Below are 281,203 nucleotides of genomic sequence, written 5' to 3' on the forward strand. Positions count from 1 at the left end.
TTCATGAGCCCAGAAACGAATGGGGTCCCCTGGTCGGTAAGGATTTCTTCAGGAAAACCAACCCTCGAGAAAAAGGATATCTTGGCTTGTGCAACTGTCTTGGTGGTGGTACTGGTAAGGGGAATGGCCTCTGGATATCTGCTAGCGTAATCAACTATCACGAGGATATGGGTATGGCCCTTGGAAGACGGTAAAAGAGGTCCGACTAAGTCCATACCTATACTTTTGAAGGGGGTGTCTATAATTGGCAGCGGATATAATGGAGCTCTTCTGGTGATTCCTGGATCTACCAGTTGGCATTTAGGACATTGTATATAGTATCTTCGAATTTGGGCATAGACTCCTGGCCAGTAAAAACATCTCAACAAGTACTCCTCTGTCTTTTCCCGGCCACAATGATCTCCTCCCGCCTGGTTATGCGCGAGGAATAATACCTGAGTCCGGTAGGGTTCAGGAACCACTAGTTGTCGTTTCTCCCCATTTATGGTCCTAGTTACTCTATATAGTAAGTCCTTATGTACAATAAAGTGAGGGCCTACCTCTCCGTTAGAGTCGCTTTTGGCATTTCTCCATGCGTGTGTGAGGGTGGGATCTTCGCGTTGGCTTACTCTAAACGATGTTGGGGCGTTGGTTATATTGGCCACTGTCTTCTCCCCTTCCATCTGTCCTTGATAAAAAACATGCTTCTGTTTTTCAACCCTTTTCTCCCTCCTAGTTAGTCTTTTCCGTTCGGGGATGCTATCAATAGGGGTATCCCGAAATGGGGCTACTCCCCAACAATCAGCAATAGGGTCGGGTTTTCGAGTTTGGTCTAGAATGTCATTAAATCTCTGATAGTCAGTTCCAAGAATACATTCTTCGATCAGGTTATCCATGATTCCCATGGCGAGAAAGTCATGATTATCGTTCCACTCTATTTCCACTACTTCAAGGGTATACTGAGCTCGATCCCCATGAATACAACAGATTGTCACCCAGTGTTCCGCCTTAGATTTCATTGACTTGACTATATCCCGACGTATCACCGACTGACTACATCCGGAGTCAATCAATGTCATGACCATTTGTCCATTAATTCGTAGAGGATGTTTAAAGGATATATTGCCTGCCCCTATGCACAAGACTCTCCCTCTAGTAACCCCTATCTCCATAGGTTCTACTACCTCATGCTTCTTGGGACAGACTCTGGCTATGTGGCCCCACTCCCCACAACTGAAACATTGAGGTTGTTGCATAGGGTTTCTCTCTGCTCCCCGAGAGGAGGAACCTGGCTCCTAAGGGTTCCGTCTGGGTGTATATTGGGGAGGGGTTGTAGGTGGCTTGCCTAGGGGTTGGGGAGGTTGGCCTTTTACATCTACGGACCGATGATAGGCGCACGCCAAGTCGACCGCTAGTTCGGTGTCGATCTTAGGATGTTATCTGATCCAGTTCCGGGTGCTCATGGGTAGGGAGTCTAGATACTGTTCTAAAATAATGGCCTTGATGACATCTTAACTGTCCCTGAATAAACCCTGTACCTTGTTGAGCCACGATCCTCCTGGATCGTGGCAGGATTCTTCGTCTTCTTGGGAGGTTCTTCCTCTCCCATGTAGTTACGGGGGTGCTGTTCCTTTCGTCTGAGTTCGGCTGCCGGTGATATCGCGTTTTCCTCTTCTTGACTCCTCTCGTCCTCCTTTTCCGTCTCTGCCGCGGCGTTCTCCTTTATCCCGCTTTCGGCGTTTTCTGAGCCAACAACCCGGAAGTCCGGCCTCGCCCCGAGGCGCGGTTCCGATGCGTCTCCATGACAACGCGTCATGGAGACGGAAGAAAGACTCCTCCGTCGCCAATGCTGTAGTTCTGGAGGCGCGGTGTAGGACACCTGCCTACAGTAACCCTGTCTATATTGGAACTGCCCCAGCTCCACTTCCTATGCCCATATGGGCAATGCACCTGTGAGACTAATAGACTGGACTCTGCCATGGAAATTCCTCCACCATCCCCCCTCACCATTTTACAACCCCCTCCAATATTGAGCACTTCAATAAACACCCTTGAAGCACAAAACAATCTGGAGTCAGTCTGTGATTTAGAAATTGTGTATTAGCAATGACAGTGACAAAATGCTTTTTCAAATGTAATGTCAACATACCTATGTCACACATCTCAAGTCCATGAGGAATCTAAGCAGATGAAACACATTGGAAACCACACCTGTGAAACCGTAAGGGAAAATGACAACTCAGTGAGCATACACTGGTTGAAATCGACAGACAGGATAGAGGTAGAAGTGTTAAAGTACTTGTAGTAGGCAGGAATGTTTTCTCACCTGTGTGTCACTGGAAATATTGCTGGATGACTGAGTCCTTGTTGTCAATGTCTTCTTCCTCTGCTTCCTCCTCATCACTGCCCACAGGCTCCACAGCTGCCACAACACCGCCATCTGGACCATCCTCCTGCAGAAAAGGCACCTGTCATCGCAAAGCCAAGTTGTGAAGCATACAGCAGGCCACGATGATCTGGCACACCTTCTTTGGTGAGTACAATAGGGAACCACCTGTCATATGGAGGCACCTGAACCTGGCCTTCAGGAGGCCGAAGGTGCGTTCAATCACCCTCCTAGTCCGCCCATGGGCCTCATTGTAGCGTTCCTCTGCCCTGGTCCTGGGATTCCTCACTGGGGTCAGTAGCCATGACAGGTTGGGGTAACCAGAGTCCCCTAATAGCCACACACGGTGCCTCTGGAGTTGACCCATCACATAAGGGATGCTGCTATTCCGCAGGATGTAGGCGTCATGCACAGAGCCAGGGAACATAGCATTTACCTGGGAGATGTACTGGTTTGCCAAACATACCATCTGTACATTCATGGAATGATAACTCTTCCGGTTCCTGTACGCCTGTTCACTCCTGTGGAGGGGGACCAAAGCTACATGGGTCCCATCAATGGCATCTATGATGTTGGGGATATGTCCCATGGCATAGAAGTCACCTTTCGCTGTAGGCAAGTCCTCCACCTGAGGGAAAACGATGTAGCTCCGCATGTGTTTCAGAAGGGCAGACAACACTCTGGACAACACGTTGGAAAACATAGGCTGGGACATCCCTGATGCCATGGCCACTGTTGTTTGAAATTACCCACTTGCAAGGAAATAGAGCACTGATAGCACCTGCACTTGAGGGGGGATTCCGGTGGGATGGTGGATTGCTGACATCAGGTCAGGCTCCAACTGGGTACACAGTTCCTGGATTGTGGCACGGTCAAACCTGTAGGTGATGATCAAACTTCTTTCCTCCATTGTCGACAGGTCCACCAGCGGTCGGTACACCGGAGGATGCCGCCATCTCCTCACATGTCCCAGCAGACGGTGCCTATGAAGGACAACAGCGACCACAGAGTCACACAACTCAGAGGTATGTACCTACAGTCTACACAGAACACCATTCATACACAAAATGTGGCCTGTATTTGTGTTGTGAGACAAGGCCTAGGTATGTGTGACGCAGTTGGTAATTAGGCCATGTGGGCCCCTGAAATGGTGGCTGCCTGACCTCTAAACTGGGACAATGGGATGTGAGGTAACTGCGCTTGCGTTGTACACCATCGCAGTAGGCGGTCGAAGACTGCGGCGCAATGCTGCATTGGTTAACATTGGATCCTATGGGTCCCAGGAGCCAATGACGATGTACGCCGGCGGTCATGGTACGCACCGCCGCGGACGTGACCGCCATTTTCTATCTGTTGAATCACTCGATACCTGATCTTCGACAGGAGAGGACCTACACTGCAAGTGCTGCTGTGACCTCTGTCTGGAAGAGACAATGGCTCGTGCGTCTGGGGAAAGGGCTGCTGCCTTCACTGCAGAGGAGTTGGAGAAGCTCGTCGACGGGCTCCTCCCCCAGTACACGCTACTCTACGGTCCTCCAGACCAACAGGTAAGTACACAGGGAGCATGTTGTATGGGCTATGCCTGTGTGGAGAGGGCTGGTTGTAAGAAGGAAGGGGGCAGAGTTCTGTGTGCATGAAGGACTGTGAATGCATGTGCCACATGGCAAGGGTAGGGATGTGGGCCACTCACTTTGATGGTGCAGTTGGTAATTGTAGGAAGTTGGCTCTGTATGCACTATTTCAAAGTAAGGAATAGTATGCACAGAGTCCAAGGGTTCCCCTTAGAGGTAAGATAGTGGCAAAAAGAGATAATACTAATGCTCTATTTTGCGGTAGTGTGGTCGAGCAGTAGGCTTATCAAAGGAGTAGTGTTAAGCATTTGTTGTACACACACAGGCAATAAATGAGGAACACACACTCAAAGACAATTCCAGGCCAATAGGTTTTTGTATAGAAAAATATATTTTCTTAGTTTATTTTAAGAACCACAGGTTCAAGATTTACATGAAATACTTTAAATGAAAGGTATTGCAGGTAGGTACTTTAGGAACTTTGAATTAGTAAAATAGCATATACACTTTTCACATAAATCACATATAGCTATTTTAAAACTAGACACTGCAATTTTCAACAGTTCCTAGGGGGAGTAAGAGTTTGTTAGTTTTTGCAGGTAAGTAAACCACTTACGGGGTTCAAGTTTGGGTCCAAGGTAGCCCACCGTTGGGGGTTCAGAGCAACCCCAAAGTTACTACACCAGCAGCTCAGGGCCGGTCAGGTGCAGAGGTCAAAGTGGTGCCCAAAACGCATAGGCTTCAATGGAGAAGGGGGTGCCCCGGTTCCAGTCTGCCAGCAGGTAAGTACCCGCGTCTTCAGAGGGCAGACCAGGGGGGTTTTGTAGGGCACTGTGGGGGACACAAGTCCACACAGAAAGTACACCCTCAGCAGCACGGGGGCGGCCGGGTGCAGTGTGCAAACATGCGTCGGGTTTGTAATAGGAATCAATGGGAGACCAAGGGGTCTCTTCAGCGATGCAGGCAGGCGAGGGGGGGGGCTCCTTGGGGTAGCCACCACCTGGGCAAGGGAGAGGGCCTCCTGGGGGTCACTCCTGCACTGGAGTTCGGATCCTTCAGGTCCTGGGGGCTGCGGGTGCAGGGTCCCTACCAGGCGTCGGGTTCTTAGAAGCAGGCAGTCGCGGTCAGGGTGAGCCTCAGGATTCCCTCTGCAGGCGTCGCTGTGGGGGCTCAGGGGTGGCAACTCTGGCTACTCACGGTCTCACAGTCACCGGGGAGTCCTCCCTGAAGTGATTGTTCTCCACAAGTCGAGCCGGGGGTGTCGGGTGCAGAGTAGCAAGTCTCACGCTTCTGGTGGGAAATGCAAGTTGTTTTAAAGTTGCTCCTTTGTTACAAAGTTGCAGTCTTGGGTGAACAGAGCCGCTGTCCTCGGGAGTTCTTGGTCCTTCTAGATGCAGGGCAGTCCTCTGAGGCTTCAGAGGTCGCTGGTCCCTGGGGAGAGCGTCGCTGGAGCAGTGTCTTTAGAAGTGGGGAGACAGGCCAGTAGAGCTGGGGCCAAAGCAGTTGGTGTCTCCGTCTTCTCTGCAGGGTTTTTCAGCTTAGCAGTCCTCTTCTTCTTAGGTTGCAGGAATCTGAGTTCCTAGGTTCTGGGGAGCCCTTAACTACTAAATTTAAGGGTGTGTTTAGGTCTGGGGGAATTAGTAGCCAATGACTACTAGCCCTGAGGGTAGGTACACCCTCTTTGTGCCTCCTCCCGAGGGGAGGGGGGCACATTCCTATCCCTATTGGGGAATCCTCCATCTGCAAGATGTAGGATTTCTAAAAGTCAGAGTCACCTCAGCTCAGGACACCTTAGGGGCTGTCCTGACTGGCCAGTGACTCCTCATTATCTCCTCCGGCCTTGCCGCCAAAAGTGGGACCGTGGCCAGAGGGGGCGGGCAACTCCACTAGCTGGAGTGCCCTGTGGTGCTGTAACAAAGGGGGTGAGCCTTTGAGGCTCACCGCCAGGTGTTACAGTTCCTGCAGGGGGAGGTGTGAAGCACCTCCACCCAGTACAGGCTTTGTTACTAGCCACAGAGTGACAAAGGCACTCTCCCCATGTGGCCAGCAACATGTCTGGTGTGTGGCAGGCTGCTAGAACTAGTCAGCCTACACGGATAGTTGGTTAAGGTTTCAGGGGGCACCTCTAAGGTGCCCTCTGGGGTGTATGTTACAATAAAATGTACACTGGCATCAGTGTGCATTTATTGTGCTGAGAAGTTTGATACCAAACTTCCCAGTTTTCAGTGTAGCCATTATGGTGCTGTGGAGTTCGTGTATGACAGACTCCCAGACCATATACTCTTATGGCTACCCTGCACTTACAATGTCTAAGGTTTTGCTTAGACACTGTAGGTGCACAGTGCTCATGCACTGGTGCCCTCAGCTATGGTATAGTGCACCCTGCCTTAGGGCTGTAAGGCCTGCTAGAGGGGTGACTTATCTATACTGCATAGGCAGTGTGAGGTTGGCATGGCACCCTGAGGGGAGTGCCATGTCGACTTACTCGTTTTGTCCTCACTAGCACACACAAGCTGGCAAGCAGTGTGTCTGTGCTGAGTGAGGGGTCCCCAGGGTGGCATAAGACATGCTGCATCCCTTAGAGACCTTCCCTGGCATCAGGGCCCTTGGTACCAGTGTAGGAAAGTACCAGCTTGCCTGGCATGTTACCCCCATATTTCACTGTATATATGTTGTTTTAGTTGTATGTGTCACTGGGACCCTGCCAGCCAGGGCCCCAGTGCTCATAAGTGTGCCCTGTATGTGTTACCTGTGTTATGACTAACTGTCTCACTGAGGCTCTGCTATCCAGAACCTCAGTGGTTATGCTCTCTCATTTCTTTCCAAATTGTCACTAACAGGCTAGTGACCAATTTCACCAATTTACATTGGCATACTGGAACACCCTTATAATTCCCTAGTATATGGTACTGAGGTACCCAGGGTATTGGGGTTCAAGGAGATCCCTATGGGCTGCAGCATTTCTTGTGCCACCCATAGGGAGATCTGACAATTCTTACACAGGCCTGCCAGTGCAGCCTGAGTGAAATAACGTCCACGTTATTTCACAGCCATTTACCACTGCACTTAAGTAACTTATAAGTCACCTATATGTCTAACCTTTACCTGGTAAAGGTTGGGTGCTAAGTTACTTAGTGTGTGGGCACCCTGGCACTAGCCAAGGTGCTCCCACATTGTTCAGGGCAAATTCCCCGGACTTTGTGAGTGCTCCTCCAGTGTGCTCCAGACCTCTGCCATCTTGGAAACAGAGGTGCTGCTGGCACACTGGACTACTCTGAGTGGCCAGTGCCAGCAGGTGACGTCAGAGACTCCTTCTGATAGGCTCCTTCAGGTGTTGCTAGCCTATCCTCTCTCCTAAGTAGCCAAACCCTCTTTTCTGGCTATTTAGGGTCTCTGCTTTGGGGAATTCCTTAGATAACGAATGCAAGAGCTCATCAGAGTTCCTCTGCATCTCTCTCTTCACCTTCTGCCAAGGAATCGACTGCTGACCGCGCTGGAAGCCTGCAAAACTGCAACAAAGTAGCAAAGACGACTACTGCGACCATGTAACGCTGATCCTGCCGCCTTCTCGACTGTTTTCCTGGTGGTGCATGCTGTGGGGGTAGTCTGCCTCCTCTCTGCACTAGAAGCTCCGAAGAAATCTCCCGTGGGTCGACGGAATCTTCCCCCTGCAACCGCAGGCACCAAAGAACTGCTTCACCGGTCCTCTGGGTCTCCTCTCAGCACGACGAGCGAGGTCCCTTGAACTCAGCAACTCTGTCCAAGTGACTCCCACAGTCCAGTGACTCTTCAGTCCAAGTTTGGTGGAGGTAAGTCCTTGCCTCCCCACGCTAGACTGCATTGCTGGGAACCGCGTGTTTTGCAGCTACTCCGACTCCTGTGCACTCACCGAGGATTTCCTTTGTGCACAGCCAAGCCTGGGTCCACGGCACTCTAACCTGCATTGCACAACCTCCTGAGTTGTCCTCCGGCGGCGTGGGACTCTCTTGTGTAACTTCGGGTGAGCACCGTTTCACTCCACTTTGTAGTGCCTGTTCCGGCACTTCTTCGGGTGCTGCTTGCTTCTGAGAGGGCTCCTTGTCTTGCTGGACGCCCCCTCTGTCCCCTCACGCAATTGGCGACATCCTGGTCCCTCCTGGGCCACAGCAGCATCCAAAAACCCTAACTGCGAGCTTTGCAGCTAGCAAGGCTTGTTTGCGGTCTTTCTGCAGGAAAACACTTCTGCACAACTCTTCACGACGCGGGACATCCATCTTCCAAAGGGGAAGTTTCTAGCCCTTGTCGTTCTTGCAGAATCCTCAGCTTCTACCATCCGGTGGCAGGTTCTTTGCACCCACAGCTGGCATTTCCTGGGCATCTGCCCACTCCCGACTTGATTGTGACTTTTGGACTTGGTCCCCTTGTTCCACAGGTACTCTCGTCTGGAAATCCATTGTTGTTGCATTGCTGGCGTTGGTCTTTCCTGCAGAATTCCTCTATCACGACTTCTGTGCTCTTTGGGGAACTTAGGTGCACTTTGCACCCACTTTTCAGGGTCTTGGGGTGGGCTATTTTTCTAACCCTCACTGTTTCTTTACAGTCCCAGCAACCCTCTACAAAGTCACATAGGTTTGGGGTCCATTCGTGGTTCGCATTCCACTTCTAGAGTATATGGTTTGTGTTGCCCCTATCCCTATGTGCCCCCATTGCATTCTATTGTGACTATACATTGTTTGCACTGTTTTCTGTTGCTATTACTGCATATTTTGGTATTGTGTACATATATCTTGTGTATATTTGCTATCCTCATACTGAGGGTACTCACTGAGATACTTTTGGCATATTGTCATAAAAATAAAGTACCTTTATGTTTAGTATATCTGTGTATTGTGTTTTCTTATGATATTGTGCAAGTGGCACTAGTGGTCACTCGTCTCCTAGTTCAGCCTAAGCTGCTCTGCTAAGCTACCATTTTCTATCAGCCTAAGCTGCTAGACACCCTATACACTAATAAGGGATACCTGGGCTAGGTACTAGCTCCCCCTTGGTACTCACTACAAGCCAGTCCAGCCTCCTACAACCAGGGGTACCAGTTACAAGGGACTTACATGGATGCCAGGGTGTGCCAATTGTGGAAACAAAAGTACAGGTTAGGGAAAGAACACTGGTGCTGGGGCCTGGTTAGCAGGCCTCAGCACACTTTCAAATCAAAACTTAGCATCAGTAAAGGCAAAAAGTCAGGGGGTAACCATGCCAAGGAGGCATTTCCTTACAGTAATGACATCTCTTCTTCCCCTGTACATGTCATGTAGGTCAGCGCCCACCAGAAGAAGGATATTTGATGTGCCATCGCAAAGGACGTCCGGACCCTGGGGGTCCACCACAGACAGAGCACCCACTGCCGTAAAAGATGGGAGGACATTCGCCGCTGGAGCAAGAAGACGGCGGAGGCTCAGCTGGGGATGGCCTCCCAACGTGGAAGGGGTGCCCGTCGAACCATGACCCCCCTGATGTTCAGGATCCTGGCGGTGGCCTACCCTAAGTTGGATGGGCGCTTGAGGGCATCACAGCAGACACAAGGGGGTGAGTACACTATCATTCAGCAGACTTTGCGCGCAGTGAAGGTATCTGGGTGGGGGAGGAGGGCTGTGGGTTTCCCTAGGCCAGGGCGAGTTCCGTAGGTAAGGCCCCTCCGTATGGCAGGCCATGTGGCACCCCACCCCACCTCTGTAGAGGGCCAAGTACAGGTACTCATGACCCTGTGTCATCTATGTGTGCAGATGTCGTCCATAGCCTTGTAGGCCATTTCCCAGGAATTGCATCTGTAGAGCCCAACAGCGCGACGTAGTGCAGGGGGCTGCTGTGTCTGTATTGTCCGCCAATGGTAGCGGTAAGCCATGAACTCAACCTGTCTTTCTTCTGTCGTCTCCCCCCTTTTTGTGGTTTCCCTGTTCTTGTGTGCATTAGCATCATCAGGCGGAGGTACAGTGGCACCGGAGCACGAGGGAGCTGCATCCCACATGGCCATGGAGGGCCACACTACGAACTCAGAATACACCAGTGGGACTGAGGGCGAGGGGAACTCCACGGCGGTCACAGGATCTGAGACCAGCGACCTGGACTCGTCCTCTGATGGGAGCTCCCTTGTGGTGGTGGCAACATCTGTGCCCCCCACTTCAACAGGTACAGCCGCCAACCCCCCTACCAGCACCGCCCTCCCAGCAGCCCCTCAGCCTTCGCCCCGTGCCCGCTCACCCAGGAGGGTGGGCATCGCCTTCGCCCCAGGCACCTCAGCCCCTGCCCCTGTCACCTCTGCTGCCCTCAGTGAGGAGGCCATTGACCTCCTCAGGTCCCTCACTGTTGGGCAGTCTACTATTTTGAATGCCATCCAGGGTGTAGAAAGGGAGTTGCAACACACAAATGCATTCCTGGAGGTCATTCATTCTCGTTAGGCTGCCCTTCATCGAACCGTTCAGACTCTGGCCTCAGCACTGATGGCAGCCATTGTCCCTGTGTCTAGCCTCCCCCCTCCAACTTCCTCCACCCAGACCCAATCCCCTGTACCTCTGCCTATCCCAAGCACACCATCAGACCAGCCTGCACACACTTCAACACCCAAGGGAAGCTCAGGCAAACATAAGCACCACACATCCCACAGGCACTCACGCAAGCATCACACACATACAGACACACCAACATCCACTGCCTCCACTGTGTCCCCCTCCTCCTCGTCTCCCTCCTCCCTCCCAGTGTCGTCTACACTCACACCTGCATGCACTACCACTACAGCCACTACGTCCTGCACCAGCACACCCACCACCACACCCGGCTCATGTGCACTCACCACCCCCACTACCATTTCCACGTCCCCTGTGTCCTCTCCCAGTGTGTCTGTGACACCCCCTCCGAAGATACACAAACGCAGGCACACACCCACCCAACAGCCATCCACCTCATGACAGCCTCCAGCCCATGCACCTGCACCCAAATCCACAAAAGTTACACCTCCTACAACCACCACCTGTTCCTCCACTCCCAAACCCCCTCCAGCTACCCGTCCCAGTGTCTCAAAAAAACTTTTCCTGTCCACCCTTAACCTATTTCCCACCCCCCGTCCAACTCATAGGTCCCGTACTAGCACCTCAGCCAAAAAATCTCCGGGACCAGTGGTGCCTGTTGTTACAGGTATGTGAAGTGCACCAGCCACCAGGCCAGCTAGTGTGGCACGGAGCCACAGCACAGCCAGTCCCCCCCCTGTGAAGCACCAGAGGTTGGACAGTGCCCGGCGGGAGAGGGGGAAGACTCCAGCCAGCCAAGTCACTTACGGGGGTCCCGGGGGGAGTGTTGACTCAGCTGTGACTCCTCCCAAGGTGGGGAAGGGGCAGAAGAAATCTCCAAAGTCTGGGAGGAGCAGCACGGCGGAGAATACCACCATCATCCCCGCTGCCCAGCAGGCCTCCGCTAGCCCCATCATCACTGCCCAGGAGGCCATCGTCAACCCCATCGTCACTGCCCAGGAGGCCAGCCCCATCATCACTGCCCAGGAGGCCACCGCCAGAGTCACTGCCCAGGAGGCCACCGCCAGCCCCATCGTCACTGCCCAGGAGGCCAGCCCCCATCGTCACTGCCCAGGAGGCCACCGCCAGAGTCACTGCCCAGGAGACCACCGCCAGCCCCATCGTCACTGCCCAGGAGGCCAGCCCCATCATCACTGCCCAGGAGGCCACCGCCAGAGTCACTGCCCAGGAGGCCACCGCCAGCCCCATCATCACTGCCCAGGAGGCCACCGCCAGCCCCATTGTCAATGCCCAGGAGGCCACCGCCAGCCACAGCCCAGCTGGCCAGGAGGGCCCCCAAGCCACAGCCCAGCTGACCCATGAAGGACCGCCAGCCACAGCCCTGCTGGGCAATGAAGGACCGCCTTGGCAAGGACCGCTGAACAGGGCAAAGACCGCCATGGAAAGAACCGCTGAACAGGTCTGACACTGGCAACTCAAGCACCGCTGAACAGGCCAAGGACCGCTGAACAGGGCAAAGACCGCCATGGAAAGCACCGCTGAACAGGTCTGACACTGGCAACTCAAGCACCGCTGAACAGGCCAAGGACCGCTGAACAGGGCAAAGACCGCCATGGAAAGCACCGCTGAACAGGTCTGACACTGGCAACTCAAGCACCGCTGAACAGGCCAAGGACCACTGATCAGGGCAAAGACCGCAATGGCAAGGACCGCTGAACATGTCTGACACTGGCAACTCAAGCACCGCTGAACAGGCCAAGGACCGCTGAACAGGGCAAAGACCGCCATGGCAAGGACTGCTGAACAGGGCAAAGACCGCCATGGAAAGCACCGCTGAACAGGTCTGACACTGGCAACTCAAGCACCGCTGAACAGGCCAAGGATCGCTGAACAGAGCAAAGACCGCCATGGAAAGCACCGCTAGCCGATTTGCGGCAGGGGCAGTGACGCAACTGTGACCGTGAGTGATGCCCTCTGGGCACCAGTCCCCCTCCAGAACCAGTGGAGACATGCATCCACTCCGTCTGTCCTGCACAGGATGAAGCACTCTGGGCACCAGTCCCCCTCCAGAACCAGTGGAGACATGCATCCACTCCGTCTGTCCTTGGCAGGATGAAGCACTCTGGGCACCAGTCCCCCTCCAGAACCAGTGGAGACATGCATCCACTCCGTCTGTCCTGCACAGGATGAAGCACTCTGGGCACCAGTCCCCCTCCAGAACCAGTGGAGACATGCATCCACTCCGTCTGTCCTTGGCAGGATGAAGCACTCTGGGCACCAGTCCCCCTCCAGAACCAGTGGAGAGATGCATCCACTCCATCTGTCCTGCACAGGATGAAGCACTCTGGGCACCAGTCCCCCTCCAGAACCAGTGGAGACATGCATCCACTCCGTCTGTCCTGCACAGGATGAAGCACTCTGGGCACCAGTCCCCCTCCAGAACCAGTGGAGACCTGCATCCACTCCGTCTGTCCTGCACAGGATGAAGCACTTTGGGCACCAGTCCCCCTCCAGAACCAGTGGAGACCTGCATCCACTTGAGAGACTGTGGCTTTGCACTCCCCAGGATTGAAAAGTGGGCAACCCACCCACTGTAGAGACTTGAGAGACTGTGGCTTTGCACTCCTCAGGATTGAACACTGGGCAACCCACCCACTGTAGAGACTTGAGAGACTGTGGCTTTGCACTCCCCAGGATACATCAATGGGCATGGAGCCCCCTCGTGGATCTGGCGTGGTGCACTCATCCAGCTGAGGTGCCCCCCCTTCCCTTCCCTCTGAGGTGCCTGTTGTATTTCTATCTGATGCCCCTGCAGTGTTCTCTCCATTTGGATCGGGTATCTTGTGTGTGTCTCGCCCATGCATTTTGGGCCCAGTGGTCCATGGACTATGAATGGTGCAATACCTGCACTACTAATCGTGGTGTATATTTTGTTTATTGTGTATATATATATGTATATATTTGCTTACTGTATTTTGATATATTACAATGGTTCCACTCATTTCCTTTTGTCTTTGCATTCTTCCGGGAGGGTTGGGGGTGTTACTGTAATGTATAGATAAGCATTGGTGTGTGTGTTGTACTGGGTGAGGGTCGGGTGGGGGTTGGGGTGTTGAGTGTGTGTGTCCCTGTGTTTTGCCTCCCCCCTCCCTTATGTCGTAGGTGCAGTACTCACTGTGGTCTTCGCCGCCAGCGTTGATGATCCTCGTAGACGAGCAGGCAGAATATGAAGTTCCGGCTCCATGGTGCCCTCCTTCCTCGTGGAGTGTGTAGAGGTGTGCGTTTTCCCTTTGAAATGGCTGTTTCCGCCGTGTTTTTTTCCGCGGTGAATCTGCCCCGGAAAAGGTGGTGGATTGTTAGGTTGTGATACTGTGGGCGGTACATTGTCTTCCGCCTGTCTGTTGGCGGTGACCGCCGCGCTGTTTGTTTAAACCGCCGTGGCGGTCGGAGTGTTAAAGTGGCTGTCTTTGTTGGCGGTTTCCGCCACGGTCATAATTGAAATTTTTTTACCGCCGGCCTGTTGGCGGTCTTACCGCCGCTTTAACACCGTACGCCAGGGTTGTAATGACCACCATGGTGTGTATAAATGACTCATTATTGTATATTTTGATTTGATTGTATTAGTTCTCATTGTTGATTTGATGATCATTAGTCCTGGCTGAGTCAAAAGATTTGAGTTAACCTCTGAGGGTAGTAGATGTCACAGCCCTATTACTTGTCCCCTTAGCCTAGTATCAAAAGGTCAGACGCCCACAAATGTCAGTTTGCGTCTTTTCATTATGTGCTGCTTATCTTATTCTAAAAAATGCTGTTTACTTTTTTCTCTTACTACAGTTAGAAGATTATGTAAAGTGAGCTGTCTGACAGTTATTGTGAAAAAAAAGCTGTTGGATGTTAGTTTTGTTTCTAACACACAACATTTAAATAGTATGTTAATAAATAGAACGTACATTTCAAAATATATCAGAAATTACAATTGCACTTTATTAACCAGAAGCAAAACAAATCAGAACACTTTTCTTGGTGATGTCCAAATGATAAATATTTGCATAAACACGATTTCCAAATATTACAGTTTGTATAGTATATAGTTTTAGTATTGAAAAGGTTTAAATTATGCAGCATAATTTGGCACATTTTGCAATTATATCAGTTCATTATATTTTCATTTTTAAAGTTGGTAACACTCTCTGGACATTGGGTGCACCACATTAGTACCAATTTAGCACACAAATATAGCAATAAGCAACGGAAAAGTGAGCAGTCCAGCTTTGCATAGGGCCTTTAACTGTGCAGCAACACATGTAATCGCATATTTAGTAATGTTTGAACCGTATGAATTAGAAACATTTTTTTTTTAAATCTTCAGGTTATGCAGCAGATAATGGATTATGTGGCAAATGGGGCAAATATATAATTCAGCAAAATTTACCACAGCTGCACAAGTGCATAATTCCAGTGGCCCTAACCAAGAGGCAAGTAAGAGGTCATTTGTACCCTATATAAGACTATGGACCTGATTACAACTTTGGAGGAGGAGTTAATCCGTCCCAAATGTGACCGATATACTACCAGCCGTATTACGAGCTCCATAGGATATAATGGACTCGTAATATGGCTGGTGGTAAATCCGTCACTTTACCGTCACTTTTGGGACAGATTAACACCTCCTCCAAAGTTGTAATCAGGCCCTATATTTGTATTATATACAGAGCAAACATTTAGGGGGTCATTACAACCCTAGCGGACGGTGTAAAAGGTGGGGTAATACCGTAAACAGGCCGGCGGGAAAAAAAGGGAATTACGACCCTGGCGGTAACCGCTAACAAAGACAGCCACTTTAACACTTCGCCCGCCACGGCGGTACAAACAGCGTGGCGGTCACCGCCAACAGACAGGCGGGAGACAAAGTACCGCCCACATTATTACAACACACCAAACCGCCACCTTTTCTGGGGTGGATTCACCGTGGATAAAAACAGGCCGGAAACAGCCTTTGCTATGGGAAAACGCTCACCTCAACACACTCCATGAGGAACGACGACTCCATGGAGCCGGAACTCCAAATACTACCTGCCCTTGTCTTTCTGCTCCTGTACGAACAACAGCGACGTAGGCGCAGAACATACCGGTGAGTACTGCATCTACGACACGGGGAGGCAAAAGTTAGGGGGACACCCACCAAACACCCCCACCCTCGCATATCACAACATACACACCAATGCAGTCAAAAATATCACATTAACAACCCACAATCCCCCCGGAAGAATGCAAAGACAAAGCGAGATCCGTTCAAATATTGTAATGTGCCAATATACATGTCATATAAAAATATACTGAATCATATCTCGAAATCTGTCATATTTATATATACAATACAAGAAGTAGTGCAGATATGCACACAACAATGTCCGTGCACCAACAGTCAAAAAATGCATGGGCGAGGCCCACAATAGATACCTGACCAAAATCCGAGAGAACACTGCCAGGGCATCAGATTGAAACACTACAGGCACCTCAGGGGGAAGGGAAGGGGGAGCACCTCAGCCACATGACTGCAAAGCCAGATCCACAACGGGGCTCCATGCCCATTGATGTATCCTGGGGAGTGCAAAGCCACAGTCTCTCAAGTCTCTACAGTGGGTGGCTTGCCCACTGGACCATCCTGGGGAGTGCAAAGCCACAGTCTCTCAAGTCTCTACAGTGGGTGGCTTGCCCACTGTACCATCCTGGGGAGTGCAAAGCCACAGTCTCTCAAGTCTCTACAGTGGGTGGCTTGCCCACTGGACCATCCTGGGGAGTGCAAAGCCACAGTCTCTCAAGTCTCTACAGTGGGTGGCTTGCCCACTGTACCATCCTGGGGAGTGCAAAGCCACAGTCTCTGAAGTCTCTACAGTGGGTGGCTTGCCCACTGTGCCATCCTGGGGAGGGCAAAGCCACAGTCTCTCAAGTCTCTACAGTGGGTGGTTTGCCCACTGGACCATCCTGGGGAGTGCAAAGCCACATTGACGCAAGTAGATGCAGTTCTCAACTGGTACTGGGTGGGACTGGTGGCCAGACTGGATGAGTCTCCCCGTGAAAGTTCCTGTCCTGTCACTGTCCCAGCTGCACATGGGAGAAGGATGCCTGATGTGGCGGCCTATTCATACCCACACAGTGTTTGCCCTGATCAGCGGTCTTCACCATGGCGGTCTTGGCCTTGTTCAGCGGTGCTTTGCCATGGCTGGCTATGGACTGTTCAGCGGTCTTCACCATGACGGTCTTGGCCTTGTTCAGCGGTGCTTTGCCATGGCGGTCTTGGCCTTGTTCAGCGGTGCTTTGCCATGGCTGGCTATGGACTGTTCAGCGGTCTTCACCATGGTGGTCTTGGCCTTGTTCAGCGGTGCTTTGCCATGGCTGGCTATGGACTGTTCAGCGGTAGCCTGAGATGGCGGTTCAGATACTGACATTGGTGTGTGGCATGACAAACTCCACACTGGACATTGGGGTGTGGCATGACGAACTCCACACTGGACATTGGGGTGTGGCATGACGAACTCCACACTGGACATTGGGGTGTGGCATGACGAACTCCACACTGGACATTGGTGTGTGGCATGACAAACTCCACACTGGATATTGGGGTGTGGCATGACGAACTCCACACTGGACATTGGGGTGTGGCATGACGAACTCCACACTGGACATTGGGGTGTGGCATGACGTTCCATCATCGCCCAGCGGGGCTGTGGGATCCTGGTCCCTCCTGGGCACTGACTCTGGCGGTGGTCTCCTGACCAGTAACGATACTCGGGCCCTCCTGGGCAGTGACTCTGGTGGTGGTCTCCTGACCAGTGACGATACTCGGGCCCTCCTGGGCACTGACTCTGGCGGTGGTCTCCTGACCAGTAACAATACTCGGGCCCTCCTGGGCACTGACTCTGGCGGTGGTCTCCTGACCAGTAACGATACTCGGGCCCTCCTGGGCAATGACTCTGGCGGTGGTCTCCTGACGGTGGTCTCCTGACCAGTGACGATACTCGGGCCCTCCTGGGCACTGACTCTGGCGGTGGTCTCCTGACCAGTAACGATAGTTGGGCCCTCCTGAGCAATGACTCTGGCGGTGGTCTCCTGACCAGTGACGATACTCGGGCCCTCCTGGGCACTGACTCTGGCGGTGGTCTCCTGACCAGTAACGATACTCGGGCCCTCCTGGGCAATGACTATGGCGGTGGTCTCCTGACCAGTGACGATACTTGGGCCCTCCTGGGCAATGACTCTGGCGGTGGTCTCCTGACCAGTGACGATAGTTGGGCCCTCCTGGGCAATGACTCTGGCGGTGGTCTCCTGACCAGTGACGATACTCGGGCCCTCCTGGGCAATGACTCAGGCGGTGGTCTCCTGACCAGTGACGATACTCGGGCCCTCCTGGGCACTGACTCTGGCGGTGGTCTCCTGACCAGTAACGATACTCGGGCCCTCCTGGGCACTGACTCTGGCGGTGGTCTCCTGACCAGTAACGATACTTGGGCCCTCCTGGGCAATGACTCTGGCGGTGGTCTCTTGACCAGTAACGACGCTGCTGGTGGTTGTGTCTGGACCGCCGGAAATGATGGGGCACTTCTCCGCCGTGACACTCACAACAGGCTGGGCAGACTTCCTCGGAACCTTCCCCACCTTCTTTGGAGTTACAGCTGACTCACCAATCGCCTTCGATCCCATTTCACTTGTTGTCCCACCAGGAGTCTTGACACGGTCCCGTCGTCCACTCTCCAATTTCAGTGCCTTTACAGGGGGTGGGCTGACAGTGCCTTGGTTCCGGGTCCTACTGCCTGCCCTGGTGGACGGTGCACTCCAAAAACCTGGAACACGCACCACTGGTACTGGAGGCTTTTTGGCTGAGGCGCTACGACAGGACTGATGAACTGGAAGGGGGGTGGGGGCAAACAGGTCAATTTGACAGAGGGACAGTTTCTGACGGACACTGGGATGGGTAGTTGGAGGGGGGCTGGGAGTGGAGGTAGAGGAGGTGGTTGTAGGAGGTGTCACTTAAGGTGTTTTGGGTGCAGGTGCAGGTACTGGAGGCTGTCGTGAGGTGGATGGATGTTGGGTGAGTGATTACCGGCGTTTGTGTACTTTGGGAGGGGGCGTCACAGACACACTGGGAGAGGACACAGGGGACGTGTAAATGGCAGTGGAGGTGGTGAGTGCAGGTGAGCGGCTTGTGGTGCTGGGTGTTCTGGTGCGAGTCTTAGTGCCTGTAGATGTGGTGCATGCAGGTGTGTGTGTAGACGACATTGGGAGGGAGGAGGGAGAAGAGGAGGAGGGGGACACAGTGGAGACAGTGGATGTTGCTGTGTCTGTATGGGTGTGATGCTTGTGTGAGTGCCTGTGGTGTGTGTGGTGCCTATGTTTGCTTGAGCTACTTGTGTGTGTTGACTTGTGTGCCTGCTGGTCTGTAGGTGTGCTTGGGATGGGCTGGGGTACAGGGGATTGGGTCTGGGTGGAGGAGGTTGGAGGGGGAGGCTGGACACAGGGACAATGGCTGCCATCAGTGCTGAAGCCAGAGATTGCAGGGTTCGCTGAAGGACAGCCTGACCAGAATGAATGCCTTCCAGGAATGCATTACCGTGTTTCAACTCTCATTCCACACCCTGGATGGCATTCACAATGGTAGACTGCCCAACAGTGAGTGACCTGAGGAGGTCAATGGCCTCCTCACTGAGGGCAGCAGGGGTGACTGGGGCAGGGCCTGAGGTGCCTGGGGCGAAGGTGATGCCCACCCTCCTGGGTGAGCGGGCACGGGACACACACTGAGGGGCTGCTGGGAGGGCGGTGCTGGTAGGGGAGGTGGCGGCTGTACCTGTAGAAGTGGGGCGCACAGATGGTGCCGCCACCACAGGGGAGCTCCCATGGGCGGACGAGTCCGTGTCGCTGGATGGTGATCTGGTGGCCGACGTGAAGCTCCCCTCGCCCTCCGTCCCACTGGTGAATTCAGAGTCTGTGGTGTGGCCCTCCATGGCCATGTGGGATGCAGCTCCCTCGTGCTCCGGTGCCACTGTACCTCCGCCTGTTGATGCTGATGTACAAAAGGACAGGGAGAGCAGGAAAAGGGGGGAGACAGAAGAAAGAGAGTTTTAGTGCATGGCATACCGCTACCGTTGGCGGACAAGACAGACGCAGCAGCCCCATGCATTACGCCGTGCTCCTGACCTCTGCACATGCTATTTCTGGGAAATGGCCTACATGGCAATGGTAGTAATCTGCCCACATGGATGGCAAAGGGGCAACTATACATCAACTTCCCTCTGTTTTGAGCTGGGGTAGAGTGCCACATGGCCTACATAACGGAGGGGCATTGCCTACCTAACTCGCCCTGGCCTAGGGACACCCACAACCCACCACCCCCACCCAGACACCTCCTCTGCACGCAAAGTCCATATGATGAGGTAGTACTCACCCCCTTGTGTCTGCTGTGATGTCCTCAAGCGCCCATCCAACTCCAGGTAGGCCACCGCCCGGATCCGGAACATCAGGGGGGTCATGGTGCGACGGGCACCCCTCCCACGTTGGGAGGCCATCCCCAGCTGAGCCTCCGCCGTCTTCTTGCTGCCGCGGCGAATGTCCTCCCATCTCTTACGGCAGTGGGTGCCCCGTCTCTGGTGGGCCCCCAGGGTCCGGACCTCCTTGGCGATGGCACGCCAAATGTCCCTCTTCTGGTGGGCGCTGACCTACATGACATGCACAAGGAAAGAGGACAGTCATTACCTACTGCACCGTCGTTGGGATTGGCCCCCTCCCGACTCTATCCCTGTGGCCCATTCATCCCCATGCATAACTGTTCTATGTACTCTGCCCCCTTCCCTCATCCACCCAGCCCTCTCCACCCAAGCCTACCCCATCCAACGTGCTCCCTGTGTACTAATCTGTTGGTCTGGAGGACCGTAGAGTAGCGTGTACTGGGGGAGGACCCCATCCACAAGTTTCTGCAACTCCTGTGCAGTGAAGGCAGGGGCCCTTTCCCCAGACGCAGCAGCCATCGTCGCTTCCAGACCGAGGTCACAGCAGCACTAGCAGTGTAGGTCCTCTCCTGTCGAAGGTCAGGTATCTAGTGATTGAAGAGATAGAAAATGGTGGTGACATCCGCGGCGGTGCGCATCATCACCGGCGGCGCACCTGTTCATTGGCTCCTGGGACCCATAGGGTCCAATGTTAACCAATGCAGCATTGCGCCGCGCTCTACGACCGCCTACCGCGACGGTGTCCAACGCCAGCGCAGTTACCCCACAATCCCATTGTCCCAGTTTAGAGGTCAGGCAGCCGCCATTTCAGGGGCCCACATGGCTTCAATTACTACTGTGTCACACATACCGAGGCCTACACTCAAAACCTTTCCCGGATGGGTTAATTGTCTGTTGTAGTCTTGTGTGTGACTGTGGGTACATACCTGGAGGAATGGTGACAGTTTCTTCGCTGTTGTCCTTCTTAGGCACCGTCAGTTGGGACATATTGGAAGATGGCGGAATCCGCCGGTGTACCAACCGCTGGTGGACCTGTTAACAATGGAAGAGCGACATGTCATCGTGACCTACAGGTTTGACCGTGCCACAATCCAGGAACTATGTACCCAGTTCGAGCCAGACCTGATGTCACCAATCCGCAATCCGACTGTAATCCCCCCTGACGTGCAGGTGCTGTCAGTGCTGCATTTCCTTGCAAGTGGGTCTTTTCAGACAACAGTGGCCATGGCATCAGGGATGTCCCAGCCTATGTTTTCCAACGTGTTGTCTGCCCTGCTGAAACACGTAAGGAGATACATCATTTTCCCTGAGGTGGAGGATTTGCCTACAGTGAAAGGTGATTTCTATGCCCTTGGACATATCCCCAACGTCATAGGTGCCATTGATGGGACCCATGTAGCTCAGGTCCCCCCACAGGAATGAACATGTGTACAGGAACAGGAAGAGTTATTATTCCATGAATGTCCAGATGGTCTGTTTGGCAGACCAGTTCATCTCGCAGGTAAATGCTATGTTCCCTGGCTCTGTGCATGACGCCTACATCCTGCGGAATAGCAGCATCCCTGATATGATGGGTCAACTCCAGAGGCACCGTGTATGGCTATTGGGGGACTCTGGTTACCCCAACCTGTCCTGGCTATTGACCCCAGTGAGGAATCCCAGGACCAGGGCAGAGGACCGGTACAATGAGGCCCATGGGCGGACTAGGAGGGTGATCGAGCGGACCTTCGGCCTCCTTAAGGCCAGGTTCAGGTGCCTCCATATGACTGGTGGATCCCTATTCTACTCACCGAAGAAGGTGTGCGACATCATCATCGCCTGCTCCATAATTTGGCATTGCGACGCCAGGTGCCTTTTCTGCAGGAGGATGATCCAGATGACGGTGTTGTTGCAGCGGGGAGCCTGTGGAGCCTGTGGACAGTGATGAGGAGGAAGCTGATGAAGATTGAAACGACAACAGGGAGTCAGTCATACAGCAATATTTTCATTGAGACACAGGTGAGTACATTTTCATGTTTCACATATTATTAACTTTCACACGTCTACCTCTATCCTGTACCTATATTTCACTTCCTATTTGTTAACTGAGTTGTCCCCTTCCATTTCAGTGTCACTATTGTGGTAACCTACGTGTCAACAGCTTGCACCCTTGAAAGGCTTGTGATGTGTGACATTGGTATGTTGGTCTTCCAATAGGTAACCTTTTTTAACACTGTAATTGACAATACAAAGTTCACAATCATTGACTGACTCCAGTTTTATTAGTGTTTCAAGGGTGTTTATTTAAGTGCATAACAGTGAAGGGGGGTTGTGAAATGGGGATGGGTGATGGAGGAGGAATGTCCATGGCAGAATCCAGTCTATTAGTCTCACAGGTACATTGCACATCTGGCCATTGGAAGTGGAGCTGGGGCAGTTCCGATTTGGACAGGGTAACAAAGTGGGACAGTGGGAGGACGATCAGGGTGGTCTTATTTCCTGGCTGGGGTCTTGCCATCTTGCTCTGTCCTGTTCCTGGATCTCAGGGCCCGCTTGCGTGGTGGTGGTCCGTCTGCAGGGGATGGGGTGCTGGTGTGTTGGTCCTGTGGTGGTGCCTCCTGTCCACTAGCACCGGCGGAGGTGGTGGGCATTTCATCGTGGTGGCTAGTGTCAGGGGCCCCTTGGAGTGCCACAGTGTCCCTCAAGGTCTTTTGAATGTCCGTCAGCACCCCTACAATGGTGCCTAGGGCAGAGCCGATGGTCCTGAGCTCCTCCCTGAACCCCAAATACTGTTCCTCCTGCAGACGCAGGGTCTCCTGCAACTTGGCCAGTACCGTTGCCATCGTCTCCTGGGAGTGGTGGTATGCTCCCATGATGGAGGAGAGGGCCTCGTTGAGAGTAGGTTCCCTTGGCCTGTCCTCCCTCTGTCGCACAGCAGCCCTTCCAGTTCCCCGGTGTTCCTGTGCCTCCGTTCCCTGGACTGTGTGCCCACTACCACTGCCCCCAGGTCCCTGTTGTTGTTGGGGTGGTGGGTTTGCCTGGGTGCCCTGTAGTGGTGGACACACCGCTGATTGACCTGTCCTGGGTAGGGAGGTTTGGGCCCGCTGGGTGGGTGCTGTGCTGGTGTTCCCAGAGGGTGACAGTTCGGTGTTGTGCTGTGGCTGGGCAAGGGGAACCGACTGTCCTGAGGCCCACGATGGTCCGGACTGGTCATCAAGATCCAGTGGGGCAGAGCTGCTGTCGTCACTGTGGGCCTCTTCTGGGGGTGGAGTGGTGTTGTCTGGACCCTCTGGTGTGGTGACGTTCCTTCGGGTTCCTGCGGGGGTATGAGTACATGATTATTGCATGTGTGTGTTTCATGATGTGCAATGTTTGGGTGTGCGTGTACCCCAGTGCAGGCATTCCTGTGTGGGGGCTTGTGTGGTGATAGTTGGGGGGTGTTGTGGGTCTGTGCAGTGGACATGCTTTAGTGATGGGTATCCATGCCAGTTAGGTCATGCAGGTTTTGGGGTTGGGATGGGTGGTTGGTGTCATGGGTAGATAGGTGAGGATTTGGAGTGATAGGGGAGGGTGTGAGGGTGGGGGGGTGTGATAGCATGCAGGTAGGGTGGGGGATATGATAGCTGAAATTTGACTTACCAGTGTCCGTTCCTCCAACAACTCCTGCAAGGCCCTCAGGATGCAAGATGGACAAGACTTGCTCCTCCCATGTTGATAGTTGTGGGGGAGCAGGTGGGGGTCCGCCGCCAGTCTGCTGTACCGCGATGTGGTGCCTGGATACCGTGGAACGCACCTTCCCCGTAGGTCATTCCACCTCTTCCTGATGTCCTCCCTATTTCTTGGGTGCTGTCCCACAGCGTTGACCCTGTCGACTATTCTTTGCCATAGCTCCATCTTCCTGGCTATTGATGTGTGCTGTACCTGTGAGCCAAATAGCTGTGGCTCTACCCGTAGGATTTCCTCGACCATGACCCTGAGCTCCTCCTCGGAGAAGCGGGGGTGTCTTTGGCGTGCCATGGGGTGGTGTGTGTGATGTGTGGGGTGGTGTATGTGTTGATGAGTGTGGTGAGTGTAGTGGTATGTGGTGTTTTGTGCGTGGGTGTTGTGTGGGCGATGGTGTAGTGTGCCTCTGTGTGATGGGGTTCTCTATTCTGTGCTGTCTCTCTCTGGCCTTCTCTCAGAAATTCTGGTCATAGGGGTTTGTGTGTGATGTGGGTGTGTGTTTTATATTGTGTTGGGTGTGTGGGAGCTGAAATGGAAAGGCACTAACCTAGTGCTCCTGTAAGCTCACTGTACTGTAAAACAATTGTGTAACCATGATATTAAACAATAAACACCTCTTTCAGAAGCAGTACTTTATTAACGCTTTTCACAGATATGCAAAGAGACACAACGTTAAATACAAAAAAATAATTTCTGGGTGTAAGAGAGTGTCACTTCCATTATAAAATAAGTGATGTACTACTAAAGTTAATACGTACATACAGTCAACACCTTGCCAAATGGACAAAACTTTCAATGTCAAACAGCACAATGACAGACGTCACTGACACACTATTTCAGAGTCTGCACTATCCAAGGAGGTTCCTGGTGCTACAGTCTTATTTGGCTCCCCCCAGGACCTTCTTGTTCACATATTCCATTACTACCATCCTCCATCAGTGCCCCTCACTTTTTTATAGCCCCTCTCTCAAATGCATTTCATTAGTTTTACAGCAATGCTCATACCAGTGCAGCGTTTCAGACAACAGCGTTCCATTACGTTCCGTCCCCACTTCAGAGTTGCCTCTCTCACAAAGCAACTTTTTCTCACTTTATATTGAGGCTCCTTCACATTGGGGTTGATTCACCAACTTAGTAATGAGCATGGGATAGGGTTCTAAGTTTGCACAGCTTTCAATTGGGTGATGACTGGAAAAGACAGGCAATGTATGATATGAGTGCACTTTATCTGATTGGACACACTGACTCGGTATGAATGTAAAGTCATGAAGAAATGTAGCTATGAGTAGGATTCTTCTTTTTTGTAGTGAGATGAGGCATATGTACATACTGGTTCTAATAGTTTCATTTCCATTGTAGATTTTATTCCTACCCAATACCACCTTGCACACCCTGTTTTTATTGGGTGTTTTTTATACTCCATCAGTGTGTGTCCTAAAGAAGGTGAGTTGTCTTGGGATCACTAAAACTAAAATACGCGTCGGCATCAGCACCTAAGCCTGGGAACGCCTACTATAGCCTTATAGCCCGCTGTAGCAGGCTATTCCTGCATTTAAAGTCCTGCTCCAGCATTGAAGGCCCGAGCTGAAGGCGAGGTCCTTTAACAAGGGAGCAGGATTTCAATGCTTATATAGCCCAGCTATGGAGGGCTATAAGGCTATTAGAACATTCTGCCACTAGGGGGCAGAATATTCTAATAAATAAAACAAAGGCCTCACTGAGCCTGAGGGGATTGTAATCCCCTCGGACTCTGTGAGGCCTTTGTTCACAGCAAAAGCTGTGAACAAAAGCATTGGAATGTTGGGGCTCCAAGCTTAACCAGCCATTAGAAACCTGCAGCACTCCATTGTTTTCAATGGAACTCCCAACATTCCAATGTTCTAATAAGGATTTAATTAATCCTATATCTATGTGAAAAGAAGTAAACGTGAAGTATACATAAATACTGTAAAAAGTGTTATATGAGATATACTATGGAGACATGTTGATAATGTATTCGCAAGTTAATTTCTGTGTCTTACAATTGAGATCATTGATTGTTGGATGCGACATTTGTAGGCTCTATGTATGTTTTAACTTGATGGTATGAACGGTATATTTTACAGACCTCGAAAAATCATTAAAATGTTACTAGACCAGCAGGTTTAGTGACTTAAATAATCTACTCTACCTAATTGTTATGCTCTTGACCCAAAAATTGGCTTCAAATTATGTAATCGTAGGCAAACATTTTAATTCACTAAGCCACTATTTTCGTCATTATCACATATGATAGCACCTTTAAATATGTTAGTGCAGCATGTCTGCTGTACAAAAACTCGTTTAATAGACTAAGGTGGTCATTACGACCTTGGCGGTATAAGGCGCTTACCGCCGTGTAGAATACACCGCCGCGGCCGCGGTAGACCGCGGTAGACCACCACAGCTATTATGACACACATCTCGGAATCCGCCGAAATTCAGACACCCACACAACTCCGCCACACCAAAGGTCAGCGAGAAACATGCGGAAACAAATCCTCCACCTCCACGCCAACAGAAACATGCCCATGCTATTACGACCCACGAATCCACGCGGTGGTCTTTCAACCGTGGTATTCCATTGGCGGTACACACCGCCACGCTCAAAATACACACACATTTACAAAACACAATCACATTGGACAAATCGAAATACACGCACCTGATACACATACACACACCACACACTCACACCACTATAAAACACACACCCACATCACCCACTAACCCTTACTACCAGAAATTTGAAACCACGACAGAGAAAGACACTACCAAAAACAACACCAGCATCCACAGACACACAACACCATCACTTACACAACATCCATGCACCTCAAACAACACACACCAACACATCCCCTCACACATCACAACAGACACCACCTCACACATCACCCACACCACATCATGGCACCTCAATGACACCCCAGGTTCTCTGAGGAGAAGCTCAGGGTCATGGTGGAGGAAATCATCCGGGTAGAGCCACAGCTATTTGGATCACAGGTGCAGCAGACATCCATTGCTAGGAAGATGGAGCTATGGCGCAGAATCGTCGACAGGGTAAACACAGTGGGACAGCATCCAAGAACACGGGATGACATCAGGAAGAGGTGGAACGACCTACAGGGTAAGGTGCGTTCCGTGGTCTCCAGATACCAGATTTCTGTAAAGAGGACTGGCGGTGGACCCCCACCTCCTCTCCCACAACTAACAACATGGGAGGAGCAAGTCTTGGATATACTGCATCCGGAGGGCCTCGCTGGAGTAGCAGGAGGACTGGACTCTGGTAAGGCAAATCTTTACTACTATATCCCCCCACCCCACCTGCATGCCATCACATACTCCCACCCTTACCCTCACACCTATCACCCAACAACCCACAGATACCCCACCAACACAACCCACAAATCACAAAACGAAGCCCTGCATGTAACACAAATGCATGGACACCCATCACCCAAGCATGTCCAGTAGAGAGACTCACTCATGCCCCAAAATCACCAATCACACAAGGACCAAGCCAATAATGCAAGCACTGGAGTAGAGGGTCACTCACCCATTGCACACAATGGCACACACAGATACAATAACTATGCATTTACACCCCAACAGGACCCCTACCCAACGCCATCGGACAGGAGGTGCCAGACATATCCAGTCCTCCCACAGAAGAGGCCCACAGTGATGACAGCAGCTCTGCACAACTGGATCAAGATGACCAGCCTGGCCCATCAGGGACCTCGGTACAGTCGGTTCCCATCTCACTGTCACAAGCCACCACAGAGCCTCCCCCCTCAGGAAACACCAGCACAGCACCCACCCAGCGGGCCCATCCCTCTGTCCCCAGGACACGTCAATCAGCAGTGTGTCCACCACTGCAGGGAACCCAGGCAAACCCACCATCCCAAGAAAATCAGGGACCTGGGGTAAGTGGCAGTGGGCACATGGTTCAGGGGACAGAGGCACAGGATAACAGGGAAACTGGGAGGATTGCTGTGCAGCAGGGGAAGGACAGGCCCAGGGAACCCACTCTCCTCGAGGCACTCTCCAACATCATGGGAGCTTACCATCATTCCCAGGAGACGATGGCAACATTACTGGCCAAGTTTCAGGAGACCCAGCGGCTGCAGGAGGAACACTACCTGGGGATCAGGGAGGACTTGAAGTCCATTAACAACACCCTGGTCACCATTGCAGGGGTGCTGGCAGACCTCGCCAGCACCAGGAGGGACACAGTGGCACAACAAGGGGCCCCTAACACTAGCCTGGACGATGAACAGCCCTCCACCTCCGCCGGCACTAGTGGACAGGAGGCATCGCCACAGGAACAATAGGACACCAGCACCCCACCCCCTGCAGATGGAGAACCATCCCGCAAGCAGTCCCTGAGATTCAGGAACAAGACAGAGAACAATGCCAAGATCCCCGCCAGGAAATGAGACCCCCCCTGAATGTCACCCTTCTGTCCCACTATGTCACCCTGTCCATTCTTAAACTGCCATTGCTCCACTTCCTATGCCCCTTTGGACAATGCACCTGTGAAACAAATAGACTGGACTCTGCTATGGACATTCGTCCACCATCCCCCCAGCCCATTTTACAACCCCCTCCACTTATTTGCACAAGAGTAAACACACTTCAATCACAAAACAATCTGGAGTCAGTCTGTGCTTTTACAAATGTTTAATTGCAACAACTAAGGAATATAGCAATGTCAATTTACTTGTTCACATACCAATGTAACACAGCTGTAGGCCAGCAGTAAACATAGCAGAGGGCAGAAAGTGGGACCCAAATCTGTGAAATGGAAAGTAAAAGTGACAAGTCAGGGTCCATACACTAAATGAAAATGACACACTTATGCTAGTTAGAATGAGATGTGGGAAGCAGTGGCATCTTCTTACCTGTGTCTCACTGGAAGTATTGCCTGATGATGTTGTTTCGGTTGTCGATATCCTCTTCTTCTCCCTCCTCTTCTTCACTGTCCACAGGCTCCACAGCTGCCACAAGACCACCATCTGGCCCATCCTCCTGCAGAAAAGGCACCTGGCGTCGCAAAGCCAGGTTGCGCAGCATACAGCAGGCCACGATTATCTGGCACACCTTCTTTGGTGAGTAGTATAGAGAGCCACCTGTCAGATGGAGGCACCGGAATCTGGCCTTCAGGAGGCCGAAGGTGCGCTCGATCACCCTCCTAGTTCGCCCATGTGCCTCATTGTAGCGTTCCTCTGCCCTTGTCCTGGGATTCCTCACTGGGGTCAGTAGCCATGACAGGTTGGGGTAACCAGAGTCACCTGCAAATGTCGAGGGAAAACTGTTAGACACACACTAACCCTTAGGGACAGCCCCATACCCAGACACCTATGGCAACTGTATTGGGACCTTGCGCTCACCTATTAGCCACACACGGTGCCTCTGGAGTTGCCACATCACATAAGGGATGCTGCTATTTCTCAAAATGTATGCTTCATGCACAGAGCCAGGATACTTGGCATTGACATGGGAGATGTACTGGTCTGCCAAACACACAATCTGCACATTCATCGAATGGTAGCTCTTCCGGTTTCTGTACACCTGTTTATTCCTGCGGGGGGGACAAATGCCACATGTGTCCCATCAATGGCACCAATGATGTTGGGGATATGTCCGAGGGCATAGAAGTCACCTTTCACAGTGGCCAAATCCTCCACCTGAGGGAAAACTATGTAGCTGCGCATGTGTTTCAGCAGTGCAGACAACACTGTGGACAACACGTTAGAGAACATTGGCTGGGACATCCCTGATGCCATGGCCACTGTTGTTTGAAAAGACCTACTAGCCAGGAAATGGAGAACAGACAGGACCTGCACAAGAGGGGGGATTCCTGTGGGATGGTGGATAGCTGACATCAGGTCCGGCTCCAACTGGGCACACAGTTCTTGGATTGTTGCACGACAAAGTCTGTATGTGACCAGGATGTGTCTCTCTTCCATTGTCAACAGGTCCACCAGGGGTCTGTACACCGGAGGATGCCGCCATCTCATCACCTGCCCCAGCGGACGTGCCCTATGGAGGAGAATAGCGAGCAGAGAGTCATCCAACACTGAGGTATCACAATGTTTAATTTTCAGAAATGTAATAAATCCTCAGTTTGCCGGTATCTGTCTATATTCCTGGCCTAGATAGGTGTGACACAGTTAACATCCATCCCATGTGGCCTCATGAAATGGTGGCTGCCTGACCTGTAAGGTGGGACAAGAGGATATGAGGTAACTGCACTGGCGTTCTACACCGTTGCGTTGGGCGGTCGAAGACCGCGGCGCAATTCTGCATTGGTTAACATTGGGCCCTATGGGTCCCAGGAGCCAATGACGACCATTTTCTGTCTGTTCACTCACTTGATACCTGACCTTCAACAGGAGAGGACCTACACTGCAAGTGCTGCTGTGACCTCAGTCTGGAAGCGACAATGGCTCATGTGTCTGGGGAAAGTGCCCCTGCCTTCACTTCGGAGGAGTTGGAGAAACTAGTGGAGGGGTCCTCCCCAAGTACACGCAACTGTACGGTCCTCCAGACAAACAGGCGAGTACACTGTGAGCATGCTGCATGGGCAATGCCTGTTTTGAGTGGTGTGGATGGAAGATACATGGGGGGGCTGAGGCCTGCATCTGAGGATGGGGAGTGTAGGTGCGTCAGGGTAAGGGTGGGAACTGGGGGGCAATGAGTATGACGGTCCAGACAGGTAAGTAATTTCCATTTCCCCCTGTACCATTCCTCTAGGTCAGCACCCACCAGAAGAAGGGTAGTTGGCGTTCCATCGCCAAGGACGTCCGGACTCTGGGGGTCTACCACAGATGGAGCACCCACTGCCGTAAAAGATGGGAGGACCTGCGCCGCTGGAGCAAGAAGACGGTGGAGGCTCAGCTGAGGATGGCTTCCCAACGTGGGAGGGGTGCCCATCGCACCATGACCCCCCTGATGTTCCGGATCCTGGCGGTGGCGTATCCAGAGTTGGACGGGCGCTTGAGGGCATCACAGCAGCCACAAGGGGGTGAGTACACTCTCATTCAGCTGACTATGCACGCTTTACGAGGTGTCTGGGTGGGGGAGGTGGGCAGTGGGTTCCCCTAGGCCAGGGAGTAGTTTGTAGGCAAGGTCCCTTGTGAGACAGGCTATGTGGCATCCCAACCCCAACAGTGGTAAGAGCCATCTACATCGAGTCAGGTTCCCGTGACTTCCAGGTGTGCAGCAATTGGTGTTAGGCCTTGTACCCCATGGTCAGGTGAAATTTCTAGGAACTGTTAGTTCATGGCGTAGTGCAGAGGGCTGCTCCCTGTGTGTTGTGTCCGTCAATGGTAGTGGTGTTGCATGCACTGAACATGTCTTTCTTCTGTCTCCCCCCCTTTTTGTGGTCTCCTTGTTCTTGTGTGCAATAGCATCATCAGGCGGAGGAGCATTGGCACTGGAGCAGGAGGGAGCTGCAACCCACTTGGCCCTGGAGGGCGAAACAACAGAGTCTGAAGCCACCAGTGGGACGGAGGGCGAGGGGAGCTCCACGGTGGGGACATGAGCAGACAGCAGTGACAGTGACTCCTCCTCTGATGGGAGCTCCCTTGCGGTGACGGGAACCTCTGTGCCCACTGCATCAACAGGTACAGCCACCACCCCCCCTACCAGCACCACCCTCCCAGCAGCCCATCAGCGTGTGTCCCATGCCCGCTCACCCAGGAGGGTGGGCATCTCCTTCGCCCCAGGCACCTCAGGCCCTGCCCCAGTCAGCCCTGCTGCCCTCAGTGAGGAGGCTATTGACCTCCTGAGATCCCTCACTGTTGGGCAATCTACCATTGTGAATGCCATCCAGGGTGTAGAGAGGCATTTGCAACAAACAAATGCATACCTTGAGGGCATTCATTCTGGACAGGCAGCCCAACAGAGAGCATTTCAGGCTCTGGCCTCAGCACTGATGGCAGCCATTGTCCCTGTGTCCAGCCTCCCCCCTCCAACTTCCTCCACCCAGACCCAATCCCCTGTTCCTCAGCCCATCCCAAGCACACCATCAGACCAGCATGCACACTCATCAACACACAAGTGGCTCAGCAAACATAAGCACCACACATCCCACAGGCACTCACACAAGCACCATACCCATGCAGACACAGCAACATCCACAGCCTCCACTGTGTCCCCCTCCTCCACGTCCTCCTCCTCCCTCCCTGTCTTGTCTCCACTCACACCTGCATGCACTACATCCTCAGCCACTGCCTCCATCACCAGCACGCCCATCACCACACCGCTCACGTACAATCACCACCCCCACTACCATGCACACATCCCCAGTGTCCTCTACCAGTGTGTCTGTGAGCCCTCCTCCCAAAGTACACAAACGCAGGCACACACCCACCCAACAGCCATCCACCTCACAACAGCCTCAGGCCCATGCACCTTCACCGAAATTCAGCAGATGTACACTTCCTACAACCACTACCTCTACCTCCACTCCCAAACCCCCTCCATCTTTCCGTCCCACTGTGTCTAAGGAACTCTTCCTGGCTAACATTGACCTCTTCCCTACACCTCACCCCCCGTCCTTCCCCTAGGGCCAGGCTTTCCAGGTCCCAGCCCAGCACCTCAGCCACCAAATCCCCAGCTACAGTGGTGCCAACAACTGCAGGGGCATGGAGTGCGCCAACCATCAGGGCTGCCAGTGTGCCACGTAGCGAGGGCAAGGACATTCCGCCACCTGCCAAGGTGAAAAAGGTGCCCACATCCCGGAGGGAGAAGCCTAAAGTACCAGCCACCAAGGGCTCAGCAAAAACCAAAGAGGATAGTGGCAAGACAACTGCGGCAACACAAAGCTGGGAAAGGGCCAAAAGCTGAAGAGCAGGTAAGGAGAGGGCATGGTGGCACCGACTGAGGGAGCAGTGTCACACTTTCTGTCCACAACCACGCCAACCTGTACGGCGGCGAACACTGCTAGCTGCCCCGCCACCTGCACCGCCCCCTGCATGTCTACAGCCTCAGTGACAGTCCCCAGCCTCTTCCCCAGTAGGCAGCCGTCTGAGGCTGCAGGAAAGGTCCTGCTGTGTCCCTCTGCAGGTGCTGACCCATGCACCGCCGCAAGCACCACCGCGACAGACACTGCCGCAAGCACCACCACCGCCCCCCTGGCGTCCTCCGACACAGGCACCACCGCTGATATGGCTACCATCCCCAGTGGTCAGTCGTCTGAGGCTGGACGAGAGTTCCTGGACCCTGGGCAGCTTCCATGAGGCATTTCTTCCAACACTGTTTACACCTGCAGGTGGAAGGCACAGCCGCAGCAGTGTGGGGTATGTCGCTGCCTCCATGGCGTATCATGCTACCTGAACCTTGCCTATCTTGTGGCACGCACACCCAGGTGAGGGAATTGTACCGGCCACGTGGAGCACTCTGGCCACCAAGCCCCCTCCAGAACCAGTGGAGAAAGACATCCACTACCTCTGTCCTTGGCAGGATGAAGCACCCTGGGCACCAGGCCCCCTTCAGAACCAGAGGAGAAAGACATCCACTACCTCTGTCCTTGGCAGAATGAAGCACTCTGAGCACCATGCAGCCTCCAGAACCAGTGGAGAAAGACATCCACTACCTCTGTCCTTGGCAGGATGAAGCACTCTGGCACCAGACCCCGCCCCCCCCCCCCCAGAACCAGTGGAGAAAGACATCCACTACCTCTGTCCTTGGCAGGATGAAGCACTCTGGGCACCAGACCCCCTACAGAACCAGTGGAGAAAGACATCCACTACCTCAGTCCTTGGCAGGATGAAGCACTCTGGGCACCATGCCCCCTCCAGAACCAGTGGAGATTGACATCCACTTGTGGCTTTGCACTCCCCAGGATAAAGCAGTGGGCAAACCACCCACTGGAGAGACTTGAGAGACTGTGGCTTTGCACTCCCCAGGATAAAGCAGTGGGCAAACCACCCACTGGAGAGACTTGAGAGACTGTGGCCTTGCACTCCCCAGGATAAAGCAGTGGGCAACCCACCCACTGGAGAGACTTGAGAGACTGTGGCTTTGCACTCCCCAGGATACATCAATGGGCATGGAGCCCCCTCGTGCAGCAGTGCCTTGTGCGTTCATCCGGCTGAGGTGCCCCCCTTCCCCTCCCTCTGAGGTGCCTGTATATTTTCGACCTCATGCCCCAGCAGTGTTCTCTCCGTTTCCAGTCAGGTATCATGTGTGGGCCTCGCCCATGCATTTTGGGCCCAGTGGTCCACGGACAATGATTAGTACACTATCCGGACTTGTGTAGTTGGTATACATATTTGTATATACTTATTTTTGAAATTGCACTATCTGATTTTTCTTGATAACACTGGTTACAATCATTTCACTTTGTCCTTGCGTTCTTCCAGGGGGTGAGGGGATGTATAAGTAATGTTGCTGCATGTATTTGTGTGTATGGTGTTGTGAGTGAGGGTGGGGGTGGGGGTATTGCGTGTTGCGTGTCACTTTCTTTTCCCTCCCACTCCCCTCTGTTGTAGGTGCAGTACTCACCGTGGTCGTCGACGGCGTCTTTGCTGCTCCTGATACAAGAGGAGGAAGACCAGCATTGGTAACACCTGTAACTCGGGCTCCATGGCGTCCTGGTTCCTCGTTGGTTGTCGAGAGGTGAGTGTTTTCCCTTCAGTGTACTCTTTCTGCTGTGCTTTTGATAGCGTTGGTTCTGCCTCGGAAAAGGTGGCAGATAGGCCTCTTGTATTAGGGTGAGTGGTACTTTGTCTCCCGTCTGCCTGTTGGCGGTGACCGCCGCTCTGTTTGTTTCTTCTGCCGTGGCGGTCGGAGTGTTAAAGTGGCTGTCTATATTGGCGGTTTCCGGCATGGTTGTAATCCCATTTTTTTGTCTGCAAGCCTGTTTGTGGTATTACCGCCGCTTTAACACCGACCGCCAAGGTTGTAATGAGGGCCTGAGTCTTCTGTCTGGGCCATGATCAGAATGTCGTCCAGATATATGATAAGGCGTACGCCTCTTTCTCTGAGAAATTGCACCACTGGTCTTAAAAGCTTGGTGAAACACCAGGGAGTGGAGGACAGACCGAACGGGAGAATGGCAAACTCGTACTAACGGTCTCGCCATTGGAATTGAAGAAACCTTCGATGAGGTTCGAATACAGGGACTGTAAGGTAAGCGTCTTTGTGATCCAGACGTACCATATAGTCTCCTTCCTTCAGAAGATCCCTTAACAAGTGAATACCTTCCATTTTGAAATGGCGATAAATTACCCAGGAGTTGAAATCTTTTAGATTGAGTACAAGACGTGAACCGCCCCTCTTTTTTTGAACTAGAAAAACAGAGCTTACAAATCCGGAAGGGTGATAACTCGATTTGATGATGGCATGTTTGTGAAGTAAGGCCTGAACCTATGCATCTATGAAAGTGCTCTCTATCTTGGAAAAAAGAATGGGCAGAGGAAAGAAAGTCTGCTGGGGACGAGCATAAAACTCCAGTTGAAATCCCCTCACTGTCTGCAGCACCCATGGATCTTGGGAAATGCGTTCCCAAGCCCTGACATGTTCCTTCAATCTCCCCCCCAGAAAAACTTCTGAGAATGGGATGATCCTTACCTGTAGTTGTTCCATCGGTAAAGTTGAAATCACCTCAGTTACCTCGGAAACCATGGCCTCTGCCTCTCCGGGCTCTAGAAAGGTAGAATCCCGATCTGGAGTAGGAAGATTGACCCTGTTGATTATATCCTCCTGAGGTCTGGTAAAAACCACAGCCTGGCGCTCGACCGCTATTGCGTCCGGCCCTGGCAAAAAGGCCCCTGCTGATCATCTTTTTCATCTTTATCCAACACCGAGTAAGTAGCCACATACTTCCCCAAATCTTTGACAAATTTGTCTCCTAAGAGCAATCCATTCGCCAAGTGCCCTGCTTCGTTAGTCGCTAATTCTGCTAGTTTTGGGTCGATTCTCATAAAAAATTAGCCTCTGCGCTCCGTGGACATGGCATGATTAGCATTGCCTAACAAACACATGGCTGGTTGAGCCCATTCTAACATGACCTGCGGGCCAATGGGAGTGTTAGCCTCTTTAGCTTGGACAGCTAACTCCAAGATCTTTGTTAAAGGGCCAGAAATGTCCAAAAGTTTACCTGACAACTTTTCCAGGCTCTATCCAAGCCTTTCTTAGGGTCCTTTGAGAACCTCTTAATAAAGGTGGCCATATTGGGGTCAAGTTCAGGCACCTCCGCCATCTTGCAAGGAAGGTCGTGGGCATTCTGAACGTAAGGCGTTACGAACGTCTCGATCGAAACCTTTCCGGATTCGATCTTGTACGTATAGTGCTACCTCTGCACATGGTATCCATTCTGTAGATCGCAGATGTATTATATTCTCTGGGTCAAAAGATAAGTTACGGAGAGTCTGATCACTCTCTTGTGTATTAAGCGACTTGCGTTTGCGTTTACCAGAAGGTTTGGGCTCGATATGATCAGAATCAGAAGATAATGAATGTGATGAAGGATTGCCCTCCGTAAGCATAGAGAGTTCCAGAAAGGTCTCTGGGATCTCCTGGGTCTGAAGAGAACCATATTCGTGGTCTTGTAAAACAGACGCAGCCATATGTGCTAGGATCTCTGCGGATGAGGATGGTCCTTTTGAGGCTTGTCTGGGAAAACCCATATTCGAATTCTGGCCCGGTTGGGAACCAGTGTCAGGTAGTGAACGTCCTTGCAGTTCATGTTGCCCAAATCTAGTCAGTGATTTAGTAAAGGGCTTTAAAGCCTTAATAAGAGCCTGATTCACAGAATCTTGGACATGATAATCCAAGGCTTCTACTAATCTCTCCTCCGTGTGCTGTTCTTCAGCTATTTCAGGAAGGTCATGTTCATATTCATCCTCTTCGGCGTAGTATGCCATATCTTCCTTGAGGATGAGTGAAGGAGTTCAATGCGGCACTAATGTTCAGCAGGAAAACTCCAGAGAGTCAATCAAATATATGTAAAATATATTTCAATTATTATTATTTATTTAATGCAGGCTAGAAAGTGGAGGGAGCTCCTGCTTTACCCCAAGGCAGAGCCTTATTCACAATTATTCGCCCCGTCGGGCGTTCTGGGGCTAAAATTAGACTTTGACTGGCACTGCGCCAGCAAAAACGAGTTAGCATGCAGTGTTTCCTCCGATCGACCACACCTAAGCGAGGATCGGAGGAAAGACGCATGTGCAATGCTAAAAATAAAGAAAGGACTAGTCCTCTCGACCAGCAGTCGTGGTATCGGAGTCGGAGAGACTCCGAAGCTTGAATCTTGTCCAAAAGGACCCCCCTGGGGCTAATGCTTCCTCGAGCGGCCGTAAGGCCCAAAAAGGGAAAACCCCCTACGAGCGCTACGCCGCGACCACGGTGATCACGCGCGCAGCGCTGAGAGAGTAAAAAGCACTACGCTGCGGTAGAAGCCCCGCTTCACGCTGCAAATATTAAATAGAAAATATAAATCAACGGCACAAATCACTATGTTAGAATGAAAAATTACGAAGGAGGAACCACTTATCTTACGGCTGCAAGCAGCAAAGAGAGAATAAGGACTATGTTTGCAGACTGAAAATGTTCCTAGCTATCGTGAAGGAAACTTTCAGTTCTATTAAGGACACGGAGGCGAGGATTATGCAGTCCTTTCTTCACTTTATTTACAACAGCAGGTTCAAAGTTCAAACAAGATCGGAACAAAAATAAACTTCAAGCCCCATGATGCCCAAGTAACCATGACAACCCATAGCCAATCCAATGTCCATAACGAGGAGTATATATATAACTGACGGGTACTGTCCTTCCTCTTCTTCACTGAAGAAAGTTAAGGGACTCACAACTTAATTCTCCTTTGGAATCACCTCCTACAAAATAAGGAAAAGATCAGACACCGGAATAAACATACTTCAAAAGCAATGCACCTGCTAGAATATTCAACATGATAATGAACAGAATAAAAATATTAGAAGCATAATAAGAACAAGGTCATCACCAAACTGAGACGTCAATAGTATGCATAAAACCAATAACCTTCACAGATAAGAAAAATTACCACTGACCTGTAAGAAAAAGGTCTCCCACAATGGTATATAACTTAACTCGGTGGGAAATACTGTTATAGTATGAGGGAGGGATAATCCTCGCCTCCATGTCCTTAATAGAATTGAAAGTTTCCTCCACGACAGCTAGGAAATTTTTCATTTTATATCAGGACCGGAGGCGAGGATTATGGAAGTTCAAAGCTCACTCACCATTAATGATGCAGCTTCATGGAGTGGTTTAAAATAGAATTTCTTAAAAACCGACTCTGAGGACCAATCCGCTGAATTCATGATATCCTCCAATCTCCCACCGACCATAATGGCCTTGGAAGCCATCGCACCTCTAGTGGAATGAGCTCCAAAACGCAGAAAGTCAATGCCAGACTCTGACATGACCCAACGAACCCACCTAGCAATGGTAGGGAAAGACACAGCCTTAAACAGTTTCTTGACAGCAATCAAGAGTTGCCTTTCCCCCGGAGGTCTATCCTCCTTCGTGACAGTCTCATAAGTCTGTAAACATCTAACCACACTGTGATCGGGCGCTCCCGATCTCGCCACTTGATGAAGCAGCCTGTGACGTGTCGGAGAGCCCCGACACGTCACTTCCGCGTCTAGCCGTTCCTATGGAAACGGACGCGGCATCCTGGGGGCGTTTCTCTGTTTCCAGGGAAACGCACAACACCTCCCGGGCCAAGACAAACGAAAAGGGCGAGCGGACACCGGCGAAGGGGAACGGCGGCAAGGAGCAGAGGAGCCAGACAACGGAATTGCAGAGAAGGGAAACGAGTGACGGCGGTCAGGAGCGGACCACGCAGGAGCCAGAAAGCAGATCCGGAGACAACAGAGTGGAGAGGGAGAATTTCCCACACGTAGCAGCAGAGACGAGGAGCTAACAAACCAGCCACGACCCCGGAGGGTCGTGGCTTGCCAAGGTACGGTTCCTTTTTGGAGGAACAGATAAAAAAAGGGAAAACCCACAGGGGAAGGGAGCTGGGAGGGACGAGAGGGAGGAGGAGGGAGGGGAAAAAGAAGGGAAGGTCTCTATATAAGAAGGGAGCCTGACTGTCCCCTCAAGCCTGGGAGCACTGTTTGTTTGTAAGACAACATCACGTTTGTTTTTGCATGGTGCACGGGTGTCATACACTCTCTTCCTCTACACCCCACTTACCTTCCCCTTTTTCCTACTTAACGATAAACCCCAGGAAATGACCTAAATACTTACCGTGGGGTATTTCTCCTGTTTTCTTGCCGGTATTCTTCTGGGAGCCACTCGCGTTTCCAGAGGACGCTGACCTGAGGAAGGAACGGGGAAAGAACGACAAGACTTAAGAAGAGAAGGATTCCAAACAATAGACTTTGCAGATACTTACCAGTTGTGAATACCTATAAAAAGGAAACTAAGAGTGAAGAAAAGACATAAGTACAATAAAACTCAATTTACTTACTATATTACGCCGTTTCCAGTCTGGTTTATACCGTGTAGCCTGTCACACACACATAACTTAGGGTGAGAACCAAAACTGGGATACGAAACAAACCTGGTACCTGTTTTGGCCTGCCTAGAAACAGTGAAAGTAACCCCTTCCGGGGTGAAGACCAGGGCTGACACATCCAAAGCGTGCACGTTTGAAACACGCTTACAAGAAACAAGGCACAAAAGCACCGCCAACTTAGCGGAAATCTGTTTCCAGTATAGATAACGATTCTCTGGCCAAGGGGAAAGGAAATTAAGAACCTTCTTAACATCCCATAACACAGAGTACTGAGGTTCAGGAGGTTGGGATAAACAAGCCCCTTTCAAGAGCTTACTTACCCAGGGGTGTTCGCCAACCGGGACATCATTGATCGTATTATGCCCTGCCGAAATCGCAGAATGAAAAGAGTTAATGGTACAATAACTCAAACCTGAGGTAAAATGTTCCGCTAAAAAATTGACTATGAACTCAATGGGGGCCCCCACAGGATCCATTTCCCTCTCCAGACACCAACGAGCCCATCTGTTCCAGGCCGATCTATATCGCTTGATGGTATCTGGAACCCACGACTGTCTTATAAGGGTGTAGCATCCTGTGAAAGGCAGACGTTTTCCCAACGTCCCCTGAAATCCTCCAAGCCACGAGATTGAAGTGTCCTCGAAGCACCAAAGGATGATGGCAACCCAGCGGGTCCTGGAGGACTCCCGAGGCACACTGTAGTCTGAGAGGGGCCATCCATGACAACTCCCGAAGAGTGGGGAACCACGCTTAAGCTTTCCAAATCGGGGATATCAGAATCAGTGACGCCCACTGACGTCAGACCTGAGCCACCACTCTGGGAATTAGAAGAAACGGAGGAAAAGCATAACACTGGTCGCTCGACCAATCCTGCAAGAAGACATCCTCTGCACTCGCCCCCGGATCGGGCTTCCAACTGAAATAAATCAGAAGCTGGGCATTCCAACGAGAGGCAAATAGGTCCACAGAACAAGGACCCCAACGATCCATCAGAGACTGAAAGATCTCTGGGTCCAGGCACCAATCACTGGTATCCCTGAGATAACAGGAATTCCAATCCGCCACCTGGTTCTGAATCCCTGGGAGATATTCCGCTGTAACCAAAATCTGTCTCGGGAGGCCGTAATGCCAAAAATTCTTTGCCAGATCCGCCAAGACTCTGGACCAAGTGCCCCCCAGTCTGTTTATGTACTGGACAGCCGAGATATTGTCCATCCGAAGAAGGACACAACAGGAAATCTTGTCTCATGTCAAGGATCGAATCGCAAACGAGCCCGCAAGAAGCTCTAGACAATTGATGTGAAGGTTCAGCTCCTCCGAAGTCCACTGACCACCCATGGAGATCTGACCACACCTGGCTCCCCAGCCCAGTCTGCTGGCATCGACTTCTATCACCAGGTTGGGGAGAGAAGCAAAAATGGCCTTCCCATTCCATGCATCCATGTGGCTCAACCAAAATTGCATCTCCGAATGAGCCTCCGAAGAGAGCTCCACCAGAGCTGAATAAGTATGACCTTTCCGGAGATGAGAGGCTTTAAGACATTGCAGGTCCCTGTAATGGAGGGGACCTGGAAAGATGGCCTGGATAGAAGGCACAGAAGCCCCACAATCGTGGCAATCTGTCGGAGGGAGGTCCTGTCCCTGCGGAGCACCTTGGAAATCTCCTTCTTGATCTTGGAGACCTTGTGCTCTGGAAGTTTCAGAGTTGCGGATGTCGTGTTCACCACAAAACCCAAAAACAACGTGGATTGATATGGGCAAAGTGAGGACTTCTCAGTGTTGATCACGAAACCCAGGTCCTGCAACAGCGCAATAGTCTTGTTGTGAACTGGACTGATCCATCAAAAGGATGTTGTCCAAGTAAATAATCAGTCTGACACCCTGAGTCCTCAGAAACTCGACCACCGGCTTCAGCAACTTCGTGAAGCACCAAGGTGCTGAAGAAAGGCCGAACGGGAGACACTTGAACTCGTAGATCTGACTCCTCCATTGAAACTGCAGAAAAAGGCAGTGAGGAGAGTAAATGGGGACCGTAAGATAAGCATCCTTGAGATCCAAACAGCTCATCCAGTCCCCTTGACACAAAAGATCCCTGAGAAGATGGATTCCCTCCATCTTGAAATGATGATAAACCACCCATTCGTTGAACGCCTTGAGGTTTATCACCAGACCCTTGTCTTTCTTCTCGACCAGGAAGATGTTGCTCAAGAACCCCCTCAGATGAAGAGGTGCCGGAACAACAGCCCCCTTGCTCAGGAGAAGTTGGACCTCCGAGTCTATCAATTGGGAGTCCTGAACGCTGAACCGAATGTGAGCAGGGCTAACCGTTTGAACAGGGGTCCCATAGAACTCTATGCAGAACCCCAACACTGTCTCCAAACCCCAAGGGTGGGACGTAAGCCGCGCCCAATTTTCTGCGGAGAGATCAATTCTGCCTCCTAGTTCTTGAGGGGAAAAAAGGGTAGTGCTCACCTGTGCTTCCTCCCTGAGAATTGGAGTTCCCTCTGTGGAAACGCGAGGAGCGTCATCGACCAGAGCCACTGTTGGGAAAAAAGGTCCCCTGACGGCCATCGTGCCAACCGTTATTCCGCTTTCCTTGGGCTCTGGAGGGGCCTGACTGCTGGGTTCAGCTGGAGGAGCGACGCCTTCCTCGCCCGGCCCCAGCAAAAACCTTCCCCGGGAAGATCTTGCGCATGGAAGACTGCGCTTTATCTAAGGCAGAGAATGTGGACACAGATCTCCCAAGCTCCTTCACGAAGGGGTCACCAAAGAGATTGCCCTGGGCTATCGCACCAGCCTCAGACGTCCCCAGTTCCCCCAATTTAGGGTCGATCTTAATCAGGAGAGAGAGCCGTCTCTACGTATATATGGCGCAATTGGCGTTGCCCAAAAGACAAACCGCCCTTTGTGCCCATCCTGCGACCAAGTCCGTCTGTAACGGCTCTCCTGAAGTCTTAGCTGAATCAGCTAATTCAATGATCTTTGTCAATGGGCCCAACACATCTAAAAGTTTATCTTGACAAGACCGCCAAGAACGATTGATCCCTTTCTTAGGATTGCGCATTTACTCAGAAAAGAAAGTACATAGCTTAGGATCCAATGAAGGCGTAGCCGCCACCATATCCTCAAGCGCAGGCCTGGGGCATTCCGCCCGCAAACTGGCCCGAACCTCCTGCTCCAAAGGGAGGCGGATAGCCTTAGCCACATAGGCCGCCACCTTGAGATTGGGGACCCATTCGGAGGACCGAGGATGATAGATGTCCTCTGGGTCGAACATATCTGAGTCCCAACCTTCTTCATCAACACTAGAGGTGTTCCCAGAAGGACGCCAAGGTCTACCTATAATGCAACCCTCTTCCGATGAGCCCTCGTCATCGGAGTCACCCCCCCCGAATGGGGTGATCCCACGAAGGGATCCAGTGCCAGGGCAGCAGTGCTGCCATGCTCTCCGGGCAAAACGTCCTCCCGGCAGGGTACAGGGTCCAGCGTTCGCACACTCTTGCAGAAGGCCTCCCTTAACCGGGTGAAACATTCCAGGTGCCCCGCGTCACGCTTCCTGGAGGAAGAAGGAGTCCTAGAGGTACTAGCCCGAGGGTCCATATCCCCCAAAACACCAGACGAGTTGGACACCTTATCCATAAGGTTGTCCACTCTATCCTGCGGGGTGCCAAGGCTTTCGCCACCGCCTGAGAAACCAACCTGTGCATGCCCTCAGGAAGATGGCACTGAGGAGGCCAGACTTACTCCGTCCCCAAAGATGGGGCCTAGGCATGATCCAGGAAAGAGTCCATGGAAGGGGTAGACAAGGACATCTCACCAGGAAAAATATCAACAAACACTAAAGTACCACAGGAGAAGGACCCAGGGCCAGACCAGATCAAATATGTCACCAAGGGGCGTCAATGAAAGGGGTGAGAGCACAAATGAACAAACGCCCAACCTAATTCAACTGGGCAGCCCCCTTGCTGTGCTCAAAATGCTGAAAATGTCAGAAATATATATATATATATATATATATATATATATATATATATATATATATATATATATATATATATATATGTAAACCCTAAAAGGGTTCCCCCAAGGGAAATTTGAATTGCAGGAAAAACCTGCTCTTGCCGCCATGCGGTGTAGGCAATGGTTGGGAGCCGTAAAAAGTCAGGAAACCCTGAGGGCGGGCTCCAGACAGGCTCAAAAACTATTAGAGAACGCAGCACGCGAAGCGCTGAATTCTCCGATCGTTATGCGTCACTGCACCACGCGCTCGGGCAAAACGCCTACCGCACGAATAACAAATATGGTGGTCATTACAACCCTGGCGGACGGTGTTAAAGGTGCGGTAATACCGCAAATAGGCCGGTGGACAAAAAAAGGAATTATGACCCTGGCGGAAACTGCCAACAAAGACAGCCACTTTAACACACTGCCAATCACGGCGGTACAGACAAGCATCGCAGCGGTCATCGCCAACAGACAGGTGGAAGACAATGTACCGCCCATAGTATTACAACCCGCCAATCCGGCACCTTTTCCAGGGCGGATTCACCATGGATAAAAACACGGCGGAAACAGTTGCTGCAATGGGAAAACGCTCACCTGAACACATCCCACGAGGAACGAGGACTCCATGGAGCCGGAACTCCAAATACTCCCTGCGATTGTCTTCCTGCTCCTCTACGAACACCATCTACGTAGGCGCCGAAGACAACGGTGAGTACTGCACCTACGACATGGGGGAGGGCGGAGGCAAAAGTTAGGGGGACACCCCCACCCTTGCATATTACAACATACACACCAATGCATTTCCAAACATCACAGTAACAACCCACAATCCCCCCGGAAGAATGCAGAGACAAATCGAGATCCGTTCAAACATTATAATGTTGCAATAAACAAGTTATGCAAAAATATACAGATATATGTGAAATTCTTGCAGAAATATATACAGTACGAGAAGTAGTGCAGATATGTACATATCAATGTCCGTGCACCACTAGTCCAAAAATGCATGGGCGAGGCCCACAAAAGATACCTGACCACAATCGGAGAGAACACTGCCGGGGCATCAGATAGAAATGCTACAGGCACCTCAGGGGGAAGGGAAGGGGGGGCACCTCAGCCGGATGACTGCAAAGCCAGATCCACGACGGGGCTCCATGCCCACTGTGCCATCCTGGGGAGTGCAAAGCCACAGTCTCACAAGTTCCTACAGTGGGCGGTTTGCCCACTGTTACATCCTGGGGAGTGCAAAGGCTCAATTTTGCAAGTCTCTACAGTGGGTGGGTTGCCCACTGTTCCTTCCTGGGGAGTGCAAAGCCACAGTCTCTCAAGTCTCTACAGTGGGTGGTTTGCCCACTGTGCCATCCTGGGGAGTGCAAAGGCTCAATTTCGCAAGTCTCTACAGTGGGTGGGTTGCCCACTGTTCCTTCCTGGTGAGTGCAAAGCCACAGTCTCTCAAGTCTCTACAGTGGGTGGTTTGCCCACTGTGCCATCCTGGGGAGGTTAAAGGCTCAATTTCGCAAGTAGATAACATCCTCCAGTGGCTCGTGAGGGGGACTGGTGCCCAGACTGGATTATTCTCCCCGTGAAAGTTCCTGTCCCGTCACTTTCCCAGCTGCACATGGGATAAGGATGCTTGATGTGGCGGTCTATTCATTCTTACCCGGTGCATGCCCTGTTCAGCGGTCTTCACCATGGCGGTTCGGGACTCTTCAGCGGTGCTTTGCCATGGCGGTGCATGCCCTGTTCAGCGGTCTTCACCATGGCGGTTCGGGACTGTTCAGCGGTGCTTTGCCATGGCAGTTCTGGACTGTTCAGCGGTGCTTTGCCATGGCGGGACTGGACTGTTCAGCGGTGCTTTGCCATGGCGGTTCGGGACTTTTCAGTGGTGCTTTGCCATGGCGGTTCTGGTACGGACATTGGTGTGTGGCATGATGTTCCCTAGACTGGGAATTGGTGTGTGGCATGACGTTCCCTCATAGCCCACCTGGGCTGTGGCAGCCGGGGCCCTCCTGGGTACTGACTCCGGCGGTGCTCTCCTGACCAGTTACGATACTTGGGCCCTCCTGGGCTATGACTCCGGCGGTGGCGGTGGTCTCCTGACCAGTGACAATACTTGGGCCCTCCTGGGCTATGACTCCGGCGGTGGTCTCCTGACCAGTTACGATACTTGGACCCTCCTGGGCTATGACTCCGGCGGTGGTCTCCTGACCAGTTACAATACTTGGGCCCTCCTGGGCTATGACTCCGGCGGTGGTCTCCATGACCAGTTACGATACTTGGGCCCTCCTGGGCTATGACTCCGGCGGTGGTCTCCTGACCAGTTAGGATACTTGGGCCCTCCTGGGCTATGACTCCGGCGGTGGTCTCCAGACCAGTGACGATACTTGGGCCCTCCTGGGCTATGACTCCGGCGGTGGTCTCCTGACCAGTGACGATACTTGGGCCCTCCTGGGCTATGACTCCCGCAGTGGCAGTGGTCTCCAGACCAGTGACGATACTTGGGCCCTCCTGGGCTTTGACTCCGGCGGTGGTCTCCTGACCAGTTACGATACTTGGGGCCTCCTGGGCTATGACTCCGGCGGTGGTCTCCTGACCAGTGACGACGGTGCTGGCGGTTGGGTCTCGACCGCCGGGAATGATGGCGCCCTTCTCCGCCGTGATACTCACAACATGCTGGCCAGACTTCCTCTGGGCCTTCCCCACCTTTGGTGGAGTCACAGCTGACTGTCCAATCCCCTTGGAACCCATGTGAGTTGTTTTCCCACCAGGAGGCTTCACACGGTCCCGTCGTCCACTCTCCAATTTCAGAGCCTTTACAGGGGGTGGGCTGCCAGTGCCTTGGCTCCGGGTCACACTGCCTGCCCTGGTGGCCGGTGCACTCTACATATCTTGAACAGGCACCACTGGTATTGGAGGCTTTTTGGCTGAGGCGCTACGACGGGACTGATAAATTGGAGGGGGAGGGGGTGGGGGCAAAAAGGTCAACTTTACAGAGGGATAGTTTCTGACGAACACTGGGATGGGTAGTTGGAGGGGGTCTGGGAGTGGAAGAAGAGGAGGTGGTTGTAGGAGGTGTAACTTTAGGTGATCTGGGTGCAGGTACGGGAGGCTGTCGTGAGGTGGATGGATGTTGGGTGTGTGATTGCCGGCGTTTGTGTACTTTGGGAGGGGGCGTCACAGACACACTGGGAGAGGACACAGGGGACGTGAAAATGGCAGTGGAGGTGGTGAGTGCAGGTGAGCGGCTTGTGGTGCTGGGTGTCCTTGTGCGATTCCTGGTGCCTGTAGAGGTGGTGCATACAGGTGTGTGTGTAGACGAGACTGGGAGGGAGGAGGGAGAAGAGGAGGAGGGGGACACAGTGGAGGCAGTGGATGTTGCTGTGTCTGTATGTGGGTAAGGCTTGCGTGAGTGCCTGTGGGTTGTGTGGTGCCTATGTTTGCTTGAGCTACTTGTGTGTGCTGACTTGTGTGCATGCTGGTCTGTAGGTGTGCTTGGGATGGGCTGGGGTACAGGGGATTGGGTCTGGGTGGAGGAGGTTGGAGGGGGGAGGCTGGACACAGGGACAATGGCTGCCATCAGTGCTGAGGCCAGAGATTACAGGGTTCCCTGAAGGACAGCCTGACCAGAATGAATGCTCTCCAGGAATGCATTACCGTGTTGCAACTCCCTTTCTACACCCTGGATGGCATTCACAATGGTAGACTTCCCAACAGTAAGTGACCTGAGGAGGTCAATGGCCTCCTCACTGAGGGCAGCAGGGGTGACTGGGGCAGGGCCTGAGGTGCCTGGGGCGAAGGTGATGCCCACCCTCCTGGGTGAGCGGGCACAGGGCCAACACTGAGGGGCTGCTGGGAGGGCGGTGCTGGTAGGGGAGGTGGCGGCTGTACCTGTAGAAGTGGGGCGCACAGATGGTGCCGCCACCACACAGGAGCCCCCATCGGCGGACGAGTCCGTGTCGCTGCTTGGTGATCCGGTGGCCGACGTGAAGCTCCCCTCGCTCTCCGTCCCACTGGTGCATTCTGAGTCCGTGGTGTGGCCCTCCATGGCCATGTGGGATGCAGCTCCTTCATGCTCCGGTGCCACTGTACCTCCGCCTGATGATGCTGATGCACAAAAGAACAGGGAGAGCAGAAAAAGGGGGGGGGAGACAGAAGAAAGACAGGTTGAGTGTATGGCATACAGCTACCGTTGGCGGACAAGACAGACACAGCAGCCCCCTGCATTAAGCCGTGCTCCTACCCACTGCATATGCAATTTCTGGGATATGGCCTACATGGTAATGGTGGACATCTGCACACATGGATGCCACAGGGGCAACTATACCTCGACTTGCCACTCTACTGAGGTGGGGTAGAGTGCCACATGGGCTGCATTACAGAGGGGCCTAGTCTTCTTCTTTCTGCCTGGCCTAGGTACACCCACAGGCCTCCTCCCCCACCCAGACCCCTTTACTGCACGCAAAGTCCGCAGAATGAGGTTGTACTCACCCCCTTGTGGCTGCTGTGATGCCCTCAAGCGCCCATCCAACTCCGGGTAGGCCACCGCCAGGATCCGGAACATCAGAGGGGTCATGGTGTGACGGGCACCCCTCCGACGTTGGGAGGCCATCCCCAGCTGAGCCTACGCCGTCTTCTTGCTGCAGCGGCGAATGTCCTCCCATCTTTTCCGGCAGTGGGTGCCCCGTCTCTGGTGGGCCCCCACGGTCCGGACCTCCTTGGCGATGGCACGCCAAATGTCCCTCTTCTGGTGGGCGCTGACCAACATGACATGCACAAAGGGAAGAGGAACAGTCATTACCAACTGCACCGTCGATGTGAGTGGCCCCCTCCCTACTCTGGCCATGTGGCCCATTCATTTACATGCATTAATGTTCTATGAACTCTGCCCCCTTCCCTCTTACAGCCAGCCCTCTCCACCCAGGCCTAGCCCATACAACGTGCTCCCTGTGTACTAACCTGTTGGTCTGGAGGACCGTAGAGTAGCGTGTACTGGGGGAGGACCCCGTCAACCAGTTTCTCCAACTCCTGAGCCGTGAAGGCAGGGGCCCTTTCCCCAGACGCAGCAGCCATCGTCGCTTCCAGACCGAGGTCACAGCAGCACTTGCAGTGTAGGTCCTCTCCTGTCGAAGGTCAGGTATCTATTGATTGAACAGACAGAAAATGGCGGTGACGTCCGCGGCGGTGCGCATCATCACCGCCGGCGCACCTGTTCATTGGCTCCTGGGACCCATAGGGTCCAATGTTAACCAATGCTGCATTGCGCCGCGGTCTACGACCGCCTAACGTGACGGTGTGCAACGCCAGCGCTGTTACCCCACAATCCCATTGTCCCAGTTTAGAGGTCAGGCAGCCGCCAATTCAGGGGTTCATTTACCTCTGCGTCACACATAGCTGGGCCTACACTCAACACACATACAGGAAGGGTTTTTTGATTGGTGTTGTCTCGTGTGTAACTGTGGGTACATACCTGGATGAAAAGTGACTGATTCGTCGCTGTTGTCCTTCGTAGGCACCGTCAGCTGGGACATGTGAGAAGATGGCAGAATCCTCCGGTGTACCGACCGCTGGTGGACCTGTTGACAATGGAAGAACGACATGTCATCATCACCTACAGGTTTGACTGTGCCACAATCCAGGAACTATGTACCCAGTTTGGGATCAATTTTAATCAGCAGGGAACGGCGCCTCTCCGCTGAAATAGCGCAGTTGGCATTCCCCAGAAGGCATAAAGCCCTCTGGGCCCAACCCGCCACGACTTCGGTCTGAAGCGGTGTACCTGACAATTTTGCCCGCTCAGCCAATTGGATAATTTGTGTGAGGGGTCCAACAACGTCCAGGAGTTTATCCTGGCACGCTCGCCAAGACCTATCAATCCCCTTTTTTGGGTCTTTAACATACTTTCCGAAGAAAGTAGAAAGCTTCGGGTCCAACTCCGGAGTGGCGGCCACTCTATCTGGGAGAGTGGGGCGGGGGCATTCGGCCCTGAGCCGTGCCCGCACATCCTTGTCCAGCGGTTGGCGAAGTTTGCCCGCCACATAATCCGCCACCTTAAGATCCGGGTCCCATTCAGATGAGCGGGGATGGTATATGCCCTCCGGCTCAAACATATCGGAATCCGACTCCCCCGGATCCTGGGCATCCGGAAGAGAGGCTCACGGGTGCCACGGACGACCCGTTTCCACCTCCTCCACCGAGGAAGAATCCCCCTCAGAGTCGCCAACCATGCCCAATGAAGATCCCAAAAAGAGATCTGATTTGGGGTGACCCTTGTAACCAATAAGCCCGGGCATAGAACCCTCCCGGGAGGGTAAACGCAGTTGCGTGAGCGCACCCTTATCTGAAAGGGAAGGGGCAACCTCCGTTTCCCCGAGGTGCCCCGCATCACGCTTGCGTGGTTTCCTGGGGGAAGCCCCATGAGCAACCCCGTCACGCCAGGGCCCCTAGCTACCTGCGCGGCCAATTGCGTCATGCTTTCCTTAAAAGGAGCCAAAGCCTGCGCAATGGCCTGCGACAAAACCACCTCCACCCCAGAGGGAAGGGCACGGAGGGAAGGGGCCTCAGGGGACGTGAGGGGAAAAGAATCCTGGTCCTGGGCAGGTTGCATTGCGCTCATGAGGAAAGACAGGAGACCAAACCAAATTTGCGCCCCCAAAAGAAATCTTATGGGGTAACCCCCCTCCTACTCCTGTCTTCAACCAAAAATATAACCAAGACACAATGTCTAACTCAGAAATCAACCAAAAGGTGTCACAGGAGGGGGCACGGCACCGGGCAGCAAAAACCAGCCCAAACGTGTTAAAAACGCAACAACGCACGTTGAAAATCGCGCGCGTTGCTGACGTGAAGCCAAAACTGTGACGCGCGCCCCCTAGAGGGCCCGACATGTCACCGCAAAAGAAACAACGCGCTCGGGCTCCGATGCCTACCGCGCTACAACAATAAACCTGAAAAGGCAAGGAAAAAATGTCCGCTTGACGCGCGCCAGACAAATTATCAAGTACACGCCCTAGACCAGTTAGAAAAACTAGCGAGAGGCAGAAAGGCACTTATCTGTCACCGTGAGCTGTGAAGAAAGAGGCATTTATACTGTCAATAATATCCCTGTTCATTGGTTGATGGTTGCCATGACTACGGATTCATGGGACTTGTAGTTTGATGTTTTTTATTATTGTACTTTGAACCTGCTGTATAATCAAAAGTGAAGAAAGATCTGCATAATCCTCGCCTCCGGTCCTGCGATAGAATTAGCTTTATCTCGAGGATTTCAGCGACTGACAATTTAACAATATGACTAACAATGTGCAAATACATGAAAATATAAGGACCACTATACATAACGGAGAAGTTCAAAACAATTTGTACAGAACGTATTTTACCTACGTATCGTGTTGCCTCATGATAATCTGAGGGATCCTAATGCTGCTTGGTCAAGACGTATAGCAAGCAGTGCGGGCGAATCTGAGGGGTAAATCAACGCTGTGATAATTATGAGACCTCTATAGATTATTAGCCTTCTGTTCACTGAGTGGACGCAAAAAAGTCTTTCCTTGATGCCTATGATGCTTACGCATGTCCGTCATCTATTTTGTTGTTCCTTGCACCGGACGTGACGCTCGGTAACAAACGGTTGTGTTTCTGCGGCGGGTTTGGCTTTGGAAACTCTATGGACGCGGTGTCCGGTGCGTGGTGGTCTTTAGTTGGGTGGGAGTGTTTAGTTGCATGGTTTTGTATATAGGTGGCAGGAGTAGTGGTACTCGGCAAGTGAACGGTGCTTAACGCGAAAATAAGGGTCCCGGAAGGATTTGAATTATCGAGAGGGGTTTTCAGAAGGCAGTTCCTAGAAAAGGTGAATGGATAAACTGTTCTAGTGCAGTGAAAGTAGGCTGGATACTGATACAGCTGGGATCTAAAGTAGCATCATGTGAGATGTCAGTTAACTTCCCCCGCTCCAGTTATTTTATGTTATTGGCTAGCGAATTCAAATGTGTACACACATTGGCATAAAACGGATCACTGCGCTTTTAGGTATACATGTTTCTGAATGAAAACCGTACAGAAGAGGCGGTTTAGAAGCTTATTGTATTAACACGATCTGATTCACCATCCATTTTGTGACAGTATTACTTAGTCATTTGTACACATGTTAACATCGGGTAAAAGTTACATCTCGTTACATACCGTCAGGTAACATTACAGACCAAATGGTGCCTTCTGCACAGTGGGTCTGCCGAAATGCATAAAGATGACCAGGAATAATTTGAAAATTGCACTTCTGGTGGAAAGTAAACCAAACGCACCCAGGCATTTGAAATTTTACCAGTTTAAGGAAATAACGCTGTACAGTCCAAGGCTGATTTCCTTGCCTGCTGAAGCAAGCCTGTATTTATGTGTAATAGGGTCTGGTCATGCATTTGATGCATGCCATTTGTTCTTACAGGGTCACGGAGATATTGTATTGTAATAGTATTTATATAGCGCTTACTACCCCTGACGAGGCGTCGAAGCATGGTAATGTAATTACGTAATGACCAGTATTTATGTACCATGGTTGTTGCTAATATAAATACGTCAAAATAGAAACAACTCACTTCGCAGTAGCGCTGCGTTGTAGTTGCGGGAAATCGACATTGTAGCGAAGACGCTTAAGCATGTACACTTTGTTAAAGTGCTCAGCATAGAAGTTATCGACGCTATTCAGTATGCATGCATGACAACAAACATCAAGCTATTCCCAGAACAAAGGAGTAAAAACAGAAATGTATAGATTAATCCTGAAAAAAAATACCGCATTTGTAATGGAAAATAGCGGAAATTAGGTAGATTTTTTTTCTTCCTAGGAGGCAAGAACAACCCCTTACGTTTTCATTTTTTTTTTTACACAAATTAGAGGGTTAAAGGTGAAATAAGCCCAGCAAAGATTGAGACCAGTTATACACTATCGCTTTTCTAGATTGTAATTTGCCTTTCATCCACCACAGGAATAAATATACTTCCTATTTATAATAAAGAATCTTGAGTTCAGTTCCTTGAAAGTTTTTACTAGACTTTAATGAATGTAATTAGAACACGTGTAATATCTGTTTTTTAGTAGTAAAACATGTTTATTTAGACCATGCTCTTTAAATCATTATCACTAATTCCTATATATAATCACAGATACAAGTTGAAAGAACATTTCCGTTAAAATCAGTTAAAAACGTTCACCTTAGTTAAAACCATTATAAATCTACCCTGCACACATTCCACATCTAAATATTGCATAGCACAAAAAAACCTTACTGTCTCCTGTCGACTGCTAATCAAATATTTAATTAGCACTGGTTTTAGTAGCCAACGCCTTAGTTTGAGAAAATATAAAAATCACATAAGATCTCCACAGGGGATTCGTATCCTGAGGCAACAGTTTCAACCCCCATCCTTTTAGAGAAGTTCTTTCTAACGGGTACCTTGAGCATAAAAAGAATTTAACAAAGTTAAAGATTGGATAATTTAACAAGATACGTAAACAGTATTAAATCTTGCCAAGAGGCTCTCGAATGCACAGTGTAAATCTTCGTCAACTAGAAATCCGTGGCCCTTGAATCCACTAAGGCTCTGCTACATAGCTCTTTCTTGGATGGAAGCAGCAAATCTTCTATATTAAAGTTCTTCCATTTAAAATCAGGCCTAAAAAAATCATAAAAATGTTACTATAACTATAGTTGTAGTGACTTCAGTAATGTACTCGACCTAATCCAATTGAATTAGGCAAATATTTTATTTCTCGGAGTCACCTTTTTCTTTTTTTATCACATATGAAAGCACCTTCGAGTATGTGAGCTATGCTTGTCTGCTGTGTAAAGCAAACTCATTTGTTTGAATTAATAGACTACTTTTTTTTCTCTGTTTATAATAGGAATCTAGCCCACATATATAGTTCACAACCCCTACTTTGCATCTTAGTTCACTAATAGCATTGTCATCAGGACTGGGCCAGGAATGTTTCTTAATTCATGCTTAAAACTCTCTCTTTCAGTAAATATATCACTAAAGCATGATGTGGTAGTACTGTCATTTACATACAGCATATTTTCCACTGAAATGGCCACAAACTTTCTCACTGACAGGCAGGTTTAGTGATAAAGCTGTTCAGCCTACAAACTAAAATGTGTGGAAATTTGAGTTCAGCAAATATTTATCATTTGCACAGCACAGTGTTAAGTGTTCGAATTGTTTTGATCCTATTCAAATATTTTTTTTCTCCACAGTTCAGAATTACAAAAAATGCTTTCCTCACTGCTGATATATTTTGAAATATTTGTATGGTTTATTTCCAAGCTGTTTAATTGGTGTGTGTTAGAAAAAAAAAAAAAACTAACAACCTACAGCCTTTCATTTCACACACACTGATCCTCGACATGGTTATCGGACAGTTCACTTTACAAAGTCCTCAAACTTCACAGTTCGGGAAAGAAAAGTAAATACGTCTCTCTAGATAAAATAAGCTGCAATTTGTAAGACATCAACTGATGTTTGAACTCGGTCTTTGTACACAAAGCAAAAGTGACAAGATAAAACCAAGATTGAAAGACATCTTTATTGCTCATTCACTTTTTGGATTAACAGTGCACTTGTTCTTTGCCAGCCTGAGCTCTCACCATTATGGGCCCAGTAGGATGTAAATATAACTTGCTCTGATTAGCTATAAAGAGTTGCGAGTAGATTTTACGAGGTTTGAAGATTGCTCGTAATCTGACCTAGATGGTCTCTTAGTGCACTTTTCTGCGTTAAATCACGGATTATTTCACCTAGGCAATATTGCGATGTCGTTAAAATTAGAAAATTAAGTTGTTTGTACTAGTTGCAAATACTGAGGTTCTTTGCTATTTAATCCCATGATTTTAGGTTGGCTGACAGATTTATTGCTTGGACCATTGAGCAGCTGGGGAAACAAATAAAATGTTATAGGCAGTACTCTTTTGCCTTATCCCAGATTAGTTTTGTTCCTAAGCACAGTAACTCGGCCCCATTTAGCATTTGGGGAGAGACCATCACATTCTATGGCTGTTAAAAACGGTTTTAATGAGGATCCAACAAAATCCCTTTTAAATTTCTTTAGCCCTTCTAGTGGGATTATCCCACAGGATTTTAAGATGTTTTCCAAGATAGTTTTTTTAATCAAAAGTTATCCCAGGGTATCTGTAGCTGGAGACTTCCTCTACCACCTCACTGTTGATTGACCATGTATAGGGTTTACATTTTTGTCCCAGGACCAGAACTTTGTTGTTTTTCCATGTTAATTACCAATTGATTAGTTTCGCAGTACTTACTAAATACCCGTAGTTACATTTGGAGCCCTGCTTGTGTCATATCCATTATGGCTAAATCAGGGAATATGATTACCCCCATTTGGGGAGAGGAGTGTGATCTTTGTAGGAAGACCGGTTTCTCTCATCAGTGAAATCTGTTTTATGCAGCGTGTTGAGCTTGAGGCTCTGCATTAGCCAGAGCACTGCTATATTAGAATGTATTTCTAATAAGGACATTTGAATCCATTTCTTTAAAGGTCATTATCTAACTTTAATTAGAAAATCAGTAACATTATTTTGGTTCATTCTTTATTTTCTTTTGTTCCTTCCTTTAACACAAAGATCATGATTCTTATTTCTTAATTATCTCTGAATTTTAAGCTATTTCCATTCAAAGCTTCTATGTTTTTAAGCCTCTGCTCTTCATAGATGGCCTATGTATCGTAGCAATTCTTTTTCCAGAGTGTGATGACAACTCATGCCTGGAACTAGCTTAGAAGAGACTGGACCTCTTACCTGTTAGACTCGATGTGGGTGCAGTGGGGTACGAGGCAGTTGGACTTGACTGCCTCTGGTCAAGCCTCACAAGTAGTGATGAAAAGGTGAAGTTATAGTAAAAAAAGGTTGCCAGGGAAGCTCATTCTTTTTCTCTTATTTCTCTAACATATCTTTCATTACCTATTGTGTATAATAAGCACTGTAGTGCAACAATAACCAACTCTCCACAAACTGTGATGCATAATCATGATTTCTGACTCAGTGGGTTAATGGTTGCCCAGACTTTGCATCACAGCTGCTAGTAAAATCTGAATTCTGCATCAGGACTGGAGGGGAGTGTCTTACGCTTTCTTAAAGTCTGCTTATCAACATTGAAGGTACATGCTTGAACTAGAATTTCTTAACAAGCATTGGCAAAGGCAATAGTTCTCGCCTTTGGGACCTTTTGACTTTGCCAATACCTATTAAGCCATGCTGCACAAGAAGCTCAAGTGCAAGAAAGCACAGTTGGAAGAGGAGTCCATACGGGTAAGTAGGAGAGTATGTGAAACCACACAATGTGAGAGAGAGAGAGCAGAACAGAGAGGGGAAGAGAAGCACACTGAAAAAATATGTGCTCTTGTGAAGTGCTTTCTAAAGAAAAAAGTAGCGCCTGAAAGAGTGAGCAGTGTAAGGACACAGTAATTCACCCATGGTACAGGGAAGGGACAAACAAGAGGAGGAAGGATAGCCCACAAATGCTAATGAATAAGACTTAAGCAAATGAGGAGTGCCCTGAAGCCAACCAGTGGCATGTAGTGGGTGGGCTCGAAGCCCAGTGTAAGCTAACAATACATCCCTAACAGGCAGCGCATGCGCTGTCTCGTACACAAGACCTAAAAACGGAGTCCCTAGGACAGATCGCAGAGAGGCTTCAGCCAAACTGATAGAGGCCATAGCGTCCCATTTGGAATGCAGCCCTTTGCCAAAGTTATCAGTCCTCTGCAGTTCTAAGCTAAGGGTGTCAATCCCTGGTACCTCCATGATCCTTCATATCCAATCAGCCAAAGGGTGTGTGGGAAGAGACAGCGATGGGACACCAGGGCAAAATGCTTCCTGAAAGAAAACAGCAGTTACTTCTTACTAATATGAATCCTCAAGCCATCGCCTCAAATCTCTTCAGGCAATGCTCAACTCTGAGGTTAAGCTGATCTATAAAACCAAGGTTAAAACGGATCTAGAATGGGACTATTTTGTCCTAAAAATGTCATACACTACCTCTTTTAGCGATAACATCAAAAATCAGGCTCAAAACATTGCTATTTTGTGTAAAAGTGTTTTTAATGATGTGTTTGCTCTGACTGCTATTGCTTAGTAGGGTGTAAAAACCTTGCTGACTTCAAACAAATGTATTCATGTGCATGGCTTTACTGATCTAATTCTCCTGGATAAGTCTGTAACTAGAGGGTGTTTTCTTAAAAGCATTAGCTCCACCCTACTGAAATAACCAGTCTGCAGTTATTTGCAGTTTTGTAACTACTTTCTGACCTTATTCTACAGATGTAGCAGATCAAGTGTTCCAAGCTGTTCATGAACAGTTTGTGATGCATCAAGCTCATGGCTACTTAAGTAATTCAACCGTTTCTGTTAACTCCGAGGATGGACCGTTTGACCTTAAAATTCTCTAAGTGATTGATGAAGTGGTTCCATGGAGATTAACAAATGAGGTACTTTGCACTGCACTGTGACCTCCACCAGTATTACCTCCTCAAGAATGATCTGCATCATTCTTTTGTCTTCTGATTTCCCCAGACATCAATCCGAAGGTGGGAGTATAATGTAATACCTAGATTCCTGGTTATGAATAACACATTGGTTGCCTGAGGATTAGGATGCCAACTAGAAACATCTGGGTATTTTGACCCGCAACAGAGTGCAAAAATGTCTTTGCAGCTTGGACTCCACCTATGCACAAGGGCATGAGTTTATTTTTGCACTCCAGCATTTAGAGGCCCTCCATACAGAGGAGTCTAGTTTGAGTCATGGCCTGTAAAAGGACCTTGATTTTCATGTCTTTGTGACAAAAGTATTTCACCAAATTTAATCCCTCCTCCATACGGTGACTTGTGAACCTCACCAACCAGGCAATGTCCATCTGAAGGAGGATACAGCATGGTACTCTGATCATGGTCAGGCATTAACCAAAAGGTGCCTTTTGGAATTTCTTCCAACTGCCGCTACCTCCCAGATTATTTTGTGCTTGATATAACTTCACATTTCACCAAAGGCAGGCATTCAATTGAGTTTTCTGATTTCAAGCTCTGTTGAAGCTCATTCTTCCATTTTATGCCTCCATGTGATCATGCTGCTGTTGAGTTAGTAGTCCTGACACTTGGTGGAGAGAAACACCCGCTTGTATAGAGGGTTTCAAGGGCCGATATTACCCTGGATGGTCCACTGATCCTCATAAACATCTTATGGGGTCCACTGGGCTTCAAGAAGTGCAGTAGGGAATGTTGTTGAGTTTCCAGTTAGTGGTGTGCATCTGTAGATAAATTATGTGGTGGAGAAGGCCCACATGTGAGTAAGGTAAGACGTCAGCATTGATTTCTCATTATGGAATGACTACAGAAAGTTGGGTGGGAGCTGCATTGACAGTCACTTATTGCCCATCTAGAGAGACTCCAAAAGAGGGCAACTGAAACTGAGCTCCCGTCAAAAGGGGTTATAAAACCTCAGAAGAGGTGTAATATAACAGAGTCACCAGTCCAGCCATCAGAGTTGGGTGCCTGCCCTCTATTCGAAGGTTGGATGGGGAATGTTATACCCAGAAGTGTGCAGAGCTGCAGCAGATGGTAGCTGATGGTGCTTCACATAAAGAGCATGTCTTGTTGTCAAAAGACAAAGTCCACGGCCCCCTGTGCATTTAAATCATGAAGAATGCAAATGCTTAATGGTAACAAGGTGCAGTGGGCTGCTTTATAGTGAGCTTTCAGATGCAGAGGATGGTTGCTCTCAGTTCCACCGAAACCTTCTGGGTATCAAGACGGTAAAGGAGAGGATTTGCTTTCATTGTATTTCCCATGGATGGACTTGTAAGTAGAGGTTTGTTCAAGTAATTTCTCAGGATGATGGCTGATCTTTCCAGCCTGGAGGTACAGGAGAATCATATATTAAGGTTACTGTTATGGACTATAAATCCTTATGAGTCTGACAGCACACCTTATTTTCTCAGACCAGTAGGAAGAGGATATATTTTCTCCTAGCTCTGCTGTGAAGAGCCTAGAGGAATTGCTTGGTAGAAGTTTTTATTCTGTCTCCCCAAGTTCATGCATCTCCAGCAGGAAAGGGAAAGAACAGTTTTTCCAATGTTGACACCAATGTGTTTTGAGTCCAGGGCAAGACACACATGGTCATGAATTGCTTTGATGCAGAATTGCTACTTGAAGGTTTTTCAGCTTATCCAAAGTCCATGGTCCAGCTGGCGATTTTTCAGATCAACAGATCTCAATTTTAATGTTTTTTATTGTGTCTCAAAGCTATAAAAAAGTCTGACAGTTATATTTCCAAGCTGATAACTTATGTGCTGCTATGTTGCTTTGGTTTTATCAGTGAGTACTGACAGATTACCCTTGCAATTGTGTCATGGAAAAGATGGCATTCTTCATGTCAAAAGGATATTTGGCTCAAAAATGAATTTAGCATCTTCGGAAATTTGATATACAGACAACAACTTTTATCTTGCATAGCTGGATAACCTAGCAATGTTGATTTCCATTTGGAAGAAACACTTATTACATTTCGAGGTGTTGTAGGCCTTCCAGAGTGTTAGTCTGATTGTGAAGGTTTCCAAGTGCTGGACAGTTTGTTTTTGTGGTGTACCTTTTAAAAGTAAGGAGATACAGCGCCTTAAGGTTAAGGCTGTGCAAGGTGGCCACAAACCAAGTCAATGTGCTTTTCTTAGTCTCACAGTATACTGCTGTGCTTTGTAGGTATGTACATTTTTTAAAGTTGGCTCCTTAATAACTCTGATGTCAAGAAAATAGAGTGTCTGAACGTTTTTGACGAAGAAGGCAGTGTAAAACATCTGTGCAAAAGGCTCTTGCCTTAAGTTGTTATACTGATATGTTTCTCAGACGGAGTAGATACCATCCTAACACAACTCAAGTGACTCAGAGAGCACCTGTTAGCTTTCTTTAGTTGACGACTTCTGCTTAAAGGGAAAACAATAGGCAGTGTTTGTGAAAGACAGGTACACAGTATCTCCAACATTGTAGTGATTTTATCTCTGTTTGTATTTGGACGTTTTCAAAGTTCTGATAGCTACAAATCTAATGACTGGGAATATCCAGGCCTAACATAACCCGTGGCTTGCTCTGAGAGCAAATGTTTGTATTGGATTGGTCACATATATTATTCTGTCCCACCTTTATCGATGTTCTAGTTTTGTCTACCTTTTTTGCTCTTCAGTGGCTTGAATTCTCAGACCTATTGGATGACTAAGAGGCTTGCCTCTGGTGTCGCTATAGTCAGTAGTCTGCGCATAGTCCTTTTTACTGTAATTGGCCCCACTAACCATTGCTGTGTAAATTCTTCCATTACTCAGAACTTGGCTTGCTCGCTTCTCCAGGTAACATGTGCACGTGTTTTGAAGTATGAATTGGCTCCTTTTTCAGGGATATGATTTAAGAAGCACAAATCTGTGATGTCACCCAAAGTGTTTCAATACCCCAGCTTCAGTTGCTTGACTGTCCAGCATTGCTAAGCAGAACCTTTTAAAAAGATGTCTTAAGGAGTTGGATGGTCTCTGTCCTAAAATGCATCTAAATATTTAAGGCATTGACCCCCACAAGATGCAGGCCTTTACATTTTTTTTCAGCACCAGAATTGTTTTCTTCTTGCTAGTTGACATACTGCGGTTCCAATTGCCTTTTGCAGAGTAACTTCTACTATCTTACCCAAGCAGTGTTTCTCCACCAGAGAGTAACGCAACGAATTGAGCCCTTAGTTGCACAGCAATTCTGGTGTGCTGAAAAGTGTGGCTGTTTATAAAACATGTAAAATGTTTTCCCTTTTGTGAAACAAGTCTGCTATGTAATTCTGCTATCCTACTTCTACACACAACATTTACAGCTGTATATTTTCTTCTAACCTGTGTTGAGAATGCAGGTCCTGCAGATCATTTGTCATGCTGATCTTCGTCCAAAAATTCTGGCCCTGAAGAATAAATTTGACTTTCTGCAGTCAGTTTCCCAATCTGGTGAAAGTACTAACCTAGCAAATACCCTTCTAAATTGGTTGTCGAAAAGCCTTATGTTTTTCTCTCCAAGCATGTCAACTGTAATAGTTTAGGGGCCACTTACTTTAGCAGATTGTGTACCATGTCCACATTTCCCAGCAGACATGTTGCCATGTGTGTCCTGCCTCTAGAATCTTAAGTGCTCATTGTAGCCAAAGCAGCCATCTGCAGTTTTCATAGAGGCCCTAGCAGGTCTGAAAATGTATTCTGGCCATCTCATCCTGGGCGATATAGAGGCTGTTGCATAGTGTCCCATTAATGCAAGTAAATTGATATAATCTGGGGTTACTTTCACCTTATTGTCTATGGCTGGTTGGGTATATTCCTGACTCGGACAGTTTAGATCTTTTTATTGAGAGATTTTCTTATCCAGCCTTAAAGCTCATAGGTATTTTTTTCTGAGAGGCTACACGCAGCAAGTTGATGTGGTCAAAATTCGGTCTGTTCTGTGCCAGTTTACACTTCTGTGGCGTTACAGAAGAGTCACACCTATTGGAATAGAATTCCGAACTTAAATACTACCAAAAATCCAACAAATTACTTTTCTGATCCCCACTGCCCCCTCAAAAGCACTCCACCTCTGCACCAGAGTACTTTTCTGTGCTGTGCTTGCAGAGACTCCCACGTAGAGTCCAGGTCAGCCCAAGGAGAGAAGAAATTAAATGTGTAATCTATCAGTGTTGTTGTGCCCCATGCTGCAATCTAATTTACTTCCTTGTGACTAGCTTTGTTCTTTGGAATATAATGCCATTGCTGATTCTGCTCACCACTGTGTTTCTAACCATTGCATTTCACATCTGAGTGGACCCTGGTACTTTAGCATGCTACAGGTTAAAATCAACTTAATTGAGACTTCAGCCCCTGGAGTTGCTTTCTTGCAGTACAGTTTCTCACTTCGTCACTGAGGTATCTAATGCCTACTTGGTCTCACCTCAGGAAAGAATTTCTCAAAATAATCTAGGTAGAGCTTGATAGAGTACTTGTGGCCGTCGGGGAAACCAAAAAACATTCTCTTGATCAGGAAATAGAAAACCCCCCAGGCTTTAGGTATGTGCAAAGTATGTCCACTCGTGCACAGGTGTTTTATTCCATCTCATTGTCCTACTGCACAACTGTGGCACATTGGCCTATCGAAGAAGCAGGGGAAGGATTGGCATGCATGCCTTTCTTACTTAATTGTTGCTGCCAACTCTTGGCTTCATAGCATTTTGACTAGAACTCTAGTCTTTTCTTCTTCTGATCACCGCCCTCCATGTGTTGGCGTCTCTCCCTACACCGGCATCAAAGATGCCATGCAGCCTGTCACATGCATGATCCTGTGTAGTCTTTGGTTGTGCATTGCAGGTGGCTAAACGTTGTGGTATCCTTCTTATGGACAAACAAACTTGACTGCCCAGAAGCAGGGCTGGCAAGAAAAAATAAACAGCTTGTCTGTACAACATCCAACTTCGGGTTCTTTCAACATACAAGGTCACACTCCTTCATTTGAGTGTGAGTGTCTCACGCCTTACAAATAGCAGCTCTTATTTTCCTCTGGATGCTGCAATTGTCAATTCATGAGTTTAAGCATAATTCTAGTATTCCTCTTGTAAATGTTCAATTTACCCTTCCTCAAGTGTCACCAGGCAGATGCCCAAATCACAATAAAGGATCCAAATCACACCACCAGTTTGTCGTCGATTGCTCTCACCTAGCCCCTAAATCTGTTGATCCAGATGCAGTCAGAATGTTCTGATGTTGTGTGAGGTGGCTACAATTTCAGGAGTGTTTTAAATGCTTAGAGAAGCAAATTGAAGAAAACAGGTTCTGACTAAGGCAATATGCATTGTCCTTTGTTTAAATTTGTCTTTTTCCTAAAGCTACTAATAGGCAATAGTAGAAGGTAAGTTAAGCATCATTCCTTGTAAGATGCCAGTCTTTTGGAGGTTAGGCATAACTTTAGAATGTATCCAGAGAACAAAGAGATAGTTTACTAGTTTGTGAAAATATAGGTGATGGCTCTTGCGCTAACTGCTGAAAGATGGCACCACACAATGGGCAGTTTATTCAGCATTTCCACAGGCCACATTCACTGTCTTACTCTTACTCTCTAAGAATCACCTTTAGAAGAATCACCTTTCACTAAATCCCCCAGGTATGTGTGTCTCCTCACTCCCTTTTTATGGTCACTCTCTCTTTTTAGGGCCTCTTGTCCAGAGATCAGACCTGTTTCAGATTCTTTCTCTATCCTTCCTGACTGTATCTGTTTTTTTTGCCTGGTGAGGCCACAGGTGCTGTTAATGTAAAACTTTTTTTGCTCTTTTAATGTACCCACCATTTATTGCTGAATTAGAGGTCTGACTCTTCCTAATTTCCCCCCAGGTGCTTCTTATCAGGTGCTGGTGTGTCTTGAGGATGTCTGTATCACTCATTATAAAATGGGGTGGGCAAGAGTTTTCAGTCACTGCTCTCTCTGAGGAAGACACAGTGCTAGACTTGAAGCAATCCTTGAAGAGCCTCACCGGGGTCTTGCCTGAGCGGCAGAAGCTTCTGGGACTGAAATATAAAGGTAAAGCTGTTTTTTAAACAAAAATTGCATGCCACATTCTTTGTGCTCTGGTTCAGACACTACCGTAATATGCCCCATGGCTCTAAATACCTGGCCGAGCATGTAGGGGATGGAGCAACTGCCCCTAATTTTTTCTTCCTCTTGTCTAGAATTGTAATAACCCTGCCATTTACTTACCTCTGATTGCTCAGTGCTGGCCTTGAGGTTTATTCAGCTTTGCCTGCCAGTGTTTGTCTACCTTTAGATATCAGAAGACCATTGAATTGTCTCTCCATGTTGACTTTGCACTGAGTGGTGTATTACCTCCTGTTTGCTGGATCGGACCTACTGCATGTGTTTTCATTAATAGCTGACTGATGATGGCTAAATGATATGCCAGTGACTCTTATGTTTGTAATTCCAGATTTAGCCATTTGAAATGCTGCTACATATATGAGGACTGTAAAGATGCTTTGCCCCCTTCAATCATGAGAAGATCATTGTTGGTGTGCCAACTGCCAGTAGCCAAATGGGGATACAGGTCTTGTCACAGTGAGCTGCTATTGATGTGCCTGTCTACCTGCAGTGATCAGGTCTGGTGGTGCTTGTGCTCTTACACTCAGCATTGCAAGTGGGTAGGCCTGGTCCTAGTTGATGATGCTGTTGGTGTTAGTCTTATCACCATGGTTGTTAGCGCTGGGCATATTACGCTGGGCATATTACAATCAATGGTTCATTTGGCGTCCGCTTTGTTAAAGTTTAGTGGCTGAAGTTAAGTGTTAAGTTAATAGTTATAAGTGTGAGTCTTAACCCCTCGGGTGCCCAGGACGAGGTGGTCTCGTCTCTGCCCGTGGTGCTCAGGCGCCAGGGACGTAACCACATCGTCCTGGTAAAGGCCTTAGGGGGAAGCTCTAGCGCTGCCCCAGAGGGCCTCGCACCCCCCCTTCCATGGGCAGGGATACCAGGGCTCATTAAAAAAAAAAAAATGTTTTTATTGTTTACATGTGGGGAGCAACCACTTAGGTAAGGGTCGCTTCCCTGGGTGGCAATTTTATTTGAGGCCATTTCTGCCCCGCTTGGGGACAGATCGGCCTTTTTTTCTTAGGCCAATCTGCCCTAAGGTGGGCAGTAACCACTAGACACCAGGGATTTTTTTGCACCAATTTCACGCAATGAGAGCAAATTTATTTTAGGTCATTTCTCTGCCCCCTTGGGGCGAATTGGCCTATTTATATTAGGCCGATCTACCCCCTGGGCACCAGAGATTTTTTCTTCTTTTTTCAGATGGGGACGACCCCTTAGGCAAGTGTCATTCCCCTTGGGTGCAAATAGATTTTAGGCCATTTGGGGGCAGATAGGCCTATTTCTATTAGGCCGATCTACGCCCTGGGGGGACGGGGGGGGCAGAAACCACCAAGGCACCAGGGATTGGTGTGTGTGTGTTGTTTGTGGGGGGCATCCCCTTGGGCAAGGGTTGCACCCCATGGGGACACATTACTTTTGCTTTTGGACATTTATGCCCCCCCCCGGGGGGCAGAGAGCCCACCAGAAACCAGGGAAGATTTTTTTTTTTTTACAAAAACGAGGGTGGGTGTATGGCCATACCGTCACCCTAAAAACATATGCGACAAAGTTGTTCTGCCCACCGGTGGGCAGATGGGCAATTACCCCCCCCCGATCCACTACCCGGGGGGCAGAAAGCCTACTAGATTCCAGGGAAGTAAAAAAAAAAAAATTAATTGTGGTGTGGTGGCTACCAACCAGTATGGGCATGGTTATGCCCCCACCCCAGCTGAAGGGGTAGCAGTCTTTCAGCTCTCCCCCGAACACACTAAAACATCTTATCCCACGGCAAGCAGGAGGACATTTGATTATTTTGGGTTTTGGTTTTACATTTGGGCCATGAGGGCTTGTCTAACTCACTTGGAATGGTGAGGGCTGCACTTTTTGGACACTGCCATGTAGAAAAATGTACGAGATCTAGACACATCTGAAAACTAAACATCTGGGTGAGTCCAGGGTGGTTCGCTTCACTTGCACCCCGTGAAATTTTCTTAAAAATTCCTACCACCCAGCAATGTCGCATCTATACCGATAAGAATTCTGCTCCACTTGTCAGCCTAAATTTTTTTTTTTTTCAAACTGTCCTTTTGGTCCCTCTCTGGTTCCCTCTCATTTTCAACATGTTTTGGCTCTTCCCTGTCACAGGCACTTGGCCCACCTACACAAGGGAGGTATCAATTTTACCTAGAGACTGAGGGTAACGTTGGGTGCTAGGAAATTTGTGCCGGTGCAGTAAACCCACACAGAAATGTGGGAAAATGTGATTTATTTTTTTATTTTTATAGCTAAATTTGAGGCTTGCTGAGGATTCTGGGTAAGAAAACCTTTCTCAGGCATATAGTTTTCAGAAGTGTTTGGGTTTGGTAGGTTTCCCTAGATGACTGCTGAGCCCAAGACCAAACATGCTGGTGCCACCCCCAGTCGTCGTAGGCCTGCCCACGCAAGTGAGGTACAGTTTTTATCGGGAAACTTGGGGGAACACAGAATAGAACACGTGTTATTGCCCCTTGTCTTTCTCTACATATTTTCCTTCCAAATGTAAGACAGTGTCTAAAAAAGACGTGTATTTGAGAAATGCCCTGTAATTTACATGCTACTATTGGGACCAAGGAAATTCCGAGATGTGCAAATAACCACTGCTTCTCAACAACTTATGTGCCCATTTTGGAAATGCAAAGGTTTCCTTGAAACCTATTTTTCACTCTTTGCTGAAATATAAATGAATTGCTGTATACCCGGTATACAATGAAAACAGAAGAGTCTAGCAGACGTAACGGCATATTGGTTTTGAAAATCTGACATGGCAGGAAAAAGTTAGAGTAAAGCTTGGAGAGAAAAGGCAGTTTTTTTTACCTCTGTTGATATTTTTTTATTTCAGCTGTTATTTTCTGAAGGAACACCTTGTAGGATCTGCATAAATGACCTCTTGCTGAATTCAGAATTTTGTCTACTTTTCAGAAATGTTTAGGTGTCCGGGATCCAGGATTGGTTTCACGCCCATTTCTGTCATTAACTGGAAGGAGGCTAAAAGCACAAAAACTAGTAAAAATGGGGTATGTCCCAGTAAAATGCCAAAATCGTGTTAAAAAATGTGGTTTTCTGATTCAAGTCTTGTCTGTTTTTGATAGCTGGGAAGATGGTGATTTTAGCACCGCAAACCCTTTGTTGATGCCATTTTCAGGGAGACAAACACAAGCCTTCTTCTGCAGCCCTTTTTTCCCCATTTGAAAAAAAAAAAAAATGTTTGCTGTATTTTTCCTAATTTCTTGGTCTCCTGCAGGGGAATCCAGAACCTATGGGTACCTCTAGAATCCCTAGGATGTTGGGAAAAAAAAAGGGACACAAATTTGGCGTGGATAGCTTATGTGGATAAAAGTTTGAGGGCCTCAGAGCAAACTGCCCCAAATAGCCAAAACAAAGGCTTGGCACCTGAGGGGGAAAAGGCCTGGCAGTGAAGGGGTTAACCTAATGAACCCTGATGGTGGTGCCCTCTAACCCCTAAAGTTGAAGTGTTTGAAGGCTGATGGTTATCTGTTGACGAGAGCTGTGTGGCAATGTTGAGATGATGAAAAGCTGAGATTAGTTCAGTCTGGCCACTCTTGATTGGCTAATGGTGCTTTGTTAAGGTTTGGTCAAATGATGTAGGTCTGGCTGGGTTTCTGGTCATAGTCAGTAAGGTATGGTGGACCAAGACTGGCTAACACCACCTGCCAGTCATGCTGCGTTTGACAAAATGACCTGGTCCCTGACTGAAAAAGTACTATGTTTTGGGAGTATCAACATCAGAGACTGCTTTGTACTTGTGAACTCTGGCCAACGTTCCTCTTCACCATTTTACAAAGTACTATGAGGTGGGTGAAATGCTGCATGCTGTGAATACCGTAAAAAAAAAAAAAAAAAGTGTGTGTGTATATATATATATATATATATATATATATATCTCCATCTCCATATCCTGCAATAGTGTTGGTTTAATGCTTGTCTGGTAATGTTGTGACTTATCCATGGCTATGTGGCTGATGGTGACAGTTTAAGCATTTTTCTGTTTTAATGGCCATATGATCCATTGATGACACTCTGGTCTAACTATTTTAAGCTGACGGTGCAGATTTGGACTTGTGTGGTGTTACATTTTACTATTGCTATGCTTAGTTGGCAGTTGTGACATTGGATGTATATTTAGTTGGCAATTTTAATTTTCTATGCTTGTTTAACAATCTCGCTCCATAAGTTGATAATGCAAGACAGACGATGTTTTTGATGATAATCTGGCTATGCTTGGTTGATGATACCTAGTCCTGTTTAGATATATGGTCATTTGTGTATGACCCATTTTATGTTTCTAGTACTTCTTTATTTTTATTTGTAGGTAAGCCTGCTGATAACAATGTAAAACTCGGTGTCTTGAAGCTCAAACCAAATACAAAGATTATGATGATGGGAACATGCGAAGAGCGTTTGGTAAGTATTCCTCTTCGAGACATTATCTGACTGCATTCGAGTATATAACCTTTATTGTTCTGATCTGCTATGTGCATATATGTAGGAGGCTGGACTGGCTTGTAGTGAGTACCAAGGGGTACTTGCACCTTGCACCAGGCCCAGTTATCCCTTATTAGTGTATAGGGTGTCTAGCAGCTTAGGCTGATAGATAATGGTAGCTTAGCAGAGCAGCTTAGGCTGAACTAGGAGACGTGTGAAGCTACTACAGTACCACTTAGTGTCATATGCACAATATCATAAGAAAACACAATACACAGTTATACTAAAAATAAAGGTACTTTATTTTTATGACAATATGCCAAAGTATCTTAGAGTGTACCCTCAGTGAGAGGATAGAAAATATACACAAGATATATATACACAATAGCAAAAATATGCAGTATAGTCTTAGAAAACAGTGCAAACAATGTATAGTTACAATAGGATGCAATGGGGAAACATAGGGATAGGGGCAACACAAACCATATACTCCAAAAGTGGAATGCGAACCACGAATGGACCCCAAACCTATGTGACCTTGTAGAGGGTCGCTGGGACTATTAGAAAATAGTGAGAGTTAGAAAAATAACCCTCCCCAAGACCCTGAAAAGTGAGTGCAAAGTGCACTAAAGTTCCCCTAAGGACAAAAGAGTTGTGTTAGAGGAATAATGCAGGAAAGACACAAACCAGCAATGCAACAACTGTGGATTTCCAATCTAGGGTACCTGTGGAACAAGGGGACCAAGTCCAAAAGTCACAAGCAAGTCGGAGATGGGCAGATGCCCAGGAAATGCCAGCTGCGGGTGCAAAGAAGCTTCGACTGGACAGAAGAAGCTGAGGTTTCTGCAGGAACGAAAAGGGCTAGAGACTTCCCCTTTGGTGGACGGATCCCTCTCGCCTTGGAGAGTCGTGCAGAAGTGTTTTCCCGCCGGAAGGACGCCAACAAGCCTTGCTACACGCAAATCGTGCGTTTGGCGTTTTTGGACGCTGCTGGGGCCCAAGAGGGACCAGGAGGTCGCAAATTGGACCTGAAGAGAGAGGGGACGTCGAGCAAGACAAAGAGCCCTCACTGAAGCAGGTAGCACCCGGAGAAGTGCCAGAAACAGGCACTACGAGGATGCGTGAAACGGTGCTCGCCGAAGTTGCACAAAGGAGTCCCACGTCGCCGGAGACCAACTTAGAAAGTCGTGCAATGCAGGTTAGAGTGCCGTGGACCCAGGCTTGGCTGTGCACAAAGGATTTCCGCCGGAAGTGCACAGGGGCCGGAGCAGCTGCAAAGTCGCGGTTCCCAGCAATGCAGCCCAGCGAGGTGAGGCAAGGACTTACCTCCACCAAACTTGGGCTGAAGAGTCACTGGACTGTGGGGGTCACTTGGACAGCGTCGCTGGATTCGAGGGACCTCGCTCGTCGTGCTGAGAGGAGACCCAAGGGACCGGTGATGCAGCTTTTTGGTGCCTGCGGTTGCAGGGGGAAGATTCCGTCGACCCACGGGAGATTTCTTCGGAGCTTCTGGTGCAGAGAGGAGGCAGGCTACCCCCACAGCATGCACAAGCAGGAAAACAGTCGAGAAGGCGGCAGGATCAGCGTTACAGAGTTGCAGTAGTCGTCTTTGCTACTATGTTGCAGGTTTGCAGGCTTCCAGCGCGGTCAGCAGTCGATTCCTTATCAGAAGGTGAAGAGAGAGATGCAGAGGAACTCGGCTGAGCTCATGCATTCGTTATCTAAAGTTTCCCCAGAGACAGAGACCCTAAATAGCCAGAAAAGAGGGTTTGGCTACCTAGGAGAGAGGATAGGCTACTAACACCTGAAGGAGCCTATCACAAGGAGTCTCTGACGTCACCTGGTGGCACTGGCCACTCAGAGCAGTCCAGTGTGCCAGCAGCACCTCTGTTTCCAAGATGGCAGAGGTCTGGAGCACACTGGAGGAGCTCTGGACACCTCCCAGGGGAGGTGCAGGTCAGGGGAGTGGTCACTCCCCTTTCCTTTGTCCAGTTTCGCGCCAGAGCAGGGGCTAAGGGGTCCCTGAACCGGTGTAGACTGGCTTATGCAGAATTGGGCACATCTGTGCCCAACAAAGCATTTCCAGAGGCTGGGGGAGGCTACTCCTCCCCTGCCTTCACACCATTTTCCAAAGGGAGAGGGTGTCACACCCTCTCTCAGAGGAAGTTCTTTATTCTGCCATCCTGGGCCAGGCCTGGCTGGACCCCAGGAGGGCAGATGCCTGTCTGAGGGGTTGGCAGCAGCAGCAGCTGCAGTGAAACCCCAGGAAGGGCAGTTTGGCAGTACCAGGGTCTGTGCTACAGACCACTGGGATCATGGAATTGTACCGACAATGCCAGGATGGCATAGAGGGGGCAATTCCATGATCATAGACATGTTACATGGCCATATTCGGAGTTACCATGGTGAAGCTACATATAGGTAGTGACCTATATGTAGTGCACGCGTGTAATGGTGTCCCCGCACTCACAAAGTTCAGGGAATTGGCTCTGAACAATGTGGGGGCACCTTGGCTAGTGCCAGGGTGCCCTCACACTAAGTAACTTTGCACCTAACCTTTACCAGGTAAAGGTTAGACATATAGGTGACTTATAAGTTACTTAAGTGCAGTGTAAAATGGCTGTGAAACAACGTGGTCGTTATTTCACTCAGGCTGCAGTGGCAGGCCTGTGTAAGAATTGTCAGAGCTCCCTATGGGTGGCAAAAGAAATGCTGCAGCCCATAGGGATCTCCTGGAACCCCAATACCCTGGGTACCTCAGTACCATATACTAGGGAATTATAAGGGTGTTCCAGTAAGCCAATGTAAATTGGTAAAAATGGTCACTAGCCTGTTAGAGACAATTTGGAAAGAAATGAGAGAGCATAACCACTGAGGTTCTGATTAGCAGAGCCTCAGTGAGACAGTCACTACACAGGTAACACATTCAGGCACACTTATGAGCACTGGGGCCCTGGGTTACCAGGGTGTCCCAGTGACACATACAACTAAAACAACATATATACAGTGAAAAATGGGGGTAACATGCCAGGCAAGATGGTACTTTCCTACAATATATGACTTCATAAAAGAGCTAATACAAAGCACTATAGCAGTATTTCCTGAAATTCTGCTGACATCCTGTCTCCTTATATCCTCGTCTCCGTAGGGTTAGTGCTACCTTATTGAAGCGGTCAAGGGACATCAGGTTCAGTTTCTTTTTTAAATTTGCTTCATTTGATAATGGTTACCTAGTTCGAAGCACAATTTCTCCTACACCTACCCTTAGCTAGGTAGGTTGATCACTGTAGCCCGAATCGCTTTAAAATAAATACAGCCCTGAGTGCCAAAGCCCTGTTTGCGAAGTGATGCATAATTGGGTCACATCACAGCTTCCTGAATCGAAACTGTCGGATAGGGTCAGAGTCAGATCCTTAACTAATCTGTTACAAATTAACCTGATTATTTTCAAATAATACTTCTCAACTGTTTACAATACTACTTTTCTCAGTTTGATATTACTCCCTCTCATTTTACCCTCTGTCATCTCTCCTTTTCCTTTTTTACCTGTATTCGGTTTTGATAATTTTGTTCATTTTTTTTATGGATGGGAACTCTGATACACTTCAGTCTTCCTCTTCTGTCTTGCTATTTTTTAATTTTTTTCCCACTGTCCTTCCCTTTTTTCTTCTTTCCCGAATTCCCGGTGTTGAAATTTTGAATATTTGAAATTTTTTGTAGAAGACTCACTTTTGAAGTTTTGAATTGCAGTGATTCACTTGAAGTGTTAATGCCAACTGACGAGGTCAGGTGACTCCTTGCCTCTTGTGTGTACCAGTCAACAAATTTGAGTATCTCGCCTGCTCTGTGGTCGACTAAATAGAACCTGAAAGGGTAGGGTCCTGACATTTATAGCTTCATGCCTTTGTTTCTAGGAAGATGTTCTGGGTCCTCCACCTGACAACGATGACATTGTCAACGACTTTGACATTGAAGAGGAAGTTGTAGAAGTAGAAAACAGGTAATAAAGTGGGCTGAATTTCTGTACTGATGATTCTGTGTACATGTAGCGCTATCTTGAAGTTATGACTGTATTCTGATGGCTTGCGATATTATGTAGATTGTTTGTACATCACAGTACATGCACACATTTTAATTGATTTTTGCAATGACCATACATATGGAATGCATTTTTTTATTTGTGTCTACTTGGAAAGAGTGTTCACTGAATCCATGCCTGCAGAATATACCCCTTGGCTTTGTGCATTTACAGATTGCTTGTTCACAGAATTTGTTTAAACTCATATTTGTGTATGTTTATTCTTAAGGTGTTTCTGCAATTACTTCTAGTGTGCCTTCATGTTTAAGCTTCGCTTTTTCTTGTGTGGTGCATACTACTGCAGTGAGTGACCCTAATTTGTGCAGGATAATTTTTTTTTTTTTTTTTTATGGATGGGAACTTCCAATACAGTATGTAAGCTTTACAGGAGCCTGAGTGTGTAAGCTTCACAAGAGCCTAAAAAATTGGAAGCTTTCAGTATGCATCTGTTCGTAAGCTGCATACATTTTTGTTTGCAGACTTCATTTGTGCTTGTGTGTTTAAACTTCACATTGCGTATATGCAGGTCAACATTTCTTGTGTATGTAAGCTTCAAGTGTACCCTTGTGCTGCAGGTTTTGCATATGACTTTGGGGATGTGCTTTGCTTCTGCCTGTGTGAGTATACTCTGGTTACTAGCTGATTGTGTTAGTGTAGGCTTGCAGGCGTGTGCGTGTGTAGATATCTCATGTATATGTAGGCAGGTATGAGGTCTCTGCACCTGTGTATATTTTGCACATGTTTTTGTGTAAATGAATAGTTTTCAAGCGGCTGTGTGAATTCCGCTGTTAATGCTTCACCTGCATGATTGTAAGAGGCCTCCTTTGTTTGTTTGTTGGGCATACGTATGTGTGCACTTTACATGTATCTTTGTATGTCTCTGTGTGTAAGCAATCTGCCATTGTTCGCATTTGTGTATTTGTAGTTTGCATCTGCATTTTTTGATGGCATGTTAGACTTGCAATATTTGTATAGTATTTCTGTAAGTGCCTTCTTTATATGCGCTTTGTGTCAGCAATTGGGTTTGAGTTTGATTATTGTCTTGCATGTTCTTTCTGTTTGTATGCTTTGCCTATGCCTGTTTGTCTGCTTGTCCATATGACATTAGTGCCTGTGGTCAGCAGTTTGTGTGTCTGATGAAATCGGAGTTATTTTAAGAATCTCTAACTTGTTCCAGGGAAGAGAATCTTGCTAAGATCGCACGGCGTGTGAAAGACCACAAGGTGGAGGTGTTGAACGCTCCCAGAGAGGGCAAGAAGTTGCTAGTGCTGGATGTGGATTACACTCTATTTGGTGAGAGTTGTGAGGAACATTCTCTCCTGCTTACCCAAAATGTCTACATTTGTTTTGTGTTCTGAATTTTGGGTCTGCTTTTGCCATAGTTGTAGCCGCTCTCATTTTTTATTGTCTACTTCTCTTCTCTTTCCCAACACCTTCTCTCCTAGACCTTTCTTTTGATATATTTCCTTGTCCACAGCGGTCTCATGTTTTCTTTCATAGACACTGAACAACTTTACCCATAACTGTTTTATCCTTTTTTTTTCTTGTTCTAGTCCTCTTGACATTGGAATTGTTATCCTAAATTTTAGAAATGCACTCTATAATGCTTTTAATGTCCTTGTTTGTTCTCAGATCATCGTTCTTGTGCTGAGACTGGCCTGGAGCTGATGCGTCCTTATCTGCATGAGTTCCTGACCTCAGCATATGAAGACTTTGACATTGTCATCTGGTGTAAGTTTTGTGCTGTTCTGGAGAAGGGTTGAAAGGAGGATAAGTGGGTAGAGAAGAGTCTCAATAATATGCCTTTCCAGCCACTCCTCTGCTTTAGATGATCTTGTATTCTGCTGCTCCCTTTGCTTTTGTAGGTTGGGCATTTGACATTTTGTGGCTCCCTTTCCTTCAGTGGGCTGGTCTCTTAAGTGCCAACAGCTTCTGTCCAAGGTTTTAATGTGAAAATAAATTTATTGACCTGTGTTCTTAAGAGATCGAGTCATTTGAATCATAGGAAATATCAAGAATTAACCCAACATGCCGATCATAGTGTCAAAATGTCAGCCTTTTAGATAAGTGACTTAGGGTCCTAGACTTTGTCAGGGCTATACCCAATGCTGTTTGGTCATTAGATCCATTAGTTAGTCTCCAGTCCTTTGTCTGTTGTCAGGCCATAACCTTTCTAAAAGACATCATGCATAGGGTATGCTTGTCCTCTATAATTCTTGCTTATGTATCTCAATCTTGCATCTCAATCTCTATGAATCTCCTTGGTTCATATTGATATAGTATATCAGCACAAATTAGTGGACGTATTCGTCTTATAGGTTTACTATTGTATTGAGACATAAATGCACCTGCAGGAGAAGGAGGTGGGGAGGTCTTCATGATAACTGATCACTCTTACAGTCTTAAAACAGAGGGAGTAGTAGAGTGAATTGGAAAGAAGGGAAAGGACGGATCTGCATTGCCCTGCATGGGATCCTGTAGCAGACCTAAGCACTAGAAATAGTTCTAGAATGAAGACCGACAGAAATGGACCTGTGTGAAAAGGTTCTGAAGTTACCATTGTTGGGGAATTGAATACTGGAGAAGTAAGTGTAAATGCTCCTTCTGAGGTGGAGCTAATGCTTCTACAGGGTAACTGCCTGTAAATGCTTGTATTGGCATGGGATGGATTTAGTAGTTGTAGTGGGGAAGGAGACAGAAGTGGCCAGACAGTAAAATGTGGCAGAAATGGGCCTCCAATCAAGTAAGACAGGAATAGACATGCAAGATAAAGAAAATAACAATGCAGCACAACAAGTTGATAAGTCAAACAATGGAAAAGTGTATAAATGGTCATACAGCGGAACAAGGCAGTAATGATGATCTAGAGAAAGATGACAGGAGTGTTTAAACAAGGGAAGGGGTTGAGCTTTGTCCTGTAAGCAAAATAGGTGGAAACAGAAAGCATTTGAACTGCACATGCAGGGGAGGAAGGAGGGACATGTCCTTTAATGGAATGAGGGGTGCCTGGGCCCACAATTTCTTCTGTGTATGTGAAGCTTTCTAAAAGGGAAGGATGTGTCCCACCATGACATGATATGCAGGATTGATCATACAGGTGAATGAGGATGGATCTGTTCAGGTGTTTCAAAGCAGGCTTGCTAGAGACTGAGAATATTTTTTCCTAAGACAGTGAGTGCTTCTTTCTGTTGATGAGAGGTCCTGGAGGGACTATTTTATTTTAATGTTGTGTTGAGCACCTAGAATGCACCTTGCTGATGCAAAAAAAGTACTAATTTCGCAGAAGGTATATTACAATGTCAGGGACATCTCCCCTGTCTGATAGTTTAAGGGTTGATGCCAATCCCGCTGAGCATTGGGCAGCACCTCTTTATGGTATCTGAAAATTGGGAGTTGTTTTTGCTATGTTATTACTCTTGCGGTCTCCCATGTGAGTACTTACCAGACCCGACTACTTAACTTATGAGACCAGATGAGGTCCGGTGCTTTGAGGGTGATATTGCTGTGTTGTTGCATATTATAGATAGTACCCCAGGATTGAGAGTTGTCAAATGGTGTGGTGTTCCTGATTGTGTCATCCTACACCAAGCTGTCAACTTTTGTTTAGTTCCGAAACATTTAACTCTGGTCATTCCAAAGTAGGTATGCATGGGTCTCTGGACTGTTTAAAATACAAATATAGGTAAGAGTAATGTTGGCATCTATTTGTCTTTATGTTGTCAAATCACCTTCTCTTAAAGCAGCAGTTAGCCAGTAAAAAGTAACAGTAATTAAAGAAAGATGAGTATCTGGCAGCTTTTGTCAGAGGTATGGAAGTCTCTTTCCATATTTAGGTCTAGGCTAAAGAAAACGTTAGATGCCCTTGTACGCATTTTGAATCAGTAATTCATATGTTAGTATACAGAGGGGTTTTCCCTTTCCCCTATTGCTTCCTTGAAGACTCATTCATATTCTGAATCGGCCCTCTGGCAGCATACACAATGGGACAGTGGTGTTTGGTCTTGATACTTACGCCATTCACATTTTGGATCATTACCCATGACAGCCACTCTTTTTGCCAATGTCAGGCATTGTGCATTACATTATTTTTGCCATTATATCGGAGTCCACCGAATGCAAAGGAGTCTATCAAGCAAGTACCACCAGTGCTCGACTCAGCTCGGAGGCTGCTGTTGTATCCAGTAGAAGCAAGGAGAGGGGCTCTGGATAGTTCTGCGACTCCTGGCAATGAAAACATTCATTTAAAAAATCAGCAATACGAATCCAACATAAATCAATGGGCTTAAGCCAAACTAAGATAGTTTCCCTATTCTCATAACAGTGAGGCCTACTGACCAAAGAGTGAGGCTCCTTGCCACAAAATTGGAATGTCCTTCTTAGCTTGGACTTTAACCCTTTCTTTAATATGTGGTGTACACTGGTGGTTTGTGCTCCAGCAGCTACTATGGGTGCTTTTCAGTGCACATAAGTTATACAGCACTGAGGGGCAAGGGTAAGCACAACAACGTACTGGAATGAGAAGCAGGGTGCAAACAAGGTTGATAGAACAAACAGAACTGCAATAACAGATTTTGTACAATCAGAGTCTAGACCGTGGAGTCCTCTCAGTAATGTGTTGTTTTCATTGCCTAAGTGATCTCCTTTCTATCAGTGAAATTAATACATTTTGGCTTGCAAGCAAAACGCAGAAACAGCTTTTGTAATCCCAACTTCTTGTGACACAAATTATCAAAACCAATGTACAGTCAAGATCCACATTTCTGAAGGATGCTGTTCTGTACTGCCACATCAAGGCACACACTCCCATTCTACATACCCAAGCCTATCACCTCTTGTGACCATGCACACTCAAAATCCCAGAATACTGGCTCTGATGACCAGTGCGTCCGCAACCCCCTTATGTCACCGCCAGGAAAGTGAAGGATGCCCCTGTGGCCCAACTCCTCTCAGTAATGTGTTGCTCACCTGTCCCTCTTCTGCTACTTCGCCCCGTCAATTACTTTCAATGGGCTCCGGTTGCTCTTTCTTCAATACACTGCCTGCTTGTCCATTATTTCCTTCACAGTTTTTTTTTGTTTGTTTCCCCCACCTCTAGCTCCCCTGTTGCTCCCACCCTTTCCAGTGACACCCCCTTTCCTGCTGCTCCATTGCCCCGCATACATTTTGGCAGAATGTAAAAACTGAAAAAGAACATTTTTGTGTATTGAGTTTTATAGGATGTGGAGACCGGATGACATGCTGCCAGACCATTCCGTTTTAACTAAAAAGCTTATTTGCACAAGTAAAGATTTTTTGTTTTAAATTTCTTCAAGTGACTTCCACCATCTTGGAATGGTACGTTAAAAAAGAAAAGAAGAAAATGACACCCTCGTCATTCGTATGCACGCAAATGGTGACGCATGCACACGTCATCATGCTCGTTTTTGCATTAGTGTCTTATTTTTTTGTTTTGCAGCTGTTTGACAGTATCAGCAAACAAGTGCGAAAGTATTGGTAAAGCCAGTAGGTCAGAAGTGCACCCTGTTGACTTCGGTAATGCTTTGTTTATTTTGCATGTTGTCTTAATCTTTAGTTGACAATGATCTTCAACAAACTTCAGATAAGTGTAAACCAGTCTTTTTTATGAATTTGTCATAAAACTAGACCGCTCGATCACTGCAAACATTCCTCATTTGCCCTGCTCAAAAGCTTTTTAGCTGACATATACCAAGAAGACTCCAGAATTTGTGTTTCAGCAGTATAAAAATAGAATAGGTAACACAACAAAAGTGTACATGTGCTAAATTGCTTCACAGCAATCCAGAGCTCACGTATCACTTCTTAAGAAGATGAGTAATAGGGACTTCAGAGGAGAATAAGTTAAAACAATTTGGGATGAAATCTTGAAGCTCCTTTGGGATTTTGATTGTATTGGCTGGTGTTTATTTTACCTCTGAACATTCACAGTTGGAATGGAAAATGGTTTGATGCAATTTAAATACTCCAGAAAAGAAACGTCTTCTAGCTCCTTTGAATAGATGGTATGAACAAAAATCGTAAAGGCCATGCTCAGGTGAAGTTAAAGGACATAACTGAGGCAAGGGGGAACTTCTCCACATGTCAAAGGTTGTTTTTTGCACTCCTTTGTTGTTCTATGCTAGGATTAAAAGACAAGTTGTTTTCCAGCATAGGGTTGATTTCTGATGCTACCCTGCTGATAGTGTTGATGGCTGGTATTGGATTGAGTCTGCAGAGCATTTTGTATCCCAAAAGTAAGGCCAGTCCATGCAAATGCCACCACTGATTCCAGAATGACTGACTTGAACAGAAAATAAATTGTAAGCTGAATTGAAGACAACTTCAGTTTGTTGTAGGAAATCATCTGAATACAGAAAAAGAAACCTTGAAGGATTCAGACTCATTTATAAGCAGGAAACTGCACGATGGGAGAGGAGGATAGCCTTCCAGAGCGAGCAGCATGCTGCAATAACCACATTGTGATTAATCCATCAGGCTGCACTGGCTCGTTTCATGGACTGCTGCAAAGATGACCTGGAACAGAAAACAGAAAATACAGAGGTGAATTTCCATCATATTGATTTGGGAAGATCAGGATAATACAATGTAGAAACAAATTATTTTCTCTGGAAGTATTGTGAGAAGTGGATTCGCAACAAACAAACTAATGTTCGTCAGGATTCAAACATAGCCCTTCCAAAAAGGCTCCCAGACGAGAGAAACGTATATAATGGAAGAACCACTGAAACACCAAATACATGGAAGGAAACAAGCACGTCAGAAAGAAAGAGTGCTGAATGTTTTCAGCTTACCACAATGCTTTCCACCTCACAAACTGGAATGCCTCTGCATGTATTTGGGAAGAGTATTTGACTACGTAAGAAGGAAGACTCGCACATCTCCGCCTGATCAGAATAACCTTCGGCGGTGTCAGAGAGACCACTCCTGATCTGCTAGTGGGGACATAAGTGAAGAGAAATGGCAACTGAAAGCACAAGGCGAAAGCAGCCTAGTCTTAACAACTATAACTCTGAAAATTGTGACTCTTTGCCCCACCCAGGATGACTAGGTTTATCAGTGTTTTCTAAAAGCAAAAAGACTGTACCAAATTAGGTGTCTGAATTTGAGAGACATTATCCTACAATCTTTCAGGAGGACAGTATCATTTTAGTCTATGGAAAATTGCAATTACCTCTAAATATGGGTCTCATGTTATCAGCCTCATTCTTCTTGACATTTACTTATTTATTTATTTGTGGAGAAAATCTTTTGTATATTAGACCGATAGTAGTACCACTGTTTTCAAGCAAGAGACATGAAAGGGTGACGTTTTCAAGAAGTTAGCAATTTCAGTGGCGACTGTGTTATTAATACAGGCTATTGAAAGTGTTCCATAAAATCTAGGGCATTGTGTAAAGTGTTAAATAGACGCTCGATGTTTCTTAGAGAAGAGCCAATCCTTGTCTCCAACCTTATGTATTGGTGTGGGCCTTTGGGGCTTTTTTAATCTGCCTTCTTTGTCATCCATTAACCTTTTTCTAAATTGATCATTAATTGCCTCCTCATCTTGGATATAGTTTATATTATATCTTCAAAGTCAGGAAGTAACTCAGTTACAAATGGGTGGAAAGGCTCAAGGATGGTATCCCTAAGATTTAAAAAAATGAGCGGGCTACATCCTGATTGCGAACATATTAATTTATTGAAAGTTCATTTTGCAGTTGGTAGCAAGGATTTCCAAATGGTTTGGGAACCATTGACAAAACAGCAGAAAAAAGGGTTGAATGTCTGGGTTAATATAGCTGTCTATTTGTTTACAGATTGAATCCAGATTAAAGAGCCTTTGGATTTCCAATTTCTTCCATAATTGGTTTCAAAATATAGAGACTACTTGTCTACCATAAGAAAAATATAGTTAACTGCTTATCTGAAGCAGGAGCTTTCCATTCTATTATAGCTAATATTGTGTGAAGATACATAGCTAATCTTTCAGTGGTTAGAAAAAAATCTTGAGAACAATAAAATGTCATTAAGGTAGACTTCTATTAAATGCAACAGGGAATCAGGAACATTGAGGCCTGTGAAATGCTGAAACACTGCTAGGGCATTACAGATACCAAAAGGCAGACTGTAGTCATAATCCCGAAAGATGTGCTGAATATAGTTTTCCATTTGTCTCCACCCTGAGTGTGATTAAGGTGATGTGCTTTTCGCAAATCTAAGTTGATAAAAATCTGTGCCCCATTAATAGCACTACTTATATCTAAAATAATGACCGAAGGATATCTGTCCTTTACTATTACTTGATTTAATACCCTAAAATCTTTGCAAGAAGCATAATTCAGAAGTATCTTTCTTGGGCACATAAAATAAGGAACCCAATGCAGGAGATTTTAATGGCATTAGTAAACTACTTTGTGTGCTCAAATATTGGAGCCTTTTCGTTCAGTAGGTAACAAGAAGTAAATTTGTCCAAAGGAACAACTAAACCTGGTGGCAGCCTTGCATACCTCCACCTGATTAGACCAACCACTGTGCGTATTGACGTAGCCACACTCTATCTGTGAGTGAGAATTCCATAATGTTGAGGAAAGTAATGACGGCTGAGAGTACAACGAGAAAGCATATTAGTCTTAACAGCTCACTCACTCTGTGACTTCGGACATGGAGTAGGTTTCGTTAGCCCTGAGAGATCATTTAAGACCTTTGATGTCACCACCAATTTAAGAATTGTTATTATCCACAGGAGGAGTTTTTTTTGTTTCCTTGCACGTACATCGGGGCTGTGGAGTGGCACAGAAGGTCATGTAATTAGACGAGCCTTCCACAATTTCACTTTACATTAATTCTCTCAAATTGACAGTAGAAAACAGTAATAAGAAGCTAGTGCTTTGGCTATGGGAACCTTGGGTGATCCAGCTGCAGGATTTCATGGCAAGTCTCAGTAGCTGCAAAGACCCTATTGTCAATAAATGGTTAAGGAGCAAAAAACAAACTAGTTGCCAGTATATTGACTGTATATTTACACAATTCTGAGGTTGTGTTACCTTCCCAGCAGCCACACAGCTGACTGCCAGTGAATCTGGAAGGACTGCAAGTAGATATTGAGCGAGACACCAATATTAAGTAGAAAAAAATCTTTGACAATTCAAGAGGGTGATTGGAGATACTGGTACTCAAGAAAGGGAAAAAAAACAAAATGTGTAAAACATATCCGTTAGCACAGCAGAAGGTTGAGGCAAACCATATACATCATGAAATTGGAATTGTGGTTAGAAGCACTGAAACAAGGGAATGGGTGGCAGAGTGGTGAAGAACCTGACAAAGATGGAATTTATATTATTGAGAATTAAGCTTCAAAGCATGTCAACTCTTGCATAGACTGCAGGCACTGGCCTGTGCTTACAGGCCCTGAAATAAATTTATCTTGGATTTGGTTGCCTTCCTTGTCTGTAATGACATTTCCTGTACTGCTTTGGAAAAAATCACAACTGTTTTCCTACGTGCTGTCGGAGGTCTTCTAGGACAGTGGTTCTTAATCTGTGGTTCGAGGACCCCCTGCGGGTCCGCGAGACCTACTCAGAGTCTGCAACTGTTTTGCAAAAAGTTAATCAATTCAAAATAAAATGAAAAAGTCTATACACACAGATGAAAAATTTAACATTTCTAAGCCTTTTCTTTATTTGATTGTGAATTACAAAATATTTCAGTATTTAAGGATTTGTTTGGGGATTACTATTTTTTATTTTTTGTGCATTGTTTTGAGGTCCTCATTATAAAAAATGCTTTACCCGGGGGTCCCCTTTCTTTCATAGATTTCAGTATTGATTTAGCGGGGGTCCACAGACGTCAAAAGGTTAGGAACTGCTGCTCTAGGATATTGTATCTGAACAGTTCTCACCAAGATCAGACTTTTTAAATAATAGGGTGGCAGGTCTGCACAGTACCAGAATGAAAGGCAGAAAAAACTAGTGCAGTTACTCCAGTATTGGAACTTTCATAGATTCACATGCTTGAATCATTCCCCGTCGTCGAGATGGGAGTCCCAGTACAATTTTCACAAGTAATTTCAAGACATTTTAACAGAGAAAAAAGGCCTTAGGCCTCTTCAATTTCACAGTCTATCAGTCATTTTGTGAAAAGGACCAAACCTGAGCCTCCACCAATCAGGCGACAGCACCCTTCAGAACCTCCTGAGAGAAGCTCCAGCACCTCAGATTTTCTACCGCATGTCGTGCTAGGGAGTCTCCTCAGAGCTCTGCTCTGTCTTCACACCTTTTTCAACTATTTTCTCTCAGAGAAACTGATTTAATTGGATTTGTCAGCTATTTTTCAACTATGTCTGACAAGGAGAAGAAGGGTCTCTTCAGAGACTGCAAGACTTGTGGGAAGAAAAGGCTTCATTCTGAAGACCCTCACCAAGACTGCATTTACTGCCTGTACCCAGATCATTCAGCCAAAGACTGTAAGATTTGCCATACTTTTTCTTCTAAAACCTTAAAAGACAGGGACGGCAGATTATTAATATGGCTGCAGAAACTAAAACATAGGAAGGATCCAGTTTCTGATTCTGAGAGTGAGGAATCATCAACATCTAAGAGATCATCTAAAAGGGTGAGATCACACTCTAGATCTCCCTCACAACTCTCAAGAAAGGCCCTCAAAAATACTACTTCAGGGTCTTATAAGGGTCGCAGCCCATCTTCTTCCCTAAAGAAAGTTTCCAGTAAAGAGGGGAAAAGACATTCTTCCAGTTCTGAGAGGCACAGAAAGTCTTCATCTATTCCACCATCTGTGCCTTTCAAGAAGCCATCCTCTGTGAGTTGAAAAAAGGCTTGTCCGACGGATTCACCGTGAGTGCCTTTCCGACGACAACATCTACTTCTGGATTTCCACCGTCGACTGCTCCGCCGGCGACATCGTCGACGAGAACAAGTACCCCACCGTCGACGAGAACTGCAGCGACGACATCAGCGTCGACGACCGTCTACACCTCGTCGACGGCGCTGATGTCAGTGTCAGCCCTACCGTCATCGACGGTAGACTCGTCGGCAAGACTTTCTGCTATTAAAATAAACGTGCGTCCAGCGTCGACGGCGCACCGTCCATGACGAAGTCTATTTACGCGTCGTCAATGACATCATCTACACCGTCGACGAGGGAAAAATATCTAAAAAGAGTAGAAAAGCTAACGCCAACCCACACATCACCTAGTAAGGTGTCCTCCCTTGTGCCAGTACATCTTTTGGAGGGAGACAAAGACTCAGATGACGAGGGGCCTTTTGGAACAGCCCACAGTCCATCTGAATTGAATGTAAAGTACCAGGAAGAAGAGGAATATGAAGAAGCTTATGATCCCCAGCTTTACTCAGATCAACAGCAATATCAACAGGGGACGTTTATTCCTTCCTCCCTGCTTACTGACCTTAGAGCGATGTTAGTGGATTACAACAGAAGGTTTCCTCCTCAAGGAGAACACCCTCCTCCATCGCCTATTTCTGGTCTTCCTACTCCACATCAGAGACCAACGTCCTTACATCTCACAAATGTGGCCACTCCGGACATGACAATTCCTCAAGACACCGACATCTCAGAAGGAGATCAGGAAGAAGGAAAGCTCATGGACACTCACTCAGAGTGGGACGAGTACATTATCCCTGCTCCTCCTTCTCCTTCTTCTCATTCGAAGGTGGAATTCCCACCAGAAGACATTGGAGGATTTCACAATCTTCTAGAGAGGGCAGCCAAGCGTTTTGCCTTACTGTTACCTACTAAACAGACTGTTTCCTGTACGATTTTAAAGAGCCCTTTCTGAAGTCTGTGCGCTCTATCCCGATGGTGAATTACCTGTAGGAAGAGGCCCTTAAAGTCATGAATAATCCGGCTACAGTCACGTCAGTATTGCCACGTCTGGATAAAAAATACAAAGATCCTGATGATGCACCAACATGCTTAACGGGACATCCTCCTCCGGATTCAGTAGTAGCTCAGGCAGCTCAAAGAAGATCAAGAATCCTTCTGCCCCGATTTCCGCACCCCCAGACCAGGAGGGTAGGCGGCTAGATAACATAGGAAAAAGGTTTTCTTCTATGGCTAGCCTGGTAGTTAGAGCTGCCAACTCTTTGGCTATTCTGGCTAGATTCGACAGACAGCTTTGGGCGGACATTGCACCTTCTATTAACCAACTGCCGGAGGATGCGAGATCGGAGGCAAATAAAACGGTACAAGAAGGTCAACGCACGTCTGCAGAGCTTACAGACTGTGCAGTGGATATAGCGACCACTGCTTTTAGACAACTTGCAGGTGCAGCTGTACTAAGAAGACAGGGCTGGCTTAAAGCCACCTCGTTTCGCCCAGAAGTTCAAAATAAAATCCTGGACTTACCCTTTGATGGCCAGGCGCTATTTGGAAAACATGTCGATGAAGCTCTACAATCAATCAAAACTGACACGGACACGGCAAGGTCATTAGGGACCCTGCAATATCGAAGATCGTCTTTTCGTCCTAGAGGGCGTGGCCAACCCTCATACAGAGGGGGATATCAACAACACAAATATTCCACATATCCATCATCTTCAGAACAATATCGTCCATACTACTTGCAAAGGCAGCCGCCACAACCAGCCTATAGTAGACCTGCCGGCCGTGGACGTTCAACCCGTCCGGCCAAAGATTCGGCTCGTAGAACCTGATGTTTTCAAGGCTACGTCCAGTCTGCCTCCTGTCACTCTGGGCGGGAGGATCTCTTTCTTCCTCAGTCAATGGCAAACCATTACGTCAGACAAGTGGGTCCTACAATTAGTGAAACGGGGCCATACTTTAGAATTTATACAGATATCTCCCTCCAACCCTCCCCGCAGGACTCCTTCAAGATACCCTCAACAACTCAAAAAAGAGATCGTCAAGATGCTTTTCAAGGGAGCTATAGAGAAGGTGGCTCGGGCCCAACGAGGAACAAATCAAATCATTAACATTTATAAAGCGCGCTACTCACCCCTGCGGGTCTCAAGGCGCTAGGGGGAAGGGTTACTGCTGCTCGAAGAGCCAGGTCTTGAGGAGTCTCCGGAATGCGGCGTGGTCCTGGGTGGTCCTGAGGATGGCAGGGAGGGTGTTCCAAGTCTTGGCCGCCAGGTAGGGGAAGGACCTCCCACCCGCTGTGGAGCGGCGGATGCGAGGGACGGCGGCGAGAGCGAGGCTGGTGGAGCGGAGAAGACGGGTGGGAGCGTAGAAGCTGAGGCGGCAGTTGAGGTATTCTGGTCCCTTGTTGTGGAGGGCTTTGTGTGCGTGGGTGAGGAGTCGGAAGGTGATCCTTTTGCTGACGGGAAGCCAGTGCAGGTGTCTCAGGTGGGCAGAGATGTGGCTGTTGCGGGGTATGTCGAGGATGAGGTGGGCGGAGGCGTTTTGAATTCGTTGCAGACGTTTCTGGAGTTTTGCGGTGGTCCCAGCGTAAAGGGTGTTGCCGTAGTCCAGGTGGCTCGTGACGAGGGCGTGGGTCACGGTCTTTCTGGTGTCAGCGGGGATCCAGCGGAAGACCTTCCGGAGCATGCGGAGGGTGAGGAAGCAGGAGGAGGATACGGCGTTGACTTGTTTGGTCATGGTGAGAAGTGGGTCCAAGATGAAGCCGAGGCTGCGTGCGTGGTCTGAGGGGGTCGGTGCGGTGCCAAGGGCCGTGAGCCACCAGGAGTCGTCCCAGGCGGTCGGGTGTTACAGAGGATGAGGACCTCCGTTTTGTCTGAGTTCAGTTTCAGACGGCTGAGTCTCATCAAATCTGCGACGTCCTTCATTCCATCTTGCAGGTTGGTCTTTGTGCTGGTGGGGTCCTTGGTGAGGGAGAGTATCAATTGAGTGTCGTCGGCGTAGGAGGTGATGATGATGCTGTGTTTGCGTACAATGTCGGCGAGGGGGCTCATGTAGACATTGAAGAGTGTCGGGCTAAGCGAGGAGCCTTGTGGGACGCTGCAGATGATCTCGGTGGGGTCTGAGCAAAAAGGTGGGAGGTAGACTATTTGAGAGCGGTTGGAGAGGAAGGAGGCGATCCAGTCCAGGGCCTGGCCTTGGATCCCGGTGGAGCGGAGGCGGGTTATTAGGGTGCGGTGGCAGACGGTGTCGAAGGCAGCCGAGAGGTCGAGGAGGATGAGGGCGACTGTTTCACCGTTGTCCATCAGGGTTCTGATGTAGTCTGTGACTGAGATGAGGGCGGTTTCAGTGCTGTGGTTGGCTCGGAATCTGGATTGAGAGGGGTCGAGAAGGTTGTTGTCTTCAAGGAAGTTGGTAAGCTGCTTGTTGACGGTCTTCTCTATGACTTTGGCAGGGAACGGGAGGAGCGAGATGGGGCGGAATTTCTTCAGGTCGCTTGGGTCAGCCGTAGGTTTCTTCAGTAGGGCGTTGACTTCAGCGTGTTTCCAGCTTTCAGGTAAGGTAGCAGACGAAAACGAGGAGTTGATGATGGTCTGGAGGTGCGGGGCGATGATGTTGTCGGCTTTATTGAAGATGAAGTGTGGGCAGGGATCCGAGGGGGCACCGGAGTGGATTGAGTTTATGGTGGTTTTGGTCTCTTCTGTGTTGATGTGGGTCCAGGCGTTGAGGGTGATGGCTGGGGGTGTGGGTTCAGTGGTGGTCGGCTGGGTCTGGTGTCCGAAGCTGTCGTGTAGGTCAGTAATCTTACGATGGAAGAAGGTGGCGAGGGAGTTGCACAGGTCTTGTGAGGGCGTGATGGCGTTGGAGTTGGAGAGCTCTTTTACGATGTTGAAGAGTTCTCTGCTGTTGTGGCTGTTTTTGTCCAATCTGTCTGTGAAGAAATTCCTTTTGGCTGCGCGGATCAGGTGGTGGTGTTCGCGGGTAGCGTTCTTGAGGGCAGTCATGTTGTCTGCGGTGTGGTCCTTATGCCAGGCTTTCTCGAGGGCGTGACAGGTTTTCTTTGATTCCTTAAGGGTGTCAGAGAACCAGAGAGGTTTTTTGGTGTTGGCCTGTCTTGGAAGGCGTCTGAGGAGAGCGAGGTTGTCTGCGCAGTTGGTGATCCAGTTCGTGAGGCTGACGGCTGCGTCGTTGGGGTCGGCGGAGAAGGTGGGTTCGTTGTCGATGAGCGTGGAGAAAAGCTGTTCAGGAACAGGATTTTATTCCAGGTTCTTCATCATTCGGAAAAAGTGGAAGGATTGGAGGCCGATCTTCGATTTAAGGGAACTAAATGTATACCTAAAGAAGCAATCGTACCGAATGATCAGCCTGCAAGACGTCCTTCTGCGTCTCAATCAGGGAGATTTTATGTCATCACTAGACCTGAAAGACGCATACTTCCACATACCCATCCACCCTGCCCACAGAAAATGCTTAAGATTGACTGTAGCCTGGAGCCATTATCAATACCGTGTCCTTCCTTTCGGACTGAAATCAGAATATTTACCAAATGTCTAGCACCAGTCGCAGCCTTTCTCAGAAGGAGAAAGCACCAGGTTTTTTCATACTTAGACGATTGGTTGATAAAGGCAAAGACTTACGCAGGAGCGCACAAGTCAACAAAAAAAGTGCGTTTCCTTACTAACCAATCTCGGATTCACAATCAACTGGGAGAAGTCCAACCCTCTACCAGTACGCAATATTACCTTTCCAGGAGCAAGACTGAACACAGAATCCGCCATGGCATGTCCCACGTTAGAGAGGCAACAAAGATTACTGACTCTAGTAAGTTCCATACAGAGAAGAGGAAAGGTTACTGTCCGTCTGTTCAAATTGCTGTTGGGCATGATGTCTTCATGCATACCTCTGGTTCCTCTGTGTCGGCTAAAGATGCGCCCCTTACAAGAGCAACTAAATCGTCAATGGATCCAAGTGTCAGGCACTTTTGAAGACCAGATACAAATAACTCCGATAATGATCAGAACTCTGAGATGGTGGTCTCAAAGGCATTATCTATCAATCGGCCTTTCTTTTCTACAGCAACCAGCCCTGTGGACCATAACAACGGATGCCTCACTGGAAGGCTGGGGAGCGGTGTTACAGGATCTGCAAATAAGTGGCAAATGGCCACTGCATCTGACATCAATGCATATCAGTTGGGTAGAACTCAGGGCAGTGCACCTGGCCTTACAAGCGTTTCTCCCAAGGATCTCGGGATCGCAAGTGGTGATAAGAACGGACAACACCACTACGATGCACTATCTCAACAAACAAGGAGGCACAAGATCTTTCACCCTCTCCAGGGAAGCCCAAGCGATCTGGAACTGGGCCTCGCAGCAAGGCATCACATTATCAGCGGTACACTTGCCTGGAATAAACGAGACAGCAGATGCACTTAGCAGGCAGAAATCGGACTGCCACGAGTGGGAGCTAGATCAGACAGTACTGAACCATATTTTTTCCCTATGGGGAACACCAACGGTGGACCTGTTTGCGAACAAAAACAACGCCAAATGCCGGTTCTTCGCAAGTTGGCATCACCAGGAGGGATCTTGGGGGAATGCGTTTTCAATAGTCTGGTCAGACATCTTTGATTACGCCTTTCCTCCCATTCCGTTTATCCCAAGGGTCCTCACGAAGATGAAAACAGAACCGTGCACTCTGATACTGATAGCCCCGTACTGGCCGCACCAACATTGGTTCGCGGAACTTCTCCTTCTGTCAATCAAACCTCATATTCAACTGGAGCCGTTACCTCAATTACTAACAATGAACAATGGCCAGGTTTGGCACCCCGATCCGCAGTCAATGCGATTATCAGCCTGGCTCCTCACCACAGAGAGTTCGCGCATTTGAATATCCCGCAGAACTGCAGGGATATTTTGTCAAAAGCCAGAGCGGATAGCGCTAACAAGACGTATCAGTGTAAATGGAAAAGATTCTGTGCCTGGTGTCATCAGCGTCAGATTGACCCTCTAGTCTCACCACCAGAGGAAATATTGCCGTATCTCTTACAGCTAGCTCAATCTGGCCTAGCACACTCGTCCATTAAAGTTCACTTAGCAGCTATAGCTGCATACAGATGTTCAGATGACACACCCTCACTCTTCTCTTCTCGGCTGATTAAGAGATTTCTGAAGGGGCTTTTCTGGGTTTACTCTCCTTTCAGACCACCGCTTCCTTCGTGGAATCTGAATATTGTCTTGGCACAACTGATGAAGCATTCGTTTGAGCCGATCCATCGTGCTTCCCTCAAGTTCTTGTCGTGGAAGGTTGCCTTATTGGTAGCCCTTACATCAGCTAGGCGGGTCAGCGAGGTGCAAGCGCTTTCCATCCAAGAGCCATTCTTGCTGCTTAAACACAGCAGACTGCTAATGCGCACTAACCCGCATTTTATTCCAAAGGTTCCATCAGACTTTCACAAAAACAAACCTTTAGTCTTCAAGTCTTTTTTTCCTCATCCATCTACTCCGGCGGAGAGGGCATTACACTCCTTAGATGTTAAAAGATGTGTTCAATTTTATTTGGACAGGACTAAATCTTTTCGACGCTCTAATCAGTTATTTGTAGCGTACAGTGCTCCTAGGAAGGGGTACCCACTATCCAAGCAGAGTATTTCCAGATGGATCGCCTCAGCCATTCGCTTTTGCCATCAAGCAGCGGGCAAACCTTTGCAATCATCTGTGCATGCTCATTCTATGAGAAAAGTCTCATCGTCAGCGGCACTGTTTGCCAGAGTGCCACTACAAGACATTTGTAGGGCAGCAACATGGAAGAGCTGTCATACTTTCATGAAGCACTACTGCTTGGAATCTCTATCTCAGGGAGAGGCAGCAGTAGGCCAAGCGGTTCTCAGGAATCTCTTCAGGTGAAGGTGAGCCTTTTTCTCCTACATCCCTCCATCCTAGAACAGGTATGCACATTGTTTATATTTCTAAAAAAAAACAAAAAACAGAAAAACAGAAATGTATACAAAGATAAAAGAACGTTATGACAAGCACATAAGTAAACGGGTTTGAAGACAACGGTCATGTTATAGTAGTGTGTTATAATAATTTATTTTTACTGTGTCTCTTGGTATTTCGTCATGTATCTGTACATGTATATCTATGTGTATGGATGTGTGTGTGTATATATATATATATATGTATATATATATGTGGGTGTAAACTTATATAGTTGCATATTATATGCAGGATGATAATGTTTTGTGGGTCAAAGTGTTTTTTCTATTAGAGGTGTTGTCATATTACAATGTGCATAGTTATTGCTCTCTACTCTGATTCAAGCATGTGAATCTATGAAAGTTCCAATACTGGAGTAAGAAAATAAGTTACTTACCTGTAACCGTAGTTCTCCAGTATTGGAATCTTTCATAGATTCACATGCGACCCACCCACCTCCCCGGAGAAGCTCACTTCACCTCTTTCTTTCTCTGTTAAGGTCTTGACATTACTTGTGACAATTGTACTGGGACTCCCATCTCGACGACGGGGAATGATTCAAGCATGTGAATCTATGAAAGATTCCAATACTGGAGAACTAAAGTTACAGGTAAGTAACTTATTTTCTTCTAGCATGTGCATGCCACATTGTCCTTTGTTCCTGAAATACTCTTCTCATGAAAGGTGGCAATATTTGTGGTGAATAGAAAGTCTGTGGTGCAGTCGAGTGCTCCATAAAATGAGTATTGGCTTATTTCAGTAAGTGCAGAAAGAAACTCTATTCTTCCCAATCCTTTTTTCCATGGAGTAGGGGGCCCACCTAATGAAGGTTTCTCTGTGTTCTTGTTGGTATTCTGCTGAACTGTTGGTTGGTTCCTGCACATCTTGCCAATCCTGTTCATCAGATGTCTGAGGGGGGTAGTTGGTGATGTAAACTTTCTGCCTGCATTTATGTTATATAATCTACCATACTGTCTGCAAAGTTCTGTGCTCCGTGATTAAGCCACACTTAATGCATTGTGTGAGGTTTATTTTTTGAGTGGGGGGGGGGGCCTGATCGACTATTGAATCCTGTAACCACTGTTTTCAAATCCACAGTGTACAGAAGCATCAGCGAAGTGATCAATTTGCTTTTGAACAGCTATATGGATTACAGAAGACTTTTCTGATCTAGCTACTTTTGCCTCAATCCTGTTGTTGCATTTATTCAGTGGGTGCTGATCTCAGACGAGTATAAAAATAGGGGTATGTAGTCAAGTTTAGTGTGTTGGTAATCGAGATCTGTTTTATACTCTACAAACTACATTCTCTAATGACATTCAGAAAAGGTCCTGTAAGGTTTTTCTTCCTCGCCTTAGTGCTGTTCATGCGGTTCTAGGTTTTTGAAAATCCTCAACAGTCTTCTTAATCAATGTAGTCCACATAAGACTTTAACATGCCTAAACCACAGATGTCTTCTTAATGTCTTGCCCATGTGTTACTAGAACTCTCACACAATATGCTTGCAAAGTAATCTATATTTGTACATGATAATTTCACCACAATGGTGTAATGCTTGAAAACAAAAATCACAGGCATTGGCAGTTGCTCGGGTTAGCATGCCAGTCTATCACATGTTCTCACTGTGCTACCCAAACAGGGAACAGCTGTATGCAAATCAGGCTTGGTCCTGTTCCTGCGAGAACAGTATATCCCAAACTGCCATGCAGGGTCCTCTTTAGATGGGAGTAGAAGCAACCTCTGACTAGTTTTGGCCTTGTGACGAGGGACCCTGTTTGGCTAGAAAGATGTTCAGGTGAGAAGTTGTTTTTACGATCAGGAAACTGTCCATTGAAAGGACGACTGAACTGACTGACTGGTTCAGCCTAACAGAAATCTAGTGCAAAACACATACACAAAACTACTAAGTGTGCAGTGAGGTGAACTTTCCACTGATCTGAATAGGACTATAGAAATAGACACTTTGCAGCCTCTAAACTGTTTTTTGGTATGCACTGAACTCATTTTGCAATTCAGTAAAGAATTACCAAATCGCAAAATAGGTTTAGAAATGAGTTTTGAATTTAGTCATGTTCAGAGTGTCACTTTCAAATTGCGATTAACTATCAATGGTTTGCGACTGCAAGTCATTTGCAAACAGAAGGGGGTCCTTTTGGGCACCCTCCTCTTTGTGAATGTTAAAAATATGTTTTTGGGTGTATAGGCAGTAACCTATCTAAACGTATCTTTTTAAAAGCAGCCTTATTTGCTTTAAGGAAAATATGGGCTGCATTTAAAAAAAAAAAAAAAAAAAAAAAGCTCTTTATAGAGAGGCGATTACAGACGCAGTGCTCTGCTGCCCATAGCAAGTCACCATCTTAGTGACTGCATCCAGTAAGAGAGATTCACAATTTGTGACCTTTCTCTTGAATATTAATGCTATAGGTTGAATTGTGAATCCTTTTTTGCAACCAACCTATTCGTACATACGTTAGTCTACATTACAAATATTGTGGTCGCAAATTGCAATCAGTATGTGTGATCTGTAAGTACATAACACCTGTCCCTGTCTTTGAAAGGGACAGATAATATTTTTGGTATTTCATCGAGCTCTAAGAAGCCTGGGAAGACTTTCCTCCACTGGCTTAGAGTGCTTTACTCCGATTAGCAGAACCTCTGGCTCTTTGGTTTTCATAAGTAGGTTTGTTACTCACTGCTGAATACTCATCATTACCATTGTCATGCTGCCTTCCAGGCATTTGTTCACTTCTGCTGTCAAGGGACAGCAAATGATACAAATTCTTTCCAAAACAGCTATGCGGATCTTCTTTATGGAACAGATGAAACAGTTGATGCCAGGGCTCTACATAAAACTGGAATTTGACAGTAGTTTACTCCTTGATTTTGAAAGCTTTTCCTGGTGATTAAAAATTTAGTTATCGTTTTTTATGAGTATTTTTAAGCAGCTTTGAAAGATGAAAGCTAAATATGATGAGATGAAAACGTATTAATTGGAAACTGTCTGTTTATTTTATGAAACTCCAAGGCTTAATGCGATGCGATGAAAACGAATTAATTTGAAACTCTGTGACTGTGTTTATTTTATGAAACTCATGCGTTCATTAAAGCTTTCAGCTTACATAATTGAACACATTTGCTCTTTAACACCTTAGCTACTGGGCCTTTTGCCCCCTAGTGCTGAGCCCTTTTGTTGGCTACTTGAAGTAATTTGGGCCTAGACCCCCATGACTTTGTGTCTTGACAAATTTGCATATTATTTTACCCAACATTCTGGGGATTGTAAATGTACCCCAAGTTTGTGGGTTCCCCTGGAGGAGACCAAGAAATTAGCCAAAATACAGCTAAAATGTGTTTTTGTTTTTGGGAGAAAAGGGGGGAAAAGTGCTACAGAAGAAAAGCATCTTTTTTTCCCCTGCAAATGGTATCAACAAAGGGTTTGTGGTGCTAAAATCGCCATCTTCCCAGCTTTCAGGAACAGGCAGACTTGAATCAAGAAACCAAACTTTTTAACGCAGTTTTGGCATTTTACTGGGAAATACCCCATTTTTACTTTTTTTTGTGTTTTCAGCCTCCTTCCAGTTAGTGACAGAAATGGGTGAGAACCAACGGTGGATCCCGGACAGCTATACATTTCTGAAAAGTAGACAAAATTCTGAAATCAGCAAGGGGTCATTTATGTAGATCCTTAAAGATTTTCCTTCAGAAAGTAACAGTTGAAATAAAAAAAAAATATTGAAATTGATTTGAAAAAACCCAGCCCTTTCTTTGTTTTCTTCAGTAACTTTTTCCAACTATGAAAGATTTTTTAAAACAATATACCGTTATGTTTGCTGGATCCTCCTGGTTGCGGTGATATATAGGTCTTGTAGGTTCATCAAGAACCCAAGGTACTCCGAGCCAATTAATGAGTTGCAATGGTTTTTCGTTGTATACAGGGTACACAGCAATTCATTTGATAAAATATAAGGTGTGATAAGTAGGTATAAATGAAAGTTATATATTTCCGAAATGGGCACAAGATAAGGAGTTTAGAAACAGTTATTTGTACATCTCTGAATTCGGGGGTCCCCATACTAGAATGTGAATTACAGGGCATTTCTCAAAATGACTTCTTTCTTACACACTGTCTTACATTTGGAAGGCAAAAATGTAGGAAAAGACAAAAGGCAATAACACTTGTTCTTCTAGGCTGTGTTCCCCCCCCCCCCCCCCAAGTCTCCCATTAAAAATGGTACCTCACTTGTATGAATAGGCCTAGTGCCTGCGACAGGAAATGCCCCAAAACGCAATATGGACATATTACATTTTTCCATTGAAGAATGATGTTTTTTTTGCAAAGTGCCTAGCTGTGGATTTTGGCCTCTAGCTCAGGCGGCATCTAGAGAAACCTACCAAACCTATACATTTATTGAAAGTACACACCTAGGGGAATCCAGAATGGGGTGACTTGTGGGGCTCTCACCATGTTCGGTCTCTCAGAATCCTTTGCAAACCTCAAAACTTGGCTTGTTTTCATCACATTTCGTACGTGAAAAGTTCTGGAATCTGAGAGGAGCCACAAACTTCCTTACGCCCAGCATTTCCCCAAGTCTCCCAATAAGAATGGTACCTCACTTATGTGACTAGGCCTAGTGCCCGTGACAGGAATGGATCACACAGCGGTCAATGTTAGTCCTTACATGAGGGCAACTGTTGAACCTGGGGTGATCCATTCCTTACTCCGGCACAGGCACTCAGGTGGGCTAGTGTTTTTATCAGGACAGCTGACAGGTGGGGAAACACTGGGTGGTAGGAATTTTATGGATCCCATCATATTCCTTTAGTTTGTGTGATGGAAATGCACAAAAACATATTTTTTATTCAACATTTCATCTTTGCAGGGTATTCTAGGTAAGAAAACTTTGGGGAATCCACACAGACCACACATCTGTGGACTCTCCCAAGGTGTCTAGTTTCCAGAAATGTCTGAGTTTGGTAGGTTTCCTTATATTGTCGCCGAGCCCTGGACCAAAGGCTCAGGTGTCCGCATTACAAAACCATATTTTGTGATAGATAATTATGATGTCTCCACAATATGATATGGACGATGGAATTTGCGGTTGAACTAAGTTGCGAAGGGACAGCACGACTGTCCTCATCACCTCCCTCAGAATCACAAGAAGAGTTGTTGTCAGATGGGACTCCTCCAACTGAAAAATCACTCCCAGAGTCTGCTCCATTGTCCGATCCCTCCAGTGCTGTCTCAGTATCTGCTGTCTCAGTCTCTGATCCTACGTCAGAGCTGTCCTCCATAACCCGAGTTAGTGGTTGAGCAGCAGTCATCCAACAATACGTCATTTCTGCTACTGGCTGAACTGTCTCTCTAAAACAGTAGCCTATATAGAAAGTCACAAAATTGCTGGTGTGTGTGAGATGTGTGCAACAGTAAAGGTGAGTCACTTTACCGTAGCTTTTTCCCCCTCAATCAGCAGCTTCTCTGAAGACACTGAAAAAAACAAAAAAGTCACACTATTACTTCACCTTGCCACACACCCATTGTTAGTCTTTAGCGCCTGTGGCGTCCAGTCCAACAGTCATTTTTGGGGCTTCCACTCCCATTGCCTCCTCTTCAAATTCCCTCACTACCACCCAGCAAATGTGCCCTTCATCTCTCCATAACCCCCCTTTCACATACATTTCATTTGTATTATAGCGCAGGTAATGGCTGGCTTTACTAATCCACTCAGATATTCACATAACATACAGATTTGATATTTGCAGCATATAAACTTCTGCACTACTTTAAGGCATCAAAACTACCACTAGACAAAAGTCTGATCTTTCTCTAGCATAAACATAATCACAAGAGTTAGCTTGACTTTTTTATTGCTGCCTAAAAGCAGCAGTTGAAACGTATTGGTTGGGGTATGCGCATTGCTTTGAAGAGATGCGCACTGTGAGACAACTGGTGGCGTGTGTGTGTGTGTATATATAAATATATATATGTATATGTATATATATGTATATGTGTATGTGTATTTGTATATATATGTATGTGTATATATGTATATGTGTGTATATGTGTGTATATGTATATATATATATGTGTGTGTATATGTGTGTATATGTGTATATATGTATATGTATGTGTGTGTGTGTATATGTGTGTGTGTGTATATATATATGCCGATCTAATTTGAAAAAGATCAAGATGGATCGAATGTCAGTTTTTCATGTTTTAGGAGTACAGTATATTGTATGGATGCGATTAAAAAGTGAAAATCGCAATATAGTTATTTATAGTTATTAACTTTTAACTCAGCTCTTAAACATGCTTATTTTCAATAGTTTTATATGGTTTCACGATTGGGATAAGGTTACAAATGAACATTTGATGTTACAAAATGGGCAACACGTTTTTGAAAAGTATGACAGTGTTCATGAGCACATTAAGTTTTCGCATAGGCTATTTCGGTGGGATGAAAAATGACTACCCAAACCCGTGATCAAGGAGCGAGGGCTCCGAAACGCATTGGGTTGAACATGCTGCTATAAACTTAAATAAACTACGCAGTGTGGATATGAGCCGCGGTTCGTCATCTACATCGCGTTATACTTTTGCTTTGAGGTGACGAGTGTGTGAGAGATATATATATATATATGTGTGTGTGTGTGTGTGTTTGGTGGCATGTGTAGCTGCAGATACACATGCTATGCACAGGTCCTGCCATCTAGTGTTGGGCTCGAAGTGTTACAAGTTGTTTTTCTTCGAAGAAGTCTTTTCGAGTCATGGGACCGAGTGACTCCTCCTTTTCGGCTCCATTGCGCATGGGCATCAACTCCATCTTAGATTGTTTTCTTTCTGCCATCGTGTTCGGAGGTGTTCCTCTTCACTCCGGCTGTTCGATTCAGAAAACGTATAATTCACCGAAAATTTGTCGGTATTGTTCTCGATCGCGCCCCATCTTGCATCGACATCTCGGTACCGGCGGACACACACCTTTGGTTGCCCTTCGGGGCACCCGCGCCAAACTTGTCGAAGCCTCATGGACCGGACCCCGTTCCAATTCTGCCCTCGGTGCCATGCCAAGTATCCCTACACAGATCAACATCGGGTCTGTAATCTGTGTTTGTCACCAGATCACCAAGAGGATACTTGTGAGGCCTGCAGATCCTTCCGTTCCAAAAAGACCTTGAAAGACCGAAGGACGAGAAGGCTACAAATGGCGTCCAAGAGCACCGAACGCCTCAACTTGGATGAAGAGGAGATGATCCAAACTGCCATCTCCATTCAAGGATCCGATTCGGATGAATCTGACGTCGACCGACCACCGACAGCGGGCCAGCATGTAAGTACGCTTGCCCCGACCCAGACCAAACAGAAGGCCTCGGGAACGCTACTGCCGGAAGGCCATGGCTCCACCCGGAAAAAAATCAAGGGGTGACCAAGTAACACCTTCGTCACCGAAAAAGGCCACACACGCATCAAATTCTTCCGACTCGAGTCGAGACACAGTCTCAGAAAAAGTACAGCACCGACCTATCGAGTTGAGACCCCGAAAGTCCCTTTCGGAACCGAGGCCTACTACCACCCCGAGCATTTCGGTGCCGAAGAAACCGGCTTTGGAGCCGAAAAGACAATCTTACACAGAGGAGCATGGACTTTCAAAACAGCTTAAAGAAAGCCATAGATTTGAGGAAGAGCTTCAACAAATGGAGGAATTTGATGACACAGACAAGCCAGGATACAGATCCACAAGGATACTGCCAAGATCCTCACAGCACCTCCCCTCAAATTTAAACGAAAGCTGGCATTCCATGGACGTATGGACACTGATCAGCCAAAGGCTAAAGTGCCAAGAGAGCAATCTCTGCCACGCCAGTTTTCTCCAGCCCAGTCTCCTCCTCATTCTCCTCAACGATCTGTCTCTCCACCTGCTACACCCACTGCACAGTCTCCCACACTCACTATGTAGTCGCATCAAGACACAGATCCATGGGATCTTTATGATGACCCTGTGTCAGACAACAGCCCAGAGTGCTATCCATCTAAGCCCTTTCCACCTGAAGGTAGCACCTCCTACACACAAGTTTTGGCTAGGGCTGCAGCTTTCCACAATGTAAGCATGCACACTGAACCACTCGAGGACGACTTTTTATTCAATACATTGTCCTCAACACACGCAACATACCAAAGTCTACCCATGCTCCTGGGTATGCTCAAACATGCCCAACAGATATTCCAGGATCCGGTTAAGGGAAGGGCTATAACCCCAAGGGTAGAAAAAAAGTATAAACCACCCACCTTCAGACCCAGTGTTTATTACGCAACAGCTGCCCCCAGATTCGCTAGTGGCCAGCGCCGCGAGGAAAAGAGCTAACTCGCAGTCCTCTGGAGATGCACCCCATCCAGATAAGGAAAGTAAAAAGTTTGATGAAGCAGGAAAGAGGGTAGCGTCACAAGCAGCCAATCAGTGGCGCATAGCAAACTCACAGGCCCTCCTTGCTAGATACGACCAGGCTCATTGGGATGAGATGAAGGACATTATTCAACATCTCCCCAAGGAACACCAAAAGAGAGCTCAACAGGTAGTAGAGGAGGGACAGGCGATAACAAATAACCAGATAAGATCAGCGCTAGACTCAGCTGATACAGCCGCAAGAACCATAAATACGGCAATTACCATTAGGCGCCATGCATGGCTCAGATCATCAGATTTTAAACCTGAAATCCAACAGGCTGACCTCAACATGCCCTTCAACCAACAGCAATTATTCGGCACACAGGTGGACACAGCCATAGAAAAAATTAAAAAAGACGCCGACACTGCTAAGGCGATGGGAGCGCTTTATTCATCCCAATACAGAGGGACATTTCGGAAGCCTCAGTATAGGGGAGGCTTCAGGCCACAGCCCTCCAAACCATCCACCACACAAACAAAGCCCTCATACCAAACACAATAACGAAGAGGGGGATTTCGAGGGTCCTTCAGAGGGCAATTTCCCAAATCCAGGGGAAAATTCCAATCTGCAAAGCAAGCCACTAGCAACAAACAGTGACTTGTCATCACCTTCCCCCAACACACATCCCCTGTGGGCGGAAGACTGAGAATGTTCCACGATCAATGATCAAACATCACAACAGACACATGGGTACTATCAATTATCCAACATGGTTACTGCATAGAATTCACACAGTTTCCTCCAGATATTCCCCCCAAAACGCAAAAACTTTCATCGCAACATCTTGCAGTGTTACAAACAGAGGTGCAGGCACTGTTAACCAAACAAGCCATAGAACTAGTGCCTCAGCAACAAAAAGGAACCGGCGTCTATTCCCAGTGCTTCCTCATTCCCAAGAAAGACAAAACGCTGAGGCCAATATTAGATCTCAGGACTCTCAACCTCTACATTCGATCAGAACACTTCCACATGGTGACACTACAAGATGTAGTCCCATTGCTGAAACAAGGAGAATACATGTCAACGCTGGATTTAAAAGATGCGTATTTTCACATACCCATCCATCCAGCTCACAGAAAATACCTCAGGTTTGTTATACAAGGGAAACATTACCAATTCAAAGTATTACCCTTCGTGATAACAGCAGCCCCCAGAGTCTTTACAAAATGCCTTGCCATAGTAGCAGCATACATAAGGAGACAACACATGCATGTATTCCCACATATCCACGATTGGCTAATAAAAGCCAACACTCAAAAACAGTGTCAACATCACACACGTTATGTAATATATACCCTACACACACTAGGGTGTTTGATAAATTATCAAAAATCACACCTGCAACCATCCCAAATTCAGCAGTACTTGGGAGCTACACTCAAAAGGCGCTTGCGAGTCCAAGCCCACAAAGAGTGCAATCATTCCACACCATGTTGCCAAAAATACAGCCAAATCATCACTACACAGTCTGTTTTGTGATGAGACTCCTAGGCATGATGGCATCATGCATCGCAATTGACCCAAACGCATGGTTACACATGCGGCCCTTACAACAGTGCCTTGCAAAACAATGGTCGCAGGCACAGGGTCATCTCCAAGATGTAGTGTTGATAGACCGCCAAACACACTTTTCGCTTCAGTGGTGGATTCCCACAAATTTAAACAAAGGGCGGCCTTTTGAAGACCCTGTGCCTCGCGCCATTCTCACAACAGATGCATCAGTGATTGGGTGGGGAGCACACCTAAACAATCACAGTATTCAGGGACAGTGGGACAGCAAGCAAAAGCAGCTGCACAAAAATCACTTAGAGCTGCTAGCAGTCTCTCTAGCACTAAGAGCCTTTCAACCTCTTCTGGCTCACAAACATATTCTTGTCAACAGACAATATGACAACAATGTACTACTTAAACGGGGGAACACACTCATCGCAACTTTGCCTCCTAGCACAAAAAATGTGGCATTGGCCATTTAACAACAACATTCACCTGATAGCGCAATACATTCCAGGGATTCACAATCAATTAGCAGACAACCTCAGTCGAGATCACCAGCAAACTCAAGAGTGGGAAATAAATCCCCAAGTACTACCCAAATACTTTCGTCAGTGGGGGACACCAGACATACATCTGTTCGCCACAAACCAAAACGCAAAATGCCAAAACTTTGCGTCCAGGTACCCACACACTCGGTCTAAGGGCAATGCTCTATGGATCAACTGGTCAGGGATATTTGCTTACACTTTTCCCCCTCTCCCACTCATTCCATTTCTAGTCAACAAACTACGTCAAAACAAACTCAAACTAATACTTATTGGACCAACGTGGGCACCCCAACCATGGTACACCACACTGTTGGACCTCTCAATAGTACCACACGTCAAGCTCCCAAACAGACCGGATCTATTAACACAACACAAAAAGCAGATCAGACACCCCAATCCAGGGATGCTCAATTTAGCAATCTGGCTCATGAAATCTTAGAGTTTGGATATCTAAATCTTCCAAATGAGTGCATGGAAGTCATTAAACAAGCAAGAAAACCTACCACCAGGCAGTGTTAAGCTAACAAATGGAAAAGATTTGTTTTCTATTGCCAAGCAAAACACATAACACCTTTGGATGCGTCCATACAAGACATCGTAGGTTATTTACTCCACCTACAAAAAGCAAATCTAGCTTTTTCATCCATCTAAATACATCTCACTGCAATTTCTGCTTATTTGCCAAATAAACAGACAAAATCCCTATTTAGGATACCAGTAATTAAAGCATTCATGGAAGGTCTAAAACAAATCATAACCTCCAAGAACTCCACCAGTACCCTTGTGGAATCTTAGTATAGTACTTGCACGACTCCTGGGCCCACCATTTAAACCCATGCACTCTTGTCAGATCCAATTCTTAACTTGGAAAGTAGCATTTCTAGTGGCAATCACTTCACTACGAAGAGTTAGTGAAATACAAGCTTTCACTATTCAAGAACCATTTATAAAAGTACACAAACATAAAGTTGTACTACGCACAAATCCAAAATTTCTACCAAAAGTCATCTCACCATTTCATTTAAACCAAACAGTGGAACTCCTAGTCTTCTTCCCACAGCCAGACTCAGTAGCATAAAGAGCACTGCATACACTAGATATAAAAAGAGCTCTAATGTATTACATCGACAGCATTTCGTGAAACCAAACAGATGTTCGTCGCATTCCAAAAACCCCGTACTGGTAACCCTATATCCAAACAAGGCATAGGCAGATGGATAGTGAAATGTATACAAACTTGTTACCTGAAAGCTAAAAGACAACTACTCTACACCAAAGGCACACTCCACTAGAAAGAAAGGAGCAACAGTGGCCTTTCTGGGAAACATACCAATGACAGACATCTGTAAGGCAGCCACTTGGTCCACACCTCATACTTTTACCAAGCATTACTGTGTAGATGTGTTAGCAACACAACAAGCCACAGTAGGACAGGCTGTACTAAGAACATTATTTCAGACAACTCCTACAGGCTGACCACCGCTTTGGGGAGGATTACTGCTTTGTAGTCTATGCATAGCATGTGTATCTGCAGCTACACATGCCACCGAACGGAAAATGTCACTTACCCAGTGTACATCTGTTCGTGGCATGTTCCGCTGCAGATTCACATGCACCCTCCCTCCTCCCCGGCAGCCTGTAGCCGTTTAAGTTATACTTAAAATTTTTACATATGTATATAAACATTCCTTTATTTAAACTTTGTACATACATCTCTATGCCATTGCATGAACATCTTTCTATTCTCACTCTATCACTCCTACCTTACCCTCTGCGGGAAAACAATCTAAGATGGAGTCTATGCCCATGCGCAATGGAGCCGAAAAGGAGGAGTCACTCGGTCCCGTGACTCGAAAAGACTTCTTTGAAGAAAAACAACTTGTAACACTCCAAGCCCAACACTAGACGGCAGGACCTGTGCATAGCATGTGAATCTGCAGTGGAACATGCCACGAACAGATGTACATATACACACACATACATACACCCACAGGGAGAGAGTCTCTCTCCCTATGTAAATGTAAAGAGATCACTTTTATGTGTGTGGTTTCCTGGGGGGCCAATTGCAGCCCTGAGGGAAACCACACACATAAGTGATCACAAGATATATGTATCTGCCCCCTATAGTCTCTTTCTCTCTCTCTGTCTGTGTGTGTGTGTGTGTGTGTGTGTGTGTGTATATATATATATATTTTAATCATGTCCCCCAGGGAAACCACACATCTGTTTAAAAATAAATAAATAAATTTCTGCCACAGGGAGTCAGCCCTGCTCACGAGCGACCCCCTGTCAGTTTCATTTAATTTTTTTTAAACTTATTTTTTAACACCCAGGAGTAAAACGTACTTATTTTTTTTAAATATGTCCCTGGAAAGGGGGGGGGGGTTCATTTTCAGAGGGGCTGATTTCCCCCCACCCCCCCAACCCCTTTGAGCCCCCCCCATGGTCCCCCCTGACATATTTTAAAAAAGAAAAGAAAGAATGATCGCCCATGAGCATTGTGTTTGTGAGCTTTGATAGAATCTGATGCGTTAGTATCAATATTTTTCTTTGTTTTCTTGTATGGGGTAAATACAGCAGCATTAACCTTAGTGCTGCTGGTAGAATGTAATTGATGTGAAGGAAGGAGAGAATGGATGAAGGTTGTTGATACTGAAATATCACAAAATAAAATGATGGATGGAGTATTGAAACTTCCCAAACTCGCCACCAGTCACAGATCTGGGTTTAATCCATTGTTATTGTGCTCACCACATCACCCCAGTTTGGACCCAGCCATGGTCTGGAATGGCACAAGTATAGAAAAAGAACAATGGATTTAGGCCCAGATTTCTGTACTGGGGGTGAAAGTCCGACCATCACTTGTTCTTTTTGCAGTTGTTGTCCCAAGTGGGACAGGTATTCCCAGACATGGGTCCCGTGCTCCCCATGCCACTGTAGTCAAGCTAGCCTGGCTGATGAGGGTGATAACCCGAAACTGGTCCCAGGTTGCTTGCTTTCTGTACAGGCAAGACCTGGCCTGGCAGTTCGGGCTGGACTGTTCCCATGGGGAGCAGGGTCAAGGCTGATTGCATATGGCTTGATCCAAACTGGAATGTAATGGGTAGCATAAAAAACGATGGATTTAGGCCCTGATCCCTCTAGTAGGGGTGAAAGTTTGACATTATTCAGCATTTCATCCATCACTTGTTCTTTTTGCAATTGTTGCTACTGATATGCCATTCATGGTAAGGAAGGAGAGGAGTATAAAGGACAAAGGGAAGTAAGTTAGATGGGTGGAGTAAAGTACTGTGTTTCACTGTGTTTCACTGTGTTGGGGTCATAGGAAAAATTATACTAGAAGAATCTGAATGCAGTACATGAAGAGGATCTCTGTTGTGGGAGAAGAATTTGATTTTGTGTGCTGTCCCACCAATGAAGATGTATAGCATTTCTGTTATACAGCTTCAATTGGACTTTTAAACAAGTTATCTTCTTTTGCAGCTGCTACAAGCATGAAGTGGATTGAAGCTAAAATGAAGGTAGGGATTCTTAAAAACCACAGTCATTATCCTGGCTATTATCTTATGAACACATTTGGTGTGTTAATCATTTTGTATTTCTGGTTTTATGTCACCTACTTTAAGAGCTATTTGGAAATGTGAGAAAGAGTATCTGTTTAGTGTGGTGTCTCTACAAGTAGAAAAACAAGTATTTGGGACATCCTTAGCCTGAGGTAAGTCGTGTCCACAGTTGGGGAATTAACTTGCATTATGTAGTGAAGCCTCCATGGGGAATCAATCTTGGTACTTCAGGCAGAGTTCCAGGCTGTATTTAATCTGATAACAGGGTCCTTTTTTGATTACCAAATGAGACTTTTTCATGGGTGCAGGGCAGGACACCGTTTCTTTAAACAGCAACAAAGTTAGCCTCTGGTTCATTGTGTATATCAATTTCTTTAGCTATATTAAGTACATATTCTGTCATTACTGCCCACAAAAGCATGAAAGGTGAAGTACATATGAGCTGGGTCTCCCCAGGATGCATATAGCCTCTAAAGTGTAGGGCTCTGTATAGGGTTTATTGGTAGTTAATGTTGCTGTTTCCCCTACTCCCTTCATGCCCCTATGCAACGTTCCTCTGTTTTCCTTCTTCCTTAGTGAAGTTAACTACATGTATGGGTTTGGACACATACACACTGTGTAAGGGAGCAAAAAGAATCTTTCATTGATCACTGGATCTGGAAAAAGCCAATACTAGCACCTCAAAGGCAACACCAGAATTGCACACCTACGTATAAGAAATGGCTACCAGCCGAACCCCACATCTTATGGTCTGTGTTGCTGGAGAGAGAAGACTCGAGCATTATCACCTGACTTACTAATAAGATGTGAACATCTCACAAATGGAGAGTGCCAACTTCCTGGAGGTTAATTGTTTTGCTGCTGTGGCACACTACCAAATGAAATGTAAGTTGCCAATATTGGTTCCTTCTTATTCGGATCAAGTACTCCAAGACTGTTAATAAACAAAGCCTTGCAGCATATCCTAAGGTCTCCCTTTACTGTGAGGAGGCTGTACACACCTATATAGCCGAATGGCTGTAACTGGAGGGAGAAACTTTTGCTGTGTGCCACAGGGGGTTAAGGGCAACACTCCCAGTAGTGTGGAAGAAGACCTGCTTCTGCAACTTAAATATAAAAGAGGCAGACTGCTTGTCTTCAAGACTGTTCCTCAATACAACCTTGAGTCCTTGTGTCTTCGAGTGAAGCCCTCTGAGACCAGACACTTCTCAACCCTTTTCAAAATGTTCTGCGCATGAAGAAATTAAGATCTGTGTGAATGGTGTGGTGAGATAAGTGCCATTGAAGCTGTCAGCCTCTGAACTGCTTACTACTCAGCATTGCAGATCAAGGGTCTTTCCTGAAACCTCTGCAGACAGAAAAGTTAAGTTCTCTGTACAACAAAAAGCAAGCAACTGTAAATGCGAGTGTTTGAGAGAACAAAGAGCGTTTGAGCGTCCTACTCCTAATCCTTCCCCCACTTGGCATGGCAGAACAGTTGTTCTCTTAATTACTTTTTGTTGCTGTGCTTTGGCATTGTTTCTGTGCCCTGGAATTTAATGAAATAACAGGTTAGAAGCTTTTTAGATGCTTGTGTATTTATTGAGCAAAATGTGTGAATGCACTGTGTCTCAGTGAAAATATTTTTGTGTCATTCATGTTTGGAATAGGCCACTCATATGGTGTCATGGTCATGTAGTTGCATGGAGTGGGATAAAGTAGAGTGATAGATAGCTGGGCATGTGTTTGCATCTACCTTCCTTAGGTTAATTTGTTACATGGTCTGTTGCGTATGACTGAATTATGTCTCATTCAACTCTCCAAATAAGTTTGGTAGTTCCCTCTCTTCATAACACCATCTTGGGAAGAGCTAAGTCTTCTATGCCTTTATGAGTTTCAGATCTTTTTTTTTTCTTTGCAGTCATGATTTCCATAGTTTTCTAATGAGAAGGTGGTTTTGCTAATGTGGTCCGCAGGAGACATTTCTATGGATACCTTTGAAGCTTTGCTTGGATGAAGGATGGGTCCTTGCCATAGATTGTCCCTTTGGCAATGCAGTGTTTAGAAGTTGCAGATCTGCGCTTGCAGATATTCCATCATATGTAATATAATGCATCTTACCTTAGGGCTCTAAGGTATGCTGTAGGGGTGACTAACAAATGTTACATGCCGTGTTTTGGCTACTACCCTTCACTTCCCTTAACGCCCCCTGAATTGAGTATTTAGGGGACCCCCTGATACTAACTCCTCAGATCTTCGCTGGACAAAAAGGAAGGAGTGGACAAGGAGCCTGCTGAACCTGAGTACCGAGAATCACGACTGACTTGACGCCAACCCTGCTAGCCTGCCTCCTGTACCCAACTCTAGAGAAGCAACTCCTGCTGCCTCTGCAGTCTCCAAGAAACAGGGAGATCTGCCATTGCTTCACAAATCGACAAGAAGAACTCCCTTGGAGCTCCCTTGGAGCGGAGGAGCTGCTTCCCTACATCTGCAGGCACCCAAATAAAGAACTGTGAGGACCAGGACCCCCAAAAACCTGACGCCGGACAGCACCACTGCATGCGAGCTGCCTAGACTGAGCTGAAGTGGGCCAACGGTGTCAATGTGGTCCCCGGGCCCTCCAGAGACTAAGCCTACCTTGAGTTTGCCCTCTGTGTACTGCACAGGAGCATCTGCAGCCTAATTGTGCAGACACTAACCCCTCCCTGACCAGGAGACAGACCCAACACCTCAGGCTACCTCTGCACCAGTCTACCCCAGACCGAAGAGAAGAGACCAAGGGTGTCTCCACGTCTCCGAGCCTCGTGAGACCTGAGCCCACTTGTTGGCTTGGTCGGTCTGGACCTCCCCTGTCCATATCCGTAGACTGGAGGTCTCCCCTACAACAGCGAGCAAGTCCACACCAGACCTGACGCTGGAAGACATCTTTACACCCGAGCCCCACAGCCTGTGGAGAAGTGTGTCCCCACAGGCTGAATGACTTTTAGGGTCGCGCCCCCCCTGTGGGTTCCCCTGGACCATCCAGTCCATCCCGGCAGCAACTTTGTAACTGGACTGATCACCATAGATGTACACTGGGCATCTGATGCTGAACAGCACCCCTGCACCTGGCTGCCCCAGTGCTGCCTGAGGTGACTTGCTGGTGTGTCCTTGGACATTGCTCCGTATTTACCCTAAGTCCAGGAAATTGATCCAGTAAGTCGCTGTACTATACCTGTATGCAGTGCTTCTTCTTTTCCCATAGGATAACATTACTGCAGCTGAAAAATGCAGTCAACTTTTAAAAACTGTAGATATTCCTAACTTGAAAAGTACTCACCAGATTCCAGTGATCTTGGTATCAAAGTTTATATAAATGTGTGTATTTTTATAAATGAGTGCCTGATTTCTTAATCAAGTGTGTCTCACTTAGTGTATGAGTGTGTGCCTTACATGCTTAGCACCACCCTCTGATGTGTCTAACTGCTCGGCCATACTACCTAAAAAAGAGCATTTGGGATGTCATTTGTGCCTCTGTGATACCTCTGGGGATTGCTTTGACTCTTTGCACAGTGTACCTCGTTTTGGTCCTCTATATAAAGAGCCAGCTTCCTAAAGTAGCCCATGGGGATACTACCCTTCACTCCCTGTAACACCCCTGAATCTAGTATTTAGGAGTCGCCCCAACACCAGGAAATTGGATTCTACTGACCCAAGAAGAAGGAGGACACTGAAGAACGTCAAGAAGCAAGAACAGAGGAGCAGCAACTGATTTGGCACCAACTCTGCCTGCTGTCCCGACAGTTGTGCAAAAGATGACTCGTCCTGCAGCTGACCAGCCTCCAAAATCCTTGGAGGGCTACTAGCACTTTGAGAAACGCCAGCATCCCCTGTGGAGTAGCAGACCTACTCTCCTGCACACTGCAGGCACCCCCAAAAGACATAAAGAGAGAGCCTCTGCCAGTGCGGCTCCGCCAGACAAAACTACATGCCACCCGAGACTTAAAGCTTGAGTACGAGTGATTCAACGGTGCCCCTGAAAAGCAGGGACCCTCAAGAGTTGAGCCCGCCTTTGAGTTTGACCAAACTGGAGTCCCAATCTGTGCCTGCAGTTTCTGTCTGAAGGGAAAGCAAGAACCGTGAGAGCCCTTGACTGCCGCACACCCAACACCATAAAGCACCATTGCATGCGAGTACTCCAGCCAGAGTAGAAGTGGGCCAATGGTGCAAATGGAGTCCTGAGACTCTTGAGAGCCGGGCCCACCCTCCCCTTTGGGTTTGGCCAGTCTGGACCCTTAATCCCTGCCTGCAGCCTCTGTTTGCAGGGAACACAGTAACCACAAGTGCCTCTCATAGTTCAACCCCACTAGACAATCCACCACTGCACACAAGCCTCGTGCCCAAATGCAGGCAGAGTAAATGTGGGCCAATGGAGTCCCGAGAACCTTGAGAGCTGAGCCTCCCCTCCCATCCTTTGGGTTTGGCCAGTCTGGACCCGTAATCCCTGCCTGCAGCTTCTACTTGCAGGGAACACAGTAAGTAGAAGTGCCTCTCACAGCGCGATCCAACCAGACAATCAACCACTGTCCACGAGTCTCCCAGCCAGAATTTCTGTGGACCGGTAGTGTCCCTTTGTGCCCAGGACCTTCGAGAGCAGAGCCCATCTGTGGGTTCCACCCGACTGGCCTTCCAGTCTTACTTGCAGCCTTTCTCCATCAGGACTGTTTTCTCATTGAAATCAACAGTGCGCTCAACACTAAAAAGCTCCTCTGCACCTGGACGCCCCAATGGTGACCTGTTGGTGCTGCCTTGGACCTTGCCCCATACTCACCTTAAGACCTGGGAGAACAGTGACCCTACCCAGTTTATGCTTATTCCACATAGGGTAACATTACAGTGGTAACGTCAATGCAAGTGTATTTTCTTTATACTTAAAAAGTGATTAGTACTTAACCAATTACTAAGTTCTTGGTGTAAAAAAAAATAAGGAAATACCTGTTATTTTTCTAAATTGGTGTGGATCTCCTTATTGTGTGTATCATTTAGACTGTGTATGCAACAAAAGTCTAACAATCATACAACCCCCCTCCCCCTCTCCTCCAGCCCTCCACCCCCTACCCCTTTGAGCACGTGAAGCAGGGTATGACTAAGACTGAGCTCTTGGTCAGTCATCCCCAGAGAAGAATGTTGCTTCCAACTTTCTGTTCATCATTATCATCCATTCCCATCAAAATTAAGTTTCTTTGACTTCTGTGACCTGCACAACACACTAGTGGGGTATAGTGGCTGTATTTTATACACAGCGGCAAGGAATAACTTTGAACCAGTCGGTCCTAGCTGTGTTACTAGAGTTGTTCTCTGGCATTGTTTGTTAAAGTTGCACATGCTGTCTTTCTTCTTCTTTTACACCTTCTCTTGGGGAGAATTATGAGGCTTCCTGGCCTCAGATCACCTTGGTGATGGATGCCTCTCGCCTGGATGAAAAGTGTACCAGAGTTCACTAACTTTCAGTGCACAGTGGTCATGAAAATAATGGCATCTTCATTTCATTCTTCTGGAATTTAGATTTTAAAGATTGGTGTTGAAGGGGTTTCCGGCCTGCATCCAATGTAGGCTAAACAAAAGAGGGGTAGGTTCAATTCCTCTTTGTCTGTAGCACTGGACTCCACACAAAGTGATTCATCTGCCGGCAGCTCATCTGGGCAGGAGTGAGGAGGCCCTATAAAGGCAGTGTTCCACTGCAGATTGCTGTCTGTCAACCATGGAAGTGACTTTACGGCTTGGTACATACCCTAGTTGATTCTAAAGAAAAATGTGCTGTCTACTGTTTCAAGACAATCAAAGCAGTATCCTCTGTAAGACTCGCTCAAGGAGCCATTCAGTCTTCTATGGACGTTCCGTCTAGACTGTGCTTGTTCTCATACCCTCTCGTTCAGAGAATGCTTAAATTTAAATCTGAATATTGAAGCCCAAGGTGATTTTGACTGTATACTTTAGCTGTTAGTCCATCTGTTTGGCATAGTGTCAAGACACATCTGCTGACCAATTTCAAGCTGATCTATCTCACATTCCCTTCTGGACTGTGGTGTTGCACAGTAAAGGGCCATATAACAAACTGTCAGTTCAAGTCTCCTGGGATTATTCTATTGCTCAGGGGCCTTCAAGATAGATTTGATCCTACTCTTTTCTATCATTTAGTGGGATCTGAATTTAGTGCTTACATTTCTGATAGTTAAGCCCTTTGAACATTTGTACTGCTGCAATGTCATATTTCTTGGTAAATAATACCTTCAATTTTTCTATCTCTTTAGCCAGACAAGTGAACCAGCTCCAGGCGTATCTGCATCTCTTCCCCTCCTTTTGCATTGTTTTTGAGGGATCGTAATAATAATCCAGGATTTGTTAAGCATGGCTAATCACCTGTGGGGATCTGGTGCTGAATTGTAGGCACTGGGAGATTACGTGATTTGCCCAGAATCACAGGATGTTGAGCTGACACTTGAAACTGGTTCTTCTAGCTCTGAAGTCAGCAGCTGAGGCTGTAATGACACACCCTCTATTTCGTAGACTAAAATGTACGTTTCTAGCCAAGGTAGCTGCAGAATTTCAAATGTCCCAAGAGATTTATCTTTCATTTTTCTCTCTGCCTTCTCACACGTCCCAGGAAGAATGATGCTTAACGTGCCTTAAACCACTATATTCGTAGAACGCAAATACTTCCTTCTTGTAGATATCCATAGATCTCATTAGTTGTAGGCTGCTAGAAAAGACTATCTATATCCCTATCTCTGACAGTGTGACCTTGCTGGAGTTAGCTGTCAAACCTGTATCAGAAGGCTCCCCTGTGCATTCCAGTAGTGGTAGGGTGGACTCCTCTGCTGTTTTGAGGTGGTTTTAAAGCCATACTGTCTGCAGTGTTGCAGTTTGGTCATTAATGCATTCCTCCTCCAAACAGTGTTTCCTGCGTGAGTTGGGTGGGGTCCTCAGCTAGACTTTTCTGGGTTGCTCTGAAGTGGTAGCACCTAAAAACTCAGTGGGAGAACATAAATTAGAACAACAAGTCATCTTGGGTAACATTCTCTCTAATGGATGCAGGGGCTCCCTCAGATTCCTTTCAACCCTCATGCCACCCAGCTTCAGTTTATTTTTATACATTTTTTTTTTCTTCAGCTCCATCCTTCTTGTCTTAGCTTGAAAAATCTTGAACAAACTGGTGTACGAGCACTATTGGTAATAATGTTTTGTACCTTTCATTGATGTTGTGCGATAGTCTGCTGCTCCATTGGGCATATCTTTGCTACAGCAGCTCATTAACCCTGAAAATGTTTCCAGATTCACTCTGGCACCTGGGAAGTAAGAAATCTGTGGCAGACGATGAGAATCTTAATTATATGTATTTGTATTTGAGATTAGTTTGTAATCAGAGCAGGGAGTTACAATCTCTTCTCGGACACAGTATTTTATAAGATACGACTGAAAACATAAGTAGTATATTTGGTAACATTCTGTACTATTAGCTAATTAGTATTGCACCTGGACAGACAGACTGCTCACAGTCGTTAATGATTGCTTTACCTTCCAGGAACTGGGTGTGAGCACAAATGCCAACTACAAGATCACTTTTATGCTCGACAGTGCTGCAATGATCACCGTACACACCCCCCGGAGAGGGCTCATTGAAGTAAGGCTCTTCCCATTGCTGTTCTTATTATAGTTGTGCAATGCTAGCTTCATTGACAAGAAAAGCTATGGGTCATCTAGGTTTATGGCTGCATCACTTATCCCAGTGTTTCGTAATACTTATTTGGTGTCCGAACCTCTCACAGAGGAATGTTTTTTATCACAGTGCTGATTCTGCCTTTCTCTAATAGTTTTCCATTCTCTCCTCTCTTGTCTTTTTTTTCCTCTATCCTCCCTGGCCTTGGCTTCTCTCCCTCCCTCTTTTAATACGTTTTAATTGTTTTAAAACAGTAGCATGTAATAAGTACAGGGTTGTAATAAACAAGGTACAGAAGATTCTTCATGTACGGTACAGAATATGTTGACTTTAAGGTGCAGCAAATGTGTAGTCTTTTCTGTGAAATTGTACTGTAGTATTGCCTCACAGCAAGATCAACAAAGCGAATTCCAGCAGAGAACGGAATGGGTGGGGAGGAGACTAATTGAGAAGAGGATGAAGAATTGGAAGGGAGAAATGGGGTTGATACACATAGAGCGTTCACTATAGTAATCATTAGTGGAAAATCTGATTTGACCAACTATGTCATAGCTGTGTATAATCTAGAGACTGCCCTCTTCAATATGATGATAGCCAGCAAAGCATCAATCACTCCGTGTGTCAGAGGGAAACCGTCTCACTGTGGCCAAATATCCTTAGTGATACTGACCATTACAATAAAGTGTAAAAGTTGCCCTCTCTGGATTGGAAATCCCCTGCAATACATTTTGAAGGAATAGCAAGAACATAGAGCACCTGCCTCTGTCCAAACATACCAGACAGCGGCTGAGGCCACTTTCCTGAGCTCAGGAATAATCCACAGTGGAAAGTTGAGACTGAAGGTGACCTTTGTGTTCGTTTTCCACTGAACTCTATGCCATTAGTAATCAGGTATATCTATAAGAATGCTCCCAGTTAACTTTCTGGCCTGGTCGAAGTCACTGCGGCCTGAATTGATTAGCCTCATTGTGGGCCTTTCAGAGTTGTACTACCTTCGCTGGCACAGCATCCGCAAACAAGCCCGCCGCTCACTACAACTGAGCTGTCAGGTAATCATTTTTAAAGTTCAGTATTGCCAGTCCCCTACCTTCTCAGACGGATATTGAAGACAGAGGGACTCTGTCACTGACCATTTCAGAGCAAATCTCTTAGAAGTATGCCAAGCTTTGTGAAAAAAGTACTGGGAGGCTTATCACAAATAGATTAAAAAAAAAAAACTGGTAAAAGGACCATTATGGCAATCCTTTCCATAATCGCCAATGTCAATTTCGGGCAGAAGGACACAGAAGCTCTTATTTTAGAAGTAGACTCAATAAAATTGGCCTCCATTTAATCTAGATGCCAATGATACACCTTTACCCCCAAAGTCTTAAAGGATGTACACTCTCAATTTAGCAGCACTTAGAGTAGGCTACCAGTATCTTCATTCTCTGGAAACAAATAGGATTTAGTGTAATAGTATTTAACATATTTATTTGCTTGCTTTTTGCCAAAAAAGGTAAGTGAAAAGAAAAATAAAACACAAAACTAACGGAGACACAGCTTTACATATACATCCATCAACTTATCCTGAGTAGGAAAAGATTTAGCATAGTTGATGTACAACTAGTCACTGTGCCAAAATATCAGTCTTCTCAGGGTAAGTGGGCACCACATCTCAAAAATAAACCAAGACATTGTCAGCATAAAGGTAGATTGAGTGAGAAGTATACCTTCTCTCAACACCTGCAGAGGGGATTTAAGTCTGAATAGTACCATAGATTCTCGATCACTGGGCAGAGGGGGCATCCCTGGCTTACGACTCATTATTATAGTTGGAGTAGAAATGACTGCCCCTTTTGATTCCAGCGACTGGATCAACATATAATAGTCTAATCCATTTGATAATTTCCAGCCTAAAGAGTATCTTAATCAGGACCTCAGGATGGCATCGACAATCATGGCGCAGTTCATTATGTGGAAGAACCTCTGGATGTTCTGTAAGAATGATGAGAGGGCCGTAGGAGCCCATCACATGGGGTTAAGCTTCTGCTTCGAAAGAGGGATTTAAAGCACTACTCATGCTAAGGGGGTGCCAGTTCTTCTTCCCGGCCTTGAGGTATATTTCCAAAAGTTTTGAAGGCAGTAGTCCACTCTACGTGGCATAAAATGCGTATCAAACCTAGCAGTCCCAGATTTTGCCCAGCAATAACTGTCTAATTGCTACGTTTATCTCATTAACTAAGGTTGTTCTAAGGAGCTCGCAAGCTTCTGCATTATTGTGGTCAGCTGATGCAATCTAGATCCACTGCCACATGTCACCCTCTACCTTAGTTAGATGTGTTTCCTGTAGACAATCAATATCATTACCAAACCTTCTGATGTAAGAATGCACCCTCTGTTCCCCATACCCCTCTGTTCTTGGTCAGTTACTTATATGTGTATGCAGTTATCTGGGGACGGGGTGAGGTGGCGGGGGAATGTCAGGAAACAATTATGTAATATCCTTTGTACCTCCCTGAAGCCCACCATGTTCCAGATCCAAATGCACAGTGCATCTCTGCTGAACTACACACTTGTGGTAGCGTGCCCTAAAACCATAGTCTTCAATATATAAAAAGGAAACGATCTTCCATGAACTTGGCTGTGAACTGTCTAAGTTCTACCTATGGAACGTTTTAGCATTTCGACCCTTGAGGAAATCAAGGAACTCTTAAGTAGTGACGCAGTGCGAGAGGTGGTTCGGTAATGAAGGGATAAACCACCCCATCCCTGTAGCACACTTATTCTGAATTCTGCTATGCAGGGATGTGGAATTTTATAAAATACCTGCTTGTCCATGGGACAAGATGCTTCATAAATGCACTTGTCCCTCTGGTGCCATACAGTGCGGTGAAGGATTGTGGCAGCGTTCACATTATATCACAGCTCATATAGTGGCGTCTCTGATTATGTCAGGACTTCTATTATTACTTGGTTTGTATTGTATCACTGCCCTGATTTTGCCACCTTTTTGCAAATTTACATGCTGGGGTTGAAAGTAGTGAGAAGTTCCAGGGTTAAAAATACAATTTTGGGTCAGTGCGCTCCTACAAACTTGCATGTTTATCTTCATTAATCTCTTCCCAGAATGGGACAGGTTGGAAATATACTTCTGCAAATGGTAGAAGCTACATTTTGTACATGGTGGGGGAAAAGGGGTGGTAGTGAAAGTAATTTGCAAATGCTCAGCAGATTTTGTCATGATCATATCTGCACTTGCATATTTACTTACGCCAAAGTGCATTTCAAACATTCTCTAGGAGTACAGTTTCCAGGCCTACGTCCGTAAATTCTTGTGAGCTCATGAAGCACATAAATATATATTAACACAAGGGCATATACCCTGGATGCACTTTTGTATGTTTCTTTAACTATTGGGCACCCAATTATGTTGGGCATTAGCTAACACCTTCTGTTTCTATTAAAATGATATAACTTCATATATTATTAACATCACTCCAAGTGACCTTTTTCATCACTTTTATAAAGAGCACATCAGCACAAGTAGTTGTTTCCTTCAGTTCAAGTGGCAAAATTAGACCGTTGGAGTGATTGGTGGCAACTTAGTGAATATTTCTTTATGCCAGTCAGTGTGGGAGCACCAATGGGAGACTGTGAGACCCTGCTGTCTTTGGATCAGAACCAGCTTTGCTTAGCTACTTTTAAGTGTCCCATACATTTTGAACACACCAGGGTTTCCCCCCTGGACAGTCCCTCCTTTTGCAGGGCCAGGCATTTTCCTTTCCACTTTGAGTAGGCAGGCTTCCAGGTGCTTAGGCAGATCTTCAGCTTCTCCACTAAGTTCCATACTTCAGGTGATGTCTCCTCTGAATGTGTATAATTCAGATGCCAGCCGTTGTCACACAGCAGTCCTCCAAGTTCTCTCTGGATTTCTCCATTCCTTGGTCATGAGGACTTGGAGCTGGAACAACTTAGTGTGGTTTGGATTCCACTTTTATACATATTTTTCAGGCGGGGATGTGAATTCACTGTCTAAGGGTTTAGAACTGGTTTGAGTTGGTCCTCTTTCAAATATTGTTTCCATGCTGTTCTCCATATACAGTCTTTGTGCAAAGTGATGGGTCTCACAGCAGGCACCAATGGGGCTGACTCCAACAATGAGTATTCGAAACCTGAAAACATGGGCACAATGAAGCCTGGGTTTCCTGCATCTGGCTGCATCCACCCTCCTTAAGCTGTATTCGAGACAGAGGGCAGGCCTTTCTCACCTTCAACAAATACTCCACTACCACCCCCTCCCGCCCGCTCCCAGGAGCGCTCAAGGATACATATTAAGCAATCTTTTGCTAAAAAAGTTAGCATGGAATTACTTAAGGTAGCTCTGTCTTCATCCTCCTCACTTCAATGTCTTGGTCTCCATCCTTCAGCCACAGGAATGCAGGCAGTACATTTCCACTGTATGGGGAAGATATCTTCACCCTCCATCTTGTGCCACGCCAAACCTGTTACATCCAAAATAGTTCAGACTGGTAATAGTAATCAGACTCTTGAACACTCAGAAACCTGCCATACATTTGCTACACATGCACTGGACACACACCACAAACACACACACACACACACTCACCATAAATACAAAATGTCATCACAAGGTTCTGGGTTCCTCAAAACAATGTAACCTTGCACAAGATAGGTCTCACTGACACAAAGGTCTGTTCACGCTGTTAGTTCATAAAAATCACTATGCTGCCACCACCATTTTATGTGATGTTCACAAGGCAAGGGCAGACGTTCATTGTCCAACATAAGGACTTGCTTGGTGCACCACATCAGGTCACATGATAGGTCCAGGACGTCACATTATCAGGAACAGGCCTAGATCTGTACTCGCACCTGAAGTTAGCATTACACCATGACCCAAAATATGTCTATGAAACAGTTTTACAAGCAGTCAGGCACTCTGGACTCTGGGGAGGGCTACACCAACATTCACGATGCATGGGACATTCCTATTCCAACAGAGACTAAGACAGATTCCAGACTTGAGACTATTGAGCGCCGTCCTCAGAAAGAAGTTGTAGGAGGCTGGCTCAGTTTATGGTGTACACCTTTGGTGTGGCACCCTATACTGAGTCCAGGAAACTCTTAGTGATAGTGTTTAGGTGCCCAGATAGCAAAAGCTCTCCAGGGGTAGCTGTTGGGAGCAGCTAAAGATGATCCTGGAGGAGTGTAAAGAATTTGCAATACCACAATGGTCAGTCAGTAACTGTTACACAAGAAAGAACCACGCCAGGTGTTGCAGAAATAAAGTACTCTTTAATACATCTGTAAGACTATACTAACATTAGTATACTTCGACTTGGAGATATCACACACAAAATATACACTTAGCAACAAACAGGACAAGCATAGAAATATATGGGAGCCAATGGGTGGGGTTGGGGTGCCCAAACCATATACTATGAAAGTGGTATAAGAATGGATGTGCCCAACCAAGGTGTGTTTGTTAGGATCCCAGGGGCTGGGGGAGTAGGAAACTACCAGAGGTAAGTACTAGAAATCCCACAGGCACCCGGGTTCAGAGTTGTTACTGAGCCGGGTGTCCTATAGGCTAACGCAGGACCGTTGCATTTGGATTTTTATGGATTTGGGACCCTTCCCAGTGAACCCTGAGGAAACCAGTTGACCCAAAGAAGGTTGGAGAATGCCCCCTCCCGTGGATACCCAGAAGGCTTGAGTTACCTACACCAGGGAGCCCAGGTGCATACGGGTGAAGTGGTGTTGAAAACCCTCGTTAAAGTCAATGGACGCCTTGATTGTCCAGCTGCTGTTGCGATCCATGGACCAGTTTGAAAGAACCCAAGGGTGGATTCCAGACACGAAGGACCTGAAAAAGAAGGGGACAGTTTCTACACTGCTCAGAGATGTCCAGGTTGTGCAGGTAGGCAGTGCTTACCCTCCTGAAGGTGAAGTTCCTGCAGGATGGTGAAGGAAGGAGTCCAGCTGCGGAGCCCAGGGGGATGCATGAGATCTTTGGAGTCGCCCACAAGCTGTCCCACGTCAGTCGCTGGATTTCAGGAGGGTCAGTGGCCAGCAGGACCACCAAGAAGCCTTGTGTAGGAAGGCATGGTTACACCCTATTTTTGCCTGCTATCAGTGCGCTTAAAGTGTCTGCGCTGGGATCCTGCTAACCCGGACCGCAGTTATTGTGCGCTCTCCCTCCAAATTTGGTTACCATGGACCATTGTGCACTCCACAATTGGCATACTGGTGTACCCTTAAAAGTCCCTAGTATATGGTTCTTAGGCACCCCGGGCATTGGGAAACCAGGGATCCCCATGGGCTGCAGCATGTATTATGTGACCCATGGGAGCCCATGCAAAATGTGTCTGCAAGCCTGCCATTGCAGCCTGCATGAAAAAGTGCATGCACCTTCCACTTCAGATATAAGGCTTGCCTTATATCACGGTCACTGCACTTGGACACTGTAAGTCACCCCACTGGTAGGCCCTCCAGTCCAAGGGCAGGGTGCATGTCCCTAAGTGTGAGGCTACTCCTTCATGAGCAGGATACCACTACAATCCCCAGACTCCATTCCCTGGGCTTTGTAAGTGCAGGGAAGCCATCTTAAGGTATGCAATGGACACTGGTCAACATGAGTGGTCCAACTACCTAATGGCTTCTCTGAACCTAGGTTTGATATCAAACATGTTGGGATCATGAAACTACACCGACCCCTGTGCTAGTTGCATGATCCCATGTACTCTGTGGGTTCCTAAGAGGATCTCCCATTTCTGCCTGTGCAGCCTTATGGGGTCTGGCTGCCAGCCCACGCTGCTGACGACCCCAGACACTGTTCTGCCCTCCTGGTGATAAGCCCAACTTGAGCAGGGGAAGGCAGAATAAAGGATTTCCTGCAGGGGAGAGGTGTGACCACCTCTACCGAAGAAATAGTGTCTCTGGGTTAGGGTGGTCTCTGAGTGACACTAAACTGCTTTGAAGGGCACATTTGGTGCCCTCTTTGCATAATCCGGTTTGCACCAATTCACTAACCCCCGGTGCCTGCTCTGACGCAAAACCACACAAAGGACAGGGGAGAGTCCACCCCCTGTCCAGCTCCTTCCCCTAGGGTGGTGCACAGACCTTTGCCAGGTAGCCGGTTGTTTCTGCCATCTTGGAAACAAGGCGGGCAGAGGCCCTGGGGAGCATCTGACTAGTTAGGCCAGGTAGATGATGTCCCTGACCCCATCTGATAGGCAGGTCACTACAGAGAGCGACCAACACACTTTTTGGGGTCACTTAAGGGCTCCCCCAAGGGTAGGTTCACAGATTCATCTAGGAAGACTCTTTAAGGAACTCTCTGCAAGACATCTGCTGCTCCTGGCCTCGGGAACCGCTGCTAGTCTGCTTTTGGAAATGAAACAAGACTGTATTCAGTTGTGAAGACTCCCACTGCAACATTGTTTCTCCAGCTCCTGCAAGATTTCTGCAACAGCCGTGGCTGTGCATCTTTCTGGGTCACAAGGACTCCGCCTGCATCCAAGAAGCAAAAAAGTAATCTCCCTTAGTGTGAAGGAGTCACTCTCCTGCACCCGCAGGCACCTCAAGATGATAACGACCGGCTGGTGGATCCTGCTGTCCCACAGGCAACAAAAAGGCTGTGCTCAAAGGTGGGGGTTCTGTGGATCTCTACAGGTATAACTTGTCTTCTGACCAATGCGGGAGATAGTGGACCCCCTGCTGCAGCTGCTGGATGGAAGCCCTGTGCACTATGACTGTTGCTCTTGCCAAGGTTTGGTGGCCCTTCCTTCAAGAGATCTTCGAGCTCCCAGAAGCTCCAGGACTCTGCAACTCCAAGATCAGCTTCCACTCTGCAGTTCCTGTGACCCCTGTTTTGTTGGGCTTCTGAGGCCTCTGTGTCTCCCTGTGCCTTCTACCAGTGGGTCACTCGTGGGAGACTCTGGCTGGCTTTCCTTCCTGCTAAAGCCCTGCCCTGACTCCCCTCCAAGGGTCGAATCACTAAGGCCTTGCTGGTCCCTGAAAACCTACATCTATTTGCCAAAGAAGCTGGCCTGGTGTGTTGTGGACACCTATGGTGTTAGCACCTTATACCAGGCCCAGGCAACCCCTATTAGTGAATGAAGACAGTATCTAGGAAGCCAGGGCTCTCTAGATGTAGCTGTGTATGAGCAGCCTAGCTCGCTCGCCCTCGCTCTCTCTCTCGCTCTCTCTCGCTCGCTCTCTCACTCACTGCAGGAATTGTAGAAAATAGGTAGGGCTCTAGGGGAGGGTCCAAACCATATACTAAAATAGTGGAATGCAAAGTGAAGTCCCCCAAGCAGAAGTATGGAGTAGTTAGAGGGGAGCTGTGAGAACTCGGGACCCCAAGAGGGGAGTACCTTAGTAACCCCCAGTGGCCAGGAGAGCATAGGTAAGTATCTGGTTTTCCCAAGGACTAACAAGAGGAGTTAGAAAACGGATTGTGCAAGAACAGGACCAGACCAGAGGAAGCCAAAGGTGGATTCTGGAAGAAGAGGACCTGCAAAAGAAAGGGACAGAGTCCAGTCCACGATGGAGTGTCCAGTTGGAGCAGGAGCCACTACCCTCCCTTCTGTGGATGAAGATCCAGGTTGACGGGGGAATAAAAGAACCAACTGTGGAGTCCAGTAGCTGCAGAGAAGTCCATGGAGCGGTGTAGATGGTATCCTACATTGGTCGACAGGTTGCAGATGGTCAGTGGTTTAGGAGAACCACCAACAAGCCTTAGCAAATGCAAGAGGAGGAACAAGAAGAGCTGTAAGGCTGAAGAGGACCAACAAGGTCCAGGGTACTTGACCCTTGGAGGGAATCCGTGCTGACTCTCAGCAGTCGGAAGAGCCAGCAAAAGCAGTCACAGCCCCAACAGGCGATCCACTGACAGCAGGCACAGTAAGTTGTAAAGAGCTCCAATCAGCCCCCCTAGAGAGGAGTCCCACGTCGCTGAAGCAGCAGAGAAGATACTGTCCCTGCAAGGATGAAGTGCTGGGGACTGGGGCAACTGGGTGCCTAAAGATCCCTTGTAGCAGGAGACAACATGCCTTGGTTGCTGCAAGAGTCACAGTGCACAGGGGTACTGTCCTGCAAGGAGAGGCAAGGGCTCACCATCGCCCAAGTTGGAAAGCGGGCAGAGAGGACCAATGGGACCACTCCAGACCTCCTGTGATGCAGGATCCAAGCAGTTCCAGAGGAGAGCAGATCCATGCAGCCATACGCCATTGCCGTAAGTGCCTGCAGATGCAAGGTAGTGACTCCTCTCCAAAGGAGATTCCTTCTTCCTTCCTTGTGAAGCTGAAGTCTTGCCGACCCCAGCATATGCTCAGCCTGGGGAATCATGCAGTTGCTGGAAGGAGCCAGGGAGACAATGTTACTAGGAGAGGTCGTCTTAGCAGTTGCAGCCTTGTCGGTTTCTGAAGTGTCCAGTTGCGGTTCCAGTGTTCAGGAGCAGACGTAAACAATGCCTGATGGAGTCTTGCGTGTCGAATCTGGGGACTCACCTACAGGGAGTCCTGCCAAATAAGATGCTCCCAGGGGCCTCTGCCCATCTTGTTTTCAAGATGGCAGAATCAAGTGGCTACCTGGAGGAGATCCGGGCACCACCCCTGGAGTGGTGATGGACAGGGGAGTGGTAACTCCCCTTTCCTTTGCCCAGTTTTGCGCAAGAGCAGGAACTGGGGGTCCCTGAGCTGGTGTAAACCGGTTTATGCAAGGAGGGAACAAAATGTGCCCTTTAAAGCAAACTGGTGGCTTGGTGACCTATAATGGTGACACAGATGATACCAGAAGAGGACCCAAGGGGAAGAGAAAGGAAAACCTCTTGAGAGATTTGTTGCTGAACCTTGCAGCTTTTTGTCACAACAGGATGCTCTTCTTCTGAGTTTGGTATCGTGTTTGGAATATCTGTATGTCATTCGAATGCAGACAAAATTACTGTCTGCTCATAAGTTTTGACTGCTAGAGCTCAACACAGTCAGACTCACTCTTAAAGATTTCTTGCTGAAATTGAAGGACACTCAGTTATGATTCATACACACAATACAACAATAATACATTATACACACAAAGAAGGAGGAACCACATCTCTCAGGTTTTCACATGAATCTCAGAACTCTTGTCAGTGGGCGGTCAAGCGCAATGTAGATCTTTCAGTGGAGCACATACTCTGAATGCAGAACAATACAAGATTTGCTCCTCAGCAGAAATTGCCCAACCATTAGTGGAAGATCACCTTATTAGCTATCACGTTCACTAAAAGAGTAAATGAATTACAGATGCTGTCGTAAAGAACCATACTTAAGGTCTTTTTAGGACAAGGTATTCCTTTTCATGAATCCTAGGGTCATGCCAAAGGAGCCTCCTTCTTTTCATCCAACCCAGAATAGCTTGTTGGCAACTTTTTTTCTGCAGCCTGCCACAGCACTTAAAAAGAACACTCCATTCTTTGAACATTAGAAGATGTATATAGTTCCACAGAACCAAAGACCTCTGTAGATCAGTTTTGGAACTTATGAACACTTGAACAAAATGAAACAGTTGAGTAAACAAATATTAACCTGATTCATTTTTTGATCACATTGGCTTATAGAACAACAGACTACTTTCACGAACTGCCACAAGAAATGTGGCTGTCACAATTGCACTCTTCATTGGAGTCTTTATGAAGGAGATTTCAAAGCAGAGACCTGGAGAACAATGCATGTCTTTACTAAGTATTACTAAATAGGTGTCCAGGCCCAGAATGAAATAGCTGTAGGAAGAGCATTGATCTGCACCTTTCGCTCTTAAGGTGGGCCTCAGGCCTGCATTCCATGATTGATTGATCCTGTTTTTCTAATCTTCTCTGGTATGTGAAGCTATGAAAGATCCAGTCATGGACAAGGAAAATGTTACTTTACTGTATAATGTGGTTTCATAAATTCCTGAGGCTCTAACTATTTAGTGTACACAGATGCAGGCTTGAACATCTGGCAGTTGGAAGCCTCTTGGATGGGTAGAAATGTAAGTCCTGTAGTTTGATTGGTTGGCTTTTGGGTCACATAATAAGATTGATTGGTTGCATATAGTCTGTAGGGTTTCTTAGTGTAAAGTGTGCATGTACACTGCAGTGCTTACTTTGAGTACCAGTCCTGAGGATGCAGTATAATTCTAGTGTGTGAATCTATGAAAGATGCCAATGCTGTAGAACCCTGCAGTTCAAAGTAAGTACATTTTTACCTTTACTGTTGCCCCACAGTGGGTCCTTAATTTGGTGCCAGAGTTCTTGAGTGCTCAGTTGGAGCATCTTCACAATTGGACTCTTTGACTTCTCACTCTGAAGACCATGTTCCTCATTACAATCAGTTTTCTTGGCTGTAGCAGTAACCTTGCCAGTTTAACTTCAGTATGCTTCTTTTTTTCCTGATAAACTAGTGCTTAGCATGTGTGCATCCTTTCTTTCCAAAATATCAATCTAACGTGGAGTAGTTCATTATGCTCCACTTTCCACATCTTTCTAAAGATGATCAAAGGCTACACTGGTTCGAACCAAGTCATACTCTTTGTTTCTCATTAATAGGATTAAGAGGTACCAGATGGATGGTTAGTTGTTAGGCTCACTGGTGTGACCAAAGGAAATGCGCCCATGGGACTTGGTCCCATTCGATTGCCCTGTTAATCAAAATGTGTTATGACCTGGCCTAAAAAGAACCCCCAGAGTGCCGCTGGACCCTTTCCTCTAAAGCAAAGGACACCACTACTGCTTTAGCTCGGCCTTTGCGATTTTGGACATTTGCCTGGCAGCCTTATGGGCCTCTGTCCATACTTTCACCAGGCACTATCGAATTGATCTACAAGCCGCCAGAGAGGGGATGATTTTACCAGAGTTTCAGTTGTACTTCCACTCCTCAAACTCACCTTCTTGGAATGGGGCATTACAGTGTATTGATTAACAAGGTGAGCAGGTTGTGGTTAGATTCGTCCATCAGTACAATAAGTTCCTTACCTTGTGGTTAGCACTTTATTTAATTGCAGATTCCTCACTGCCCAGCTATCTCCCCATTCTGTGGAGTGGACTTTTGAGAATTAAAAGCTTCCAGGTTAGCTTTTTGCACCCTTGCTGTACATACCAATTCTGTTTGGTACACTTTGCATTCTGAGTGGAATGCCTAGGGATGATTCTTTTATGTGTCTCTGTGTCTGTATGTCCTTACACTGGACATAGTCTCAATGCAGGCATTGACTGTCAGTATGCAGGAATGGCTGTAAGAGTTTCCGGATCCAGTCTGGCACTTGGGGAGATTCACAGGATATGTAGTCTTTCATTAGAGTGTTATCAAAGTTAGCAACTATTAACCTAAGCTTGTAAGTGACCGAAACCTTTTCCATTGCCACTCTTTTAGGACCTAAAGAGCCGCAAATAAATCTGCTTGGCGCAACTTGAGAGGTTCTACCTGTGCCCCTGGATTAACACCCCCCTGCCACCCATTCCTGCTTCCTCTGTATTGCACAGGAGATTCAGGTTTTGCCAAAGAATCATGTTCCTCCCTATGGGCCAGGACTCCACTTCAAGTGCCTGGTGGTGAAGGCCATGATGTGCTGTTTGACCAGAGTGTGGAGAGCTCCTAGTATTCTCTTTAGCCTGGGATCTTCCTGCACCGTGGCCTTTAAGACAGACCATGCTTTCTCCCTGGACTCACCAAGCTCCATAGCCTTTTAGCATGTGTAGGGCACTTGTTTGTCCAGCAGAATTCAGTGGAACCTGCTCTTTCACAGTCCCCAGCAAGTCTGCCCTGCACTTTCAGACAGAACCAGCGGAGTCAAGAATTATAAGATCAAGGCCCAAAGCAGGCAGTTATTTTGGTTTATCGGTCTGGACTTTTCTGTGGAGCCCACATTCTCTGCCCCTGGCATGGGTTCAAAAGGGGGGTAGATGGCAGTATTCATAACCAATCTAAAGGTACATTATCGACTATCACCGAGGTAACAGTGGAAATAAAATATCTGCTCAGTCCCCAATTATTGTGGTCACTGTTGAATAAGAACAAATTAAGTGGCGCTAAAATAGGCTACGCTTCTGCTACCAAGAAGTGTTTATTTACGATGGTTGCAAAAGCAATCCAAAATAGGTAAAAACTGGCTTGTCTGGAGCACACAACAGCACTGCATCACTAATATGATACTTGTTGTAAGGAAATTCCTCCTTGGCATGGTTACCCCCTGACTTTTTGCCTTTGCTGATGCTATGTTTTGAATTGAAAGTGTGCTGAGGCCTGCTAACCAGGCCCCAGCACCAGTGTTCTTTCCCTAACCTGTACTTTTGTATCCACAATTGGCACACGCTGGCATCCAGGTAAGTCCCTTGTAACTGGTACCCCTGGTTGTAGGAGGCTGGACTGGCTTGTAGTGAGTAGCCACTATCTTACCTCTAAGGGGAACCCTTGAACTCTGTGCATGCTATTCCTTACTTTGAAATAGCACATACAGAGCCAACTTCCTACATTGGTGGATCAGCGGTGGGGTACAAGACTTTGCACTTGCTAGACTACTCAGCCAATACCTGATCACACAACAAATTCCAAAAATTGTCATTAGAAATTGATTTTTGCAATTTGAAATTTTTCTAAATTCTTTAATGTCCTGCTAGGGCCTTGTGTTAGTCACTGTTAGCATTTCTTTTAGAGTTTAAAAGTTTGGTAAAAGTTTGAATTAGATTCTAGAACTAGTTTTTAGATTCTTAAAAAGTATTCCAACTTTTAGAAGCATAATGTCTAGTACAGATGTGAATGTGGTGGAACTCGACACCACACCTTACCTCCATCTTAAGATGAGGGAGCTAAGGTCACTCTGTAAAATAAAGAAAATAACAATGGGCCCCAGACCTTCCAAACTACAGCTCCAGGAGGTGTTGGCAGAGTTTGAAAAGGCCAACCCCTCTGAGGATGGCAACACAGAGGATGATGATAGTGACATGGAGGGAGATTGCTCCCTACCAGTCCTATTTAGGGAGAACAGGGCCTCTCAAGCCCTGACTCCAAACATAATAGTCAGAGATGCTGGCTCCCTCACAGGAGGGACCAACATCTCTGAAATCACTGAGGAAGAGGACATCCAGTTAGCCAGGATGGCCAAAAGATTGGCTTTGGAAAGACAGATCCTAGCCATAGAAAGGGAAAGACAAGAGATGGGCCTAGGACCCATCAATGGTGGCAGCAACTTAAATAGGGTCAGAGATTCTCCTGACATGTTGAAAATCCCTAAAGGGATTGTAACTAAATATGAAGATGGTGATGACATCACCAAATGGTTCACAGCTTTTGAGAGGGCTTGTGTAACCAGAAAAGTGAACAAATCTCACTGGGGTGCTCTCCTTTGGGAAATGTTCACAGGAAAGTGTAGGGATAGACTCCCCACACTCTCTGGAAAATATGCAGAATCTTATGACCTCATGAAGGGTACCCTGATTGAGGGCTTTGGATTCTCCACTGAGGAGTATAGGATTAGATTCAGGGGGGCTCAAAAATCCTCGAGCCAGACCTGGGTTGACTTTGTAGACTACTCAGTAAAAACACTAGATGGTTGGATTCAAGGCAGTGGTGTAAGTAATTATGATGGGCTGTACAATTTATTTGTGAAAGAACACCTATTAAGTAATTGTTTCAATGATAAACTGCATCAGCATCTGGTAGACCTAGGACCAATTTCTCCCCAAGAATTGGGAAAGAAGGCGGACCATTGGGTCAAGACTAGGGTGTCCAAGACTTCCACAGGGGGTGACCAAAAGAAAGGGGTCACAAAACCTCCCCCGGGGAAGGGTGGTGAGACAGCCAAAAACAAAAATAGTAAAGAGTCTTCTACAGGCCCCCAAAAACCTGCACAGGAGGGTGGGCCCAGAGCCTCTTCACAAAACAACTTTGGGTACGAGGGTAAAAACTTTGATCCCAAAAAGGCCTGGTGTCGTAGCTGTAATCAGCCTGGACACCAAACTGGAGACAAGGCCTGTCCCAAGAAAACAACCACTTCTAACTCCACTCCAGCTAACACTGGAATGGCTAGTCTCCAAGTGGGATCAACAGTGTGCCCAGAGCAAATCAGGTGTCACACTGAAGCTACATTAGTCTCTGAGGGTGGGGTGGATTTAGCCACACTGGCTGCCTGGCCCCCTAACATGCAAAAATACAGGCAGCAGCTCTTAATTAATGGGACAAGTGTAGAGGGCCTGAGGGATACAAGTGCCAGTGTCACTATGGTGACAGAGAAACTGGTTTCCCCTGGCCAATACCTGGCTGGACAAACTTATCCAGTCACCAGTGCTGACAATCAAACTAAAGTACATCGCATGGCAATGGTAATTTAGAGTGGGGAGGGGTCAATGGCCTGAAACAGGTGGTGGTCTCCTCAAATATCCCAGTAGACTGTTTGCTTGGAAATGACCTGGAGTCCTCAGCATGGGCTGAGGTAGAACTGAAAACCCATGCAGCCATGCTGGGTATCCCTGAACTGGTGTGTGTCAAGACAAGGGCACAGTGCAAGGCACAGGGTGAAAAAGTAGAGCTGGAGTCTGGAAAAAGGGCCCAGCCTACCAAGAGAAAAGGAAAGCCAGCTGGGAAACCAGCTGCAACACAACACCAAAAAGAGAACCTCTCTTCTCAGGAAGAAGTTCTGCCCTCTGAGGGAGCTGAGGCTATGGAGCTGGAACCTTATCAGGTTGAGCTCTTGGGCCCAGGGGGACCCTCCAGGGAAGAGTTGTGTAAGGGACAAGAAACCTGTCCCTCTCTTGAAGGCCTTAGGCAGCAAGCTGCTGAAGAGTCCAATGGCAAGAAAACTGCAACACATAGGGTCTATTGGGAAGATGGACTCCTGTACACTGAGGCAAGAGATCCCAAACCTGGTGCCACTAGGAAAGTGGTAGTGCCTCAGGAGTTCAGAGAGTTTATTCTGACCTTAGCCCATGATATTCCACTTGCTGGGCATTTGGGACAAACCAAGACGTGGGAGAGGTTAGTCAACCACTTCTACTGGCCCAACATGTCCCAGAAAGTTAAGGAGTTTTGTGTCTCCTGTACCACCTGTCAAGCCAGTGGTAAGACAGGTGGACATCCAAAGGCCCCCCTCATTCCACTTCCAGTGGTGGGGGTCCCCTTTGAAAGAGTGGGTGTGGACATAGTGGGTCCACTTGAACCTCCCACAGCCTCAGGAAATATGTACATCCTAGTAGTAGTGGATCATGCTACTAGGTATCCTGAAGCTATTCCCCTTAGGTCGACTACTGCCCCTGCAGTAGCCAAGGCCCTCATTGGTATCTTTACCAGAGTGGGCTTCCCTAAGGAGGTGGTGTCTGACAGGTACCAACTTCATGTCAGCATACCTGAAACACATGTGGAATGAGTGTGGAGTGACTTATAAGTTCACTACACCCTATCATCCACAAACTAATGGCCTTGTTGAGAGATTCAACAAGACATTAAAGGGCATGATCATGGGGCTCCCAGAAAAACTCAAAAGGAGATGGGATGTCCTCTTGCCATGTCTGCTTTTCGCTTACAGAGAGGTGCCTCAGAAGGGAGTAGGGTTCTCACCCTTTGAACTTCTGTTTGGCCACCCTGTAAGAGGACCACTTGCTCTTGTTAAAGACTGGGAGAGACCTCTTCATGAGCCTAAACAAGACATAGTGGACTATGTACTTGGCCTTCGCTCAAGAATGGCAGAGTACATGGAAAAGGCAATTAAAAACCTTGAGGCCAGCCAACAGCTCCAGAAGTTTTGGTATGACCAAAAGGCTGCAATGGTTGAATTTCAACCAGGGCAGAAAGTCTGGGTTCTGGAGCCTGTGGCTCCCAGGGCACTTCAGGACAAATGGAGTGGCCCTTACCCAGTGCTAGAGAAGAAGTCAGGTCACCTACCTGGTGGACCTAGGCACTAGCAGGAGCCCCAAGAGGGTCATCCATGTGAACCGCCTAAAGCTCTTCCATGACAGGGCTGATGTAAATCTGTTGATGGTAACAGATGAGGACCAGGAAGCTGAGAGTGAGCCTCTCCCTGATCTCCTCTCATCAGACCCTAAAGATGGCTCAGTGGATGGAGTGATCTATTCAGACACCCTCTCTAGCCAACAGCAATCTGACTGTAGGAAGGTCCTGCATCAGTTTGCTGAGCTCTTTTCCCTAACCCCTGGTCAGACACACCTGTGTACCCATGATGTGGACACAGGAGACAGCATGCCTGTCAAAAACAAAATCTTCAGACAGTCTGACCAAGTTAAGGAAAGCATCAAGGTGGAAGTCCACAAGATGCTGGAGTTGGGAGTAATTGAGCACTCTGACAGGCCCTGGGCTAGCCCAGTGGTCTTAGTCACCAAACCTCACACTAAAGATGGAAAGAGAGATGAGGTTTTGTGTGGACTACAGAGGTATTAATTCTGTCAACAAGACAGATGCCCATCCCATTCCTAGAGCTGACGAGCTGATTGACAAATTAGGTGCTGCCAAATTCTTAAGTACCTTTGACTTAACAGCAGGGTACTGGCAAATCAAAATGGCACATGGAGCAAAAGAGAAAACAGCATTCTCCACACCTGATGGGCATTATCAGTTTACTGTTATGCCCTTTGGTTTAAAGAATGCCCCTGCCACCTTCCAAAGGTTGGTGAATCAAGTCCTTGCTGGGTTGGAGTCCTTTAGTGCAGCTTATCTTGATGATATTGCTGTCTTTAGCTCCAACTGGCAGGATCACCTGGTCCACCTGAAGAAGGTTTTGAAGGCTCTGCAATCAGCAGGCCTCTCTATCAAGGCATCCAAATGCCAGATAGGGCAGGGAACTGTGGTTTACTTGGGACACCTTGTAGGTGGAGGCCAAGTTCAGCCACTCCAGCCTAAGATCCAGACTATATCAAGTCAGGGCATTCCTTGGCTTGACTGGGTACTATAGGAGGTTTGTGAAGGGATATGGATCCATTGTGACGGCCCTCACAGAACTCACCTCCAAGAAAATGCCCAAGAAGGTAAACTAGACTGTAGAATGCCAACAGGCCTTTGACACCCTGAAACAAGCTATGTGCACAGCACCAGTTCTAAAAGCTCCAGATTACTCCAAGCAATTAATTGTGCAAACAGATGCCTCTGAACATGGGATAGGGGCAGTTTTGTCCCAAACAAATGATGATGGCCTTGACCAGCCTGTTGCTTTCATTAGCAGGAGGTTACTCGCCAGGGAGCAGCGTTGGAGTGCCATTGAGAGGGAGGCCTTTGCCGTGGTTTGGTCCCTGAAAAAGCTGAGACCATACCTCTTTGGTACTCACTTTGTAGTTCAAACCGACCACAGACCTCTCAGATGGCTGATGCAAATGAAAGGTGAAAATCCAAAACTGTTGAGGTGGTCCATCTCCCTACAGGGAATGGACTTTATAGTGGAACACAGACCTGGGACTGCCCATGCCAATGCAGATGGCCTTTCCAGGTTCTTCCACTTAGAAAATGAAGACTCTCTTGGGAAAGGTTAGTCTCATCCTCTTTCGTTTGGGGGGGGGGGGCGGGTTGTGTAAGGAAATGCCTCCTTGGCATGGTTACCCCCTGACTTTTTGCCTTTGCTGATGCTATGTTTTGAATTGAAAGTGTGCTGAGGCCTGCTAACCAGGCCCCAGCACCAGTGTTCTTTCCCTAACCTGTACTTTTGTATCCACAATTGGCACACTCTGGCATCCAGGTAAGTCCCTTGTAACTGGTACCTCTGGTACCAAGGGCCCTGATGCCAGGGAAGGTCTCTAAGGGCTGCAGCATGTCTTATGCCACCCTGGAAACCCCTCACTCAGCACAGACACACTGCTTGCCAGCTTGTGTGTGCTGGTGAGAACAAAATGAGTAAGTCGACATGGCACTCTACGCAGGGTGCCATGCCAGCCTCTCACTGCCTATGCAAGTATAGATAAGTCACCCCTCTAGCAGGCCTTACAGCCCTAAGGCAGGGTGCACTACACCATAGGTGAGGGCACCAGTGCATGAGCACTGTGCCCCTACAGTGTCTAAGCCAAACCTTAGACATTGTAAGTGCAGGGTAGCCATAAGAGTATATGGTCTGGGAGTCTGTCAAACACGAACTCCACAGCACCATAATGGCTACACTGAAAACTGGGAAGTTTGGTATCAAACTTCTCAGCACAATAAATGCACACTGATGCCAGTGTACATTTTATTGTGAAACACACCCCAGAGGGCACCTTAGAGGTGCCCCCTGAAACTGTATCCAACTATCTGTGTAGGCTGACTAGTTCCAGCAGCCTGCCACACTAGAGACATGTTGCTGGCCCCATGGGGAGAGTGCCTTTGTCACTCTGAGGCCAATAACAAAGCCTGCACTGGGTGGAGATGCTAACACCTCCCCCAGGCAGGAGCTGTAACACCTGGCGGTGAGCCTCAAAGGCTCACCCCTTTGTTCCAGCACCGCAGGACACTCCAGCTAGTGGAGTTGCCCGCCCCCTCCAGCCACGGCCCCCACTTTTGGCGGCAAGGTCGAAGGAAATAATGAGAATAACAAGGAGTCGTCACTGGCCAGTCAGGACAGCCCCTAAGGTGTCCTGAGCTGAAGTGACTCTAACTTTTAGAAATCCTCCATCTTGCAGATGGAGGATTCCTCCAATAGGGATAGGAATGTGACCCCCTCCCCTTGGGAGGAGGCACAAAGAGGGTGTACCCACCCTCAGGGCTAGTAGCCAGTGGCTACTAACCCCCCAGACCTAAACACGCCCTTAAATTTAGTATTTAAGGGCTCCCCTGAACCTAAGAATTTAGATTCCTGCAACTACAAGAAGAAGAGGTCAGCTGAGCTGAAAAACCCCTGCAGAAGAAGAAAAGAAGACACCAACTGCTTTGGCCCCAGACCTACCGGCCTGTCTCCTGCCTTCTAAAGAAACCTGCTCCAGCGACGCTTTCCCCAGGACCAGCGACCTCTGAATCCTCAGAGGACTGCCCTGCTTCAAGAAAGACAAGAAACTCCTGAGGACAGCGGCACTGCTCCAAAAAGACTGCAACTTTGTTACAGAGGAGCAGATTTAAAGACCCCTGCAAATCCCCGCAAGAAGCGTGAGACTTGCAACACTGCACCCGGCGACCCCGACTCGACTGGTGGAGAACCAACACCTCAGGGAGGACCCTCCGGCGACTCCGAGACCGTGAGTAACCAAAGTTGTCCCCCCTGAGCCCCTACAGCGACGCCTGCAGAGGGAATCCCGAGGCTCCCCCTGACCGCGACTGCCTGACTCTAAAAACCTGACGGCTGGAAAAGACCCTGCACCCGCAGCCCCCTGCACCTGAAGGAACGGAACTTCAGAGCAGGAGTGACCCCCCAGGAGGCCCTCTCCCTTGCCCATGTGGTGGCTACCCCGAGGAGCCCCCCCCCCTTGCCTGCCTGCACCGCTGAAGAGACCCCTTGGTCTCCCATTGACTCCCATTGGAAACCCGACGCCAGTTTACACACTGCACCCGGCCGCCCCCGCGCTGCTGAGGGTGTACTTTTTGTGTGGACTTGTGTCCCCCCCGGTGCCCTACAAAACCCCCCTGGTCTACCCTCCAAAGACGCGGGTACTTACCTGCTGGCAGACTGGAACCGGGGCACCCCCTTCTCTCCATTGAAGCCTATGTGTTTTGGGCACCTCTTTGACCTCTGCACCTGACCGGCCCTGAGCTGCTGGTGTGGTAACTTTGGGGTTGCTCTGAACCCCCAATGGTGGGCTACCTTGGACCCAAAACTGAACCCTGTAGGTGGGTTACTTACCTGCAAAAACTAACAATACTTTACCTTCCCCAGGAACTGTGAAAATTGCACTGTGTCCACTTTTAAAACCGTTATTTGTGTTTTATGTGAAAAGTATATATGCTACTATAATTATTCAAAGTTCCTAAAGTACTTACCTGCAATACCTTTCAAATGAGATATTACATGTAGAATTTGAACCTGTGGTTCTTAAAATAAACTAAGAAAATATATTTTTCTATAACAAAACCTATTGGCTGGATTTGTCTCTGAGTGTGTGTTCCTCATTTATTGCCTGTGTGTATGTACAACAAATGCTTAACACTACTCCTTTGATAAGCCTACTGCTCGACCACACTACCACAAAATAGAGCATTAGTATTATCTCTTTTTGCCACTATCTTACCTCTAAGGGGAACCCTTGGACTCTGTGCATGCTATTCCTTACTTTGAAATAGCACATACAGAGCCAACTTCCTACACTTGTAATTAAAAAAAATAACATTTATTGTAACATAATTGAAATGAATCCACAAGAATGTGCTTTAACTGTAACAGCAGCAAATACAATATTGTCCTCCATTGATACAAAAACATACTATGCTGCTGAGACATTCAAGCAGATTGCAGCTTTTCCTCATGTTATTCCAATCTACAGAACCAAAAAAGACTGAATGAAAGGATTTTCTCATTCCCTCTTTTTGGTTCTGAAAATTGACATGTTGGCTGTATTTGTTGCATCTAATGTGATCAAGGAATGATACCAATATCTGATGTGAAGAAAAGCTGCAATCTGCTTGATTATCTCAGTAGCACGCTATGCTTTTTGCACCCTGTTTGTATGTAGGACAAACATGTTTCTGCTACTTTTACAGTTACAGTCCCTTATATTGAGCTGCATTTCAGCACATTGGGTGTGTAAGCACATTATTGTGGATGATTGTTCTTTTCAGTTTTGTGTTAACAAAGGCGTAACATCACCCCTTCTTCCTGTCTGATATTTTCTTGGCCCAACCCGCAGCATGGAAGAAAACCACTCACATCATTTTGAGAGTTATTTGTGTGCCCTCTTTGTCCCTGTGAGACAGACTTGCAGAGGCTTGTCAGGGAGTGCCAGTTAATCACCCTATGGAGATTCCTCTCTTGCGTTAATCCTCTCCTGAGAGAATACTGTCACCCACCAAATGGGCCCGTTGTTCAGAGAAGGCTTTGAGCTGCCAGCTGGCCAGCAGAGTAATTTATCTTGGTTCAGTAGTTGCTCCAGACATATCTGGTTTGGTCAAGCTCAAAGAATTATAAATGCGGAGGTACATCAAAGAACAAATGTCCTGCTAAATTAATATTTTATATTCTTTCAGGATCCATGAAAACATATCATGTCAATGGCATTTCTATGCTGAGCCAATCCAAAACTGTACGTTTGTAGCATGTGTGGCTGTAGATATACATGATCTGCATATCCCTGCCATCTAGTATAGAGCTTAGATGATTGCAACTTAATTTTGTACGAAGAAGTCTTTCAAGGCATGAGGTCTTGGTGACGCCTTCTTTGGTCGTGGATGTGCATGATCACAAACTCCATTGTTTGATTGTTTTTATCTGCCATCGAGGTTCAGACTTCAATCAGCATTGCTCCCAGTCTTGACTAGTTTTTCAGTTCCAGGATTGGGCTCGGAGTCCATTGCCTCCTACCCCGTTGCAAGAAGGCTCTTCAATACACTTCTTATGGTGCCTATTCTGCTCATTGAACAACAGGGCTAGTTGGCTTTTGAGGCCCTTTGGGCCGCTGCATGCACCAGATTAAGTTTGGAGAATGATGATACACTCGAGAAGATGGAATGGATGCCTTTCAGTAAACACCCATTCTAAATAACCCTGGGCCAGTCTCCATTTCATCTCCAATCTCCAATCTCTGCCTAATGCCGTAGCACGACAATAGCTGGTGCGACTCCTGCTCAGAGATCCACATCAAGAAAAACCTGTCAGCGACATGGCAGATGGTAGGGTCACAGCAGAATGTTGATGTCCTCCTCTGAAACACTGAACATCTTTAGCGAGACTGACCTGCTCAGCACCAAAGAAGAGGAATTGGGTGAGTCACCGGACCTTGCAGCATGCCATCCCAGTCCAGAAATAATCGACTTGTTTGTTTTGGAGCCAGAGGAGGAAGATCTGCTGGAAGAATAAAAGGCACCCAAGGGTGCTCCATCTACCTCGGTTGGCCCTGGATCTCGTTTGAAAAACCATACCTCGTGTGAGTACTTTTGACACCCAAGCCTCTCTGAGAGCCCAGATGTGGCTGCATGTCAGCGCCAAGCAACGCCTCTCCGGGGGCTGTGCATAGAGCCCTGTGCCACCTTCAGTGCGTCTTCACCCTCGAGTGCTGGTCAACACCGAAGCAAGTCCTTGGAGCTGATGAAAGATCTTTCGAGGAGCTTCGACAAGCCTCGGGACCCAGTATGGCCATTGGCACCAAAAAATGGAAGCTAGCCCACACTCGAGCCAGAGTACCATTGATGCTGAAGCAGATACCTTCTTTGCAGAAACCATTATCTGCTCCTAAGTCTGCAGTTTACGAGCTTGAGGAAAGCTCAAGAGACTACAGCGCGAGCTGGGCGAAATGCAAACGAGGGTCATTACCCTATAGAGCACATGCAAGATCTCTGCCTCCGAAAAGTCCCTGCGAAAGAAAGTGCAGGCTCGCTGTTCATGAAGTTTCACCTCTGGACATTCCTGCAATAGGAAGTCTAAGAACAGAGCTTTTGCTCCTCCTACATCTCCACTTCTACTACCATATCCATCCATCCATCCACCACCACCACCCTCATCTACTGTGATGTTCCCACGAGGGATCACCAGAGTCCTACTCTGACACAGGCCGTCATAGCCCATATTCCTCCTGCTGAGGACTTTGTCCCAGTTTACCCTGGCCCCTTGGATGATCCTTAGGAGAATTATGACATGGACTCTGTCATACCTGGATTTAGAACATGTCCCAGTCAGGGCCTCCTGGTGAATTACACCACAGTGTACCACAGCTTTATTCAACTTGTAGCCGACTAACATAAATTGGACTTCTATGTCACTGCTGATGATGACAACTTTTTGGTGGAGACACTTTCAAAGACAGCATTGTGCTTAACGCCAGTCCATGCTCAAGTGAGTACTAAAATGAGATGTAGGGTCTCCTTCAGCAGCTCCCTGATCAATACTGTAAAAGTGGGAGGAACTTTGAAGATGGAAAAGCCAGCTCCAGCGCTACTATCAGATGTGCCTTGGATTCGGCAGGGACTGTAGAAAGAGGAGTAATCATCTGTCCTAAATCATCCTCTGACACCATCCCTGGCTCTGTGTGTCTGGGTTTAAGAGAAAGCTACAACACTACCTTATTAACATGTCATTTGATGGGGAGCACCTGTTTCGACCTCAGGTTGACACTAAGCTTGAAAATGTTAAGAACATGGAGACTGCCAAGGCCACAGGTACCCTCCAGTTGTTTTTCCGCAGGGGCTTCTTTTGGGAGCAGCAGACTTTAGGTGGGGTCCAAAGCCACTTACCCAGAACCAATGTAGTCCTATCTTCTGCAGAAAAAGAGTTAACAACAGGGTGGCAGAGGCTTCTCAAGGGCCTTCTTGAGAGGGAATAGTTCCAAGACAGAGGCACTCCCACTAAGGGAGGCTCTGCTTCCTGAAACGTACTTGAACCGCATCTCCCCAATCACAGAACACCTTTCAGGAGGAGACGTTAGTGATTTTTGCCTCTTCTGGGTGGAAATCACCACAGATCGATGGGTCCTATCCATCATAGAGTATGGCTACTGGCTAGAGCTCATCTCAACCCTACCAAACATCCCACCTTGCACAGCTTTACTCTTAGCCCAGAACATCTCATTACAGTAGGAGGTTCAAGTGCTCTTAGTCAGAGGAGTCACAGAGCCAGTGCCTTGTCTACACCAAGGTGCAAAGCCATTTAATTCCTATACTTCCTCATTCCCACAAAGAATGGCTCTTTCAGACCAACCCTAGAGACAGATGCATCCTGTCCGAACATTTCTACATCGTCACTTTATAGGATGTCTTTCGCCTGCTGCAGGAATATGTAGCCCAGAACAAGGCCTCCATCCCCCTACTGCACAGACTAGGGGTCACAAGTGAACACAACAAAATCTTACTTGGAACCACTTCAAGTCCAACCCCTCCTAGGATCAATCCTAAACACAGTTATGGGCAAAGCTTTTCCCAACGCCCTAGTAATGTACTTTCTAGGAATGATGGGCTCACTCATTGCCATGGTGCCCCACTCCAGACTACATATGCACTCGCTTCAAGAGTGCCTCTAAAACCAGTTATCACAAGCAGAGAATCATTTGGAGGATCTAGTGTTAGTAAGGGCCAGAACTCATTGCTATCTGCAGTGCTGGAACAGCAACAATTTGTTCCAGGGCAGGTCCTTTGCAGTCTAAATACTGCAGATGTCCCCCAGACGTACGTCACTTGCTCACTGTGCCCCTGGATTCAAGCTAGCCTGGCTAATGAGGGGTGATAACCTCAATACCGGTCCCCAGATGCTTGTTTCCGGTCCAGGGAGGACTTGGCGTGGCAGCAAGGTTTTGTGGTGATCCAATCCCACAGGTGACCATCAATGTGGGTTCACTTCTAGTTGGCTGAGGGGGGCACACCTCGACGACATGACAGTCCAGGGCTTATGGTCACCTCATCCATGGTGTCTACACATCAACCACTTGGAACTATTACCCATTTTATTTAGCCCTCAAAGCCTTTTTTCATCAGATTCAAGGCAGCGTAGTCCTTGTGTGCACACACATGACCACCATGTTCTGTCTTCAAAAACAAGGAGGCCCACACTCCCTTCTACAGTCGGCCCTGATTGGAATGGCTGCGCTCACTAAGTTCATCTTCGATCAGAGTATCTTGTGATAGTGGGCAATGACTTTGCAGTCCACGAATGCTGTGTACTCCATCCACAAGTCCTACTTCCCTACTTTCAGAGATGGAGCACCCCTAACATCGACCTTTTCGCCACATATGTAAGCTAAAACAGTCAGTCTGCACACTGGTAGGTGGTAGGGCTTCAGGGGGCACCTCTGAGTTACCCTCTGGGTGCATGCATTAATAAATCCACCATTGGAATCAGTGAGGGTTTATTTAATACTAAGTGTTTGATACCAAACAACCCTATTTTCAGTGAAGCCATCATGTAGCAAGGGAACTCATATTGACCACTGTCCAGCACATGTACTTTAAAATGGCTTCCCTGTTCACTCACTTTGTCTAAAAAGGTACAAAGACATAGCAGGAGCATATCTTGCTTTTGCAGATTTGCCTTCCCATGTAATATAATGCACCCTGCCTAAGGGCTGTAAGACCTGCTGTAGTGGTGTCTTACGTATAGTGCACGTAGTGTAAGGGGACAGGGCATACAGGCTGTGTGCCATCTTGTGTTTTCACTTTTAGCTGCACCAAGACATGTAGCCTGCAATGGCAGTCTGTATGCGCTAGGTGAGGTGTCCCTGAGGGTGGCATAATACATGCTGCAGCCCTTGGAGACCCTCTTTGTTGCCAGGGCCTAGGTACCAGCTGTACCATTTACTAGGGACTTGCAGGGGCAAATTTATTGCCAATTGGGGAAGAATTGCACAGTTTTAGAGAAAGAGATCTGGCACTGGGGACCGGGTTAGCAGGAACCCATTGCTCTTTCAGTCAAAATTGCATCAGTTACCATGCAAAACGTTTGGATGGCCATGTCAAAAAAGGGCACATGCCTACAAGATGTATTTGACATTCCTGTTATTCTCTTTCTACTTGCAAGGCATTATTCCTATTCTACTCGCTACTCCATTCCTACTTTTACCCTTTTAATGAAAAACGATCAAACAAAGAATTCATTGCCCCTGCGCATCCACAACCAGAGGAGTCACTGAGCCTTTGTGACTCAAAAGACTTCTTTGAAGAAACACAAGGTGCAAATGTCTAAGTCCAAAACTTGATGGCAGGAGTATGCAGAGCACATTAATCTACACACCATATGGAACTAACCGATGTTTACTGGGTAAGTAACCTAATCCTTTTACATGTTTTTTTTTAATCCAAAGTGTAAATACAGTGAAGCATTACAGACTTGTAAAGAAGAGAGAAAGGAGGCATTGCTTTCTGGTTTCTTTATTAAATTGTAAGACCTACACAGGCCAAACCCGTTTATTCTGAGTCCCTTTTGAATCATAGGCACTAGTTTACTGATTTCAGATGCATTCGAACAATTGACTTCCTCACCTAGCATGCACATATATTCGCAGGGCCATTTATCCCAGGTGCACAGCTGCTGGGCTAAGACTGGCATGAGTGTATACTGCTCAGGCCCATTTTGACATGCGCTTACTACAGGCGCTACTGCATTTAGTGGGCAGGACGGGTGAGGGGTGGGTTAATTAGGCAGAGATCTAAAAAGTAGAAGTTCTAAAGTGAAAAAATAAGCCTAGAGGGTTTAGAAGTCAAAACCCACCTCTTCACTCTAGCTATTCACACTTATACTGTTTTCCTTTAGATATGCATCTCATTGTGCCGGTGATGATATATCGAGTCCATATTTTTGTTATCCATTAAAGAAAGTGCTCCACGGGGCATATGTGCTGCTTGGTATGATTCAGTAGATTTTTATTGGTATTTAAACAGCCATACTTGGTGTACTTCACCCCTTCCCGTCCCCTCTTCCCTCGCTAATGTACTGCTCTATAAATGTATTTCCCCTCGTGAGTACCACTTATGGTTTCAAGTTCAAATGTACATACTTGGGGTTAATAAAAGTCAATATGCAATCAACTGTGGGGCTCTTAAAGTCCTTGGTTATGTCCGTGCTCTTTAATCTCAAGACAAAGTTCCGTACAGGTTCCAATTTTTTTTTTTTTACCTCAAAGGTCTGTTCCTCTTTGTTGATGGCATGCGTAAACTTTCCCTCCCTAGAATGAGGCACACACTCCCATTCCAATCATGGAGAGTAGGTACCTGTGCCAACCCCCTTCTAGCCAATAATCTTTAAACATTCTTCAGTTTTGAACAGTTGCCCCATCTACCCCAGTTTGCCTCAGGCATCCATCCAAGTGTTATTCAAGCGAGGTCTCTCATAACCTGAGAGTCTGAGATGGCCTTGACTGCTTTAAGCACATGTTGCCAATGAGCTTTTAGTTTGGGCACTCCCAAAGTATGTGTGGAGTTGTTCCTTCTTGCCAGCACTACTTCCAGCAAAGCCTGATTTTGTCGTATTTATTCCTAGAGCCAGCTAGGGTCTTAGGGCCAAAGCTGAAACATTTTGCTATCTTTTTTCCCTGCCCAGTGCATATCAAATTCCATTGTAGTTGTTTCTGGGAAGAAGTCCCTGTTGCACTGTATAAGGGTTCATCCCCAATCGTTTTCTTGTCTAAGGTGTTATTCACTCTTACTTGCTTTATTCCATTTTATGAGTGTTTTTTATGAGGTGTGTGTCATCCTCTGCTGTTCATATGTAGATTCTGCTCATATCTCTTTTGCATGACCCAGTGTCTGATTTGGGCTTATCTGTACCTCTCAGACTCACACAGTCCAAAGTCTGACTTAATTTGCTCAAAACACGGAAGCGGCACGGAAAAAGGGTCCTTTGTATCAATATATCATAAGAAGTAAGGGACAAACATGAAAATTAAAGGATACTGAATTTATGTTTATAGATACGGAGATTGGCACTATTACATGCCATAGTGGGATCAATAATGACAGTCAGAATATATTAAACTGACGTTAGGAACAAAACAGGTATAACCTTCTTCTACTCCCAAAATGGATGGGGATTTTGCAAGTACACCATTTCACGGATAGGATGATGTTTTTCCGATATTTGTAAAGATACTCACTTAGGATTTTAATAAGGGACACTGTTTGTCTTTTGAAAAATCACGCGTGGTGATGAATAGTCTTGTCGGACATTATGGTTTCCACGGATGGTATTGAAATCACAGTAACACATTGCATGGATATGGGAGATGGAAAGTATTGAAAATAATTAATGTACATTTATTATGTTTACTTTTGGATATTGTTTGTTATAGAAAGTCCTGAGGAAGTCGAGGGGTAATCCCCAGACGAAACGCGTGTTGACTGGAATTGAAGCAAATTTTGACTGGAATTTGAGCTTTTTTTGATTGGAACTGATTAGGAGAAATAAAGGACAACTCAAGTTAAATATGGGATTTTGAATAATAGGAGAACTTGTGTATAATTTTACCGTACCGCTTGTTATTGACTCTAAAATTGTGACGTGTGCTTGGTATATTTATTTGCATGGGTAACTTCATTTATGGTTATCATAACTAAGTTTGTATGGGGGGGGGTTTCTTAGCTTTAGCACCGTTTGAGTAAATTAGGTTTTTAATTACATTACATAAATATAAGGAGAGCGCCTGTATTGCCCAAAAAACACCCTTTGGTAGTTAACGCATATTCATCTTTATGTGATCCTAGCAGGCATAATTGGTCACTTATGTGCACTAACTGCCTTTTTTCCGACGTAGTCTTTGTCTCGCTAGGCAACAACATTGTTTCTGTATCTTAAGTCCTGCTCTTTCTGCTCTGCACTCTTCTTTAAGGAAATAACATACTTATTGGCAGAGAGCGCTTGTTTGTTTTGTAATGAGCAGGATTATTTTATTTGAGCTTGAATGTCTTTTTAATTACCTTATCTTTCAAAAGATGCGTTTTAAATCGCCAACCCTATTGTCTCCTTCATTCAGAGACTTCCCAGTTCAAGAAGCTCCTTTTTGACATTTGGTTCAGATAGGGACATGACTACACGGTCCAATGACCTTAGGTGTTCCTTGAGCCCTTAACTATTAAACATCAAGTGTCCCCGTATGTATGAATTATGTGACACATAATGCAAGTAATTGGATTCACCTGTATCGGATAGCCTCCCAGTTCCTTCCTTTGAGTGCAGAGCTGTCGCCTTCTCTTTCCCTCCAGCTTGAACTTCCAGACTCCTCATTCAAAACCAAGTTCCTGTCTCTTCATAGTATCAGTAGTAGCTGCTCTCATTACGTTTTAACAGTGTAAGGAATGCTTTTTTCCTTTCATTTGGGGCATATACTAGGGCGCCCAACTGGCATGGAAGCAAATTCTGGACAGTGATTGTAAAAATTCATGGGAAAAGGTCAAAATTCAACATAGGTCAGTTTTACGGACACAACGGAGGAGGTCTCACAATTGAAAACTAGCTGGCTGACACAAGCACAGGTCAAAATAGGTTTATAATCCATGGTTTGTATAATGCATACAGGTATTGATCACAATTTCAAATGTAGGTGGATTTATTTAAGTACTGAAGAAGGAGCCAACATATAAACATCAGGCAGAATTTGACAGTCAACATGAGGGGCTGCTCACAATTATACTGTGTACCATATTTCCTTTTTTAAAGGAGGGATTGATGAAACCTGAGAAACAAGGTGCTGGGGACAGCTTGGCAGTTTAACATGGCAAGGTAAAGTCAATTTACAAATTCTTCAACACGATATCTGCCTTCACGTGCCATAAAACCTTTTCATAATTTGGCCGATTTAAATCTGCACCTTGAACAACATTTTCATTATCTAAGCAACTATTAGCTCAAATGTAAGATTTATTAAATGCCACTTTATGGGCTTTTAACAACTTGACTGTCAGTTTCTACTTTTCTATGAGCAGATCATTTTCTAATCTCTTTTCAATTTAAATCGGCAGACATTACCACCTTCATTGATGAATCAGTTACTTTATCTTAAGCTTGGGCAAATGTTAACCCCAAAATGTTACAGTAAGCTTCCAAGGCTTCTAACTTTGACCACCTTGATTCTAGTTATGCTATTTTAATTGGGCTAGTACACTTGCAGGTTGACTAGCTCCCTTGATCAAATGACAAAAGAATACAAATGTAAGTATGTCTTGGTTTACTCAACCCTTAACCAAACTAAAACTTAAGGTTTTCAAAGCGAAATTGGAGAGCCCATTGTTCGGCAGAGCTCAAACTGCAGTTTGCAGACAAGCTGTCACAATATTAAAAAGCTATTTGCTTGACACGCCTTAAGTTTCACAGCTCCCTTATAGGGCACATAAAGTACATACAAAAAGAGCCTTTTAAAATAACTACCCACTCTCCCCTAGTTGAGCTTTTTAAACTGAGGAATTTTGTGACTCTTTAGCTCATTTCTTTGACATTGTGACTACGGTTCAGTCCTTTGTTTTAATTGATCATTCTTCCCAAATCCCCTCTCTGAACATTGAATAATCTACTCTAAATATTTGGGACAATTTTAACACTGTTGTACTTGACAATCTATACTGCCTCATTAAGAAATGTCAGTCTGGTTCTCCTAGTGACCTTATTTCGACTCATATTATTCATCTTGAGATTTCTGACAATAATGCCATTGTACAAGTAGTCAACTTGAGCAGTTCTTAAAAAGATCAACTTAGAACCTGAATTACCTTCTTATTGTTGACCTATTCTCAACCTGCCTATGGTAGCCAAAGTCTTTGAGTCATGTAGCAAACCAACTATGCTCTTTTCTGGAATCGATCAACCCGCTGAATTATGCACAAGTGATGTTTCAAACCCATTGAAGGACAGAATGAGCCCATGTTGCAGTTCTTGAATATCTCAGGAGAGCTGTGTGCAATAGTCCTGCCTCTGTCCTAATTTTGTATTATTTATTTGGAGCATTTAATACCATTGATTCCTAATTTTTGCTTTCTATATTAAGGGACTGTGACTTCATGTTACTGTTTTTTATCCTGGTTCTCTTCTTTTTAAAGTAATAAATATCAAGGAGTTGAGCTGGGTAATTTTCTCGCAGACATGTCTAACTACTGGTATTCTATAGGGTTCAGGATCTCTTATCTCTCATTATCTATTTGACATCTACATGCTTCCTCTTATGAAACTGATTAAGTCCTCTAGCTGTAGTATCTATGCTGCTGATAGACTGCTAATTCGTCCTCTTGATGGCTGTTCAATTGGTTTAAAAAACTGTTCTGAATTGCTGTTGTAATGTCAAACAAGCACTTTCAATGCCACAGGCCTTGCATTTGCTTGAGTTAGAGCTTTTAGTGTTGTAAACTCCTAACCAGACTTTTCTTGCCACACAAATTGAAAGAAAAATCAGCAGACTTTAAGAGCCCACATGTCTGTGAATTGAATGAGGACTTCTTCAGATTTCATCATAAAGGAGCATTAGGAAATGAGGTGGAGTGATCTGCCCGGAAATACAATTTGGGCCAGTTGCTAAAGGAAGATCTTGTGACTTATTTGGCCCATGCCATATCCTGTCAATCTACTATAGCCACCAGTCTACCCTGAATGGAAGTCTTCAGTTTTATTCACAGCTCTGTCCACCTCAGTGTGTGGCATATTTTGCAGTCTTTCACCCGGTGGTGATGGTGAAGGCAGCAGATGCAGTTCTTATGTGGGTTGTCTCAGTGAAGCCTCATTTTCCCAAAGGTGCTAGAGAATAGCCTGCATATAATACATTAGTATAAACTGACATCTGTACGACCTGAATTGTCAGGGGTTGTGTGTGTCTCAATCCTCTCGCCAGAAGAAACGAAGTTTGAGGTGTAAAAAAATTCTGCAGGGAGGAGAGGTGTTTTCGGCAGAAATAGATTGCACCATCGATGTGTCTTCCACAGGCTTTAGGCAACTGGTGGGGATAGCTGAAGATCTCCAGGATGCCTACTTCCATGTTCCAATCGACCCGAAACCCTGGAAATTCTTGCGGTTCAAGGAAGTAAGCACCCATTACTAACTTACTACCATTCGGACTTGGGCATAAGGTCAGCACCTTGAATTTCACCAAGATGTTAGCTCCAGTGGCAGGCTGTCTCAGACAGGAAGGAGTACAAGTATACCCGTACTTGGGCAACTGGCTGATAAAGGCATGCACATCCCAAAAGGCATCAAGAGATACAACAACCTGTCTATCTCTGTTCCACAATTAATGAAGAAAGTCGCATCTAACACCCACAACCACATCACCGTTTTGGGAGCAGAACTGGATACCTGACAAACAAAAGCCTTCACCTCTCAGGAAAGACAAGAAAAAAATAAAGGATTTGCAGTGAGGTTAACCACAAGTAAGTCTGTTTCTGTCTGACTCTGCAAGTCATTTCTAGGGATGTTCTCCTCTGCCATTCCCCTCATCCCAAATTGCCATCTCCACCGAGGCCACTGCAGAAGAAGCTAGACGAGCAATGGCTACAGACCCACAGATCATTCAATGACTTCATTCAGATTACGTGGACATTGAGGCAAGCCATGCTATGGTGGTCGCGCAGGACCAACCTCTCTGAAGGTCTCTCACTTCTATCACAGATTCCAGAGTGTGTAATAACAGACATGTCCCTAGAGGATTGGGGAGCTCATCTCCAGGACCTCACGGTCAGAAGAAGATGGACTTCCCAACCATCAGCTCTCCATATAAACCTCCTGGAGCTAAAGGCAATTGCTTTAGCATTGAAATCTTTCCTGCCCAAGATAATAGGATCATCAATGTTCATCTGCACCGGCAACACCACAAGCATGCACTACCTAAACAAGCAAGGTGGAACATGCTCACCAGCGCTATCTCATAAAGTGCAGGAGATATGGAACTTGACCCTTCGCCATCAGATAACACACAGTAGAACATGTCAGGGATATTGAAAATCCTCACATACTCATTGAGCAGGACCAGAACCACCTGCCACAAATCGAAGCTCAATCAACAAACTCTAGACAGTCTTTTCCATCGTTGGGGCAAACTGAACTTAGACCTGTTTGCAACAAGCGAGAACTAGGAATGCCAGATCTTTTCCAGTTGGCAACCACAGAAAGAATTGTGGGGGTAATGCATTCTTGATCAGATGGTCAGGGATCTTTGCTTACCCTTTTCCCCCAATCCCATTCATCTCAAGGTTTCGCAGGAAAATGAAGAGAGCCTTGCTGAGTTCACCTCATTGCTCCGAGGTGGCCCAGGCAGTTTTGGGTCACAGCACTTTTGCTCCTTTCGGAACGACCTCACATCCAGCTGAAACCAGTGGCAACACTGGTGAACCAAGGCGAGGTCCGTCATCCCAACCCGACATCATTTCATTTGTCGGCCTGTTTCCTGAGTTCAGTGAGTTTGACATGATGGATATTCCATCCGACTGTAGAGAAATACTTGTGAATGCCAGGGAACAGCCAGGTAACAAGTCCTTCAAGCTTCAGTGCAAGCACTTTTGTCTCTGGTGATTGGAATCAAGGATTCATCCATTCACATCGTCACCAGAGCAGATAATTGTGTATCTCCTTCATCTAGAAGAATGGTGCCCTTCTCTCTCTTTCATCAGAGTTTACCTGGTGGCGATTTCTAGATTTAGAAGGTGCGTTAATATACCTTCACTATCCTCTTCGAGAATCATAAAACAGTTCCTTAAAGGACTATTCAGAACATTCCCTCCTGTGAAGCTTCCTCGTTCTTCTCCTTGGCACTTTAATATTGTGCTTTCTCAACTCATGAGACATCTGTTTGAACTCATTCACATGGCAGAGTTAAAATATGTCTGTTGGAAGACAGTACTTCTGTTGGCGCTTACTTCAGCCAAACAGGTGAGCGACATTCAAGCATTCACAATTAAACAAAATTTCCTCCAATTCAAAACACAGCGTGATCCTCAGGACCAGTCCTAAATTTATACCCAAGGTCCCTTCAGACTTTCACCTAAACAAACCATTAATACTAAGAACATTCTTCCATAATCCTCAAACAACGGCAGAGAAATCATTACATACATCCAAGGTTTCTCAGGAAAATGGAGAGAGCCTTACCGAGTTCTCATTGCTCCCAAGTGGCCCAGGCAGTTCTGGTTCATGGGCCTCCTGCTTCTCTTTGAACAACCTCATGTCAGGCGTCAGTCTGGATCCTGAGATTTTCCCAAACAGACTGCGTCGGTAGACTCCACTTTGTGCACTTGGGTGGAGCCTATATAGGACTTGCAACATCATATCTGGCACACGCGAAGCCGATCCTCAGCACTCAGGGGATACTGCTTCAAGGAAGTCTTCACATAAAACTGGGTTCAAGCCCTGCGGATCCTGTCATAGGGCAATGTCCTTGACATATCTGCACCTCATCTGCTTGTGGTGTTTGGAGCTCGACCATGACCCAGAGTTGTGCTCTGAGTGCATGGCCATGAATCTAAAAGCTTTGAGGGAGCGGTCCCTAAACTCTTGCCAGCCCGGCGCATGGTTCAGCGTCCCTTGCAATCTCGGTCAAGAAAAAGTTCCTGGGAGCAGTTACAGAGCCCCCCTTTATCTTCGTCACTCTCCAAGTCCTCGGGCGGTTGGGTAAATCAATGCACAAGAAGAAATCAAAGAGGAATAAGCGTTCTTTGATTTCACTACATCCGTGAGCCAACAAGACGAAGGACAGGTAGCTTTGTCGCTCTAGGCCTTCCCTGCGTCTGCTCCACACCTCCCTGAGTTTCCAGGATCCAGAGTTATCCATGTCGAACTCAGGGTTTTATGACGACATACACCTCATGTTTCGGCAGTCTGTCTCCTCTGGGAGCGCCTTTTGGGCCCCATGGGGGTCAGGAGGGGCCCCCTCGGGTTCCACACTAGTAGCATCAGCCTCGACTACAGCAGGTACCCATGGATCCGTTCCTGTATCCAAACCAGAATTGTTTGTACGACCTCGACCTTCCCCCAACATCAGTTCCGACATCGACGCTCTCAACGCCGCATATGCCCCCGGGTGGCGTTGACCCCATTCCTATTGCCGACTCAACACGCAGCTGGATTGGCGTGACGTGACGCCGACTCATACTTCGGCAGGGACCTTGCCCCCTATGTCAGATCCTGACCCTTCTTCTTATGGTTTGGAATACGGGGAGGAGTGTCTGGACCCTTTAGAATACCAGCTTGAAGACTCTATGCACTGGCCGGATGGACCTGGGTGAAGCCAGTGGTAGGGATACTTCCGCTGACCCTGGCCTGCTGTCTCTCCCTACCATGACTACAGAGGAGGGAGTGTCCTATTCTGTTAGTGCAGAGGGGCTGAGGTCCTGGACCTCGAGCTACCTTCAGTGACAGTCAGGACTAACCTTCTGACAGAGGTGCTTCAGCATGGAGTTTCATCCTCTGAACCTCTTTTGCCATTTAATTAAGCCCTTACTGGGTGCCTAGTCCAAACCCAGCACCAGGCTTCCTGTGAACAGGACAATCACCTGTCAACACAGACCTTCTCCATATTACTCAGCGTTCCTGACGAAACACCCCACCCTTGAGAGCTTGGTTATCCAAGCCTCTACGTCGCAGGGTGCATTCCCTTCCTCACTCCTGGATAGGGAATCCAAAAAGCTGGATTAATTTAGGAAGATTGTTTTCTTCTTCCAGTCTGGCATTGCATTCCATGAACACTGCATGCCTTTTGGGCCATTATACCCATCCTCTATGGGATACAGCTGCACAAGTGCTGCCACAGGTCCTGGAGGAGGCCTGTGCTGTACTCCCCCAAGCTGTTATGGACAGGAGAGACGCAGCGAAGATCACAATCAAATGTGGGCTGGACACAATTACTCACTGGGCAGAACAATTGCATCAACTGTGGCCCAGTTGAGGATGGTCTGGCTTTTCAGGGGATGTCCAATCTACCCTTATAGCATGCCCTTTGATGGCATCCATCTCCTCGGAGACAAAGCAGTGCTTTAGGGATTCTCGTGCTACACCCTGGTCCTTGGGACTCGCAGCTAAACCCCCCCCCCCCCCCCTTCAGTCTGTTTTTCACCCCCTTCGTGGCTACGGAGGGGGCACCCCACCACGTCTGTTCCTCTCCAGCAACTCTTCCGTGCCTGCTGCCCAGACTCTGACTGGCGAGGGACTTGGGATCCACTGTCCTCATGGATCAGGGAGCCAGCCTTCCTAGTCTGACGATTCCCCACCAGGTAACAGTTGGAGGTAGGATTCACCATCACTTGCTCCTCTGGCAGTCCATGACATCAGACAGTTGGATTTTGCAGATCGTCCAAGGGGGGCTACTCCCTCCCCTTCGAAACTACCCCTCCATCCATGCCACCGTCCTGCAATCTGATAACGTAGGATCACCTGCCCCTTCTCTGTGAGGAGACTACAGCTCTCTTGTCCAAGAGAGCCATAGAGAAGTTTTCTGCGCCAGACGTAGGTCATGGTTGTTATTCCTGCTACTTTCTGGTGCCCAAAAAGGACAAGGGCCTCTGCCCTATCCTAGACCTTCGGTCCCTCAATCTCTTCCTCAATGAAAGTGCTCACTCTAGCTCATGTCCTACCTGCACTGGACGCAGGAGACTGGATGGTAGCGTTGGACTTGCAGGACACTTATTTCCATATGCCCGTCCTGCCTGCTTACAGATGTTAAATGCGGTTCACGGTAGACCACGAGTATTTACAGCACCTACCTCCACGACTGGCTGATGAACACGGGTTCACCCTAGCCTGTTTTCTCCCACCTTCAGACTATAGTGGACCTCCTGCATTCACTGGGGTTCACTATAAATGTACCAAAGTCACACGACCTCCCTCTCGGACGCTCCCTTTCATTGGAGCTGTTCTGGACACGATGAAGCTCCGGTCTTATCCTCATGAGCAATGAGTCCAGGATGTTCAGGTTATAATGCCGATGTTTCAGTTTCTATCCTGGCTTTCAGTGAGACTGAGGCTGTTGGCACTCTTGGCCTCCTGCATTATGCTGGTGACACATGCCAGATGGCATATGCAGGCTCTCCAGTGGAACCTGAAGTTCCAGTGAGCATAGCATCGGGGAATCTCTCCGACATGGTCCAGATCTTCGAAGGAACTATTAACAAATCTTCAGTGGTGGTTAATAAACCACGATTGGGTCACAGGCAGATCCCTCTCTCTTCCCCAACCAGATCTGACAGTAATGACAGATGTGTCACTCCTCTGATGGGCACCATGTCAGATGAAGATCGGAGGCATTTGGTCTCCAGCAGAGTCCGGACTCCACATCAACCTGTTGGAGCTCTGGGCGATCAAACTGGCATTGAAAGCATTTCTTCCTTCTCTCAAAGGGAATATAATGCAGGTGTTCACGGACAACATCACTGCCATGTGGTAATGCAGCAAGCAGGACAGGGTGGATTTGTGGACCCTTTGTCAGGAGGCTCCATGTCTCTGGACATGGCTGGCACATCAGGGCATTTCCCTGGTGGTTCAACACCTGGCGGGCTCTCTGAATGCCAGAGCGAAACTAACTCAGTTGACAATGCCTGGTCGACCACGAATGGCATTGCCATCTAAGCTGCGCTTCCTTTCCATCTATCCTGACAAAGTTCTGCTTTGCACTAAGGCTGCTTTCCTACCAGTAGTGATTACACCCTTTCATGTAGGCCAGTCCATTTCCTTGCCTACTTTCAGCGCACCCTCACATCCTTCTAAGAAAGAGGAGAGACTCCACCGCCCCTGGACCCAAAAAGAGCGTTGACGTTCTACATTGATTGTACCAAAGAGTTCCGGGTGGATGAGCAACTCTTTGTTGGTTATGTGGGTGCGAAGAAATGTTGGGCAGTGCAGAAAAGTATCATCTCCAGATGGGTTGTTCTCTGCATCAAAATGTGCTACGCATTGGCTAAAAAGCAGACCCTAGAGAGTTTGCGTGCTCGTTATAACAGCGACAGCTGGAACCACTTTGTTAGCAATGTGGACATCCTTGCACACATTCACCAAACATTTCTGCGTGGACAGTCAGGTCTGAAGGGACGGGTACTGCAGGACTTTGTAGTATAATCTTGGTTAGCAGACCCACCTCCAGGGATGGTATTGCTTGGGTATCTATTCTAAGGTAAGTAATCTGTAACTAGATGTCTTTGTCAGATGAACAATTTATTTACTTTCGGTAATGCCTTATTTGGTAGAGACAATATCTAGATTTCTTACCGACCCACCCATCCTCACCTCTCTGCAAACTGATTTCTAGAGAAAGGGACTTCCTTCCAGGGCCCTAGTTTTGATGCACCAGTGGCCAGTATTCTTCATGGCAAAGCGCTTCTGGTGTGGAAAGTCGTGAAAAGAAACAGCCAGCACATTGGGGTGGTGCCTATTTAGGACCCACAATGTCCCATCTGGCTCGTGGTGCTGACTGACGGCACGCAGGGGTACTGCTCGAGAAAAATCTCCGGATATAGACTGATTCCTGTGGGAAATTTTAAGGTAAGGCATCTGAAACTAGATAGTGTCTCAACCAGGTAAGGCATTACCGAAGTTAAGTAACTTGTTCATATACATTTTTCTCGTGCTCGAAAATCTGAGAGACTGGACCCTCTGTGGTGAAGATTCTAAAGGGTGCTGTCGCCTGATTGGCTGGACTTTGGGTCCTTTCCAATAACACTAATAACCTATAAAAGGGAATGTCCTTTACATTAAATTCAATGTAGTTTTTTCTTCACTTCTTTTCTATGGTACCATGGGACTCTCACTTCGATGGCGGGGAATGATTCAACCATATGAATATATGAAAGAAACCATTAATGGAGAATTACACTTACAGGTAAGTAACTTATTTTCTTATGTAATTAAGTTCAGAATAGGGAAAATGTGTAATGCAAATCAGTCATTGAGAGCTAAATTTAGTGCAAAATGCCTTCTCATTTCAATTGATGCAAGAATGCATTCAACACGGTTTGCCACAACACTCATCAGAAAACTCCACAAGCTTGGCACTCAAGGACCTGAACTCAACAGGAACTGCAGATTCCTCACAGAAAGAACCCAAAATATTGGACTGCAACCCTTCATATCAACGTCCAAGAGTATAATCTGTGGAGTCTCCCATGATCTACTTTTGGCCCTACCCTTTTAATGTTTACATGACTCTGCTCAGCAACATCTTCTGATTCAAAGGCATCACCTTCATCTACTATGTCCAACTCATCCTCTCCCTGAAGACGATTACCACCAGAGCCAACTTCACCATTTGCATGCCTGTGAAGACAGAATGGATGAGAACCAACTGCTTGAATCTCGGCTCCAACAAGATAGAAGTACTGGTCTTCAGAAACAGGAACTCCCTGTTGGACGCCACTTGGTGGCTTGACGGAGCTAAGACCAACACCCACTGACCACGGCAGAAATTATGAGATCATCTTGGATAACAAACTCAGCATGATGGCACGAATTAACGCAATAAGCGCTGCCTGCTTCCACATCCTGTGTAAGATATGAAAGGTCTTCAAGTGGCTCTCACAGAGCACCAGATACATCTGTCACACCAGTACTCATCACACGCAGACTCGACCACGGCAATGCACTTAATGGCGAAATCTCCAAGCACCCTACACAGGCGTCAGACCATCCAGAATGCCACTGCACGACTTGTCCTCAACCTCCAACGCCACACCCACATCTCACCTCAGAGAGCCCTCCTGGTTCCCTGTTCACAAATGCCAAATTAATCTTCTTACCCGGATATACAAAGCCTTGCAAAACACTGAGCAAGCATACATGAACAGCCGCAAACACTTTTACTAGCCTGCCAGGCACCTACTCTCAGCCTCACTCGCTCAGACACCTGCATCCACAAAAGCAGAGTAGTAGGTCTCTTGTTCTCCTTTGCACAGAAAACATGGAACGGCATCCCACAACACATCAGAGACTCCTTGTCACTTCTAATGACTCTACCACATGTTCAAATGCATGCTCAAGCCCCTGTATACCTTCACAGGTGGTTAATGCCCTTTACAAATTGACTGAACATAAGTGTTCCGTTTCTCACCCAAGCCTTATGTACTCAGTACTTTTGAGCTATTATCTCATCCTTTTGCAGAAAAGCCCTGTATTCATGCTAGCAAGGCCGCTTTTTTCACCTACTCGTCATCTCTCATGAGCAAATGCTAGGGAAGACTGTGAAGGCTTCGCCTTCAGGATTAACAGTTTAACCAGCTGATTGGCCGCAGGAGAATTATGCCTAGAAGCAGATCTTTTACCTTCCACTGGCTGAGAGCTATCATAACCAGAAACCAATGGTCTTTCTTATGGAGCCTGAGACTGGGGTCAATGATCGAATGCTTGCTACAATGCTCGAAGATGCACAATTAATACCTTCATGATTAAATCAGTCAGTTCAGTCAAAGAGGCAATACAAGGCAACATGTGCTAATCCATCCTTTATTTCCCCTTTAAGACCTCTTCAGAGGAGTGTGATCTGAGTGCTTGTAATGCAAACTGTCTCTGTGGCAGTTTGATTGAACTGGGTAACGTGTGTTGGGACTTCCTCAATACCTTGCTGGAGATCACTGAAGTCCTTCTTTTGCAGAAGCCTTAGCAACAGGCTCAGCAAACATGTTTGTACATTTCCAAGACGGAAGCATAATCCTCCAGAAAGGGATCATCAGCGATCATAATCGGTTGAGCCCAGCATAAGGATAGCTGTGAAGCAGGCACATTCCAATCAAGACTGGACAAGATAAGCTGAACCAATAGAGCACAAAAGCAGTTTTCTCACCTTCAGGGGATCCCATTGAATTTGGGGCTCCCTTATCTGGCCATAGGAGAGTCCAAGGTGGATGTGTGGCTAATGTAAACCAGCAGTCTGAGTTTGTTGCTGTTGGTTGGTATATAACAAATCCTGGAGTTGAGGATCTATGGAGCTGAAGCGCCGGCCACTCTTTGGCTTTGCTATCTGTTGAGGGCTGGGTGTAGAAATTAGACTTTCAACTATTTCTTGGGGGCACTAAAGAAAGAAAGACCCACTCTGAAAGCTGAGGTGTTACAGAGTGGATTCCCTCTGCAGAATAGTTCCTCAAAGTACCAAGAAGAAAGAGCCAAAGGCAGAACGCTTCAAGGTGCTATGTCCCAATTGTAGGACAGTTATTACAAGGTTGATGTTTTGGATCTGGATAAGACCAGGATTGTAGCTTAGCTCGAGTTGTCACAGGATTATAGTTGAGCGGATGTTGGCACATCTGAAGTAGAGCTGGAATTTGTAGAACTGGATCAGTTAGAGCTTTAAGGACTGGTCCAGGAGTGAAGAAACCAGTGGAGGCGATGTGACACAATTATATACTAACTGGAAGCTCTGGATACACTAGCTATTTTCTCTCTTCCCTCGAGCTGTTGCCTCTCCTTCCTTCAACTGCCAGCCATTGTGCCTCTTTCTCCACTTCTTTCCAACCTTTTGTGTCTCACATTTTTGTAATATGCCTCTTTAGCCCCCCCCCTTTTTTTTAAAGTAGATAAATAGGGCCTGATGTACCCTTTGATCGGAAGGAGTAAAAGCAGTCAGGGTGGTAGAGGGCTTCATATCTGCCTCCCTTTCTTTACAACACCTGCCTAACTTAGAGCTCACCTACAGTCCTGCTGATCTTACAAAGCCATTTAAAAGGTTGCTGTCCGTCTGTCATTGGTGATGCTTATGTTACACATTTTAAGGCCTTTCTGTTTTTTCCCAAAACAAACTCCCAAAAAACAAAACCTAATGGCCCCAATACCAAAAGAGGTTTCTCTCATGGTGGGGGGGTAATTTTAAATGTTTGTTTTTCTGGCTGGTGATAGATAGTTTAAAAAAATAAATAAAAAAAAGACAACCATCCGTTCACTCTAAATAGGGGGGGACGACCAAACGGACTACCTCTGACCGCTTGTACTCATTTGGGACATTGAAGGAAGCGGAGTAGATTTTATTCTGTTGGCGTAAACCTGGCGGTCCCCAGACTGTAAAGAGGGCAGGCAGACAAAGAGTTTTGCGAATAGACGACTCCATAGCAACTTAGCTTGATACTATATATACTATGGAAGCAGTTGCCTTTGAAAGTTTATTTTATTTTATTAAGGCGAAACAGGAGGCTAGGCAGATAGTCAATGCAGCATTGAAGAAAAAATTGAACTGTGCTTCTGGGTCAAGAATCTTCACTTCCATTCACTAAGGGTACTGGGTTTCCTGCTAACTGACAGTTTGTTTCCACAGTTATGGTCTGTGAAAACTGGGCATGATGTAAAAAGGATGTGTTCAGACCATTACAAATCATTCAGTATCTTTAAGGCTTATTTGCACTTATTTCTGCATTTTTGTCTCTGTAGAAACTCTTAATTTGTGATGAAGAAGATTACACCTGATTAGGATGTGTGACGGTGCTACTGCTGTTCATTGCCCGGAAAATCTGTGTCAATCTGTTGTTTGTTTTTCTGAACTCCCTCTTTGGGTTTTGCAGATTGAACTGATTCAGGTTCACGTGCTGTACTTTACTCTGCCATCTAGGTGTTGGGTTCAGACAAACATGCTAACACAAAATAACCTTTTTACTTAGGGGGTAGGCCAGTGAAGGAGTCAGTATGACTCAAGATAATATTGACCCCATGCCGGGAATGCCAATGTACTGGACCACCATCTTCAGATTCTCCTTTCCACTATTGAGTTCTGAAGTATACATCTCATTGAAGGGCTAGTTCTCTTTCATGCGATTTCCATTGTTATTCATTTACACTGAAGTGCCTCCTCAATTGTGGTGCTCCAGAGTGCTGACCAAGTGCCCTCAGCAGTACATTATTATAAATATATTGCAAGTAATGTAGGAGATCCATAATCATATAGAGGAGCAAGGCTGAAGGATGAGTTCTTTTATGAGGTCATGGAACTACAAGGTGATTTGCAGTATCCTCCTAATGTGCAGCAGAGGATATTTTATTCTTTTGTAATATATGGTCACATCATCACCTTTCCCATAAACAGCTTAATCCATAGTGCCTTTCTCTTTCATGTTCATTGCAGGCAAGAAAACTAATAGCAGAATCTGTTCTGCAAAAGCATACACAGCAAAAAAGCAGTTAGTTTTACCAAAAATACATCAGAATCAGTTTAACATCAATCAGATTTAAAAATGCTGTTGCTCAGATTGCGTAGAAACGTGCAGAGATTCTACCTTTCCTGCTTATAAAAACATACTGTCATAAATATCTTCTTTCTACTGATCACATTTTCTTTATAGAAAAAACATAAGAAGATGGAAAACAAGAGTTCCTGTTTTCTTTGTTTCAAACACAACTGTGTGAACTGCCTTGCAACTTGGCTACTGGTTCTGGCAGCAGGCTTTTTGATGTCAGAACTAAGCTGTAATGATTTTCAGTTGAACCACTATGTCATTTCTTTATTTTAGGTAACTAGATGCCTCAGAAGCTATGCACCAAGGATTTAAGTGGTTTGTGGGAAAGGTATGTATTACAAGGAATAAACTATCCTCTGCTTGTACATAAGGATATTTCAAGTCGCCTGAGAGTCCCACAACCTTTTAGAGGAACTCGACCTTCAGCCTCGTTCCTGTATATGGTCATGGAACCCCTTGGTGACATGCAATGTCCTTATAAAGTACTACAGGGCGTACTTTATCCCATATATAATTTTCTTCATCAAAGCCAATTTTAAAAACTAGTCTTATTTTTGTTCGCTATATGTAGAAATTATTGACCAAATTGTGTTTATTTTTCTTAAAAAGACATCAATTATAGTTAAACATGAAGTGCGCCATGACATCTACATGTCCATGAACACACCTGCGTAATGATGTTGATCAGCTCCACAAGATGATGAATTCATGTTTATGAAATAGCAAGCTGCCACTATTCTGTTTTATTTTTTTTTATTTACCATTCCAAGAAGATGGGTGGCACTTGAACTGGTAAATAAAAAAGAAAAAAAAACATGAGCGAAAGTACATTAATAAAACAAAGTGGCCTGGCAGCAAATTACATCGCATGTGTGAGAGACGTGGGGATGGATGGAGTAAAATTAAGTTGGGGCTGAGCAGAGCACAGACAGAGTAAGAAAACCCATGCACTTCCGCAGACTTCTAAAGAAAATAGTAATCTTCTGATTATAAGCAATGGAAGGAAATGGGCCATTCAGTCTAACAGATGGTAAAGAAACTATGCTCCAGGGGAAAGGACAATCACGGGAAAGGAATGCCATTGAATAAGAAGGAAACAAATGAAAGTGACTAGAAAGACAACCAATTGTAAGCAGTTGCCTGGCCATAAGCCTACTAAAACTTTGGTATGGTTGCAAACATGCACCTAGAAACTGTTTGTAGGCTATTCCAAAAATGTTCCTAGATATAATGTTTTCACAAACATTAAAGTGAAAGAGAACAGGTGCTCTCGGTAGCTAGACTGCTGCCAGCAGAGGCTGATAACTGGCATTACACTCCACCAGTATTTCATCTTGCATTCTTGGTATCTTGGTAGCAGTTATTTTAGTTCTTTTTTTCTGGCTTCTATCTTGAAGATTCTGGACCACTAAGCTTGGCCTATTTTTTTTTTTGTAGTTTTCCTTAAAAAGCGTTCTTGTCCTGTGCAGTTCTTTCTTTATTGGTGCATTTTAAGTCTGAGTGTATTTTCAGCATTTCCTAACATTAAATATTTTCTTTTTACTGCTTAAATGGCTTCTCTCCTCAAGCAATGCCCCTGGAGTGACAGGAGAAAAAATGTATAACGACCCATAAGACTGATGTTTCTTGTGCTTGCCTATTTTGCATTGTCCAAACAAGTGATCTGATAGAGACTTCTAGCTGCAGCTTCCTTACCTTAGAATTCCCTGGCGTCAGCTTCGGATCCGGAGTTTTTTCTGAGCAGTACCCTGCGCGCGCGCCGTCGGACGGTGTCGTTCGGATCCGCGTGCGTCGACCAGCTCCGCGTGCGCCGTCAGCATCGTTGGATCCGTCTATGACATCACGGTTGTCTATATAGATGCCGTCTCGGCGCACGTATGTTAGTTCTTTTCCTTCCGTGCCGGTTAAGCGCAGTTTTGGAAGGAGCTACCCTGCTTCGACGGTTTGTCGGCGCTTTTTGGGCTGTTTGGAGTCCTGTCTTCGAGAAAGGATTCAAGCCGTGTGGTGCGTGTCATCGCACCATGTCGGTGATGGATCCGCACCGAGTTTGTCTTTGGTGCCTGGACAAGGACCACGATTCCACCTCGTGCTCCGATTGTCGAGCCATGGCGCTGAAGGCCTTGAGGGAGAGATCCCTTAAGCTTCTTGTGGCCCGACATTCGTCTTCGGTCGACGCGACTCCGCGGAGGTCACGGTCTCGCAGTAGGAGGAGGTCGTGGCACCGCTCCCGGAGCCCCAAGTCCTCTTCCTCGCATTAGAGGTCATCGGAAACTAAGAGGCACAAGAAGAAGAAGTAGTCCAAGCGGACTTCATCTTCGCCACGCCCGTCGACCGACGAGGCGTCTAGGGAACGTCGACGTTCCGAGCGCGGTTCTGCAGAGCCGTCGCCAGGGTCAAATCTGCGTCTTCCCCCCCTTTCCGGGGACCGGATTGACCCCCACTCAAATAAAAGAATTCTACGAGGCCATGCGTCTCGTCTTTGAGCGGGCTGTACCCTCGGGTGGGTCTTTGGGCCCCGCGGGGTCGGCGAGGGCCCCTTTGGATTCGACGCCGGCAGCTTTGGCCTCGGCGCCGTTGGGGACCTCAGGATCCGATAACGGATCTGGACCGGTGCCGGTCTCTCACAGTCGACCTCCTTCGGCACTGGGTCCGACATCGACGATTCCGCCACCGGTGGCAGCCCCATCCTTATTCCGGATGATCCGGAGCTGGAGCGACGTCGTACGACGTCGACTCGGACTTCGACGGAGCCGATTCGGCCCAGATCATTGTCTAAGCATTATTTGGAACAGCCAGACGCAGGAGAGGAATGGGAGGGGTCTGAGGACCCTTTAGAATCCGGATTGCAGCAGGACTGGTGTGAGGATCTAAGGGAGGCCAGTGGACTGGACACATCACCAGATACTGGTATGCTCTCTCCTCCTAATGTGGCTACGGAGGAGGGGGCTTCTTTCGCTATGGTGGTACGCAGGGCAGCTGAGGTCTTGGCCCTAGATTTGCCTACGGTGCCAGTCAGGACGAATATCCTGACAGAAGTGCTTCAGCCGGGGGTGTCAACATCGGAGCCGTTGTACCCCTTCAATGAGGCTCTTAGACGTCCTTCTGGGTACGTGGTCCAAACCCAGCACAGGGGCTCCTATGAATAGGACGGTCGGCCGCCGCCATAGACCCGCTCCCAGCGACCCCAGTTTCCTGACACAACACCCCACTCCTGAGAGCTTGGTTGTCCAAGCTTCTACTTCCCTTGGTGCCTTCCCTTCCGCTCCCCCGGATAGGGAATCCAAGAGGCTGGATCAGCTTGGGAAAAATATGTTTTCTTTATCCAGCCTGGCATTGAGGTCTGTAAACACCTCTTGCCTATTGGTCCGTTATTCCCATACTTTATGAGATACGGTGGCGCAAGTGCTGCCCCAGGTCCCGGTGGGCGTATGGGACACTGTCACCCAGGCTGTAAAGGATGGGAGAGATGCAGCCAAGTTTACAAATCCGGTGTGGCTTGGACATGACCGACTCGCTGGGCAGAGCGATTTCATCATCAGTGACCCTATGTCACCACGCCTGGCTACGTTCTACTGGTTTTTCAGGGGATGTCCAGTCCAGCTTGATGGACATGCCCTTTGATGGCTCTCGCCTTTTTGGCGAAAAGGCAGACTTCGTGCTTGAGAGGTTCAAGGATTCTCGAGCCACGGCCAGATCCTTTTCGCCCCTTCCGAGGCTTCAGGAGGGGTGTGGTACCACGCCAGCCACAGTTTAGCCACCGTCCTCAGGCTTCACAGCATCCCGGAAGAGGACATGATCGTAGTACCATCAGACCCAGAGGGTCTGGCCTGAGGTCGGCCACCACGCAGCCCCACTCCACTGCGCCCAAGCCCTCCTAGTGTGGTTCTGCGGGATCACGTCTGTCCAGTTGGAGGGAGGATTAGTTTTAATCTCCCTCACTGGCTTTCCATCACCACGGACAAGTTGATCCTGCAGATCATACGGAAGGGCTACTCCGTTCCCTTCCAGTCTTTCCCTCCTTCTATCCCTCCGACAAAGGAATGACTGATGGAGGACCATTTAGCTTTACTCCGCGAGGAAGTTACTGCTCTTTTGGCCAAGGGAGCCATAGAAAGAGTCCCGATATCAGAAGTAGGTAGTGGTTATTATTCCCGCTACTTTCTGATTCCCAAAAAGAACAAAGGCCTTCGCCCTATTTTGGATTTAAGGGACGTCAATCTCTTCCTCAAGAAGGAGAAATTCAAGATGCTCACTCTTGCTCAGGTTTTGTCTGCCCTAGACCAAGGAGACTGGATGGTAGTGTTTGATTTGCAGGATGCGTATTTCCATATTCCTATTCTGCCAAGCCCCAGGCGTTACCTGCGGTTCAAGGTGGGCCACAAGCACTTTCAGTTTACCGTGCTTCCTTTCGGTCTCACCAGTGCCCCTCGGGTGTTCACAAAGGTGATGGCAGTGGTGGCAGCTCATTTGCGCAGGTCAGGCATTTCAGTCTTCCCCTACCTGGACGATTGGCTGTTGAAGGCTCCTACGCCCCAGGCTCTCGTCACCCACCTCCAGATTACGGCGGACCTCTTGCATTCGCTGGGTTCACTATAAATGTGCCGAAGTCACACCTGACTCCCTCTCAGAAGCTCTCTTTCATCGGAGCTGTTCTGGACACAGTGCAGTATCGGGCTTATCCTCCAGATCAGCGGGTTCAGGATATTCAGGTTATGATTCCGATGTTTCGGCCTCTATCCTGGATCTCGGTGAGACAGACTGAGGCTGCTGGGACTCATGGCTTCCTGCATCCTGTTGGTCAAGCATGCCAGATGGCGCATGAGGGCTCTGCAGTGGGACCTGAAGTTCCAATGGGCACAGCATCAGGGAAATCTTACCAACGTGGTTCAAATCTCAGAGAGGACTGCGGAAGATCTGCAGTGGTGGTTAGTGAACTGCGAATGGGTCAAGGGCAGACCCCTCTCCCTTCCCCAACCAGATCTAACGGTAGTGACAGATGCATCACTTCTGGGATGGGGCGGCCATCTGGGGGAGGTGGAGATAAGAGGTCACTGGTCTCTGGCGGAATCTGGGCTAGCATTAAAAGCATTTCTTCCTGTTGTGAAAGGGAAGGTGGTGCAGGTGTTAACGGACAACACTACCGCAATGTGGTACTGCAACAAGCAGGGCGGTGTGGGGTCGTGGACCCTTTGTCAAGAGGCTTTATGCCTCTGGACATGGCTGGAACAGCAGGGCATGACCCTGATGGTTCAACACCTGGCAGGTTCTCTGAACGCCAGAGCAGACGAACTCAGTCGAAAATGCTTAGAGGATCACAAATGGTGTCTCCATCCAGAGGTGGCGCAAGGACTCTTTCACCAGTGGGGAGAGCCTTGGTTAGATCTGTTTGCCTCCACAGAGAACGCGCAATGTCAGCAGTTTTGCACGTTGGAGTTTCCAAGGGGGCTATCGCTAGGCAACGCTTTTCATCGCGAGTGGAGTTCAAGACCTCCTGTACGCTTTTCCGCCTAAACCACTTCTGTCCAGAGTTCTCAAGAAAATCAAGAACGACTGGGCCCAAGTAATCCTTGTGGCTCCGGATTGGGCACGGAGAATTTGGTATCCAGAGCTTCTCAAAATGAGCATCGGTCCTCCAATCAGACTGCCACTTCGGGAGGATCTTCTGTCACAGCAGCAGGGGAAGGTTCTCCACCCGAACCTGTCAACTCTGTGCCTTCATGCGTGGAGATTGAGCGCGACAGTTGATGGTTTATAAAGAATCAATGTTCCTGAGAACAAGGTGGTTGATGCTACTCGTCGCACCTCTGTGACCCAGAGGTTTCAGGTAATATATTTTTTAAATTTCAGTCCTATGGTGGGTGCCAGCCTGGTGCAAGAAACCCAACCACCAAGGGTTTCAAAATGCACACAAAGGCGGAGAAGACACCGCCTATGTCATGTGCTGTAAAATACAGAACGCGGGAAAAACTAGCAACCAGGGCACTCCAAATGAATAAGTCCGAGATAATTAAATTTTCATTAGAACTGTTTAATCCTTTGTGTTGAGTAGTCGAAAGACATCTCCATAATAATTAAGTCCACATAGTAGAATAGACATATATGAAATCAAGATCAGCCAACACGTGTTTCGTCCTCACGGACTTTTTCAAGGCTCAAAAATAAATAGAGTTTGGGTAACAACAGTAGCTTCTGTTACCACTCCAATGGTGGTGTTTTCTCAAGATCTAAGAGTAGTCCAATAAGGTATATGACTGTCCCTTAAAATCAGGGGACAGATATATTTGTTACAGCACAGGTCCTGTGATCATAAGTGTATCCATAGTATACGTGCACAATGTCAGAGGGGCCTGTTTGAGACCCAACCTGTACTGCCCCCAGACTCCGGGAGTCAACGAAAAAGCAGCGCGAGTAGAGCTTCGCAGCATATGATAAGGCTGCCGTGTATTGTTGGGAAGGCAGCCTTATCATATGCTGCGAAGCTCTACTCGCGCTGCTTTTTCATATGCTACACTTTGGCGAAGAAGCAGCCTCCTGAGGGCTTGAGAGCTCATTCCAGTAGGGGGAAAGGTGCAACCACTGCGTTAGCATATGTCCTACTGGTGGTGGACATATGCCAGACCGCAACGTGGGCTTCTTTATACACGTTTGCGAAACACTACTGCCTGGATAGCCAGGTGAGAAGAGAGGGGCATTTTGCCCATTCTGTCTTGCAAGACTTCCTTATATTAAAAAAAAAAAAAAAAATCTCCTTCAGACCCACCACCATGGGTTATAGCTTGGGTATCTATTCTAAGGTAAGGAAGCTGCAGCTAGAAGTCTCTATCAGATGAACAAGTTACTTACCTTCGGTAACGAGGTATCTGGTAGAGACTCTATCTAGCTGCAGATTCCTTACAACCGCCCAAGCCTCCCCGCTCTGGGGAAATTTTTTCTAATGTGGATATGTGTGTATATATATATATGTTTCTATGTGTACATATGTATATTTTTTGATTTTGCCAACTTTTGCCTTTCTTACAGGCATGAAAGTGTTTTTACTCCAAACAGTCAAAGAGGTTAAAAGTGTATTGTGCATGTGGATCCGAAAGATGTCGTCCAACGGCGCGCGGGCAGGGTACTTCTCAGAAAAAAATCCGGATTCGAAGCTGACGCCAGTGAATTCTAAGGTAAGGAATCTGCAGCTAGATAGTCTCTACCAGTTACCTCATTACCGAAGGTAAGTAACTTGTTCTTCTCACTGTCTGAAGTTTTCCAGAAGGACTGTGATAACACAGTAAAAGGTTCATATTTATGGACAGCAATAAGCCTGAATGCGTCTGGAATCTGCATAGTAGAGGTCTGCAGAGTGAAGAAAAAAGGGCTTCCTTTTCCTAAGCTATGAACTACATCTCTGAGAACTCCCGTAAGGTAGGTTGAAAGCTAGTAGTTAAGGTGAATTATATTGAGGACTGTTATAGTGTCTACCTACTTGCTTTCGAAGCACCACTGTATGTAGAGGAAGACCAGATGTGGATTTCCGAACTTCAGTTCTTCTTTAGCCTCACCCCATGTCATCTCTCTCACTATCTTGGATTAAAAAGTTGATGGCTAAACAGGTTCCTGCCATGTAGCGTTCTGATTATTCCAAAGCTTCTCTTTAGCCTACAAGGGTGGCGACTCCTCAAGTAGTGGATTATTTATTTCACCATCTCCTGTACCTCAGTTCTCATTTCCTTCCTCATGTCAGGTGTCACCACGCTATGCTGCCCCACCGTTTTCTGCTTCACAACTTTAGTCACAGCGGTGCTTTGCAGAAATGACTGGTTTATGTTGAACTCACAATAACAGTTTGCCAAAACCTTACTCAAGGTAGGTGTAGAGATTACTAAAAGATCCTGGACAAAGGTATTTTGGTAAAATTCTCTAGAACCAAATCCATATTATCAGGGCAGCAGCAGGTTGATTTAACTTTTTGTGGATTTATTCATTTACTTACTAATGAAATAGACTGGTTAACACGGAAGTATTAAAATGCGTTTGGAAGAATACCAAGATGTGCCCTCATGCTTATGTGGTTGCTACCACAAAAGCAGTCAATCAAGACAGATGTTGCACAGAAGCTACATGGACAGTCTCAAAAGAAGGGTGAATAATCTTTGAGAACTATATTTAGGTACAAGGAAGGGGAAGGCTTTCCAACGGAGTGAAATTTCTTTTTAATATCAGTGAAAAAACCTTGATCACAAGAACTCTTAAATTGGTAATGGCTACAAGCTATACCTTAAAGGAAGATAACCACAGCCCTGATTTAGAGGTAGCATTAGGCACACTTCTTGACACTTGGTGGGATCAAAGTAATTCTGGATGTGGTCTACACAGAATCTCCTGCAGGTGAATAGATATAAATGTCTAGTGGAGGGAAGTTTAGTTTCCATTGAAATGAACATACAGTTCTGAGGAGTTTCCTTAAATGTCCCGCTGAGAGTGGCTGCTTCTGCATTTTGAATAGGTGGGTAGTGAACTGTGTCGAGTTGCAGAATTCTCTCAAAAAGACATTTGTAGATTTTTTTCTGCTTCCTAGGAAACACCTATAGACCTCATACATGTCAGAGTGTTTAGGAAGTACCCTGTTGTATTACGCTTTTGAAACAGTGTGTCTTGAATGATGGAAGGGAGGAGGTAGAGGCTACAAGGAGTGCTTCCAGAGGATTTATGTGGTATGATACCGTCTTCAACCATCTCCATCTTACTTGGAGATGATCCATATGCACTGCCAATCTCAATAATAAGGTGTCAGTCATGATCATTGGCAATGGAAGTTCCACGGGAAAGGAATTGCTTGGAGCAAACATTTTGATTGGCACTACCATGGAAAGGACTGGTTCACTGCCTGAAAAATTGTCATCTGCTGGAATAGTGACCACTGCTTTGCAGACCACAACTAAACTATACTCTGTAGAGACAAACATGAGGTACTATGAAAATGTAACACTCAGTTTGTGCCAGCAGAGATGAGATATTGCACACCTCCAGATGTGCCATCCTCAGAAGAAAGTGTGATGCTTCGGACAAACCGCAAAAATAACACAGCAAGAAAGTGTGGCATGTAAACGCTTACTAGTATGTGTTGTGGCATTACTGATCCAATTGTTGCGATATAAATAAACTTTCTTTCCTTTAAGACGTGTGTGGCCAAGAATGCCATGAAAAGGTTCTTGGGCCAACTTGAGTCAGAACGGTATAACCATGAATGGTAGTGATCATTATCCACAGAAACCCTCCAACATCTGATGCTTTTGTGCTATCGGAGCTAGAAATAAGTGCCCTGAACATCTGACACACATCCACTCGCCCTGTTGAATCTGAGAGTAGATCTCATGAAGGGCCGGCATACTGAATTTCTTCTTCCTTAGCTCTTATTTTGCTTTTACAGGTACAGAATGGGTCTCAACTCTTGGTGGGTTGTTACTTCAAACCAGAAAGTGACTAAGTAAATTCCCTTACCTTTGTGGTAATGTGGAATCCTCCCCATGGGTAGTTTTCTCTAGAAAGAGGTACTATATGTGGTGGTAACTCAAACCTGAGAAAATATTTTTCTACAGTATTAATTACCCATCTGTCTTTTGCACTCTCTTGTCTTTTGGTATAAGCAATTATAATGCTATTCATAATTGAGTTGCCAATAGAGGAGGTGGAAAATTGGAGTTACTGCTTGCCCAAAACTGGACATTTCACTGCAGCTGCAAATGTTTGCTGAGTTCCTCTTCTTCTGGACAGACACCTTGGCTGGAAAAACTAAATTTTTCATTTGTTGATGCTTATGTTGGATAGTCCTCCAAGTGGCTCATTTGCAGGTCTAAGAAGTGGGGATTTTCCATAACAAAAGAGTACTTACAGCTTCACCTCTAGAGAATGAGCCTTTGGTCTACAATATAAGATGTAAATTAGCCTTCTTGTAATATAGGCTGGTGTGAAACAATATCCATGCAGCTAAACCCGTAAGAACAGGTCCATATCTTATAAAGAAATATTTGGTCTTTCTAGCTTTTTTCTTGCTATATCTAGATAACATTTCATATCCTCTTAATTAAAGAGGTCTCTGGGGAACATTTTTGTAGCTCTTAATATTTCTCTTTCTCTTCACTGCCACCTCAAAGGATGGGCTTCTATTATAGTCACTGCTTTCAACTATTAGTGGAGAGCCCATGTTGGAGAACTAATAATTTACCTGTAACTTTAGTTCTCTTTCAGGAGACTCGCCAGTGAAATCCTAAGCAACCCTCACTCCTTCCTAATGGAAAGAATGAAGAATTGTTTGAGTTCTATGCAGAACTGTGAATCCCCTTTACGAAAGAACTGACGTAACTGCCACTGCCAGGTCATAATGAAATATTGGTGGGACTTGCTTCCTCAAAGCAGCAATGACCACTTTATTTCTCTAATGGCGTAGCCCATCTAACTGCATTGCCTATGTTTTATTTCATTTTTCCTTTTAAAAACGTCAGTGAGTTTTTTTTTTTATAGTAAGTAGTTTTGTTTAGTGACATGTTAAAATTGTTGTCTTTTGTTAAGAATACAAATGCACTGGGAAAAATGTTTTGTTTTTAAAATTGGCTTTTTTGAAGGCTTGTTATATGTTACTGCACGATGTGGAGAAAATATATAGGGACTGAAAACAGTTAAGTCATCTGCGATAAAAGGATAAAGACTCAATATTGAAAGCACCAGAAAAAAAAACAAGAACATTTTTTGTTTTCAGTTCCATGAAAAACTGAACACTTCAACAGGAGGGGAAGCTCCAATAGAGTTTTTTTTTCAGAGGCATTGGTTTTATTTAAATGCGACTCCTGGGAATTTCGTTTATTTTTGTTGTTATGAACAGAAATTCTTTTAGATTCTGCCATTATTGGTCCCTAAGCAAAGTTGATGTTTTCTTTGTCAAATCAGAGCTTGGGGGCGACGGGATGAGAAGATTGTTCAGTTCTGCGATGAAATTGCATCAGCTGGTGTGGAAGATGCACTTTGGTTACAGCTCAATGCCGAGTGGGCCACCATGTTGATGCAGCCTGCTCTGCGTTCGTGTTTTGCTTTTGAGAAACAAACATCCATAACGTAGGTTTAATTTAGAAAAGCAAAAACAAGTCTAAGATTTTTTACCCTAGAAGTGGTGGTCATTGTTAATTTTTCCCTGCATTTCATGGCAGGCCTGGCAGGGAAAAAAGGAATTGGTTGTCCTATCTACGTAGGGCAGATTTCCCAGGGCATTAATGGTGATGGCTCTCTGGTGGTACTTACGTTGCTACCTGTGATTGCCCACTTTTGGACCCATCTTATGAAACCTTAGTGTTCTTACTGTGAGGAGAAAAGCGACGAATGCATCCCTTATTAGAAACATCCCTCTTGCTAATGTTTGCTGAGCAGCCACCTGGAAATCAGTTCACGCCTTTGCGAGGCACTACTGCCTAGACTCAGACACATGAGTGAGCAGAGTTTTTTTTTTTTGTTAAAGGTGTTTCTTCTTTCTCCTCACTTCTTTTTTGTTTTGTTACTCGATAGACAGACCGGGTGTTAATTGAGATTTTCCTAGCCTTGGTGTCTGAAAGGCTAGATTTTATTAAAGACACGGAGGCGAGTATTATGTGTTCTTTTTTCACTTTAATAGAATAGCAGCCAAGAAAACTACAAATCCCAGAAACCCTGGGAAAAAACTACCATATTGCATCACAAGGAGAACAACCAATCGCACGTCGAGTATGAGTACAACTATCTTGACTGAGGGCAACAAGCCCTCTTTTCTTGCGAGAGTCAGTCAGAAGAAGAATCCGAGAGCCAAATAAGAACAAAATACAAAGTCAAAAGGGCGGCTAAGAAATCCTTAAAGGTGTTCATCAGAAACAAAGAAGTGTAAACTGGCAACCAGGAACTTTGTTGCGACAGTGCTGGATACAGAGAAGCTGAGTGCAAATTAACTAGACGCAGCACTGCTGGTTGAAGGCAAAGGAACTGTGGAAAAAATAACAAGGAGTGTTCATGTAACTGCGGCGGGATAATACTTGTATCTGTGTCTTTAATAAAAACTAGCCTTTCAGACACCAAGGCTAGGAAAATCTCAATTTTATTACAAGACTGGAGGCTCATATTATGCTCGTTCAAAGAAAGGATATCACATTGTCTAACAGGTGATCAAGAGGTTTACAATAAAATGTTCTAAATGTATTAACGTTTGACCAGTCTGCAGATCTAAGAATATTGTGTAAACCAGCCCCTGCCTAAAAGGTGCGAGAGGCCTCAGCCCTTCTCACTGAATGAGTGCCAAAGGAAAGAGTAGAGACACCTGCAAGAGACATGAGCCACTTATCCCAACGGGCCAGGGTAGGGGCCGACACATGCCTATGGGGTTTCCAAAAGGAAATTAGTATTTGAGAAGAGGAGATACTTCTGAGATCTGCAGTTCGAGAATCGTAAGTCTTTAAACAATTACCAACACACAATTTGGGTTGGGGGGGAAGGGTAATGCACAGATGATAAATTGGTCTTAGTACGCCTATTGACATGGAAATAAACACCTAAAGAGGAATAACGTAAAGAGGAAACCTCCAGAGCTTTAACGTCAGATACTCACTTAATAGATACCAAACACAAAAGCATTGTTGATTTGGCAGACAAATGTTTGAGCGATAAGTCAGCATTATCCGGCCATGCAAAAAAAAAAATAGTACAGCATTGACATCCCACATAACACTGTATTTAGGAGCCGGAGGCTTAGCAATACGTACTCCCTTTAAAAGTCGAGAGACCAACGGGTGTTCACCAATAGGTTGTCCGTCCACTCTGACATGCTCTGAAGAGATCGCCAATCTGTACGTATTAATGTTACGATAAGTTCTACCCTGAGAAGCCAAGGAAGCAAGAATATTAACAACCAATGTTACAACTGCTGAAATGGGATCTGAACCCCTGTCCCCAAACACCAGCTACACCAAGCCAGCCAGGGTAACTTGTCGACCTTTGTTGTGCCTGGAGCCCAGGACTGTTGGATAAAATAGACCGCTTCCTCCGAAGTTCTCCAGGAAGCCCCGAAACTCTCCAAGCTATGAGATGCAGGGAGGTCTCCACAACCAGAGTGTGAGGAAGACCATGAGGGTTCACGAGCAGATCGGGAACGGGAAGAATCAATACAGGGAAATCCGAAGCTAGCTCCAACAGGGTTTGATACCAAGACTGGGACTGCCAAAAAAGAGTGATCAGGACCAGGAATTACTATTGTCTGCACACATGAGCTAGAACCAGGGCAATGAGAAGAAACTGAGGAAATACATAGAGAAGGGAATTGGACCATGACTGAAGGATGACGTCCGTGGCCATCGACAGAGGGCCCGGCCTCCAACTGAAAAAGGAAGGAAGCAGAGTGTTGAAGCGAGAAGCAAAGAGGTCTTTCAACATGACGCCAAAGATGGAAGAAAGATGTTTGAAAACAGAAGGATGAAGACGCCAATCGCTTGAGTCGTAGATATGCCTGGAAAACCAGTCGGCCACCACATTGAGTTTGCCCGTGAAATATTCTGCCCTGACCGAGATGTTCCTCTGAAGACAGAATTCCCACAGGCTTCTGGCCAGTAAAGTGAGGTTTAGATCTGGTACTGCCCAGCCGGTTTATGTACCTGACTGCCGACAGGTTGTCCATTTTCAGGAGAACTGTGCACTTTACCCTGCCTTTTATAAAGGACTGGATGGCAAAGGAACCTGCAAGCATCTCTAAACAGTTGATGTGCAGTGTTGACTCAAGAATGGACCATGAACCTCCAGTCAAGAGTTGACCACATCTTGTGCCCCAACCTGTCAGACTTGCATCTGACTATAAGACAAGATCTGGGGTGGCAGAGAAAATAGTTCTCCAGTTCCTAGCATCTAAATGACTGAGCCACCAAAGAAGCTCTTCTCTGGATTTGGAATCCATAACGACTGGATCTGAGTAAGCGAGACCCTTGCGAAGGTGATGGATTTTTAGTCTTTGCAGAGCTCTGTAATAAAGAGGCCCTGGACAAATGGCCTAAATGGAGGAAGAAAGAAGGCCCACCAATCGAGCTAACGAACTGAGGAATGGATAAAGCATGGCGTATTTCCCTCTTTATCAAATCCACCTTCTGTTGAGGGAGTTGAAGAATTGAATCGAGTGTGTTCACTAACAATCCAAGGAATTCGAGTTGCTGAGCAGGTACGAGGATCGACTTTTGAGGGTTGATGAGAAACCCTAGACTTAACAAAAGGTTCCGACAAAGGTCCAGATGATTCAAGAGGCAAGATCTGTCTTGGGCCATTGTAAGAAAATCGTCGAGATAAACTATGAGCCTGACCCACTGACCTCTGAGGAAGACTATTACTGGCTTGAGAATCTTGGTAAAGTACCAAGGGGCTGAGGAAAGACCGAAGGGAAGTGTTTTGAATTGAAAGAAGGAATCTTCCCAATGGAACTGAAGAAACTTCCTGAAAGAGGGATGAATGAGAACCAAGAGATAGGCGTCCTGAAGGTCTAGACGGATCAACCAATCGCCCTGAAGCAGCAGATCTGAGATGAAGGATATTCTCCATCTTGAAATGGTGGTACACTACGAAATTGTTGAAGAGTTTTAGATTTATGACTGGCTGATGTTGTTTGTTCTTTTTGCGGACAAGTAAGATGGTGCTTAGGAAACCTGAAGGCTCAAAGGAGACACTTTCTATCGCTTGTTTCACTAATAAAGCCTGTATCTCCTCCTGAACCAGAAGAAACTGATTGTGTGAAAAATGAAGAGGTTGGGGAAGATGAATCTGAAAGGGATGCTGATTAACTCTGTGCAATAACCCTGGACGGTTTGAATAATCCAAGGATCCGATGTGAGAGACAACCAAATATTTAAACAGCTTACTAGTCTGCCACCTACGGGGAGGAAGGCCAGAACTGAAAGTTCTTACCTGCGAGTTGATCTCCCTTGAGTTTAAATCACCTGCTGCTCCATGGGAACGTCGGGGATAGATCTGGGGTTTGTACTCTTGATAGAAATCCTGTTGGAAGACTTGATTGAAGGAACCTCTGTTGAGGTATTACCCTTTTGATGCATAACTTCCGGCAAAACAACCCCTTCCTTTGCCGGCCCTGCCAAAAACCTGCTGGGAAAAAATTATTTTCATGGAAGATTGGGCCTTGTCAATAGAAGCAAAGGTAGACATATATCTACTCATTTTCATAATGAAAGAGTCCCCGAAAAGAAAACCTTCAGCTTTAGGACCTTCTTCCTTTGCTGCCAAGGAACTTAGTTTCGGGTCAGTCTTTAGCAAAATACTCCTGCGTCGCTCTTGGGAAATGTAGGCATTAGCATTGCCAAGCGTGCAGATTGCTCTCTGCGCCCAATTGGAGAGAGCTTCAGGGTCTACTTGGCTCCCCTCCATCCTTGCCTCTTCAGCAAAATCCAAAATCCTTGTTAAAGGACCAACAAGATCTAGCAGTCTGTCGTGGCAATTAGACCAGGCTCTGTCAACCCCTTTCTTGGGACCCTTCTCAACCTTAGTGAAGAATAACAACATGTTGGGATCAGTAGCGGGGGGTATCAACCTCCTTGGAAGGAAGGGACGGTCTGGGACACTCTGGCTTCAATTTCTTCCTATAGGACTTATCTAAAGCATGTCTCAAGTAAAACAAAACATAGTCAGACATGGTCAGAAGGGAACCACTCTGAAGAATTAGAGTGGTGAATCGATGTAGGGTCGAACATGGGTTCCCCAAAATGGTCAGCCAGATCATCAGACAATGGTAGGGATGAAATTGCACTGGGAGAAATTTTACGCCTTTTCTCCAAAGGCCTGTGATCAGAGACATCATCATTGACGTGTGTGAGATGTCACATCATCTAGAATATCATCCCCATCACTGTCTGTATCGCTGATATTAGGGATATCAAGGGGGGATAAAGGGAGCCCCGAAGGATCCGCCTCTTGGGTGGGAGGCCCAAATTTAATAGAAACGCTTTTGGAAGGAACACAGGAGGGCCCGTCAGAGGCTTGTATCATTTTTGATAGAGGCTTCTAAATTCTTGGAAATGTCAAGCATAGAAACTGAAACTGCATGCTGAACAGAGTCTTTGATAAATGACTTTAAATTATCTTTTAAAGACTGACCCTGTTCATCCCCAGACATATTGAAATAACCAGGAAAAAATTATTTGAACCCAAATAGCAAAGAAACTTCATGAAAAAACGGGGCTACAAACATGGGAACACAGAAGTAAAGTTTTGCAAAGAAAACCAGATATGCAGGGGGTTAACAGTGAGGGGAGTCCCTAGCTGGAGAGGGCGTGTTCAGAGGCGGGACAACCGATGCAAGAAACCGGTTGAAAATCCCCCCTGCCCCCCCCGTGCCCAAGGGAACACACGGCAATGAAAGCCGTGTGAAAAAGAGCGTTTGTAGTAAAGCGGCAAGTAAACAAACAGGCCGAGGCCCAGCACACAACAATGGCAAGTGAGCGAGGCGGAATGCCTCAGGAATACAAAACAAGCGCTACAAACGTTCGAAATGAGCACGAGGCTCTTAACAGTAAGGGAACATCGTTAAAATACATAACATGTAAAAATATACATACACTTATAGGAAAACACTATGAATAAAAAATGGCGAGTAGAGTACTTATCTTGACTGCGAGCAGCAAGAAAAGAGGGCTTGTTGCTCTGTCAAGATAGTTGTGCTCATTCTCTACGTGCCATTGGTTGTTCCCCTTGTGATGCAATATGGTAGTTTTTTTCCCCGAGGGTTTCTGGGATTTGTAGTTTTATTGGCTGCTATGCTATTAAAGTGAGCAAAGAACGCATAATATGAGCCTCTGGTCTTGTAATAAAATTTGCAAATCTAACCAGTGTTCAAGAAAATAGATGACGATCTCATGATGGATTAGGGCATGTTACTTTCCTGGAACACTGTGTCCAATGTACAAAGGTATTTTTTTGTCTCAAAGCCAGTGATTCACAAAACGCAGTTTTTATGACTGTATAATACTGCAATGTACAAAAGCTATGTTACGAGTGGGAAAAATCTTTCTGGCTTGCAGAATGGCTTTTGCAATCCATTATGTGTTGCAAAAAGCAGGGTCAAGAAAGAAGTACCACCCTCTTGTTTGTGATTGGCATTGCTATGTATCAGGGCTTTATGACCATGGTCGGGAAGCATTGGTGAGTTACAGAACAATGAGTTGGTGTTTTAACTGATTCACAAAGTTGAAGCCGTTCACAGTGGAAACACTTGCCTTGGGGGCATTCTTTAAAAATGTTGTCATTGAAGAAAAATGAACACAAGGTTGAATTCTGCTCTCTTGCTGGGCACCTTTTGCAGGTGTGGGACGTCACAAAATGCTTCCTGGTTCTCTAATCTTCATGAGACAGATGGGTTTGCAGACTCCTTTGCTTACCATTTTGTGATGCACCTGATTAGTACATAAATCTTTTTGCAAAAAATAAAGCAGCTCACAAATCAATTGTTGTGCCATTTGCCCATCCTCTTTTTCAAACTGCCTATTGTACATCAAGCCAGGGTTACTGTCAAAACCAAAAGCAGTGTAATCTGGCATTGAAGGATCAAACTGTGTGATCTAAAGGCACAGTTCAGAGATCCAATTTTGAATACTGATCTGTTTGCCTTCTTGCATTTGTGTTTTATAATTTTAAGACTTATTAAAATATTTCACAGGTTACTGTCATTTAAAAGGCATATTTTCTGGTATTCAAGAAATATCACCTTCATTGTTCGACTAATCCTAGTGTGTGAAAATAGAGAGCTAGTTTTACATGTCAGTAACTTTTCTATTTATGGACATTCTTCTGTCCTGTTAAGTGCTTCCCTTGAGAGCATCAATCCGTTACTTTCCCTTAGTCTGACAATAATATGCCGATCGCCTAAGATAGTTAGCATTATTCTGTTTGTGTGTTTTTTCTCCTCTTGCAGGTGAAGCCTCTTGGAGTGATTTGGGGAAAGTATCCCGAGTTCTACACAAAGAAAAACACCATCATGTTTGATGATATTGGAAGAAATTTTCTAATGAACCCTCAGAATGGGCTAAAGGTAGCTTATGATTGTCTATATGTCATGGCAATTCCCCTTCAGAAGATGATCTTTAAAAAGATAGGTTTTCTCTTAACCCATTCCTCTGTTGTTTACACATTGCCAGAGGACTGCTAACCTTTGACCCTCTCTGTCCATCCTTAATGAGTCTGGGGGCATCTACATTCAGGCTTTCTTTCCCGTGCTTGCGGGACCTCCCTACTCCCAGGAGATTGCTCGTGAAATTGCATGAATTGAACTCCTTTGTCCTTTTCCTGTGAATATGCATAATAATGATGACAACTAGGTCTGACCACTTACTGTGGCCTTCACAGATCCACCTTCATTGGTCTAATGACAGCTTGGTTTCTGACTTTTCCTTTATCTGTAAAGGGGCATTTGTTATTTTGTTCTAAAGCTATAAAGATGTGTAACCCTCTTCTGCTGTTCACGCAGGTCCGAAAACAGCAGAGTTCTCATCTGCCCTTCTCAGATTGGCTTCTGATTATATAGACAGATATTTTCTAACCATTTCCTCTATCCTTTAATTTGTCTCTGAGGATGCCTAGTTCTAACCTCTTCTTACATTCTTTATAGATCCGACCCTTCATGAAAGCCCACCTAAATCGTGATAAGGACAAGGAGCTCTTAAGGTTGTCACAGTATTTGAAAGAAATTGCTAAATTAGAAGACCTGTCCGATCTAAACCACAAGCACTGGGAGAGGTGAGCAGTAAAACCTTTTTCAAATTCGAAGCCTTACAACCCTTTGAAAGCATCAATTTCTAGTGCTCTCAACTTGGTATTTTCTCCTTTTTTTTTTTTTTTTTTTGGTTCCCTTTGTATGCGTTACGCTGTATTCAAAGCATATTTTAATGGTTCACACTTATAGGAATATCTGATAGAAACTTCTAGCTGCAGATTCCTTACCTTAGAATTTCCTGGTGGCAGCCTGGAATCTGGAACTTTTGCAGAGCAATACCCTTGCGAGCTCTGACGGGTGGCGTCGTTTGTATCCGCGTGGCGTTGTTGAAGCCGTTTGTGACATCACGGTCACCTGTAAAGGCACCACCCAGGTGCATGTGCGTTTTTTCTTTTCCTTCCGGGCTGGTTAGCATAGATCTGGAATTGAGTTACCCTCTGTCTTTTTTGACAGGCCTTTTTCGACCTTTTTGTCAAAGATTTTCTCAAGTCTGTGCAAGAATGTCATCTAGGAAGAAGAGGTTCAAGCCATGTGGTGCCTGCCACCGCCCCATGTCGGATCCCCTTAAGGTATGTCTCTGGTGTTTGGACCAAGACCACAACTCGCAGTCGTGTTCCATCTGCTGGGCCATGGCTCTGAAAGCTTTGAGGGAGCAGTCCCTGAAGCTCATGGCGGCCCTGCAGTCGACGTCAGTTATTGCGACTCCTCAGAGGTCATAGTCGAGGAGGAAGTTGCGGGACCGCTCCTGGAGAGCCCAAGTCCTCTTCATCTCACTCAAGATCATCTGGGCACTGAAGGAGGGCTTGGGGGGGGGGGAGAGCAGGGGTAAAGGCAGAAGAAGACAAGAAGAAGACTAAGTCCAAGCAGACTACGACTTCACCTCGGCCTTCGACTGACGAGGCAAGTAGGGAACATCGACATTCCAAGCACTGTTCCACAGAGCTGATGCCAAGGACGGCTTTGAGCCTCCCTCCCCCCCACCCCTTTCCAGGAGCTGGAACAACCCCCGCTCAACTCAAGGAGTTTTCTGAGGCCATACGTCTCGTATTTGAGCGGGCTGCCCCTGCTGGCGCTCCTTTGGGCCCCACGGGGTCAGCAGAGGCTCCTTCAGGTACTCGCCGGTGGCTTTCGCTCCGATGGGGTCTCTTGCATCCGATATCTGATCCGGAACAATGCTGAGTGCACACAGTTGGCCTCCTCTGGCGTTGTTCCCAACGTCGATGCGCCCACTGGCAGTGCGGGCCCAATCCTCAAACCTGATGATTTGGAATGGCGTTGTACGACACTGATTCCGGTGCTGATGGCTCCAACAGTGGCTAGATCATTGCCTGAGTCTTATTATGATCAACCAGGCATTGATGAGGAATGGGAGGTGTCTTAGGACCCTCTTGAGTATGGATTGTTGCAAATGGAGTGGTATGAGGAGTTAAGAGAAGCCAGTGGACTGGACACCTCTACAGATACTGCCATGCTCTCACCTCCTACCATGGCTACGGAGGAGGGGGCATCGTATGCTATGGAGGTGCATAGGATAGCTGAGATCTTGGACCTAGATCTGTCCACGATGCCAGTCAAACTAACCTCCTGACGGAGGTGCTTCAGCCGGGGGTTACCACACCAAAACCAGTGTTACCCTTTAAAGAAGCCCTCACTGATGTCCTGTTGGGAACGTGGTCCAGACCCCAGGACAGGGGCTCCTGTAAATAGGACAGTTGGACGCCGCCATGGCCCAGCTCCAAATGACCCTAGGTTCCGCACCCCACATCCCACCGCAGAGATCTTGGTTGCCCAAGCCTCCACTTCCCATGGCGCCTTCCCTTCTGCTCCCAAGAATCCAACAGACCAGACCAAGTTGGGAAGAAGACGTTTTCTTCCTCCAGCCTCGCATTGAGGTAAGTAAACACCTCATGCCTATTGAACCGTATTTCCCATACTTTGTGGGATACGGTGGTGCAGGTGCTGCCTCAGATCCCAGAGGGTGCACAAGACACTCTCACAAGCAGTCAGAAATGGGAGAGTTGCCACCAAGTTTACTATTAGGTGTGGTTTGGATTCGACTAACTCGCTGGGTAGAGCGATTTCGATAACAGTGGCTCTTCTTCGCCACGCCTGGCTTAGTTCATCTGGCTTTTTGGGTGATGTCCAGGCAAACTTTATAGACATGCCCTCTGATGGGCTCTGCCTTTTTGGTGAAAAGGCAGACTCTGCACTGTAGCGTTTCAAGGATTCTCAGGCTACGGCCAGGTCCTTGGGCCTCTCAGTGACCCAACAGTCTGTTTTTGCCCCTTTCAAGGCTTTCGGAAGGGTCGGGATAGCACACCATGCACAGACCAGCCACCGTCCTCTGTCAGGGCAGCATCCTGTGTGGGGAAGAGGTTGTGTTACCTTCAGAGGGTCTGGCCAGAAGTCATCCACCACCCAGCCCCCCTCCTCCACAGCGCCCAAGTCCTCCTGATGTGATTCTGCAAGACAACACGCGTCCAGTTGGAGGGAGGATTCAATTTCATCTTCCTTACTGGCTGTGGTGGTCCGGACAAATGGGTATTGCAGATCATACAGAAGGGCTATTCCCTCCCCTTTCAGTCTTTCACTCCCTCTATGCCTCCATTAAAAGAACAGCTGATAGACAATCACTTAGTTTTGCTTCACGGGAAGTTACAACTTTTGGCCAAAGGAGCCATAGAAAGGGTCCCAAAGTCCGTAGTAGGCAATGGTTGTTATTCCTGCTACTTTCTGATTCCCAAAAAGAACAAGGGTCTTCACCCTAGTCTAGATTTGCGTGATGTCAATCTCTTCCTCAAAAAGGAGAAATTCAAGCTGCTCATTGTGGCTCATGTCTTGTCTTGCCTAGACCAAGGAGACTGGATGGTAGCATTGGACTTACAGGATTTGTACATCCCCATCATGCCTACCACTGCTCGTGGTTCAAGATAGGCTACGAGCGCTTTCAGTTTTCTATGCTCCCCTTCGGGCTCACCAGTGCCCCTCGGGTGTTCACCCAAGTGATGGCAGTGGTAGCAGCTCACCTGCGCAGGTTCGGTTTCTGTCTTTCCCTACCTTGACAACTGCCTGTAGTCACCCACCTCCAGACTACGGCGGACCTCCTGCATTCGCTGGGGTTCACTGTAAGCATGACAGTCACACCTGACTCCCTCTGAGATGCTCTCTTGCATCAGAGCTATGCTGGACACAGTTCAGTTTCAGGCTTATCCTCCCAAGCAGCGAGTCCAGGATAATCAGGTTATGGTACTGATGTTTCAGCCTCTGTCCTGGATTTCAGTGAGACCGGCTCTGAGGCTTTTGGGCCTCACGGCCTCCTGCATGCTGTTAGCCAAATATGCCAGATAGCATATGAGGGTTCTGCAGTGGAAACTGAAGTTCCAATGGGCACAGCATCAGGAGAATCTCACCAACACCGTTCAGATCTCAGAGGCAACTGCAAAAGATCTGCAGTGGTGGTTAGTGAACTGTGATTGGTTCAGAGGCAGACACCTCTCCCTTCCCCAACCCGATCACACAGTAGTGACAGATGCGTCACTTCTGGGATTGGGGGGCCATCTTGGAGAGTGAATGTCAGAGGCCTCTGGACTCCATTTCAGCTTACTAGAACTCCGGGCGATCAGACTGGCATTGAAAGCATTTCTTCCTGTTGTAAAAGGGAGTATGGTGCAGTTGTTCATAAACAACACCACCGCAGTGTTGTACTGCAACAAGCAGGGCGGTGTGGGGTTATGGACCCTTTGTCAGGAGGCCTTGCGTCTTTGGACATGGCTGGAACAGCAGGGCATAACCCTGGTGGTTCAACACCTATTAGGTTCTCTGAACGCTAGGGCAGACAAACCTCAGCCATTGCTGCCTAGTGGATCACAAGTGGAGTCTCCATGCAAAGTTAGCACAAGGACTGTTTCTGCAGTGGGGGGAGCCGTGGTTGAATCTGTTTGCGTCCTCAGAGAAGCACAATGTCAGCAGTGTTGCGCGTTGGAGTTTCCAAGGCGGCACTCGCTTGGCGACGCTTTTTGTTGTGAGTGGAGTTCAGGCCTCCTGTATGCCTTTCAGCCGATTCCACTTCTGCCCAGAGTTCTCAAGAAGATCAAGAATGACCGGGTCCAGGTAATCCTGGTGGCTCTGGCCTGGCCAAGGAGAGTCTGGTATCCCGAGCTTCTGAAAATGAACATCAATACTCCAATCAGGCTGCCTCTTCGGGAAGATCTTCTGTCTTAGCAGCAGGGGAAGGTTCTCCACTCGCACCTGCCAACTCTGCGCCTTCATGTGGGGAGATTGAGCAGCGATAGTTGAAAGCCTTCGACCTTCCTCCCGAAGTCTGTAAAGTTATTCTGGTAGCCAGATGTCCCTCCACTAAGACAGTATATGCCTGCCGTTGGAAACGCTTTGTATATTACTGTACCGAAAGATCTGTTGATCTCTCTCTGACATCCTTCTCTTTCTCTTATCCATTGTCCAACTGGGTTCTGCCTGGGGCACTCTCAAAGGCCATCTTTCCCCCCTATCAGTATTCCTTCAGCTGCCCGATCAGCCTTCATTATTCAAATCTACAACTGTAAATAGATTTCTTAAAGGGCTTGTACAATGTATCCTCCTATGCCCTTTGTCATGCCTCAGTGGGACTGCAGTCTGATCCTCACTTTTCTCATGTGTGCTCCCTTTGAGCCACTGCACAACTGTCCCCTCCGGCTGCTCACCATCAAGACAGCCTTTTAGTGACAAGAACATCCACCAGGAGAGTGAGTGGAATGCAGACTCTTTCATCCAAGCCACCTTAACTCACATGTTTCCAGACAAGGTGGTACTCGGAGCTCGTTCCTCTTTCCTCCCCCAAGGTGGTGACCCCATTTAATCTGGGTCAAAACATCACCTTTCCCACCTTTTTTGCTCCACTGCATCCCTCTAAAGAAGAGGAGCGACTCCACCGGCTGGACCCAAAAAGAGCGTTGTTGTACTACCTTGACCGCACAAAAGAGTTCCAGGTGGATGAACAATTCTTTGTCTGGTATGTGGGAGCAAAGAAGGGTTCGGCAGTGCAGACACTAACCCATTTTTCGCTCGGTTGTTCGCTGCATTAAGATCTGCGACGCACTCACCAAGAAGCAGCCTCCTGAGGGCTTGAGGGCTCATTCTGCCAGGGGCAAGGCTGCTACCACTGCGCTATCATGAAGTGTTCAAGTCCTGGATATGTCAGGCAGCAACGTGGGTATCATTGCACAAGTTTGCAAGACATTACTGCCTGGACAATCAGCTCTGTAGATTCTGACACTTTGCCTGTTCGGTCCTGCTGGACCTTTTATTGTAAAGCTCTGTCTGCAGCCCACCGCCAGGAGGTTATGACATGGGTATCTATTCTAAGGTAAGAAATCTGCAGCTAGAAGTCTCTATCAGATGAACAAGTCACTTGCCCTCGGTAACACATTATCTGGTAGAGACTCTATCCAGCTGCAGATTCCTTAAACCCACCCATGCCTCCACGCGCTGTGAACACATCTATTAGGGTCAGGAATTGTCCCTTTTAGGGCTCAAGTTTTTTCACAGACAAATTGTTGGTTTTCTCCATGGCTCTGAGCTTCTGGCGTGGAAGTTCGTGGAAAAGGAACTGACATACGTGCGCCTGGGTGGTGGCTTTATAGGCGACCATGACGTCAGAACTGTTCCGATGATGCTGACGACGCCACCCAGATCCCAATGATGCCACCAGACGGCATGCGCAAGAGTATTGCTCTGCAAAAGCTCCGGATTTCAAACTGACACCAGGAAATTCTAAGGTAAGGAATCTGCTGCTAGAATGCATCTCTGCCAGATAATGTGTTACCAAAGGTAAGTAACTTGTTCATTAATGATAAGAAATTAAATCCTTGTCTGGTGTCATTTACAACTGCACAATAAGCAGAAATGGAGCCCTTTGCTTTGATGGATGGCTTTGGGCTCTCTGTATAGGGTACTACACTTTTTATTGAACCAAGGTGCCTAATCCAAATCCTAGCATTATTTATTGTGTGTACAAAGACTGTCCTCTTGAAAATCAATATACAGTTTATATGCCTCCCTGTTATAACAACGATTTGGAAAGCACCATTTTTATTCTAAAAGGAAGAAAACTCCTTGAAAACGCAATGTATTATACAGTTTTCATAAGATAAAGAACCACCCCCGCCATTATAGCAGGCAATCTAATCCAATAATTCAGGATCTCAGGCCATTCTTTACATCAATATTTGTACTTTTATTTTGACTTTGAGTAGGCTTTTTTGCTTTTTAAGCCTTTTTGTGTTTCCAGGTGTTTTGCCCCTTTTCCACATCAGCCAGTTTTCCCATATGATTCTTAGCCTCTGAAAAATATTGGAAGGGATTTCTGCCATGTTGGCACTCAGGTCCTGGTGGTAGAAAATAATCAAAGAAGAAAAAGTCTGCCATTTGTGTGGTGTGCATTTCCAATAGCCATGCCCAAAGAATTCACTACCTCTCAAATTCCATATAAAACCATAAAACCAAGGATGGAACTTGTCTTGGAGCCCTGCCTTCACGAGGCCCCCCAACTCTCTACCTCACGCTTTGGGTCCAGTAGAGTCCTACTGCAAGCTCAAGGATGTATCTTTGTTATCATAGCCTTTGGAAGACTCTGTAATGTTCTCCCAGGCCAACACTGCCACGCCTATTTGATTGTGAGAGCCTCCTGTGCATGGAGATTGAGATCACCTCAACATTGTTCCACTGAGTCAGACAGCTTGCTTCCAGCGACTGACATCAAGGCAGTGTCAGTCTTTTTCCTCAAAACTGAGGGTTGTTCCCTCCAAACTGATTGACTTAGTGTTGTTATATGCGGTCCTTACATTCCAGAGGACAAAGACTGAGACTCTGGCACCTCAATACCATCCTATTATTCCCTAACCAGTAGTCTCTTCCTTCTCCTGCAACAAGTGCCAAAGGGCTTCCCAAAAAAACAAAGCAGAAGAGACGTTACCGGATGCCTTCCCTCACAATCTGCTGTCCAAAATAGTGATTTGACTCAGAATCTAGAGTATGTTCTCCTACTAACTTGGAGATACAGCCACTTTCCACTCAGATTTTATATGCTCCTTTACATTTACATGTGTTTTACATACTGGATATTTTTACTTCTCTAGGTTGTGCTGCTTAATGATATGTTGTAGGGCCAGTAGATGTACCTGGTGACCATCTCATAAGAGAATTCTTTCCTGTACTCTGATGTCCTGCATTCCCTCCCTCCTTCACATTGCTTTGGATTAATCTTAGCTGAATCACTGTATCTGAAAGAAGTCCTTAAAACAACGTCACATAGTATTTTGGATTCCTCCATGACATGAGCTGGACATTAGTTGTGCATTACCCACCAGTACCTCCAGCTAATGTTTTTTCTACCTTTTAGGGATTCACGACAGGATCAAAGCTATCACCTTTAGGTAAAGCGAATTCAGTGTCAGGTTGTAGGAAAGTACCCTCTTTTTTGGCATGGTTACCCCCACTTTTTGACTGCCTTCAGCGGTATTTTGACTGGGATCCTGATAACCAGAACCTCCGTGACTGTGCTCTCTCCATCTATATTTGGTTGCTCCTGACATAGTACCTCACAATTGGCATAACTGTTCTCCGATGTAAATCCTTAGTATATGGTACCTAGGTATCGAGTTCATTGGGGTACCAGGAGTTCCCCATGGGCTGCAGCATGTATTATGCCACCCTTGGAAGCCCCTGCAAAATGTGTCTTCAGGCCTGCCATTGCAGCAGGCGTGAAAAGGTGCATGCACCCTTTCACTACGGATTACTGCACCAGTTAACTGTAAGTCACCCCTATGGCAGGCCCTCCTAGAGGAGAGGACAGGGTGCAGGTACATGTGTGTACGTGTGTGAGGGCACTCCTGCATGAACAGTGGTACCCATATGAACTCCAACTCCATTTTCCTGGACTTTGTAAGTGCGGGGAAGCCATTTTACCCATGTACTGCACACAGGTGTGTCCAGCTACATAATGGTAACTCAGAACCTGGGCATGTTTTGTATCAAACATGTCCGAATCATACCCTAATACTGTTGCTAGTATTGGTTGCTTGATTCCATGCACTCCTGGGGCTCCTTAGAGGACCGCCAGCTTTGCTCCTACCAGTTTGCAGGGTTTTCCTGGGCAGCCTATGCTGCTGGCATTCTACAGACAGGTTTCTGCCCTCCTGCAAAACTGAGTTAGATCCTACATCACAGGTGGTGGTCTGGCGTGGTCCCCTTGGTCCTCTCTATCAGCTGTCCAACTTGGGAGACATTAAGCCCTTGCCTCTTCTTGCAAGACAGTACCCCTGTGCACCGCAACTATTACAGCTATCAAGGCTTGTTGGCTCCTCATCCAAGGGATCTTCAGGCTCTGTGTAGCCCCGGCCTCCAGCACTCTTCCCTGCAAAACACAGTCTCCTGTCTGCTGCTCCAGCGACGTGGGACTCCCTGTCTGGGTGTGCTGAATGGGCCTCACTGTAACTCCTGTGCCTGATGCCTGTGAGTTTCTGTGGGGGCTGCATCCTCAACTTCTGGCCCTCCTCACTTCTGAGGGTCACCTGGCTCTCCCCTCCTTGGGTTGAGTCCCCTGGACTTTCCTGGTCCCCGGAAGCTCGGCAACCCTTCATCTGCGACTCTTGCCTTTGCCAAGGCTTGTTGGTGGCTCTTCCACACCTCTGACCGACTGCAACTCTTCTTTCGACATGGGACATTGACTGCATTACCACTGGAACTCTTCTCCTGCTCTGCATGCCAACTCCTTGTCTTCACCGTTGACCTGGTCCTGGATCTCCAGAAGAATGGATAGTGGCTCCTGCCCCAACCGGGGACACAAACTGGAACTGAACTTGGTCCCGCTCATTTGCAGGCCCTCTTCTGTCAGGATCCATCTTCTGTTTCCTCCAGTCTTGCTTGGGTCTTGCACAGTCCTTTTCCAAAGTTTACTTATGGGTTTGGGGAAAAAACAGGTACTTAACTCTTCTCTCCAGGTTGCTGAGGGGCACCATGGAACTTACCTTTTGGGGTGCCTAGTTCCTCCAGCTCCCCTTTACAAATTCCACTTCCTTGAATGGAGGACTGACTTTCTCATTCCATTTACTTAATATATGGTTTGGTCTTCCCCTGGGCCTCTATTATTTACTGTTATCTCACTGATTTCTGTTGCTTTTTATGCCAATTCCTGACTTCTGATGTGTAAATAATAGTGTATTTACTCACCTGCTAGTGGAGTATTACCTATAAAGTATTTTAGTATTTGTGTTACCATAATAAAGTACCTTTATGTTCGATGGCATCTGTCGCTGTAGATACGCATGTTCTGCAATAGCTCGCCATCTGGTGTTGGGCCGGAGTGTTACAAGTTGTTTTTGTTCGAAGAAGTCTTTCGAGTCACGGGACCGAGTGACTCCTCCTTTTGTCTCCATTGCGCATGGGCGTCGACTCCATCTTCGATTGTTTTTTTTCCGCCATCGGGTTCGGACGTGTTCCTGTCGCTCCGAGTTTCGGAACGGAAAATTAGCTAATTTCGGAAGATTTTCGTCGGTATTGTTGCGTTCGGGATCGGCGTACTTAGATTCCACACCGCATCGAAGATCGAAGAGCTCCGGTGCCCTTCGGGGTAGTTTTTCGATCCTCCGTCGGGGCCTGGTCGGCCCGACCGCGTGCTGAAGAACGCCGATGGAACGGACCCCGTTTCGTTTCTGCCCCAAATGCCACAATAAATACCCCTACACAGACCAACACTTGGTCTGCAACCTGTGCCTGTCACCTGAGCACAGCGAAAACACCTGCGAGGCCTGTCGTGCGTTCCGGTCCCGAAAAACACTCCGAGACCGTCGAGCCAGAAGACTTCAAATGGCGTCCGCACCGACAGCCCAACGGGAGTTCGAGGAACAGGAAGAAGAAGGTACCTTCTCGATCCAAGACTCAGACTCCGAAGGATTCGACGATACACAAACCGTGAGTAAGACGTCGAAAAACACACAGAGAAACATTTACAAGGCCCAGGGGACGCCACTGCCACCAGGCCATGGCTCGACCCATAAATTCGGTGACCGACCGTCGGCACCGAAAAAGGCCAAAACAGTGCCGAGATCGTCCGACTCCGGTCGAGACACCGGCACGCAGCCTTCTCGGGACCGAGAAAGTGCTGGAGACAAGCCTCGACACCGAGATACCGGTGTGGACACGGCTCGACGCCGAGACAGCGGCACCGAAACAGATCGACGCCGAGAGGTTTCGGCCCCGAAAAGGAAAAAAGTCACCTCGGAGCCGAAAAAACACGCAGACAAAGTTTCAACGCCGAAACAAACTGCAAGCGACCCAGCTTCAGGCTCTTATACAGAAGAGCACTCGCTAACCTCCCAAATGCAAAAGCATAGGTTTGAGGAAGAGCTACAAGCAACCGATGTGGACCATACGCAAAAGCGTATCTTCATTCAGCAGGGGACAGGAAAAATAAGCACCCTTCCCCCCATTAGGAGAAAGAGAAGGTTGGAGTTCCAGACGGAACAAGCACCACAACCAAAAGTGGTTAAAAGAATTACACCACCACCCTCTCCTCCGCCCGTGATTAACGTTTCACCAGCACAAACTCCATCTCACTCCCCAGCTCACACCACCATGAGCCAGGGTGACCAAGATCAGGACGCATGGGACCTATACGACGCCCCAGTGTCAGATAACAGCCCGGAGGCCTACCCTACAAAGCCATCTCCACCAGAAGACAGCACCGCGTACTCTCAGGTGGTGGCTAGAGCAGCACAATTTCATAACGTAAGCCTCCACTCAGAACAGGTCGAGGATGATTTCTTGTTCAACACACTCTCCTCCACCCACAGCTCCTACCAAAGCCTGCCTATGCTCCCTGGTATGCTCCGGCACGCAAAAGACATATTTAAGGAGCCGGTCAAAAGTAGGGCAATCACACCACGGGTGGAAAAGAAGTATAAGCCGCCTCCTACGGACCCGGTTTTCATCACTACACAGCTGCCACCAGACTCTGTTGTTGTAGGAGCAGCTAGGAAAAGGGCCAACTCTCACACATCTGGAGATGCACCACCCCCAGATAAAGAAAGCCGCAAGTTCGATGCAGCTGGTAAAAGAGTCGCAGCACAAGCTGCAAACCAGTGGCGCATCGCAAACTCCCAGGCACTACTTGCGCGCTATGACAGAGCCCACTGGGACGAGATGCAACATCTCATTGAACATCTGCCCAAGGACTTCCAAAATAGGGCGAAACAAGTGGTTGAGGAGGGACAGACCATCTCCAACAACCAGATACGTTCCTCCATGGACGCTGCAGATACAGCTGCACGGACAATTAATACATCTGTAACTATCAGACGGCATGCATGGCTCCGAACGTCTGGATTTAAACCAGAGATTCAACAAGCAGTTCTCAATATGCCTTTTAATGAAAAAGAACTGTTCGGTCCAGAAGTGGACACAGCGATTGAGAAACTCAAAAAAGATACGGACACTGCCAAAGCCATGGGCGCACTCTACTCCCCGCAGAGCAGAGGGAATTACAGCACATTCCGTAAAACGCCCTTTCGAGGGGGGTTTCGGGGTCAAAGCACACAAGCCAGCACCTCACAAGCAACACCGTCCACTTACCAGGGACAGTATAGAGGAGGTTTTCGGGGACAATATAGAGGAGGGCAATTCCCTAGAAATAGAGGGAGATTTCAAAGCCCCAAAACCCCTACTACTAAACAATGACTCACATGTCACTCACCCCCTCCACACAACACCAGTGGGGGGAAGAATAGGTCATTATTACAAAGCATGGGAGGAAATCACTACAGACACTTGGGTTCTAGCAATTATCCAACATGGTTATTGCATAGAATTTCTACAATTCCCTCCAAACATACCACCAAAAGCACAAAATTTAACAACACACCATTCCAATCTCCTGGAGATAGAAGTGCAGGCACTATTGCAAAAGAATGCAATCGAATTAGTGCCAAACACACAAATAAACACAGGAGTTTACTCACTGTACTTTCTGATACCAAAGAAGGACAAAACGCTGAGACCAATCCTAGACCTCAGAGTAGTGAACACTTTCATCAAATCAGACCACTTCCACATGGTCACACTACAAGAAGTATTGCCATTGCTAAAACTACACGACTACATGGCAACTTTAGACCTCAAGGATGCTTATTTCCATATACCAATACACCCATCTCACAGGAAATACCTAAGGTTCGTATTCAAAGGAATACATTACCAATTCAAGGTACTGCCTTTCGGATTAACAACCGCACCAAGAGTCTTTACCAAATGTCTAGCGGTAGTCGCTGCACACATAAGAAGGCAGCAAATACATGTGTTCCCATATTTGGACGACTGGCTAATCAAGGCCCATTCGTTCATACAGTGCTCAAATCACACAAATCAGATCATACAAACCCTCTTCAAACTCGGGTTCACCGTCAATTTCACAAAATCCAAAATTCTGCCACGCAAGGTACAACAATACCTGGGAGCCATAATAGACACATCAAAGGGAGTAGCCACTCCAAGTCCACAAAGAATTCAAAATTTCAACACCATCATACAACGCATGTATCCAACACAAAAGATACAGGCAAAGATGGTATTACAACTCCTAGGCATGATGTCATCATGCATAGCCATTGTCCCAAACGCAAGACTGCACATGAGGCCCTTACAACAATGCCTAGCATCACAGTGGTCTCAAGCACAGGGTCACCTTCTAGATCTGGTGTTAATAGACCGCCAAACTTACCTCTCGCTTCTATGGTGGAACAACATAAATTTAAACAAGGGGCGGCCTTTCCAAGACCCAGTGCCACAATACGTAATAACAACAGATGCTTCCATGACAGGGTGGGGAGCACACCTCAATCAACACAGCATACAAGGACAATGGAACGTACATCAAACAAAACTGCATATCAATCACCTAGAACTGCTAGCAGTTTTTCAAGCACTAAAAGCTTTCCAACCAAAAATAGTTCACAAATACATTCTCGTCAAAACAGACAACATGACAACAATGTATTATCTAAACAAGCAGGGAGGGACGCACTCCACGCAGTTAAGCCTGCTAGCACAAAAAATTTGGCATTGGGCAATTCACAACCAAATTCGCCTAATTGCACAGTTTATACCAGGGATACAAAATCAACTCGCAGACAATCTCTCTCGAGATCACCAACAGGTCCACGAATGGGAAATTCACCCCCAAATTCTGAACACTTATTTCAAACTCTGGGGAACACCTCAGATAGACTTGTTTGCGACAAGGGAGAACGCAAAATGCCAAAACTTCGCATCCAGGTACCCACACAAACAATCCCAAGGCAATGCCCTATGGATGAACTGGTCAGGGATATTTGCTTACGCTTTTCCTCCTCTCCCTCTCCTTCCTTACCTGGTAAACAAACTCAGTCAAAGCAAACTCAAACTCATATTAATAGCACCAACTTGGGCAAGGCAACCCTGGTACACAACGCTGCTAGACCTATCAGTGGTACCCTGCATCAAATTGCCCAACAGGCCAGATCTGTTGACACAGCACAACCAAAAGATCAGACACCCAGATCCAGCATCGCTGAATCTAGCAATCTGGCTCCTGAAATCCTAGAATTCGGGCACTTACAACTTACCCAAGAATGTATGGAAGTCATAAAACAAGCAAGAAGGCCATCCACCAGGCACTGCTATGCAAGTAAATGGAAGAGGTTTGTTTGCTACTGCCATATTAATCAAATACAACCATTACACACAACTCCAGAACATGTAGTGGGTTACTTGCTTCACTTACAAAAATCTAACCTGGCTTTCTCTTCCATTAAAATACACCTTGCAGCAATATCTGCATACCTGCAAACTACCTATTCAACTTCCCTATATAAAATACCAGTCATTAAAGCATTCATGGAGGGCCTTAGGAGAATTATACCACCAAGAACACCACCTGTTCCTTCATGGAACCTAAATGTTGTCCTAACTAGACTTATGGGTCCACCTTTTGAACCCATGCACTCCTGCGACATACAGTTCCTAACCTGGAAGGTGGCATTTCTCATCGCCATTACTTCCCTGAGAAGAGTAAGCGAGATTCAGGCGTTTACTATACAGGAACCTTTTATACAACTACACAAAAATAAAGTCGTCCTAAGGACCAATCCTAAATTTTTGCCAAAGGTTATTTCACCGTTCCATCTAAATCAAACAGTGGAACTTCCAGTGTTCTTTCCACAGCCAGATACCGTAGCTGAAAGGGCACTACATACATTAGATGTCAAAAGAGCATTAATGTATTACATTGACAGAACAAAAAACATCAGAAAGACTAAACAACTCTTTATTGCATTTCAAAAACCTCACGCAGGAAACCCAATTTCAAAACAAGGTATAGCCAGATGGATAGTTAAATGCATCCAAATCTGCTACCTTAAAGCTAAACGACAGCTGCCCATTACACCAAGGGCACACTCAACCAGAAAGAAAGGTGCTACCATGGCCTTTCTAGGAAACATCCCAATGCAAGAAATATGTAAGGCAGCCACATGGTCTACGCCTCACACATTCACCAAGCACTACTGTGTAGACGTGTTATCCGCACAACAAGCCACAGTAGGTCAAGCCGTATTAAGGACATTATTTCAGACTACTTCCACTCCTACAGGCTGATCCACCGCTTTTGGGGAAATAACTGCTTACTAGTCTATGCAGAACATGCGTATCTACAGCGACAGATGCCATCGAACTGAAAATGTCACTTACCCAGTGTACATCTGTTCGTGGCATCAGTGGCAGTAGATTCGCATGTGCCCACCCGCCTCCCCGGGAGCCTGTAGCAGTTTGGAAGTTACCTTCAATTATTTCTATATGTATCATCTCAACCTTAAATAGGTGCATACTTAGTCACTCCATTGCATGGGCACTATTACTACAATTCAACTCCTACCTCACCCTCTGCGGGGAAAAACAATCGAAGATGGAGTCGACGCCCATGCGCAATGGAGACAAAAGGAGGAGTCACTCGGTCCCGTGACTCGAAAGACTTCTTCGAACAAAAACAACTTGTAACACTCCGGCCCAACACCAGATGGCGAGCTATTGCAGAACATGCGAATCTACTGCGACTGATGCCACGAACAGATGTACACTGGGTAAGTGACATTTTCATTTTGTAACATTGTGTGGTTCTTTCATGTATGTACATGCTGTGTGACTATAGTGGTATTGCACAAGCTTTGCATGTCTCCTGGATAAGTCTTGGCTGCTCATCCCCAAGTACCTCTAGATAGCCCTGGCTTCCTAGATACTGCCTACACCTCAGTAATAGAGGATACCTGGACCTAGTGTGAAATAACACCATAGGTGCTCACTACTCCTACACATGTGTACACCTCTTGTTTGTACCAGCGAGCCAGCCACCTTGGCCATTCTGTTTTGGATTTAAGAGGGGAACGTATTGATGCATGTGTGCTACCATTGACCTCTTAACATGCATCCTGGTCCAGATGTTATGCCTGCAAAGTAACCCCATCTTGTGCTTTCTCTATACATGCTTGTGGTTTCCTTGGGTTGCTCAGACAAAATCTCTATACTATGTAAATATGATCTTGACAAAATTCCTTTCTTTAGAGGATTGTCTTGGCACCCTTTTTGTTCTAGTGCAAGTTGTGCCCAGAGATTGCTGGGCAGGGTCAAGGGCAGTGCCCCCTGGACAGTTTTAGTAGTGGATAACCTTTTTTACAGTATTGGATCTTTCATAGATGCACATGCTTGAATTAGTCTCCGTCTTCAAAGTGGGAGTCCCATGGTACCTTAAAAAAGCAGTATGCAACAAACACCATAGGCTGTAATGGCAGTAGGCCCGGAGTTCACTAGCCTATCTATGCCCTTTTTAAAAAAGGACTAAACTTGAACTATGACCAATCAGGAGCCAGCACCTTCCAAAAGACTCCCAAGAGAGGCTGCTTCCCTCAGATTTTCACTGCATGTTTTGTGTGAAGGGAGTCTCCCTGAGCTTTGCTTAGTTTTTTTCTTCTCAAGCAGAGTATTGGATTTTCATCTATATTTGACGTCTAATTCTAAATGCTTCTTTCGTCACTGCAAGACCTGTGGGGAAAAAATAGTTAATGTGGATGATCCACATAAGAACTACATTTACTGTCTTTACCCTGACCATAAGGCAAAGGAGTGCAGAATTTGTCACACTTTTTCTACCAAGACTCTAAAGGATAGAGCAGGCAGATTAATATTTTGGCTGCAAAAGGCTACAGCCCCAAAAAAAATCTTCAGAAGATGATAGTGACACTTCCCCAAAGTCGCATAAGAGAGCCACATCTCTAGAGGGCACTTATGAGGAGAGCAGGAAATCCCTCAAAACTCCAACCGAACGAATTCAAGAAAAAGGAGAAAAAAAACATGTCTCCTCAGAGACAATTTCATCTGCTTCTGCTACTCCGTCAAAGTCACAAAAACATGCCTCAGATTACCTACTCCGACTTCTTGACGACAAAGAAAAAAAATCTCTTTTCAAGATCCCATTGACGAGAACATCATCGTTGACTGTAACATCGTCGACGACAACCGTCAACACCATCTCGTTTGCAGCACTAACGAAAACTGCCATTAATTTCATCTTGTTGTCAAAGGTTATGAAGAGGAAGGGCACAGCTACACCCCCACCACCGTCAGCCCATCGACAAAGACTTCTCTGTCGACTACCTCATTTATTGTTGTCTTGACATCTTCATTAACAAAGACCTCGTGGACAACAATTCCTGCGCCGACTCACATGCCACTGACAACATCATCGACTAAGATAAAATTATTATAACATTTGTAAAGCCTGTACTTTCATATTCCACCAGTATATCTCCTCTGATTCCAAGCTGTCTTTTAGACATGGAAGAATCGGAAGATGAGAGCCTGTTCGGACCAGCCCGCAGCCCCTCGGAGCTCCATGTAAAATATTAGTAAGATGATGAGGAATATTATGAGGGCGACCAATGTCGGGACTTCAAGGATTACCTTCACCAACCCTCTAAACAGAAATGTCCGGTGCGTTTTAAATATTATCCTGAGCCCCAACACAGAAAGGATGATGTTTTCATGCCTCGCTCCTTGTTTCAGGACCTTCAGGCAATGCTATTGGATTAGACTACTTTTTCCTAAGCAGCCAGAGGCACCTCTATCAACATCACTACATCCTGTGTCCCCCCCCCCCCCCCCCCCCTTCTCCGCTAAACGTGCCACAACTGGCTAGTCCTAGCATGACACCTCTGTCACATGTAGTTCCACCAACTGGGGATGACATTCGACTTCAGAAGATGATGACAGAGAGGAAAAAGAGATCCACGAACATCCACTACAACTGAATGATTGGGACGACTATATAATTCCCACCCCATCTCCACCGCAACCTTAGCCTGTTGATTCTTCCCAAGAGGGCATTGGAGGGTTTCATAGCATTTGGCAGAAGGGTATAAAAATAATGAAAAACCCTGTTACAGTGGCAGCAGTCTTACCACGCATTGAGAAGAAATACAGAGTGCCAGATAATTCCCTGGCATGCCTCATGGGGCATCCCAGGCCAGACTCTGTAGTCTCCCAAGCAGCGCAGAGAAGAACTAAAAATCTGTCTGCCCCCATATCAGTGCTGCCGAATAGAGACGGATGCCACCTTGACACAATAGGGAAAAGGTTTGCGCTCATGTCTGTCATCACAGTCAGAGCTGCTAATTCTTTAGCTATTCTGGGACGCGGAAGATAGGAGGCAAGAGAAATTTTCCAGGAAGGTGAACGCGTCTCTTCAGAAATTGACACCGCCATGGATATTGCCTCCAAGGGTTTCAGGCAACTGGCAGGCTCAGCCATCCTGAAACGCTATGGATGCCTCAAAGCCATGTCATTTAGAACTGAAGTTCAGTCAAAGATACTTGATAAGTCTTATGATGGGGACACACACTTTGGCAAGCACATAGACGAGGCATTCTTGCTATTAAAACAGATACCGCTAAGTCCCTCTGAACCTTGCAATATAGGAGATTGTCCTTTTAAGTCACAAGAGGTAGAGGTTTCCCCACCTATAGAGGCACTTACCAGCTCTCACAGCAATGTGAACCTTATTAGCCTCAATATAGACCAGCAGAAAGTTACCGCCAATCAACCACAGCTGGTTTCTCTAAGCAAGGAGCTCACTGGAGAGCATCACATCAGTCCAGAGACACAAGTCGCAAATAATGAGCGAACCCAGGTACCAGCTACACCACCCTATTATCACGAACATTTCCAACCATCTCCACCATTGGAAAAACATCACTTAAGACCAGTGGGTGTTGGACCTATTCACTTATGGTCCTATGTTCACGGAGAAACCACCAAAAAGTCCATCAAGGGATTTTCACCCCCTCGTCTTCACTTATTCAAAAATGAGAAGCCATATTGATGATTTCCAAGCGGGTGGTAGTAAAAGTCCCAGTGGATCAAAGAAAAAAAGATTATTCTCCTATTTTTCCACTCATACTTTAAACTAGGGGAATGAAGATCTCTATCCTAGACCTCAGGCATCTAAACAAATATCTCCACAACAATTGTTCAGAATGATTACTCTCTGACATTCTGAACTTACTGAATAGCAGAGACTGTGACATCTATCGACCTGGAGGATGCATATTTTCATATTACCATTCATCCCAAATATCACAAATATTTTCGATTCACTGTAGCTGGTACCCATTATCAATTCTGAGTTATTCCTTTTGGGCTCAAGTCAGCTCCACACATCTTCACCATTAGAGCCGCTCTCCAAAAACAAGGTCATCAGGTATACCCATACCTGGACAAACTAGCTGCTAAAAGCTTCAACTCCACAGCGAGCGCTAAAAGCCATGAAAGCCTGCCTCACCCTGGGTCTCTCAGTCAACAGATGAAAATCACCAACTAATTCTACTCAGACAATGACATTTCCAGGAGCTGTCTCCAAAACAGAGCCTACTTTTTGCAAGAGCCACAACAGACAGTCTTAGCCAGCAAAATATCAAGAAAAAAGTATGTTTCAGTGATATTGTTCAGATCGCTCCTAGGCATGAGCTCTTCGGTATTCAACCTGGTCCTGTTCACGTGTCACACGATGAGACCATTACAAGAGGAACTACAAACTCAATGGAATCAGTCTCAAGGCACCTTTGAAGACCTGCTATCCATTTCACAAAGAATGCTAGAGGTGTTAGAATGTTGGTCCCACCAAACTCATCTTTCCCAAGACCTTACGTACCTGCCATTGGTTCCCGATATCATCATTTCGATGGATGCGTCAGTTGACGGCTGGGGAGGCCACCTCCAAGACCTACAAATCCAAGGGAAATGGTGAAAACATCAACAGCTTGGAACTCAAAACCATTTTCCTCACACTGTAAGCCTTTCTTCCCTAGGGTGCACGGATCTTCAGTGCTGGTCCAGACGGACAACCCGGCCAGTGTGTATTATATCAACAAGCAAGGAGGCAGAAAATCTCTACCACACTGGCGAGAAGCCCAGGATTTGTGGCACTGGTTAACAAATTGCATCATATCCTTGAAAGCTGAACACATCTCAAGAGTACACAACACTCTAGTGGACGCACTCAGCAGGGCCAAAGACGATTGTCACGAATGGGAGCAAGACCAAACCCAACTAGACAAGATATTTGCACTGTGGGGAAAACCAACACTGGAAACCGGAATGCCAAATGGCAGTTCTACGCCAGTCGATATCCCCCCTTTCAAGGTCGTGGGGGAATGCCCTTTCGATGAGATGGTCCAGGATTTTTGCATTCGCTTTTCCCCTCTTCCTGCTAATTCCCAAAGTCCTGGCAAGATGAAGGTGGAAAAGTTACCACTTACCAGCAATTTTTAGACAAAGGTGATCGTCAGACACAGTACCTCTTGGTTCTTCATGGCTAATTAAGAAGTTCATGAAGGGTGTTTATTCAGGGAGTTTCCTCCAGTAACGGCGCCTCCACCAAAATGGCATTTTAACGTTGTTCTCTCACAATTAATGAAATCCCTTTTTTTTTTTTAACCTATTTATAGAGCTTAACTAAAATTCCTCACATGGAAGGTGGGTTTCTTACTTGCGATTACGTCCAACAGAAGGGTTAGTGAGATAAAAGCTTTCACTTCACGAGAACCTTTCCTATGCTTCACAGAGGAGTTTGCCATTCTTAGAACAAATTCAGAATTCATTCCGAAAGTTCCCTCAAGTCCATCTCAATGAACCAATCATTTTTCATACTTTATTCCCATTCATACTACATCAGCGGAAAGATCTCTCTATACTTTGGATGTTCAGGGATGTCTCATATTCTATCTCCAACTGTTATAGTCCTGCAGACCTGGACAACAAGGACCGCTGAAACAAAAGCAACAATAGCGAGATGACTCCTCATTCATCCAGTTTTGCCATTACACAGCAGGAAAACCGTTAACAAGACAAGCTAAGGCACAGTCTACAAGGGCAGTACCTACCTCTGCTGGTCTGTTTGATGTAATTCTGCTGGAATAAATATGCTGTGCTGCACCTGGAAAGAGCACCCACTAGTTCTTGCAGCATTACTGCCTCCAGCCCATGCATAGAAGTGACTCGGCAGAGGGACAATCAGTCCTGCATCATTCATTCCAATAAGGTGAACCTCTTTTTTTCCCTATGCAAACTACCTAAGTTGCTGTCTAGTCATATGTCGTTGCACTAGAAATGTTTCTGTAAGTCCGTTCTTTTAGATATGAAGTTAAATATCTGCATGCATGTATGCTTATTTACGTACTCACACAATGTAATTATTGCATATTGTTTACTTGCACATGTGAAATCTATGATGCCCACCATCCTATAATGATTTTCACTAAGTTGTTATGCTGCTTGCTATTTTGATTCATGCATGTGAATCTGTGAAAGATAGATACAATCCTGGATAAGAAATTGAGTTCCTTTCCTGTAAGTCGAGCATTGGCATCTTTTGGAGATTCAACATGCGACCCACCCTCCTCCCCTTAGAGGTTCCCCTCATATTCTAACAATATCCTTCTCTCTAGTGCTCAAAGAAATCTGAGTGAAGAAGCCTCTTTGGGAGTGTTCTAGAGGATGCCGGAGCCTAATTAGTCATGTAGTCATGTTTCAAGCTTAGTCCTTTTTTTTTAAGTAATAAAAAAAAAAGAACATAGATTGGCTAGTGAGCTCGGGGCCTACTGCCATTTTAGTCTATGGTGTTTGTTACATACTGCTTTTCTAAGGTACTGTGGAACTCCCACTTCGACTGGGAATGATTCAAGCTTGGGAATCTATAAAAGATACCAATAGTGGATAACTGCAGTTACAGGTAAATAACTCATTTTTTTCCACACACTGTTCCCAATACCTCTTCCAGTAGAAACCACAGAGCACCTGTCTGAAGCCCTGTCTAGGGGTATGGTGAGAAATCACTTATTGTCATATTTAACCATAACATTCTTGGGCATATATATTTTTCAGTGGCCTGTTTGTTTTGTAAGCCCCATACTCCTGCCTCCAGTTTTAAGTGGGCACTGTCTTCTGTGATCAGTCTTCTAGATTCCATTACCTGTTGGACACATCCTTTTGACTATGATTAGTAATTATTTAGCACAGTCCTTCGCCTCTAGGCACACTGTACATCCCATAGCTTGCGTCAGTGCCTGCTATGCCCAGCTGGGTACAAAACTACAATGTATCAAGTTGGAAATGATAGGTCTGTTCTCTGCCTTGGTCCCTTGGTAGTTCTTTATGGAGGACAGGGTAGCTTGGTAGGCTTAATCCAGTTGTCTCAGTATCCTGAAGAATAGATCAAAAATGTTGAAATCCCAGAAAGCCACCGATGTGGCGGTAAAATGTGCAGGAGAGATGACAATTTTGTGTGCATGTCTTTTTCCCTAACGCTCATTTCACTAGGGAGTGTGACGTTTGCAGAAGAATGTTTTAAAGAAGGCGGAGGAACAGAAAGTGTTCCCTTAGGGCTAAGAAATGTGACATTGGCAAAAGGGGCTACTATGCATGTGATAAGGCCTGTTCAACCCTTTCTGCCTCTGACACTACTTCAGGAGATGAACGCTCAGCAGCATCTCAGGCATCACTGGTGCTCCCACTCTTGGTTATAATATACTTTAAACCAGTGTTCGCTCTCAAAACAGTACCTGTAGATCTGTGATGGGTGAAAGTGTGAGTGTTCCTGTACTTTGATTATTGGCTGTCTCACAGCGGGCTCGCTGCAGCTGGTGTCCACCTACTGGCAACAGCGTCCTTTTTGTTAAGCTTTGGGTTTTCCATCACTGCCCAAGTCTTATTTAGAGCCTATGAGAAAGTAGCCTCTTTCAAGGCATGGTTACCCCCATTTTTGGCCTGTTAGTCAGTGTGTTTGACTGTGTCACTGGAATCCTGCTAAGCAGGACCCCATTGCGTACGATTTTTGGCCTGTTTGTCACTGTGTTTAACTATGTTACTGGGATCCTGCTAACCAGGACCCCAGTGCTTATGCTCTCTCCCCTTTTGAATTAATTGTTGGATACTGTTAAAACAGTATTCCACTCATAATTGGCATACTTTTGCCCCTTTATAAGTCCCTAGTGTATGGTACCTAGGTACCCAAGGCATTGGGGTTCCAGGGGATCCCTATGGGCTGCAGCATTACTTTTGCCACCTATAGGGAGTCCATGCAAAGGCTTCTACAGGACTGCCATTGCAGCCTGTGAGAAACGGTGCATGCACCCTTTCACAGACATTTTCACTGCACCAGGTCACTTACAAGACACCTATATGTCAGTTCTTCCAACCCCGAAGACTAGGTGCAAAAGTACCTGTGTGTGAGGGCACCCCCACACTAGCAGATGTTCCCCCCACGTCGTTCAGGACCATTTTCCCAGACTTCGTTAGTGCGGGGACACCATTTTATGTGTGCACTGGACATAGGTCAATACCTATGTCCAGCTTCACAATGGTAACTCCGAATATGGCCATGTTAGGTGTCTAACACCTGAGAATTGTACCCCAATACTGATTCTAGTATTGGTTGTATAATTACATGCACTCTGGGGGCTCCTCAGTGGTCCCTCCATACTGCCAAACCAGCCTTCTGAGGTTTTCCCGGCAGCGACAGCTGCTGCCACCTCACACACAAGTTTCTGTCCTTCTGTTGCTCAAGCCCAGTAATGCAGAACAAAGCATTTCCTTTGGGAGAGAGGTGCTACCCTCTCTCCCTTTGGAAATGGGTGTTACAGGCAGGGGAGCGATATCCTCCCAGAGCCTCTGGAAATGCTTTGAAGGGCACAGATGGTGCCTTCCTTGCATAATCCAGTCTACACCGGTCAAGGGACCACTGTCCCTGCTATGGGGTGAAACTGGTCAAAGGAAAGGGGAGTGACCACTGCCCTGTCCATCACCACCAGACCCTCCAGGAACTTGACAAACTGCAACAAAGAAGCAAAGACGACTTCTGCAACATTGTATCTTCAGCTCCTGCCAGCAACTGCAACTGTTTCCAGGTTGTGCATCCTCCGAGGACGGCCTGTCTTCAACCTGCACCAAAAGAAGCAAAGGAATCTCCCTTGAAGTGAAGTAGTCACTTCCCTGCTTCATCAGGCACCCCTCTGCAATGACGACTGATGGTGTGGGTCTCCTCTCCTGACGAAGTGTGTGGATCCAGCAACACAGGTGGTGGACTGAGGTGACCCCCACTGTCCCAAGGTCCAACTTTGGTGGAGGTCAGAGCTTGCCTCCCCACGCAAGACGGTACCCCCATGCACTCTGTGTTTTGCAGTTGCCAAGGCTTGTGTGCGACCTTCCTCAAAGTTCTTCGTGCACAGGACAGCTCCGGTCCCCAGCACTCCTTCCTGCAACGCACAGCTTCCTGAGTGGTTCTCCGGCAGCATGGGATCCCTTTGTGTTGTGCTTGCGTGGGCCTCCATTTGCACCTTCTTTGTCCCTGTGCTGTGGGACTCCTGTGTGTGCTGTGCCTGGTCTTCTGAGGGCTCTCTGAGTTGCTGAGTCCCTTCTGTCTCCCCCTCCTGGGGTGAGGCCACCAGGTCCTTCCTGGTCCCGGACAGTGCCATTTTCCACTAACCGCAAGCTTTGCGTGTGTCAAGGCTTGTTGGAATCCTGTGACGCAAACCAGACTGCAATCCTTCATCTGGAGTTGGCCATCATCTGCACCAACCAGGAACCTGCATCTGTCTTCTTGGGTGCAGTACTGACTGTTAATCTTCACTGGTGGTTCTTCTTTTGCACCTTCATCTGGGTTAGCAGGGGCTCCTGTTCTCTCTGGGCTCTTCAGTGCTTTGTGGACTTGGTCCCCTTCTTCCACAGGTCTTCAGGTCCAGGAATCCATCATTGGTATCTTGCAGTCTCTTCTGGTTCTTGCATAATCTTCTATCACGTGTTCTTGTGTGTTTCAGGAAACTTACTGTGATTTAGTGTTGATTTCCTGGGCTCTGGGGTGGGTTCTAATACTTACCTTTGGTGTTTTCTTACACTCCCAGCGTCCCTCTACACAGTACACCTGCCAAGGTGGGAAACCAACTGTCGTTTTCCACTATTTTAGTATATGGTTTGTGTTCCCCCTAGGCCCATTGCTATCTTTGTGATTTTTAGTATTTGCACTATTTTCTAACTGTTTTTACAGCTATTACTGCATCCTAGTGTATATTGTGTGTATATTACTTACCTCCTTAGGGAGTATAGTCTCAGGTATTTTTGGCATTTCTGTCACCAAAATAAAGTACCTTTATTTTTGTAACACAATGTGTTTCCTTTCATGTGTGTAAGTACTGTGTGGCTACAGTGGTATTGCATGAGCTTTGCTTGTCTCCTAGATAAGCCTTGGCTGCTCAGCTACAGCTACCCCTAGACAGCCTAGCTTTTAGACACCGACTACATTTCCTTAGTAAGGGATAACTGAACCCGGTATAAGGTGTAAGTACCTTTGGTGCCCACTACAGACCAGGCCAGTCTCCTACAAAGCCCTCTCAGCACTTCCTTTGCGTAGGGGCAGTACTAGACACAACATCTTTAAGATTCTTCCCTCCTCAGAGGATCTGTGGCATTCTGGATATTCTGAGGTTTAGGAAGTGAGCTGAGTCTATGGTCCTGATTATTCTTCACCTGCTAGATATGCAGGGTTTCTGTATCTTATTGGACGGACGCACGCACGCACGTTGTAGTGGTTCTAGCATTGGAAGGATCTGCCAGAAACCATTAAGATCTCTGGGGACGCTGTAGTGGACTTTTGCTGGTTGAGTAACACCTTTCACAAGGGATGTACTTGTTTTACCCTCTTCCTGCTGTGACCACAGTAATGACTGGCTAAAAAGCATGGAATGCTTGAATTAATCTCAGCCACTGGCAATTTCACGGGCTGCATCCCAATCTATTGTTACTTTGCACAACATGCCACTTCAGTTTAGACTTAGCTATATGTAAATCACTCTTGATCCTGCTCAGATGGGAACTGTCTGGCCCGATTTGCCAAGCCAGGTCCTTCTTGAACCGGAACTGAAACAACACAGGACTGGTTATGGACTCATCAGTTGTGTATACCTTGATTCCAGTGACAGTGTGCACGGGGCCCACATCTTGGCATACTCTTCCCACTTACTCTTCACACTTGCGGCAACACATTAAAGTATACAAACAGTGATGGATTGAATGCTTCAAATAAACTCGGCCACTGGTAATTCCTCGGGCTGCACCCTACTCCATCATTACTTTGCACACCTTAGTGCCTCAGTTTGCATCTATATGCAACTCAGTTTTGGCCCTGCTCAACTGGGAACAGACCTACTCAAACTGGGAAGCCATGTCCTCCCTGAAGTAAAACACAAGCAACCCAGGTTTAGCCCTTGTTATGGGATTATCAGCCAGGTATAGCTTGGTTCCACTGACAGTGAGCATAGGACCCACATCTGGGGCGACACTAAAGTGTACAAAAAGTGATGGATAGAAGGTTTGAATTAATCTCAGCCACAGGTAATTACTCAGGCTGCATCCCAACATATTTATTTTGCCCACCATGCCACCTCAGTTTGGACCAAGCTATGTGCAAATCAGTCTTGACCCTGCTCCAATGGGAACAGTCCAGCCTGAACTGCTACTTTTTTGTATATTTCACAGTAATGGTGAGGTGCACATTTGGAGAAGCTAGAGATCAGAAGCCTTCGGTCTCCAGTGGTCAAATAAAAACAGGAGCACTTGTCATTTCCCAAAATCAGTAGAATTTAATAATGATAAACAGCGTTACACATTTGATGCAAAAAGATAAATTCATGCACATAACCATTAAAACAGTTAAAATGCAGTTATACTATCCGTTGACATACAGAATAATTCAAAATTACAAAAGACAGCTATACAAAACAAATATAAAAGGTACATGAGAAATGGCACGAACTTCTATTCCCTGCTACAAGGATAAAATGGGGCAGAATGAGGTAGACACACTCTACTAGAAACTGAAAGACTTTTTGGATCTATACTCTATACGTGCAACAAATGGTTCTTCTTTTAGAGACTGTGAACGGACTTTCTATTTAGATCTTAACTGTAATTAGTGTTTCACAGTATTAACCTTTTTTATATATTGGATAGCTGTGCAATCCTGTTTATGGGTTTGGACAGCTGAAGTGACTTCATTGAAATTCTCTAAACCCCTTTGTTCCTGACATGCACTTCCCTGCTGTGAGTTTGAGCGGTTGAGCTTGGAACACACTTCGCTTTCCAATCCCTAGTTGCCATGCAGCTTTGACTTCTGCTTCCTGATGCACGAGCGTGCAACTCTAAAGGAATCAGTCAGCAGCTGCCCTGCATCGCATTGAGGGAAGATCTCCACCTTGGCGTTCAAGAAACCTTGCAGTCCATGCTGGTATTTTCCTTTGTACTCGAGATAGGTGGGCCAGGTATCCTGCGGGATAACATAGACACTATCTTAAGAGTTGGTGACCTATATTAATTTTATTATATTTTTTTCAGATATTTGTTTCCCCGTGTAAGTAAAGTCATTTATTCTATTTCCTTACAAGGGTGCATTATCCATGGCATTCTGTTTCCATATTATCTGGATGGAAGTTAGTTCAATACACTGAATTTTCTTTCTCCATTCTCGCACAACCATTTTTTATTAAGCACTAATATGGTTTATTGTTCATAGTTTCAGATGTTCCCGAATCATATTAGGTCCTGATGAGATCCGGACATCTTTCTTTCAGGTCGAAACGTCATCAACAAGGGGTGACAAACAAACAATATTGCACCCCTTTGAGGCCAATGGACTTATTTTGGCTCACCTTATGTGATTGTTAGTGTAACAAAGATGTAATTTTATATTGCAGAAGGTTACCTATACCTTTCCTTTTTGGTTCTGCTGTACTTGGGTGTAGGAAACTGGAATTGTCTTTGCAGATTTCCCTCGCCAGGAACTTAGATTTCTCTGACTACAAGAAGAAGAAAGACGAAGAGCTGACCAATGCAATAACTGTGGACTAGCTATGGACTTGTGCCAAGCCCTGCCTGCTCCTGTCCTGGCAATTGCAAAGACATGTTTCGCCCTGCAGCAGTGCATCCTCCGAAATCCTCAGAGGGCTTGCAGCACTTCGTCAACCAGACAGCATCTCCTTTGAAGTGGAGGAGCCATTCCCCTGCACCAGGAGTCACCAACTGCAACTGCCCGGTCCCCCGTTTTTTGCTGACCATCGAGGTAGCAACTCGTCAGGAAGAGGATTCCTAGTGTTTAGGAGATCAGAGTTGTCGACCCATCTAGTCTTCAAGACTTTAAGCCTGCCCGGAGCCTCCCTTGCCCAGTGCCTGTGTACAAGACCCCCTGCAGCAGCCAAGGCTTGTTAAGCGTTCAGCTTGGACACCAACACTTCCAAGACTTACCTACCAATGTGAGACGTGAGCATCACCAAGGCCATCATAGAGTGTCCTTATTGTCCTTTGTTGTTCCCATCTCCAGGTTGACCTAAAAAGTGAGAGCCTCCAATGCAAGCGACCCACCAGACACAACACCTCTGCACCCGTCAGCCTGCGTATGAAACTACCAACAGTGCACCCTTGCTCCAAGACTCTCAGGAGACAAGCCTCCTTTTGGGTTCTACCGGACTGGTCCCCCAGTATCCACTTGCAACATGTTTCTGTTACAGCTTTTCCCCATTGACTCCAACAGTAGTAGTCAAGATCCGTACACACCAGGGCAGGTAACCTGAAACTACTAGGGTCCTTAGCCCCTAGTCACCTTAAGTCCAGAAGATCAAACCTGTAAGCAGTCTGCAAGTGATCCTGTGTAGTGTATGTTCTCTCCCTAGGATAATGTTACTTCGTTCGGTGCTCATGCCTCAAATCTGACAGCTGTATTTACTTTACCTTTTAAATATTGCTGGCTCAAAGTACTTACCTAATCTTGGAGATCTCGGTGTCTAAATTAATATAAAAATCTGTGGGGTTTTTTCTAAGTTGGTCTTGAGTTTCTTCTGAGTGTGTCTCTAATTTATTGACTGTGTGTGTTAATACAACCCTCTGATAAGCCTGAACTGGTCGCCCACTGTCACGAAACGGAGGCTTGTGATCCTACATAAGCAGTCAATGTAGTCAGGTTAAAATGGGCATGGGGAAAAGGACAGCAATGACTAGCATGCATCCCCAGGAAGTACAAGACTTATGTCCTAAGTGTCCGGGGCTGCAATGAAAGACATGCTGCCCACACCATTTGGGGTGGATTCTCAAGACCTCTGAGTACGGCAGACCATGATGGGTGCATGATGAGCCCTGGGCTTAAGCCTGCAGAACCCACCCCCCTGCCAAAAAATAAACCATTCTAGCTAACACTAGTGTATGTCCCTTTGAAAACTGCGTGGTTGCCTGGCCCCTTGTACTGAGGGCGAGACAGAGACAGAGACAGAAACTGTATATTGCCTGTACTTTGCCGGCACTGTTTTAATGTATATGTGGATGGAGGCAGAAATTTAGAATTACAGGGCCCCTATGCCCTCAGGCAGCAATTCATCTGATCTTGAAGGCCTTCCTGCCTACTCTTGGTGGCTGGTCTATTGGGTGGTGTCCTCTTATTAAAAATGACCTCTCCCAAGAGAATCTACGCTCAGGCTACCAGAATGAATTCTTTAACCTCTGCTCTCTCCAGTGGTGGCCCTTAGGCTAGAATGAGCTAAGCAACAACATGGGCATCTCGCCATACTTTAGACAAGTATCAATGCTTCGATTCAGAAGTGAGGAAGGCAGGCGAATTTGCATGTACTGTTCTTCACAATTTCTTTCCCTGGCCACTCATTTAGACCCACAATGTAGTAGCAGGTTACTGCTTTCAAGTCTATTTTTAAAATCTGGATTATTTAGGTAGAATTATCTATGAGGCATAAGTTACATTTTCTGATGATCTTTATGGTGGATACTCTATCTTCCTGCAGATTTTTCACTGCCCCTGCTCACTGCCTAGTTCTGAAAATGGTTGTGTTTTTTTCCATCTAAAGAGGTTCTGTCAGTTGTTGTTCTGTGTTTCAAAGATCAGTATGACATTGTACTTGTCTATGCCTCTAAAGGCACAGAAAAAATGGATGAAGAATTAACGTGTTTGTTCTGGGGTAGTGCTTTTAGGCTCCATCTCAGCATGGAAAGACGCACGTGTGATATCAATGGAGCCAGCGCAACCTACCAGCGGAGGAGTGTCATGAAAATGTATAGGGATTTTTTTTCTCACAAAACAGACACTTGGTCAGCCGTTACCATCCAAGGCAGGGGGTTCAAACCTCCTGTGGCCCTTTCACCCCTAGCTTCAGGAACATCAGCATACTTAATATAGCAGGAGACCCGTCAGATGTAAAGAGTAACAGCAGCACTAGCGACCTTCCTCCTTGGGTAAGTCCCAGTCTCAATTGAGACAATATCTTTATACATCCTCTCCTTTTGGCACAATTCCAGTGGAAGGGAATGTTTCCAGTCACCTCGAGTGACAAACCATAGCAACCAGCAAATGAGTCTTTCAGATGATATACAAAGAGTTCACTCTTAAATTCAAATCTCCTCCACTGTCAATCCCACTGATGCCTGATCTAAAAACATAGCCTCATTTACTGTGAATGGAATTAATACTGCTGCTACTTGAGTGCAATAGAGCCCATTCCTTTTTTTTCAAAGAGTAAAACCAATGTAATCAAGATTTGTTTTAGGATTCCAACTCTTGCTTAGGACCTTTTCCAATTCCAAAAAGGTCCTAAGCAAGAGTTTAGACCGATTTTGGACATCGGACAAGCCAACAAATGGATCAAGAAGCAGGTATCCACAATGTTGCCCATGTGCCATGTTTATATCCTCATGAAAAAGGCTCTGTGAACTAATAATTTGCCCACTTTTACATCCCAAATTCAATGAAGCACAGAATGGTTCCAATATTCGCAAAACGTTACTCCAATTAGCAGTACCAAATTGTTACTGTTAATCTAAAAATTCAGACTCCATACTTTTGAAAGTATGTGTTGGTGGTCACAATTTAACTTCGCAAACAAAAGCTCTACATCTATCCCTGTTTCTGCAGTTGTTTAATAAAAGCCCATATTGCAGAAAGTATGTTCACCAAAAAGGGATGCTACCTCACTGGTATTCCTTTGTTTTATGCACCTTTAGCAAGAGCCTGTCTCACAGAGTTCCAATGTCTCCTTTTTTGTAGTTTAAGCATTTCGATTTTGACAAAAGCTAAAAATAGGTACGCCATTACACCACGGTTCTCCACTTCTAATTCCTTCTAAGATAGATAAGTTCTTGAATCTTCATTGTGTCAAATGTGAGACTGCATATAAGACATCTACAATATTACATAGAAGACCTGTGGTCTCAGTGGGAGAACAGTCTTCAGAGCCAGGCATTCCTGGCGCTGACAAGGACCGTCTTTATTACATCAGTGTTCTGCAGTTGAGAGCAGTCTAATCTGGCTCTGAAGGCCTTATTTCCTTCCCTAACAATGAACTGAATCTTGATGCAGACAGGCAAGATGACAACAATACACTACCTTAAACCGGGTGGCATCAGATCCAGAATTTTAACACTATGAGCCTATGCAGTTTGAAACAGTCTGTTGGCAAGGAATCTATGCTTCCAGTCTTTGTGTCTCCCAGGCCTCTGGAACTGTCAGGCACACGTTTTGAGCAAATACTTTGGGGGGGGGAAAAACACAACTGGGTTCTGGATGATGGCGTATTACAAGACACACTGCACTGGCAAGAATATTCTATATTTATGACTTCAAGAAGAACCCGCGATGCAGAATTAGGATCATAAGTAACATTTCCTTTCTCTCCGTCCTTCAAACATGCCTTCAGTTTCAAATGGCTGTCTCCATCAGTTGGACAGGTATCTTCTCACTTTGGAATTCTGGCTTCTTGTATTTCTCTTGTGGGAAAAGCCATATTGGATATGAGATGTCTTCAGGAATAGCTCTAGGATCCAGTTTAAAAAATCTACAGAGGAACGTGAGAGTGGCAGGGCACTATCTTACTGTTGGGAGGTCATTTTTATCCCCTGGCTCCTTCTCTGACATGGATGTATGTGTTCTTGGGGGGCGGAATCCCCCAGAACATAGAGATCCCTAAGTGCAGGCATATGGTCTCTAGACAAAGTCATACCAAAACATGTTGGAATTGAGAGAGAAAGAGTGCATTGGAGTCTTTCCTTCTAGCAATGAAGTTCTCCTCCCGCGGTCTAACAACACATCCACTGCGGACTAGTTGAACAAGCAGGGCGATTTCTCTCTTGTGAAGCTCTGGCCATGTATCATTACATATTTGCAAGTGCTGTTGGGATCAAGGCAATTTATCTATAAAGTATATATGTCCCAAACTAGATGAATTACATTTATTTATTAGAGCAGCACAAATGGCTCTTGAACAAATGTGCTGGGTAACATTTTCTCAGGCTAGAAAAAAACAGACAAACTCTTTGTATCAGAAGATGATGCAAAATTACCTTCAGGTTTCTAGAGTCTTGTTCTTATTTTCTAGGTAATGCTTCCTTGATAACATCTGTATGTTTTTTTTCTCTGAGCCCTGTTCCTGAAGCAATCACCAGATGTATACTCATCAGCTCCATGGTGATCCTGACTGCAATGAATTGGCCACATCACTGGCGGTAACTGTTCTTTCTGCACACGCTTCTGCCTTCATACCCCTCCCACTTTAAAACTCCATGGCAGCTTGGAACTGAGGTCTTACAAAATGGAAACCTGAATGTTCCAGAGAAGTGCACGGCCATCTTAAGGCAAAATGTCCTTCCACTAGATCATTTTATGGCCTAACGTGAAAGACTTTCTTTTTATAGTGTATCAGCAAGTTGGTGGGCCCAAAACATTCCAAAAAAGAAATTATTCTACCCTTTCTTCTTTACCTGGTGAAATCTAATTTAAGGAGTTGTCTATCGTAGCGCATATGGCTGCAATCACTGCTCATTGTAATCATCCTTTGCAGGCTTTTTTATTCACCATTCCCAATATTAAGGGTTGTCTGAAAGATTTGCTGATTGTGTTTTTTTTTCATTTATGCAGAGGCTTGATCCATGGGGGCTCCCTTTTGAATCTGTGCACCAGGCTGATTTACACACATTTCTTAAATGGTTGCTTTTTTAGTGGCTATTCTATCGTCTAGAAGAGTGAGCTAGCTACAGAATCTGTTTAACAATGGTCTGTATACCTTTTTCCTTTTGAAACAAGGCATCATTAAGATCTCCAGTTTAATTTATTCCTGTGGGTTATTGAGATTTCCGTACTAAGCAGACTTTCCTTTTCAGCCTTCTACCCAAGCCCACGTCTCTGTTAGAGAGGGTCTCCAATATTGGACTATCTTTCATAGATTTACATGCTTGAATTAGCAACGTGGTTGAGGTGGGAGTCCCACTGTATAGCCTAAAGCTGTGGAAGTAATTAGCATAGTTTACAATAACAAAAGACATTTACTTTAGTAGCTTATCCATATCATTGATAAAGAACCAAACTTTAGCCAGTCAGGCAACAACACCCTTTAGAACACTCCCAGCAGAGGCATCTTCCCTCAGATTTTCTACTGCATGTCGTGTGAAAGGGAGTCTCTCTGAGCTCTGCTCAGTTCTTCAAAATTGGTTACCAGACTCACTCAGCTGTGTTCCAGTATGGCAGAAGTACTGAAAAAAAGGAGTTCTATGGCATCTGTCGCTGTAGATACGCATGTTTTGCATAGCTCGCCATCTGGTGTTGGGTCGGAGTGTTACAAGTTGTTTTTCTTCGAAGAAGTCTTTCGAGTCACAGGACCGAGTGACTCCTCCTTTTGTCTCCATTACGCATGGGCGTCGACTCCATCTTCGATTGTTTTTTTTTCCGTTATCGGGTTCGGACGTGTTCCTGTCGCTCCGAGTTTCGGAACGGAAAAACAGCTAAATTTCGGAAGATTTTCGTCGGTATTGTTGCGTTCGGGATCGGCGTAGTTAGAATCAACACCGCATCGAAGATCGAAGAGCTCCGGAGCCCTTCGGGGTAGTTTTCGATCCCCCGTCGGGGCCTGCTCGGGCCGACCGCGTGTAGAAGAACGCCGATGGAACGGACCCCGTTCCGTTTCTGTCCCAAATGCCACAACAAATACCCCTATACAGACCAACACTTGGTCTGTAACCTGTGCCTGTCACCTGAGCACAGTGAAGACACTTGCGAGGCCTGTCGTGCGTTCCAGTCCCGAAAAACACTCCGAGACCGTCGGGCCAGAAGACTTCAAATGGCGTCCACGCCGACAGCCCACCGAGAGTTCGAGATACAAGAAGAGGAAGAAACCTTTTCGATACACGAATCGGACTCTGAGGAATTCGACGATCCACGAACCGTGAGTAACACGTCGAAAACCACTCATAAGAAGATTGTCAAGGCCCAGGGGACGCCACTGCCACCAGGCCATGGCTCCACCCATAAATTCGGTGACCGACCGTCGGCACCGAAAAAGGCCCAAACAGTGCCGAGACCGTCCGACTCCGGTCGAGACACCGGCACGCAGCCTTCTCGGGACCGAGAAAGTGCTGGAGACATACATTGACACCGATATAGCGGTGTAGACACGGCTCGACGCCGAGACAGCGGCACCGACGAAGATCGACGCCGAGATGTTTCGACTCCGAAAAAGAAAAAAGTCACCTTGGAGCCGAAAAAAGATGCAGACAGGGTTTCGGTGCCAAAACAACCTGCAACCGACCCAGTTTCAGGCTCTTATACAGAAGAGCAATCAATGACCTCCCAAATGCGAAAGCATAGGTTTGAGGAAGACCTGCAATCCACCGATGTAGACCATACGCAGAAACGTATTTTTATACAGCAGGGGACAGGAAAGATAAGCATCCTTCCCCCTATTAGGAGAAAGAGAAGACTGGAATTTCAAACTGACCAAACACCACAAACAAAAATGGTGAAAAAGGTTACTCCGCCACCCTCTCCTCCACCTATAATTCACGTCTCACCAGCACAAACTCCATCACATTCCCCGGCTCACACCACCATGAGCCAAGGTGACCAGGATCAGGACGCATGGGACTTATACGACGCCCCTGTGTCAGATAACAGTCCGGAGGCATACCCTACAAAGCCATCACCACCAGAAGACAGTACTTCATATTCTCAGGTGGTGGCTAGAGCAGCACAATTCCACAATGTAAGCCTCCACTCAGAACAAGTCGAGGATGACTTTCTATTCAACACCCTCTCCGCCACCCACAGCTCCTACCAAAGCCTGCCTATGCTCCCTGGTATGCTTCGGCACGCAAAAGACATCTTTAAGGAGCCGGTCAAAAGTAGGGCAATCACACCAAGGGTGGAAAAAAAGTATAAAGCGCCTCCTACAGACCCTATTTTCATCACTACACAGCTGCCACCAGATTCTGTCGTTGTAGGAGCAGCTAGGAAAAGGGCCAACTCCCACACATCTGGGGATGCACCACCCCCAGATAAGGAAAGCCGCAAGTTCGATGCAGCTGGAAAGAGAGTCGCAGCACAAGCTGCAAACCAGTGGCGCATCGCTAACTCTCAGGCACTACTTGCGCGCTATGACAGAGCCCATTGGGATGAGATGCAACATCTCATTGAACATCTACCCAAAGACCTACAAAAGAGGGCAAAGCAAGTGGTTGAGGAAGGACAGAACATTTCAAACAACCAGATACGCTCCTCCATGGATGCAGCAGACACAGCTGCAAGAACAATAAATACATCTGTGACCATCAGAAGGCATGCATGGCTACGAACGTCTGGGTTTAAACCAGAGATTCAGCAGGCAGTTCTCAATATGCCATTCAACGAAAAAGAACTGTTCGGTCCAGAAGTGGACACGGCGATTGAGAAACTTAAAAAAGACACGGACACTGCTAAAGCCATGGGCACACTCTACTCCCCGCAGAGCAGAGGAAATTACAGCACCTTCCGCAAAACACCCTTTAGAGGGGGGTTTCGGGGTCAGGCCACACAAGCCAGTACCTCACAGGCAACAACATCCAGTTACCAGGGACAGTACAGGGGAGGCTTTCGGGGCCAATATAGAGGAGGGCAATTCCCTAGGAATAGGGGAAAATTTCAAAGCCCCAAAACCCCTACAACTAAGCAGTGACTCACATGTCACTCACCCCCTCCACACAACACCAGTGGGGGGAAGAATAGGTCATTATTACAAAGCATGGGAGGAAATCACTACAGACACTTGGGTTCTAGCAATTATCCAAAATGGTTATTGCATAGAATTTCTACAATTCCCTCCAAACATACCACCGAGAGCACAAAATTTATCAAAACATCATTCCGAGCTCCTGGAGATAGAAGTTCAAGCACTATTGCAAAAGAATGCAATCGAGTTAGTACCAAACACACAAATAAACACAGGAGTTTATTCACTGTACTTCTTAATACCAAAGAAGGACAAAACGCTAAGACCAATCCTAGACCTAAGAATACTAAACACATACATCAAATCAGACCACTTTCACATGGTCACACTACAAGAAGTGTTACCATTGCTGAAACTACACGACTACATGACAACATTAGACCTCAGACGCGTATTTCCATATACCAATACATCTATCGCACAGGAAATACCTAAGGTTTGTATTCAAAGGAATACACTACCAATTCAAGGTACTGCCTTTCGGTTTAACAACCGCACCAAGAGTCTTTACCAAATGTCTAGCAGTAGTCGCTGCACATATCAGAAGGCAGCAAATACATGTATTCCCGTATCTAGACGACTGGCTAATCAAGACCCATTCGTTAATAACGTGCTCACACCACACAAATCAAATCATACAAACCCTCTACAAACTAGGGTTCACAGTCAACTTCGCAAAATCCAACATTCTGTAATGCAAGGTACAACAATACCTAGGAGCCATAATAAACACAACAATAGGAGTAGCCACTCCAAGCCCACAAAGAATTCAACATTTCAACAACATTATACAACGCATGTATCCAACACAAAGAATACAAGCAAAGATGATATTACAACTCCTAGGCATGATGTCTTCATGCATAGCCATTGTCCCAAACGCAAAACTGCACATGAGGCCCTTACAACAGTGCCTAGCATCACAGTGGTCACAAGCACAGGGTCACCTTATAGATCTGGTGTTAATAGACCGCCAAACTTACCTCTCGCTTCTATGGTGGAACAATATAAATTTAAACAAAGGGCGGCCTTTCCAAGACCCAGTGCCACAATACGTAATAACAGATGCTTCCATGACAGGGTGGGGAGCACACCTCGATCAACACAGCATACAAGGACAATGGAACGTACATCAAACAAAACTGCATATAAATCACCTAGAACTGCTAGCAGTTACTCAAGCACTAAAGGCTTTTCAACCAATAATAGTTCACAAATACATTCTCGTCAAAACAGACAACATGACAACAATGTATTATCTAAACAAACAAGGGGGAACGCACTCAACGCAATTGAGCCTGCTGGCACAAAAGATATGGCGTTGGGCAATTCACAACAAAATTCGCCTGATAGCACAATTTATCCCAGGGATTCAGAATCAACTCGCAGACAATCTCTCTCGAGATCACCAACAGGTCCACGAATGGGAAATTCACCCCCAAATTCTGAACACTTACTTCACGCTCTGGGGAACACCTCAAATAGACTTGTTTGCGACAAAAGAGAACGCAAAATGCCAAAACTTCGCATCCAGATACCCACACAGGCAGTCCCACGGCAATGCCCTATGGATGAACTGGTCAGGGATATTTGCCTACGCTTTTCCTCCTCTCCCTCTCCTTCCTTATCTGGTAAACAAACTCAGTCAAAACAAACTCAAACTCATATTAATAGCACCAACTTGGGCAAGGCAACCCTGGTACACAACGCTGCTAGACCTATCAGTAGTACCCCACATCAAACTGCCCAACAGGCCGGATCTGTTAACACAACACAACACAACCAAAAGATCAGACACCCAGATCCAGCATCGCTGAATCTAGCAATCTGGCTCCTGAAATCCTAGAATTCGGACACTTACAACTTACCCAAGAATGTATAGAAGTCATAAAGCAAGCCAGAAGGCCATCCACCAGGCACTGCTATGCCAGTAAATGGAAGAGGTTTGTTTGCTACTGCCATATTAATCAAATCCAACCATTACACGCAACCCCAAAACATGTAGTGGGTTACTTGCTTCACTTACAAAAATCTAACCTAGCTTTCTCTTCCATTAAAATACACCTTGCAGCAATATCTGCATACCTGCAGCCTACCTATTCAACTTCCCTATATAGGATACCAGTCATTAAAGCATTCATGGAGGGCCTTAAAAGAATTATTCCACCAAGAACACCACCTGTTCCTTCATGGAACCTTAATGTTGTCTTAACTAGACTTATGGGTCCACCTTTTGAACCCATGCACTCCTGCGAAATACAGTTCCTAACATGGAAGGTTGCATTTCTCATCGCCATTACCTCTCTAAGAAGAGTAAGCGAGATTCCGGCGTTTACAATACAAGAACCTTTTATACAACTACACAAAAATAAGGTCGTCCTAAGGACTAATCCTAAATTTCTACCAAAAGTTATTTCACCGTTCCATCTAAATCAAACAGTGGAACTTCCAGTGTTCTTCCCACAGCCAGATTCCGTAGCTGAGAGGGCACTACACACTTTAGATGTCAAAAGAGCATTAATGTATTACATTGACAGAACAAAGAGCATCAGGAAAACTAAACAGCTATTTATTGCATTCCAAAAACCTCATGCAGGAAACCCAATATCAAAACAAGGTATAGCCAGATGGATAGTTAAATGCATCCAAATCTGCTACCTTAAAGCTAAACGACAACTGCCCATTACACCAAGGGCACACTCAACCAGAAAGAAAGGTGCTACCATGGCCTTTCTAGGAAACATCCCAATGCAAGAAATATGTAAGGCAGCCACATGGTCTACGCCTCACACATTCACCAAGCACTACTGTGTAGACGTGTTATCCGCACAACAAGCCACAGTAGGTCAAGCCGTATTAAGAACATTGTTTCAGACTACTCCCACTCCTACAGGCTGAGCCACCGCTTTGGGGAGATAACTGCTTACTAGTCTATGCAAAACATGCGTATCTACAGCGACAGATGCCATTGAACTGAAAATGTCACTTACCCAGTGTACATCTGTTCGTGGCATCAGTCGCTGTAGATTCGCATGTGCCCACCCGCCTCCCCGGGAGCCTGTAGCAGTTCGGAAGGTACCTTCAACTATTTGTATATATATATTACTTTTAACCTTAAATAGGTACATACTTAGTCACTCCATTGCATGGCCACTATTACTACAATACAACTCCTACCTCACCCTCTGCGGGGAAAAACAATCGAAGATGGAGTCGACGCCCATGCGTAATGGAGACAAAAGGAGGAGTCACTCGGTCCCGTGACTCGAAAGACTTCTTCGAAGAAAAACAACTTGTAACACTCCGACCCAACACCAGATGGCGAGCTATGCAAAACATGCGAATCTACAGCGACTGATGCCACGAACAGATGTACACTGGGTAAGTGACATTTACATTATTCAACCTTGTGGGACCTGTGGTAAGAAGAGGCTGCATTCAAAAGACCCTCACAAAGAATGTATTTACTGCCTTCATCCAGCCCACAAGGTAAACTTTTGTAAAATATGCAGGACTTTCTCTTCAAAAACTCTCAAAGATAGAGAGGGATGGCTTTTACTTTGGCTTCAGAAGCTTAATACCATGAATGTGGTAATGTCTGAGGAGGAAGATGGTGACAGGCCTGTTACCTTACACCAAAGCCATAAAAAATAGAAAGAGGTCACACTATGAGTCGTCTCAGAGACAGAGAAAGGCCTTTGAAAAAGATGCATCACCAGTCGTCTGCAGGTTCCTCTCATGAAGAGTGAAAAAGAAGAAATTAGATCAGAACCTACTGCAACATCTATTTTGGTATCTTTAAAGCCTACAAAATCTTCCTCTGAATGAGTTTTGAAAAAGCACAAGCTGCCAGAAAAAATATCGTAGACGATGGCAATGCTGTTGAAATCATCAGCAATAAAAGGTAAAGTGTCTGCGGTTGCAGTGTCATCAAACGTATCGCTGAAAATAACCATCTCGACCCATCAACGACGACCACAACGTCTGCAATGACCTAGTCGTCGGCGAGAGGCACACTGCGACGAAAACTACATCGTCGACTAAGACCATATCGTCAACGAAAACCACGATGTCGATCAAGCACGTCAGCAACACCATTGATGATGAATGTGGATGAAGACATGCCTGTGTTGAAGACCAAACCTAAAAAAACAACCCATGCTAATTTTAGCCATGTCAGCACCACCACTGTCGCCAACATCGTCAAGTTGCAGTCTTATACATATGTTGTGTCCATAGCTTTCCTTGCCCAAGAAGGTGTCCACTTTCCCACCTAACCACTTGCTAGATGTTGAGGCGAATGACAAGCAGGGACCATTTGGTACAGATCACAGCCCCTCTGAATTGTTTGTGAAATATTAAGATGAGGAGGATACTATAAGCTTGTTTACCAAGGACAGCAATATATTGATCAGCCATATCACTCTGCTGATCAGTGCCAACACTTCTCTTCCTCACAGAAAATGGTCCAGGTTCTGGCTACTTTAGTTCAGGATCACCAAGATATGCACCAGGACTACTACAAGCGCTTTTCAACACCTGCAGGAGTGCAATCATCTATAGAAACACCTGCTGCTCCACCCCACTCACCGCAGCCACTACCATCACCTATTCTGAGAATGACTCCAAGACTACAGTTTGCAAATCCACTTCAAAATGACTATCATCATTGTCATCAGCTGAGGAACACAGGGGGAAGGTGAAAATCGAGACATGCAATCTCTAGCAAATGAGACACCTACCTCATTCAGACGCCTACTCTTCCACACCACAATCAGTTGATTCTCTGGCTGAAGACATTGGTAGGTTTCGCACACTCATGGAAAGAGCAGCTATGTGCTTTCATTTAACGATCACAATTAATCAATCTGATTGATTTTATACAACTTCAAAGAGCAGTCCAGAAAGACAGTAAGGGCAATCCCTATAATAGATTACATCTGGGAATAAGGCTTAAAGATAATGAAGACGCCTTCTACCGTCGCAGCAGTACTACTGCGTATTGACAAAAAATATAATGTTCCAGAAGGGTCACCTGCTTGTTTTATAGGACATCTGTAGAAAGCTAGCTCTTTAAATGGTGGTCTAAAATGAGGTACACTGCGCAGTGAGTCCAGGCAAGTCCCAAAGGTATCACAAAGCACATATGACATCCCAAATGCTCCCTTTTTTTGGTAGTGTGGACAATCAATTAGGCACATCATAGGGTAGTGCTAAGCATGGAAGGGACACACACATGCAGTAAGTGAGACACTCAGTAAAGAAATCAGTCGACAGTTTATAAAAATAACACACAATTTTGATACCAAGATCACCGGAATCAAGTGAGTACTTTACAGATTCTTGCAGCTTTCAAAAGTTGACACAGTGCAATTTTTGAGTGCGGTAATGTTATTCTATGAGGAAAATATGTACTGCATTCTAACACTTCACAGTGGCTTACGGACTGCTCACCAGGACTTAAGGTGAGTATGGGACAGCATAAAAGGCCACACCAACAGGGAGGCTCCAGGGCATCCGGGTACAGAGGTGTTACTGCGTCGGGTGACCCATTCACTTGAGTGGGAGATGGTCCGGTCAGGAAGTTGCTGAAAGCTAGGACTGGAAGGTCAGTTTGGTTGAGCGCACAGGTGGCTCTACCCTTTAGGTCCTCTGCACGTGGGGACACCATTGGTCCACTTCCCGTTGGGCTGTGGGGCACAGGTGCAGTGGTCTCTGTTTGCATTGGGTCCGGTGCTGGAGTCACTTGCGGTTGGAGGGAGTCTGCAGAAAGAAGCTCCAGGTGGCGACTGGAAGTCCAGCCAGCCCAAACCCAAGGATAAGTTCAACTCTAGAGGGTGTCAGGACTTCATGGACACAGTCAACTCCCATGTACTCGAGCTGTGAGGATCGGGAGCAGAGGTGCTTTGAAGCGTCTGGTCGCTGTGGTCAGGGACTTGCTCTGGGTCTTGGTGACCCGGTGACGAGAAGAAACAGGGCAGTTGGGGCCACTCTCCTGAATGACCTTGTGAATCATGACGTACATCAACGGTAGGTCTGCTTTGATGCTATTGTAATCCGGATTGGACCACCAACGAACCTTGGTTGCTACAAGGGGTCCAGTACACCAGGTTTAGCTGTAATGAGCCTCAAAGTGGGTTCAGTGTCTCAAGACTTAGGTGAAATGGCAAGGCTGACCACTGGGGCTCTAAACAGTCTTCTCCTGACTCATTGATCCTTCGGAGGGCCCAAAGGCCAACGGGGCAGAGTACCAGACTTTACAAGCAGAGCTTGTACCTCCTCTGCTCCAAGGGAGATATTCTTGGTGTTTGCAAAGTACTGACCGCTCCCCCAGTGTCTTGGCCACCGCGCAGCGGCAGGAGAGGTAAGTTGCTCCGCAAAGGTCACATGCAGCAGGCAGTGTTGGCGCCAAGCCAGTCGTCTCCTTGGTTCTTGGGTTGGCAGACTTCTTTGGCCACCTCTTCTTTTGTGTCCAGCGAAGATCTGAAGTCCTGCTATCAGGGAGTCCCCTAAATGCTCAGTTTAGGGGGAGGGGACTAAGGGGAGTAAAGGGGTAGTAGCCCATGTGATAATTACCCTTGGGATCACTAAACCCCATAGATGTCAACTTACTTTGGGGAGTGGGCATCACCCTGTCCCAGAATTCCTAACTCCACTACACACAAGATGGTGGAATTCCTAAGGCTGTGTTCATTTCAGGCTTGTCACCCTAGGGGTGGGCCCAGTCTGCCAATGCAACACGTCTCCTGTATAGCTAATTTTCTTGGCCGTCCATGTGCCAAATGGGCGCTGTGGCAGGACGGTTGGCATTGCCCTCTGAGGAGAGCGAGGTTTGCATACCAAAGTCAGTGGGCTTCTTTGAAACGCAGATTTTGTGATCATCCTGTTGGGAGCGGTTTGTAACTCCCCTGTCAGAGTGGGCTTTTGTTCTTGACCTCCAGAAAGCAAAGGCTCTCACCCCTGGGGGTCAGAAATTCATTTGTTGGTGGCAGTCCCTAGAAATAGTCAATTATCCCACCAGCAGTTGGGGGACATCTAAGTTGCCTGCATTAATAAATCATCACTGAAATCAGTGGGGGGTTTATTAATACAAGTTGTTTGATACCAAACATCGTTATTTTCAGTGAAGCCATCCTATAGCTGGGGGACTTGTACTGATAGGTGTCCAGCACATGTATTTAGAATGGCTTCCTTGTTCACTTACTATATGTAACAATCGATAAAGGCATAGTAGACATATTTGCTCATGCGTATAAACTCTCACCTGTAATATAAGATACCTGCCTTAGGATTGTAAGGCCTGCTGTAGGGAAGACTTACAAATATTACAGGATGTGTTAGGGGACATGGCACACATGGTTTGTTTTATGTCGTGTTTTCCCTTTTTGGAGCACCTTGTCACGCAGCCTGCAGTGGCAGTCTGCATAAGTTTGGTGCTGTGTCCCATAAAGTGGCAAAAGTTATGCTGCAGCCCTTAGGGACCCTCTTTAGTACCTAGGCAACAAAGATACCACTTACTAGAGACTTACAGAGGTGCTAAAGAGCCTGGCCAATTGGGGTTCAAATGACCAGGTGTCTTGTTTTGGGGAAGGAACACTGGCACTGGGAACCTGATTAGCAGGATCCCAGTGCACTTCAGTCAAATTTGCATAAAAAGCCAGGCAATCACTGTGGGCTTCTGCATCCAGAAGCCAACTTCCTGCAACATCCAAACCCAGATTCAGTAATCTCCTAAGCAGCCCAAAGCAGATCCAAATATCCGTCCACTCCAACCAACAAAGAAAGCAGACACCTTGATAATATTGAAAAGAGATTCTCCAACATGTTAGCCAAGTCTGTTCGAGTAGCCATTTCCCTGGGAATTCTTGGCAGATACGATTGCCAGATGTAGTTGCCACGTACCTTTTTTTTTTTTTTTTGCCAGAGGACAAGAAAGTGGAAAGCAAAAAAGATGTTGCAAGAAGATAAAGATCAGCGCCTGAAATAATAGATTGCGCAATGGATATTGCTTCTCTAGAATTCAGACAGTTGGCAGGATCATTGGTTCTCAGACATCAGGGCTGGCTCAAGACTACCACATTTTACCCAGAGGTTCAGACAAAGATCTTGGATATGCGTTTCGATGGCGAGGCTCCATTTGGTAAGCATACCAACGATGCCTTTCCTGCGGTCTTCCGGTTGGCTGTGGTGGGGCCCTAGCCAGACAGAACCACTACTTTCATCAGCAGTGAGTGATTACACTCACTGTATAACCGTGGCTCACCCTTGGCTAGCACTGAGCAGTCAGGCTTATCACAGAGGCAATTTGTAAAGCATTGGCACAGCACTCTCACAAAATAAATACACCTAGCATCACCAAAGGATCACAAAAGAGACTTCACCCATGTGGTAGGTAAACACATGTTGTATTCAATACACACATTCAGTAGCGCAACATAAAAATCATGAACTTCTGGGCATAAATCACACTTGGTAATGTTACTAGCAGTACTAGGCCCAAACACGTTATTATGACATCAGTAGCATGCACACTTGGTAGAAATACATTACACCCGCACCCTTTTGTGTTGCCTTAAGTTGTCAGAACTAGGCTCACTCTGGCAATTAATGTAATACAATATCATACAGTTATAGGATGCACTCCAGATCACAACAATAGCAGGGATTTGTACAAAGAGATAATGACGACACTTTTAGCAGCACCATGGGCCAAGGCCGAACAGGTATAACCAATGTCAAATGTAGTATCCGTTGGCAAGAAATCAATGTGTAAAGCAGCACTGTCAGTCGATGTAATCACTAGCAGGCAGTCTTCATGCACCACTCCCCCACGCACACATTCAATCAGGGCGGTGCTATGAATATCAGGCAGGTCTGTATGGAGCACACTTACACACATGCAGCACTGTATTGCAGTGCAACTGATATCCAGCAGGTCAATGGTAGCACAATGCAGTCTTCTCAGCCAAACCCTCCTCTGCCATCATGGTTGGGTGAGGGGGGGTTGCAGCCAGCCAGGCCCGGTCTGGGCAATACTACATGGCTGAAAATGTTGCCAGGAGAGGGCACGTAGTTTGCCACACAGGAGCCCAAAGCAACAATCGATGAAGAGGGGGATATAGCAGGGGAGCCTCTCCAGAAGGTAGAGGCGCCCCATCAGGTACACGTTGATCTAAGTTGTACCTAGGCAATCTGGGCACACTGTCTGGTGCACGATGATCAGAGTCTCACCAGACAATTCCAGTTTCACAAACAACGATGAGTTGCAAATCCCATGCCTCCCTGGAAATGAGGCACAACGCCTGGCCCACATTGATACAAGTCACACCAAACAGTTTCAGTCACACACAATCAAAGAGGTACAAGTTCAGTACCTTCCTGGAAATGAGGCACAATGCCCGGTGCATGTTGATATGATTTGGACCAGACAGTTCCTGTCCCATACATAGGCATAAGTTCAGTAGTGCCTGCATGAGGTAGAATGAGGCACTACTACGGCTACGCCCCCACCTCGGTGGTCACAACCTGTTAATTGGACACCCCACACAGTGAGTATGCAGTCGGTGTGACGTACTTGGGAGAAACGGCATGATCAACGAAGCGGGCCACGTGGGGTCCTGCAACTGGTGAATCCACTCACCACCAACAAGACACTTATGTGCTGAGGCCCCACAGTGCAGGGGCTCAGCTCCAGGCAATCTGGTCTCAAGGCCAGTTCTTAGTTTTACGCTTAGTTGGAATCCAGCAGACAATGTGGGCACTAATGAGGTCTCCGTTCTCCTGGTGTCACAAGCAGATGGTGTGGGTCCCTCGCTGGAGGTCTTTGATGTTCCTAAAACCTCCACAAGAGAACATGGGGAAAGCCGACAAGCCCCTGAAGAGCACACTTCCGGGTGTCACACAGCAACAGGTAGTCTTCCTAGGCCAGCCACGATTCAGGAAAGGTGCGCAGTCCCTTTCAAAGGCAGTAATCCTCCTTGTGAACAACAGATTCCTCTGGCGGTGTGCACTATGCGGTCCAGGGTCTCCAGTCCCAAGTCCCTGCAAGTGTATCTCTACACTGCTGCAGTATGGCACCATTAGTTATACTGTAGTGTGCCTTTGAAGTTTGGGGTGGTTCAAAGGTTTTCTCTTGAAACCACAAATGTCTCCCCTAAATTTCAGTCCTGTCTGCCATGGGGCCGTGGAATGCATATCTTAATCTTTTGTTGAGCCATGATCTGGCTCCCAGAGGCCCAGTTTCAAAACTTCTCCCTCCATTCTGCCAGCCAGGCCCTCAAATGGCAGAGCTCTGTTGTTCCAGTTGCTTGCCCATTGCTTATAGTTGTTGCTTCGGAATGCACAGATGTGCTCCCAACCTCCAATGTCTATTAGAACCAGGTAGAAATGGACACAAACTTTAGAGCAGAGAAATGCCCGCTTTCTAAAAGTGGCATTTCTCAGCTATTAATGACAAAACCACCCTTACCATAGGAAGGGGTTTATTACTGTTAATTTAATGATAGGAAACATCACAAGACTGCTCCACTTCAATCCACTATTGTAGTTGGAAGTGATTTCCGTCATTCCCCCATGTTTGCCAATGAGAAGAGCAACCCTTAGGGGTAGTGAGAACGCACATGGGTATTCTTCACTACGTTTAGAACAACTTAGTGCAAGTGCACATGTACTGGCCTCAGTGGCAGGCTGGACACATTTTGAAAACCATTGTGCAAGCACTCACACAAGGACCTGCGGTGGCAGGCTTGACATACGTTAAGCACCATTGTGCAAACGTGCACATATGGGCCTGCAGCGTCCCACTAGTAGCCGGGGCCATACATGCGCCAGGTATGTAGTGTAGGTCCACTGTCCATCTGTTTGCCACTGCAAAAAATATACCAATGCTTAGCCTCCAGGTACCCACATCCACAGTCCATTGGCATTGCTGGAGCATTTGCCTGTTCTTTTCCTTCACTACGTCTGATTCCGTACATAGTAAGGAAAATAAGACAAATGTCTATGAAGCTTATTCTAATCACTCCAACATGGTCAAAACAACAATAGTATGAACATGTCAATTCACTCACAAGAGAAGTTATCCCAGTGAGGAGACCTTTAATGTGACATTTTGACAAGAGGCAATTAAAACGCCAAAACCTCCAGACAATTAATCTTGTTATAAGAGCTTGTTAAGCTGCAAAATGGCAAATATTTATACACTACTGTATCTGTAGAGCTAAACAACCTCTTCAGGCTTCAGTGCAAGACATTATTTGTTAGTTACAATAATCATGTCTAGGATACACCTGTTAGATTTAATGTGGTAGCTGTGATGACTTGCATGCAGATTGGACAGCGTCAATCTCTATTTAATTCCTAGTTGTCAAAACGTTCCTTGAGGATCTAAAACGAGTTGTCAGACAAAGCACACAACCAATCCTTTCCTGGACCTTAATGTAGTTTTAACACAATTCATGGGAACCCCTTTTCGAGCTGTTACATTCCTGCTTGATACAATTTTTCTTATGGAAATTTGGCTTCCTAGTTGCAGTTACTTCTTGACGTAGAGTTAGCGAATTGCAAGGTTCACAATGATGAAATTTGCAATTTCTGCCAAACATCTTCTGCCTTTCCTTGTCAAACAATTGACCTACCGATTTTCTTTCCATATCCTCAGTTGGTTGCAGAATGAACTTTATACACAAATTCGATGTAAAAATGTATTACATTGATCATACTAAATTAGTTGGAAAGCAAGCATTTGCCAAATACCACTGTTTCCAAATCAGGGTTTGCAAGATGAATAGTACGCTCCACGCCTAAATGACATTCCACTCGCAAAGGAGTCATTATAACCTTCCTTCATAACTTACCATTTTTAGGCATCTGGAAAGCAGCTGCATGTTCGCTGCACACTTTCACAAAACATTATAATGTAGACATCCATGCTTGTCAAGAAGCACAGGTTGGGCAATCTGTCCTTAGTAAATTATTCCAAACACCTGCTCTCAAGCCACTGCTTTAGGGGAAGAGAACTGCTTTTTAATCTAAGCAAAATTTGATCTACAGCAATAGATGCTACAAACAGAAAATGATACTTACATAGAGCCATTAATTTGTAGCTTATTGTACTGTAGACTCACATGCGCTCTCTCTCCTCCCCGAATTCAAGCTTACGTTTCATGTGTTTCTCATCACTACATACATATTCATCACACTTTCTCAGTGTACATGTAAACATATACTGCCCTGCTTCACTTCTCTTTACATATTTTTCTCACCCTTTGGAGGAAAAACAACCTAATGTGTGGAGTATGTGTCCTGGTCCATTGTGGGTTCCAGAGACGGACCACGATTCACTTTGAAACAGAAGCTTCTTCTTTGAAGTAAAACAGCTTGCAGCGACCATACCGAGCACTAGTTAGCAAGAGTGTACACAAATCTTGTGAATCTGACGCAGTTCCAGCTACAGACTGATGGCTACCAGTAATACCACGTCCTTCCCCAATTTTATGGTACTCCATAGTCATAATAGATCTTTATGTGACATAGATGATTAATCTAGTCTCCCTCCCACCCCCAAGTTTTTCCTCGCTTCTGGAAAGATCCCTTAATGCTGTAGACTGGAAAAGAAGCCTTCAATATTACTTTGCTTTGGTTAATGAAAGTATGAAAACAAAGTAGCTATTCAATAATTATTGTGATTCTATGTGAGGACCGGAGGCAAGGATTAGGCTGTTCTTTCTTCACTTCTTTATTACCAGCAGGAATGAAACATAATGGAATCAGAATATAACAAAAAAACTTCATTTCCCATAAAGCGTAGGAACAAATTGAAGATACAGGTCATTCAGTCTGCAACCAGCAATGCCCTTCAAGAAGATTCTTTGTGGACTCTTTCCTTTTTTTTTTGCTGCTCCAGCAGCCTTCAGTTTAGTGCCTCTCCAGTAATCTGTATTGTGTGATTTAGGTCTTGGTTAATTGATTGTATTGCTAGATTATGCACTATTATTGTGATTATTACTGCTGCTTTGCTATTTACACCCGCTTTCATTACAGAGCGGCTGCTGACATTTTCATTGCTCCTCCGTGGCTGCTTATGAGGTCAATTTCACCTGGGGCATTGGTGGGGTCAGCTAACCGCTAGAGGGCGTGCCTACCCTTCAGTGCTCACGCTCAGCGCGCTCTACCCTACCCCTTGCAGTCAGCGCATCAATTTCACCTTTCCTTGCTATCGTAGGGGAAGCGCAACCGGCTGTGCCCTGTACGGGGGCTGCTTCTACTGCTTACATTGTCCTGAATACGGTATTTCTGAGCCCCTGCCTAGAGTCTCAATACCAGTGTGTGGGTAGGACACAATAAAAACGATTGTTTTCAAAATTAGAAACGCGACCCAGGTGGCAATTTTCCTCGTATTTTAAAGGGAGTGCTGGTGTCCCAGGGCTCTTCCTTAGGGTTTGCTCAATACATTACTCTATGGTAGTGCTTTAAAAACTAACCAGGGCTCGCCCCAGTATTTATACTGCTCTATTTTCCCTTAAGTCCTACACACAGCCTAGTATAATTTAATTGCAAGGCCCTACAGACTATATTGAGGAGAACTAAATCGCCCATCCCCCTATTGATGATAATTCTTGTCAAATTATAGATACGTCTACCCATAAGGTTTGGTAGCAAGCAGTGGCATCGTAGGAGAAGAAAATCTTCTGGATGGCAACTCACTGCCAACAACCCCTCACCGCGAGGGATGAATTTTCTGGGCCTGTGGCCCCCTTACTTCCATGGTAGCACATTGCATCGATGGACCCTAATGCACAGATGACCCTGGAGTCGATCTGGATGCTTATACCTGCCTCAAAAGACTTTCATATATTGCCAGTCCCCCCTTAAGTCTCCTATCCTCAGCATTTCAGGGGGGCCCTTATTTTCTCTTCCTTCTCACAAACCTTTGGATGGGGAAGATTGAACCAACTAGAACCTGGCATCTTTCTTGCAATTCCTCTTCGCTAATGGATGAATCCAAGCCGGTTAAAGCCCCTTGGGCCCCAGATTCAGACATGCCAGACCCTGATGACCTGTTCCATATGCGTTCTGTAGAGTGGTCTTCAGCACCAAAGGTTGCCTCTTATGTGGTGGGCCGTCTGCGGAAACCTCTGGACAAAGACATCCACAGTCGCCTTTGGGATGAGTACCCTCACCCCTCCTTAGAGGGCAAAGTCACCCTCACTCCCGCTATTGATGCTAGGATGCCCACCTTCTTGCCCAAATTTGGAAGAGACCCTAAAAAGGGGATAGATCATTCCTAGCTGTCTTGTCAGGACAAGTTATTGGATGTAGTGAGACCCCTATTCAGGTCCCTGAACATGGCGGAAGATGCCAAGGCATCCGGGACCCTGATCTCCCCTGAGGTGTGATTTCAGGGAGGGCTTGACGAGTCATAATTTTTCTGGAACATGCCAAATGCGCAATTTCCACTGAAAGGCGCAGATCCCGCTTAATAAAAATAGATTCCAAATTGGGAGAATTAAAGGCATCTGAGGCATATCCCATTGTCCAAGGGGGCCTCTTTGGAAATCCCGCATATTGGGGAAATTTGTGAGTACATTTAAATCCCTAGAGGAGGCTCATACCTCTATTAGGACAATCTTCATCCCATGTGTTTTTGCTGGAGCTGGTCTTGGAAGGGGGCGCTTGGCCGGCCGCGTCTTCCACCACGCCTTCTCCAGAGGATCTGGGATATGAAGGGGCTAATGGCAAGACTCATCCCATTTTGGCAACTTCTATCCCACTAGAAGCTACCACCCACCAGCTGGGCTTGAGAGGACTCTCCAAAACCTCTCTCAAGGTGTTTGAAGCCCTCCTCAGGGGTCAGACTTGGGGGAGGCAGATTGTCAGAATTTTTTTATAACTAGGAGACTCTTGCTTCAGATGCCTGGGTACTTCAAATAGTGAAGGGCTCCCAAGTAGAATTCTACGGTTCCCTATTCCAACCAAAGAAACCATGACCCCTAATTTTCTCTCCGCCTCAAACCAGTCTCCTGGCTTCGGAGATTGCACAACTCTTGGAGAAAGGGGTGATTGTTCAAGCACACTTACACCCTCACGGTTTTCTCAGCAGCCTCTTCCTAGTGAAGAAGGGGGATGGGGTCCAACGTCCCGTAATAGGTCTAAGGGAATTAAACAAGTGGTTGATCTTTTGCCACTTCAAGATTGAATGCATCCATCACCTCAGGTTCTTAATGTAGACAAACGACTGGATGGTGTGCCTGGACCTAAAGGACGCCTATCTCACGATTCCCTTATTCTCACCTTAGATGCATTTCCTACAGTTCTAATGGTGGTCACAGACCTTCGAGTTTACCTTCCTTTCGGTATGTCATCTGCTCCATTGTGTTTCACCAAGGTCCTGAAACCTGAGGTGGAACATTTGAGGGCCCTAGGAATCAGATTGTTTGTCTGGACAATATCCTTCTTATGGATCAATGTCTGACGAGATTGTCGAACCATCAATCTTCTGGAGTCTCTTGGTCTTGTCAACAAAAGAAGTCCTCCCTTATGCCAACCCAGACTTTACAGCTCCTGGGGTTTGTGGTGGATTCTGTTGAGACCACATTGAATCTCCTATCCCAAAAACTCACTAAAATCAAACACAAAGGAGGACTCTGGCCAGACCCACCACCTCACTGTGACACCTTGCCCACATAGTGTATTTTCTATCACCATCCATACAGGCCATCTTTCCAGGGCCCTGGACTATTGGCCTTTACGACGCCTCAAGAGTTTCCACCTTTAGCGGGGTCTTACTTTCCTTGTCTATTCCTTTCTTGTAGGTGGCTAAAAAGGAGCTGCAATGGTGGATTTACTTATGAAAGCCTGGAGCGAGTGAGCCATCGCTGGTTGTCAGACTGATCTGGTGAGAGAAGCCAGTGGCTTGGGCTGGGGAGCACAGGAGGAAAATGCTCTTCTGCAGAGCAATCACTTCACATAAATTCCCTGGAGTTGATGACAGGTTCCTTTGTGGTGAAGTGCTGGACTAAGGACAAACCCCTAATGCTGTGACCTCCTCAAGATGGACAATGTAGCTGCAGTCCGCTACATCAACTACCTTGGTAAACGAGATCGAAGCCTGAAGCTTTTGGTCCTATTACCTGGCCAAACAGATTTCGGCGGAGCATCTGCTGGACAAATCCAGTCAGGTAATGGAATGGCATTGGCAAGATGTCAGTCCCTAGAAATTGCACCCACAGGTGTTCCAGGAGATGCAGTCCAGGTGGGGTCCTTTCACAGTGTATCTGTGTGCCTCTCGGCTGAATCATCAGCTGGACAGATACTGCATTTGGAGACCATATCCCAGTGAAGAGGTGACAGATTCATTTATCCAGGTAAGGAGCAAAGAGAAAGGATATGCGTTTCTGCCATTTGCCATGATCATGAGGTTGTGAACCGAACTTCGGAGGAAACAAGTGGACCTGGTGTTAATCACCCAGATCTGGAGATCTCAAGTTTGGCTTCCATTTCTGATGGAACTTTCTTGGGACTTTCCAATCAGTCTACCCGTTTCCAGATCACCTCTGGGATCTCGGTGGAACCATCACCACCTGGTTTTGGAAGGCTTTCTCTGTCTCAAAGCATTGAGGAATACCCGGAACGCTTGAAAGTCCCCAATATTTCATGAGAATCTGCTTCTCTGCTCGCCAAACCCTGGGCAGATAGAATGTCCAAGAGATACAGCTTGGCCTGGTCTCGATGGTTAGGTTGGTATGATCAACGGCAGTTGGATCCCTTGGGGACAGACGATGTCCACATCTTGAATTTACTGGCTTTATTGGCCTTGGCGAGCTTGGCGTATAGGTCCATTAACACTTTCTGATCTGCCATTTTTGCAGGCCACTTCCCCAAGGATGGGCATCTGGTGGGAGAACATCCTTTGATGTGTAACTCCTTGCGGGTATTAGACTGTCTCTTCCTCCAGAGCCCAGATACTCTACATTTTGGGATGTCAATAAGGTCTTGTGCCTTTTCCAATCATGGCCCTTGAACACGTTTCTGTCATGCAAATTGATGTAGGCGAAATTGACTACCTTATTGTGTTTGGTATCTTGTTGGAGAGTCTCAAATGTGAGAGCCTGAACATAACAGGTTGAGTATTCACTCCGGATGGTGTTACCATTAATATTTCTAGAAAACAAATTGTAATGAAACAATTCTTATATCTTATGTTTCCAGACGTTCCAAAGTTGTGTGTTGTAAGAGCAATCAAGGCCTATGAAAGTATGACAGAGGAACTCCATCCTCAGGGGGAAAGACAACTACTCCTTACTTTCATTAAACCACACAACAATTTCCTCTCCTACTGCCATGTGGGTCAGATGGGCCATGCAAGAAGCTGATGACACCTCAGTGTTCTGAGCTTATTTTGTGAAAGTGGCTATGTCCTCTAAATCTTTTTCATTAGGAGCTCGCTCTGAAGATATTCTTAATGTGGCAAACTGGTCCTCTGATTCTACATTTAAAAGGTTTTACTTTAAACCAGTCCAAATCCTGGCATCGCTCATAGCGGGGAGCCTTAAACCAGCCTAATCCTCAACACCGGTCCTGACACAGAATGACAAATTTCCTAGCTATTGTAACAAAGTTTCAATTCTATTAAGGACATGGAGATGAGGATTAGCTCACCCTTAAGATCAGTTTTATTTTCTACCCGCCCAATATAAATGAGTTATGAAGTCATGTTATTTGAGGAATATTATATGGATTACATGTAAGTAGTTGATTGTTCTCCTAGCTGATTGCTCCTTGCTGCACTAGGACTATAACACTTGTCTTTGTTTGCTTCTGAATTGTGGCTCATGTTGTTAGAGCACTCCCCTTTTTCAGGAATGGAAATGTACGCTGTTGTTGCTTCTCCTTAGGGACAGATTCCGATAAACAAAAACAACTAACAGAGTCTTGAAGGGTATTGCTGGTTGCGGATTGGATAAACTGTATCTTCTGTTTTTTTCCCTATGCTTCATGGGTAATGACTTTTTTTGTTATAGTCTGATTGCATAATGTTCAATGGCTGCTGGTAATAAAGAATTACAAGAAAAAACAGCCTAATCCTCACCTTCGTGTCCTTAATAGAATTGAAATTTGTCATAATAGCTAGGAACATTTTCCTTATCATTCAAAATTAGCAAAATGCTGAGAAATGTATAGTCAAAAGGACATTTTCTTTATTATCAGGGACCAGCATACCACTTCCAGGTAGGCCTCCATCCACCACAACCTAGAGATAAAACATTTACTAGCACTCTTTTTGGAAATATCCGAGGTAATGAGGTTTGCTTAGCGGCTATATTTAAATTGGTTCATACATTTGCCAAAAACAGCTGTTTAGATTTTGACTCCAAGCAGACACTCCAGTTTGTTGAGCCTACCTGCAGAATTGAATTATGGTTTTCTTACCCTCTTCTATGTGATACTTATTCCTTTTTCTCTTGCTGCCACCCTGAGCACCTCCTTATGAGGGCTTGTGTTGCTATTCTCAAATTGATCAATATTAATGAATGTCCCACTATGAAGAACCAAAAGTTACTTACTTGAGATGCTGATTTTCAGCTTCAATAAATATGGTTGTCAGGAGAATTAATGTTGAGTAAATGATTGAAATCTTATGCTAATTCAGCTGTCGAAGTCAGCTGTGCACTGTATTACGAGATTTGGAAGAAAGGCTAACTGTTTCAAAGTGGAATAGTCAAATTATTTGACTACAAAGATGTTGGTTATCTGCTTAATATTCTTCCAATTTCTCCCTAAGAGAGGATTCTAAGAAAGGGCTTGTTATATTTCGAATGAGTTCTAAATAATGTGTGTATGTGCATGAGTAGGTTTGTGACCACTGAAAACGATGAGATAAGACTTTAAAGAATGGTAGGAATGGATCTAAGAATTTAAAACCGTAATTTGCCAGTTATGGTCACAACCTTTGTCATCAACAACCAAAACCTATTTTATGTGCTTTCTAGTTGAACAGTGGATTTATTATGTGTACATTGGTGATCATAACCTTAATTGAGCAAATGTAGAGATTTTTCATTGTTACATCTAACCTTAGCACTCTCCAAGGTAAAATTTGGATTATAATTTGTGGTGTTTTGCAGTGTGACTGTTGTGCCCCTCTACGAGAGGCATTGCAGTAATCTGTAATGGCCCCAAATGTTCAAACCATGATGTCAAAACTTTCAGCATTCTAACACTTTGTTTGAAGACTTCACTTGTTTTTGTGCCCGATAACTTTACTTTTTCAGTGGCATCGAGTCTCACTGAATGTTAAACTTGGTGCCATTCGGGTGGACTGGCTTTTTTCTCCGTTTCGTACTCTTTTAAAAAAAAAAAAAAAAAAAGGCACTCTTTTTATCAATTATATATCCATTGATCAGCGGAAGACTTTCCTTTTTCAAACAAAAGCGGTTCATATTTTTTTCTGAGAAATGTTTATGATCAAATGGCGTAAAAGACATTAACAGTTCAAAAATTTTTTTTTCCGTGGGCTAGGTGATCTCTAACTGCAGGGGCCGCTCACATGGTTCTCCATTCAAAAGGATAGCCAAACTAGGTTTTTTCTTTGCAGTTCCTTATGCATAGTTATTTCTTTGTGATGGGATTGAAAACATGACTACTAGAATGCAAAGAAACATCATAGGACTATCACGCATGAAATCAGGAACCTTGAAAGGTCTGTAACAAAACAGGCACTGCACATCTTTCATGTGCGTGTGCGCGCTTCAGATTAAAAAATAAAGATGTACCTTTATGAAAAGTGAACAAAATTCTAGTGTTTATGAATATATTGATGATAATTACCGAGGACTAGGATTAAAAGCAATTCATTGTATTATCTCTAAAATGGATGAGGGCACAACCTCCATAGAGTTGAAATTCTCTGGCAGTTCTAGAAATCGTACGTAGGAGGAGTTTTCTATGTCTTTTTCAGTTTCTTTGTTAATTTCATTTTTTGCAGGTACCTTTCAAAGAAACAAGGCCAGTAGTTGCTATTAACGTGAACATGGTGAGACCGGAAGCTGTTTGCAGCCCAGAACCTTCCATTACTGATGTTCCAAATGGTGGTCTTCCAGTGGAAGAAAGGATGCTGCAGACCATTTTCTTCCCTCAGTTTCCCTCTCTTGGAGAGTGACGTTACTTCACCAATTAGAAAAAAAAAGATATGCCTCTTGTTGGAATATTCCTTTGCATAGCTCTAGATTGTTAGTTGGACTCTTTAAAGCCCCTTCCGTAAAAGGGGCAAACATTGGCTACTCAGCCCTGTTGTGGCTAATGTGCACCTTCAGAGCCTACTACCTTCTTATGTTGGCCACTCTTATCCAAAGTTACGGCTAGAGGCTTGTTCTGAGACTTACCTTTCTTAATTACATTTTTATCATGTGTTTCTTTTGCAGACCCTCTAGTTAAAAGCTAAACTTTAGAGAACAGTTCTCCTTTTAAGACATATTTGTTCCAAGCCATGCTTTAACTACCTCCCTCAGTCCATGAGAGCGTCAAAATGTCTAGATGTTTGCAGTGTTTTCGTGTGTCTGTCTTTGGTGTGCAGTGGGATCCTGCCTCCAGTATATTCTGACCACATAGACTCCTTGTCCCCACAGAGGAACCCTCCCCAAGCAGGCATCGGGATATTGAGGTATTAGTAGAAATATAAAAATGTTTCTGTATGAAAGTAAAAACGTAGCAGAACGCTGTTCTTTTGATTAGCAATTGTGTGAAATTAAAACAGGCTTAACAATAAGCCTAAAGGTTGCACTTCAAATGTCCTTGATATTTTTCAGATTTGAAGCACATTTTATCAGAGCTTTTTACATCATATAAATTAGAATTTCCTCTCGAGGACCCATGCTGTGGTTTTCCGGTACCTAAAGCTTTGTAATAGTGAATAATTGTGACCACGACTGGATGGGTAGCATGCAAACAACTTGATTGTTTTGGAGCAACATTTTTGTATTGTTTTGGGAGGTTTCACAGTAACACATTTTGAAGGTTTTATCTGAAAAGTATATGAAGGCGTGCCCGTTTGAGCACATTATAGTGAGCCCCACCCCTTCTCAGCTGTAGCAAGTTATTTCATCCCCTAGCATCTGTATCTGTACTTGTGTGTCTGGCCATGTCAGGCTACATGGTATCTAATCTCTTCCTTGCACGGCAATTCTTCTGTCCACTTATAGCTGCTTTTGCAGCTGCATTGTTGCTTTGGGCCTTCCTCCCAGTGTCTTTGGTTACAGCTGCTCTGTCTGCATTTAGCAGAATTGCAGTATGTGATATTCTGCATTCCTAGCAATATATGCTATAAAATGTCCAAGTTATAAAATACAAAGTGATATGTATTGTTTTTCGGTGAATATTGAGTTGGTGTACATAATAAATATTTTTTTCTTAAAGTGATGGATAGCTTTCCCTAACCTATTTCTATACGCACATAGTTGTTTCAACTCTCACAGCATTATAGCTAACCCCATATTCCAAGGTTTCAGTTACTGCTGTGTACCTCTAGCAATGAATCTATGGATGATGTTTGGTTCCTTATATCTGCTCTTTACCATCAGTGATGCTCTAGTTGACCTCCCTTCGTTACTTTGCAGTAATTCGATAGTTCTAAATAGCTGGTTGGGAGTTGAGAGGGGGTCCTATGTTAGCAAGCAGGAGTGAAAAGATTCTCTACAACAACATAGTTGTCCAGCATTGGATTGTTTATAGGTTTGAATGCTTGAATTACCCCTAATCATTGTGCTTGGAATCTCCAGTACGTTTAAACAGTGAACAGTATTAATTTCGCTACTGACACACCAAGGGTGTTTGTTGAGTAGCACAACCACCTCATTTAAGACAAAGGGGATTTGTGGATTTATTTCCACATACTGGCCTAGGGGCACTGCTTCCTGACCTCAACTGACACTATGATTGAAAAAGAAAAACTATCCCTTTTTAAGTCCTGCTCTGACCGCAGACAGAAGAAAGTTTACATTGATGATCTGATTGATCTTTCTATTTATTGTCTTTACCCTGCATAAAGGGGCTGATTTAGAGTTTGGCAAAGAGTATTCTCTTGCTTAAGCAATGGAGTACCCTGTCCCGACCAATTTGGAGGTTGGCGGACTGAAAGTATGTCAACGGAGCCTACATCAACTTTGTTGCGAACATATGCCTTTGATGTCCGGATGAAGTACGGGCTTTCGGAGGTTAGCCCTCTGACCACCCTTCCAGTTTAGAGTGAATAGTCTAGCGATACAAGATCATTCATTCATTTTTCAGAAACAAACTCCCGCTTTTAGGTTTTGTTTTTGAAAATTGAAAAACTGTGTAAAATCTTTACCGGCAACTGTCCTTTTTGACGGTGCTGTTTGCTAAACTTTTACAACATTGACAGGAACCACCATGATAGCAGTTCTTGTCAGTGTTTAAAGTCGGCATGGCAACAGCTCTAGGTTTGGTGGGCAGAGGCCCCCCACGATCCTGAGGGAGTACCCTCGGTTTGCCAAACTTTAATCAGCACCAAAGTCTTCATCCTATATAATGTGTCTCATTGCAAGACACTTAAGGACAGAGAAAGAAGATTGGCTGTTTTGTTCCTTGAGAAAAAGATCCCCTTTTAAATCGAATGCCCCTCATCCAGAGAGGATTCTGTGAAAAATGCTCTTCCAAGGCAGTGCAATAAAGGAGGCGTGTGAAGATTTGTGGGCTGAATTAATTCCAGAAGGGCCTACTCAAAAGTAAAGAAACAGAGACAGTCTCAAATACATCAGAGATGGTTTGTGATGTAAATTCACAAGATGGCTGCACGGATAGCTCAGTAGACCAGGATGTAGCTCCATAAAAAATATCCATAAGGGTTTTTGGCCATGCAGTACCAAACGAGGCAACTAGGTCACCTATCAGGCACATGAACAAATAACAGCGATAGAAGCACAGATGTGTGCACCACAAAGCCCAGAGCCGGGAGGCTCCGCCTAGAGGTCAAACGTGAACCGGCAATCTACATATTCACAGAGACATCATGAAATTCTTAATAGGAGTAATCTGAGAGTCCTGCACTTTGTTCAAGGGCTACATAATTTGTCACTGAGCGATCTGCTAAGAATTGGATTTACACACGCCAATGAAACTGGAGAGGGGGGTTCCACAATCACATGGTGGGCGAATAAGCAGGTGGCAGACAGTATTTCTAGCAAAAGCAAACCATTGGCTTATTGGGGAATACTGGTGCAGGAAGGTAGCCCAGAGCCTTTCCCTAAAATATTTGAACTAGGGTATGCTGAGGTAACAAGGCATAAGGTCGATGAATCACACAAGACCAGGGTGCTGCTGTCAGCACTGGGTGCCCACCGGTACCATCCCCAAAGAGGAAGCATGCAGCCTAAAAATTAATATACAGCCGCTTAGTGAAAGCCTCAACCAGTACTTTGTGGAGACCAACCAAAGTCAAACCAAAATGGGCCAATCTGATAGAGACTTCTAGTTGCAGATTCCTTACCATTGAATTTCCCCAGGCATCAGTCTGGATCCAGAGGTTTTTCTTCAAGCAGTACCTCTGCGTGCCATCAGGTGGCGTCAGTCGACTCCACGGGCGTCCTTGGTGTCGTGGTCGCTCTGATGATGTCGCGGTCGTATATGTAGTCTCCACCCCGGCGTGCTGTCAGTTCTTTTCTTTCAGCGCCAGCCTTCATGCAGATCTGGAGAAAGAGCTTTTGAACTTTTTGTGTCAAGATTGTGGATGCGTAGAGGGATGTCATGTAGGACCGGCTTTAAACCCTGTGACTCCTGTCACCAAACTGTGTTGGTGACTGATCTGCACCTCGTGTGTCTCTATTGCTTGGAGCGCGACCATGACCCGAAGTTGTGCTCAGAGTGTCGGGCCATGAATCAGAATGCTTTGAGGGAGTGGTCCCTAAAGCTGCTGGTGGCCCAATACTCGACTCCGCATCACTCCCAGTCTCGCTCTAGAGGAAGGTCTCGAGACTGCCCGCGGAGTCACCACCACTCTTCGTCCTCGAAGTCTTCAGGGCATTCGGGTCACAAGAAAAAGAAGTCGAAGAAGGATAAATATTCTTCGACTTCACCCCGTCGATCGGATGATGCGATGCAGGAAGAGCGTCAACGCTCTAGGTCCCAGTCATCGGAGCCTGCATCTGGGTCCGCTCCGCGTTTCCCTAACTTCCCAGTAGCTGGCGCCACCCCTGCCCAACTGTAAGAATTCTGTGAGGCCATGTGCCTCATTTTTGGGCAGACTGACAGGCCAAGGTGAGTCAGTAGGGGCCCTCTGGGGTTCCAAGTTGTTGGCTTTGGCCCCGACTCCGGAGGTAACGATATATCTGATAGAGACATATTCTAGTTGGAGATTCCTTACCGACCCACCCATCCTCCCTGCACTGCAAACTAATTTCTAGGGACAGGAACTTCCCTTTAAGGGTCCTAGTTTTGGCGCACCACTCTGTGTTCTTCATAGCTCCGTGCTACTGGCGTGGAAAGTCGTGAAAAGAAACGGACGTTAGCATGCCGGGGTGGTGCCTATATACGACTGCGACTTCATCACAGCGACGCCCGCGGAGTCGACTGACGGCGCACAGAGGTACTGCTCGAAGAAAAATCTCTGGATCCAGACTGACGCCTGGGGAAAATCAAAGGTAAGGAATCTGCAACTAGAATATGTCTCTACCAGATATATTGTTACCGAAGGTAAGTAACTTGTACTTTCACCTCTGCGGAGTCAGAGAAAGGTTACGCATGGCCCAAATTTGCACCTCATGTCACTTACCTCCCATACAAACAGGGTACTGCAGTGGCTCCTAAAGCTAGGTTAAAGGTGCTCAGTTGGGCTATTGCTGGACTCAAATCCAGTATGGATGACACGCACTGGGTGAACTTTATTAATTCAAACCGTAATTGCTGTTTCCAACCTGGGCCCTGGACGAGCTTAATACCAGGTGGATTCACTGCGTTCTCAACAAGTGCCACAAAGGCAACAAGCGTTAGACTGAGAGGTGGCCTTACAATTTGGATATCTACACAAATAAGTACTGACAGCCAAGTTTTCACCTCACTTACAAATTGGTAATTTCTGGCTAACATTTGTTTTTGACCCTAATGAACGTCTATTTCCTAGCAGGCAGGCAAGCAGATTTTCATAAGCAGATGGGCAAACTGAAAAAACACATTACAAGCATTGAGTACAACTCGCAATCCTGTACATCACTGAACCTGGAACAAGCAAAACATGTCGTACTGTTGTGAGGGGATTTTAACACCAAACCCGACAACTTAATGGCTAATCATATCCATGTTCTTTGTTAACCTGTCGCGCAGAGAGAGGAGCTGCAGTTACATCCCTTGCGCTCAATCATGATCTTTGACCACTAAATGGAGCCATGCCCTCTGATATCCCAGCTCACCACACTTTTCAAGTGGGGGAGAATAATAGCCTGATACTACATTTTGATCAATTTGGAATCTTAGGACCTAGTCGATGACTTTACAATTGAGCAATGAATCAAGAATGATTATAAGCCGTTGATAGCCCACCTAAAAGTTCCACTGGAGAATCAATTGGTAATTAAGCGTGCACTTGAGCTCCAGAAAACACCCTGCAATTGTCCGTCAACAGAAAATCATTATCATGGTTGTTTTTAAAAAAATTCAAATTCAGATCTACATTCCAGCAGAATCCGCATTCTTGGGGAAAAGGCTTCAAGGGATTCATGGATTATGGGAAACTAAAAGACCCAGAGATTATTTGCAGATTTGACACCCTAGCTACTATGCCACTGGGGCACATCGGCCGACAACAAGCTGGTGGATGCAGGGCTGATGGTAATGCAAATGAAACGTGGAGTGGTTTGACTGTGGTAAGCTTAAACATGAATTCTCACTGGCACTGAAATCAAGGCATTATACTGCAGGGGAAGTACAACTGAAAGAGTTAAGGCAGAAATACAAGCACCTTATCAAGATCAAAAAAAGCCAAATCAAAGTCGAGGACTGGAAGGCCCTGATGGAAACCCTAGGCCAGAAAAACAGCAAGGGACTGCCAGGCAAATGGGGCAGGAAAATGTCATTACTTCCTGCACCTGGTTCAACCACTTTTTATCACTATATACAGGATCCCAAGCCAAGCTAGCCTGACTCTTCAAGGGTCAAGTACTGATAAAGGAAGTAGGTCAAACGTACATCCTTCAAACAGAAGGGAGTCAAGGTACGTCCCCTTTAATTATGTCAGAAACAACTACAGTGAATTATGGTGAAACAACAGAAAGGGAATTCTGCGAAAGGGAGGTGCGCCTGGCAATCCTCAGCCAGAAACTAAACAAGGCACCAACGGGATTTGAGCGGAGATGTACAGAGCAGAGATCAATCACTGGACATCTGACCTGATTATGCTGTATAACGCAATCTGGTACCAGGAATAAGTTCCAGCATCCTGGAAGGCTGCAATATGCTACCTCTGCACAAGAAAGTCCTACAAAATGACCCAGCCAACTTGAATGTAGCTGGAAAAACATTTGCCATACTATTACGTACTTGCCTAGATGAATGGCTTGGTGAGAAAAAGATGATCAATACTACTCATGGCTGGGTTTCAGAGAGGGCAAGGAACGATTGACTAGGCCATGCGAATATTTAATATCTGCTTGACGTATACTAATGTTAAAAAATCCAAACTCTACCTGACGTTTGTAGATTTAAAAACAGCCTTTGGCACTGTTAATCGTGATTTTCTCTGGCAAACATTAATAAGGTATGGCTGCCTGGTGAAACTATTGGCAGCTGTCAAAGAGCTCTATAGTAATAATGTTTCGTCAGTCAGGTACAGTGAAAAAAGGGAAGTCTCTGAGGGCTTTGGCACACACATCAGGATAAGGTTGTGTGCTGACTCTGACATTGTTTAACATCTTTATTAACAACATCGCTGATTTCTTGGGAGCTTTAAACCATGATGTCCCAATCAGCCAGAGCAACAAAATTGCAATCTTGCTCTTCGCGGATGATGCAGTCCTTTTGTCCCACTCCAGCTGGCCATGCATAAGCTCTAGCATGCATTAGAGAATTACTGTACAAGAAAGGACCTGAAGATTAATACATCAGAAACAAAGTACATGACCATGAAAGGAACTGTCAAGCTGAGGAGCTCTTTTAAAATCTATGGAAAACCTCATAACTACCAAGAAGAATTCCACAACGGGATGGAAGTCGTCGCCACTTGGATGAAGGACAGATGCCTCAAGCTCAACTCTGGCAAGACTGAGATCCTCATCCTAGGACCCTCCTCATCAGCCTGGGATGACTCCTGGTGACCATCCACCCTCTGCACCTCCCTATTCCCCTCCTCCCCCCCCCCCCCCCCTCAACAAACCGCACATGCAACGTCGGCTTCATCTTGGACTCATCCCTCACCATGACCTGCCAAGTCAACTCAGTTGCATCCTCCTGTTTTCACACACTTCAACTTCTCCCGAAGATCTACAAATGTATCCCAAAGGACTACTGCAGAACCGTAACCCATGTCCTGGTTACCAGCAGACTTGACTAAGGCAACGCCACACCACCCAGAAGAACCTGTAGAAACTACAGTACATCCAAAACGCCTCTGCCAGACTCATCCTGGACATTCCCTGTTGCAAACACCTCTACAATCACCTAAGAGACCTCCACTGGCTTCCTATCGAGAAAATAATTAACTTTAAACTCCTCATTCACGCATATAAGGCCCTCCACAACCTATGACCCGCCTACCTCAACCACCTCATCACCTTCTACTCCCTCACCAGACCTACTGCTCAGCTCAACAAGCAGTAGCCATCGTACCCCGCATACAGAAGACCTAAGCTGATGGAAGATCCTTCTCCTACCTTGTGGCAAAGAACTGGAACACCCTACCCCTGTAACTCAGGCAGTCACCATCGCTACCCAAATTCAGGAAGGACCTTTAAAACCTGGCTCTTCTACTGAAGCTCAGAGGACAAAGCCCCTCTGCGTCTTGAGACCCTTAAGGGTGAGTAGTTGCGCTCTATAAACCTGATTTGATTTAATTTAAACATCTTTAGACCGTGTTGACCACTATATTTAGGAGTGAGATTTGACTCCCAAGTTGTCCTGGTCTCTGCAGTTGGTTATGAGTGAGGTGTCATTGAGTCAGTATGCTGGTAGGGTGCTTGGCTTTGCAAGGGGAGTACGCTAATTGCACCTCCTCGAAGCCTACAGAGCCTAGGCTCTTACTGCCGGCTTGTATGAAGCAGAGGGCTGGAGGTATAAAAATGTAAAAGTGCTAGTTAAGGCAGAAAACAGATTTTTGCATTATCTCCTCTCACTTAGTCCTGGAATACCAATGGATTCTTTACAGCACAAGCTGGATATTAGATCAGTTTGAGCTGCAAGCTGCACTTCGTCCAGTCTTATAATGGATAAAGGTATAGACCAAACCTGAGCTGCAATGTTATCTGACCATGGTACATGAGGTCTGGTCTCTAACCAAACAAGTTAAATCACCCAGGTACAGCATGTGGCCATCATTCTGCAGACAATAGTTTTTTTCAAATGCTGAGCAGATCCAGATGCGGTGACGACGGAACTGTTCAAATTGTGAAGGAAACGTACTGGAAATATATGCTCACTAAACAGTCCGGTCAGAAACTGGAGCAGCCGCTGGCCTTTAAGCCTTTCTTCTCTGAATTATATATTATGATCAGCTCCCTTTCAAGAGGTCATTGTATGTCAACTTCAGGCTAGGAACCCTTGCCAAACAAGCAGTACACTAGATCGTGGCATAAAGATGGGCCTAGCTCATCTAACTGTGGATGTGCTCAAGGGGGGGGAGGAGACTATAATGCGCTTTGTGCGGCTGTGCACTTTTTCAGCTGGGATTAGTAAAAGAATATTTCTGCCCACTCTTTTTAGCACACTCAATACGAAGCTGCAAGGATGCTCTGTGTATGCACACAGACTTGGGCAAGTTATATATATATATTGCAGGGAGACAAACTAGGCAATAACACTAGTAGGACTTTAGTGGAGTTTCAACTATAGGTAATTGAAAGGTCATTGTTGGTTAGACAGCGGTAAACAGTTGTATTTTTTGCGACCATACATACAATATTATTTAATTGTGCACGCCAAATTAAGTTTGGGGTCCCCGTAGCCTATTCTGCCTAAATAGCCCTTATGTATATACGTGATCGTAAGTCTAGCTGCTAAGCATAATTTAGCAGGAGATTGGTGTAACATGGGGTAACATTAAGGTTTGTGATAATCGATTGTCATAGGGGTTGCTCAAAGCTGATGCATTAGCACTTTGTGTCCTTGAATGGTATGAAGTTTGTGAAAAGAGATATAAACTTTAATGAGTTTTAACCCCTATTATTATGTACAAAGGGTTGCCTTAGGTGTACGTATTGGCACTTCTGGCCATAAACGGCTGGGCCGCGCAAAGCACTTTAAAGCTACATGACTTTTTAACTGTTTTTATGCTGTATTAGAAAGGACTGATCTGGGTAGTGCAATATAGTGTTTGTATGTTCCATGAGCCCAGGTCTAGATGCTTGCTGGGATGTCGCATTAAATCGGCATTGATGTTGTTAATGCTTTGAAATTGATCAGGGCAATTATTCACTTGCACTTTCCCCTGTTAGTAGGGTTATCCTTTAAATTTTGTATGTTGTGTAAATCTTTCTTCCTAACTCAATTTTTAAATGGGAGTATTTGTATGTTTGTATGCTCTGTAATAGTACAACAATGTAATATATTGTTTTTTTTTAAATATATTGTATGGCTAAATCCTTTTTCAGAAAAGGTGCAACAAAAGAGTAAGGAGCAGTCCTCAAAAATATTTGCCTGAAAATCCACTATCTTGTCACGTGCTTTGCCATTGTTGACGTCCATCTCAACAACAGTCCACACCAACAAAGTATCCAGGCAGTCTACTTATGTTGTAACTTTGTTGACAACCAAGAATGTCTCCCATTGATGACAAGACCATCGTCAATGGTATCATCAATGACCATAATAAATACTTTTCACATCATTTTAGAAAGAACCAAACTTCAGACATTCAGAGAACAGTTTTTGAATCATCCTTCCCTCCACCCCAGATCTCTAACTGCACATCAGGTGAAGGGAGTCTCCCTCAGCTCTGCTCAGTTCTATGTAGAAACGATTGCTTTGAACTTTTTCTAAATTTAAGCTGCCAGTTTACTTTGGACCTGTGATTTTGCTAACAATATTTTCAACATGTCAAAGTACCAAAAAGGGTTTATTTAGACCTTGTAAAACCTATGGAAAACTGAGACTTTTCTCAGAGGACCCTCACCAGGTGTCTCTATATTGCCTACATCCTAGGCATACGGCTAAGGACAGCAAATATTGCAGAATTTTGTGCCAAAACCCTGAAGGAGACGAAACAAGACCTCTGTGACTACAGTAGAAAATATCAGCAGACACTCCAGTCTCTGGAGACGACAGGCATAGGAACACCAACCAAAAAACCTTCGAAAGAAAGGTATGAAAAAGAGTCCTGTGGTTGGCCTTCTAAGAAATTTATAAAGAGGACAGCAGGAGTCCTCAACACAAATCTATCACCTAGGTCATTTAAGAGGAGGGAAACCAGGTCAGAACTTTCTGTTCCTTTTGATATTGCTTTGGCCTCTTCAGATATGAAAAAATGTTCCTCAGAACCTATTCACAGATCACAACATCAAAAACAAAACTGTAGATGAAACCGTCAGCAGCATTGTTGACGACAGTAACATCTTTGTGTACGTCAATAGCATTTACTGCCACTAATTTCATAGCATTCTCGTCATTGAGCTTGGTATCGACAATGAGACAGTAGATGACTGCTTTGTCAGCAAGACCATTGATAAATGATGGGTCTTCGATTCTGTCGGCGGCTGCTTCTGGGACAGCACAGTTGACAGCTCAGTCAATGGCTACTCAGGCAAAGGCTATATCACCAGCTTCAGAAGTCACCACCGTTGACGGCAACGTCGATATGTATAACTGGCTACTCTGAACCAGTGTCAGACATCACCAACCAAGGTTTCGCCACTGCCACCTGTCTGTCTGTCTTGAGATGGGGACTGTGAATGAGGATGATGATGGACCTTTTGGGGATGCAAGTAGCCAATTGCAACTACAAATGTTCATTTCAGAATGGAGAGCAAGCATGAAGGAAAACACTTACTTTCAGGATGGAGAGCAGACTAGAACAAGATCTTTTGAGGCATTACAGGAACAATATCCTTATGATGATACCTTTGAAGAACAGTTATTTCAAGAACTAGTGATGCCGATCTCTATAGCTGTGGTGTAAAATTTTCACTGATGCATAATGATTACTACAAAAGATTTACGGAATGTGAAAGTTCACCTCCGCAGAATTCAACAAAACCCTCTGCTGTTGTTTCTCTCCATTCTCCTCTACTGAAAGCTCAAGAAGAGGAGCTGGGCCCAATTCATATATAAGACGATTATGTGGCTATGTGGGGGATGATGATGAATCTCAGGAAAGCAAAATACCATACGACCGGTCTTCCACTACAGGAACTGAATGGGATGATTACATTGCACCTGTGTCCGACCCTCCAATGCCTCCACTATATTCGTGGTTTCCATGCACTCTTGGAAAGGCCAGCAAAACAGTTTGATTTACCTATGCCTGTACCACAAACAATTTGCTTCCTACATGGTTTCAAGGAACCCGCCAGGACATCAGTAAAGTCATACACATTAAATCATATATAGACAGAAGGGCTTAAGGTAATGACACAGCCTGCAAAGGTGGTTGCAATAATACCTAGAATAGATAAAAAAAAAGTAAAGGGCCAACAATTCTCCATCTTGTCTTCTCCATTCCAGCAGCAATATTTCCAACTGGCAAACAGCCATTACAACGCAGCTGTTTCCCCAACTAGCCTTTACCATGAATGCGTTGTAATGCATGCATCATTGCAACGAATAGCCTGTACCATTACAACGATTGTCATGTTATGCATAGTAAGGGCTATGCGTTGTAATGATGGTGAAGACTGTCGGCGTCGTTGGAGGAAACTTAAAGATCATTCAGTTTCCTCAGAACGAGCTGCGATGCACATTAGGAGTGAGATAAGGGAGATTCGGTTTGGGGGGTTATGTTTTAAGGTGGGGACAGTTCTCAGGTTAAGTGCGGAGGATTGGGTGTGGGAGTGGGGTGTAATGTTGTAGGGTGGGGGCAGGGGTTTAGGTTTCTGTGCAGGAGAGGTGGTTTTCGGGCTCAGGGCATGGGGGGATTGGGCCTGGGTGTGTGGGGGGGTACTGTTTTAGGAAAGGGGTGGGGGGCTAGGTATTAGGGTAGGTGGGGGTGGCTTTTGCGGGAGGGATTGGGCTTGGGGTGGTAGAGTTAGGTTTCAGGGTGGGGGATGGTTTTCAGGCTGGGGGTATTGGGCCCGGGGGGGGGGGGGCTACTGTTTTAGATAGGTGGTGGGTTCAAGTTTTAAGGCGGGGATGGTTTTCAGGCTGGAGAGGTGTTTGGGGCGGTACTGTTTTTGGAATGGGGCGGGGGTTAGGATTTAGGGTGGGGGACATTTCTTTCAGGCTTCGGGTGGGGGCTTGGGTTTGGGGGTGGTGGGTACTGTTTTAGGGAGGGAGTGAGGGGTAGGTGTTAGGGTGGGGGGTTTTCGGGCTTAGGGCAGGGGGGTAGGGTCTAGGGGTACTGTTTTAGGGAGGTGCAGGGCTAGGTTTTAGGGCAGGGTGGTTTTCGCATTGGGGGGTAGTGGGCCTGGGGGGGGGGGGACTGTTTTAGGGAGGGGTGGGGTGTTAGGTTTTAGGGTGGTGGTCAGATTACGGGATTCGGGTCGGAAGATGATTTTAGGGCTCAGCGTGGGGGGATAGGTTAGGGCAAATTTAGGGTTCAAGGTGAGGGAGGGGCATTTTATTTTTAGAATGTCTGAGGGGGTCGCACTAGGACCTTTACCACGCATATGTCTTTAAAAAACATGCTTGTACAACATAATTCGTTAGGGATATGTGTAGTAATGGCATTCTTGTGGTAAGAATGTGCGTTGCAATGGAATGCGTGTTTCTGACATACAACCTTTCCAACTACTTGCACAAAAATACCAAACCCCACTTGTGTGCCTTACCCTAGACAGGCCCCTGGAAGAAAATCTACTGGTACAGGAAGAGGGCATTAGTCTTCTAGAAGACAGTAACAGTCTTAGGATTCTGGTTACAGCTTCATTGAATGTAAGCAAACACCTTGGAATTTATTCAAAAACCTCCACAAAATACATCTCGCAGTTGGAAATAAAATCGCTTTTACTCAAGGGAGCAATAGAAGAGGCCCCTTGAACACACTGAAACACAAGTTTTTGGTCCATCATTATTCTTCTAAAGTAAAAAACTGGAACGTGGAGATAGATGCTTGATCTGCAACAGCTCTACAAATACCTAAAAAAGCAGTGATTCAGGATGGTTACACTCCAGGATACACTCCAACTTCTGCAGCCAGCAGATTTTATGGCATCACTAGATCTACTAGAGGCCTACTTCCATATTCCCATCCACATTAAACACAGGCGGTATCTCAGAATCAAGGTGGCCGAGTGTCGCTACCAATTCGAAGTCTTTCCTTTTTTATTAAATTCTGCCCTAAGAATATTTTGCAAATTCATGTCTCTGGTAGAGGTATACCTCAGAAGAAAGGGGCACTAAATATTCCCATATTTAGTTGACTGGCTGATAAAAGCAGCATTATACCAGGAAGCAATTTCTTCAACAAAAGCCTGTCGCCAAGCATTCAAACAATTGGCCCTCAAACTAATCAGGGAGAAATGCAGACTTGTTCTAAACATACAACTTACATTCCGGAAATATGCAAAGCCTGTCCTACAAAGGAAAGAATTACAAAGATGCTATTGATGGCTTCTGTGTTCTCAAGAAGAAAGCCCACTTCGGTATGAAAATGCAAATTGTTTGTGGGAATGATGCCGTCTTGCATTCCATTAGTTCCTAATTGTCGCTTGGTCATGAGACCACTGCTGGAACAAACTGACAAACACTGGAAGCAGTTAACAGGATCCTTTGAGGACGTCTCACCATAATGCAGAAAATGAAAAGAATTTTGAAATGGTAGATGGAAAAAATGAACATTTCCAAGGGCTTAACATTCCTTTCCACACCACCACATTGTGTAATGACAACAGGTGCTTACATGGAGGGATGGGGAGTTCATCTCCAAGTTTTCAAAGTGAGTGGAAATGGTTGACCGAGAAGAAAATACATGAATTTCCTAGAATTAAGGGTGTAGATTTCAGACTGCACTCCTTTCTTTCAAGAATAAAATGATGTACTGTCCTAGAATGCACAGACAGTACCACCACAATGTTTTATGTAAACAAACAAGATGGGACAAAATCACACTTTCTATCCAGGGAAGTACAGAATATATGGAATTGGATCCTTTATCACATAATGTACTTAAACGTAGAGCATGTGCAAGGGATGACCAACCAGTGGGCAGATGATCTTAGCAAATCTTCTAAGGACTGCCATGAGTGGGACCTGTCTTGTAAATGAGCTGTCAAACATTTTCAGAAATTAGGGACTCCCATTGCTAGACCTGTTTGCTCCTTCTCTCAATCAAACAACAGGTTTTACAAAAGAACGTTTGCTTACAAAAAGTCATGGGGGACCGCATTTCTGATTGCATGTACAGGAATATGTGCGCCTTTACGCCTCTTCCTCTGGTGCTCGGGTCCTCAACAAGATAGAGAGCTGTTTCGAATCATTTTAATACCCCCAGCATGGCCAAGGTAATTTTGGTTCACAGAACCTCTCCTTTTGTCAAAACAGCAATGCATTCCACTCAGACTAGTCCTAGGAATGTGCTTCAGGGACAATGACCAGGTGATTCACCCAAATCCAGAATTGCTCAACTTACCTTCCTTGCTCTTGAACACAATGAATTCCACAAATTGAAAATACCAGTATAGGGACATCCTTGCTAAAGCAAGAGAAGACTTCAGAGATAAATTGCACAAAGTGAACTGCCTATGATTATGTAATTGGTGTTGCTCCAACAATTGTAATCTTTCTTTAATCTCAGCACAAGTACTTCCATATTTGCTCAGTTTAGATCTGTCTTGGCCTCTTACTCAATTAAAGCTCACCTAGCACCAATTTCTGGGTTTAGACGGTCCTAAAATCATTGTTCATTATGGCCTGACTATCTGATAATATATTTTTTGTGAAGACTGTTTAGAGTTTACCCTCCAGTGAAGAAGCCACTGATTACATACCAGCTAAATATGGTGCTAGCCCAATTTCTGTGGACCTTTCGATCCAGTTCATAAATCAGGTTTTAAGTATCTTTCATAGAAGATGGCCCTTCTCCTAGCCTTGACATCAGCGAGGAGATTAGTGAAATACAGAACTTTACAACTCAACATTCGTACATGGAATTTAAAAAGGACAAGGTTATTTTAAGGACTGATCCTTGCTTCATTCCCAAGGCTCTAACAGACTTTTACCTTAATGAACCCATTGGCCTAAAGCATATTTTCAAAATCTGTTGAATGCAGCCAAAAGAGCACTGCATTCCCTGGAGTTAAAAGGTGCCTCCAATTTTATGTCGAAAGAACTAAACCCCTTCGAAAATCTTCCCATCTTCCAGTTTCTTTTGCACCTCCAAGGAAAGGACAAGCTTTGTCAAGAACCAGTATAGCCAGATAGGTTTCAGTTGCTATAGCCCTTTGTCGTTAAAAAAAACAGGAATAACACTGGGTAGTTAAGTTAGATCTCCTTCGACTAGAAGTGTGGCCACCTCTATGACATTGTTTGCTAGAGTCATTGCCTAATAAATACAGAACAGCCACAAAGACCAACCGGCATACATTCTCTAGGAATTATTCTCTAGATGCTACTGGCAACCTAGATGTGGTTGTGGGCCAAGCAGTTCTTCCCAACTTGTTTCAATGAGTTGAGAGACATTGATTATGTTTTATTGTATAAATGAAACATTTACTTTTTATACGTAGTATTTCTCCCACCTCCGTCAAGTAAGTTGCTGCTTACTACTCAGGTCAAACTTGTGAATCTATGAAAGATTCAATGCTCGAGTTTGAAAAAACGTGGAAAAAACAACTTACTTTCCTGTACCTTGTGGTTCCACAGTATTGATATATTTCATAGATTCACAACACTCCCAACTCTGCTTGGAGGTGCTCACCACATTGAATACCTCATTTCTGCATCATAGGTTCTTCATTGATAGTCATAAACTTAGAATAATTCTGTGTTGCCTGTGCGGATCCATGAACACCTTCTTCCATATGTTTAGATGCCATGAAAATTGCTTTATAGTGTTCATCACTGCAATCATTTTCTTCATAGTCCAGAACAGCGCCAGGCTACCCTCACAAGCGACTGCGCTTTATAGCATAAGATATAACATAAGGAGATTGGAGGGAAACATTGCGGCCGACTGGGGCTCGGTCGGAGCATCGGCCTGGGGAGAGCCGCATTACGGCCGGATTAGCGCCGCCCCGCCACCGATCACCTGGCGGCGATGTAATGTTTAGGTGAATGTAGGCCCACCCCCTTTTTTTTTTTTTTTTACCGTATTTGTGGTGCTGTTTTCCATGGGGCGCCCAGGGGTCTTCCCCTTGTGGATTTCGGTGGCTGATGCTCTCCGGAGTCAGCACGCTGGAGACCTCAAAGAGGGCGGCTGGGGGCAGAGCCAGCACAAGTTGCTTGCCGGTCCTGGAGCCTTCACTGAAGAAAGAAAACATCTGAAACTGCTGAGAGGGCCAGGGGAACGAAATAAGGTGCTTCTGCAGTTAATGGAGCTTCCAGATCAAAGTTTAGATGGCGAGCTGGGTAAAGGAGCTGATAAAGTTCAACTTGTGAAACGCATGAAGCAGGGTGGCTCTGAGAGACATTTGTTGAGGCCCTGGCGTTCTTGTAGCATCCAGGAGGGGTAGGGAGGCCTGATGTCGGGATCAAAACAGATGAAACTAAGGGCCTCTGTTAAGACAATTAAACCTCACTTGTAGAACTTGTTAACAAAGGCTCAACACCCCAAGAACGCTCTGAAGTCACGTGTAACGAGAGTTGCAGCAGAGAAATCCCTAATGGAGGATAAGAGTTTGTTAATTAAAAATTCAAAGAGAATCCCGCCTTCCTTAAAGTCGTATTTTAAATCTCAGGCAGAGATGAATGATCTTCTTACAGAAGGTAAGAGGAAGCAGCTAAGTATAACCAAGTGTGGAAGTGAGGTAAGGAGGTTGGATTTGGAGAATGCAGTTTTGATGGAGTTACCCATTTGTGCCCCTTCCTGCCCCTGCCCTGCTTACGACTTTGATGTTGCATGAGGGTCCCGCAGATGTAGGGTTGGTTCCCTCTAATTTGTGTGATGGGACAGTGCTTGAAGGGGGTGTTGGAATACCTCAAAGGCCCCAGAAGCCCAGAGGGTTGGAAGATTCGGAAGCACTGGCTAGCGGCCCTGGGGGTTGGGATGTGGTTCAAACAACTCTCGCTCAATTGTCTCAGGAGATCAAGGATCGTTTTGCAATTTCTGAGGCAAATCAGAGTGGGATCCAAATCTCCTGCTCCAGTTCAGAAGTCAAAATTGAGAATTTGGCTCAGCGTACAAAGGACTTAGAGGAGGGGTTTGAGACTCTCCAAACAGTGGTCTAGGAAAATTCTCAGAAGGTATCACGTCTTAAGTTTAAACTTAAGAGAATTGAAAATAATGCCAGACGGAACAATGTTAGGATTCTAGGCGTGAAGGAGGGCTTGGAAAGTTCGGATATTAAAACGTTTGTGATTAACCTTGTGAAAAATTATTTTCCGTATGATAACTGGATGGATAATCTTGAAGTGGAAATCCAGCGAGTACACAGGGATCTGTTTAAACAACATCCTGGGCAGAAGAGCCCTTGGAAGATCATAGTGAATTTTCTTGCATACTCCGTGAAAGAGAAGTTATTAGGGTTGGCTTTTAAAGCTGGCTCGTTACAAGCTCTAGGGGCTTCTTTCGGGATTAGATCTGACATCTCTAAGGAGACCGCAGATAGGCAGTGGGAATTGGGGAAGAGGTTGGAGGAATTGAGGAAACTTGGTGCCACAGTGCAATTGAGTTTTCTGGCTATTATGAAAGTTATGTGGCAAAACAAGATGTACAATTTTTCAGAACCTGTGGAGGTGGATAGTTTTATCTCCCAGATAGCAAACGAGTGGCGCCCTTGTAGTAATAAAGTATAGAGATTTGATGTAGGCTTTCCCATGGGGGTTGGGTGGAATGGGCATTAGGATATGCCTAGTATGGGAGGGCTCCCCTGAGGTGGGCACTTGTGGTGTGGTGCAGTAGGCAAAAAGGAACAAAAAACTGAATGTTCTCAATTTAAGGACGGTGACCGGTCAGATATCTACTAGGGTGATCAGCGGCCCTACTGAAGTATTATTATGTAGTTTTTTTGTGTATAGGGTCCAGTGGACGTTAGGCTGGACTGAATGGGTTTGGGTCAGGAAAACCAGATGAAATCGTGGGCCATCCTTCGTTGGACTGTTAACGGCCTCATGGTTGTTAAGAGACATTGATTCTGCAATACTTAAAAGATAGTGAAGCTCAGATTTTGATGCTGCAAGAGACTCACCTTTTGAGGCAGGAGTATAAAGATCTCTTTTCCAATCTAGGATGGGTGGAAACTATAAAAAAAAAAACAGATCAATCGTGTTGCTCCAAAGGAGTGGCCCTGGTCCTTAAAGCAAATTCAGGGGCAAGCTTAGTTCAGTGTAAGTTAGATGAGGGAGGGTGATGGATAATTGCGGAGATAAAGGTCCACAAGGTTATATACACTCTAGTTAGTTATTATGGGCCAACTGTGGATGGCACTACTTCATTATCCCAGTTGTGTGACAACCTTCTTGTGTTTAAAGCTCCAATTATTCTTGGGAGGGATTTAAATGTCTTATTGGATAATGCATTAGATAGGTCGTTGGAAAGAATATTAATTAATTCACCAAAAATGAGAAGTTATTGGCTGGATATGATGGATAATTTTAACCTATATGATGTTTTGCGAGGATTAAGAGGGAATAGTAGGGAGTATACTTTTCACAGTAAAAAGAACAGTCATTACTCCAGGCTAGACTACTTTCTTGTAGAAAGACAAGTGATGGAGAGAGTCACCGAAGTGGACCAGATGCCCATCCATTTATCGGACCATTCGGCCTTACTGTTAAAAATTCAGCAGAAGGAGGGATGGGCAGAAAGGAGATGGACAATAGATAGAAGAATGTTGGTGCAGACACAGTTAGTTCATAGGATATCCCAGCAGTCGCATGAGTTTTTCTCCTGGATTATGGCATTAGCTCCACTTTGTGTGGTATGGTATACTTATAAGGCCTGGCTAAAGGGGACGATAAGTAATTTAGCGGTTCATTGGGTGAGGCAGGAGAAGTTGCAACAAGTTGAATTGCAGGGGGAGATTGCAAGGGTAGAAAAGGAGTTAAAGGCATATACACTTAGTGAGGCAGGGAGGGGTGTAGCACTAGAGCATATAGAAGAATTGCAGTTAAAATTCCGCACTATGCTTGAGGATAAGGTGGCTCAGCAGTGGGAAGCCAGCAGAGCGCGTAACATCATTCACGGGGAAAGTTGTGGTAAACTGCTGGCTTGGAAGAGTAGTTTGGCGATGCGCCAGAATAACATCAAGAAGGTCATGAATCACAGTGTAGGTACGGTGGTTGAGGATGACCTCAGAATAATTGCTGCATTTAAATCCTTTTTTCAGGAATTATACAAAGAAGATTTTGATCCAGGTTTAGGGGCAATAGAGGCATGGCTTGGGCAGAAGCGTCTCCCAAGATTATCGAGTAAGGATGCACAATTCTTGAGTCAAGAAATATTGGGTAGTGAGATGTTAGCTGCTATTAAGAGAACAAAGAAAGGGAAAGCGGCGGGTCCCGACCGGATCCCTAGTGAGCTATATTTAGGAATAGAAGAAGTCATCTTTCTAGTATGGGTGCAGTTGTTTAACGCTATACTGTTGGGGGTTCCCCTGTCCCAAATTCCTGGAATGATGCAATAATTTCCCTGTTTTTGAAATCCGGCCTATATCATTACCTAACTGCGACTATAAGGTCTTCACCAGTATTTTAGCAGGGCGCTTGAATAAAGTGGTTGGACATTTGATACATCAGGACCAGCGGGGATTTCTGCCGGGCAGAAGTCATTCCTTCATTGGTTTAATTTATTTGGCTATGGCTTTAAATATCCCCCTGGCTGTCGTAACAGTGGATGCCGCTAAAGCATTTGACCCGGTGAACTGGAAATATCTCAGGGTGGTCTTAGCTCCCTAATTGATGTCCTGACAAAGATATACAGTGCTCCATCTGCGAATATTTTAGTCAATGGCATTCTATCGCCGAAAGTGGACATAGGAAGAGGGACCAGACAAGGGTGTCCTCTCTCCCCGATCTTTTTTTGATCTATATGTTGAACCATTTGCAGAGAGCTTAAGGTCAAATTAATGTATAAGACCTTTTGTGGTTGGCGATTTGTATAGGAAAGTGTTGCTGCATGCCGATGACTTGATGATATACACCTCTGATGTCATGTCAGCGATCCCTAACCTTGTGAAGGAGGTGAGGATCTTCTCAAAATTAGCTGGTTACGAGGTAAATGAAGAGAAAACGGAGATAATGTCCTGGAACCAAGTCTGTGAAGATCCTAGAAAGGTCCCGGGGATAAGGTATTTGGGCATAAAGATGATAAGATCTGGGAGAGCTAGCTTTTCAGAATTTAGAAAAGGTGGTTAGGGAGGTTGGGGCTCTCCTAAGAAAATGGGGAAATTTGCCGCTTTCGATTTTTGGACGAGTTAACCTGATCAAGATGTCTATACTTCAGAAGATTACTTTCTTATTTGATAACATTCCCCTATATTTTGATAAAGAGATTATCCTAAAACTGCAGGTGAAGATCTCATCATGTATTTGGGCCAGCAAATGTATTCACCTTTCCTGGAAAAAAAATGAGGAGAAAGGTGGGTGTTGGGGGCTTGGCCCTTCCTGATCTACACTTGTATTGTTGGGCTTATCAATTAAAGAATAATAGGATGCTGTTGTTGACTCCAAATGGCACACTAATGTGGTCTATGTTCAGGGCAATGTTGAAAGGCTATCCTGTAAGTGGCTTCTATAAGTTTAGGGCTCAAATTTTTTTCAAAAAAGTTAGACTGAAATGTCTACGAGCAGCTGTTAGTTGGTACGAAATTAGATCCTTTCTTTGTATCTGTTGCTATAGCAAATTAGCCCCCACCTGGGATTCACTAGGGACCCCGAAGTGCCTATTGGATAGCTTGGTGGAGCCCCTCAAACACAGTGGAGTTACTAGATGGGGACAGTTAACTGAAAATGGACCAACTTTGAGCTGCGAGTTTTGGAACAATAAGACACAAGGGACTATATCTAGATTCAAGATCTTTCAGGTAAATGGGTGGCTTAAAAATCAGGGGGGGGTCATAGCCCAAACCCCACCCAAATGGATCAGGAGTTGCAGGTAGTTGGCGACAAAAAGTCTCTTGATGGTATTCACATCTTCTATCAAGAGTAGAGTGTGTTTCAACCATTAAATAAGAAATGGCGTGGGCTTCTGCCGGAGGAGGATTTGGAACAGTTATGGCAAGTATCCTTGGTTACACTATATTTAGTGGTCAAATCAGCAGCGTTAAGAAGGAACCACCTTTTTATCCTTCACAGAGTGTTTTGGACCCCTGGGAGGTTGGCAAAGATAAATAGCGGTGGCTCAGCATCAGAGTGTAAATGGTGTGGTAGCTTAGAGGCAGTCGATCTTCATATGTTTGCCGCTTGCCCGAAATTAAAAGAATTCTGGTCGGCGGTTGTGTAAGACGATATCTGACTCTCTGGGTTTCACAGTTGAAATGACCCCGCCTAATTATGTTTGGGATTTTGACCCTGGATACGGATCCTCTCTTCTCTTTTTCTTTTTCTCTTCCTTTCCCCAAGTTATATCAAAGAAAGCTGGTGTTTTATCTAATATTACTTACAAGAAGGGAAGTTTGTAAAAGTTGAGTCCAAGTCTCTCCTCCACCCCCCTCCCAAATTGGAGGGAATGGAGAAGGTCTGTTCTTTTCTTTAAGGAAGTAGATAGCAGAGAAGCAAGTAGGTTTGGGAATCAGATTTGGGAGCTTTTAAAGATCTGAGTTGTTAATATGTATATTGTCGGATGATTATGTACCCCTGACCTGGCTAGGTTGGGAACTGGTGTCATCCTATGACCCAGAGGGTAGTGTCTTCCTGAGCTCATGAGGCTGACGGCACCTAACCAGAATTCAATGGCGACATTTTCATGAGGAAAAAAAAATAATTTTCTTCATAGTCGCAGTGTATACTGTCAACAATATATTTTACTTGAAATACTGTAGCAGCATAGTAGAAATAGTGGGAAAAAGACTGTCCCTGACATAGACATTATGAGAGATAGGCTAACACTAAAAGCTTGAAAATAAGGCCTGTACCTTTAAGAACCCTAGAGAGACCCCTTCCCACTCTGCACTGCATTGGCAATTTGCCTGAGAGAGTCCGTTCTCTTTTCTGATCCTTCAGGTAGGATCTCAGAACACCTAAGGTAACAATTGTATCTGGTTTTCCTTTTTCGTGAAGAGAATTCTTTAGTCAAAATGCCAGCTCTCTTCACAAAGTGCCCATTCTGTGGCAGGAAGAAAGCATCTTCAGGTGCCCATATCGTGTGTGTGGTGTGTCTATCCCCTCAGCACATTACTAAAGGCTAAGACATTTGTTGAAAAAAAATGTCAAAAAGCGCCCCGAGACAGAAAAGCCATCAGGCTACGTGGCTGGATGGAGAACATTAAGGCAGACTAGGAGAGACAAAAGAAGAGAATGGAGAGACCTTCATCATATCTGTCTCCTCAGAAAAAAGGGCAGGTACAGACACTTACAAAAGATCTGATTCCAAGAGGTCTCCTTCTCAACACCATTCCCATCAACGTCATGCTTCAAAGTCAAAGTAGTCACCGTCAGTTTTGGCACCACCCCCCTCGCCTTCAAGACAAGGCTCAGTGTCAATGGGACTCCAACACGGTCACCATTCAGTGTCAAGGTCGGCGGCGTGGCCCACCTCAACAATGAAGACTTCTACGGCATGACTGGCATGGTCTTCATTGACGTTGAGATTTCAGTGATTGCTGTCAAGGACAATAAAATCGACGTTGAAATCTTACCATTCGTCATCAAAGTCTTGAGACTCGACGTCTATGCTGAAACCCACTCAACATCGAGGAGGCGTGTCACTGCCAACAGCTACATCTACACCTAAAAGAACTTGTATGCTGTAAATGACACCTATTGATGTAGAGAGATTTTCATAAGGAAATTTCATCGTCCTCATCTCACTGGTCAGGCTCTTCGCAACATTCAGAACCTCTGTCACTTGAACAAAACTAAAGGCTACCACCAATACATCTCGTAATACCACCTGAGGACCCTCTACAGGTTCCTTTACAACCACTAAATCACTCTCCGGTAAGACAATGCACCAGAATTACCTATATGACCTCAATACAAAAATGGAAGGCACCTTCACCAGTAAAAACACCATTTCCAAAATCTGTATCACCTAGGAACAAGACTTCATCCTCAAGGTCCACAAGATCACCGGATTCCACAACCACCTCTTATACCCTGACTTCTCCAGCGCAGTCTCCAACTAGGGTTTCACTGGAGGATGACATCTTAATGTTCCAAGATGCTCTAGTTAGGGAAGCCTCTAAATTAAATATACAGATGGACACCCCTCAGCCATCGGTGTTGATAATATTGGAGACTCTACAACCCAGAGCTTCTACTTGACCTCTTCTTACGGTGCTCATGGAGATAGCCCAAGGACAATTCTTAACTCCAGCCAGAGTTAATGCAGCAACTCCAAGACTACTCAAAAAAGAGAGACCTTCACAGCGGGATCCGGAGTTCCTCAAAGCCAATCCAAAACAGGATTCCATTATTGTGACAGCAGTGAGAAGCAGGCATGCATGCATCTGCCCCAGGAAACAGCCCCACTGATCCGAGAAAGCAAAAGTATGTATGCCATTTGGAAGAAAATGAGTGGCACTGCTGGCACTCACCTACGCCATACTAATTCTGCAGCCTTATTAGGAAGATAACATCAGAAAATCTGGGAAAGTATGAAATAATTCATGGATGATCTACCCACCCATCGTCAACAAGATTATTTAGAGATGGTTAAAGATGGCTCTCTTGTATATAATCAATCCATCAGCGCTGTGGTGGTTTCAGTAGAACTATCTGCCTAGGCGTTCTCTCACAGAATTTCACTTCACACGTCTTGGCTTTATACTATCCTCTTTGAAATCTGATGCACAATTAAAAATTGCCCACTTGCCATTCTCTGGATTCTCCCTCTTCGGTCAACACACTCAGGAGGAGATGCTCTGCATGAAGAATGAGGCAGAAATACTCAAGACTGTCGGTTTAGAGGAACAAAAAAGGGCCTTCAGGCAATTTTAACCCACAGACAAGTATGCCTATTATCATAGGGTTAAAACCCCCTGATGGCTGTACCAACACCAGCAACAAAGGCAAACTTAAAGGCCATTCCAAAACAGGTACCAGAGGAAACGATCTTCTCCACATAAGCCCTCACAGAGCAATGGAAAGAATTATCAGTCGAAGTGATGAGAAGTGTACACCCCCTCCACTGTTACCCACTCCTGTGTGTGGGGCGGGGGGAGCGGGTCAATCTTTCCCAGAAGAGTGGAGAAAGACAAATGGGTACTAAACATCATTCAGCGTGGCTATGCTCTTCACTTTACAGATACTCCACCATTAGTCCCTCCATAGCATGTCACGACAACCCATTTGGTCGAACTCAAAAAAGACATCTCTTTTATTGCAGACAAAGGAAATCGAGAACGTTCCTCAACATCAAAGGAATTTTGGAGTATACTCAAGATATTTCCTAGAGCAAAAGGAAAGTAAACGCAATCAATTTTGGGCTTTGCTAGGTCTCAGATTGCTCAACAAATTTATAAAGAAACAAAAATTCAGGTTATCTCTTCATCAAATATTCCCTCATATACGGATAAACGATTGGCTTTGTGAAGTAGACTTCCATGACGTGTACTTCTACATTCTAATAATCCCACGTTGCAGACAATTCCTATGGTTTGTAGTAGGCTCTCATCATTATCAGTATGCAGTACTACCTTTTGGCGGCCTAAAGTCGGGTCCTCGCTCCTTTTCCAAATGCATGCCAGTAGTAGCTGCACAATTAAGAAGAAAAGGTGGTTTTGTATATCCATACAAGAGCAACTGGCTGATGATAGCAAATTATTTAGAGAAAACAAGCCTACACCACAACATCATCTCTCCTGGCTTTACAAGGTCTAAATGTCAATGCAGAGAAGTCAGTATCCAAACCAGTACAAAGTCTCACCTTTCTGGGAGCAACATTAGACACTCTGCAAGAAAAAGTATTTCCTTTGGAAGAGAGAGTGTTACCTATACAAACGAAGTGTGCACATCTCCTAAATCAGACCAAACCAACGGTTCTACAAGTAGCATCTGCTGGGGTCAGTGGCATCTTGCATTTCCATAGTCCTAAACGTACGCCTATACATAAGACCTCTCCAAATGTGCCTGGGAGACCAGTGGTCGCAAAATACAGGTCTCTGGGAAGATCAGATTCTTCTGACAACAAATGCCCGTCAGTCCCTCGCATTGTGGACCAACTCTTGCAATCTCCTGGCGGGAGTTTCCTTCCAGATACCAATACCAAGTCAAACGATTGTCACAGACGCCTCATTGACAGATTTGGGCACCCATATGAAATATCTGACGATTCAAAAAGAAAAAGACAATCACATCAGTTTGTTGGAACTGAAAGCCTTCCTTCCAGCTTTCGAATCTGAAGAATTCTGACCTTGACAGACGACATCACTACAATGTTTATATAAACAAACAAGGTTGAACAAGGTCAAGACAGCCTTCCCTTCAAGCTCAAACAATGTGGTATTGGGCTCTGGCAATAGGGATTTTCATCACAGCCTTTCACATACCAGGAATACAAAATTTAGAAACTGATTTTTCAGTCGTCGCCACAACGACAATCACTAATGGGTCCTTAACGAGTAAGTGGTAGAAAACTTCTTCAAAGACTAGGCACACCATCCTTAGACTTGTTCACCGCCCAAAACAAAAAATGGTGAGACTACACATCCAAGGCTATGGAATCAAAGTCTCTGGGCAATGCCCTTTTGATAAACTGGTCATCTCCATTTGTGTATGCTTTTCCACCAATTCTGCTGATTCCTGATTCCGAGAGTAATCCAGAAATGAATCACATCTCGGATCACAATGATACTGATTGGCTGATATGGTGGTGTGACTGAGATCTTCAGTTGTCCATAGCCCATCGCAAGCATCTACCACTGAGACAACAACACCTTTCCAAATACCAGGGCTAGATTCTACATCCAACAATCCTATCATTGAATTTGGCAGCATGGCCCCTAAGATCACCCAGTACCCAGCATGAACATTTTGAAAGCAGCCAGACGTCCATCCACAACAGTATGCTATGCATTGAAATGGAAATCCTTCTTATGATGTTGGAATAGAAATTCTAGTCCATTACAATTCAGGGGAGTATCATCCTACCATATCTATTGCATCTAGTCAAATCAGGACTTCGATTCTCTTCAGGTAAACTTCATAATGCAACCTTCACTGCTTATATAAAAAGTCTGACACAGCAATCTTCTTTCAAGATTCCAGTAGTTCAGGATTTCTTAGAAGGACTCAAAAAGGTCTTTCCACCAATCATAAGACCTCCTTGGAAACCTAATCTAGTATTGTCAAAACTAATGGGTCCTCCTTTTGAACCTCTCCATAAGGCAGCTCTACAACACTTGTCATGGAAAACAGCCTTTCTAGTTGCAATCACCTCAGCTCGTAGAGGTAGTGAATTGCAGGCTCTGTCTTCGGTAGAACCCTTCACAGTTTTTCACAACAGGGTTGTAAAAAATATGTATACATCTTTCTTCTTCACCTAAAGTGGTATCAGATTTTCATTTCAATGAATCTATCACACTACCTCCCCTCTTTCCAATCCCATCTCTGCAACAGAGAGAGCACTACACTCCATAGATCTTAAGAGTTATACGATTTATTTTTTACACAGAACAAAATCCATTAGGAACTCTACTCATTTGTTCATAAATTATGGTTCTGTAAGACAAGGTCTAGCAGCTTCTAAACAATGCATAGCCAGATGGACTGTTTCTTGCATCTCGGTGTGTTATAAAAATAGCAAATAAACCGTTGCCAGACAAACCTAAAGCTCACTCAGAAAAAGGCAAAGCTGGCACCATAGCTTGGATGAGACGCGTCCCTATACTGGACATCTGTAAGGCAGCTACTTGGAGGTCGTTACACACATTCATAAAACACTACAGACTAGAAACTGATACTTTAGCTGAGTCTCGATTTGGACAAGAAAACCCCTATTATTCTTGCTTCAGCTCTGCTGGACAAGGATGTCAACTATCTAGATATGTTGGCAATGTCGGTTAAATGCTGGAGCCATCCTTGGTTGTTATAAATGTTGAATGTGGCATGACATTTCATCTCTCATCAACCTCATCCCTTAACACTCACAGGAAAAGGCTAAGACCATTGTTAAAGAGAAAACTTTTGCATCAGACTCTACCATTGATGCAGAAATGGATGTATATAACAAAGGTTTCTGCCATCTGGCAGTAGCAGCAGTCCTGCAAAAGCAGGGATGGCTTCTATCTACGACTTTCCGCCCCAAGAACAACTGGCTCATCAAAGCTTTATCAGAGGAAGAGCCTCATATCTGCACAACTGCTTGTGCCAAATTCTTTCAAATATTTGGACGGACACTAAACATTCAAAAGTCATCCATCTCATCTGGTCACAAGACTCCAATTTCTAGGAGCCATTGCAGACATTCAATTAGGAAAAGCATTCCCTTTAGGGAGAGGGCGACAATGCTGCAGACAATGGCGAAGGTTCTTTGCTCTGAAAAGACGGTTACTGTTAGAACTTTACAATCTCTGCTGCGCCTAATGTCATCTTGCATCAGGCTAATACCTCTCTGCAGGCTCTGGATGGGGATGATAACAGTAAGAACTAGATTCGCAGTGGAGAATGCAAAAGGCTCATGGAATAACAATGTCAGTAAGATGCGATGACTTTTCAGTGATATGGTTGAACATCTTTACTTGTGCCTTTCAGCCATTTCCCCTTCATTCCCAGTATGCTGAAGAAGTCAAAAGAAGATCACTGTTCCCTGATTCTAATTGCCTCCGCTTTGCCTTGTTGGTTCTTGTACAGTGTCCCACTGAGACTGCCTGCTCTAGAGCCACGACAGGCTCACTTCCAGACACAAGGGGCGATTTGCCTTCACCGTCTGAAGTGAATTAGCCTAATGGCGTGTTTCCTGACCACTTAGAATCCAGCCCTCTGGCGCAGGCACGTGTGCAACAAAAACCTTACAACACTATTTGGAAGTGTTTCTGCACTCGTTGCATAGAGTGAAGATTTGTTAAGCCTTATCAGGTGCTACCAATACTTGCTTGACCTGATTAAGAGTGGTCTCGAATTTTCCTCAGTCAGGGTTCACTTGGCTGCTGTCTCTAGGTTTAGGAGAATGGAAGAGACTTTGTTCTCTCAGAGGACAAAGAAGCAAATCATGAAAAGACTTTTTAGGGCTTCTCCCTCCACTAAGGCACACTTCTGTGCCACGGGAACTAAATACTGTACTAAGTCAATTTATGCCGCCCCCTTTGAAGCCCATTCGCAAAGTGCACCTGCGTGTCATCGCATTGTTGCACTCTTTAACCTCAGCAAAGAGGGTCGGAAACATGAAAATATTCACCATGAAAGAGCCAATACCTTTGATTTCCCAAAGACTGGCGCAGGGACGTCTTGTGCGCCACTTCCAATCCCATCGGATTTAAATTGACCTTTCATCACTGGACCATTTTTTTCCTAGCCCATCTTTGTCAGCCGAATGATCCTGCATTCACTGGATGTCTGCAGGTGCATCAGCTTCCACATGCACAAGATTAAAGACTTGAGTACATAGAATCAGTTATTTGCATCTCTTGGTCTCCTATGATGAGGCCGTCCATTATCCAATCAAGGGGATGACACATTGGCTATCTGGCTGCATCATCCTTTGTTACACTAAAACAAAGTTTCTGCTCTAGGGCAGAGTGAGAGCGGTTTCTACGAGAGGCAGGGCAACAGCAGCTTTACTCTGGTGGCATGTCTTTTCAAGACATTTTCCTTGTAGTCACATGGAACAACAGGCACTCTTTCACCAAGCAATACTGCCTGGATGTGAAAGCAGCAGCCAACTCAGCAGTGGCCCAAGCAGTTCTAGACAACGTGTTTCAGTAAAGGTGAGACTCCCCCATTCTTTTTTCAAAGCTTATGTGCTGCTTACCATTCTAATTTAAGCCAGTGAGTATATGAAAGATCCAGTACTGGAGAAGAAATTAGTTATCTGTAACTCCATTTCTCCGGTGCTGTTATCGCTCTTAGATTATCAAGATTACCCCCGGTCAGTGGCTTACTTTTTTACCTAATATCCTTTGCACATCCTATGACATCTGAGCTATAATGGCCTGTGAAGAAATAGAGAGTTCAGCACTTCCTCCCCACCAGCTGAACTTTGGGATGTTTCAAATGAGCAGTATCGCTTCTAAACAAACACTGTCATTTGGCATATGGCAATTTTAACACCATTTACTGCTATTTAAAGTTACAGGGGATTCCCCACCTGAGAACAGGGAATGATTCAAGCATGTTAATCTACAAAAGATACCATACTGGAGAACTGGAGTTAAAGATAAATAATTTGTTTCTTCTGTTTTTAAGTGCCTATCAGGCAAGAACTTCTTGGCCAAAACATGTCTGGGATTTCCTACTTGGGAAATTTTCATCAAATGAATTGCTGTTCATTCTGTGCTGGTATGTATCCAGTGTCACTGAGAAACAGTCCCTATTTGGTGTCTTGGTAGGATCAGTTACCCTAGATTTTTGGACAAAATCCTAAGTATGAGGGATTTTAGACTCTAAATGGTCACCCATAGGGTAACCCATTTCCACACTAATTAAAGGATTACCTCCTCCATTTAAGAAATGTAAGAACCTTTTAGGAATCTTTTCTGTGAGATTCTTTTTAAGGGGTTGCATCGAGTTGCAAGTCATGTAACACCTGTGGAGGTGCATGACTGCACAGACTGGATCTGGTATGAGAGACATTTCAGCAGATTTCCTGTCACAGTATTCGCTGAACAGGATCAGAGCACATGGATGGATAATACTCCTTCACCTAAATCCCCCATGGATAAACCCACCAAGTTGGACAATGAAATTCTTCCTCAAAAGAGTGTTGTTCCAGTTCATCCGTAGAGCTGTTTCATGGGAAATATGTTGCTACACCATGCTTCCCGAAATGCATAATTTCCCTGCTTTGCATGAAATGCATCACAAGCTAGTGGAGAGCAGGTTTCTGAAAATGAAGCTGGTACTGTGGTTGCCACTGGAAACTACTTTGTGATCCACTCCAAATTTGTATTGTAGTTCCTGGGCATAAGGGACAAAAGGCATCTCAATCCTCTGTCCTCCATCTGCCGCCATTACAAAACCTCTTTAGTGTGTCTTTTGCTGCACAGCCAGCATATCTGGGGCAGTATTCAGAATTTCCAACAAGGCTTAAAAGTCATGACGTCAGACAAGTGGGTCTTTCATTGTTAATTAGGGCTCCGTTCTCTGATTTCTTTCTAGCACGCTTCACCTTCACCACCATCAGACAGCTTTTGGTATACCACCTTGCAGCACAAAGTGCAGACCGTTTTTGCCAAAAGGACCATCAAGAATGTTCCGGCTTCAGAATTAGGAACTGAGTGTGTCTAGCTAGAGGAAACTGCAGAAGAGCTGCATTGGTGGCTGCTTGACTGTTATTGGGTTAGTGGCAGACCCCTCTGCTTACCCTACCCAGATTTGAAAATGGTGAAAGATACATCCCTTCTGGGTTGGGGGTGCCATCTGGGAGAGATGAAGATCAGATGCCTGTGGTCTCCGGAGGAAGTTCAACTCCACATACATTTTATGAAATAGAGGGCAGTTCACTTGATGTTGAGGGCCTTCCTAACAACACCACTGCCATGTTATACTGCAACAAAAAGTACAGGGTGGATTCTTGGGTCCTGTGCCAGGAGGCTGGTATACTCTTGGAAGTGGCTGGACTGCCACAAAATCTATCTAGTTGAGAACCATTTGACCAGATCTCCAAACGTGAGGTCGGACCAACTCAGCTGCTGACACCTAGCAGACCTCGAATGGCAGTTACACTCAGAGGTGGGGCAGAGTGTCTTCCAGCAGTAGGAGAACCATGGCTCCATCTTTTCACCACCACCAAGAATGTGCAATATCAGCAGTTTCGCACATTGGAGTTCCCAAGGAGACAATGAGACACATTTAGTCTAGAGTGGAGCTCCCATCTCCTATATACCATCCTGCTGCTTCCTCTCTAGGCGCTAATTCAGTACAAAAAAACTCCTGGGCATGAGCATCTGTCCTCCAATAATTTTGTTATTTTAGATGTATTTGTTCCTTCATCACTTCTTTTGCAGGTTCCTGTACAGTTTTTTTTTTTTTTAATGGCGCCGGTCATAGAATGGCATTATTACTCTGTGCCAGGAGCCCCATCTCCAGAGCTAATCAGAGGTTTTCTTGGGCGTTCCTGCTCCAGCCATGCCCCTTGGATGAGTTTTTCTTAATGTAGCTGCTCCTTATCGAGTTTCTTGAGTACACCATTTCACTGACCAGCTCCATCTGCTTGACACTGCACTTCTTGTAGTTCTGGCCTGTCCCTCAACTTGTTGATTATGAACTGATCATCTAAAGCCAGGTCCATAGTTACACATAGCAATATATTCCAAACATTTGCCTCATCAGCTTTCCTATTGCACTTAGCTTGTATATGGACACTTGCACTAATATCATAAAATGCTTGAGTAAATTCAGCCATTTGCATTATTACCTCTGTAAAAAAAAAAAAAAAAAACAATCAAAGTATTCCACCCATTTATCTCTTTGGTTCTCTTAAGAGATTATCGCCCCACAACTAAGATCTCTTACCTTTCAGCTATCAAAAAATTGCAAGAACACTAGTAAAAAAAAAACAGGCTGTGTTTTTCTGTACAGAGTGGCTGCTTCAACCAATTCCTCACAGGAGATTTAGTTTTTTATTTTTAATCTATAACTCTCCTCAGCTGATATATTCTATTAGTCCCTGCATGGAGTGTGGGAGGACTCCCAAGAGGCAATATTTGGGTGACAGTTCGATCTGCAATGTTGTGATTTCTCTTAGAGTGTTGACGACCGCAGTCCAGAACCCACCCAATCTTGTGCAGTCTCTCTGACCTGTTAAAAGGCTCTCTGCCACTCAGTTACTGAGTGGTGTATCCAAGTCCTGTGTCAGTTTATTCTGCACTATTATTGTGTCTACCATGCGATCTGTTTTGAGGGCTTTGTATATTCGAGATGTCAGTCCTCCCAATCTCCGGGTTTTAGAGTGTAGGCAGAGTTTGAGACTCAGTAAGTTCCTCTGGAAAAGTGGACTTTATGCCCCTGAAGGTGTGAGCAATCCTGGAGTATTGCAAATGTTGCCCCTGGGCAGGCCAAATACCTCTAGCGCCTCGTTAAGTGTCAGGAACTAGATAGATATCCCACAGTCAAACATCCTCCATCATACCATTTTGTCAATCAATCAAGTAATTTATAAAGCGTGCTACTCACCCGTCGGTCTCAAGGCGCTGGAGGGGAGGGGGCTACTGATTGAATAGCCATGTCTTGAGGCGTTTCCTGAATGTTGGAAGGTCCTGGGTCTGGCATAGGTGGAGCGGTAGGGAGTTCCAGGTCTTGGCGGCGAGGTGAGAGAAGGATCTTCCTCCGGCGGTGGTGCAGCGAGTGCAGGGGACGGAGGCGAAGGTGAGGCTGGCGGAGCGGAGAAGGCGGGTGGGAGTATGGAAGGTGAGTCTGTCGTTGAGGTAGGCCGGACCTGTGTTGTGGAGAGCTTTGTGTGCGTGGGTGAGGAGTTTGAAGGTGATCCTCTTCTATACAGGTAGCCAGTGTAGGTCTCTGAGGTGGGCAGAGATGTGGTCGCGGCGTGGGACGTCGAATATGAGGCGGGCGGAAGCATTTTGGATACTTTGCATTTTTGTTTGTAGTTTGGCTGTAGTTTCTGCATAGAGTGTGTGTCCGTAGTCCAGTCGGCTGCTGATCAGGGCGTGGGTGACTGTTTTTCTAGTTTCAACGGGAATCCATTTGAAAATCTTGCGGAGCATGCAGAGGGTGTTGTAGCAGGAAGAGGAGATTGCGTTGACCTGGTGAGTCATGCTGAGTGCTGAGTCCAGGATGATTCCCAAGTTTCGTGCTTGAGTTGTGGGTGTGGGTGCGGCTCCTAGGGAGGTAGGCCACCAGGAGTTGTTCCAGGCGGAAGGGTTGCTGCCGAAGATGAGGATCTCTGTTTTGTCGGTTTTTAGCTTGAGGCGGCTTGATTCCATCCAGTTGGCGATGGCGTGAAGTCCATTGTGGAGGTTGTTTTTAGCGGTTGTAGGGTCTTTCGTGAGGGAGATGATCAGCTGGGTGTCGTCTGCGTAGGAAACTATTTTGATGTGGTGAGTTTGTGCGATGTTGGTGAGAAGGGCCATGTAAATGTTGCAAATCGTTGGGCTGAGGGAGGATTCCTGGGGGACTCCACAGTTGGTCTTGGAGGATTCGGACATTTAAGGTGGAAGGCCGATTCTCTGGGTTCTGCCGGAGAGGAATAAAGAGATCCAATTAAAGGCCATGCCGTGGATCCCAGCGTTGTGGAGGCGTGTTCGAACAGTATGGTGACAAACTGTGTCAAAGGCTGCAGAGAGGTCCAGGAGGATGAGCGGTGCGGTTTCGCCTTCGTCGAGCATGGTCTTGATGTCATCTGTAGCAGCGATGAGTGCGGTCTCAGTGCTGTGGTTTTTGTGGAATCGTGATTGGGAGGTATCGAGCGCTTTGTTGTCTTCCAGGAAGCGGGATAGTTGGCTGTTCACAATTTTCTCAATAACCTTTGCTGGGAAGGGGAGGAGGGAGATGGGCCGGTAGTTCTTGGGGTCATCTGGGTCCGCCTTGGGTCCATAATCTTTGTGTCTGCCTAAACCTTGGCAACTAGCTCAGAGGGACCAGTAAGGCATGGGGGGTGCGTTTCGGCACAACAGTGACTGACCACACCCAGATCTCTGCAACCTGTCGAACCAAGTAGGGGGCTTAACCCAGAGACCCCATTCCCCATCATTAAGTATCCTGGGAGGTTGTTTGCTTCCACCAAGTTCCCCAGTAATTCCTTCTCAGTGGTCAGTCTGTCAGCACACCAGTGCACAGCATACTGTAGTAAGCTTGCATAGTAATAAAATTGCAGATTTAGGACTCCTCGTCTGCCCAGCTCGGGTAAAATGTTAGTACTTCCAGTTTCACTCTACTCCTGAGGTTCATGTGGGTCCCCCTCCCCGGCATAAAGCTGCATTGGTCGTTGTGCACCAAGTGTGATATGACCCGTTTCACCCGGGAGGTGAGGACCTTGGCTAGGATCTTGATATCTACACAGAGCATGGATAAGGGTTTATATGAGCTTGGGTCTTCCGGTTCCCTGCCAGGTTTGTGAAGCATAAGGATCAGGGCCTGTGTCATTGATGGAGGTAGGGAGCCCAATTCCTTTGACTGCTGAAGGATATCAAGTAGCTTGGGCAGTAGTATAGTCCCAAAGATCTGGTAGTATACAATAGACCACCCATCCGGGCCAGGAGCCCTTTGGCGCACCATTTCTCTGCCTCTTTAAGCTCTTCAAGCTGGAGCTGCTTATCTAGCCCCATACGTTGTGCCTCTGTGAGGCTTGGGAGAGTGAGGTTCGCCAGATAGGCTCGCATTGCAGGGAGCGGAGGGTCCTCCCCTTAATGTAGACAGTTGTCAGGTGATCGGTCAGTAGCATTTTAATACCATTTTGTGAGGTCATTCTCGCCCTATGTGGTCTCTTCATGGACTATATGAGAGGGTGCAGTCGCTCCCGATCTAGTAGCCAGGCCAACAAATGACACGACTTGTTGCCCTCCCTGTGTAACAGTTGTCGATAGGCACGTGTTGTCATCTTGTCGAGCCAGTCCCATAATTCCGCTACACGACAGCTGGCCTGCAGTTTGGTTTCCCGAATGCTGTCAGCGGGTGGGTGTGTGCGCTCTATGACAGCCAAGTAGTTCTCAGCCTCTTTTTAGGTCCAATTCTAATCGTCTGCTTGTACTACAAATCGGGGAAAGACACTCCTCTTGCGTGATGACCATAAGGTCATCCAACTCTAGACCTCTGGTTGTGGTGGTTAACCAAGTCGAGCAGAAGTATCCCTCTATTACCGTGCTCCGTTCATCTCTAAACACAGAGTTCTTCAGAGTCTCCGGTCTGAGTCTCCAAAGCGGGACGTGGGACTATATCCTCCCACCTGCCAATCAGTCAGCACTGGAGCTTAGTCAGACAGGAATCTGCCCATGATCTGAGTGTCAGAAACTGACAAGGCCACATCCTGCGACATAAGAAATCTGTCCAGTCGGCTGTGTGTGGAAGGGATGGCAGTATAGCATGTATAATCTGTCGTGGTAGAAGATCCGCCATATGTCAATGCATTGCAGCCTGTCTGTCGCAAGCATGTTGTGCAGTTTAATTTGTGGCTTCAGGGGCTATCTGTCTATATCTCCATGGAGGACACAATTGAAATCCCCTGCCCACACCAATGGTGTCCCTAAGTGGGGGGGTCAGTTCATTTTCTATGGCTGGGGAAAAAATCATTATCTATGTTCGGCGAGTATATGTTTAACAGACAGACTTACAATCTGTCTAGTTGGCCATGTAGCAGTAGATATCGGCCATTAACATCTGCCTGGTGTCGCCGGAGTCGGAAGGGCACCTGAGGTGCAACCCACACTAGCACTATGCGAGCATAATTGGATTAAGTGGCAGAGTATATTTGTCCTTTCCATTTCCGGTGTAGTTGGTTGACCTCAGCGTCAGTCAAATGGGTCTCCTGAATGAGTGCAATGTGTATGCCATGATGGCGCAAGTAGGTTAGTACTCCAAGCCGTTTGACATATGAATTCAATCCCCGAACGTTCCATGTCAAGAGTTTATATCGGGTCCACATTTTGTTGTGTAAATGTGTGTGATATCTGGCAGATCTGAGATAGGTGTCAGTGTATTCGCATTAGTTGGTGCATGTTGTATAGTACTGGCTATGACTTATCGCCCACCCTCGGTTAGACACATGAAAACAAACTGTGCATCCCCAACCATGCCTGTATTCCCCCCCCTTACTTTGTGAAACAAACAATCCACCCTTATACTGTCATGTAACAGAAAACAAAATGAGAAATTAGCATTTGCAGTATATATTCCAAATTCTACATGCATTTCATTCACACTTAGCGTTCAGCATCCAAACCCCCAATTGTGACACTGAAAATTCTATGCACCAGTGAGTCAGCGTGCAGCTCCCCTTAATCTGAGGGTTCCGAACACTTGTCCTACTCCAGTGCCCGCTCATACTCTCAATTCCAATCACACTACCAACACTCAGACCCATTAATTTCTTCTCAATTCACACTGTACATCATAGGCATTCAATCAGCAGGCACTTCAAGAATATCACTGTAAGGGATAGGGGCGGGCAACAGTCAACGAGGGTAGTCCCCTCCGTAGGTTGCATCCAGAATTGGTGCCCATGGGGCTATGAGGTCATCGAGTCATAAAGAGCACCCTTGCAGTGGCTGATTACAGAGTGGGTCAGGTTATTGAGCATAAGGGAAGAGTGGCAACTCTATTGAGTGTCCAATCCACCTTTCACTTCTCAGTCCCATCCTGGAGCGTGGACCCGGTGTCTCCGTCATCGGTGCTCAGGGTTGTGACCTCCTCAATCAGGGACATGACTCTTGCTCTCTCCATCCTCAAGACCTCGGGGTCCAAGCCTGAGCCGCTCCCCCATCAGCGTCCCGGGGGCCTCGTACACCAGTGTTGCATCACAACGCACTATCACCTTCTGAGAAGACCTGTTTCTCCTTTGCTTTTCCCTTGAGGCATCAGAGTAGGACCTGGGTCCCCACCTCCCAGACTGCAGCCTCGGTGCTGGGCTGCGCCTATCTACGCGTGCCTCAAGACAGTCCCAGGCTGCTTCTGGGGTGCTGAAGAAATGTGCTTGGTTCCGCGTATATAAGTTTTAATTTTGCAGGGAATAGCAACATGTAACAGCCCATCGCTCCAAGCTCCTGTTTTACGCCCCCCAAAGGATGCAGGGAGTTTTTTTTAACTTGCTGAGTGTAGTCTGGGAATATTTGCATCTTGTGACTGTCAAACTTTGGGTCTCCCATTTGTCGTACAGCTCGCAGGATAGCATAAGCGATCCCTATAACTGAGGATTTGTGTGATGAGGCTGTGGCTGGTAAGCCCCCGCCCCCCTCCCTACCGGCGGCTTCGGGGCCAAGGCCCTATGTGCTCTCTCCACAATAAACACCTGGGACAATGCTGCCTCCTGGGATGTTTCATGCAGCCATTGTTTGAGGAACAATTCTGGTCCTTTCCCTCTGTGTCTTCTGGGAACTCCACGAAGCGGAGTTTGCATCTTCACGAGCGCCCTTCTACATCCTCTGCCCTCCGTTCCATGGCATCTTTTTTATGAGGTGAGCTCTGCGAGTGCAGTTTTGAGGGCCGCCACTTCACTCCGCAGCTCAGAAACATGTTCTGTGGCCTTGGACAGTTCCGTGTCTGGACGAAGGTCTGCTTTAAGCAGTCCAAAATCCAGTGATACAGCGTCTATTTCGGCCTTGACTTTGGCGCTAGATAGATCTATGGCTGCTAGTATCTGTGCCCCTGAGGGGGGCTGCTCCACAGGTGCTCCTTCCTCCATTATACCCCGGGGTGGAGCTTGATCAGTTTTATTGTGTTGCGTACACTTATTTTTCCCCATGGTGGCGGCGGGGGCAGGGAGGTGTTTGCTGGGCGGGCAAGCTGGGGAGTTTATTTCTATATATCAAGGGTGAGAGCAATAAGTTATTAAGTCCTCACCCGTCACTTCTGATGGCTAATGTTCCAATGAGTCCCTCGCAGCGTTGCTGCCCTACAGAGAGCGAGAGTCCAAACTATTTGTCTCAGAATCCGTCCAGTTTGAGCGCTTCCCTAGCACAGCAGAGCCCGACTGCGCCAAGTCTGGGCCTCCCCACCAGTACTAGCAGGCCTTGCAATGTCCTCATTTCTGCAGACCCCTCGCAACAGCAGGTCTGGGCGGGTCCACAGGCACCGAGTTTCCGCAGCTGGGGGACGCATTGTGTGTTTGGGCGAGTCCGCTCTGATAGTGCGCCCCACAGACTAGGTGAGTTGAGATAGTGCCTTCTGTGCGGCCGCTCCACAAAGCTTCCACGCCGCAGTGGGGGGCGGGAGGGGTATGGTCTGCCGCAGTGGGGGGGTGACCCATGGGACCACAGCGAGTGCCTCTGACTGTGCCAAGAAGTCAAGGATGCATGTTTGTGGGCATTTGCTATCCTCTATGCAGGATTATGGAGTATTGTTCTTCAAGCTAATTGGCTTGTTGGGGTTGCATTTTACCGCCTATCATTGGGTGTGTATTATTGGGAAAAGAGACTTGTGATGTGCGTTCTCAAATATCTACTAGCTGAAAACACAATTAAAATACCTTGAGCTTACGACTACAAGGTTAAAGAGCGCCTGGATATCTCTGAGAGGGTCGAAACAACCTAAGATTCTCTGCTTTGTGTTAAATACAATGCCAGAAAAGTGAATGGACTGGCCACTTAACTCCTTTCAAGACAACAACGAATAATTGCGATTACAAGGAACTAAGGCATCCCTATGAAATGGAGCACGTAGTCTTAATGTTTGTTCCAGTGCTCCAGAATAAGACGTGTGCAGGGCTGGAACCTGTGTTTTTCTGGCCCAGGTATTTGAACTTTATTGAGAATGTGAAGTAGCCATCTATGTATACGTGCTCTTCCTGCACTTTGTTCTGGCACCTTTGAGATAAGGGTGGGGAAAGTAGGTTAGGCAAGAGACTCCAGACGGGACTGCCTAACTGGCGTTGTCAGAAGCAAGCTTCACTCACTGTAAACTGTGACGGTGATGTAGGTCTTTGCTGAAACTTTGGCCACATTTATATGCCATACTACACTGAAGTGATTGACAACTTTGATATGATTTCCAATGTAGTCAGGTGAGTGAACTTCTCCAGAGCTTTGACATAAAGATGATCCGTTTCTCTGGCTTTCAGTCTAATGGTTGATGCAAGGTATGAGAAGTACATCTTTAATAGAATTGGCTTTGTGCCTCTGTAAATTCTCTTCTGAAAGTATAAGAATTCAAGGTTACTTTGAATAGAATTGTTTTCATAGTATGTTTCCGATTTATTTTAGCAAGTTTATATCTTTTCTTCTCAGCCCTTTCTTCCTCGGGACAGTCTGCAAAAAAAGGAAATCTGCATTTTTTTGTCTGAGATTTTTTTACAGATGTGAAATTAGATCTATAAGGGACTCGAACAAGTTAGCAAGAGCATTGTTGCTCGTGCTTGACGCTGTGTATGTTCTACCTCCCAGTACTACATAACATCCATGGATCAAATACCCTGTGAGGATCTGGCTGTTAGTGGTGTACAGGCTCAGGGGAGGCTCGATAGTACATGCGAGGGCTGTAAAAACAAGACTGATAAAGGCAGCTACAGTGTTGAATAATAGAAATTGAATGGCTGGTGTAGGACATGTTAATTGGCAGTATAAAATGAGTACTACTAGAAACACAAAAGGCCACACCCTTACCAATGCCTGACCTCTTTTCTTGTTTTCACTCCTATCAAACCGAATGCTCTCTCACTCCCTTTCAGCTACCACCTAACTCAATCCACCCTTCCATGACCTCTTTGTCATTCTTCTTTCTGTGCCTCCAGTTTCAGAATGAACATTTGTGATCTAGCCCTATCCTGCCTCTCTCGCACCTTCTGATCTATCTTCTGCGCCTTCACAGCTCTAACTTACTTCTGTACTTCCTCTCATCCCTCATCTCTCCACCCTGGCCCTAGCAAATCTCTTCCTCCCTGCTAGACCTTTCAGGTTCAAGTCTCACAACTGCTTTCCTTCCACTGCTTCCGCAAAAACTACTATATTTTTCCTCAGTATTTGCCTTAACGATAGCTCCACGACCCGAAATGGCAAACGTACAGGATCTTCTGGTTGGTCTCAGTGTTATTCCTCTTCATCACTGGCACCTGGTTGGGGAATGTTGCAGCTTCTTGTTATAAAGCATGCACTCAGGGCTACAAGACTCACCTCCACAACAAACCAAACAAAAGGGGCTGAAGGTGGCTTGCTGTTAACTGCAAGCCCTCATTATGAGCCCTTGCAACATCAGCACTTTTCCTCTGAATGTGAACCCTTCATGGCCATATACTCTACCTACAATAATATTTCTTGTTCTTACAAATATAAAACCCCACTCCTTCTAACTCTGCCTTTTCTGGTCCTCTCTAAAATTTCAGTTTCATGGCATTCACAATCACCTTACCTTAATTGCCTATGGCAGCATAATAATCTGGTTCTATTAATTAGATCAATGTGCTGTAAAATACATAATATCTTCATTGGAACCTCAGCACCTTCAGCCAACATCTCCACCACCCTGCCCATTTAGATCAGCATAACCTGGCTGACGACATCTCCACTCCTCAACCCAGTGGAATTCATTGGCCAGCTGCTAAGTGGGTTGAAAGAAGGGGTTCAGAGGTAGTTACACAGAATTCAAATTCACTTTTTATGGAAACAGACGTTTTTTCTGCATGTTGGGTGTAATAATAAAATATTCTGTAGCGCTAGAAACAGGACATGAGTTGAAAATTAATAAGGAATGAATACGACTTGTGAAACGTGTTGGCATAACAAAGAACACTTAGTTGGATCAACAATAAAAATATATTATGCTTCAAATCACATCACTGACTCCTTTGGTATATTTTTTATCTTTTTACCCATATTGTCTGTACTAACTATTAAAAAGTGATATGGGTTCCAGCCCCTCTTCACATCAAGAAGTGGACATACTTACAGGTCCACACTGAGTTGCCATTTGTCTTGAGTACAATGAAACAACAACTAAGGTATGGAAGCATTTCTACGCACCTGCACCTTTGTGAATTGCACACCTGAATCAGCAAAACATAACCAATGTCCTCTCATTATTTTTGGAATGCGCTGGCTGACTACTTTTGTCAAGAAACCTATGCCAATAAAACTCTTGCTCTACTAAACAAACGACACAGTCAACATCCAGTGCAACTCCTGACCACCACATCTTTTGTTTACATCACCTCCTTTAAGCTATGGGATCAGACTTTTCCAAGCTTGTTGATTCAAGTTGCAAATCGGAATCTCCAGGTGACCCTTCTCCTCGACAGCTCAAATTATCCTCCATTTCTCCATTAAAGAGAGAAACCAACAGGTACATTACAATTGCTAAATGACCCTTCCTTGGTAAGTTAATTGAAATTGAATTTCACTACAAGACCGAAGGCTACCATTATACCATAACCTTTTATTGCTCCCCCAACATGTGTCCAATTAAAGAATTGTAATACATCATAAAGCATTAGAATGTTCAGTGAATATAAATATACTGCATATGCAGTCATCATCCTTTTTATTGGCTGCTCCACTACAGATAAGTACTTCTGATATTGTTATGTTTCTCTTTTTTGTGGTATATTTATTATGGTTTTACTGTTTCTAGTTCCTAGAGAACTTATGATGTGACTTGTTTTTACTCATGCCCTGACCTTGTTTGTTTATGGTTGGGCTTCAAAAGTATCTCTTTTGTAAAGGTTTTTTCTTATTTAATCAATCATACTTTTGAGCCATGGTAGTATGGCTTTATGGGTTCCCCACTACCTGCTTGCTTGATTTATTCAAATCAGCTTCTCGCCAAGATTGTGCCCGAGTAGTTGCTTACTGGGAAGATCTGCGCTTCCATTTGGCTTCCCGCCGAGATCGTGACCGTGTTTCTTTCTGGGGAAGCTCTCCCCTCACGTTCAGTACGAGCGGGACTTCCTCATTCAGCCTTCGTGCTCTGAAAACATTCATTGTTCATTTAGCTGACTTCCTCTTTCAGCCTTCGTGCTCTGACAACAATAATTGTTTATTTAGCTGACTGGGAGCAGAGGAAATATATTGAAGAAGAACTTTAGTCCTCATTGAAAGAGGATGCGCGCTTGCTAAGAGAAAGAGGGATTCCCTCCGGGAGGAGAATTATTATTTCCTTTCTGACGGGTTTTCCCCTTCTACCTCTTTCGCCCAGAAAAGGGGTAAAGCTTCCGATAAGAGAAAGCACATTGAGAAGGCGTATAAACACGCCTACGGTCCTGGTAGACTCTGTGGTACAATTGAGTCTGGTGCTCATAGCAGCACAAAAGGAAGAGGCCACCTTGACTGGCGAAGATAAAAGTTGTCCATAGCAACATGATTAGAAAAAGTGACTTTAATGGCACAACGGAATCACAGGATTTTCTGACATCCTCGTAGAAAGTTTAGAGGCTGATGAAATAGAATGGTATGACTATGTTTTTGACCCACAAGAAAGCTCTGATTTCTTAGAGAACCTAGATACTGAGTTGGATCAGGCTTCTACCTCAGCAGAGATAAAGGACCCCTCTGGGGGAGAAATGTTTAATCCTAGCATGATAAAGCATCTGCGAAGCCCAAAATGGTGGCCTTTGGACAATGTATCCAAATTTTTAAAACTATGGGTTAGAAAATCTTTGGACAAAGATACCCATATTCTGTTGTGGGCTGAGTTCCCTAGACAGTCTACTGGTGACAAAACCTATTCTACTTTCAGTTTAGACCCTGAGCGTATTACCTTTTTTTTCAAGTTTGGTAAGGGCCTCAGGAAGGGGATTGAGGAAGGCCTGAAACAATGTCAGGACAAAGTTCTTGATATGCTGGGTCCTTTGACTCGCGTTTTGGATACGGCCAAAGATGCCAAGAGCAAAAATATGAGAGTTGATGTGGACCTGTTGAGAGTTTGGGCACAACATGCCATTTGTATGTTCAGAAATGTGAGCCTGATTACGGAGAGGAGGAAAGCAGTTCTAATGAGGATGAATCCCGAGTTGGCTGATTTGCCTACCAGAGAGGACATGGGAGAGCCAGAAGGTCTACCTTTTGGGGAGAGCTTTTCAAAGTCCCTTGGGAAATATGGTTCCGCCTTTACTGCCTTCAGCAAGGCTCAAAACAATATGAGCTCTGGGGCTGTTTTTTGAAAAGCTAACAGGAGGGGACTGTCTGTCAGCCGGGGCTCCTTCAAATCCTAGTATTATTATCAGCATGCCAGAAGCTGCAGTAACTACAGAGGGAGCTAGCACCCCAGCTCAAGCATCTGCCCTCAGACATGGAGAAATTCAAGATCTTCTGGTGGAAGATCGAGAGCTCAGGGCACCTGATCTCAAGGTGAGCGTTATCTGTTCTTCCCATGTAAAAGTAGGGGGAAGGTCGAGATTCTCCATTCACAGTTGGGAAAAAATTATAGAAGTTGTTTGAGTTTTAGACCCTGTTGCTGGAGTCAGAATCGAGATCTAGGACACACCAGTACAAATCAAACAGCCAAAGGAGTTGGCCTTAGATTCAGAAAAACATGGATCTGATAGACGCAGATGTTATTCAGATGAAAGGAGCTTTAATTTAAGTTACAGGCTCAGAAAAGGAGTTAAAGGGTTTTGTGAGTACAGTTTTTCTAGTAAAAAAGAAGGACAAAGGTTCGCGTCCTGTCCTAAAGTTGAGAGATTTGAAAACGTTTTTGATTTATAGGCACTTCAAGACACACGGAATCCATCTATTGAGAGACATTTTGAGGGCAAACGATCGGTTGGTGAAGTTATACCTAAAACATGCATACTTCACGATACCTATGGCAAGGAATAGTCGGAGATTCTTACATTTCAAATGGAGATGTGTTCATTTCCTTTGTCTCCCTTACCGACTGTCCTCAGCTCAATGGTGTTTCACCAAAGTTATGCGTCTAGTGGTAGCCTTCCAGAGAGAAAGGGGCGTCCGGTTAATAATTTACATAGACAATATTTTAACGATGTCTCAGGAGAGATCAGACCTTTTGAAACATTTGACATGGACAATCGAACTTCTTGAGAATTTAGCTTTTTTAGTGGATACAGAATCATGGAATTCCTGGGATTTCAGGTAGATACAGTATTACCCCAATTGTTTCTTCCGCAGGAGAAGGTGATAACAAAGCTTTAGACTGAGAAAAGGTTTTTGGTATGGGGACTCACTTCCCCTGTCATTGGATGCTTGGGAGGATTTGGGATGGTAGTTGAAAAATTTAGAAGCATGGAATGGTAAGGCCATGTTTGTAACAATTCCTTAGCTCGTGCTGGAATCGGGTACCAGCAGTTTTGGTTGGGGAGATCATCTGGACAGTTTAGAAACTGGTGGAAGATGGTCCAGAGAGGAACAGTTACTTCACATAAACTGTCTAGAGATGTTGGCAGGCTTGAATGCATTGAAGAGCTTCAAATATTTGTTGAGGGACAGGGTTACACTGATCCGCTTAGACAATTTTACATCAGTTTCATTTATAAACGGCTTGGGTGGCTTGAGGTCAAAGAATCTGGCAGACCTGCCACAACAAATTTTGTATTTTTGTTGGTATCACACAATTGTGTTGAGAGCAGAATTTATTCCGGGCATTCAGAATGTAAGGGCAGATTGGAATTCCAGGTACCACAGGGACTTCAGCAGAGGTTTTCAGTCTGATTGAAGGGTTATGGGGTCTGGTTCAAGTAGACTTTGTGCGAGCAAGCTCACTCACCATGTACCCAAGTGCTTCAGTTGGAGGCCGGATCCAGAAACAATGGTAGTAGAAGCCTTTCTTCAAGATTGGGAAAGGAAGGGACGTTATGCCTCCCCCTTCACCATGCTTCAGAGCGTATTGAGGAAAGTAAGGTCAGAAGGTTGCAGCATTATTCTGGTGACTCCCTTTTGGAAGTCACAAATCTGGTTGCCAGGGGTGATGGAGCTTGTGGCTCTACCCTGTCTAGTTTCAGTCACTTTGGGTCTTCTGATGTGTTCAAAAGGAGAAGAGCACCCATAAGTTTTAGAGGGGAAAGTGAACCTTCTTATTTGGAAGATTTCAGGGGTTCTAGCTGATATTCAGGCCTTTCAAGGACAGCTAAATATCTATTGGATGAATCTTTGGCCCCCAGAAATAGGAAGAGATACAAGGGTGTTTGGAAGAAGTGGTGTCATTGGTATATGGAAAGGGGTTTCAATCCTGTGGTAGCAGAGATAGCTAATCACTGAGCGGATTTATACAATTCAGGTCTTTCATATAGGACTTTTAATTGCTATAGATCAGCTATTTTTGCGGGTCTTGCATTGGTTAACAATTTTGCAATTGGGAGTGACCCTTTGATTGGAAGGATAATGTAAATTGTAAGATTAAGGAAACCTCTGAGGGCTCATTATGAGTCTCTATGGGGCATCTATTTAGTATTCAAACTTTTTACTTCATGGCCAGGTGATAATTACCTTTCTCTTAGGCAGATTGCTTTGGAGCTAAGAGAATTGCGGAATGGAAGAGAGACATAGGAATCATTTTGTTTTGGATCTCTGATTGAGATTTCTCTTCTAATCTCAGGAGATTGTTGAGCCTGCTTTCTTTGGACTTTAGGGATGCACTGCTGGGCTTCATTCTTTACCTTCTTGTACCACTCATTCGTTCCTGAATGGGATGCCTCTCACGCGCATGTCATGATTTTCATATTGCTTTTTTCATTTAATCATAAATTATCACCCTTTAAGTTTACCATTTGCCACACAACAATAAGCATGGTTTTGCTGTGTCTGCTTATAACGAGCTCGTCTATGGGTGGCTTCATCCGTTATTTAACTGTTCACTGCTCACAAATTGTCACATTTAGTAGTTTATTTCACAAATGTCACGGGATCATGGTACTGAATGTTCAGTGGGTTAGGTTTGATTATAATTATGGTTACAATTTGTATCTGTTACAGCCCTGATGAAGTCTTTGAGAGTAATTTTCTCATAGGACGAAACATGTGTTGGCTGTTTTTGCTCTAAATGGATACTTCACGGCCGTTGTTGCTCTTAATGGACACTTCATCTCAAGAATAAACTGAACCTTTTGCATTGTATCCTGGTCTGATTTATGATGGATGACTATGACAAGATACCAAGACACTGAATACATGGTTGATTGAACTTTTATTCACAAGTGCCTTGACTTCTGTTTGCCGAGATTGCTTTGGAGCTATCTACTTTTCTTTGCCTGATTTCTTTTAAAAGGGTTTGTGATGTTAAGGCGTAGGAAATTTCGAATAGATTCTAATCTCCTGAGGGGGTACACTTTGATATACAAAGAGAATATTGATTTCAATAAAGACAACGGGGGCTAACATTACCCCACCCTCCTCACCCTATGAGAAAATGATGAGAAAAATGTTTCAAACAAAAGGGAAGAAAAGAGAGAAGTTTTTTAATTTAGGTAAAGATACACACAATATATATATATATATATATATATATATATATATATATATTTTAAAATGGAACATTTAAGATATAACCTAAATATGATATTTGGTTATAGGATACTATTAATTGATGTTTTTAGCAAAATATGTAGATGAATTTTGAATTTTTGATTTTTCAGAGAATTAACTATAAGGATTGGCAGAAGGAGAAGATGTTATCCTTTTTCGTTGCAGCCTAAAAAAGGGAGGATGACTGCGTGCGGTGAATATTTATATTCACTGAACATTCTGATGCTTTATGATGCTTTATTATTCTATAAAGGGCTGCATGTTGAGGCAGCAATAAAATGTGAGTGCATAATGTTAGTCTCCAATGAAATTACGATTCTCTTTGCATGTTACTAGATGACTCGTCATTCCTAGCAGACTAGGTCCATCCTCACCCCCGCTGTAACCTCTAAAGACAAATGTCCTTAAAAAGGGCCTCCTTACTGCATAACTCTTGAGCACCCTGCATTGTTTTGATAATCCACCCTCCATGACAAAGTTATTCAAGATAAGGCTTTGATAGGGATCTCATACTTTCACACAAACTCTTTCCAAAGCTCAACTCCACCTTTCACTTCTCTTTACCCACTCAACTCTGGCATTGCAGGGTGCACTGTTGCTGCAATAATTTGCATCTGCCTGAGACTACTGCCCCATCTCATCGAATCCGTTGGTCCTACTGCAATAGTTAAGCAGATGATATACAGATGCTGCTTAATTTGGAATGACAGTGCAAGGCAGATCATATCTAGCTACCATTCTTTACTGGATGGCCGACCTTCTGTTACTTAATAACTACAAATCTGAACCTGAATGCCTGCAAAACTGAAATTATGACGTGTATCTCTGAAACATATGATGCCTTTAGCTTGGTGTCCCACTGAAGTAGACAGCCCATACCAGTGCCTTCTGTGAAAATCTTTGCAACCATCCTGGATGTTGAAGTCATCCTTGGAATTCAGATCAACATGATTATCACGACCTGATATAATGAGAGCACTCAGAGGTCTCTTGCATTTTCTGGGATTCTCACATTGGTTTCAGGCTATTCTATCAGGTCCCTTGTTCATTCACATCTGTATTATGTCAAGGGTCTCTGCCTCAGAATACCAGCACACCTTCTTCATAGACGTTAGACAGTAGAAAATATAGTGCACCACAACTTCTTTATCTTCGTCCATGGGATCATAAAAGCCCACCTTGCCAACCCTGCACCTGCTTTCTTCAGTACACGTTACAGGAGAGTGCAGAGGAAATTACAAACAAAGGGGTCCTGAAGCAGTCTTTGCTTAAAAATCTACCTCTGAACCTGTTGCAAAATGTAAATGATCACAAATTGGGGGTTCAACACTCTCTTTTAAGTCAGCAAATAAATCTAACTCACTTTGTTTGCTTCACGAATCTTCAAAGTTATCTGCCATTCCATTAGTCCCTGATGATTTGTTTTTCCTGTACACCTCAGTTACCTGCAGAGGTAAGTAGGTCCGTGTCAGGTAGAATCAAACCAGCACGTCAGCCAACAGACTACATTTCAGAATACTCTTGTTTTCCTCTTATCATTACAAATAGGGAACAGACAGTCTGATTGCCTTAGACTGATGATGCTGCACATGGTTACACCTACTGTATGGTGATTGTTTTCTTCTCCTGTTGCTTATTACCGCTGTACTGGCTGAGTTAACTTTTCTCCCATATTGACATGCCCTTTGATTTCTTTGCTGTGGGTATTATTAGCTGGTTGAAGACTCTATTGGCCTAATGTAGATATTTTTGTTCAGATTATTTTGCTCTGCATGATATGCTCAAATCTCACTCACCATTGAAATGATTCAGAGCAGTTGGAAGAATGTGTTGGTGATTCCTTTAGTAAAGAAGCTTACAGACGGCCCTACGATTATGGCTAATTTTAGAACAACCTCCGTACTTTCTGTTCCAGCAAAGATCACAGAAAAAAAATGTCAATGCCAAACTCTCAGCCTTTGTTGAGGCGTATGACGTTCTTGATCATCATCAATCTGGATTTCATATTTCTTTTAGCACTAAGACAGGATTAATATCTGTCACAATCAATCTTCATATGCTTCGGGATAGAGGTGATGAAGTCGTTCTGATTTTATTGGACCTCTCTGCAACTGTGGGATGTGGGGTCATGTTAGATCATCAGAAAGGTATACGTGTCTGAGATCAGGCCCATTATTGGCTCACTTCTTCTCTGAGGCTAATCTCAGGCTGTCTCATTGGCCCGATTTGCTCAGGCTTCAAATACATCTCTTGTGGTGTGCTGTGTGGCCTGGTTAATGTATGTGTGGCCCACTAGTAACCATGAGCTTTGGCATAAGTTTATGTGCATATGCCAATGACACTCATTTCATTGTACTCTTGGATGGTGGCAAGGTTTTTCTATAACTTCAATTCAGGGTCTTTGTGTGTGCTATTGCCTCCTGGAAGGATGTCATTCCTATCTGACTGAACACCGATTGAATGTTGACTTTTGGCAGTTCTTCTCCCCATAACTCCAACTGGGGTATCACTATTTTGGACTACCACCTGTCTTGGCAATCGAAGCATCATAAGGTTTCACCTAGTAGATGATGCATGCTGTCTGGCTATGAAATATCCATTGTGTGCTTACCACGAACTTATAGTGGGCTTACAGCCGCCCATGGCTTGCCAATAGTTGGTTATAAAGCTACTCTTGTTTTCTTGCTGCTTATTCAGTGACTTTTCGTGCCCTGTCTTGTACATCTTTTGTTTGACCATCCTGGAGCATAGCCTTCTTACAAGCCTTTTGATTTGCTAACCTGCATGCTTCAACTGCTCACTTTTAGGGAAATACTTGTTAGGGTCGAGCTTGCGTCGCATGCGCTGGGCATGTGTTTTGCTTGCGAGGTGCTTTAGGAGTCAGAAAAGGGCTAGGAGCCCCGTCACGTCAGTTGTCTTTCATTGGTTCATGGGCTTGGCTGTTAAAACCCACTCTCTTTCATTAGTGGAAGGCACGCATACATCGAGCGCAGCGACCAAGTACTGAAAACATGTGAGGCTCGCTGTTTCCCATCCGGTTTGTGGACTACTTTTTATCTTTTGTTCGCAGTGCTATCTCGCTTGGCAGAAGTCGAGCGCTTTGCATAACATCGACGATGTTACACAGTTAATTGCACTTTTGCCGGTTACGTAGATAATTGCACTTTTGCCGATAGGTTTCAATACGAGTGAACTGTAGCAGCGCAATGACGCTGTTTTTTTCTTTCAATGTGGAAAGAAAAATCCGGTTGGGAGTTTACAACTGCTAACAGCAGCGCAATACCGCTGTTTTTTCCTTTCAATGTGGAAAGAAAAATCCGGTTGGGAGTTTACAACTGCTAATAGCTGTAACTCGGAGAAATGCGAGACCCTTGTGCATTGCAAAAGCTTGTTTCAGTTTGGTACTCCGTGAGAGGGCCTGTGTTTTTTATCTCTCTCTCTGTCTCGTGATTTCTCCACCAAATACCCACACCTTCACTCTGTATTGTTCTATTCCTCATGTGATGTCCGATCCCTCTCGTGTGCTTCTCCCGCACTCTGTGTTACTTTCGCAATTCTCCTTCTCCCCTGGCCCCCTGTGTGGCTCTCCCTCGCCTGTCCCCTTCCTGTCATATCTGACTGTACCAGCCTCTCTTGGGGCTACACTCCAGCATATTTAGATTGCGGCAGCCCGTCTAGTTCACAGATTTACCTGGGTTTCTTCTCAACTTCCTTCATTAGTTGCTAGTGCTGAAAAGATGCCTATTTAAGGCCTATCAATGCAGCAGCACATAGCTATTTACAAGTATTTTTTCTGAGTACACACCGACTGGGTTGCTCGGAGTCTGCTGACCTGCTGGAGGTTCCCAGATTTCGCTGGGCTAGGTTGGATGACCGCGCATCTTCTACCAAAACTACAAAAGAGTGGATCTGCCTTCGTGCTTATTTGCGATGTATTAGCAATTTTTCTAACTTTCATAAGCACTGGAAAACTCGTACAAAGGGGCATATTTATACTATGTTTGCGCCGGATTTGCGTCGTTTTTTTTACGCAAATCCAACGCAAAACTAACTCCATATTTATACTTTGGCGTTAGACGCGTCGAGCGTCAAAGGTCATGGAGTTTGCGTCATTTTTTAGCGTGGACACCTTCCTTGCGTTAATGATATGCAAGGGAGGCGTTCCCTACTAAAAAATGACTCCGAGGCATGTGCGTCGTATTTATACTCCCGGGCAAAAATGACGCCTGGGAGTGGGCGGGTCAAAAAAAATGACGTCTACCCTTGTTAGTGTCATTTTTGTAACGCCTGCTCAGGGCAGGCGTTAAGGGACCTGTGGGCTCGGAAGGAGCCCAGAGGTGCCCTCCCATGCCCCCAGGGACACCCCCTGCCACCCTTGCCCACTCCAGGAGGACACCCAAGGATGGAGGGACCCATCCCAGGAAACTTAAGGTAAGTTCAGGTAGGTATATTGCTTTTTTTTTGGGTGGCATGGGGGGCCTGATTTGTGCCCCCCTACATGCCACTATGCCCAATGACCATGCCCAGGGGACATAAGTCCCCTGGGCATGGCCATTGGGCAAGGGGGCATGACTCCTGTCTTTGCTAAGACAGGAGTCATTTCAATGGGGGTTGGGAGTGAAAAAAAATGACGCAAATCGGGTTGAGGCGAAAAATTTGCCTCAGCCTGACTTGCCCCATTTTTTTACGCCCAAACTCCATTTTCCCCTACGCCGGCGCTGCCTGGTGTAAGTCATTTTTTTTGACGCACACCACTCCGCAGCGCCGGCTAACGCCGGCTAACGTCATTGAATAAATAAGGCGCCCGCATGGCGCTTCAGAATGGCGTTAGCCGGCGTTAAATTTTTTGACGCACAACTGCGTTGGCGCAGTGGTGCATCGAAAAGTATAAATATGGGCCAAGGTGCGGCCACAATCAAACTCTCCTGCCTGGTTGGGGAAATAAAATGTGCATCTTCCATGTGGTGTCGTCTTGTGTGTACAAAGAGTGCTTTCAAGAAGCCGATGGAGGCAGAAAATCATCTTATTCTGGCGACGTCCTCGCAGAGCTGAGGGTCGTACTTAGAACCGTAGGGGTCCAAGGTTCAAAGGTAAGAGATAAGAACCTTGAAATCCACCAGCAAGGGGAGATGGGGAAGAGGAAAGAAAGACACAAAAAGGGAAACGTAATGTGCACTTATATTCAACTAACCATAAGAGCCAGCAGTGGTTTAAGGTAAAGCACCTGGACTGAGTGCAGGGCATGGTATTAGCGAGCTGACATCATGGAGCTGGAAGTGTGAGGGCAGCTGAAATATACGCATCCTGTATGTGTGATCGGCAATGAACCGACAGACCCGAGATCTTAAAACGGAGAAGCCATCTACTCACAGTTTCATTTAACTAG

At 46.0% G+C, this 281,203-nt stretch overlaps 1 protein-coding gene and 1 long non-coding RNA gene across 6 annotated transcripts; one reads left to right on the forward strand and one right to left on the reverse strand.

Annotated features, from left to right (window-relative positions):
- Nucleotides 1-37,277: 37,277 nt before the first annotated feature.
- Nucleotides 37,278-50,266, reverse strand: LOC138245771 (uncharacterized). Of its 2 annotated transcripts, XR_011194166.1 has the most exons (3): nt 48,141-50,266; nt 47,073-47,938; nt 37,278-37,506 (listed from the first exon to the last, which is right to left on the reverse strand). It is a non-coding gene; the product is annotated as an uncharacterized lncRNA (long non-coding RNA). The 2 variants fall into 2 exon arrangements; XR_011194165.1 differs by having other exon boundaries at nt 47,073-50,266.
- A 500-nt stretch (nt 50,267-50,766) lies between these two features.
- On the forward strand, nt 50,767-230,450 carry UBLCP1 (ubiquitin like domain containing CTD phosphatase 1). Of its 4 annotated transcripts, none has more exons than XM_069199661.1 (11): nt 50,767-50,863; nt 62,610-62,796; nt 67,208-67,299; nt 71,235-71,320; nt 72,576-72,691; nt 73,031-73,129; nt 103,200-103,237; nt 110,820-110,918; nt 172,539-172,655; nt 173,232-173,359; nt 229,020-230,450. In XM_069199661.1, the coding sequence occupies exons 2-11, from the start codon at nt 62,643-62,645 to the stop codon at nt 229,045-229,047; spliced, it is 957 nt and encodes a 318-aa protein (XP_069055762.1). In that variant the 5' UTR covers nt 50,767-50,863; nt 62,610-62,642; the 3' UTR covers nt 229,048-230,450. The 4 variants fall into 4 exon arrangements, with proteins under 4 accessions (XP_069055762.1, XP_069055764.1, XP_069055763.1 ...); XM_069199662.1 differs by having other exon boundaries at nt 50,814-51,030; XM_069199663.1 differs by lacking the exon at nt 229,020-230,450 and having other exon boundaries at nt 173,232-173,363.
- Nucleotides 230,451-281,203: the final 50,753 nt, after the last annotated feature.

This window comes from Pleurodeles waltl, chromosome 7, assembly GCF_031143425.1.
Source record: "Pleurodeles waltl isolate 20211129_DDA chromosome 7, aPleWal1.hap1.20221129, whole genome shotgun sequence".
NCBI lineage: Eukaryota > Metazoa > Chordata > Amphibia > Caudata > Salamandridae > Pleurodeles > Pleurodeles waltl.

Excerpts from the sequence above, each read along its gene's own strand:
- UBLCP1 (XM_069199661.1), top strand. The coding sequence starts at position 62,643 with ATGTCTGTATCACTCATTATAAAATGGGGTGGGCAAGAGTTTTCAGTC. Across the intron at positions 62,797-67,207 it reads TCTGGGACTGAAATATAAAG|GTAAGCCTGCTGATAACAAT; the intron begins GTAAAGCTGTTT and ends TTTTATTTGTAG. Across the intron at positions 73,130-103,199 it reads CTTTGACATTGTCATCTGGT|CTGCTACAAGCATGAAGTGG; the intron begins GTAAGTTTTGTG and ends CTTCTTTTGCAG.